This window comes from Seriola aureovittata, chromosome 1 (assembly GCF_021018895.1).
Source record: "Seriola aureovittata isolate HTS-2021-v1 ecotype China chromosome 1, ASM2101889v1, whole genome shotgun sequence".
NCBI classification, from domain to species: Eukaryota; Metazoa; Chordata; class Actinopteri; order Carangiformes; family Carangidae; genus Seriola; species Seriola aureovittata.
The window spans coordinates 8881564-9109400 of NC_079364.1; the positions used below are offsets into that span (position 1 = coordinate 8881564).

A 227837-nucleotide genomic window follows, 5' to 3' on the forward strand; every position below is an offset into this window, starting at 1 on the left:
TTGGAAAATAATTTTGGCTATTTTTTAATCATTTTATTTGGTAATAATGAGTTATAAGTGTCGGAAGCCTGTCAATTAATTTATTAGGATTTTCCCCCGGAAAGGTCCAGATTCCCCGCTGCCCCTTAACAACTGCAAAAGGGCTTCTACATCATCTGCGAATCAAAACGCTGCTGATCCATAAACCGTTAAAACTTCTGGTACCAAAATGTAGTTTAAAGCAGTTGAGCTTAATCACAAAGTAACCATAGTGATTTGCATTAAGGGCTTCCCACATCCTTTTTCAGTCAGTGACTTCTAAATAGACACTTTACTTCACAAATTTCAATTTTGTCCCAGTAACTAATAAATAAAAAGCCTTTTATTCCTCTTCACTCTATATTGAATTATGTCCTGTAAATATTTACACTGTGTATCCTGCATGTTTTGAGGAATTTTGTCCGGTGCAGTGATAGTTTTCACACACTGATTCATGTCTGCGGCCACACCCAGCAAATATAGAGTCAGCCTGGCTCCTCTCTCAAGCAGGCTATGCTAAAACCAAGAGAAACCCCCTGACACTGTATATTCCACTACACTAGATTCCTTTATCAGCTTCTTTCCCTTCTCTCCTTCTTTTTGTTGTTATCCACATTCTCCATAAACGTCCAAAGACGGCCTCAACCTGCACTTATTCGTAGATTATGTGTTGGTCTGGACTTTTTTTTTCAAGACAATAGTTACATGAAATATGATCACTACAGCACTTTGCCAGTGCAAGGTTGAGACAAAACATTGCACCACTGCACCCAATTCAACCTTCAGCCCATTTTTTCACTCTTCTGCAATGAAAATGCTGGTGACCTGCCTAACGTGCTCTGACAGGCTTCCCGCTCTTTTGTCGTATTTCATCTTGTGTACAGGATAGTATATATATCATTAATTTGACTTCCACAACTTTTTTTTTCCATCCTCAGACGCTCAGGTTGAGGCACACATCTCCACTAGCCTTGCTGACATCGCCAGTTGGATGTCTGCCCACCACCTCAAACCTAGTCTCAACAATACTGCGCTGCTTCTTTTCCCCTGGAAAGTCCTGCCCTCTGCAAGGCCTCTCCATCACTGCTGACAAGACCACGTTTACTCCAGAGCAGACTGCCAAGAGTCTTTGTCTGCCTCAAGACAACCAACTGTCAGGCAGCACCCAGAGTGCAACCACAGTGCAATCCTACAGGTTTGCTCTTAATAATCTCCATCCAATTCAACGTTCTCTGATCAGTGTCCTTACAAAGTTTCTTTATTTTTACTTTAGTTATGTCCTGTTTGGGTTACTGCAGCCCAACCACTTCATCAAAATATTGGAGGCTGCCCCATCTTTAGTTTCATAAGTTTATCCATTTTACTCCCTTTGTAAATTCCCTTTAATGTGCCCATGACCTTTCGTAGGTAATCTGAAATGCTTATGCTTTCATATGAGAATTCAAAGAGCTCTGCTTCCACACCTCCACGTCATGATTCAGACAGTTTTTAGCTCTGGAGGGTCCTAGTTTCATCTGCACAGCTGCTCTACTTTTACTTTTACATGTTAGTGACCTCACTGTTGGATGTAAATATTCCAGATTTTCATATGTTGATGACACAGTACTTTACTAATATGATCCAAATGCTCATGTTATTAACACTAAACACTCTCCTGACCTCTCTCATCATTTGAATCACTTTAATGTTAATATAAACAATAACAGGATGCATGTATTTCAGCCTGTTTTTAATTGACTATATCATACCTCATTCCCCACTGTTAAATTACAAATATCTTGGCAGCCTCATCTTTGTTATTCACAGATCCATATCATGAAGAAGCTCCATCTGAAACTATATATATATATGTATGTAAAACAAGATTGATTCAAGATTCATGTCAAACTACTGCTGTGCATTACTCTGTCAGGGCAAACTATCTCCACCTTCCATCGTTACATACAGCAACTGGACATCAAGTGCTGCTTCAAACAGAATGACCTATTGGACAAGCGCTTTTTTTTCCACACAATTTTTCAGATTTTCATTGACCCAATCCTAGTGATATAATTTATTATCACAGGCACAGCCAGGTCACCTTCTCTGTAAAAATCCATTTCCTGTCTTTTGCTCTCTCATTATTATTATCTTGTCACTGAAACATTATTTGGGACCTTTTGGACTCATTTCCATTAGCTCCATAATCATGGAAGCAATATAATAATGGAGGTACCGGCAGGTAAGTTTAGTTATATAAGTGTAAATAAGAACTGAAAATGATCTTACTATTGGACTCGTAAGATAAGAACATCACTTAGTGTAAATGGTATGCATGAGTACTAGCGAGGGATGTTGGAAGAAGAGACAAAGGTCCAGGAGAGAGAATAAAAGGTCTGGAGTGGAGGAATGAGAGAGTCTGAGGGAGAGGCAGAGGGCAGAAGTGGCCACTGTTGATTGGAGAGGATCGTTCTGACAGTAAGACGGCCTCTCCCCGGTCGTGTTGGAGCCTCGACTCTCTCTCTGGGTGCAGCTGAGATCAACCTCTGAAACATAAGAGTGACCTGGGTGTGAAGAACTGAGATGACGGTGAATAGAAGTGCAAGAGCGCAGAGTGGTTTGGGGTGTGTTGGTTGGAGTCAGAGACAGCTCACTGGCTCCGAAACCCAGAAACTCTTGATGCTGGACATCAGGTACCTTCACCCAAGAACTGTACTTGCATACTTAGTCGCTTTCTTGCTGTGAGTTAGATGAAAAGATGCCACATTCATGTCAGCCAGCAGCCAATACATCTGAATGCATGCATATACAGGGGGTGGACCAAATAATACGAACACCCTATAATGTGATGCAGTTTAGTAAGTATTGAATCAACACTGATTGTAATGAAAGTTTAATATTATAAACTACAAAAGGTAATTATACAGTATATCACAGGGCATTACCTCATCAGCAGGTTACAAATACAGTTATTTACTCTCTTGTTGAAAGTTAGACAAGAAGATGGATGCTCAACATCTGTCCATTAAATATGAAGCTACAGCAGGAGACAAACAAGCAAAACAAAAAAGATATTAACATGTTAACCGGTGATCTTTAGAGGTGATGGTGGTCAGTTTTTTATTTTTAGATCTTTGAATTGATCCATCCTTGATGATTTCCTCCATTTATGAATGTTTGAGCTTAACTGACTCTATTTACTGTACAGACATCAGAGTGGTTGCAATGTTCTCATCTGACTCTTGACAGAAAGCAAATAAGCGGGTTTCACAAAATCTTGAACTATTCCTTTAAACCCAGTTTTCAGGTATTTCCTGAGAATTTATTTTATGCTACTCAGTCTCCTTCAACATTACATTCAGAGAGAAATGTAGTTCTTTTTATCCCATAACATTTATTTGACGGCTGTGGATACCAGACATCTCCACTTAAGACAAGCAAACAGATACTTGTATACCCAAACACAACACTCTCTCTCTCTCACTCACACACACACACACACACACACACACACACACACACACACACACACAAACCACTGTCGGAGTGACGTCAGAGCTGAGTGTGTTGCAGGATTGTTTCTGGAGAAGTTTCAAATCATGGTAGAGTGGGGGAAAGCCGATGCCAGGCAGTGTAGGGTTGCCCACTGCTCTTCCTCGACACACAGCAGCTTTCATTTACAGTAAGACACCACCTTCCCACCTCCCCACACACCCACCCACCCAGACACCCACCCACCTTTGCTTCCCACCCCATCCTTTCCTCAGTTAATCTCCTCACTGTTAGTATCTGAGCGTGGGTTTCATTTTAGGGAATGTTTACTCCTCTGGCCTGAAATGGCTGAACTAAAAAGCCTGAAATAGTAAGACTGAAACAGAGGTTAGATAAACATTTTTTCTTAGAGCGTAGTCTGTTTCCGTGGAGGAGTTCACTACAAAAAGAAATATCCCTCAGACAACCAAGTTATTGTCATTTAATAATAACACAACTCATGTTCTATAAGTTTACCTGTTTCTCGCTTTAACATTCACCGTGACGGAAGTTAATTTTCCCCCCTGGGCTACATCACAAATATTCCTTCACCAACTCATTTTCACGTGTTTCATATATCCCAAGGCAGTTTCTAATAGCTTAAATTGAGATTGTCTCTCGCTGTGCTGTGAGCAGTAACTGTAGCGAGACTTTCTCACACTGTGTGTTGTCTTTGGCTGCAGCAGCCACGGTTCATTTCCTTTTGTCTTCTGCAGCACAACTGCTGCCAATATTCATGTGAAATATTTCAAGAAAATGAGCTGCAGCAGAAATGAGTCTCCCCATCTCCTCCCTACGCTCTCTCACTTTTTCTCACACACATACACACGCACACACACGCACACACACGCACACACACACACACACACACACACACACACACACACAGACACACACACACACACACACACACACACACACTCTCTCTCTTTCTATGTGTGTGTGTGTGTGTAATAAGGTTACTTGTGATTCTGGAGTTTGGCCTCCTTTGCGTTTTTGTCTTGAGGATAATGTAATGATGGAATTATATCAACTGTTTGGGTTTGGCCGTCTATTATCACATATGGTCTCCTTCACTATAATACACTACACATATACAGTGCACTGCTACAGCACAAAATCTAACATAAGCACAAAATAACTCAGAGGAATCCCTTTTTGCCGCCATATGGATCATTTTCCTGCGTACCTAAGAGCTGCATGAACTTATTTTCTCTTAGAAACTGTTTACCCAGAAGAGCAGAATAGAATTTTTTCAGGTCATAAAAAAGTTGTAATAGGTCCTTTTCATGAGGAGAATGCAACAGCTATGAGGAGGAGGAGGAGGAGGGGAGCAACACAGGGTTGACAGCATTAGTCATCTCTGAATGTCTCAGTCTAATAGCTGGTATACTGACCCTGGATGTTTTTCGGCTACACTGAACCTCAGACGTCATTCCAGCTTGAGAAAACAGGACATTGCATCAGAACACTGTCTATGAAACGTAGTGAGAAAGCCCCTCGCATCCTAAATGTTATCCCTGTTGAGAGATTGTGTTCATGGGAGTAATAAACACTTTTGAATCTGCTAGTATAAACATCCAGGAGTGTGTGCACATACAGTTTGGGTGTGTGGGAGTTTCATACACGTGAAGGGACTTTAGCTTGGAAATTTGGAAATACACTTATCTGCATTCTTAGCGTCAAATGAGAGAATCAATATTACTTGCTTGTCTGTCTGTTAAATATAGAGCTACAGCCAGGTAGCCAGTTAGCTTAGCTTAGCTTTAAAAAGACTGGGAAAAGGGGGAACAGCTAGCCTGGCTCTGTCCAAAGCTAACAAACTCCATCTAGTTATCTCTCTACAACTCACTAATTAACAACTTATATCTTGGTTCGTTAATCCATAAAAACACCAGCGTGTAGAAATGACAAGTTGTTGTTTCACTGGGATTATTACCTTGACTTTACCTATGGCGTGGGTTTTTATCTGTAGCTCGGTGCTGGATGTCCCCTGTTGGAATCACCACTGCAGATGGGGCTTTAAATCTATTCTTTACAGTTACTGCACATTCTTTCTTTTTTTAACTTTGTAATACAGCAACAGTGGGCTGTGACTTATAGAACCAGTAAAACATTCAGGTAACTTCCTGTTTTGCCTTCTCTCATTACTCAAAAAGATACTACTGCTGTGTAATCACTGTATTTGTGTTCCTCCATTCACCATAGTGAGCTGTAATCGTGGTTGGCAAAAGGTTTGCATCATCTCTCACCATCAAGTCAGAGTTGTAATTTTTCGATTTGGAGCAAAGGAACGTACAGTAGCTGTGCCCGCTATTATAACCCTTTCACACACAGCTAAACTTGGCTGTAGACGTGGTGTAGGCTGATCATTTTTTAACCTTTGGAAATGACCAGGCTAGCTGTTTCCCCCTCTTCCTTTGAGCTAAACAAACCATCTCTTGTAACTTAAGATTTAACAGACAATAATGAGAGTGGTATCGATCTTCTCGTCTAATTCTCAGCAACAAGGCAAATGAATGTACTTCCCAAAAGGAACTATTGCTTTAATGACGCCCACTGATGAGGTAATGCCCCTTTGAAATACTACTACCCTGCAATGAATGCAATTAACCTTTTGAAGTTCATCATATACTTTCATACACATGGTGTTGATTTAACTTGCCTTGACTTGAGGGTGTAGTTAGAATAGATTGTAAGGTGTCCGTGTTATTTCGTCCACACCCTGTGTCTGAATACACAGATTTATTCAGGGTCTGTCCCCTGTGGGGCACAGTGGATAGTATTTTTGGCTTGAGCCATCCGTCCTGGCTGGTCTAGCCGCCCACGAGTCATTGTCCCCCCACACAAATCTGACCATCTTAGGGATGGAAAACATTCCCTGTTGAGTTTTCTCGCCAGGGGTTTGCCGCCACCATCTGTAAGAGACACTCAGCGCAGATGTAGAAACCCATAAACACACTCCATGCAAATAGACACACAGAGAAATATACTACTGTGCACGCCACACCAGTGTTTAAGTGATACCTTACCTTACCAAAGGGGTTGAGGAGGAGGAGTTGAGGAGGATGACAGAGAAAGCTATTTGGCCGGATAACGGTACAAGGTGACCAGTAAGATCACCACCAAATTAAATGTATTATAATAACAAATTGTTACAGTTCATCCTTCGGGGAAAATGAATGGCTGCACCAAACTCTATGCCAAAAGATGTTGAGATATCTCACTGGAATCTGTGAAAACTTTGACCTGCTGATGACTCTATATGAAAAGTGACAGCCAACTGAAAGTCTGGAGGATTCGTCCTCTGGGAACCATGAATGTCTATACAAACTTTCATGGCGACTTATAGTTGTTGAGATTTAAGTCTGAACGAAATGATAGATCAAATAACTTGCACATTTGAAGTAGGAGAAATACAGAAATTGTCACACTTTCTTTTGGCTTTTCAGTATTATATGTAATATGGTTTATGCATGAAGAAATATATTTCATTTGTTTGCCAAAAAGGGATTCACAGACGAAGAAATGTACAATATGTTATCCTGCATAGTGTTGTTTAGGGTCAGTTAGACCCCAGAGGAATCAAACTCCCTCTGATGAACAACAAAATTCCAATAACAGAAATCCAAATAGACTTCTTTGGGATTTGGGAGGAGTGTGTGCTGTTTAAAAAGTACAGTTAACACCAATCAAATATATATGAAAACCACCATGTTTTACAGCCGGTGTCTCGAAGACCTCAAAGAAATATAATGCATACATCTCTGTAGCAACATGTCATCAGTTCAAAATCATGTTTATAAGCAATTTTCATAAATTTGTGAAAAGTCATGATGTAGGTGATAAAACAATATTTGATATGTTTTTTTGAGCTGCTGAAGAGGCCCAGGGTCTCCAGGATCACGTCCAGCATGACAAAGATTCACTGAATCATCCCTCCTGGTGTTTGCTAGAATCCAAGTTTTGATCTCAGCCTCAGCTTGAAATCCAGGGGAGACGTGTGAGCTGCTGGCCAAAGCATGAGGGAACGGCAGAGGAATGGAGAACCAGAAGAGACCAACACTGGAGGGAAAGTCGCCTTTTGAAGTTGGCCAATAGAAAAGTTTTGATTCAAGTCTCCCACATCTGTCTGCTGCCTCGTGCAAGAATCCTGGAATCCCCCACCCCCTCATCATCACCGTGTCACACACACACACACACGCACACACACACACACACACACACACACAGACCCACACACGCACACACACAAATGCAGACTTGCTTCCAATCCACCGACACAGAGCATGAAAACAAACATTTTCAAGGAAGTTCTTAAGCCAAGTGGCAGATAAGCATGGCTTCTAACTGAACATGAACATGCACACATACACGCAACACACACGCACATGCTCACTAAGTCATACACTTGGAGCAGAAGCTAATGGTATGAACTGACACTGACCTAGTTTCCAAAGAGGCAATGATAAAGGGAGAGCGGAAAGTTGAAGATTTGGAGGAGGTAAAGAAACTCCGGGGCATGTTGTGCTTGAGGACACAGTGTGTTGTGCACGTGAGTGTGTGTGTGCAAGTGTGTGTGTGTGTGTGTTATGTGTGTTTCTGCTCAGAAAGGCCTGCCAATAGCCAACAGTCCACACACCCATCAGAGCTCCAGAGACGAGCCGTCATGCTAAGCCGGGGTAGAGGGCTAAGGCCTGAGAGCAGAGGGAGGTAAAAGCTCAAGCAGAGCACTGCTGAGGAGTGAGGCGATCACTGTGGGGGTTACACACACACTCATCTATTCTGCCCCGACTCCGGCCAACAGCAACTCACTGTATACTCATTTAACAGAGACTCTTGGCTCACTCCTCTCCACAGCATGCCCTCACTGGTTCCTGACTCGTGGAAACAGGAAACTGAACCAGGCACAAAAAGTAGTTGGTTTCTTTGTTTGTGTGTTTGTTTGCAAACCTCACTTGACTCACGTGTCTCCTCCACTCCGCTGTCTCTAGAGGAACATGCCTGTAGATTTTGGCGTGTCAGTAACTGCTGCAACACGGCTCAGTCAGTGACCAAGTCTTGTTTTGTTTCCTCTCAGATTTGAACTCTGTGTGACTCTGATAACATTGAAAAGAGGAACAATTTCATGCTCTTGTACTCTGGGCACTTTTTATGACTTTAATTGTTCCATTAAGGCACTTCAGGGTCTGGGAATGCTTTGTCATATGCACAATGTGTGTGTGTCCGTGTGTGTGTGTGTCCGTGTGTGTGTGTGTGTATGTGAGTGTTTGTGTTTAAAGTAATGCCCTCAGGCTCATCAGCACTTAAGTTTACTCTATAAAGGAATTCAAAAAGTTCAGGCTTTTTAATTCCCTGGATCTGAACCAAAGCCACAGAACCTGGAGATTAGACTGAATGTTTATCATTTCCTGTTTCAGAGGCTGTCATGTCACTGGCTGGGGTCAAGGACAAACACGTGGTTGTATAGATTAAATATCTCCTGTGGTTTTAGCTGCAGAGATTGAATTTTATAGATTTTGGTAATTAACCTACTGACACAATAATGTTTGCCCTGAAAGCTTAAAACCTCTTAATCTCTTATTGTGAAGGTGGACGGGAGAGCCCATGTGTAATAATGACTGCATTTAGTCAGTGATGTGTTTTAATTCGATTATCATAAAATGGGGATGCTACATTAGTCATTTTAATCACTGGTTTACACGATAACAAAAGTCATACAGTTGTTATGGATATTGTAAGTATGGCTTCAGCTAATGATTCGTTTTTCGTTATCGATTAATCAGCGGATTGTTTTCTCAATTAATTATTCAGAAAATGTCACAATATTCAATATTCAACACAAGTTGGCATTTTCAAATTTCATGATTTGTCTGACCAACAGTCCAAATCCCAAGATGTTCAGTAAAAGAATAATAAGTAAATATTCATAGTTGAGAAGCTGCACCCAGTGAATTTTTGGCATATTTGCTTAAAAAAAAATTACTTCAGTGGTTAAATGTTCAAGCACTGTGTGATCTCTTTGAGCTCATCCGAAGTAAAGGTGCCAAAAATCACATTAAACCAGAAGAAACCACTTGCCTTTTATCCTGCATGAGAATATTGGATTATCTGTGGAGAAAAATTAGCAAAATGTTAATAGATCTTTTTCCAAATGGTCAGCATTGGTTTTATACAACATAAACTGACTGCCGTCGAACCAGAGCCAAGGAAACTCACTCAAAAACTGACACAGCTTAAGTTCCTCCCAAATCTGCTTATACAGTAACACCACACAGGCTGCCAGCTGCTGCTCTGACATTAATGATGGTTCAGAGGTCGAACAGTGACCTCACACAGGTTTGACAACATGTGATCATCAGCAGGCCTCACAAGCGTGAAAGAATGGCATCACACACTAGGTCATTGTTGTTCTTGGTGAGTTGTTTTGGGCGAGGTCCGTGTGACTCAGAGAAAATCCAGAGGGACGTAATAGAAGCAGGAAAATAACTTCACTGGGCTGAAAAATCACTTCATTTCACAGTTATGATCGCTTTCATGTCAATAGATGATAGTTATATCTGATTTTTAGTTTGGGGAGAGACACTTTCAGTCTCTATTTGTTTACTGACTGAATCAGATAAGATGCAGATGTCATATTTAACTAGTGCAGGGAATTGCATAGGAAAGAGCAGAGATAACATTTCAAGCATGTTAATTTCCTGTTCTTTGTAACACATCAGGGAAGCCTGCTTTCTGACACCCCAAAAGATACTTCTGTGATTGCAACTGACAGAATTATCTGAACAAGAAGGCGTCTGAACAAAAAGAAGTGTTGTTTTTCTTTAGATACCCTCTCAGGGTTTATCTTGTTTTGTGTCAGCCATTATAGCAGAGCTGCTTCTTCCCCCCATCAGCTGCCAGTGGTTCCCCTCGATCTCAGCCTAACAAGCTGTGCTGAGGGTGATTAATGTGGGCGAGACCCTCCAAGCCTCTCTCAGAGGATGATGAGGGCCACAGCCTGAAAACAGTCAACCGCATACTTTCGGCACACAGTCATCTTTTACTTCAGCAAAATCTGCAAGTGACAGGCTGCGGAAAAAAACTGAGGGAGAAGTGTCGCAGCAGTTGTTATAGGCTGTTTACTACCAGTCATTTTCACTGCTCTTTCAAACACACATCTGTTTCAAAGAACACTGAAATAACCAGTGAGATGCAGGATATCATTGTAGTTAAAATCAGTGGTTTGAGCAGATATGTATTTGCCATATTTCATGAATATGTTCTATATAAGATAACTGAGAAATGCAATGACTACATAAACAAACAGAGAATTTTAAGAGTTGAGCCATAGATTATCTGACCAATCAAGAAAGCATATTTTGATATATGATGAAGGGGAAAGAGGTCTTGTAAAGACTGATAGCACCATCTTGTGGCTTAAGGAATCCAGGCTGTTTCAAAAAAAAAAGGTTCAATATGTGATTTTCAGAGTGATTATTTTTCCATGTGCAAGATCTCAGGGCTAAAACTACTACTCCTCATAATTTCCCACTGACCAAGGTACATCTTCAAATGATTGTTTGGTCGGAACAACTGTTCAAAATCCAAACATATTTAGTTTCCTATCGTGTGTGACAAAGAAAAGCATCAAACCCTCACATCTGCCAGCTAGAAACAGCAAATATTTATCTAATTCTCTACTATTCAATTAAATGACTAATTGTTGCAGTTATAGAAATCTTTATGAAAGAAAATGTATTAATGATGACCATGTGAAACAACTTCATCTTTAAAATCACAATTCAAAAAACATCTGAAATATATATAACTTTTCTAGCAACCTGGTAGGGAAAAGAATGAAGTACATGCTATGTATTGAGAGTATTGATGGTGATTTCTATAGCCAATATCTGAATTTATTACATTTTACAGAATTGTCAAAATTGAATTCTAACCCAAAGGAATGATAGTTTTTATTTTACTGTACATGTATGTTGTGGTTATTTATAATCAAACATTATTTTCATTTTATCGAAGGTGCAGTGATTTGCTAAGAAAATGCCAAAATGTTTTAGAATTGTGTAATTCAATTTTGATGGTGTGAGATTCACATCTTCAGTCTCCTGATTCTGTCTTTTGATTACTGGCAGATCCTCCTTGCATTTCAACAATGCAAGGCTTACCATAATTATTCTTTCAATTTCTTCCATCTTTTTTTAGTTTGTCTGAGATGAACAAAAAATCTGTAATGAATGGTAATGAGCAGGATTAGGGCCAAAAGAGAAACAGATCATGTGACACAGATATGTGATTATCACAAGGGAACAAAAGGCCTTACACCGTGAAGCAATCAGATACTGCAGCTTTAAATTTCATCACAATACTACATCTGGTGATTTCTCAGGTCGACACCATCTCTTTTACTGTTTTAGTCAGTAAAACACTTGATGCAGTGATTTGATCAAACAACCTGAAAAGTTATGGGCCTCTACACACTAGGTTCAAGAAACCTGTTCTGAAGTTGTTGTCAGATCTGCATGAAGTTTCTACTGTTGCTATTGTCATACTGACCTTCAACATGCAGTTCAAAGAATAATACTGCTACTTTCACTGCATGGCAAGTTGCTTGTGACAACACATGGAAGTGGAGTCACAGTAAGGTGTCCAGTCTCCTGCTTGCAATTAAAAATGTGAGGATTTGTGCATGTTTCCAGAAAGCTTACCTGCAGGCTCTTGACTCCATGTGACCCGGGTCACACCATAGGCAGAGCGAGGGGGGTGGCTTATAGGGCCAAAAGTTTATTATAACATTATTTATATTCATAACTTCAACTTGGTGTCATTTCTTCTCTGTCTCTCTTACTGGATTCAATCAATGAAGCTCTATTATTACTGTAAAGGGGAAATATCTTCTTTGAGCTTTTTTATTTCCTCAAATAATCGGCGCCAAGTAACGTGCACTATGTTAACGGTTATAAGATATGAAGTGACAGAACCTGGTTAAGGTGTTTGATAGTATGGCTTTCGGTGTTGAAACTGCTCACTGTTAATATGCAGGCTACGCTAACGTTTACTACTAAAGCAGAACCTGTTGACAGTAAACAGTCATGTTGCAGGCTGAGGGAATGAAAGCACGGTTCTGACATTTCATGAAGCTGCATTGTAAACAGACCACATTTCATTCCCATCCAACCTGTAAAGAGATAACTGGTGTCATTTCTTTACCATTGACTTTATTGTAATCTCTGTCAGTTTGCTGTTTACAGCATAATTGATATTTCCTACATGTAGCCTATACTCAGTTGACAGTTATCTTCATTTGTCCTGTACAGTCACTGGAACAGCCGACTCATCTCGTACAGCTGGTAATAGTAAGGAATACGTCATAATGCACAATATATACTTAATAAATGAAAGAAATGTTATAAGGTCCATGTATTTATCATTTGACACAGGGTTGTATAACAACATGAGACTCCACCATTAAAAATATTTTTATGACATATTATTTATTCACTGATTTACAGTATATTTTGTTTTGTTGAGATGGAATAAAGGGAACTGGAACTAGCATTTCTCCATGTACAATGTCATAAATATCCAGTCATAGATGATTTAAAATAAAGATAAATATTAAGATAGATATTAACATTGTTAATGTTGAAATGTTAGACTCAGTGTTATAATTTAGAAAAGATGTTTATTCAGAAAGAATAAATTAAACTCATCATGCAAACATACACTATACAAAAAGAGGTCACTGTAAATGTGCATTTAATGACAAATCAAAACGAGTTTGTCATGCATGAATACAAGTGTACATAGTATACATTACACCTCATCCTAGAGAAACTCCCCAGTGGGAAGCACCTGTTAGGAAAGAATACTAACAGATGTCAGTTAGACATACAATGCATTTAGAAAGTATTCAGGCACTTTTTTTTTTTTACATTTTCTTATTTATTATCCTTATGTTGAAATTGTTTAATTTATCCATCAATGTAGAATGCCATGAAAAGTATGGGTGCTAGTGTATTAATTAACTGTTATTTTATTCCAAAAGTCTTAAAGAAAGAGAATAAACAGAAGCAACCTGAGCTTGAGCGCGGGAAATCTGTGCAAGCAACTATATACCTGAGTGCAAGCACACAGTTTGAGCAGGAACAGAGCAAAGCAAGCAGAGGCTATTTGAGTACGAGGGCAGGATTTTGAGAGACAATGTTAAAAAATCTGAACGTGAAATCAATAAATCATGCCCTCAAATTGATATACCACGCTCTTGAATAAAGATAGGAAAAAAAACCTCCATTAAAAAGGTACTGTTAACAGGAATCCTGGAAAAAATTTTAAAAGTTGGACTCTGTGATTGGATTGTCATTGTCGAATCAGATTCACATGTAAAAACATGGTCAAAATTTGTACTTGTTACTTCAGTGTCACAGTGTGGGAAATACGAGCACTGTTTTCTGCTCTTTATTTATACAAATATTAACAAAAGCACTTCATCTTTCACAGTGTCTTTGTGAAACCTCAGCACTGATATCATTTTTTCAGATTTTAATCACACCATTTTTTAACACAAACATATATATCCTTGCCACAAGCACAATTGTTTCTAATGCAAATTTATTTTACAGGTTTACAAAAGGTTGATTTACAATTACCAACTTCAGAATTACCTGTGAACATCACTTTACAAGCTCAAACTCAGTAGGACCCTAATTTGAGCCTATATGGGAATGGGGTATAGTCATGTGCATGACTTACCAATTTCTTGCTTGTTGTGCTGGTGTGGTTCTGGCCTGAGGTGGATTCTGGTATTCCTAGGAAAACATGTAATTATATTAAATAAAATATATTCCATTGCAGGGCAAACAAGGACATTTTAAGCAGCTCTTCACAATACAATATTGAAAAACATTTATATTTACTTAAAACTTGTTCAAGCACAAACATCAAAAGGTGAGGCTTTTTATTTCTTAAAAATGTATAAAGCGTTTTTCCAAAATCATTTTAAATTTCCATGCTCTTTGCCCACATTACAAGACATTAAAGTCACAAAACATAAAGTTATGCATGTGTGAGTATTTGTGTGTGTGTGATTATGTATCCGGAAGGCACCACACTTCAACCAAAAGTTGCTACCACCAGGTGGTACACCAACCACCAGTAAACATAAAAGGAGTAAAGATACAGGTGAAAGCAAAATGCATCATGTCAGTCAAGAATGTAGCTCAGGCTAAAACTGACTCTTTGCTGCAGACTGCTTACTAGGGATCGAAAATAAAGGAATGACTGCAGTAGACGCAACACCCGGATGAACCCGCTCATTTTCACCCCTTTCCTGCTGAAACATCTTTCAGAAAAAAGACTGTAAACACACCTGTCCAGCCCAGACCTGCTGTAAAACACCGCGGCTACATTGCACTCAGGGATGAAAGAGTAAATGCAGCCTCGAAATTAGTTTCTAAAAACACATATTAACCGATCGGAGGCTCCGACACTGTTATAGGAGCACCAACCCGGAGATGAGATGTGACAGATCGGTTTTTACCAGTTTGCATGGCGGCTAGGATCACAGCTAGGACCTACCTGTAACCAATCAGATGAGACATCACACACTGTTTCCACTGATCAGGTGCTGCTGTGATGCGCAGAAAGCTAGCCGGCTAGCCAATATTATGAACAACCTTAAGACAGGAAATACAACTGCTCACGTCTCATTCCCATGGCAAACTGTTAACTAACATGTTGTTTACAGACAATTTTAACAGAAAAAAATGGAAATTTGATTTAAATAAAGCTATTATAAGATGATGCAGGCTGCTGTTAACACTGCTTACCTTCTACCGTGAGAGAAGAAAACATTAAACCAAGATGGCGTCCCTTGTGGAACGCACATCGAAACTACGGTGTCCCACAGCGGTCAAACACCAAAACCGGGATTCACCTGGAAATAAACATCGCAACTGCGACACACAGTGGCTTATTTAGGCTACTGCCCTACACATGCATAAGTATGTATCCATGTATATACAGTACATGCCATGCATGATAGTATGCATGTGTGTGCAAGTGCTTAATACCAGTATATTTGTATGTGCAAATGAAGTATTCAGTTTGGGCCTAGCAGCTTCTCATAGAATTTTGTGAGAAGAATTGAGTGACACACGTTGATATTGTGGATAATAGCAAACTGAGAAGTAGATTTGTTGAGCACAGAATAGATTTTAGTTTTCTCAGGTTTTATTATTATTATTATTTTAAATTCAGGTCAGTAAATGTCGCACTGTTCACATTATGCATCAAAATAAATTCAAAGCCTCAGACGCTGTCGGACTTACTTCCGGTACCGGGCAGTTGATTTCTGCAGACAGCATATATTGCTTGGTGGACGTTTCAGAGTGTTTTGACCGTGGACTATTCTCAGAGCCAGGCATGAGCCCACTGCGACATTCCTGCTTTTTGTCTCCAGTATTTAAAGCAAAGGTGGCACCTTTCGGCCCAATGCCCGTATGTGCGCAGTCAATTAAAACAGACAGATGTGCGAACCTCTGGTTTTTCCTTGCACGCCTCGTTTCCTGTTCGTCCGATTTCCGAAAATGGATCGACCGGGTCTCGGCCGAGAGATCCGGCTGAAGTGCGGCCCGCCATGTTTTCGGAGTCCAACAACCCACAACCAGGCTTGAAGCACACCACACGTGTTCTGGCGATGGGCCTGAACAGCGTTTGTTAATTTCCTGCTATTTTCCCCATGCCAGCCCTTTCTTTGGACGAAGGATGGAATCAGATTACATAACATACTGTTTTATTAAAAGACACATTTACACAACACAAATCCTCACATTCTCATGGACACAGAGTAAACCAGCATGAAGTCTTCAAGCAGCAGCAAAAATCCATAAACTGCGGGGGTAGGCGAAGGTAAACCGCAAGTATAACTCCAACAGCAGCTGTGCAGGAAGTTCAAGTTATTAATAAATAATAATCACAACGTTCATAAACATACAGTTAATTAATTTGAAAGCAATTTTGACTAAATGAAAGGCTTTAATGTCACATATGTTACTCCTGTGCCCAAGGACAGTTAAGTCTCAATTATCTGTCCTAAAGATAGAAATCAGAGAGAATCCATAGATTAACACAAGGGGCGCTGACTTTGTGAAGAATCAACAGATGTGTATTCCAGTAAAATATTGATTAAATGGCAGAAATGACAAATGAAAATATGGAATGCAAGAATTGCATTACTGAGTCTTGGCTACTGAAGTTATATAGCTGAAATTACTTTGAGTCAATAAATTCCCTCACTAACCCCATAATCTACAGTAGCTGTGTAGATTAACCCCTAACAGGTCTCATCCAGATTCTGAATTGGATATAAAGCTTAAAATTTGAAACACTAATTTTAGTGTAAGAAATAACACAAATATTTTATGGCCTTGCAGCATCAGAGCCCCATTCATTGTTATAGAGCAAACTGGGATGACATTGCACATTTTAAGGTTCTCCCTTTGGCTTCTTACTTTAGAGGAGAGTGCTGCACTTTCACAAATATTCACCAGTTTTTTTTCTGGGGCACAGGAATAACAAATGTGAATTCTTAAAAAGGGTTGGATTCTCCTTTAAATGCACAACACATGATTATAATATGGTTTTCCATTATCAAAGCATCTGGAAAAATAACAGGCTAAAATTATACAAATTAAAGGTACTATAGAAGCCTATTGGGGAATATTAAGATAATCATGTAAACTTGAAAATGAAAATGTAATTCCATGACAGCAATGTATTTTTTCACAGGTATTCTGGGATTACACTGGACTTTACTCAAATTCATCAAGTGTGATGAATTTGAGCAGAGCAGCAGAAGCAGTCAGCATGACATTTCCAGTGATGGATGAGTGAAGCTGATAGAGTGAAAGAAGAAGAAAAGAGGAGGGACTGTGAACAGAGTGATCTGGAGTAGATCAATAAAATACTGTCTGATAATATTACAGTACATGTCCATATTGTTTATCCTATGATGCTATTCTTTAAAGAAATTTCATTAGAGTAAATGTTCTTCTGTTGGCCTGATATTCAGTTCAGAGTCGTGAAGACATTTACTTGGCCCTGTAGTGGGTCCATGACAGTTCAGTTAGACCAGCACATATTATTATGGTCTGGATTTAAATGTAGATTTCTCATCTAAACATTAAATCTGTGAACTCTACTCCTGCATAGTGTAACAAAAATAGATCTCAAGATTAGTGATGCTATTTATGCCCAATTCATTCCCCTCTATGTCATTTAAATTCAAAATAGTAACATCAGATAATTTTTGCCTCTTTTTATGTGGCAGTAGTAAAAATTAGTCATCTTCAAAATCTGTTGTGTTGTGGTTTCAGAATGATGGAGACAGAGAACAATTAGATTCAAAATATGATGCAGGTTTAGGATGATTTTTTTCCTGGGCAACTATCATGTTTTTCCCAAATGATGTACAAATGGCTTGATACAGTAAACAGTGCATGTAGCTGTAAATGTGATGAATCTTCTTTGTCCAGTACCTTGCATTGAGCATTTTGATTGGCTGTTAAACACAACAGGAAACAGTAACAAATTGCATCTTTATACCTCAACTACACACATAAACAAACCCTTGACACAATAAAAAGTTTATATAAGTACAATTTTTATAATCTTCAGATATATTTTCATTCTATCAACTAATTTTGATATGCAGGTTCTGACTAATGTTCGTGTGTAAGTTGCTTGCTGAACTAATCATGAAATTGCAAACTGCTCTTACAACCTCCCCAGAGCAGTTATGTCCTTTTACCTTTGTACTTTTTGTTCTGTTAAGATAGAGTAGCCATACCGCAACTAACTGCAAGTGAAAAACATCTTCAGACTAATGCCTTCATTGACCATGTGTTAACACGAAAAATATTTTGCTAGCAGTATGAAATAGTTCATCAGTGTTATTACCTTTATTTCATCAGTAGAGATGAAATCCAGATATCCAGTACCTACATATGACAATGACGTTGAAAGGTTTTGAAGTGTTTACAGAGAAACAATACAAGGAAGAATTTTTTTTCCTACATGACAGTCACTTGAGGTCTTTTGTCTCATGAGTTGTTGGATTTGTGTCTCTATTTGTGTCTTGTATTGTGAAGCTGATTGCTGACCAGCTAGTGACAGTGAAGAGTATTGCAATTATTTAATAAAAAATTATTAAAAAACTGTCTTCAAGCAAGTTGTGTTGTCCACAGGTGCTTGTGTGGTTGTAGATGTTAACACAAAAAAAATGACAAAGTCCAGTAATCCATTCTGTAAAAGAGCCAAATATGTATTTGAACACTTAATGGGGAAGAAAAACATTGCTATTTGCATATTCCCCAGTTTATCTCAGACTAAACTGCTGTGGATTCAGGTTACAAAGAGGACTTGAATCCCATATTCAGAATGTAACAAATAATTGGGATGAAAAGTTATTTTCAAAAGTCCAGCACGGGAAATGGGAACACAATACAATAACAAGTCTAAACAAATGAACGCAAGACAAATTTAGCATATAAAAAATGATTCTGAAAGCCTGCCAACATTCTGGTAATTTCCTCCCGACACCAGTGATTGTGCTTAGACCTTGAGTGAACACCAGCAAATACAGCCTGAGAGAGAGAGAGAGAGAGAGAGAGAGAGAGAGAGAGAGAGAGAGAGAGAGAGAGAGAGAGAGAGAGAGAGACAGGATGCTCTGCAGGCCAGCAGCTATTCTCAACACAGGGTGAGGCACAGTGTACACACGAGTTTACTTAAGTGTTAGGAAAATCAAATTGTTCACTGCACATATACAACACACTGTGTGTAGATTAATGGCCAAATAATAAAAGATTTTCTAGGAAATTATGTCCATGTTAATTTTTTTTTTTTTTTTTGCTTAGGTTAACAACCACTGCTGAAGGCTGATGTATGCATGTGACACCCTATGTATGTTCATTGGTGTCTTCTTAGGATTGGTTGTTTCAGACGCAGCTCACTGCTTCCAGAGATGATTGGCATCTGGTTGTCCATGTGGAAACGCACCAGGTGACCAACACTCAGAAACACCTGATCACGGGTCCGGACCTGTTCATACAGAAAACAGACTTATGTACTGAGGCCATTCTCCTCTCCTTATGCATTCAAAATCCAACAGCACACCTTTACCTGTCCGTGAGGATCGACCAGCAGTAGGTGCCGCACGGTGGCTCCTTCCATCCCACTGAGTACATACTGACCAGAGGCAGAGCTGCTCTCTCTGACCAGGAAATCCCCACTACAGCTGAGGAGTGACTCTGCCTGCTTTCTTCCTAACCTGGGATGAAGGACACAAAGTTACTGAGAAAGGAAGAGGGAGATATACATTAGCAGACAGACACATTAAAGTTGGGAATTAATCGATAGTGAAGGCCCAGGGATGTTGATCACCCACCTGCCATGGAACCAGCCTTCCTCCTGGATCAGGTCCCGGATCAGTGACTCAGAGAGAGGAGTACACTGTTCAGCACTGACCCCAGATCTCACTGAGTCTGAAGGAGAAACAACAGAGGAAGAATAACAGGATTGTACTATGGTTTATTTTACTATTGTGCTGCACTGAATCTTTAAATGTAATGTTAAATAAACAGGTTGAATTACACTAAAAATTACTTTTAAATTAGCTTCAGATTTTAAAACTTAAATAACTTTAAACTGACAGTCGAGGTGTTTTAATGGCTAATAAATCTATAATAGAGCAAACAGTATGTTGACTGAAGTAAACAAGTTAACTGAACCCAGTTGAGTATGTTGTTGTTGTTTTTTATTCAAATGTAGTTGCTGCAGGATATAGGTGACGGCTTTATTCACAGGTCAGTAATTCAGTCCAGGCTCATTTATTCTGGTTTCTTTTCTGTTGTTCAAATTAATATTCCACTTTGGTTTAAACCATTTAATTGAAACCAGGTTTTAATTGAAATCATGTGGCACCGATGGGAATAAATTTGAATCTGGTTTAATAATTTCAAGTTTGCATGAACTGAAATTATACTCTAATCTCAAAACTATACTACTGCGCAGAATGCTTATGCATAAAGACATAAACAGTATATTGTGGCTTGGACTGGGAGTGCATTGAAGATTTCTTACCTGCAGGTGGAGCTGGAGTTTCCTTTGTGATGGAGCAGTTCTCATACAGTGAAACAGGCCGAGGCAAAGAAACCTGCAACAGCGCTAGATGAGTCATACACACAAAGACAGACATTTTTGCATGTGTGTGTGTGTGTGTGTGTGTGTGTGTGTGTGTGTGTGTGTGTGTGTGTGTGTGTGTGTGTGTGTGTGTGTGTGTGTGTGTGTGTGTGTGTGTGTGTGTGTGTGTGTGTGTGTGTGTGTGTGTGTGTGTGTGTGTGTGTGTGTGTGTGTGTGTGTATGGCCTAAGGGTTAGAGATATGTGCTCTTGACAGGAAAGTCATGGACTCAATTCCCAGACTGGCACAATGATTCTGGGAGGTGAGTGAGAAACGCTTGTGCCTTCCCTATTACCAATCACTGAGGTGCCCTTGAGCAAGGCACGTGAAGCTCAACTGCCTCTGCTCAGCAGGCGACAGATAAAATGATGTTGTACAGGGAAGCTCCAAGGTGCAATTGTGCGAACATTTGTGCTCATCGAACTTATCTTGGATAAAGAGAGAGTATGAAAAGTATGTGTCTGTCTATATCATATTTAATTATAATGATATGATTATGAATTTCTTTTAAAATGTAAAATTATCTTTTATTATGGTTGTCATGGAAGTTCACTACTGAAATATAATGCCACACATATGAAACCATTGTAACATTTACAACAGCACAGTGAAGACACAGTTGGCTGTACTAAAATATATGCACACATTCAAGGACTCAGGCTAAGGACCTAATGGCATTGGCTCATACGGACTAAGAATTAGGCCACAACACAAGGGCCATCTTGCTTGTTGTGTATGAAGCTTTCAACCATATCTAATGGCCTTCCTCAGTGGATGGAGTTGCTCAGTTGCGATCATTATATAATAGCAGCATCAGAAGTTTCAACCAGGACAGAACAACAGCAGCCACACAAATAAAACATGACTAAAAACCAGGGGGCAATGCATGAAGGCTCAGTTGAGCTAAGAACAAAGAAAGTTACTAAACAATTCTCAATGTTAAGAAAGTTCAAATGAACTAAAACAAAGACAGTTAGTTAAAGAATCAGTTACCATAGAGTTTACAATAGATCTGATTTCATGAAACCAAGTTCCCTCAGAAAAGAAAAACAGAAAACCTGAACTTCAGTCTTAGATTCTTCGAAAGGTCATTGCTTAAAAGACATTCATCAAGCCAATCACCAACATATTGAAAGCAGGTAACAACGTCTATTTTCTCCCTCTGAGTTGTCACAATAGAGCATATAATACAATATATTATCTATGCTAATGTTAATACATTATGTCTTTATTGTATTTGGTGTTAGTGCTACAATTAACTCTTACCCCCTTTATGTCAGCATCTTGTTTGTTCTCCTCCCTTGCGATGCGCAGGTCTTCTATTCCACCAGGAGGTGGCTTCTTTCCTGGGATCACATTGTAGTAGTCACAGCGCTCACTGACTTCACCTTCTTGCTCGGCCTTCTGGTCCATGATCGTCTCCTCTGGGCTCCAGTTGGGACAGATTCTCACTGCTGATCTGTGACCAGAAAAGTTACATGATGTTAACCTCACTTCAAACAAATAAATACAAAAAAATACAGACACATTCTCAAATTACAGGCATAGATTGCTTTGAATTTGCTCAGTATGTCCACATTGAATTTCACATATAGTGCAAAGCAAATAGCTGCAACCAATGATTATTTTCATTTCTGAATAATTTGCCAATTATTTTGTCGACCAATCAATTTTTTTGTCTATAAATGTCAGAAAATAATGAAAAATGTGACATGTGACATGTTCAAATTGCTTGTTTGGTTCAACTAAGGACAAACCTCTAAACTATTCTATTTACTACCTATTTATCAACATATAGAGTTAGAGACCATGTAAAACCCCCATTTGAGAAGCTACAACCGGTGAGCGTTTGTGCTTGAAAATGACTCAATAATAAATAATCAATTAATTTTCAGGTTTACACAAATATAATGAATCTTGGATCAAACTCCAAAGGTTCAACATTTACATTTGAGAGAACTATGATGTTCTAAAAGCCAGTGAAAAGAATTATTGGCCGATGTAGAGTGAGACATTATTAAACTGCACTTCTGATCAGATGGGTTAAATATGCAGTACATTAAAATAGGATGTGTGGCACAGTGCTGTGTCACAGCAATAAGATGGCTGTTGTATACAGCAGGACAACCTGGGATTGGTGGAAAGGAGCGATGGCGTGTGGCTGAGAAGTTGGCGGAAACGAGTCTCAAAGGCCTGACCGATGCTGTTGATGACCTCGCAGGCCCGACCCCGGGGACACTCCAGGATGTGACACGCTGACAGCAAGAGAGAAAGGGAGATGTTTTGTCCGTAATAATGACAAGTACAGATTGTATCAGAAAGTCCAGCTCACTATAATGATGAATTTAGAGAGTCCTTTACCTCTCTGATTGGTGAGGTCCTTGGCAACGTAAGCGATGTAATCCGCCATGTCCTGTGAACAAATTGAGAGAAATATAATATGCTAAATGCTAATATATACATAGTGTATACATTGTTTAGGAAAAGCACACGTAAAATTGAATCATAAAGTCAGAAAACCAACAGCAGCATCCTTTCAAGGTTTGTTAACATAGCTACCATTAACCACCATAAGTGTATTAAATTGAGCAAAGGTGGATTTTATTGCCTATAAATTCAACTTTCCATTTGTAAGAGCAGCAATGTTTCATTTTTTTCTTTCAAATGTTACTAATAGTCACCTTTCAGGTATCCTCTGTATTCCTCCACATGTCTGTGTATGTGGTCATTAATACAACTCCTGACAGTGCTGTTGTGTAGTTCAGTTTATAACCTGTACATCTGGTGGCCACTCAATTCATAATTTGAACATTTTTTCACATTTAATCATTGAAAACACAGCTGCCATTTTCAGTTAATGGTCATCAATGTGTATTCTCTGTCTAAATTAATTCACTCTCTATCAGCCGTTCTCTGATACTAATACAAGAGGCGAGTCGGCTGCATATGTTTCATCACAAAGCCTCTGTGGCAGATTGATTTAAATTCTCCCCGCTATCTTGCATGTGTCCAAGCCAACTGAGCGAGGCTTAGAGTACACTACAAGATTATTTTAGCTAATTAATAACAGCAAGCTATAAGCTTCTCCAGAGCAGTTCACCAGAGAGAAACTACCGTCCTGTTCTGTCTGATCTTAGACAGTGCAACCTCACAGTATCAAAATAGCAATGTATTTTTGTATTAACATTTTGTTTGAGTTGAAAAAGTGAGTTAATGGATTATGGCTTGACCTAGACAGCAGCTAATAACAGACATGGCTGTTCAGACAGTAACAGGGCGGCATTGATTTTTTTTCTTCTGCCTATTCATTATAGACATTCAGGCAACAGGAAGTTTTTCACTCAGGATGAATCACCCAAATTCTGTCATATGGAAATAATGCGGGCATGGTGGGACAGGGAAGGAAAATCAATAAGAGTTTATTAGTTCATTCAGACATGATGAGGTGTAAAGATAACCAGAGCGCATACCGGCTTTGATGGTTGTATGAAGTCACAAGACAAGCTTTCATGATTTGTTGCTTGTGCTTCATCCTAAGACCTAAGAGTGATCTACAGAGCCAACTTAGGAGTGGAATAGTTATTTGTGGAGTGTGAAGAATAAGTTACTCAGTAAATTTTAAGAGCAATGTGGTCATATGATTAATCACATGTATCTTACAATATGTTGTTTTATTTGTGTTCAATCCTTAAAATGCTTTTCCAGTTGAGGGCGTATGCTCACATCTGTTTCTACACTGCAGGCATCTAGAATCTACTCTTCAGACACCTTTGAGGCTCTCTTAACTATTTTTAAGTAGCCAGGAAATTTGATAAATGGCTCTTATTCAAATAGGAGTAAAAGTGAGCGATATTTATCTTTCACACTTTCATTTAAGTCAAAGATTTCACTTTTAGTGACTGACAAATATTGATCCTGACCTTGCAGCACCAACTAGAAGCGTAGAGGGATCAAGAGAGGAAATAATTCAATCCTCCACAAATGGCAGCAAACCAAGCAATAATCAAACAAAATCAAATTACTCACTGTGTATGTGTGTGTGTGTGTGTGTGTGTGTGTGTGTGTGTGTGTGTGTGTGTGTGTGTGTTTGTGCACATACTACCCCTGTTTGTGTCCTTATCTGACCATGAACTTGTTTATACATGTGAAACATTTGACATTTAAGAATATGAACATACTGGGTCTCCTCCTGAGGCAAATGAAATGGCCTGCATGGGGTGGTGGGCAATCTTCTGAGGAAGAGAAGAGAGGAAGAAAAAATAAAAATGAAAACAGAAGCAGGGACGGTTTTCACTCCAAACCTCAATATTTCAGATATATGACGATTATAATGTGGTTTAGCGTGCTGAAGCTGTCACCTGTAAGGAGGAGGCAGCGATCAGAGTCACACTGTCTGTGGAGACAGTGAGGATGATCCTGCTCCCAGAAAACTGCAGGTTGATTTGACCCAGAACAGCAGAGAGACCCTTATGTACAGGCTGATGAAGAGAAAAATCACAGTTATTCTTCTTGTGTTGATTGCATTGGTGTGTGTATGTGCATGTGCATGTGCATATGCATGTGCATGTGCATGTGCACGTGCGTGCATGTGTGTGTGTGTGTGTGTGTGTGTGTGTGTGGTGGACCTAAATCTGTTTACACAGTCATTCTTATGGAGACAAAAAAGCAAGTCCCAATACTGTAAAACATAAAATTTTAAGGTGATGACACGGTTCAGGGATTAGTGGTCGGTTGTTATGGTTAAGATCAGAGCACATCTGCAATCATATCCCTATTCATATCCAGTCATTATAATGTCTTGTGAAGACATGGACAGGGCTAAGGGTCAGGGACAGTGTGTGTGTGTGTGTGTGTGTGTGTGTACCATACCCTTTTACTTCTCACTGTTGTCTTGGCTGATGTCTTCTCACACAGTCTACTGATTGCCTCTCTGCACACACACACACACACACACACACACACACACACACACACACAGATTATAAACATGTTCACATACAGACCAAACAGAATGCTAACATGTGGCTTGCATGTGATCAACAGTATACCAGGGAAATAAAATATGCTGTAAGAGTAGCACAGTTTTACAGTGGTGCAAAGAAACTCAGGGACTGTACGTTGGTACATTTTTGAGCTATTTGTACTGCGTCTGTACTGTGTCACAAGACAAATCTGAAAGGGCTTGACATGAGTTCTACAACACAAATCTAGGCCTACTATATTCTACGCATTAAAAAAAAATGTTATCTACTATTTATCTGTTTTGATATTTGTTGTTATAGTGTATTCATTGCAATTATTTTATCAACCCAACATTTTTTTATTGTTTTTGTCAACCTTCATTATTTTCTTCAAATTTAATCTAATTCATTATAAGTCTTAAATGTTTTTTTAACCTCTGTGCTTGATGTTCTATGTGGTGCTGCTTTCCTAACCATGTATCAGTGAGCCCTTTCCTGGTCAGATAAAACATACATATACATATACAAATATACATTAAAGCAGAGCTAGATTGAAAAAAAAAAAAACAAACTGCAGTGACTGGCATACTTGTCTTCAGAGAGCTGATGCTCATTGGGTCAGAGAGGTCAAAGAAGACAAACACCCACACACAGAGAAGTAACATCCCACTAGGCAGCAAGGCTTTTTTCCAGGAAATGCTTTTCTTCTCCTTGAAAACAAATTGTATGTAATGGATTTAGGCTTCTTTCTCTCTCTCTCTCTCTCTCTCTCTCTCTCTCTCTCTGGGTCTCTCTCTGGGTCTCTCTCTCTCTCCTGCTCTCTCTCTCTCTCTCTCTCTCTCTCTCTTAATAAGTCTATGAGATATCATTAGGAGGAAATTCATCTAATTGGATTTTCTACCCCATCATTCAGCAGCGTTCCTGTGAACAGAGGTTGCTGTGTACATCAGTGTTTTGGCATCCTGCACTAGGATGTCAATATCAAATGATGAGGAGAAAGCCCCAGTTTATGAAACATGATACATTTAATTTGATTTCCCCCCTTTGAAACATTTTTGAAATAAGCCACACATGTCTTGATTGGCAAATATATGTTGAATGAATTCAGTAAGTCGGGGTAAAGAACTTTCGTCTTTTCTGTTTCCTCTTCTATGCAGAGGCGAAACATCAACTTATCCATGCATAGTTTATCCTGATATATCATATCAGTAGTTAGCTGTTCTTTCTCAGGTATCTGTGTGTGTGTGTGTGTGTGTGTGTGTGTGTGTGTGTGTGTGTGTGTGTGTATAGTGCAAGGACGTCCTACCGTGTGACTTGCATTCTCGTATCAAAGTCAAGGGTTCTCATGGACTGGGTCACCTCCACGCTGCCCATGTACTTTAAAACAGAACAAAACAGCAGTTATGCACCGATTGCAATATGAAATGACACCTCTAGGAGTGACTTTAGACAGAGTGCGGATGTACAGGGGGCAATGTGTCTGTCCCATTCCTCCTCAATCTAAATGTCCCCAACAGGACTGAAAGATAAATCTAACAGACTGAGATGATTAAATAGGAAAGGAAAGGAAAAAACTTATTATTTGCTGTCTCTCTTTTACTTTTTACTGATTTACCTCTGAATAGCTTTCTCCCTTCAAACCTCTGAAAATTATGTAGGAAAATGAGAGGAGGGGAAATTACTCTATAGTAGAGTTGAAGAGTTCATGACCTATGTACAGTACACATGCAACATGTAATGACAGATCATTGCATTTCGTTTTTAAGGGATCAAAAATCAATAAGCCTGGAGACCACTGAACTGCATTGTACTGTGCTGATAAATAGACTGAAACATTTTGTCAGCCATCAGCTGGAGTTTTAGTGAGATATGCTACACTGATTTTACAGCAAATTTTGTGGCCAAAGCTCTGCTAAATTTTTACACCATGGTATTGAAGGTGGATATTATGTCAGGCATAATTTTACAGTCAAGAATGGTCAAAACGTTCATATAATGCAACTCTGAGCATTCCCCAAGTTCTGTTAATTTATTCCCTGGTCCTACAGGGACTTGAGAAAACAAATCTCAATACAAAGAGGACAAAGATACAAGGTTGGAAAATTAATGATGATTATTTACATTCTCTCCAGTTTTAGATAGCTGCTTTGTTGGATTATTTATTGCGCTTCATTTTGTGCACAAACTGTAATGCAAACTATTTACTTTGGTCTGAAACTGCCACTATGCAGATGACAGCCAACTGTGTATCTGTAGAACCTGATGACATCAACAATCTAAACTGAATAACAGACTATTAAAAACTACACGAGGAGAATTAAAAAATAAAAGTGTACATTCAAAAATAGACATCAAATTAATTAAGGGCTTAAAATAGTGATACCAGGGTCAGTCTGCAGCAAAAACTTTAGAGATCATTTTAGATATGGCTTTTTTCCACAAGGCATATCTTTGTAATCAGTAAAAAAGACTGCAGCTTGTACAGAGTGCAGCTTGTTGAGTTTTTCCAAAATAAGTAAACAAGAGTAGGAGTCTGAAGCTATGCTAGTGGCTCTGTGAGGCTGTACCAATGCTAACGCCAGCATGTTAACATGCTAGCAATGTCAATGCTAACATACTGATGTTTGAATGTGATGTGAATTTATTTAGAAAGGTTTATTGCCAGTTTTGAAAGATCTTAATATTTTTAGCACCTTTATACAAAGGTGACTGTCTCTGGCTGGCTTAGGTGCTGGAGCATTGGTTGTATGAACAGTTGGGCTTATGGACCAAAACTGTGGAATAGCCTGTGCATAGTTATCCAATATGCAACTTCTGCACTTAAGGAATAGTTTTGGACATCCTAACATGTAATTGATTATAAAGATCTGAGGAGGGTGGACGATCGGTTAATGCAACCAGACAACGTTGATGCCTTGTGCTCAGATAAGCTTTGGCCAGTCACATTTTAACTCGTCATGAGCCTCAGCAGAGCAGACTCTATAGGCTGGACACAGGATGAGTAAGTCCATTTCTGGAGACCAGACTTAAATCAATACACGTGTGTGTGTATATGTGTGGGTGGGGTGAGTGGGCAGGAGAGTATGTATGTGTGTGCTTGTTTGTAGAGGACAATCAGACAGTCCGTTCTCATTTCCATCAGTGGACAGCTCACAGGCCCTGCTCCTAATCACCCATGCGGACACACCTCCGGTTCTAGGACAGCATGGGCTCTGCTGATACCGGATACATTCACACACATATGCACTCATACACACACACACACACACACACACACACACACACAGACAGACAGACACACACACACACACACACACACACACACACACACACACACACACACACACACACACACAGACACAGACACACACACGCAAGCAGAGTAGATCTAGAGAGGAGCAGAGAGCCAGGATGAGTCACTACTGCCTACACAGGAAGCTCTATGTGAGAGGGAGGGGGTGAATGTACGAAAGTGAGTGTGATAGTGTGAATAGAGCACAGGGAGACAGGAGAGTGTTTTTGTGTGTGTGTGTGTGTGTGTGTGTGTGTGTGTGTGTGTGTGTGTGTGTGTGTGTGTGTGTGTGTGTATTGACACTGGTCGGAATTAAACTGCGTATCTCAACTCTGTGCTGGGACCCTGGATATGAGGTTAGCTGCACTTTCTTGCATAGTGTAAAGTGAAGAAGCTTTACACTGACGATGTTACACAATCAACATTAAATTGTAATGTTCATGCACATCAATAATTTTAACCAAATTGTCAAAGTAAAAAACACTAAGATTAGTCCGGCAAGGAAACTCCTTGCCTGTGTATTCATGCAGCGTTATTGGTTTATGTGTGTGATAGGTACCTTGATGTCATGGTGAACTGCTCTGTTTGCTGTCCCCAACTCTGTACAGTCATCTGCTGCAGAGGAAGTCTGCAAACAGCACAGAGCATCTCTGCTCAGTGAGCAGGGAGAACAGCCGGGGGTCCAGGGGAGGCTGGCCATCCGATGCAGAGTGATGGGTCTTTTTGTGCAGCGCAGAGCCGAGTGAGTGAGGTTCTGGCCAGTGGATAGGTGCACATTAAGGGAAGGTTGGCTACAAAATCTCTGATTAGGTCCTGATCCCCATTCTGTTCTGGACAATGGTCTGTCAGTGTGTCCATCAATGGTTCTCTCCCCAGCTGTGTTTCTCTGTCCCCTCAGGCCCCGCAGGGAAATTGGACTTTGCAATCGGATGTTGGCCACGCGGGGGATGAAGTCCCTCAGGGTGGACAGCCCATGGTGCGAGGGCGTCCCAGGATCCAGTTGGGCAAAATCAGAGTCTAAGTGAAGTTCACTCTTCAGGGGCAGCATTCTTTGGGGACAATCCTCTAGAGACGTCAGTGAATCGTTACGCAGACGACTGTATTTGGTACGCTTCAGCATGCCTGTAGAAGATGGTGTCACAATCAGATATGCAGCACAGTGATTTCCATTATACTGATTATGTCTATAATGACTCCAATGGAGAAGGGCTACCTGGTAAGAGTCCTGTCTGTGATTTGAACCTGGGTAAGGTTTGCTCTCTCATAATCAGGAAACTGGACGAAGGAGAACACCGGGACAAAGTAAAGAAGAGAAGAGGAATACCTGCCAGGAATGAGATCACACACAGTTAAACACAGAAACAAAAGGTGAGACATAAAATGCATTGAGTTGATCATTTTGGTTGAACTGCTAATCATCTGATCTTTGGAAGACTATCTGCCGTACTGTGTCCTCAGATTATTAGATGGGATTCCTACTGTACATTACACCAGATTCAACTCACCTGCGTGGGACTGGGGATGTCCTGTGTAGTCTAAAGTCCAGTCTGCTCCGCTCTAGTCATGCTGAGTACAGTCCCATCCAACTGACCCATACACTTTCTCAGTCAGGTTTCCAGCTCTGCTTCACCTCCACATCAACTTTCCTCCCCTCTGCCTTTTCTTTCTGAGGCACAGCAGAATTGTGCAGCTTTTATGAATGAACTTTCTCTCCCTTTTTTTTTTTATGAATGAGAGCCTCTCGCTCACTTCCTCTGTCTCTCTATGACGGTGCATGCAGATGAATGTGTGAATGGAGCGGAGGAGAGATTGACAGACGGCCCCTAAGGCTCTATCCCCCTCCCTCACCCATAAACTACCATCCAATCACAGGCGGGTAGGGTGACTCATGCTGTACACACACACACATACACACACACACACACACACACACACACACACACACACACACACACACACGCACACACACACTTATACACTGAAGCAGAGCCAATACAGTACATGAGTGCTCTAATCTCCTCTTCTAACATCACTTGCACCTTGGAGATGCTGTTAAAGTGTGTTATTAAGACATTATTACCCACAAAAAATGTTTTCACCTAATTTCAGAAAATGATGATTTAATATTTTAGTAAGTATAAGTAGTAATTGTAGAATTGCTCTGATTGACTTAATTTATACAACAAAAGATATTTCAGAGTCTAGCTAATTCATGTAATATTCAAATGACTGGCATGAACACTCAAGAGGAAGGGGATTTAACTGAAACATTTGCATTTCTGTTTGATTGTAATCAGAGCCATATGCTAGACGCCAGCCAGAGTGCTTTACATACTGTACCTATTCCTGATTAAAAGATTAATATCTCTCAACAACAGACAGCAGGCAGAGTGTGGCAGTGTTCCATATTTCATATACGTAAGTCAAGACTTTTCAGAGCTAAGAAGTATTTCTGACTTTAATTTTCCTCAAAACAAATAACTTAATTAGAGATAACTTGAAAAGTGTTTTCTTTATGGACATAAGATGGATGTGACAATAAAAAGACCAGACAAGTCTCTAAGTGTGAGTGTATAAAATAATGTAAAGCAGAGCTTTGTCCCTTCCTAGTGGTCATTCAGTAAAACTGCAATCTAGGCCTGCAAATAACCTTTATTTTTATGACCAATTCATCTGAATGCTATTTTCTTTATTAATCAGTGCATTTTTTTGTCTATGAAATAATTGGCAAAAAAAATGCCTGTTACATGTTACATCTTAGAGCCCAGCTTGACTTGTTGAAATTGCTTGTTTTATCCTATCAATAACCCAAAACAGAAACATGTTCATTTTACGATGATATACAACAAAGAAAAAGCATAAAATCGTCATATTTCAGGACTTGGAAGCATTTATGATTGAAAAGTGACTGAAATGATCAAACAAGTATTTGACTAGTTCCCTATTTGTTTCAGTTTCTACTGCAGTCTAGTTTGTGCATATGCTGATGAAACATAGTCAGCTGTGAACAGAAGATGAGACAGTGACATGATTTACTTAAACAACATTTTAATGATGTTAATCATCAGTTCATATAGGTTAAGAGTGATAACAGGATTATGAGAAACAGCCTCTAACAATGTTGCTAGTGATGTACAGTCTGAAGGAGACAGTCTTAAATATCCATATAAAGACGAGGAACACGCTGAAAAAAGTACTTCATTGAACCGTATTTTTGTTTTTGTTTTTTTTTGTTCACATTAGTTACAAGACCTTTACCAGTACTGTATTTACATAGTGCAAAAAACACACTTGCTGTCAATTAACATACTTCAAACACTTTGATGGAAGTCATAGCAACAGAAAGCCTACACACAGCGTACCTTTTATCAAACTAGAAATACTTTCATAATCCCAAGTAAGACATTCAGTACACTGTCATCTCCCATCACAGGGCTTTACATTGCATACAGCCCGACATACTGCATTTACACACTGCATCATCATAGACAGGCTGAAATCTCACTATGATTCACTATCAAATACCATTATCAAATTGGATTCCAACTGTTAAAATGTTAAAACTATCAAATGGCTTTAAGAACATGATGATTGTATTTTTTTTTTAATACAATGCAAAATCAAAATCTCTTTTGTACACTTGTATTTACAGGGGAGTATCATTAGCATGTGCATGACTTTGTGATGACTTGCTTGACTTAAGAGTGGTGACTGTCCTGAGGAGGGAGCTTCTCAGCTGTGGTGAACTGACTGCAGACAGCGGCAGTTGTAGCTGGGTGCCGACAAAATTTTGTCTATAGAATCTAGAAGAGCTTTGTAAGGATTTATTTCAGTTGTAAGCAACCATGTCTGTTTTGTTTGTTTTTTTTTGTCAATTTGGCCCCTTTAAACTTCATGAACACCAGTAAACACCTGCTTGTCTGGTTGGTTTTATTTGATTTAAATGACATTTTGAAAAGGAAATAGATTTTTGTAAATTGGTAAAAATGACAATTTACAACACGTTTCTAGTTACCCAATTCTTTACTATTAAGTTCTGTGTCCAACGGTATATTTACCAAAACACAAATTTCTCTCTGGACAGAGGGACTCAGTGTTGATTTTAAATTTGATAAACAGACTTCAAAAAAAGTCTTAGGCAAGCTACAGCTTGAGAGTCCCCCCCCCCCCAAATCAGAGAACGAACACCACCAAAGAGAACAGGAGCACTTTTTTCTTTATGGAGCACAGACAACATCTGGGAACTGAAGACAATTCCAGTCAGAGGAAAACAACCCCAAATAGTTTCACACTTAGCAAATCAATATGACACACCATTACATACTGTAGTAGAACCACCTAGATGAGGTTATATACACAAAGCTTGTTTTGCTTCTTAGAAGTTAAGTCATTTGAATCATCTGAATACAGAATGGGACACATTACTAAAACACTCTCTGAAGACTGAAGGGTGGGAGTGGTTTTGGTAGAAAGACAGAACCCCTGACACTGTAACATTCTGTGAGGAAAGCTAAATACCAACCAAGCAGTAATTAAGAAATGCATGCCTCTCTTTCCCTCATTGAGCAGTGAGGTGAAAAAAACACACATTATTTACAAAAATAAAGCTAATGAACACAGCAAAATAAATGCAAACTACAGTATGTGCCTGTAAATACACACACACACACACACACACGCACACGCACACGCACACACACAAATACTTGCAGAGCTGTAAACCTTGCAGGACTCTGAATAAAGTAAGATGGGAGCTGGAAGGTTCCAACCTTCCTTTTCTGTGAGCTACGGACAGCAGTTCAACATTTCTTGCTCCCAGAGAAGTCCTCGACTGTAAAAGAGTTCAGTTTCAGAGGAGGAAAATCCAAAACTTCCCTCTTAATTCAAGTGTAGCAGGTTATGGGCCGAAGAAGTGAGGGCAGATGAGTTTTTTTTTTTTTTTTTTTAAAGAAACGTCAATTACTACCCTTCAAAATGTGTTAGTTGTTGGTTGGTCTGTTGCTGCGTGTTTGTAAGTTCATCAGTTTCTCTGTAATGCGTTAATGGGTTGTGTTTGAGTGTTGGTCAGTTGGTTGGATACCTGAGATTACGTCTAGTGTCAGGGGTTAGAGACAAAGGAGAGAAGCTGCTGGCTGCTGTGAGAGCGACAGAGGACAGAATGAATGAGTATATAAGAAAAGAGGGAGGAGGAGAATCGATGTCAGCCGTTGACCTTCTTAGCCTCCACTTTCTCTTTGCCCTCCACCCTCGTCTCCGTGATGTCTGCTGAATCAAGGTCCTCCTCGTCCTCACTCTGCCCTCTCTCCTCTTCATCGTCTTCCTCTTCCTCCTCCTCTTCCGTACTTTCCTGGCTCTTTCCCAGCTGCAGGTTTTCCAGGGTCTTTGACACCCAGGATTCGATGCGGCTGCTGAGGGTGGGCACCTCCACAGAAATAGGCTCAGGAGTGTAGTCCTCCTCCTCCTCGTCCTCCTCCTCTGCCTCTTCCAACATCCCGGGGACTAGGGTGGAAGTGGTGGAGGTGATGGAGGAGTTCAGCGGGCCCCTGCAGCTCCCATCCAACGATCCTGTCTCCGTGCTCTGCTGTGAGGCCAGCTCCAATCGGTCGTCAACCCGGACCTCGTCTCTGTCACCGGCACCCTGAGTCAGAGGCCCCGCCCTGGGCTGGGGAGCGGTGGAGCCAGGCTGGGTGGTGTTGGTGGTGGCTGCCAGCGCCTCACTGTCTCTCTGGGCGGCTATGGAAGGTGCAGGGCGACTCGGCTCAGTCTCTACAGTCTCTGGGGCATCTGAAGTCTCCACCATACTTCTCCAGTTGGTCTCTGAAGGAATTAATACATTTGTTAGGAAACATTTATATAAACATTTATTCAAGTTCTGTACCTGAACGCAATTTTATTTTTATTTAACTGACAGCTGTAGTTAACTAACCCATTCACCCTTTTCAGATTAAATTCGTATATAAAAACATAACATAATCTTATAAAGATTAAGATTAAACCAGAAGTCCCCAAACTTTTTGGCTTGTAACCTCTTACTTGATAGTTATTAGCAATTCCACCACAGAGAGAATCCAAATCAGATGGTGTCATTTAAATTATAGTTTGAAGTAAAATCATGTAATGAAAACATTTTGAGTAGCAGAACATGTTTTTTCTTCTTATCTACCCCATCAACCATGTTACAACCCCCAGATTTGAAATCAGTATTAACAATAGCGGACACTTTTAGTTAGGTAAATAATCTTAATCCTTCTTCCACCACTAATTAGAGAGACAGAAATGAGGGAGCTTACCGTACTCCTTCTCGTTAACCTCTGAGATAGGCTCAGAGAAGATGGAGCAAAAGGAGATAGCAGAAGCAGCTGAGTGGTTACGGGAATGCCCCATGTGGTGTGGGACTTTCTTGTCGTTTTTCAGAGCCTCCTCGGCTTGCTCCTGCTCCAGAGCTGACACCATGTCCTTGTAGGCCTTCCTAGCCTCTTCTGTCAGAGACACCAGACGGTTGAAGAGACCCTGAAAGGCACAGAGGGAATTAACCAAGTTAGCAAGACACAAAAATTTTTAAAAAATTATTTAAAAAACTATGAGCTGCTTAGATATGATCCTGTGATTCCAAAGTCCCTATATATCTTTACTGCTCTATAACAACTACTGACCTACAATCTGGATTTTATTGTTACATTCACTCATCAAGATAGATAGTTTTAGTGGATGGGAGTGCCTTACCTCAGCTCCAGAGTAGTTGAAAATGCCAACCACACTGACAGGCACAAGTTTGTTGACGCAGCGTCCTAGAGCTTTTCTGCCCAAGGCAAACACAAATGGGATCTCCTGCTCCCTCGCCATGGCGATTACATTGTATAAAGCTTCATCCAAACCACCTGCAACACAGTAAACAATTAGTGATTCAAATAAATAAAATTTAAGAAAACCAATTAACAAAAACAGGAGAAAATGGCAATGACTTGCACACAAGAATGGGAAAACCTGCTGTTTTTGTAATAGATATGTCACTGCGGGATTTTTACTTCTTTATTTACATATCCAGAAGTTACTGAGAAACATCATCATTTGAAGTTGTGTTTCTGGCCACCTGATGGATGACAGTCCATGTTCACTCTCTGTTGACTCTGTTTCTCTGCAACTCCTGAGAGAAGTATCACTTAGTTCATCAGCGAGTCGCCAACTGTGTCTATCTGCAGTTTGTTGCTGAGCAGGTGGTGTGCAGTGGGTTTTAAAGGTTTCTTTCTGAATACAACACTACGCGAGCAATGAGAATGAACCAAACAGTAGAGTTGCAGCTGGACAGTTAAACAATGAGCTCAACTCAGACATAAGCCATGGGGAGCTGCAGATTTGTGTGAAACTTTTCTCCAGCTTCCTTTCGCATTGTCACGTTGTTTTCACATTTTTATTAGGCACATTGTTAAACACTGAAAAAATAATGATTATAGCTTTAAACATGTTTACAGCTCAGCAGGTCAGACCTCTGACAATTTCATCAAACATGTACTGGAGACAGTTTTGCTGCATTATTCACCTTTGGCCTGGATCTTCTCACAGTTGGGAGAGATGATGACACACTTAATCTTATGTAATTTCATATGCTTGGTGACCTCCCTGAGACCCATGACCAGGCGGCGTTTAGATTTGGCCTTGGTAGGATCCTTCTGGTAGACCCGCTCTTGGAAGCGAACCAGTTCCTGTAACAGCATAGTCACACTCTCGTCGATCTCTTTACTCAGCACTTGGTTACAGTACCTGCAGAAGAAAAGATGACAAGTGAGGGCACAAAAAACAAGGAGGTTACAGATGTTCAAAACATATTTTGGGTGGCTACCAGGCTAATGATGAAGGTCATCATTATTGTTAACTAGCAGCTCTGAAACAGTAGTAAACGGGGTGAAGAAGAATTGATTTCCAGTAAAAGTGTAACGTTATCCGATGTCAGCAATCTGGAAATATGTTACACTGGAAAGTGCCATCAATAAAAAAGCAACATATCCAGTATGCAAGGCTTTAATTTTGTGGGGGTGCCACTAGTGTTAGGACATTTAATGTAGAAATTTTTATTTATTGCTAGATTTTCTTTATGATTGTCAACTTAGATAATAAAAGAAAGATTGTATGGCGCTCATGTATTTGATATACAAAGGGTTTAACCTGATTCATGCCATACAACAATGACAGCAATCATATCACATCCTTACAGGGTCAGCAGTATACAGCTGTGAATTTTTCTTTTAACATGATGGCATGCGATCGGCACTCTATGGTTATACAGCTGTTCATGACAGCTTTGCTTAACTACTTGCTGGTTATGCTTATGCTATTCCACTTTGTTGCTATCAGACCATGAGATAACATGCAAGCTTCGAGTAAATTTGTGTTTTGATGAAATATCTATCAGAGGGACGACGTAGGGTGGTCTGAGGAACAAGTGTCCTGCTGGTCAGAGCTGAGAGGCGGAGCTTGTCAACAGAGGGTTTTTGGAGGCTTTAAATGCAAAATCTGTTAGAGTAGCGTGGGCTGGGACAATAGGCCTACAGCAGAGGACACAGAGGGACAAAGCTGTGTTTGTAACCACTGGCATACATTTTTGCTGAGAGGGGACAATGTGCTAGGCATCCTTGCCATACTCTACAATTCTTTATTGTACAGTTTCGCCCTTAAAAACACCCATTAACGCTCAGAGTGCGCTTCTCACAGCCAAGGCTCTGTGAGTTTGGAGTGGGACAAATATTTGCGTCGCTAACCATTTTTTGTTACCACACTGTGCGTTTTTGAGACATTCCAATGCCAGGGATTCCTACAAAAGGTCTGTCCTGTTCCTACTTCTGTTTCTCACTCCATGTGTGTTAAAGTGTGTGTTCTTACTCTCTGAAACGTCGGCTGTGGATCTTGGTGATGGCGTTTGAAGCCATGGGACTCCCAATGCCAGAGCTGGCAGGAGAACCCTGGGACACTGGGGTGATGCTATATGGAGAGTTCTGACTGGCCGGGGAAAGGGATGCATCACTGGGCACACTCAGACCGTTCTCTGTGGTACGAACAACAGACCAGAAATAACAATTAGACACTGGTGGATAATAAAAAAATATGAGTATAACTGAAATGTTTTCACTTCATAATTATGATTTGCGCTCACCTTCTTGGGAGGCGGGCTCTCGTGTAAGATCATCAGTAAAATGTAGGTCATCCCCATGCTCCTCCTGGCCTGATGACTCTTGTTCCACACTTGCCTTCCCTTTCTTCCCTTCACGTTCCTTCAAGATAATCTATAGAAAAGAGTAAAATACAAAAATTGGATTATACTTCCATGGTTCAATGACCCCCATTCCTTTTACAAACTTTTAAAGGGGCTAAATAACATCATATAACCACCTCTTCTAACTCATCAACTTGAACTTAAAATCACCAACCTTCTTAAGGGCTGTTGGCCGTTTCACTTTGGGAATCTCTCTCTCCTTCCCTCTCTTGACACGGGGTGCAGTGGAATCCAGGGCATTATGAGGGGCTGCGTATAGTGGCTGATGACCCTTCAACGTGGACGGCACATTGGTCGAGCCTGAGCTGTGGAACGGGGTGGTTGTTCCAACTGGAGAAAAGAACAACAAAGTTAACAGTTACTGAGATTATATGCACATGCAAGTGCAAAGGGGTTCATAATGCTGGGAACTGAATTGGGACTGTCAGATGGTTTTGTGTCAATTTAATGCTCCTGGTCTGGCCACTCAGTGGGGGGTGGGTGGGGGTGGGGGGGCTAATGTCAGTCACAGTTACCAAGTCAGCTACACGAATGAGTTCTATTATGTTAAAAAGAAATTAAGAGTATTATTATATTTTGTATATATTTTTAAATCATTATTTCAGTATATTTTTCAGGATTTCATCAGTATTTGTCAAAAACGTATTAATGGAGCAAAATCCTGATAACAGCTTAAAACCAGAGGAACAAGAAAACTAAATTTGCAAAGAACACTGGAAACAAGTAGACCACCACTAACACTGAATGAAAGACATTTAATGTGACATTATATACTTGAGATAATACTATAGCCTCAAAAAAGAGAGAGTATTGAGCTGAATTAACATTTTGACAGTATTTGACAGACAGCTCAAACCATCATTGTAAATTACTGCAGGGATATTGCATCATAAAATAGTTTATTTTTTCATGCCACTTGTTAATGTCGTAATGATCGTTTTTGAATACCTGTAAAAGACAGTGGCTTGGTATTGGTGAGTTGCCTGGCCTTCATAGCCTGCTGATGTTTCTCCAAAGCTGCCAGCATGTCTCCCAGGTCCAGCTCAACAGAGGTTTTACTCTTCTTCCCTGCAGCTTTGGTGAATGCCTCCTGCCGGGCGAGGACAGAGAATGCAGAGCAAGGTCATCATACCCATGAAACAATCAAATACAACTGAAGATCAGAATGGTACTCATAGGCCAGGTGGCCCAGTTGTGAAGACACGAAGTGATTAAATGCATCAACATTTAAACCCAGAACCTAATGACGTTCAGCTTCATACCTGTAGTTTCTTCTGCTCCATGCTGATTTCAGAGTACTCCTGTGCAGTGGCCAACGCAGCAGCCAGAGCCTTCTTCCTCTGGCTCTTGGCCCTCTTGGGAACAGAGGTTGTAATGGGGATGGGTGTCTGCACAATGTTGATAGGGGAGTTTTCTGGTAGGTTATCCAGCTGTGAGGCGTATAGAGACACAAACAATATTTAGTAGGGGTGTAAAGATTAACTGATACAAGAGTCAGTGATTAACAGATACACAACCACTGATCCCAAATTCTGCATCAAGCTTGGGAAAAAACACGATACAGCTTCAAGTGTCCACAACATTCACACGCTGGAAGAAATATGTTTACAACTGCTGCCTCATGTTTACATCACATAAGCAGTGTTCAAAATAAACAAGGGGCACCACACACTTTGCTACAAATTTCAGAAGTCGACATATGCGCAATGCCACTTCTAAGCTTTTCCTGGTTTGAGACAAAACTGTTATTGAAGCTACGTGCCATTTTATTTAACAGGGAATGCATACAGGCTATTGTCCAGTCAATCCATACAGTGTAATCAAAAATACCAAATTCAGAGTGATCACAATGACCCAGGAACTCTCTGAAAAATGCGGTATTTCTAATTTAGCATTTGAAATAAAAACTGAGAAAATAATAAATCAATTTAGTCACATTTACTATTAAAGAGTCAAATTGTCTGAGAGGGAGAGACACACACCCTGCAAACAGTCAGCACAGGACACAGAGACTGTTGAAAGACGGTCACCTTCAGAAAGCATTTTCTCTTACCAGGTTTTTGGGCAGTTTAGGTTGCGCGTGTGTCTGCGCTGGAGCAGATTCAGGTTTGGTATTGCGTTGGGCAGCCCCTCCAGTAGCAAGATCTGGAAACTCATCTTCATCCTGACGAACATGTAGAAAACATGTCAGCACAACAAAAGACTCTGCCGAACATGAATACACAATGAGAGTGATGGTAACAGAGAAGTCATTCCAATGAAACTTCTCTCACCTCAAAGTAGAGGGGCTCTGGAGTGAGCTCAGTGCCAGCGACCACTGCTGGCTGTAGTCTTTGATCCGACTGGTTGGGTGGCAAACGCCCTGGATAGCCACTATGGAAATCCTAGAAGGCAGAGAACGGAGGAGTCAGACAGGGTACCACAGCAATTCAATATGCTTATTACCCTCTATACTGTATATCTGTGCACATGCTGTCTGGTGAGAACATTGTAGGAAGGAAGGAAAGAGTGAAAACACCAAAGCTTCATTACATTAATTTTTCTTGCTCATGAAAACTTCCCAGTAGATTAACTCAAGTATACACCCCTGTGGTTGGCTGTTTTTTTGCTTAAATTGTTTATTGGCTGATGGAAAATACTGAATGTGCATTATGTAAGAGATGCGTGTTTGGAACTGATGACGAGTTCTGACAACCCTCTGCTTGAATTTATGAGAAATGTGACTGGATATCCACACCACATAAAGGGTTGGCTACATATTCTGAGAAATATTATCCTCAAATGCTAATGATTCCTGTAATTTTAATACTAAATATATGTTCAGTATTTCACAATACTCTCAGAGTGTTATCAGAAACAGAAGCCTTTAACTTAGTGTCTACTCAAGTGGGACCTATGGTACCTGTGAGAAGTTTCTCTGTTCAGGAGTCTTCCTCTGGTCTGCTCTGTGAAACTGACCGTTCCTGTCCCCCCAGGCCTTTGGGGGAGCCTGGGAGGTTACATTTACCCATGTACCTGTTACTGAATAAAAAAAAAAAAACATTGTAATTCTCACGTGAAAGAAAAATTTCCATCCATTTGGAATATATTAGATACAGGATGCATCAGAAATCTGATTATAAAAGCGTGGTGTGAAGACGTGTGGAAAGGAAGGATTCCTAACACCTGATTCGAACACATATTGCATCAAACTTACCTGTCATTACACCAGCCTCTACTCCCTATAGGACACAGAAAATATAAAAAAGACAAGTTAAGATATCTAGTGTATGTTAAATATGCTACTATATATTACACTGTGAGCGCAAAAGAAATGTAATTGATTCAGTTAAATGGGTATTCCCCCTGTGCACTGCTGTTCCAGAAGTGGAGTCAAGTATGTTATGGTATGTCCTAGTTGTTCTTCCTGGTATTTCAATGACGTCTACATTTGTTACTTCAAAAAACTGTTAGGGGCTGACAAGCGCAGCACCTAACCCCAACGCTAACCCAATTATTAATGTTCAGACTAAAAAAAATTCTTCAAAAATATGTGTTGGATCTGGAATTGACGGTAAGTAGCAAACATACTGTGGGTGCTGTTGTATTCTCTGCTGTTCGTTGCGTTACCCCAGCTGCCTGGTTGTGCTTGGGGCTACAGTAGCCACTGTCGCTGTCTATATCGGCCTCACTGGCGCCCTGCTCATTGTAGCTTTCAGCTGGATGGGACGCCCGTCTTCTCTTTGTACGGTTCTTCCACAGCAGAGGACTAGCCCGCTCAGCAGCACACCGCCCTGACACATCACCTGGGAAATCTGAGGACAGAGTAGAACTAGGATTTTAGCCTGGGTGTAAATGATTCATAGGAACAAAAATCTTTGCAGTCAGTCCAATATTGAGCAAGAACGGTAAACCCGGAACTGTTAAACAGCTGCTGGAACGAAATCAACAATGCACTGGCCCAAGTCAAAGTCTGTCCACTTAAAGAGCTTGTTTTTTTCCACTGACGAGTTCAGATTGACGTTTTAAGTTTCTGACAACCTCATGGATGTTACCTTTTTGTTAGAGAGGAAGATCCTTGTTTAACCAGAAACACATGTTATATAGCTCTGTTTAAAACTAACCAAACTCTATTTACAAAAACTTTAATTTTACCTTGATTGGTTTGTTTGTGTTACTGTTTGGTACTTTTACTTAAGTAAAGGATCCAAATGCTTCTTCCACAACTGAAAATCAAAATATCTGATCCCGTCAGTGGCAAAAACAGGCACTTTTAATCAATGTACTTTGATGCGGACAAATGTACCGATTGATTACATTGAAGCAGCTGTTTAGAGGTTCCGGGTAGAAGGTACAAGATTTTTGTCCCCATCAATCATCATCTTCAAAAGAGGAACTATAAATACTCTAGGTGATTCAATAGAAACTCACTGATCACCAACTTGGACCTGGATTTAACTGTATGACGTTTTTCATGCAACACAATACCACAACTGAATGACCAAAGTATTTACACAGGCTATTGAGAACAGAGACATCATGGGTGAAACCATGAGCTGCACACATGTTAACCTTCCCAACTGGAAACTCTGCATTCCAGTTCTTTCAGAAATTTAGCACAAACATCATCAACATCAACCTGTAAGACCAGACACTGCTCTTATCGGCATTGTGTCCCACTTCCTCACTGACAGGAAAGATTCTTGTTCACAGGCAAAGCATCTAACTTTAACAAAGCTAACTTTTAACAACGTCTGGAATGTTCTGAGCGTCAGCTTCCTTTCAGCCACAGGATTAAAGAACAACACTGGCACTGGCCACAGACCTAGCTGGAAATTCAAACTATGAATTTTCCACTGCAACAACAAACAGGCTTTTCATCTTTAATTGGCAGTTATTGGGAAGTAAAAACATCTGTTTACACCCTGCATGGTAGGACTTAAATGTATCTTTAATTATTGTCATCGTATTCTTACCGGTCTGCTGTGCTGCATCCACCAGCATGACTGTCTTGGTCCTACCATCAGGTCCCAAGGTGCACACCTCCTTCTGCACAGCTACATTCCTTGTTGGAGGCCGGCGACCCCGGGGAGGCTGGCACACACCCAACTGTTGCTGCAGGAGAGAGAAAAAGAGGCAGGGCATGCTCACCAAATAGACAGAGGATGAGGACGGACAATTTTTGGTGATACAAATAATATATAATTTAATATATATATATATAAATAAATATGACAATAAGGCTGTTGTCCTTGTGTACCTTTGGGAGAACATTAGGCCGGATCATGCCTCTCCCTCTCTGACTGGCCATCCCATATGCTGGCCCCAGAGGCAGTGGTCTTTCCCCAACATCTGCTGAAACAGGGTTGACCACTCCAGCTTGCACAGGACCTGCATAGGTGCCAGGGAAAGGCTGGTAGAAGCCCATCACAGGTGGGCACGGAGCAGGCATAATCTGGTAGTAAGCATAGTCATTGGAGACAGGAGGCTGGGGGGAAGACAAGATGGGGTAGGCCAGGTATGGACCACCAGGGGTAGGGTTAGGCTGCTGCCAGCGCAGCTCCCCTCCATTGTACATAGGATGTTGCCTGTGAAGCAGTAGAGAGGCAATGTGTTAAAGTATTACTAATATTCTAGTCTTTCAGCTTTAAAGAAAGACCAAAGTATTTGAAAAAGCTGGCATTTTCACTATGTGTTGCAGTAGAGGATTGAGTGTGTCCATATCCAATCCAAAATGTCCTGCCACAACATTAACAGAATCACAGTCCTCTCCCAGTGGATATTACAAAAGTGAATGGTACAAAATACCACACAACACAACAAAATGTTACGAAATGTATGTTGAAACCACAAAGGGAAGGCTGTGAATCAGGTTACATTCTCTTAATGCTAAGCTATTTAGCTGTCAAATGTTATTTTAACGGAGGTCAACTTTTGACTAAATGTCTAAGCCTGCATTACATGGAAAAGGAAAAGATGACGAATATATGTAAAATCAGATCTGTAATGACACATACTCAAAATTACAAAACTCATTCTCAGTTAAGAAAACCATGATCGCAATATCCTGAATTAATCACAGCATTGTGTAGAGGTTTTTGAACTTTGTGTCACTTACTTAAAGCACTTCTCAGTTTGTATTTTTTTCAAACATGCAATAATGTTGGGAAGACATTTTGTGTTCCACAAAATAAGATTAACATTCATTTAGCAGGAGAGAGGTGGTGCCTGGGTGGGATGTGGCAGTAATGTGTATGATGGTTGGTTTGTTAGGCTGTGTCACATGCAGAAATGTTGATAAGGATCCAGATGACATTTTCACAGCCAGCTTACTATAGCGGGTATTTCCTTGCATTCAAATAGTGGGGAAGGAAACAAAGGAACGGATGTGTGCAGGATACAGCAGATCACTCTGGACAAAGAAAGAGCCACTGGAAACATAGATTGTGGTTCCATGTAAACTCTGTAACTCTGGGGAGGTTTCCATTCATAGTTAAGCACTCTTAATCAACAGAGCAATCTAATGGCTCTAACTCAATACACTCTTTAAAGGATTTGATCGTGATCTCTTCTGTGAAGCACAACATCAGGGACACAGTGTTCTCTTCTTCTTATTTTAGTAAACAGTTATTCTGAAAATAGAAAAGTCCAGAAGAGAGAAGATTGTTCTTGTGCAGTTCAAAATGGGGGCACCAATCTTCCCACAATGCCACAGGGATTGGCAATATTTCTGCTAAAGTTGACACCATTGGCAAAATTCATAATTGAAATGAACCACTGTTAAATTAGGTTTTCACCCATTCCTCAATCTCCCCCTGCTGGGGCAGTACCTGTTGGGTTGGTTCTCTTGGACAAAAGGGTAGCAGGTGATGAGGTAGCTGGGTATGGGAGTGGTTTCCACCCCACCACCACCTCCTCCTATACCTCCGCTCCCTCCTCCACCACCCGCCTCTCCAGAAAGACTCATGCTGACCAGGGATCCTTCAAGACCTTTCTTCTGTGGGATGAACGGTTCCACTTCGGCTGAAAGCTTCACATCCTGCAGTGACAAATGAACAGCCATTACTGCCATACCATGATCAATGGCAGCCACTTAATGACTACATGGTGTCTTTGAAAGAGAAATAGGTCCGTGCCCAGAGAGCACAGACTGATTACTCAAATTGGTTAAAAATAAAAAAGTTACTCAAGTCAGTCAACACATTTTCTGTTTGTTTTTTATTAAGCGCGCTGTTAGCCTTCTCCATACCTGTATCTACACAGTAAAACAGATTGTATCATTTTATTACTCTTACTGCCATCCCACACATATCAAATGGGATAGTTGTAAGGTGGAAGCTGATATCAACTGATAACGATTACCCATGAAAACCCACCTACATTTTTCCATAATTTGACTGTACTCTTTGCGTAGGTTGGGCAGGTGGGCCTTAAAATTAAAAAAAAAAAAAAGTATTTTTAATATCAGCTGAAAACATGGTAAAAGTCACAACTGTATAAATATTAAATCTATACCAAGATTTTTAAGATATTAATCTGAGCACTGGATGTGTGACAGAGACCGAAGGAGCTGTACACAGTCTCCCAGCACACTGACCAACCTCCCATTCCTTTAGTGGTAATCACAGCAGAGCACTGTATTTCCTCACAATGCTCCTGTTGTTTTAAGGTCTTATGTGTCTACAGCCATCAGTAAAAAGGTAAAACAAGGACATAAAACCTTTATGAGGCTATAGATGACATAACACACAGCTGCCAGAGGATCTAAGCAAAGTACACAACATGTAAGAGAAGAGCTCCAGCCACTCATCCATCTTCTTGTTAATATGGTGAGGCTGATCTCTGTACTTCAAAGCCAAAGGGAGCTTACAATTTGTTTTGAGAGATAAATGCCATCAGCTGCTAATACCGGCCAGACACCAAATTACTTTTCAAGCGATTTCACTGTCACTGACAAATTTCCAATGTCGGAATAAAATCATGAAAGTTTTGTTTGAGTTGTAGTGCGCTCCTGTCACCTCGATGGTTTGGCGTAAGGTGGTCATCCGAGCTCTCTTAAGTCAGTCTTTTTTTCCATCTTTTCTGATGAAATTAAATATGTTTAAACTTATCATATTAGTTTTTAGTCATGGCTTATTCAAATACTGACATTAAAGTACGTGAACACTGTCACCTTCTCCAGCACCAAACAGGAAGCAGCAAACCGAGTTGATAGTGAGCACGGAGGCGACTCCGGGGAGGCGCAAGAATGTGAGTCGCTTGGTGTAAGGCCGCCATTAAATAGATAAGGGATGACTTGGTAATTGGACAAAAGGAAAAGAGTTTAAAAATAAAATAGGAAATCATAAATAGAAAATGCAAACAGAGTAATTTTAGATGTAGCTGCAACATTGAAAATTGATTATGTATGGTATAATAGACACACATTTAAAGCTTTTGTTTCAGGCCTTAAATGCTATGTTGTTCACTTTCCTCAAAGGTTTTGGCCTTTGAGAGCACCTGGGGACAAACACCAGACTCAGCCTTGTTATGAAACATATACTGTAAGTTAGGAAACAGTGATTAGTTTCTAACCACATCTCAACTCTCACAAAAAAGTGAGAAACAACAAGGAAACTGGACTAAGATGGAATCACATGTGCCACATGAGTTTTTGACCAAATGAGGAAATGAAGACAATGAATTGACCATTAGAATAAAATGAAAAAAATCAGTAGAAAGTATATCCCTTTCTGAAATCCTTATAAAGCAGCACAGAGGTACCCCCATATTATCCATAATGTTTATAAAGATTATGTATTATAATGATTATGTGATGAATTATTCACGGTACAATGATTTTATTGCTGCAAAATATTTCTTGAAAGGAATAAATGGGCAACCACATGAAAAATTACCCTTAAGTGCCACTTTTGTATTAAATTGCAAGCAACATAGAGGTTTGGAGCATTCAGACAAAAGGCCATTTTCTGTGTACAAATTACTATAAAGCTATATAAACAAATCAATAAAGCTATTCAGTCAAAAAGCTGTGACATATTTACTACAGGCACAGAAGTCACTCAAAGTCTTCTTCTAGTCAGTCTGGTTTTATGGGTCTCCAGATATGTGGATCAAGCACACCAAGCAGGTGTGTGTAGGTGTAGAAGTGTAGGCTGTTGTAGGAAATGATACAGTAGGCCACACAAAGGCCAAAGATTAGAGATATGGGGCACTGGAAGACAGGCTTTGGGCTGAAACACAGAAGTACTCCCAAACTCAATCAGCCACTTCAGACTATTGTTCTGCAGAAACCCAGAGACATGGCCTCAAATGGGTAGGTTATGCTTAGTGATGACACCAACTAATGGGCAGGCCTGTATCTCCTTAATACCTTAAAAAGCAAAAATCTAATCAGAAAGCATACCATTGTTTCATGTACAGTACTGTATGCTACATTTAAAAAATAACAGAGCAATACTTTTCATATTGTACTAATGCATGTTTTAACATAGTAATCCTTATTCTAAATTCATAATATTAACCTAATACCGTGTTTGTTAATGTCAGTATAACTGCTTTAACCTTCATTTCTTACATGCTCGTCAAAGTAAACTATCAAGAGTTTATTATCAAGAGTTATTGATATATGGTAAGGAAGTAAATGATATTAACAATTTGGAGCAACTGACAAGAATAACATAACTGCCCTCCCTGTCCTTTCCATTGCTGTCTCTGTCTGGAAGCATCTTTCACACCTCTGAGTACTTCTCATTTGACATAATGTCAGCATTGGTTTAATCCAAGGTGGCAGCTCTGTCCAAGGGGTTCCATTAAAATGATTTGCTATTGTGCATAGGATGAGGAGAGGGGAGAGGTGACAGGGTTCAGAGTACAAAGAAGCCCCCTCACTCTTCTGAAACAGTGGTCGGGATGCATGAATAGAGTGTCAGTGCAGCCAGTGGATGTCACACAGACAGCTATTGTCTCCCACTGCTACTGTCTGTGGGTGGTTCCCTCATTTTTCCTTAGGTAATCTGTAGAATCCATCCCATCTAAAAAAGAGGCATCGTGAATAGAGCATGTTCTGCCAGGCTAGTATAGAAGACCAAACTACAGATCTAAAGAAAGATTTTTTACAATCTCCCAGAGATCAATAGCAGCCTCATCCAGACTGATACATTTGCAAGGCTTTAAGACTACAGTAGTCGGTCTGAACCTGTATGATGGCACAGTATAGCTGATAGGGTGTTGTTATAGGATTAAGTTTGAGAGGATAAAGTAGGGACAGTACTACAGGATAAGCTAATTACATAGCAAGGCACAGCATGGAGGCCTCATGTGCTCTAATGGTGAATCTTCAATTCTGAACACTAGTGGACAAATCCAATTATATAAAGAAAAAAAAGTTTAGGAAGACAGAGCCTGTCAGAGGATCAATCTTTTGATTCAACCATGAGTCTTTGTGTATCTCTGTTAGTGAGAATAGCTGTGATTGTGAAAGAGGCAATGAGGTCAGACCCAGATGTGCATCCGCTGGGGATGACAGAACTCTGAGTGATTCGACTGGGGGCTACTGATCTCACAAGCCTCTGTTTGTGCAAGCATTTATTTTCACACCAGTAGCTCTCCAACACTACCAGACAGTATCTGTTTCTGCACTGAGAGCAGGGTGGGCTGTGTAGGTGACAGAATATATGCATTAAAGCCTTTAAAAAAACAATGCAGTCATGCAATAAATCCCAACTTGAAATTGTTTTAAAAAGGTGTTGATTCAACTTTATTATCATTTTGGAGAATGTAGTTTGTGGTGCTTTGTATTATATGGAGAGGTGTTTCTGATATTTTACCTACCTTCATTGAAACAAATGGGGTGGAGGAAATAATAGAAACACCTCTTGATATAACAGCACCAAAAACTGCAGCCTCCAAAATGACCATTGAGTTGATTCAATACCTTTCTGAAACAAATTCAACACAAACTAAACATTATAACCTTAATGTAGGTAGTATTTATGGAAGGGCTGTTGTATTAGACTGCATTTGTGTTAGCTAGGAGTAAAGAATAAACAGGCAACTGAGTGTAGATTACACATTTTTAGATGTAGTCCTTCGGGAAAATAAGACACTGATGAGTAGACCTAAGGACCCCTTGTTGTCAACCAGAGAACACAACCGTCCAGTGGTGCTAGCTAACATGTTAACCTGACAAAGATAATAGACATTGCCTATTCGCCTTGAACAACAAACCCGAGAACAACCAAACTAAACTTTCTGCATTGCTAACAGCGTCATAGGAATGCCATACATGCAGAAGAACCAGACATTCCCCTCATGACGGTCCACAAAACCTCTCCGCCTCCCCTTGACATCAACACTACTTTCATGTACACATTCCTACCTTACCGAAACCTTTATGTAAGGTGTAGCTCTCCAAGCTGTTACCAATCATTTCGATAGAAAAAAAGAAAAAATAATTCTGCCAGCTAGTGTCTGTGATTAAAATGACCAGTGCCGTCAAATGACAGCTGAGATGTTTAGCTTCAGCTAGCAAGCTAGCGAAGCTAACATTTAAACACAGTCCGTCTTTGTGGGCTTAACGCATTGGAATAATGTCATGAAAATACATCTAAGTCATTTTATAAAATGGACAAAAACACATGCACCGCAACAGAAGAAAAGAAACGATTTATCTGCTGTGTTTTATACGGAGCTGCGGTTACCGTTAGCTGTTTAAGGTTAGCTTACTAGCAAAATGAGATAACTGTTTGACTTGTTGTCTGTGATCAAACACCAAACCGTGTGGTGTTGTTGTCGATGATAATGACCTAAACAGGTAATTTTCGTCTAATTCAAGAAACGCTGCTATTTGTAATTACAACACCGGAATATCGGCTTTTTGAATAACATTAACGAAAATACAAATTTGGGCCTCGGCAGCTTAAACCAACGTTATGTTCCTTTTTTCCACCCGCTAAAGCCCTAGCAAGACCCCAACAAAACAGATAATTTAAAAATAAACTGTACCTTATTGTCACTAGCGTCCATGTCAGTCACCCTCGCCGCGACAGACCTTCATTGACCACAATGTGGACGTCAAGAGGTGGGCCCTTTTAATTTCTTCATTGTAAATAGAAATAATTACAATGATGTTCACCGAAGCCTTGTAGTGACTCACACCCAGTTCCTAGTAGACACCACCGCTAACTGTTGCTAGATGCTGCTGCTGCGTCAGCTGACGGGGCTCAGCACAGACCGGCCTGTGGCTGAGGCGCTATGCTGCCGAGAGAGAGCAAACTGCTGTCAGTGTGGAAATGGGAGTCACCTGGAACGGAAGCCGCCGAGGCCCAGAAAGCTTTTACTGGCTGGGAAATGCAGTACGTCATGAGGGCATAGAAATATCTTCAGTGAATTAACTCAAACAAAAGAACGATTTCTTCATGCTCATACAGTTAAAAACATTTTATTCGACTTCAACTCCACGTTCAATCCGTCACACAGTTCAAACGTTGTAGCTAGTCAAAGGCAGCTCAATCATTTTAGTGCTGAGAGAAATCTGTTTATTACCAACAGGCAACAGTATACATTAAAATACTGTGTACACGTTTTGATACACATTTGGACTTTTTTTTCTACACATCTGAAGCATTTGTGTGTTGCACATGGAAGGATCTGCCAATCAGGAACATGAAAAACAAAAAGAAGTGTCAGTGATTTCCTCTCATCAGGACAAAACAACACTCTGAACACGTTCTTGTGGTTCTCGGAGTCTTCTTCAAATTGGTGGCATTCTCAAAACCTGTGCTGTGTATCTTGTCTCAGAGGATATACTTGAAGAAGCACAGTAGCATACTTTATGGATGTATTCAAACATGCCATTTTCCTTGTCTCTTGATTTTACATGCCATCATGTGAGCTTGCTAACAATGGCTTGGTTCAGAGAGTTCAGCTGATTTGTCCATTTGTCTAAAGCTGTGTAGCGAGCCCCTCCTCTCTTCTGGTAGTCCAGTTCTAGTAGCTGGTTAACTTGGTCAATTCGGCCATGGATTGTGCTGAGTAAAAAGAATAGAGAGTGAGCAGAGAAGCCACACGTTGCATTAGAAAAACAGTCCAATCTCTCCACACAATTTAGTCACACTCTTATAGTTACACCTTGAAATGCAACTTTCCTCTTCCTGTAGTTACCTCTACCAAGGATGTTATGTTTTTATCCATGTCTGTTTATTTGTTAGCAGGATTACAGAAAAAAGTACTGAACCGACTTGCACCAAACTTGGTGGAGGGATGGGGAACAGACCAGGGAGGAACCCATTAAATTTTGGGGCAGTTTCAGAACATGTAGTCTGGTGTATGTTGTTTGACATTGACCTTAAAAAGGTCTGTTCTCCGAGTGCCCTTCTAATTAAACAGTATATCTGATCTCGCTGCCAATTGTACTGTGGGATAGTGCAGTAAAGACAGCGAACGACAACAGCAAAATAGGTGGAATAATTTCTTGAAAATCCCGAAATCCCAAATCCCAAAAGCAATCTCAAAGAATCAAGTATTTTTCTTAAATGTGGGGGTTGCACGTTTGTATTATTGAATTTGTTTGCTTTCATATGAGTGGCATTCATTTAAAAAACATTTTTAACATTTCAGAGCATGATGGCAAAATGTAAAAATTATTAATTTAAACATTTCACTCAGTATTTTTGAGTACATCTGAAGTTGGAGTAATCAAGTGTTTTCACTCCCTACCAAGTCATTTATATCAGTGAACCAGTACAGCTGATATATGAAGCTATAAATAGCAGATCACAATTATTACAGTACGACAATTAATTACATAAAAGATGTAAGTGAAACTGTCAAGTCATACCACCTGATTCCCTTAAGGGCCAAATGACACAAACTATGAGGAACTACGACTATTTACAGGAAGGGAGTAGATATTTTTTAGACTGTCAGCCACATGAGGGAGAAACTTACTTATCCAAGATGCACTGCACCAGCAAACTCTCCACATCACACACATCAATGTTCAGCTCCTGAAACACAAGGAAAAGAGAAAAGATTCATCCTCAAATCTGTAAACAAGTTGGCCGACTAGTCTGATTTTACATTTAGGATGCAAAGTGTTCAACACACTGTAAATCCTATTGTAAATAGTGTGTTAGGTGTGTTGCAGAAGACCTGAGGAGGAAGTCAGCCATGCAAGTATGTAAAGTAAGAAATAAATAAATACAGAAAGGGGTTTACAAAGTATTAACAGATACCATGTAGAGGCACTAGTGATGAATGGCACATGTACTGAGAGATGAACCCAAGTCCTGAGAAAAATACCATGATTATTATCATAATACTGCCTTTTTAGCTCCTCTTCTTTTGTTTGTGTTTAGTTTTGCTTTTCATCTGTAGATTTCATCATGCATGATTTATGTTAATGCTGCAACTGTATTTCACTTAACTTACTATGCTAATTAACCCGAATTGAGTAAAGCAATAATTTGCCATATTTGCCAATAATTGCTGGCCCTACAAAACAAAACCAAATCCTACAACATCAGATTCTGCTTTGACACTTGTATGACTATCTTTGTGCCTTTTTACAATAATAACTTTATCTTCATTATTGTGGAGGAATAAAAAGATCAAAGAGGAAAGATCACAGATGAAGTCACTGTACAGAACGCTTATTAATCACGTAGACTTACCTTAGAAATGAAAGGGATGTGTATTCTCGTGTACGGTTTGATGAGTTTGATAAGTACTTGAGTTCTAATGTTCCGCAGGAGCTCTGCAACACATCATCATATGATCAGCTACACTTTAGAAAAGACAATATTTTTCCCAAACACATTTATCATGAACGTGGAGTGAAAGTCATTTCCACCACTCACCCTCTATGTGCTCTCTAATGAAGGGGTCGTCCATTATGTTACTGTGATTTGTTTTCAAGATTTTCTCAAATTCAGTGATGTCATTGTTCTGGTAGGCGCTGGAAGCAAAAACATCCAGAGTTGTTATGCTATATACATTGTGTCTTCGTGACCCACAGAAAAACTCTCATCCTGATAGCTGTCAAACACATTGCAAAATATCAGACTTTTGTGTAAACACTATTCTTGTTACAGTTTTGGGTGTGCGTTCTTAGTTTCTTGTTTATGTAATAAAAATCTTAAATATATGCATGGAACCTGAGCAATTTCAGACAGCGCCTGTAACTTATGTAAACATGGGGACAAAAGAGAGCAAACAAGGAAGCAGCAGACCACTAAAGTCTTGGGAAGACAATAGTCATGTTCCATAATTTATACAAATACTGTGAAATGAACACTAATGTTGACAGAGCACTGTTTTGGCAAATTGTATAAATCGTATTAAGTCCATTACTGTTGTTAATGTATCATTTTGTACTAAGAGGAAATGATACAAGGCATGAATTCAAAGATGTGAACATCTGTACAGACCAAGCTGTTAGAATTAGTTAGTAACTGGGATAAACTGAATGAGAAACTCAGCTGAAATACTGACCAAAGGCCATACAGCACAGGGTATAGGTCCAAGAGGTAACCATCCATTCAAAACATTATGGGAACATTATTAGCACTCTGGGTCCATTTGTACAATTTTGGCCATCCATGACAACATATTTCTTGCAGACTTGGTTGTGATCCGAAGATGCAAGGCACAAAGCACACTCAAGCGCACTATGCCCAGTTTGCTGAGGTCATGGATGCACATGAATAAAAGGTGAGAGTCTGTATAAGTCATTATCATATATAATAACTAATGTGTTAGGGGATTGTGTCAATAATAGCTAATCACACCTCTCCTTTCTTCTCCTGTATAAGTTGTTCTCTCTTCACAATGACATAATGAAGTTTAGTAATGAAGCCTGCAGTGGCTTTGCCAGACATAACCTTACAACAGAGTGCATGGGACAACATACAATCAGACAGATTAAAAGTCAACTGTTCAACCATATTTTCTAAGCCTATGGAAATAAAAAGTGAACCATATATTTTGTAGCCAAGCAAAACATTGTTTTAAACATTTTAGATGTGTACTTCGCTTAAAATAGGTTAAACAACTGTCACTGACGAAGCCTTCTCACTATTCTCGTCATTTGTCCATTTTTGCTCCTTAGTAAAGCTGTGACTGCTGAGATGGTGTAGACCTCAGAGTAAACTTGGCAAGTAAAATGTTATACGAGATAAAAAAAACAACCAACACTAGAACAAAGTGTGATGTACACAAACATTTTTCAATTAAGAAATGAATCCATGCTTACCTTACTAAGTTTGTCATTGCTAGGATCTCGGGGTCATTTTTGTATGGTTTGGCCTTTGGAAAAAAAATATGAAAAGTTATTCCTGGCGCTAACAATGAAGTAAACGTCTCCCACAATAGTTTAATAGTTCAAAATAGTTTAAACACATTCAAGTCGTGCTTTATCAAAAAATTCAACTGCAAACTGCTCAAACTTATGTGGTAACTAGCTGTCTTGTTCTCTCCCGTTACGTATTCTGAACAGTTATCAAACGCAAACATTTAAAACAGTCACAATTATTTTCATACCTCTTGAGAGTCAAAAGGGTTTATTCCTGACTTCATCAGCATGTTGGCTAGGACCAGGTACTTCAGGCATGTTGTCCTTCTTGGGCTTCCAGACTCATCATAGTTTTTAAAGGCCTCAAAGAAGTCTGTGTGAGCTTTCTCAAACTCACCCTCTCTCAGGTGCATCTTCCCACCACACTCTGGTCAGGAGCAAACAAGCACACGTCTTTCAGCAAAAAGCTATAACAGTACATAATGAGAAAGTATCACAACGCAAGGCTAAACAAATGTTCTGTGAATGAAGGAGGTATGTACACCATCATACCTCTGATAACTCCCATTATGAGTGGGTGAGGAATGGCAGATTTAATATGAAGTGACTGTTCATATAGGGCTTTCAATTTCTTGTTGTTTTTTTGTGCTGTGTACATCTGGATCTCGAGAGCATAGATCTCCAACAGCTGCGTGCCCTTCTTAAGGTCATCCTCTCCATCATCTGTCTGTAGTTGACATAAAATCATTTATTAAATCATTATCATAATTGATCGATTGTTGCTTTTAAAACCTCATTTCTTGTATGAAAACAGGGAAATTTATTATTGCATATTCAATCAAAAAAGAATTAAAAAATTGACCTATTTACCTGACATGACTGGTGAAGTTGCCTAAGGATCTTTTGCAGTTTCCCATACTCTTCTCTCTCCAAGTACAGCTTCCCCAACTGCAGGGGAGAAACAAAAAAGAGCATTTTTTTTTTAAAGACCTGTTTTACATGGAAATTATCACATAAGACTGCCTGGAACCAGTAAAGAATCTTTGTGTACCTTTGTGTTAGTTTTAAACCACAGTCTGTCATTTTTTGCATCTTTCAAAGCCTCCAATGTGGTTTCGTAAAACTCCTGTAGCAAGTCCATCTAGTAAAACAGGAAACACATTTCAAGAAGACACATTTAAATCACCTGGTTTTCCGAGTTCCAAGGACACAACATATGTAACTGCCAGCTGGAGTTTGCTTTGTCTCACATTGTCTGTCGATACCTGTTTGGAGGTAGAGATGTAGTCCAGAATGGAATTGATGGACTTCTCTGAGTAGTTCCTGGTGACAGCACTTCTGATGTATGTAAGGAGCTGCTTGTACCTGTTCATCATCTCTGGAAAGTTGGTCTACAAGGTTGAGAAACGCACATACATTAAAAAAAAACACTCTTAATGCAAAGATTAATTCTGGTGGGACAGGCATAAAAAAAAAATAAAACTATGGCATGTATTATATTGCATACCAACTTGAAGTTGATTTTGATCATCTGTTTCAGTGCTTTGAATCCCCATTCTCCTTTCTCTCCTTCTAGTTCCAATACCTGAACACATAGCAAAATCAAGAGATGTAAATATATCATACTTGAAAATAACGTCGGCTAATTTTAAGGAGCACTACTCCACCTTCTGGAAACTGCTGAGTGCTGCTTTGGGATCATCCTCCTTCAAGGCTTTTGAGTTGTAGTACTGGTTCTCCAGGTCCACATTTGGCTCTGAATTACTGTCCTCTGAGTATTCCTAAAGTTAAGCATGTGCATGTCAAAGTGCAAACATAGAAGTTACATATTTAGAAACAAAACATGTCAGAAACTCTTCGCTAGCTAACGTAAGGCTAAACATTGCAAAATGAGTTTTCATATTATTCTGCAAATATGAGCCTTGTGCTAACGTTAAGTTAGCTCAACGCAAGGGCTTGGTGACTAGCAGGTTGGCTTGTTTTTCCTGCTGGCAAATTAAATCTACTGGCAGCTGAACGCGTGTAACCTAATATAGCTAACAGGCAATGTTAATGTTCATTAATATTAGCCAGCTGCCTAGAAGCTAAAGCCAACTACCGTTAGCTAGCTAGGAAGCTAACGATAATCACCCACTCTCAGCTTGATGTTAGCCAACAAGCTAACTAGCTAAACAGCTAACGCACTGTCGGCACTGCACTGTTAGCGCTCAGCGGACAAAAACGTTGAAATTTAAAGCAAGGTAAATAATTTCAGGTTTAAATACCAGGTCGTAATCTTCTTCATCATCGCACATGAAATCGTCTTCCATGTCAGACATCTTGATGGTGTTCCTTGTCCTTATTCAGAGACAGACGGTAGCCCGGCCTGTGCTGTGTTTTGCAGCGGCGGTGAGGTGGTGTGTCAGGGCGGCAAGAAGCAGGAACCTATTTCCCTCCATAGATGGCGCTATCGGATCGTCTCAGCTGCAGTCCTTTGCCCCTTGGAGCATGACACGACTGTGAGATGCATCTTTAAAACAATGTACTGGAATAATAGATTGTACAAATCAGTGGTGGAAAGTAATTAAATGTACTTAAGTACTGTTCCTGAGTACAATTTTAAGGTACGTACACTAGAGTATTTCTATTCAATGCTTCTCCATTACATTTCAGAGGGATTTTTTAAAATACTTTTTATTTCAGTACATTAATCTGACACCTGCAGTTAATAGCTAGTTACTTTCCAGATTCAGATCTGATATTGAGTCAAATTAACATCAGAAAGCTACAGCATCAAAATTATTAAGACTAATAGCATACTCCAGTAATATGAGGTGACATGAGCCATTTTGCTGCATAATAAGAACTCAGCTATTGATACTGTAAGTAGCTACTTCTTGCTGTTAATTCTTCAGTACTACACATTTTACTTTGAATGTAGGATGTTTACTTGAAATGGAGTATTTGTACATTGAAATATACTTACATACTTAAGTATTTAGCTACTTTCCTCCACTGCATTGTCATATGGCTGGTTTTACTTCAAAAAGGGATCTGAATACTTCTTCAACCACTCCTGACACAGCAGTTCTGTTACAGAAACTAAATTATATGTTAGGCTACTGCATTTTTCTGAAATAGTATCATGGGAAACATTTGGATGAAACATTACATATAGTATATACAGCTCCGGAAGTTGGATATATAAGGATTAAAATATTAATATAAAGCTATATTCATAACAAGAAATGTTTCAGCTCTTTTTGGCCTTTAGCTTCTTAAGCTAGGGAAAGTATATATGACCACAAAGAAAAGAAAAGGAGAGAAGAAAGAATATATACTTATAAAATGTATGGATCATGTTGCAAGTTGGAGTATTTAAATCCATTACTAAGCATATTATGATTGTATGTTGTATTTTGCATGTCAAATTAATCAGCTAAGTAACTTCTAACTGTACCTGTCAAATAAATGAAGAGAAGTACAGTATTTCCCACTAAAATGTAGAGTATAAGTATAAGGTAGAACAAATTATAAAGGCACAATTGCTCCAAGTTGTACTTATATACAGTACTTGAGTAAATGTGTTAATTTCCACCACTGTAAATGTCCATGAACTCCAGTTTTGCGTGTCAGTTTTCAGTCAGCCCTGTGAGTCAGGTTCACGTTTAATGGATTTCGTGACTGTTCTCTCAACAATCTTGGCTGCCATACAGAGAGACCATTGGCAGCATCACATCAGTCTCTAGCGTCTCTGCTTAACTGGGGGGGGGGGTCATTCCACATCAAACCATATGAAAGATTTTATTACTGAGGACATTACTTTCCTGTTCCGAAAATTTACGCAATCTGCTTGTGTGTCATCAAGTTATGTGTCATACGTTTATTTCCAAAAACTGATGAGTGCGGGTGAAAAAGTTCATCATCCTACGCAGACAGTTTGGCCATAATATTTACAATATCCAGACATGAATCACCAACACCAATGCTAGAGGGAAGAATGTATTCACAGACTGACTTATTACTTTAAATGCATTAAGAGGACCCAGAATAATATTACTTTTGCGAGTGTGTACAAAGGTGTCATAGACAGTGCACTTTTTTCAGCCATATTATCTTTAATGTGCACACTGACAGATTTATTGCATCTCTTACATAAAGCCACGCAGCGGCTGTCTGCTGGCTTCACAAAGAAAGCAGAATATTATAATTGTTCTGCATCAGCACTGGGCTGGTGACCTGTGTGTCTGTGAGTTTGTCTATAGTTACAGGATACAGATGTGCACATCCATTTGTTGCATGTATGAGATGCATCACTCTACAAACAGTGGTGCGTGTGTAGTGTCTATCAGCACTTCATGAACTGCACTGCATCAACACAAAGACTTAACAAATGAGCAGCGCTTATCTACAAAAATCAACAACACCAGAAAAAAGCTGGGGGTCTGTGACAAAGGACACATGGTTGCTAATACACCCTGATTCACCATCACAACACCCACACAACATCCTGAAATGACATGGCATCAGGCTTTTTCACATACCTGAAACACACCATTATTATTATACTGCAGACTGGCTAATGTGTCAACACCTTCACAGTTGCTTAAGAGTGAATTTCCCAGCTGTGGTGGGGAGATGCTGCAGTACTTGAAGGGCAAAGGAGGACCCTCCCAGCCCAAGCTCAATACAACTCTATCCCATGCACCAACTTGGTGCCAAAGACTTTTATTTATCTGACTGAGTCAGGGGGATGGTGTGATAAACACAAGTTCACCATGTTTAACCTTGCCATGTAAACCTACTAACCTTATTTAGAGATCCAAAAGTATGGTATTAAGCCCTATAAACACCTCCGAGCAGCCCTTCTCCTTTCAGATAATCTTTGATGATTCATTTGATAAAATTAGTACATTGATATTATTCCCGTGGCGTCAATGTATACACTGGTCTCTATAATCCGTTTAATTTTTGGTTGCCAAAAATTGTTTTATGCCGAACCTAATAAGCTTAAAAGAGTTAATATAATCTAATTTCTGGCAGTTCCTTAATCATGAGACAAGAGTCTTTAATATATCTCCAGCATGGCATCTGGCAGCAAAAGCCTGTGTACCTCTCTGAGCAGGCTGCCTGCTTGTGTACTCTACGCAAAATCTCACCACTAAAGTGCTCACATAAGGGTGCGAACCCTTGTTGTACTGCTGCCAACTCCCTTGAAGATCATTAGTCATGCATGCTTACACGGTCACACACATAGCTGTTCATATAATGTATATACACTGTTGCTCATAAAGTTGGAATAAAATGTTTTTTACCTCTTTCCATGAAATTATTGTGCCAAAGTGATTTATTCTTGATGGATAAAGTGTATATCTTCCCAAAACTTTCCACTTTGCACCTGGTCAAAAGTGATGCATTTAAATAGGAATAAACAGAGGATTGTGTCTGAAAACAAAATTATTCCAACTTGTTGTTGGGCAACAGTATATATATATATATATATATGGTCTAATTTACACACCTGCTTAATCGTGTGCACCTCTGCATGCACATAATGGTAAATGGCCAAAAAACCTGAGCAGTTGCCAACCTTGTACAACCTTCCCTGAGGTCATCATAGCTGCTCTCACTTCTCAACTTGTGCAAGATGCGTGACTAGCCATTTTGTTTTTCTCTTTTTATTTTTTTGTTGCTGTTTTCATTTTTACAAGGTATGTAGAAGCGTGTCTCAATTTTATGCAACAACTTCCATCAAGTGGTGCTGTTATTACAGATCAAATCCAACTTTCAAGAGCTGAACCAGCCGCTGCAGCCAAGTCCACACGCACCCCTTCTGCATCACACGCTAGCATAATGTGGTATGTATGTGGGCTATAGTTTGAGAGTGTTGGGGTATCTGGAGAGTTTGTGTGCATTATAAATGTATGGGGGTTAGAAAAATACTATCCAATGACCACTTTTATTCTAATTTGGTGGAGGCGTGTGGACACATTTCTAAGGACGAAACAATCTCAGCTCAATTTGCATTGTGATAGAATCAATATAAAAAATCCTAAATTAAAAGGAACATTTTGACACTTTGTAGCATCATGCATATACCTTCTTGCCAAGAGTTAAGAGGAGAAGATCAATCACACTCCCATTTCTGTACATACGTAGCTTAACATAAAGACTGGAAGCAGGGAGAAACAGCTAGCCTGCCTCTGTCCAAATGTGACAAAGTCCCTCTAGCAGCAACAATAAAGCTCACATATTAAGATGATATATATTCTCTTAATTTGTGCAGAAACCAAAGTGTGAACAGACACTTAGTTTTACGAATGGGTTATGTGTCAAAGTATTTCCTGGCCAGCCGCAGAAACTGGCAACAAGTCTCCTGGAAGTTACTGCAAGGACGTGTTTCTTATTATGTGGAACTACTCTTTTAAGGATGACTGCACCGCCAACACTCATTAAAAAACATAACAAACATGAAGTCACACGTGGTTTCTGTCAACCAAAATTCCCTAAACATTTTTAATTGCAGAGAAATTCTCCCTACACAATCATTGAGTTAACGGTATTACTTGTTTGAGTACAAGGGAAATTGGTAAGAGTTTATTGTTTCATAACTGCAACCATGTCACGAAGTCCAGCCGACCAAAGCCTTCCCTGCAGCACAAAGCACCAGAATATCCCACCCATGCTCAATGATGTGACTGCCCTCCGACAATGGCAGGCTAACGGCTCTAAGCTGCCCTGTTTTTATTATTCTCTTTTGTGGCTGAAAATAAAAACAGATGTGGCCCAAAAGCGAGTTCAGCTTTTAGGTTAGGTCCGGGATACAGAGTGCAGGATGGGTCTCATCACCTCTCCTGCCCACTCCTTTCTCCTCCTCCTCCTCCTCCTCCTCTGTTGCCTCATGCCCTCTCCCTTTTTCCTGGTGTACTCATCCCTCTGGGTTTGGTTTAGAAAATCAAACCAGGAGACAGGGTATATTTAGATGCCCTTACATATTTCAGATGCCAAGGCTGAGGCTATGGGGCTGGTGGTTTCCAGCTTCACGCTCATGCAAAGCAAGAGGACCACATTCAGTACCAGACTGACAGAAGATGTGTGACCCTTTAGACGCTTTCATCAGCACGAGATAGTGTCAAACCCTTCGACAGACAGGATGCTGGTTTTGCAGAGCGAGCGCTTAGCGACGAACTAACCTTCTGTTGTCACACCGCTGACCTGTCAGAGAACGCGGAGTGATTTATGCCCTAAGCTGACAGCCAAGCTCAGAGGAGCCACGGCTGTGAGAGCACTTGTCAGAAGTGAAGTAATAAAACCTCTGCTTGCGCATAACTCATCTGCTGTTGAAAGGCTTGCATGTGTCTTCAGCTTCCACATACAGTATATATAGATTGAATACGTAACTATTTCTGGAAGCTCTCGGCATGCCTTCTAACGGTGGTCTATTGTCTTCTTCAGGGTCTCTTTCTCTTTGTACAAATTCATCTAGTTTGATTTTCTGTGTATTGTCTTTCATCTCTTTCTGGTCTGCAGCTGTCATGGCTTTTATTGTGCCATCTGCTGTGATTGTGACTCTTTCGCTTGAAAAGAAGATGACAACAGGCTTGGGAAGAAAATACTGCAGCTAGTCCGAGGAATGTTTTGTTGTGGAAAAAAACTACAATAACAGTAATGCTCTTACAAGCTTTACTGTAGTTTACACTGTCTGCAGAAAGGTTGTAGGAGCTGTTTCTTACCAGCGTAATGAAGGTTTAGAATGAAAACAATACTGTAAATGATATGCTTTCAATGTGGTTTCCCATTAGCATCAGTACTGATGGGTTTTTTTATTATACGTTTCCACATGTAGGTGATAGATTCAGTTTTAGGGAATTCGAGTACAGTTCTGACTGTGCTCTGCTCTCTGCAATGCACCATGTGTTGTCTTCACATTGTGTGATAAATACTGTAAATAACACTGAATGACACCAACACTATGAGTAATATTAATACCAGTGTCTACTAGTTTGCTACTGAGTATCAATACATGTTTGGATAGATGAGTGAGGAATTTGTTCTTCAGGAAAACACAGTTTCCACTATTGCAAAATTCTCCAGACCCCCCCATAATGGATCCTGGATTCAACCTGTGTCTTTTTTTGCAACAAATAATGCAACCTTTTGCTTCTAAAACAATATTGTACACACATATGTATGCTGACAACCTTACTTGGGCTTTCTAAGCTGAGAGAGAATGAAAGATCTTAAAAGGTCAGAGCAATAGAAAGTGCAGAAATGTTGCTGACAAGAAGTTTCTTCTTTCAAGAAGAACATTTGGATGCAGTAACAAATCGCAATAAAACAGATATTACAGTGACTGAATGCACTGTATCTGTATTTGTGGCAGAGAGGCTGTTATAACTGTGTGTGCCTGACCTGTTGTTACTCCAGCAGGCTCTTATGTCTGAGGCTAAAGTCTATGAGCATCCCCCAGATCAGATAAAAGCCCTCAATTTCATCCATTAGGATCTACTTTGTTTATTTCTCCACTAGTGAGTCGCCAATATTCTGCGCTGAGACTGGTGTACTACCAGGAAAGCATGCAAGATTTTCCACACTCAGTCACAAATAGTAACTTTCCATTGCATGGAACCAAGGTCCCTGCTGAGAGATTACTTTAATGTACCTTATCTGTCTCTGAGCGCCCTAAATGTTACATGGCAACAAATTATAGTTCTAGGAAAAGCAGAGGGTGTTTAAGTTGGACGAAAACGTCTTAATCAGAGTGTTGATTGATGGCCATTCATTGGCTCTAGCCTTGTTTACGTTTGAGATGACTAGTGTCCATGTATGTGTCTGTCTGAGCCTGTTGGTGCACACATATGTTAGCTGGTGCATCGATGTCTGGATGCAAGTTGTGTGTCTGACCCTTGTGGCACAAACTTACCAGAGACAGATGGAGCACTGTGACCTTCCATTTCCCACACTTGATGAAATCACTTCTATTACAAGATAAAGAGCTGCTGCAGAGGTGACACACACACAGCTGTCAACGCTCTGGCCACTGATGCAAGATAAACAAATAACTCCACTCACAGAAATAAGTTGGATTGTCACAGATCATTGTAAACATAGATATTTAACAAGACACATGATCAAACCCACATTAAAACCAATTTTGTTTCCCCTGTGCATGCAGTTTATGCATAAACTACCACAGATAATGGTGTGGTTAACAACATTTAGGCAATCCCATAAGGAGGGGAATGAGACGGAGGAATAGCAATTCAACATTCAGCATTTTTTTCTTACTTCTGTGGTTCCAGATGAGTTAGGGCCTGCTGAACCTGAGATAAGGCTAAGGAGCGGAGAAAAGCCTGGAGAATGGCACAAGTTGGAGCAAGATTGGAGCTGAAGCCGGGTCCAAGGCATGGGGTGGGGCTTAGGCTGCATGGGCATAGTGATTAGGATACTACATGGGCCAGTGCTGCATCAGATGACACTTTGCATGCAGATGTTTCTTTACGAAATCAAACAAAATTTTTCATATTCAGAATTTTCCATATATATGAGCACAAGCTTTGTGCTAAGTATAACAAAACAAATGTTATTTCACATATCAGAATCTATTACTTATTTAGGTGAGGCATATGGCTCAGGTTTAGTCGTGACCACAGCAAAGGCTGGCCGCCTGCCAATGCTTCCATGTAATTGTAGACTCTTATGCTTGTAAAGGGGAAACAGGCAAACACTTTCCCCCTGGAGTAAACCCATGGACTTAATGCATAACATACAACACAATACAGTAAATCTATATCATTCACAGTGTTGTCTACATATAAATTGTCTATGTTATGTTGAAGTCTGCTAACCACATATTTACACAGAAGCAACAGGCTATAGCATAGCGTGGGTATGTTCTGAAAAAGCCATGCAAATGAATACATGTGACCTAACGTGTGAGGTTTCAGCCTGCAAGAGATACATATATTTATTTGATTGTATTTTTTTTTTCTTTGTTTTTTTTTTTGGTCTGTCATGACCCTCAGAAAAAAAGGGTCAAGAAACTCAACAGAGTAACCTAATATAGAACCAAACTTTTACAATCTGTAAAGAGTTAGGAGGCGGCGGAGAAGAGGGTTAACAAATGGTTCTGGGCACATTTCCCACAAAGGCGGGAATTCCATCCTGCTTCACCAATCTGGACATGTTTACCTACAAAATGTGGAAGCATGATGCAGTGTCTATGTGTCAGTGTCAGTGTGTGTATGTGTGTGTGAGTGTTAGTGTTTATCAGCGTGTGTGTGTGTTTACAAGCGCATATGTGTGTGTGTGTGTGTGTGTGTGTGTGGTCGTGGTCAAAGGAGACCCTCGGCTCTCGTGACTCTGGCTTGGGATAGGAGCAGGGGGTGGGGAAGATACTATCAGGCCCTGATTTCTGTGGTTATGATGACATCCAGATAATAGCAGACACACACAGACACACGCACGCACAATAGATATACATGCACAAGCATCACTTCTCTCCGGGGCCCGCCACCACTGGCCTCTCACACACGCGCGCACACACCAAAACACAGACACACACACCAGAGCTTGAAAATTACAGCTTAGCATGCAAGCGTTGAGCAGATGGGTTGCCTAATGACTGTTGTGTACAGTGCAGAGGGAGTGTGCTGCTTTCCCATTACACGTCGCCCTTACAACTTACTAGACCCCAAAGCGCAGGTCTGGCTTTCATTAACTTTATGTCTTAACTGGCACTAGAATGACATATGTAAGTTGCAGGTGGTCAGACTATGAAAAAAGACTGGAAACATATTGGAGACTGCTCTGCACTTGCTTTTTTTGCAGGAGGTGGAATCATCGCTTGTCAAACGTGATGTGAAGTTTTTAATTTATGGCATTCAATCACCTGATTAAGTAACATCATCTACTTACTTCCTTTGTTTTTATATCTGTTTGCTTTCAGATGCAGCATAACATGATGAAAGTCTTTTATAGTCAAAGTGTCCACAAACAACAGTCCTTTTAGGAGGCTTTAAATGACATCAGTGTGTTAGCGTGAGAGTCGGAGGTAGACTGCTGAGGATCCTTCATGATTGCTGTCAAGGGATGATTACTTTAAGATGATCTCATTTAATGACCTAATATTTTAAAAGATATCGCCCGACTCTCCTATCATTAAAGGGGGATAATGTGCCTCTTAAAATCAACCTGGGCTCTTTTCCTTCTCCTTGGAGAATACTTGGACAATATCCTCCTCGCGTATCAGAGGATTTCCAAAGAATAGAATCAACTGAACTTGGAAACATTCAGAAACTCTCCATTATTAGAGCTAACACAAAGAGACAAGACTAAATTGACCGGTACTGAACTGTATGATTTACTCTTTGAACAGCATAGTGGTCCTATGCTGCAAAGTATTCACAAAATTTTTGTGCAATTTCTTCCATTTCAACTCAACTTTGACAGACAGATTTGAAATAAACTGACTGAAACACCTGACCTGACACGACCTGTCGCACAGGGATTGCCGAATATTCTAGCTATTGTATCTTGGTGATGTAACCCTTCAGTTTAATGATGATACCCTGATGGAAAAGAGCTACTCTAATTATATCATTTAGTATAATACATCATGCTTTTTTTGTTTTGTTTTTGTTTTGTCATAGATATAATGCACAACGTGTGCAAGGGTCATCTGATGGCGCCATATCCACAAACAATGAAACTCCACAGAACTTGCTACCCACCAAAATAAAACACATCAAAAGTAGATTTTTTTTATAGAGAAAACAAAAATAGATCAATCTAAGTTAGTAAGGGTTAGGGTTAGTTAAGCAATTTAAGGGTTTTGTTTTTATTATGTAATTTTATTGTTTAGGCTTTTATGGTGGAAGCTAATTGGGAGCCAAACAAAGAAAAGCATTAAAGAAAGTTATGTATGAGGGCTGAGTTTACACACTTCCATGTGAGTCATTGCTTCTAGTTTTCTTTCAACTTTATTATTCTTGTTTACCTTAATGTTTTTATCTTTTTCCAGATTTGAAGAAACAGGTATAGTAAGAAACGAGCTGTCAGACATGCACATACAGCTCAATATTTGTAGAGTTGTAATAGTATTACTTAAGCCAGCAATGCCAAAACACAGTGTTCCTTATTTACACTACTGTCACTGATGATCAATACTGTATATAAAATACATCCAAAATATGTTAATATCTCTATAAAGAGAAAGGATTAACTGACTGATAAGGTTGCATCTGACCTGTACCCCAGAAACAGTCACACAGTTATAGAGCCAAACCCATAAAAGCACTCATCAGGTCACACTCACAGATCTGAATTTACACACACCTATCTATATTACTGGCTGCTTTTAAGAAGCACCAGCCAGCAGCTCGCTCAGAGCCATATGAGTGCGTGACTGATGTTGCCTTCATGTGCGTGACCCCTCTTTATGCATGTTCAGCGGGTGCGTGAGGAAGAGACAATAGGGGGGAAAGGCCTGTCTGCCGGCTCATCTATACCTAATCTGCTGTTGCATGCAAAAGGTGGTGTGTCAGACAGCCATGAAGGTAACTTCAGATGGACAAACGGCCGCTCTGAATTACATCACTTTGTGAGGATGCTTTTGTTTCTGTGAAACCAAACACATCCACTTGAATGACATGGTGAACTGGCTGTAATTGAGATGTCAGTGCAGGAAGGCGTGTTGAACTTCTGTTAGTCTCAATTTCTCCCCTTCTCGCACGATATCTCATCCATGATACCGCCCTTCCCCATTCTCCGCTCTCTCCCCCTCCATCTTCATCCTCATCACTCTGTCTCTCTGTGAGGCACAGCGCTGTGATATCCTATACAGTCTGCACTTTTGACCAACAGTCCTGGATAATGGTTTTCAGATTCTTCAAGGTGGCCTGAATCTGTGCCAGAGCTGAAAATGGAAAGCAAACACGAGTCCACCACCCTCTGTTCCTACTTAGCTCCAATGTAAGCTGATTATTCAGGTTCTTAGAAATTTCTGTCATGCTTTTTCATGTGAGACTCCCATCGTTCAATGGCCCCACCGACTGAACTTGAGTTTGTTTTAGGACTGCCGGTCTTAATGTAATACAGTCAGCTATGGTGGAGTCAGTCATTAGTTTCAGGGAGAAACGTGCTAATGCACGTTAATGAAACCTCTACATGCGTGCCCCAGGTCTGTACGATGAGGTTAGCTGTTGTACAGTAGGTTGTATGTGGATCATTAAACACAGTGCCAGAATCTCACATGCATTATAGGTGCTTTAACAAGCTCTCCTCACATCCCACATGGCCTTGGTGTGTGGTTCCTCCGCAGAACCACAGAAATATGTTTAAAGCCTCATCTTTTCTTGTCTTACAATTATTGCGGTTTTGGAACAGCCCGAGACTTGTCTAGCGATCCATGATTCCACCATGGTGTTATTATTGGACAACAGGAAAAGTGAAATTAAATATTATAATGCCTTGGTGATATCTTTCATTGGTTTGGAATTTGCTATGTAAACAGCCAATATCTCAATCAGATCAATGACACATAATCCCTGTGAGGTCGTGGTGGCTGTGCAATCACTAGACAGATGGGGCTATTTTCTCTGAATGTCTGGGCAAAGCCTGAGATCTCAGACTTGTTGATGACTCCACCAGAGTTGATGTGAAACTAAAATTAAGTGAAAACATCCTGCAGTATGGCAGTAGAGGAAGAAATAGATATGAATCACTTTTTGCTTTCATTCAGTTCAGTACAAAGATTTCTAGTCACCGACTATGCAGCTGGTTCATTCTTCATTTTTTATGTCTTTTTTGTTTGTTTGTTTTGCTAAGCAATTGTAACGCTGTTCCAATACGAATATGCAGTTGTACATCTGTAAGCAATTGCATGACTGTTGAAAACGCTTGAATGTTATAGCGATGCTTCTTGTGGTCTTCAGCTCAGTCTTGGATTCTAACTATGATCAGTCTAATGCTGGTTCAAACTGTTTTACTAAGTTCAGCACAAAACTAGACCTATAAAAACACCATTTATAAGGTTAATAGCTCAGCAACCACCTATCTGCAAAACAGTTATTGCATCATGATTGTTTTTGTTTGTTTTATGGCCATTGTTTGCTTATTATAGAGCTTCCAGCAGAGACAGAGGGAAATGAGGAGGGAGAAGGCAAATGGCACACAACAAAGGACCCCAGTCGGATACAAGCCAAGCATGCTGCGGTCATGATCAGCACTTTAGCCCTTTAGCCACACACCTGCATCATGATTATTTATGTGGATTTCATTGAACCTAATAATACATCAAGAAGTCACAATTATAAGCTAAACTTATATCACACAATGATGATCTTTTGTGTCTTTACTGGACACAGCCATTAAACCTTTATAGTGCTGGTGGAAAAAGTAAGTGAACCCTTGGATTTAACAACTGATTGAAGCTGGCAGGTAGCCGCTGATCAGATCTGCATAAATTTGGCCCATTCTCCCTTATACAGCTGCTTCAGCTGACCCATATTCTTGGGTTGTCTGGTGTGAATGGCTCTCTTCAGGTCATTCCACAGCATCTCTACAACCAAAGCTACTGATTCACCCTCAGTTCAGCTTGATGATTTTGTGAAAAGGATTCATTGTTTGTGTTCTGAAAGCTTCCAAACGAGAAGGGTGAGAAAAGTACTTCCACTATGTGAATTGCCGCTGTCTGAAATCTCCCAAAAGTTCTCAGGATCTTCATCTAGTCACGTGATTGATTTGACCCCCTCTGTTTTAAGAACACGCAGAGCACCATATGTGCACTGGTTTCAAGGGCTAGCAGGTTTTGCAACATCATTGTACTTTTTTCCTCTATGGCCCCTGAGCTATACTCTGCTTTTCGGTACAGATGAGTGGTGTGACCACAGAGAAGTCACACAGCAGACACTATATCGATGAGCTCTGAAACTGATTAATGCATGCATTCCATGTTACAGGATGACACTGAACTGGGGAGCATTTAATCTCCAGGATGTGAACCAGGCCGGCGGTGGGCTGGAGAGGGAAAATATAGCTCTCTGGGCTTGCATAAATTGTGAAACGTTAAAGATCAGATAGAGCAATAACTTTGAAGCATGAATAGCGCATATGAGAAATTGTATTTTTTTTTAACCACAGACTCACATTATGTCAATGAAAAAACATCTCTTAATGAAGTCTCTTACAACTTGTAGTATTTTATCATTTTTGAAAACATAATGTATATATATGTATGAGGTGAAATAAACAAAATTATACTTGCATGCTTGAACTTTTTTTTTTTCTTTTACTTTTTTTACGTGAGCTCTCTCCTTTTCTGTGTGCATGCCATCAATATGTATTTTTGTGTGGTTTAAATATTTCACCATGTGAACCCCCTCCCCACACACCATCCTTTACCTCACCCACCCCCGGCTGTAAAGGTGTGAGGTGTGTCTCATAGTGTGGCGGGAGCAGGGCAGGCGTTCCTACACTGCTAAGAGGTGTTAAGGCCAGTAAATCTGCGCTGAGGGGTGGTCTCTGAGCCTGCCCCAGCCTTGGCAGGACCCCTGGGCCCAAATTGAAAGCAGACGTGTTTGGAGTTCATTCTCTGAGTTACTACTGTTCAATTGTGATTTACAAGAGTGTGTGAGATATGGAAATCTCTCACGCAACTCAAGATATGGGCTGAGTGAAAGCACATTGTGAAACAGGCCCCTCCGCCCTGTGGGAAGGACTAATCTGTAAACTCATGCTATCCCTCCATTTGGACAAGACTGTTTATTCAGTGTTTTCATCCTTTCAGCCTGTCATCTTCTCAAGTAGGGGAACAATGTCCGCTTTGGCTAATGGGAAAAGCATGGCTTTTCCACGAGGGGTTCTATCCTCTACGAACAAACACGTGTTATATGATAGTATCTTCTCTGTTAATGAATTCATGAAAACTATTTAGTAATTAACATGTCAGTGCTTTCCGGCAAACTCCTGCACTCCTGCTAAAATGTCAGTGACTAGGGCACCATAGTCTCAATAACAGTGTTTATATCTATATCTCTCTCTGGTCGATGCTTTTGTCCAAAGAAACATATAATTGACATGACATCCAAGTCACCGTAGCTCTATCTGGATCTACAATTTTATTCACTTTTGCAAAATTAAAGGAATAATTTGTATACATTTCTAAATAAAACATTTAATAAGAAATTTACTTAAAATCTATTGACTAATATGTCATCAGAAGTAATCACATATAAAGTTGATAACCACATGTTTTTTTAGATTCATCATATTCATCTGTGTGGTGGGGTATGAGAAAACACAAAACCTGGCAGCCTGACCTCCACACTCTACCATTACAGTTTTACACAATTGTTTACACACTAAAATTGGAAGTTGAAATGCAATCACCAAAACCTGAAACTCATCTTCCAAATCCCTAAACAAAGTCTGCAAAATTGAAAGCACAATTTCTTTTTCTTTTCTTTTTTTTTATTTATATAACTCTAAAGGCCACGGATGAGCTCTCCTGGTCACGGGGAAAATGGAGGTCAATGGTGAAGCAAGAGCTAAGGGTCAAGGAGAGAAAGTAAGAGGAAGAAGAGGAGGACGAGGGAGGGCAGTCGTCTCAGATGAGATCGTGGGCCACATCGATTGACCAAGTGCTCAACCATGGATTAATTATGAAGGAGGCTGGGCGAGTTATTATTTATTTGAGTCCATATTACTGTAACCAACTGATCAGATATTCATAGTAGTGTTTTGCGTTGACCGCATCACTTTGTTGTTGTTTGGTAGATCTTTTCATACGATGGCGTGTGTAACATTTTGATGTAAAAGGAAAGAGAAAACAGTTTTAAATGCAGTGTTTGCTTTTGCTAGAGATTTGTAGAGTTTCGCATTTTGTGTTTTGTGTTTAGAGTTTTGAGGAAAATGAGCCACAGATTCAGAAAATGTTTGTAAACAATTGTGAAAAGAGACATTTGCTCAGCTTGTCGAGTCGCATCTGTCCCGCTTGACAATGCCAACAAGTGTGGTTCAAAACAGAGCAAGCACACTGCATATCACACTATGTGCAATGTAGCTGGCACATTTTCCAAGTCTTTGCAAAGGCTGACTCAACTAAACAACAGGTTTCAACACAACCAGCAACAACATCTCTTTCCTGTAGTTCCTCCACAGCTGAAATAAAAAGTAAGACATAGAAAGTTACAGATTTCAACAGTAACTGTAATAAAAAACTGCAATAAAGATGTGTTAAGCAAAATTGTAAGTGATAAAATTAATATCCACCTTTTAATTTTCTATTTTACATCATCTGAATACCATTTACAATTACCTGGAAAAAATTAAGTTCATCTGGGTTAATTTGTTAATTGTTTGAATACTTTACTCAATAATGTTAATAGTTTTCACTATGTGTGCTTTGTTACTAAGCAGAATGGCAGTAAAATAAATGTTAAGTGCTTTTATGACTAATTCCCTACAACAGATGTCACAGGTAAAGAGAAACACATGTCACCCTCGTGGGTTTAGTTTGTTTTGTTCAGGTGGATGGCAGCAGCACACCTTTGGTTATAAACCAGGCCAGTTCAGGACATAACTGTTCACTTAAGTTATTTCCTCTGGCCTGTGTCCTGGCCTCTTGCATGCATGTTGCCTCACAAGGGTCTCTGCTGGACACACACACACACCCAAACACATATACACAACACGCACCAGGCTCCTTCCTCCAGACAACACCTGCTCTCCACACGAACAGTTCCTGTTCATCCATCCTTCTCTAGCCACAAAACTCTCCTGCCCTTATGGGAAGTCTCGGCTTACCAGGCGATAGAGGACTTTAATGAAACACTTAGAAACTTTGACCTGTGACCTTGCTAGAATAATGCTCACTCAGTGACGCTGACCGATGTGAGATGGAAGGTCAAGGGATAAAAAGGTCAATGGAGTTACAGACATGAGAAATGGAGGCAACCCTGCGGTGATGCCATAATGTAGACTACCATCTAATTTCCTTGCAGGTTCAGGGCCAATCGCACGGTGCAGACAGATAAACTTCCTGGCGAGGTAGCTGCTAGCAGGAATTCATAAGGGTAATGTGTCTGTTCTCCTTCCAACATCGGCTCCTGTTGTCCAGCTCTGCTATGCTTCTCCCACCCTCACCATTAAAAAGACATCTATCCTTAAAATGAGACAGAGAGGGAGGCATGACAGAGATTGAAAGGCACTGTTACCTAAAAGCCGCAGACAGTGGTGCTTTACTTGTCAAAAATAAAACCACATGGATACATCACATGGACACAGACGAGCGTTGGCATGTGCGCACACTCAAACACATTCACAGATTGACTTCCATTTGACGTCTGCATAGATGATCCAGTTAGACAAACACTCATGAATGATGACTAACTTGCGGATGCAAATAAAAGTGTAAATATTATGTTCAGTGTTGAAAGCAATATACGTAAACTCGATAAAAGATATTGGCTCCATGTTTTGAGAAATCCTTGCATATAAACTCCTCGCTGTGTATGCGATGTGCGTGTGTGTGCGTGTGCACTCATGAATCCATGAACTTGTCAGCCTTTTGTAATGAGGGTTATGAAAATAAAACACAAAATACTGGCTCTTGTTACCTTCTATCATAACACATGACACAGACATTCCTCTCAGAAGCCAATGAACAGTTGAGTGACTCAGTGTTATGGTTATGGCTCCACTAAAGCCAGTAGCTATGAGAAGATTAAGGAGGACTTCAGATGGATCCAAAACGAGCTCTGCCCCAGAAGGAATTTTATTTGGCCTTTCACTTGTGGGAGATTAATTCTGATCATGAGTCCTTTTTGTCTGCTTATTATTTTCACTAATTACCATTACTAAAGTGAAGGACAGCTGATTAGTGTGTGTGTGTGTGTGTGTGTGTGTGTGTGTGTGTGTGTGTTTCTCTCCACTCACTGCCTCCCTCACTGGCCTCTCCTGCAAACCACACCGCAGCTCAAGTGTTCCATACAAGTGATTCACAGAGCATTCGCTTTCTTGTTTTTTGGGCTTTGGGTTTTTGAAGTAAATCTACTTTCAGGGCACAGGTTTCATTTTTGGATTTTAAAACTTGTGAAAAAAGTGAAAGTTATAAAGGAGAGAGCTCTTACGGAAAATTACATTATATATACTTATCTAGACCCAGGAAGCTGCTTATAAACAACAATTTGTTCTGTAAAAATCGAAGACAGATCAAGACCAATCACTAAAAATGTACCTCCCACAGAATCATTATTTTCCCATGGTACAATGTGCTTGGCACTGACTCTGTTTTGTGATGAAAGAGATTCAAATATTAGAGTAGGCAGTTCCTGTCAACACAGGTAAGTCAATGTGGTCTCAGGCAAATTCCAATTACTTCACCTGTTTTCTGCTGAGACGGTATCTAGCATGACTGACGAAGTCTAGCTGAAACTGACTGCTGAATTGATATCCTGACAATGTACAGCTTAGATCAATGACAGCTGAGTCCGACGTGGTCTTTTAAGGCCACTGTATAAAGAATTTTGACAGCATGGACTTTCCTCCGGCAACAGAGACCAAAAATAAAAGTACCCTGTGGAGTCTTTGAACCACTAGAAGTGAAACATGTAACAGTTGCCCCCACAGATTTTCAATCATCTCACAGTTTTGTTTTCTGGTATTTTAACCACAGAACACAGAGTTTCCAGTATGGATACAGAAGTACGTTTTTCAGTGGTTTGGGTGTGTTGTCGCAGGTGCTGCTGGTGGAAGTGGTGACAGAGACAAGACTTAAAAGGTGTATGTAAGTAAAAATAACAAGGTGCACAGGTTGTCCCGGTTACTAACCAAATCAGCCACTGTTATCATAAATGTCATCCCAGTTCAAGTTATTCATCAGTAAAATTTCATTTCACTATCGAGATCAGTTGGTGTTCAGACAAATAAAATCGTATTTACCTGCAGCTCCTGACACTAACAGGTAAAATACAAAGGAAATGTGTCCAATATGCTGTGCTTGTATCTTATTTCTTACCTGGCTTATTTAACAACTCCATTTTCATGCGCATTAAAATAACAAACATAGATGTGAAATGAGTTATTGATTAAACCTAATTATATCAAGGTGGGAAACGCTATCACAATGTATTGATAAAAATCTGCACCGCCACTTCTGTCAACATATTTTGCAGTATTACACAGTATGGCACCTGTATAACATTACTTTAGTATCACTGTAGAGAATTAAAAGTGCCTATCTGATGGGGTTTATAGAGTTTTCTTCCTCCAAGGAATGTCGTCTGGCATTGTCATCCCTGCACACAAGGCAATCGCAGTCCAGACTTTTCTGGTCTGTGGTTCCCAGATGGTGGAGCGAGCTACCAAACGCTATCAGAGCAAGGGCGACTCTGTCTGTCTTCAAGAATCTCTTGAAGACTCATCTCATCCAAGAGCACCTCCCCTCCTAACATTTTCTAAGTCGTACCTACTGTGCTCTCTCAGTGCACTTATTGCATAGATGTAGTACTCCTACTGTACTGGAGCTTTAGTGTTGTAGCCCACATAAGAATATAATGTCTGACATCATTATAATAATTGCAATATAATTGCAATTTGATAAAGGAGACCCCCAACAAAATATGTATATCTTTACTGATAACAGTCTGTGGTGAAGTGTCAGTGACCAAGTCACACAAGAGCAACTCTAGAAAGACTGCAAACAGCTTTGTCCCCAAAGCACCCCCACCCCCCCAGCATACTAGCCCTCCTTTTCACATTCCCCCGTCGATGCCAGATTCATGCCAGGTTCATTAAGTGCTCCATTTAGCTCAGTGAAGCCCCATGCATGGCTCTTTTCATGAAGTTAATACACTTGGTGTGTTTGAACCTCACACATGTTATTATCACTGCACCCTGCTGTTTGAATCCCCCCCACTTTTTATGATTAGACTAGAATGTGCTGCACCTAGATGAACCATGGCATTTTATTAGCACGCTAGTTGTTAGTCTGTTTTTAAAAGAATGTTTTGCAAGGGTTTTAACATGTTATTATTGTAAAACAACCTCCACTCCAGCTGTATGGCCAGAGAAACACAGACAGACTAACATGACAAAGAGGCAAAGACTAAAGAAAGATGGTGAGAAAAACAGAACAGAGAGGGAAATGCAGACACTCAGAGTAATAATGAGACTCATCTGGAAGTACTTTGTGCCAAAGAGGAAAGCAACTGTGGTTCTGAAAAAGGTTGTGACAGCAATCTCCTACAGTAAAGTATTATCTGATGTATTTAATTTCAGATAATTCTTTAAATAAAGCTCTCTTTAGATAAGACATGGCTGTTCAGAGTAATTAAGATCATAATTTATTTGGAGAGTCAAGTTCCGATACTCAATTTACCAACAAATTATGACGTTTTTTTCAGTAAATATAAGTATACAAAACAAACACTATACAATATAATTCTAAAAAAACTTGAATTATATGTATTATGGTATCACTTGTTTATTAACTACTTTTTGACACCTGATAGTTAATATCAGAACTGCTCAAAAGCTAAAATCAGTCGACATCAGCAGTCCCTTTAATTGTTGTTGATGATGATGATATGTGTTTTAATGTAATCCACATTAAAACCGCCCATTCTTTTGTAATTAGTGGACACAAAAATACCAAAACTTATGGTACTTATAGCACAAAATAAGAGCATTTGGACTCGAAATATTAAATATTTCTCCTGGATGAGAAGAAAGACAAAGTATCCTTGACTTGTAGTTTAAGTTTAGCACAGAACTGGCTAAACATTAATTATTTTCATGGTTTTCTCAAGAGGCATATTTCATATTAGTTCATAATGGTGTCGCTAGAGGAAGTCACAAAAATCATTAGCATTCATCTTCTCCATGAACATCTGTACAAAATGTCATAATCCATGTATTAGATACTGTAGTTGAACTGGGAGCAAACTGGTGGACGGTCAACGAATCCTTTGACAAACAGCAGTGTCACTAATATGGGTAAGAATGTGGTGTCGCTCTCTCCAAAACATTCATCCCAAGAGTATAACAATTTGTTTTACTTTAGGTGGACCACACCAAAAAGGATAAAAAGGATGTTAGATGGTTAAAAAAAAGTCATGTCAAGTGGGATTAGTGCGACAGATCTTTACTTGAGAGGTTTTAAGGTGCAAAAGTTTGAGTTTCCTCACATCGCTGTTGCATCTCTGAAGACATTCAGTGCTCACACTGTCAGAATGGCAATGACATTATGATATTACAGTGTAGCAACAAGGTTCATGTCCTACAAATCAACTGATCAACAGCAACTGAAAACAGCATCTTTTCTTCATGCATTTATGCGCCAAAATATAAATACAAACCAAATTAGATGCTGCTATATAAACTGTCCACTGTTCTGGGTCAGAAACTCAAAGTGCTTATTTTAGAACGTCTTTCTCCTTTCAAGCCACTAAGGCAGAGCCTGTTTTTATAAGTAAGGCTCTGCTTTTTCTGATACATGAACAGATATGGTGAGCAGTTAAGACTGTGATCCCTAACAGCTGTTCCTGCATTAGATGGGATCAACATATTCCCCCGACAGTGAAGCACAACACCGGTTCACATTCTCTAACAAGGCCGATTACACTGGCCCTAATGCACTGCAACTGCCTACAACATCACGAAGTGTGCCTACCAACAAATCAATGCATGTTATACAAAACATTTCTGCGATTGACTTTTGGGACTCAGTTCTACCATAGTAACATGGAGCCGTGATGTTCTGTCATTAACTATCCAGTATTTTAATCATATCAGGTATTAACTGACATTTCACTGTGATCGAGTGCGTTCGCCCCTCTCCCCATATAAACTGTAGGTTCCAATGAATGGAAACCTCAGAATATGAAACTGAATAGACAATGTTTAATGCAAAGATCTTACTTTTCATATATGTAACCTCTGTGAGTATCTGTTTATATTTACAGGATGTGTGCTGTGGGATTATCATTGATAGACAATAAAGAAACTGTTATCCAACACGATCAGAAATATTATGGATATTATTCGGTCAGACATGATGTCACAAACTTTTTTGGAGAGGTTGTCCTATATAATAATAATATTTAATTTCGGACGAAATGTGATTTTATCATTGCTTTTGTGTTTGTTTACATTTGTGCATATAGATTTGTTGCTTGAATACAGCCTGGGTAACTGACCTTTAGGTATAAGTTAACAATAGATTTCTAATGCAAACGATATCCTCTGTGTGGTGTTAACATCAGGTTTATATATTTCATTCAACACACTCAAGGCTGTATTCATAAGAAAACCCTGTGCGTAAACACATTTATCGAAGGAGAGCAATGAACATTAGCAACTTCCATCTCACACATCAGAACAGAAAGCAGCAGTGACAACCGGAGCTGTGAAACACGTGTCATCTTTTACTGCACTAACACCCAGTGTGTTAGCAGGACCCAGGAAGAGACGCTTCAAAGAGCCGAGAAGAGCGGCTGTGTGTGTTTTTGTGTATGTGTGTGGGTCACACTGTGTATACGCGTGCAGTGTTAACAGACTACTGCAAAGCCTGCCGTCACAGACAAAGCTTCACTATTCCCTTTGTACACTACCTTAAATGGTGAGTACAGCCTCAACACTTGAAACCTGCTTTAGTGAGACGATATTTAACTTGTGAAAAATGCATTTCTGGACACATCTGATCCGTATAAAACAGTTTAAGAGAAAAAAAAAGAGTCTAAATATAACTAAATATATGGGAACCTAGACCATATCTTATTTGCTGAGAGTTTTTCTAAAGATTAAAATATCACTTTTCATCTCATTCAATTCAATCAAGCTGACGGCTTGGCTGCATATCATTGAGACACATGACACTGGCTGGAAAAGTACAGCAATCCATATGAATTTAGCATTTTATTTCTGATCTGTTCCCATTGAACTGAACGCATGTGACTTTTTGAATTGAATTGGTTTTACAAGCGAGTGTGTGTATGTGTGTGTGTGTGTGTGTGTGTGTGCGCGCATGCTTTTGTGATTGTACAGTGTGTGTGTTTGTAAGCTATAGTTATTTATAGTTGGAGCTAATGTTATGAGGCTCCATCCCTAGAGATCCCCAATTATCATGGAATTTAGAAAGCAAAAGCTAAACCCAAACAGTCTAAAACAGTGCTAAGAATAGACTGACCTTAGACATAATCCATTCTGCCGGCATAATGCAGTCATATCACTAGAAAACAGGGTAAAGAGCACGTGCACACATACAGACACAGAGGCTCTTCTCTCTCCAGGAATGCTTTTAGAGTGCTAAGAGCAGACACCGTGTGTAGGCAGATGTCTCGGCAGTAATAGTGGAAACTACAATAAATTCTGGATTCATGTGCTAACACTCCAAAAAGTTCTTGAGATACAACAGAATGATAAATCACATAGCAATATTCCTGTCCTGAGGGGAAGGGATCGGAAACAACATGCTGAACAACTGCTTATCTGGTTAGCCTTCAGACAATGAAGTGGCGTGTGATTTGCATGACAACATTTTAATGAAAACAAGTTCCCAGAAAGACAATCCTGCATCATTGTATTTCATTCAGAAAAACAAACTACTAAAACAATGTCTTTTTCTTTAGTTATCTCTATGATAACTGGTAAAATGGTGTAGGAAAAGTTAGATATAAGCCTAATGAACACTTAAACTTCACAAAAAGCAGCAATTAGACCAACTGAATGTCACTGTGAGTTTACGCAGGCACACACACAGCAAAGCTCTGAGACTGGAGCTGGAGGTTTGTCTGATTCTGGAGTCAGACTGGGATTTGAGTTCATTGTGAGCTTGCATGTTTGCGTGTTACACTGCAATCATCTAAACCCTCACTGACTCTTTACTGGCTTCAGCAACATTCAACATAACATTAAACAATGGGAATGAATTAAAAGGAGTTGTAAGATTTTAAAACGCTGACCTCGACTCGTCAAAACAGCAAATAACTCAGACAGAAAAAGAGAGAGATAAACAAAATAGCGGGACCTGCTGATGGGAACGAAGGCATACAGTCATTGAGATTTAAAGAGGCTCACTCACGCAGGTCTGGTGTGCCTGCCTCACGGCCACTGCACTTCCTATGCTACTGTAAACTCCAGACAGCGTATGGCCTTTGATCCTTGAACGGCAGCAGGCAGCCATTCAGGCTATAAAAGCAAACTACCTGCACACACATACCTGTATGCACGCACACAATTGCACACACACACACACGCACACGCACAAGCTTCAAATGAAAGTAATTTCCAATAACATATAATGTATAGATGATGTGTCAACTGAGGACACACATGCAGCTTTTAGGTCTCAGTTTCCTGAAATGCTAGTACCTCTGTGAAGTAGCGTTATCATACCTTTCTTGTGGCATTGCATTGTTCTACAGTTTCACTTCTATTACACTAAGTAATACAACTACCTCTACTAATACGACTACTACTACCACTATTTTATTATTGCAATAAAGATAGAAGAAATAACAAGAACCGACTCTAGACGTGATTCTCTGAGCTCTGATGGCAAAAACACTTACAGTAAGAGAATTTTGAAAAGGGTAAATGGGTAAACTCAAACATCTTTCAAGAATAAAGTGACAGAGATACAAAGCCTAAAATGTTAAAGAGAAGTTCAAGTCTGTCAAGTCTGTCCCACCCCCATCATGTAAGGTTAATGATGCTGTCCTTAACCTGTGAACTTGGGAGTCTTGTAAAAACGCTATAAGAGGTACATTTAACCGCTGCAATCAACTATTCAAGAGGTGTTTCCAGCTTCATGCAAACATGCTGTTGGACCTTTCAGTGACCTAGTTTTTAAAACCTTTAAACCTACTTTTTCACATGACTCGGTTTCCGATTACATCAGCAAAGTTGTTAGACGTTTCAAGTGATGCCCCTAGATATAATTTCCTTGTCCCAACTGACCCAACCAAGGTGAGAACAAGGGTTCAACGACTACTTAACTAATGATAGATACCCTCCATTCTTCCAGCCTTGCAGAGCTATCCATCTATTCATTTTACAATGCATACAAGTCCCACTGGGGACTCTTAGAAGATCCTGAGGTCTTTCAAAACCAGATAGGATACTTAATCCTTCAAACATGTTCTTTGGAACCAGAAATGCCTCCACAGGGAGAAATAATCATCACACGCCACTCAACTCAACTGACTCACTTCAAAATGAAGGACTAACATTTTCTAGACTGAGCTCCTTTGGATATCACAATGCCTGACTCTAGATATTTTGTGCATGGTGAACTGTTTGTATTTGTGATCTTATTCTATCAGTTGGTGTTCATGGCCACACAGTAGGTGAGAATCAGAACATAGAAAGTCTAGTAATTTGACTGCTTTCATGGTTATGCCAACTCCACAGAGGGTGGTGTCAGTGTCCTCTCCAGGACACCACCCAGAGAGTACAGAGACACAGACAAAAGTCAGAGTCTTCCCTGAAGGAGTCTATAATACAGCAGTACTCATCTGGTACTCAAAAGGAAAGAGTTCAGCCCCTATCTGGGACTTTTTGCATATGAGCCTAGCTACTATGGTCTCGCGCCTGTAAGCTGCCCTTACTGGTTTGTCTACAGGAGGGGGCTCCGCTTTCCTGATTCCATGCAAGGTTAGTCATTTATGTTGAGGCCAATTCAAAAGGGTTTTGGAAATGCTTTGTTTGGCCCCTTAGGGAGAAATTGGCCTCAGGGGTCCCTACCAGGTGCTACCTGCACGTGACAACACAGCTTCTAAGGTCACGCAAACCCCTCCATCTTGAGAAGGTGGCAACTTATGGATAATGAACCTATAAAATTCTCATAAACTGCAATCCATATGTTTGCAAAATTAATTTTTTATTTAGGATTTAAACAAAGTATTGCCTTCAATGTATATGTACAGTACCTAATGGAATTATATGTCAATTTATGTTGAATTGTTAATTTATGCAAATCCTTTAACATCTAATTGTCTGGTATTTGCAATATGGTGGCTGCCAGAGGTGATGTGTTAAGTGATGTTTCCTTGGCCCATGCATCCAAAAGACAAGTGTGAACTGTGTCTGAGGTGATAGAAGGGACAAATGAACAGGCTAGAATGACAGGTCAGGCCTTTACGACCACCAGTTTAGAGATGAGAAGGAGACCTTCTGTGGCCAGACGTCCCCCTCTCTCTCAGGCCTGCAGCCCTGACCTCCCTGGGGGAGCACGTCATTAGGGCCCATATAAACTTTTGAAGTAGTGAGTCCAAGGAAAGGCCAGGTATGTAAGGCAATAAATTGTGACTTTAAATACAAACACGAAAAGTGAAAGAGTGCACGACCCCTGACACGGAGATGACTACTTCTGAGCCGTTATGTCTTCTGTTTTTCTCCCCTTGGATGGATACCTGTCAGCCATAACTTATTACTTCCCACTATTACACTCAATAAGAATGAGAACATAGGAGTGTCTTTGAAGTTTTTTACTTGAGTCAATAAATCCTTACCAATGATTCAGCGCAACTATGTAAAACCACTAATTAATTGTGACATTTAAAATGATAGGGAAGAAATTCTTCAAAGCTTAGTCATTAGAGCAAATATCTTAACCATCAGTTAAGTGAATGTGAGTCACTGTGAGCTCTGTAACATGCACAGCACAAACTTATTTAAGTGCAACATGTTTCTTGGAAAAGACAGAGAGTTTGTAATAAGTTCTGCAAGAGTGAGTCTACATGCAAATGTTTTTTAAAGTATTTAGGAGTGCATACCAAGGAGAGCCTGCTATTCTAAGAGTTTATAGCTCCCTCTCATGTCCAGAGGGTGAGTGACAGCGAGAGGCAGGCAGAGAGGGTGTTTCTCCATTGCATCTCAGCCAGGGACAGCTGACTGGTTGGGATCTAATTGCTCTCAAGTGAGGTCAGCAGGAGGCATTTATCTAAGCAGAGTGCACAGCGACAGTGGAAGATGCACAGAGTCGGCCTGCCAGAATCAGGACGACATCCATGGGAATTGACAGAAGCTCCCAGCTCTTGTTTAGTTTTACTGCATTACTGGACTTGGTTTACAACCCTGACTTCTACAGCAGTAGAACTTAAGAGTCTTCAAATTAAAACTCTTGCTGAAAGGGAACACCAATCTGACAACTCCTGTCATCCCTCAGAGCACATGTAAGTCATTAAACTATGAACTATAAACTATTTTTGAATAAGACTGGCAGCATAGTTTGTTTGTCTGTTTGTAACTACATAGTGTATGTGTACTGATACAGCGAGGGTTACAGACCATAGACTTGTGAAGCAATCCAACAGCACTGTTGCAATATTTCACTGTTCCGAGTTCGATGTCAGGGAGACGTGTGTCTGTCACAGTGCACCACAGACAGTTAGATTTACTGCTAGAAAACGTGCAATACATATTCATATGAACACAGAAAACCAGAAGCTATTCGAAAGCGGTTTGAAAATTTATGGGAGCTCTACTATGGTGCTGGGTGAATCACTGCAATCATTTATTTTTTGAAGCTGCTTTAACAAAACTCTTTCGACTTGGAAGTGTGAGTATAACAGTTTGTTTCCAACTGCATTAAATAGAATTTTTATTTTTTATTTTACAGTGACATCGTGCATAACATTTCCTGACCTGGATTATGACGCCCCTTGTTGGACTATGGTCTCAAGAAGATGGAGAAGTCAACACGCACCGTCACTGAGGACTAAAGCAAGACCTCATCTCATAACACTGTCACCCGTCCTCTTCTTCAGACCACTCTAAAGCTTCAGCCAACCCCAACCAGCCTGTCACAACGTCCCACTAGGACTAGGACTGCTGCAGAAACAGGGTCCCGGAGGTCGCAACACAAGGGTCACAAGTCAGGGTTCAGGGGGTCGCTGGGCTGAGGAATAGTGCACAGATCTCTATCTCACATTTCAGTATGTTGTTCATTGATCCCCACTGCATTGTATTATAATGCGCAAATGGATGCTGACATGGAACCTTCAAAATCTCTTCTCGGGACTGTACCTACATGCAATCTTCCTATTTGGCAGTGTATGTGTGGTCTACAGTGACTGCACTCCAGAGCAACTTGCCGCCATCATGAACTGCTCCAAACATGAGCGCCACACCAGGAACTACGACTACATGGAGGGAGGAGATGTGCGTATCCGTCAGCTGTTCAGCCGCACGCAGTGGTTCCTAACAATAGATGAGAGAGGCAATATCAATGGGACTCAAGATCCCACCGACTGCTACAGTAAGGATGACTCTTTTTGTCTAGTTATAATACCAATGGTTCAAGTTCCTCTGCATTTATTAGCAATAAAAAAAACATAAATATATTTTTCAAATGTGAAATAACTTAAATGCAGGCAGGAACTAGAATTTGATGCAGTATTTAGTTGCGAAATCTTTCCACTGAACCAGTAAAGAACCTTTGGCCTGTCAGGTTGACAGAAGCACATGGGAGGTGTTATTGTACAGAGCTCTCCACAGTGTAATCACAGTGTTAATGGCTGATGTGTCTCTGTTAGGGAAGCCAAAGTGACAGAGGTAAAATGAAGCAGGTGGAGGTTTTGGCTTGTTAAACTATAACATCATGTAAACACAGGCTGTAATGAAGTAAACCAAAGAGTCTCAGAGACCGATGGATGCCAGTTCTCCGCAACCTCAGACTCACACTGGCACAGACTCACGTTTGTTCAGCACGATTTGCTTTCCCAGTGTCAAAAAGAAATATTGGGACAAAGAATTGGCATGAATATCAGAAATGGAAAAATTATGAAAAAAGATATTCAGCTTCTGATGAACCTATTGTTAGCAACTGACATCTCACACACAGACAGCTACCATAATGTGTCCCGTCCAAAATTACTGTTCCAACTGAAAGTAAAATTTGTCAAATAACACATGCTCGTTATCTACTGAATGGCTCATTTTATTTGCTAGCCATGGTAATTGTGTTTTAAGACTGTAAATTGTTACAATTGTAGCTTCAGAGCCAACATTTTTCTAAAGCTCATATTTTTAGATACTACTTGGAATCTCTGTCATGGTGAGGATGTTTTAAGTAGTTATCATTTCCTCCTATCAGACAGTGCGGCTGTGGCTGGAATGTTGGCTTGACAGAGAGATGCCTCATGGAAAAGATGCTTGTGCAACAACTGGCAATGAAAGACAAAAAAATTGATACACCCATATGTGGCTGACGATCGCACGCTAAAGACAGACAGAAATGAACCCAATAAGCCTTAGAAGAGGCCAGCGTGGTGCTGGTATATACTACGTACTTTTTGAGTGTAGTGAACAAGACGTTTTAAGTCCCGAAAAGCTGATCGCATAAGGAGAAAACAAAAAAGAGGAATGAGAAACGTGGAGCTGCATTATTTTTGGCTTCCACATTCTGTGTGTCTCTGCAACAAAAATAAAGGCTTACATCCAGCGAGCTCATCTCTTGCACCACACAAGTTTGTTTTTTTTTAAACTTTATTATATTTCAAAGGGTTGTTTTTACAAAAAAGTCAAAATGTATCCAGTGCGGATTTTGTTATTTCATTGAAGCTTTTGTATCTACAGTGTACAGAGAACTAAAACGTCACACACTGTCAACACTGATATTGGGCAACATATTCAAAAACAGCTGTTCTGTAGAAATGTTCCTGAAAAAATAATGTGTTCATTCTGCGCAGGCAGATTGCAATAGTTTCTAGTACAAGTTTGTTCTGAATCTGTAAACAAATCCTGACAAGAAAACAAACCCATAAGATAACACATAGATTTAATTCTAATAAAACAGTAGATGGTAATTACAAACACATGTAGGTTTGTGTCGAGGTGAAACACCATGACATCGCTCAATTTGAATTTTAACTGAAATGATAAAAATGTTAATAAAAAGATATGTTAAGCCACAGCAGGTAAACAACTGCCAATCAGGCAATCAACAAATTCTAAACCACAGCAGGATGATGAGAAAACAGGGACTTCAAAGACAGTAACTATACATAAGAAGGTAGTAATCGTTTAGTGCTCTACTGTCACTCAGATTGTAACACACCTGGTGTCAGGTGCAGCTAAATTAAAATAACAGAGACTTGCTGTATTCTATATCCACTTTAAATTCACTGTAACTTGGTAAATGCCAAACTGTAATACAGTATTTTTAGTTTCAGTGCAGATGAAATGAAACTTGCATTTGACGACAAAGGGAGTACAAATAATTAAAATCAATTACATGTTGGCAAAGGTCACGCCTGTGTGATTACATGGCATTTAATATGAAGCATGTCTTTATTTATCTTAAATGCCCTATTCCTGGCAGGCTGTCTCTCAACATCCTCACCCATGATTGTAAACAATCGATTCAGTCTCTGCTCAGAAAAAGCTGAATTAGGGATTACCCTCAAGTTAGTTTGCTTAGCCAGGGACTGGACCAGAAAGTGATGACAAATCTGTTCAAGCTGAGGATAGCCTGAGAGGTTATCCGCATCAGAGCCACAATGTTAACAACATGTGCGTGTGCATGTGAGTGTGGAAATTCGTTCCATCTTTCTGCAGCAGACCAAACAACTGTAGCTGTTACATGTACTAATATGGGAATAGCACTTCCATGCTATAAGAGCGTGCTATAAGATGATATGCTTCTTAACAACCATAAAAACACACTAATCACAGCTATACACTCGAGACACGCAATCGCATCTGAAATGAACGTTCAGCTGACTCTGACTGTATAAGTGGGGGGGTTTACAAATTAAGATGAAACAGTGTTACTTTGAACTCTGACATCACCTTCACCTCGAGTCATGATAAATAAAACCAAACGGGAATATGAGCGCACAGCCAAAGGGCAGTGATATTAAGTCAAATATCAAGTGCAAGCAGAGCACAAACAACATTCCAAGATTGGGAGACTGCCATCTGTTTGTGATCTAGCAAACGCTAAAATGCAGCATGCTCAGTGTCAGTCTGAAAAGCTTTAATAGGCTTTTTCCTCTGCCTGTCAAATTAAAATGAAACAAAAATAATATAAAAAAAAAAAAGAACAGCAAACTCTTTTATAAAGTTTAAAACACATTTCTGTGTTAGTTTTTACTGTTATATGTACATTTTTAATTTCTCATTGAGCTGAGTAAATGCTGCTGGAATAATGATCAGTAATATGTGTATCTGATGGATTATAAGATAGAGTAAAATTCATACTTACTTTAAAGTCTTGATGATAAGTAATTAGCTCTTTCAGTTTCAAGGGAGGTGAAATATAAGACTGAATCCCTATTAAATGTTGTTCATTTAAAGACCTTTTTCTTATGTGGTGTAGACACAGTTCTGTATACATGATCTGAATTTCTGTCTTTACAGATGTAATTAGTTTCGTTCTATCAAAATGGTACTGTGGCCTCTTTTTTCTTGCATTTTCCACTAAAGCATCCAGACTTAAGAAATAACATTCATTGTTATTCATTGTGCTAGTACTATTTGTTTCTATTTGCAAAACAGTGTCTTTACTCTCCAACAGATTTGAAAAGCAGGCCTAAAATGTAGCGTGCAAAGCACATGCAAGGAGGTAGTTCTCTCAATCCCAGGAGAGCGAGGCCTAATCTGTCTCCCATATGTGCTATGGCATAGGTTGTGGTTTGTGTAATGGCCACCCAGGCCAGTTAACAAGGCTTGAATAAAGCCAGAGAGACCACAGACTGATTAAGCACAGGAACTTCCACCCTGTTTGTTAATGAAGATGAATGTTGAGTGCAGTGTAGAGCTGGAATGAAGGCTAGATGATGATAGTGTCTTATCTGTCCTGTAATATGTCTCATTTTCTTAACTGTTTGACTGTCTGGCAGGTATCCTGGAGATCAGGACAGTGTCTGAGGGGGGCATACTGGCCATCAAGGGCGTGAAGAGTCAGCGTTATATCTCTATGAACAGGGCTGGAGTACTGCAAGGCAAGGTAATATTTTTCCTCAGTGAGATACATTATAAACCGCTTTTCAGCTAATTGATAACAAACAGAAATAAAAATATTGCGAAACATCCATTTGAATTTGAAAACCAAGGAATGTCAATAAAGGCAAATGCTGGCAACTTTAGACTGTACTGTATTAACGCTTTCACATCTTTCCATCACAGGATACCTACAACGAAAACTGCAACTTCAAAGAGGTTTTCCTAGAAAACTACTTCAACGCTTACTCGTCTGCAAAGTGGACTAAAAATGGCAAAGAAATGTTCATAGCCCTGTCTCAGAAGGGAAAGCCAATACGAGGGAAGAGGACCAGGAGGGAGCATATAGCATCTCACTTCATCCCTATGAAATGCAGGGAGGAGGAGAGGAGGGTGGACTGAAACAGCACAGGACTAAGTCGCAAATTGTGCATGATTTCAATCACATATTATATATGTTAACAGACACATGTAAACTCATTACCAACATCACTCTCCACTCTCCTCAAGTTGTAGATTAGTTGTGTATGTTCCATAATATGTTGTCATTTTCATATGAGAAAACAACAGATATCAGATGGGCACATTAAAGTATTTCAAACATCCTCAAATAAGATGCTGAAATAAGAAATTTCTGAAATATTTGAAATAGCTTCAACCGATACACAAACTGTAAGACCACTAAAGTCTACTCAATGTTATTGTTATTTTGAGTTAAATATTATGTTTCCTTATAAAACAGTTCAGTGTTTTCTTATAAAACAGTAAAATATATTACGCACAGTCAGGACTGAATCCTTTTCCAAAAATGATTGACACCCAGCCAGATGAGGAGACCTGTATGATCAACATAAATGTGCAGAACAGAGATTTGGCTTGACTTAGATGTGCTGAAGCAAGCTGGACTTGTCTTTTTTAATGGTACAAGTGCTCAGAGCACACAAAACTGAGGCACAATAAATACGATTACGACAGCATGTTCAGGAAAATGAGAGTTTTCGTAGGATGATCTGTTTGTGGATGACCTGTTTTGATCTGTCTGTCCTTCCTGCATTGAAAACCAGACTCTGGTCAAATGCATTGTAGCTGCTCACTGATTTCCTCTTCATTATCAAGGTGTGATTTTGAAATGCTAAAATGTTCTGCTGCTGCTGAAAAGATATCCAGATTAAAATACAAAAGTGAACAACATAATAAATGTGTATGCTATGCAATCTCTTTCCAACAGAGTTAACAATCCTGTATACTATTGAATACTTATTTATAAGGAGATTATTTTTGGTTTCAGTTAAAACATCACCATTTTACTAAGTATGAATGAAAATGTACCAGGAGATCCACTTCCACACGTATCCAAAAAGGCCAACTTTCTCTGTATGATGTCACTGTAATATCCCAATACTGACTACAACATTACAATACCTTATAATTCACAGTTGTAAGTTATTTGCTTTATTTATACACAACAGATGAGTTATATGTAAAAGCATCACTTTTCATTACAATGTGATTGTTCCACCTGCAACATTTACCGTGCAACTGCTGAAGCACAGAATTACAGATCGCATTCACTGTTTTGTTGACCACTAGGGAATATAAAAGACTCCACAATATACTCACAGGAACTAGCTCATCACGTAACATGTTAACAAGCAATGCCCTACATACACATCCTTTTTACGTAATTTTTCCAACATTCACAAGCACTTTCTCCTGCTGTGGTCTTGACCTTTTGTGAGGAAAATATCTGGTACTCGTGGACTTGCCAAATGTTCAACCTTTGTGTAAGCAGTCACTCTGCACGTCACCGGAGCATTTCCTCACACCACACACCTGGTAATGTACAACCCACGTCTGTGAGCAGTGTTGATTCTTTGTGGATTTGACAGCAACTGAGCTCTGAAGTAAGATGAAGAGGGAATGTTATTCTATAAAAATAATACACCCTCATTAACTCAATAAATTGGACTGGAGAAATAAACAAGTTTTTAAGAAAGATGACCTTGTTATTTAATTACATATTTTTAAGTATCTGTAATCTCAAGCCTCATATGGCCTAATTCTTAGAACATGATAAAACTGTACAAAATGTATGATCTCTGATTAGTCCTAATTTAATCTTTGAATATCATTTGACAAAATTATTCAGCCTCTAATGCTATAATTCACACACGCCTGTAGAGAAAATGTAATACACATTAAGCAACTGCTGTGTTTCAAACTCTCATATATTACTGCAGTCCTCTGGAGATATTAAGCAGCCCATTTCTCAGCTTAGCTGATTTAGTGACAAGATAATCAAATCTGTTGATGTTGTCTTTAACAAAATTGAACACACATTGCAAAGAAACATTTGGGAAAACTTTAGTGTTCTTGGACAATCCTAAGCACATGATATACATGAATATGATCACTCAGTCTGATAAGGGAGCGTGAGATGTGGTAATACAGCTTGAGGATAAATCTATTAATTTATGATGGAAGATAAAAATACATCAACAAGGTCAAATGTTGCACTAATTCCCTCCGAGTTTATAGTGTATTGAGAATAACTGGAGTCTTGCCAGTGTGAAAAATATTGTAGACATATTGGCAGGAGGCCTACACCATACGTTCAAATACACATACATACAAACCTCTGCGTGCAGGCGCACTAACACACACCAACACAGAGCACGAGCTTTACCTTTCGCCTGGGTTCACATCTGGCTTGGAGAACCCCTGTCAGATAAAGACAGTCAAATTGAGAGAGCAAACCCCTGAAATACGTTTGACCCAAACAATATCTGAGCAAGGTGAAGGCTTCTGCCAAGTCACGCAAAGTTAGTCTTAGCAGATAATTTGTAACATGCTCAAAATGTAAACACATTTCAGACTCAAGGCTGTGTATTCCCAGCAGGACGAGGAGAGGCTGACGCCAACAAGAGCGAGAGAGAACTGTCATAGACGTAAAGCTACAGACTTCCAAGAGAAAAGACGCAACATATGTATGCCAGACACATGAATTATATGTACAAGGTGATCCAAGACCCACAGATGGTGTTTAATAAAATGCTCCTGATATAACAAATAATTTTAATACTGTTTTTAATACTTTTTTCTCTTTTTACAAATTGTGGGATTCCTGCACTTGTCGTCATCTGCTGTGTATTAGAGTTATCAAAGAGTCAAATTATGAAACTGGCAATACTCTTGCCAGCAGTGACACAGAGTTTCTTTACAATAATATATTGTGCCTTGTAATGTCATCACTGATTGAACAGTAGACTGGTTAATCAGGCTGAGTAGTTTTTATTTTGTATTATTAATAAACATATATCAGTAATTGCTTACCAGATGTAGCCATAATTTAAAGGGATAGTTCGGGTTATTTGACGCGGGGTTATATGAGGTACTTATCATAGTCAGTTTATTACCTGCAGTAGACCTGAGCCGGCAAGCTCCCAGTTTGGAGGAGCAGACAGGAGTACGGGCACAGAAGCTCAGCAATATACTGCTTGTGGAAAGGGAGAGCAAAAAAAAAAAAAGAAAAATCATATTTTAGCTACCTAAAAACCAATATCAGGTTGAGTGCACGCTATAATTTGAATATTTTCACTGCTTTATCTTGTTGTCAAACAGCCCTTCCCGTGGCACTACATTTTCTAAACCTCCGAACTTTGTTGTTTGAGTCATAAAGAGCTGTTATCCACAGTCCTATGGATAAGTACCTCATACAACCCTATGTCAAACAACCTGAACTAGCACTTTAAGGTCAAATGTATTGGTTAATAATCATGGAATCCAAAGCTCTGTATTAGCAGATAGCAAATCAGTAGTTAGAGAGGTCTACTAGGGTTTTAAAGCACAGCAACTGTACAACTTTGCAAATTTTAATATCAGTTTAGAGCAGTGTTATTGTTTACAAGGTTATGCGTCTTAATTTTCCCTGCTTAGAAAAGTAGCTAAAGAGCTACTGTGCAGTTTGATGGAGCTCCTGGGATCAATAATTATTCTATGACAATGATTTACTATTTGTTAAAATACTTTAAAACATCAGTATTATATTTGCATTTGTGTGGAAGCATGAACACAGAAAACCACATGTCCCATATTACAAAGAGAATGTGCAGACAACGGCAACGTTTGCAGGCAGTTTGACGGAAGTCTGACACTGGCCGTGAATGGAATGAGGCAAACAGAAAGGGGGAGGATGAGAAAGTAAGGCAAATGAAGATGAACAGGGCAATAGGCTGGGGAGTCTCGTGCGATGTGGAGAGGTGGTCTTGGGGCAGCAGGAGAAAGGGGGAGGCCCCGGGGGGAGGGGGAACACGCAGCTGAACTTGATACATTTCAGGGCCGTAAACCTTCATTTCCCCAGAGGAAATCTGTGGTTATGCAACTTGGGGAATTCTGTGTTTACAGCCTCTAGCACGGTACCCCCAGAACACAAGATCATTGTGAAAGAGGATCGGGACCTCCAGCAACTCACCACAATATCGCACTTTCCCTAACAGTGGATTAAATCCACACAGAGAAATAATAAATTATGATTAAAAGAAGATGTTTATAATCCACCACAACATTTGAGAACACCATTCGGTCACCAAGTCCACCAAGAAAGTAAAAACACATCTTCAGTTTCAGCTGGGTTTTAAAGGCTATTTTAAGTATTGTACATCAAGAAATCATTGTAGACCAAGAAGAAATAAAACAAAAACCTCTAATGTCCAAATACAACACAACAAGAGCAAATAATACTGTTCAACACTCAAAATTCTACCTGACTAGCAGAAATATATACTGTAGATAGATATGATATGATGCTAGATATGATGACCACATTTGTAAACATGAACCCTGCAAATAGGTTCAAGGTTTTTACCTGGAGCAGGTTGCAAAAGTCAGTAGCTGACAGGCTGGACCCACAGTGAAATACTATAGTGTCTTTCTTCAGTTTTCGAATATAACACTGATGATGAGACGAGAGATTGGCCAACTCTATGTTTATGAAAGTTCACAATGAGTAAACTCCACAAGAATGACCATGTTTGGGGGAGTGTCTGCCTGTGTGGTGGCTCAGGTAGGACGGTTGATTTATTATCAAAGCAGAAAAAAGTCCTACAAATGAACAGAATCAAAGGAAATGCAGGATAGTCATCCTTTAACATATTCATGATTGTAAAACTTTCTCAAACTCAGTGCAAAAAAAAAAAACAAAACAACAAAAAAAACACTTTTGAGGCTCAAAATGCTTGTGTGTGTCTCCTTTGGAGTTCAGTTAAGTCAGTTAAGCTGAATTTTGTGGCCACTCCCCAATCATGACAAAATAGCCATGTCATCAGGGTAGCTTAATACCAAAATATATTGGTAATTAAAATTGGAGAAGGCTGTAAGTAACTAATTCCTCTATCATCACCTAAGCTAAGGAGAACCAACACTTGCTAACACCTGAGCGTCACATAGTACATACTACTACCAAATGCTACCAGAGCAGGGCGTCCCGCTCCGTCTTCAAAAATCTTGTGAAGGCTCATCTCTCCCCAGAGCACCTCCTCTCCTAAAACCTCTAACAACCTAACATGCCTAGCTAGCATTTACTTTGCCTCTGCCAAATGAGCGAATGTAAATGTACATTACCAAGCCAAGCACAAGTGGCTGCCCTGACCTAGTCCCCACTCCTCACGTCACATTTTTTAAATATTCTGCCTGGGATGAGCCAAGCAGAAATCAAGGATAACATACTATAAAATAACAACAACTAACTAACAAATAATCAAATTTGTGCATGTATCCCACTTTCGGACTTTTAGAAAGTAGTTGTTATTAGGCTTTCAGTAACTGCGTAGAGCGTTTGTGCCCATGTGGTATGCACCCTAACCACTATTGCTATTGGGTTGCCCCCACAATTTTATATCTACAGAACTGAGGTGCTCCATTGTGTAGAAAAAGCAAAAACCATTTTACAGCATATGTTTTACTCTACGCGGTTGTGTGTTCCAGTTGTTGGGAAAAATATACATTGGTAACAGCAATTGCAGCAAGAGAAGTAAGTGAACTGAGAACCTAGCTTCTGGATCAAAATTGGCTGCATGCTAACCTGAAAGTGCTAAGGTCAACATAGTTGCAATCATTACTTGAATTTGGATTACTGTAAGAATTTGGATGTACTGAGCTTGACAGTTTGACTGTACTGACAAGTGCATAGTTTTCAGTGGTTATTTTAGGGGTCCTGGGAGTGTGCATACAGCAATTCCAAAATTTTTGAACCCTGTTGATCCATTAAGGTTACTGGGTTGGAACTAAGAAACATTTTTGGTATTGATTTTTTTTTTTGAGCAAAGAAATTTTTGTTTATCCCCATTGTGCTGGGTGTTTCAAACAGGATAGGATTCAAAACCCTTTTGTGTTTCCAAGGCTTGATAGCACTTGAGAAAAGTGAAACAATTGTTGGCATGCACTTTAAGACTACTGTATCACTGATGCTGGATTTCCAGTTCACTTTCGCAAATATATTATGGTCACATGGAAGCTTCTTTAAAATTGCTTGAAATTCTTCCTGACTAAAACTGGTATGGGTTTTAAGTTATCATGGCACATGTACAAATATGAATGTACACAAATACATGTATGCACTAGTGGGAATACACACAAGTGCAAATAACACAGTTTGAATTTATCTCTCACCATGAGCAGGATTCTTCTCTTTTATTCTTTATTCTGTTAATTCTTCAGGATTTATCTCCAGCTGCTATACTGAGCCTTTTGATTCAGGCAATGTTCAGTAAAACACTATGGTGATTTCTTGGGTTGGGCAACCTGGATGCACCTGAAAAACAATATTTTAGATTCTTAAATTTTCATTTGTCTGACGGTATTTAGAATTGGAAAAAACATAGAATACAGAAGAAAATAATGTAACACTAACAGTCGTCTTTGAACTTTATCTGGACTAATGTGAACAGTAAAACAAACATCCCTGAAATGTGGTCAGACAGTTTGTTTTTTCATTCCTCTGTGTAAGACTAAACAGGAAATGACAGAAAATAAATGAATTGTCTGTAACAGTCAATCCATTCAATTTGAAGCAGACAGATGGATCTCAGCCGACTTATTGTTGTTTCTATCTATGACAATTTAATACTAAAGGCAACACTGAGCTTGAAGACCAGAAGACATCATCAAGAAATCCTGTCTCTGGAAGCCAAAGCAGCACACAAAAATTTAGTTTCAGAAAGCAGTCACTTTGAACCTGTGGAGCAAGAACCATTAGATGATGCCTTGAAGCATGGCCACATTTTGTAGAGCGAAGACACAAAGATAGGCTCGTAGGTGCTATACAACACAGGCTGCAGGGATGACAGGTAAGCCTGCTGTGATATACGATGTATGTTTCACTGCCATGATTCTCAAAGCGACCTGGCACGCAGTACACATTTGGCAGGTTTCTAATAATTTTGAATCTAATATCACAGACACTGGGATCATTCGATACACATCTGCTTGCCATGCAAGTCTGCGTGAGTTTGTCTGTTTCACAAAAAGTGTGACAGTTCAGATATCTTTTAAATCTGACATAAAACAATCTGTTTTACATCAAACCAAGTACATCTGGCTTTGAACAAGACAAATGCAGATTAATATTTTATATTAGTTTTCCCTTTGATCGGCTCTTACTGGAGAAATATCTGCGAAACCAGAATTTTGCTAATGCAATATAACTTTAAAGGGCATCAACTGCTTGTAGAGCATCCAAGAAATTTCCATTGTATAGAGTGAAAAAAATCATAGTAATTGAACCAAATTACCATTTTATTTGACTTAAATATTAAAAGCTAAAAAATATGAGATCTGGATAGCAGCTGAGAGGTATGTGTCCAGGCGGTAGTGAAAACATAAATCCAATACTGTGTCAAGAGGAAGGGAAATTAGACTACAAAAAGTAGTCTGCATCAACAGGTAAAAACTATCTATTACTCCTTTGTAATTTCTGTTAGATAGTAATAATATTTGTTATAAAATATCAACACTTGTTCTTCTCTAATTATACTTTGAAAATGTGGTTATCATAAAAAATGACAAATTAAGATTACAGAATAATGTCACTGATTGTACAACAAACTGACATGACATTACCATCTTTATGCACCAAAATGATTCCCGGGAAGTCTGCTATTCTGAATTTACAGTGAATATTGGACCGTTGTAGCTTCTGTGAAGAAATTCATGTGGTTAGGGACTATTTTATGCATGTTTGACCTTTTATGTACCCTGGTTCATCAAAAAAAAAGAAAACACACACACACACAAATTAAACAATGATTAACCATTGTTTGAAACTAAACACTGAAGAGTTTAGAAATCCTGGGAAAATCTGTAAGCTGAATTCATTTACAACTTTTTATTTCTAATTATTTGAAAATAATAACTATTACAATGAATAAAAATGTATCACAGGACAAAGTGCATCCTGTCAATTTATTCTAATATGTGCAGATAACATTGTTTTTTCACCAGTTTAAGATATCATGCAACTACCCAAAAAGTAAGACACCATTAATGAAATATGAATGTTTTTCTAGCTAGCTGCGTAATGGTACCATCATTAATGTTTAGGCAATACCTAAATTTGTACAACTTAAGTACAACATCAGCGATGAGTGGTTCTCCATAATTCATCTCCATAAAATATCAGAAAGTAGTGAAAAAGACCCATCACTATTCCTTTAAAACTTAATTAATTAAGTTAACATATTCAGATTTCTTTTCAGACCAAAAGTCAAAAATACAAAGATGCTGAGTTTAATGTCATAGGAAACATACAAATATTTACATCTGAGGAGCATTGTACCAGGGACTTTTTGACATGTTTACTAAAAGAATTACCTAAACAGCTGATCAAATTACAATATTCTCGCAAATTAATTTTAGGTCACTTGCATAATTAATTAATCAACTACTTTCAGTACTGGTTGGTTTGTGGGTATCTGGGGAAATGTTGTTTATAGTGGAGGTCTGCAGGGGCCCAAGAAGAAATTGTTTACCTGGGGCCTCCCAGGAGGTCTTAGGCATGGATGGATTACTGAAAGGGCCTAATGGGCACAGGCCACAGGTCAGGGTTGAAGAGGGACACCAAACAACTGCAAAATCTCCTAGGAAGAGATGCAAAACAGTGAAATTCAAAATCAACACCGAGACTAAGAGACTCAAAACGACCACAAAGAAAGACAAAACCACCATTAAGAGATTCAAAACGACCACAAAGACCGGTAAAAACACCATGAAGACACACAAAACGACCACAAAGAGATGCAAAACTACCCCAAAGAGATGGAAAACAAGTGGAGACACCCTCTTAAATGGCTGGCTGTGCCCGATTTCTCCTTGGATCACAATTTGACAGTTAGCTAGCCAATTTCAAGGCTAGAAAAACTCAACAATTAACCTATAGCGTTGTGGTTTATTTAACCAGCTGACCCAGAGTGCTTCATTTACATCATCAGTTACTCAAGCTTAAAACGACCAACAGTAGTTTGGTTAATTGTTCTTCTCCTTTGCTGTCAGCGTTAGTAGCCTACCTTCAGTGCCGTGCCACTGCCGTCCACCACCAGGTAAGGTTGCAACAGCGCACGTTCGGGAATTCATTGCTTAGCAACTGGTGAATAAAAAAAAATCCATCTGAAAAACTTTATTTACAAAATGGAGCTTACAACATGTTAACCAACAGATAAAAGACAAAAATACAAAAATGAAAAAAGGCCTAAGTTACGTATGTCTCTAGTATACAAACTTGAGTCGAGTTTGTGCAGTATATTTTATTATTTGCAGTCATATAGAATTTTAAGTAGGACATGAAGACATATGTAATAATAAAGAAGTCAGATTAATGATAGACATTTCAGTGAAAATGTAAAATAAAATAAATTCAATTAGAATTTTTTCTTGAGTATTAAAAACTGTGTTAGGGTCAACATTTAAGTATAACTGAATGAACAGGGTAACACTTCTCCTCCTCATTTTCCAATAACTTCCTACCAACACACAAATTATTACAAACTATAAATTAAATTATTACTTTATTATCTTGAAAGAAGGATCTCAATTCAAATTGCAGTCTCCTAGTAAACTGACAGCAGATTATGTATATTACCTTAAACCGAAACTTCATCAAAACACCTTACTATTCAGATTCTCTGCCCTCTCCCAGTGTTTAGCTTTCCCTCATTCGAAACACTATTTCCGGCGTAGAAGAAGACGCCCACGTCGTGGAACGTCATTTTACTAAATACAGCTAGTCCGTCTTTATCGGGACTAACCAGTGGACCACGTTGCTTGCAACTCAACTGAGCTACACAAACGTCTGTTTTCCTTTGGTCTCTGTTATTATCTAATTTAAGCCACTGTGATTTCGTTCGCTTATACTAGCCGAAGCAACAGATGTTGAGCAAGCATGCTAACAGAAGCTATCTTCACTAGCATGAGTCGGGTAATGTTGACTGTGTTGTAACGTTAGCAGCTCTAACAGTTCAGTATGTATTCTCATCGAGCTAAAGAGAGACAGAGAGAGAGAGATACAATAAGAATACGATGTTAACTGACTGTTGTGCTCATGAACTCTCAAACGCTCATCATTGAGTTGAATGCAGTCGCATGTGTTTAGCTCATTTTACGTGCGTTCAGTATCTTTGTCACATTAGCTGATGCTCGCCAGAGGTGGAGGAAGTATTCTGATTGTTTTCCTAAATAAAATTAGTAATAACACGCTGCAGAAATTACAAGGAAAAGTCATGCGTTGCGAATGTTACTGCAGTAAAAGGTTTTAATTATGATCAGGAATATGTACTTTTCAAAATAAAAGTACCCCACGAAGACAAATGTCCTTTAGGAGTGTTGTACTATTTTACACAGATTATTAGTAACATCAAGCTAAAACTATTGCAGTCTAATACAAAAGTCCTGCAATAAGTCCTCCCTTCATGAATGTTATAAGGTTGGGGTTGGGGGGGGGGGGTTTGAAAGGGTTGATGATTCATCTATATGATAATTTTGGAGTATGTAGTTTGTGCTGCTGTTGAATTGTATGACATTCTATACAGAGAGGTGATTCTTGTTTTGTCTAACAGTCCTAACCTCAAAATAATCGATCGGTGATCATTTCTCTTTAATGAACAGATCTGTATGGTCAGAAAATTGTATAATAATGCTGCAAAATTGCAAGGAAAATAAGGAAAAAGGACAAGTAAAACACCAAGAAATAATGATTATAAACTGAGCAAAGCAGCAGCCATATTTTCAAAATCTGTACCCAGAAACATGTGTACATGAAAATGCACATAGCCTACATTTGCATACTTATACACATATATAAACTCGCATGCATAGTTATGAAAGTGTTTTAGTAAATTTTGTTGTCGAGGTACCCTGAGGTGTGTGGTCTAAGACTATCTGTCTCTGTCTAATCTGTGTTGGATTTTACTTCTTATGCTTAGTGACTATGTGCCCTTATAACCAGGAAAAGACAGCATGTAAACTACATCATATTCATTAAGTATTTGAAATCCTAGACTCCAATCTCACCATAGTATTAATATTATATTAATATACCTAATATCTCCCAGCTCAGTCCATCTATTTGAAAAAGAGTCCTCTATGAGCTTTTTATTTTCAGGCCTGGCTTCTTTAATGGTTTTTCCACATTATTGTGCCCCTTACTTTTAAATTTATGTAAATATTGGATTATCTCTGTCTGATAATATTTGCATCATTTGTTTTGTCATTCTTGTTCAGCTATGAATGTACAGCCCGCATATACTTCAGGATTGATCTGCCAACATTTAAAGAGCAAGCATGAGCAGCCTGGATCAAGACCAGCGTCTCAATCCTAGTTGCCGTGACAAAACAACAGTCTCAAGTGATTCATCAGACACTCGTGAGCTCGCCAAGCAGCCTCTCCAAGGTCTACAATTGGCATCACATGCAGTGCTGGAGAAAGCGCAGCAGAGGGGCAGGTTGAAGTGCTCTAAATGTGGAGGATCAAGGATGTTTTTCTGCTACACATGCTGCTCATTAGTGGGTGTCGGCCTGCAAGAAATCCCCTTAATCAAGGTCAGTTAGAGGTTAGGACTCACTTGATTGTTCTTCTAAGAGAGGCCTTCAGCTAAGGAGTTGCTGTAATAGTAGTAGTCTAATGCGGAGGAAAACATTAACTAATGTCTTTCATTGAAGGTTTATGAAATATTTCAAACGGTGTGGTTGAAATGTAAGTCTTCTACATATTGTATGTTGTGCTCAGCTTCCTGTGAAGATAGACATCATCAAGCATCCAAATGAGACAGATGGCAAGAGCACTGCAATCCATGCCAAGATCCTCGCACCCAGTGATGTCACCATATACACCTACCCCTGCATACCTGAGTTTGAAAAGGACAAGGTTAGTTGTTCATCACTAAAAAGTTTATTTAACTCTTACACGTTTAGAAAAATGAAAAATAAAAGTTGAATTGGTTGTCAAAATAGCAGTTTCTTTTTATCAATTAATCAAGCAAACAACTACTTGTTTCAGCTCTATTGTTAACTGTCATTTCTGCCGCTTATTTTTTATTTTTACCTATCACGAAAACACCATTGTCACTGCATTTTGTTTGCTTTATTCATTTATATTTTATTTTTATAGCAAGTCGATGCTTTTAATAGTGTTATTCACTAAATAATTCACATTGATATTGAGTTAAATGGCTGTTTTGTGCATTAAATCTACCTGTATTTGTCATAGTAAACACATTCGGATCCATTGATCCATACCATCCAACTTAAAATAAATAAATTTAGAGGGTCGAGTCAGTTTCTGTATTTTCATATTTCGTGCTTGACAAGTTTAAATTCCACAGCACTAGTTTATATTAGACATAATCAAATACAGACTTACAGTGGCTTTAGTGCACAGGCCATGTAGTATGTTTATTTATTATTTAGTCTTTGACAGTTCCAGACTTTACATTTTTTCTTCTTGCCTCATCTATTTTACTCAACTGAATAATCTCCTGTTTTTAGTTTTTCTTCTTTCTTTATCGAACTGTCTTCCCTCGGTGCTTCTTAAACTTAATGTATAAAACACCAACTTCAGAAACAACATATCTTAAAAATACTTTGTTTTACCGTAGTCTTGGTCTGTATGATGGTGTTCCGCTCTGAATCTGTGTCGTCTCTTTGGGCTCCCCAGGTTGTTTTAGTGTTCCCTGGTCCTGGGGCTGTCTCAGTTCAAGACATGATGCAGTGTTTGCTTGACAGGACTGACAGCAGGTCACATGACTTTGATGAACCCCGCATAAAGAGGCTGAAAAGTGAGGAAGTTCAAGGCGCCACACACACTGCCAAGAGCCTGGAGTCAGGGACCCCAGATGAATCAAAGGGCACGGAGTCAAGGGTGTATCCCCTACAGAGGGTGGTCTTCATTGACAGCACATGGAACCAGACCAACAAGATCAGCACAGATGAGAGGCTGCAAGGTAATCATGAAAGATTTCATACGTGCAGCTTTTCAGACAGCTTTGGCTGCTGCTAGTTATTAACGGGTTAACATGATCTCACTCCGTGTTGTCTTCTGCTTTCTGACTGACATGTGTTCTCCATCAGATTTACTCCAGGTAGAGCTGAAGATGAGGAAAACATGTTTCTGGCGCCATCAGAAGGGTAAACCTGACACCTACCTAGCTACCATTGAGGCTATTTATTATTTCCTCAAGGACTTCCATGAGCATTGTCTTTCTAGGGAGTACAATGGAGAATATGATAACCTTCTCTTCTTCTACTCCTACCTGCACTCGGTTGTCAACAAAGCCAAGATTTCTGCTGGAAAATGCTGAAGGATGAATCCGCTAAAAAGAGACTGTAAAGAACTGGAGCTAAAGAGCAGATACATGCAAGCTCCAGTATATCTGGTTGTATTATGATTTTTATTTTGTAAGGGATACCATGACATCTATTTGTATAAGAATATGCACTAAAACATTTCTGTTTACAATTACTAACATGAATGAGTTGTGTTTGATAAATGAGTAATAAAGGAATCGAAATCAAATCAAAGATTGACTTAGATATATTTTTATTTACAAATCAATACACATTAAATTTTGAGTTATTTATGTCCCTTATTTTCAAAAAAAAAAAAAAAAAAAAAAAATCATCTTCTGAATCTTAGGCACCTGTGTAATAGAATCACATCTGTTGCAGACCCAATAAATATATCCTGAAAGCTAATGCTGGAAATATAGTATCTGTCATCGTGATGAATGGCAACTAGTAGTAGGCCTCTCTGATCTTGGCTTGCAGGCCATCACAGGTCTTCTTGGCATCTCCCAGCAACATTGATGTGTTGGGCTTGTAGAAAATGGGGTTATCTACTGCAGCGTAGCCCACGCCCAAGGTACGTTTCATCACTATCACCTGGAGAAAGGTTGTTTTTTTTATTAAAAGTATGGTATTACTTTTTGTACCACAAAGATAAAAATACTATGATATTGTTGGTGCATCAATGCATATCAAAAAGATCATTAGAAAGAAAGGTAGACCAACCTGTTTAGACTTCCACACCTCCAGAACAGGCATGCCAGCAATTATAGAGTTGGGATCCTCTTGTGCTGCAGAATTCACTGTGTCGTTGGCTCCAATGACCAGCGTCAAGTCAGTTTCTGTGGGCCACAGATGTTTACAGACTGATACACCAGACAGATGTTCTGCAATTGTCCCTACTAATGTTATTGGGTTCCCCAGCACCACACTTATCTCCTCCCCCCCCCCGTCATAAACAGAACCATATGTGTCGGACTGCATGCCTGGTTGCTAAGAAAACAGGACTGTTGCCCTAATAACATGGCATGTCAAAATATCAAGACAACACAAGGCCTCTGCAATGGTATCTGAGAGATGAGGGGGGGGTGCAATTATTACACATAATTGATCTAGTATTATTATCATCATCTGGTAATATTATCTGACTCCTTCCTGCCAAAGCTGAAAACCACGTAGCAGTAAATATTCAAACAGCACTCTAGACTACCTGGGAAGTCGTCATTGATCTCATCCATCTCCAGGACCACATCGTAGGGAACACCAGCCTCAGCCAAGAGGACGTTCAGCTGGCCGGGCATACGACCGGCGACTGGGTGGATACCAAACCTGTTGGAGAGGAAGGACACAAAATATTACTGCTCATCAACACTTGCAGTTGACATATTTGCATTTAAAATATACTTCTTGACCATTAATGCCCTGCTGGTGCCACAAGTAAAAATGCACCTGACTCTTTGACACAAATTCAGATTTGTTATAACATGCAGAGAAAAACAAAAATAAAAAAATAAAAATGGTGGAGGATGGAGATATTTTACTTGAAAATTCTAAATTTAAAATTTTAAGTAAAAATACTATAAGCAAAATGAAATGTAATATTTGATGTTTATTACTGATTAATTAATGTGTAGGTAGAATTTTCATGTGGAAGCTGATGGAGGTGAATCTACTGTTAACTACTTTATTTACTGTCGAGTAGTCTGAGCTATAACAGCGCATTTTTATTTTTCTTATTAAATAAATGATCACGTTAAGTACAATCTAAATACTAAACTGAACTATAGTTGTCATGTAAATGTATGAGTAAAACATTTTCCTCTGAAATATAATTGCACAGAAGTATAAAGTAGCATAAGATTAAAATACTCATATTTGAAATTTTACTTTCGATACTTCTGTGTCATTACTGTATAGTTACTTTAAAAAAAAAAAAAAAAAAAAAAAAAAAAAGGTACTTTGCCATTTCCCACTTTACAAACAGGTTAAAATGCAAATATTTCCCACAAATCACGTTAGTTGCTTTTTGATTAAAATGCCTAATTTAAAAATAGTAATGGAAAGAAAACCTGTGATTGTGGACTCTCTGTTTAACCCCAACTGAGGACAGAGAAGCTGCAGTAATCTGGTTTATAAAGAAGATGAAGAACATGAGTGCTGACACTCACCTGACAGTCTTTCCCTGTTCCCTCAGCATCTTCACCATGTCTGCTATTGGGTACTGGGCTTTGGCTGCACACAGACCCCAACCTAAGCACAAAGATATACAGAGAATCAATGCAATAGCCTTACAAATTGCGTTCTTAATCTTAGGCTATAATCTGCTTCATTTTACAAGTATCTAGAGATTCTTTAATCCCTTTGGTTGTTTTAGTTTATTATCCAATTTTCCAAGCACTTCATATATCTGGATTGGCGTTCTTGTTAATTGCCCTACTGGAATAAATAAGTATTTGATACATTTATTGTTCATAACCAAATGAAAGCTCAGCGATCCAGCAGGGGTTCAACAACAATAAAGCCAGTTATTCATCTAGCCTCTATTCTTTCTTTTGTCCTCTTCTCTCTGTCCTCATCCACCACAAGTCTCCTCGTGTATTAAATCATAGCATTTCATTGGTCTCAGAAACATTTTTCTAAAGAAAACTTTTGCATGTGTGGTGTGCATGTGGGTCCCCTGCGTGCAAAGAACTCCTTTCCCTCTGTCTGCATAACCCCTATTTAACCCTGGTGGTCAGGTACCTCGTAGAGTTCAGCATTAACCCTAATCGAGGTTTTTTGAAGCCAGTTGCCCGTAACCCGTATCTTCTAATTCCCCAGACAACTGGAGCCTTCTGTTTCCTCGCTGCCACGCTTTGTTGTTGACAGCGCATGGAGAAGTCCTGAGTCTGGACTCAATAGCTCTTACGACTTTTCACTGTTTCTCTAATCAAACCAGCATGCTGGACCACACAGCTGTCCTTGTGTTGGTTTGGAGCCATTGGAAAACAACAGCAATCCAAGTATCCAAGTTATTCAGAGTGGTTCCTCTCGCTCTGCCGACTCAACGCTCAGTTGTCAGACTGGTTTGTCTGGATTTTTCTATGTAATAAACCAGGATGTGGTCGTCATCTCACACTCAAAAATCTGACCATCTTTGCTAACAAACATGTACCGACACACTCACTTAATACTGTTGGCTGTACATGTATCACAAGACACCGGGTGTCTTCGGGATCATTTGTGGGCAAACTGCTCCCTCCTGTGGTGACCATGCTTCAATATTCTGACTTCTAATCAATTACTACCTATCAATCAGTCCAAGATCCTAAATGTTTTTGAAAAAAGCTTCCACCTTCTCCAGAGCTGCTGCACAAACATATTTGATCAACGTTTCGTCAAGTTAAGTCAATCAGACGAGAGAGAGCGTTGATGTTATTGATCGACAGTCTGAAAACCTGCAGCTGGAGTTCAGAGGAGGATCCACACTGTTCAGTGAAGAGAGAATCTGATATTCAAGTCGTGGCCCACCTTAGTCTCTGATGTCAACCATAACCTCTTTCTTACACCTGTCTCTTTCAGAGGCCCCAATCGTTTTCAAGAGTGTATCCACTTTCCACTGAGGAAGAAGCTCTTGCTAATGTGTACAGTATGTATGCAAGATTTAAAATGACAAAATTATTAAATTGGTGGTAATTGTAGCATTGGTTTGGTTTTTAAACTTAAAATCATATACATGTTGACTACTGTGCAGTCTTTTTGACCATGATGTTTTGAAAATAATGCTGTTGATGAAGTTGGACTGGCTCCACACACAATGACAGTGTTTCCCTGATGTTCCTCTCATGCACTGACTGCTAACTGACTTTGGCTGAAATTTAAAAAAGGGGATCTCCACTGATGTTTCCAGGCCATTGGGCGTGCAAGTGATGTCACTTGAGTCAGCATTGTTCGGGGTGAAAGTCTACAAGTTTTAAAACTTAAAAAAAAAAAAAAAAAAAAAAAAAAAAGGTGGTTGGTGTGCCGTTAGAAAGAAGTGAGGTTAATAAACCTCTGTAGCCTCACTCTTCATCTCCACTTGAGGCCAAAAGCTGACTTAAGTTGAGTTGCATCATGGATAATGTTGGCACCAGGTTTTGATGAGTAAAAACAAAAATCGATGCCATCTGTAGTTCTGCTGCATCAATTTTGATCCTTTCGACACTTGATACTTGTAACGTTTCCGTCATTTGAAAAGTTTGGACAAAAGACTGACTAAATAATAATAAATATTAAAACTCTGATCTGATTCCATTCAACAATACATAAAAATGCTTTCAGCAACATCCAGCTATGAAAAAAAAAAAATCATTTTGGCATGTAAAATAAGTTCTGGTTGAACGGTTTTGCTTTTTAACCAACTCGTGACAGATGAGCTACCATGTTAATCTGAGCCACAAATTTAAAATTGAAAATCCCTTTTTAACACCCAGTGCACCCCCTTACCCTGTTCACGAATGTCTCGTGTTGCATGTACCTGGTGTGATGATGATGTTGTTGGCTTCTTTGACTATATCAATGGTCTGGTCCAAGTTGACCTCAGTGTGAGTGCCAACAATCTCCATAGGTTTACCGCCTGCTGTGGAGGTGGTGCCGTACCCACCCAGGATCACATTGGGCAGGGAGCGGTTCATAGCCTTGGAGGAGAAGGGGAGAATAACTCACTCATTCTCTGGATATTGTGCCGATTGTACACTGTACAATTTACATGTGGCTGGATGTGCTTTCGTCTACTCACCACACACATGATGTAGGAGAGGATGGCACCGGAGGAGCCAATCAGAGCTCCGACAATCGTCATGAGATTGTTCTCCAGTAAGAAACCCTCAGCACAGAGCGCCCATCCAGAGTAGCTGTTCAATACGGTAATGACCACAGGCATGTCAGCGCCGCCGATGGCTGCCGTCAGGGTGACACCCTACAGGGAGGTTGGAGAAGTTGTATAGAAGTAAAACAAGGAGTTAGCAAAAATCATTTGAGCTACATGAGCCAATTAAAACCAGTTTGAGTCCAAAATGAGATGTCCAATCTGGAACAATGACCAAAAGTTTCAAAGTGGGTACCATCTCCTATAATGCAGTTTCTTAAGTATCTTATCAGTGGAGTTGAACATCTTCATTGTTTAAGTTACTATCTTTTTTTTTTTTACTTCACCTTTTCTTAACTTGGTGAAAACTCACCATAACAGTGGAAAGCCCAGACACTCCCAGTAGACAACCCATGCCAGTACCATAGCTGGAGCTGAGCATAAAAGGCACCATGCCTCCCATTGACGCTGCCATCAGGCCGGCGTTCAACATGTGGCGTCCCGGCAGGAGCAGTGGGGCGGAGTCCAGGACACCTAGAGCCAAAACAAGTTTCAGAGAAATAATTGCCACTCTTTTTTAAGGCTAAAGGGAAATAATGTGACAAGATAAAACATGCAAGCACACTTTTCTCTTCAGCAGCGTCAAGGGTCTTTGAGCCCCCAGACTTCTGTGTTGAGGCCTCTAATCAGACGCCTGAGAGTCTGTCCCATCCATAAATCAGACAGCAGCCCTCTTCCAACCACAGCCTTGCAGCCACTGCCCTGCCCTAGCCATAACAAATTACCAGAAATCTTTGCATGTGTTCCTCTTGATTATTTGCATTGTAATGTAAATTTGTGACTGCTGAGACATGCACACAAACAGCGAGTCTGTGCCTGGATTTTCCAGAGGATCTTTGGCTTTAACTAGATGAAAGAGACAATCAGTGCCAGAGGATATGAAGCTCAGTGTGTTTATATAGATATTAGTGTGTTAAATAAAGAGCAATGATTGACTTGAAAAGGACATAGTGTACTGACTTTAAAACATCCAACACACACACACACACACACACACACACACACACTTACCTTGAAGCTTCCCATAGGCCACCAGTGATCCACTGAAGGTGACACCTCCAATGTAGGTGCCCAGATATGCCACGGTCTTGAGAACACCAGCGGCTGGGTGAGCTTCCAGGTGGGGGTACTCAATCATGAACTCAGCAACGCAGGTGAGAACAGCTGCCAGCCCCACAAGGCTGTGGAAGGCTGCCACCAGCTGGGGCAAGTCTGAGATTTCAATGCGCTTGGCAATGGTCAGACCTGCAGTCGAGATATGAAGATGAGCCCAAGAGAGGGAAAAAAAAAAAAAAAAAAAAGGCAGATTTCAGAAAATCTCAGTGAGTTACTATGTTTGGCTAAGTCAAACACTAAGCTTCTCATGCACACTGGCTGAGTTTAAATACAAAAAAATCATTTTGAAAGTAAAAAAATAAGAGTTAAAAAGGAGCAAATGTTTAAAACGCAGACACCTGTTTTCAGTTACAGAGCCTGATCTTCAAAGCCAGTCTGATGAGTCCTAAGTTAAGTGTTTAAGTGTGTTTTCTTGAAAACATAAGGACACTAATTTAACACTGAGTAAACCCTCATGTTCTGCTCCTTTTGTGTGTTGATTATAGTATCATTTATCATCCTGCTTTCTTAAATTACTATTAGCATGTACAACATTCAGACATGATGACGAAATCCACTCATCTCTGTATCTGGACAGGATCAATGATATTCTGTTATGAATTAGCAAAAAAATAAAAATAAAATAATAATCTCACTCTTTCAAGACCAGATGAATTGCATGCAAAGTTAATAACATGTAACTAATTCATGATGGTCTTGTAATGGTTTGTAAATAAACTGTTGGACTTCAAAAATTTTGTTTTTCTTAAAGACTGAAACACAGAGATGCCTCGTTGGTGGGTAGTGACTCTCTGCCATGATACAGAAAGACAACACGGGATCTCTTCAGAAACTAAATTACATAGTCATCATGTGTGTCTCAATTGTAGATCCACTAGAAGCAGTTAGCTACAAACCCAGGGTTCCTCCAGTGGCCATGGCCAGAGACATCTGAGACAGCAGTTCTGGTGAGGGTTTGAGGGCACCGAGGGTGGCGGCAATGCCCCCTGCCACTCCCATCATGCCCAGGGCGTTCCCAAGGCGACTGGTGCCCTGTGCAGAGAGGCCTGCCAGTGCCCCAACACAACACAAGCCTGAGCCCAAGTACATCATCTGAGGTAGAAGACACAAAGTCAGACTTACTTGTGTGGCGATGACACATTTGATCACATTTACAATCACAGTCGAGTCACTCAACAAGATGTACTTAGCTCATGATGAAGGAATAAAGACATTTTTTTAATGGATTCAAAATGTATGTTTTAAAACTTCACACACAAAAACATCTAATTTAAAACGTATGTTTTAAAATTTTCTATATGTATGAGTAAAAACTAACTACAGCTGAAATTATTAGTTAGTTAATGAAAATTAAGCCAATAAATTGTTTAAGAAAAATTGCTTAGGCATGAATTCCTTTGGGTTTGGACGACTGGTTACACAAAAGTTAAAAAGTAGTTAAAAGTTAAGATATAAAATTCTCATCAATAAAGTCACATGTATTATGTGTGAAATGAGCTACAGTTGCAGGGTTGTTATATTAGCCACAGTTGCAACATATAACCAAACACAAACAACAAATATGTATCCTGTCACCTGCTCAATGCTGTATCCAGCTGCCACCGAAGCTCCATATCCTCCAACAAATACACCCGTGGGCAGCAAATACAGGTAATTGTACTCAGGAGGGTCAGTGGGACGCTTGAACATGTCCAACATCCTCTGGGTGATCAAAAATCCACCTGCACACACACACACAGAGAGAAAAAAAAGGGAACTACTAATTTTTTTTTGATTGGGAAGACAAGGAATCTTGCTCTGTTGTTATTTTTATGTTGAATACAAGACCAGCAATGTTGATGGAAGAGACAAAGGCAGCAGCCAGAGCGAGACTCTCGGGCAAGGTGGAGGGTGTGAGACCTCCACCCATCAGCACCAGACCTCCTACTGCAGTCAGACCTGACAGAGAGAACGGACAAAACGTCAAGATAAAATAAATGAATAAATAAAACTACACACACACACACACACACACACACACACACACACACACACACACACACACACACAAAAACATCTAATTTGGCCATAACCACCTTATACTGACACCTGACCTGAGATGGCATTGGTGACAGACATGAGGGGTGAGTGCAGGGCGGGGGTCACACCCCACACAGTGTGGTAACCAACAATCCCAGCCAAGCCGAAGGTCGTGACCATCTGAGTGAACGCCGTGTTGGGGGAGATGATGCCCAGGAGCAGACACGTGGACAGACCTACAGAGACACAGAGCAGTGCTGTTGATGTTGTTTCCATATCGCAGTGGTGGGAAAAAATGTGCAGTTTCTGTTGGTTTTTTTTTTTCCCCCCAGTCATTTTACCATTAAAGCAATGGAATAATTGAATAGGAGAAACACACATCTATAGTTTCATAACAGGTTATGCAACTATGATGATTTGTAGTTTCTCTGATACTTCAAAGAACTGAAAAATGTATTCCCCACTGTGCTTCATTAAAATGACGTGTCTACATTCAAAAGTCCCATTAAGATCTAGTGATCTCAGTGTTCTTGATCTTAAAACGTTTCCAAATAAGATATTGTTTGAAACTGAATTATTTTTATTATCAGTTGATCTCCAAATGTTTTCTCTCAATAAAAGATCTGGAAAAAAAAAAAAAAAAAAAAAAAAAATTGTCCCCTCGGTGACATTTTCAAGCCGGAGTGGTGGTCTTCAAACTGCTTTTCATGTCCAACTAACAGGCCAAATCCAATTATACTCAGATTACTATGATGTACAGCAAGGAGAAGCATCAAATATTTACATTTTGAGAGACTTAAAGCATCAAAATGTTTGACCTTTTTGCTTGATTATAAATCCATTATCAGAATAATTGCCGTTAGTCAACTCTAGTAATTGTTTCAGCTCTATTTGGAACTGCTACATGTTGTACAACCAAAATATAACATCAGAGTAAAAGATGACAGGAAAACACAACAGCTTTTTGACGTTGGCAAAATAAAACTAAAGATTGTCATTACATTCTAATTTCTACTGCGTTCATTATATAATTTAACATACGTTTTGTTTTTCCTCAGTAGAGAGCGGGGTTTTGCGCAAAAAAGATCTTACAAATCCCTTGTAAAATAACCTAAGAGTTTATGTAATTGGGCCACATGTCCAGAGGAATATTTCTTCATGGATGTGTGTTTTTGTATCTGACCTGTGGTGTAGATTCCAGCAGAGGTCATTGTGCGGTTGAATGGAGAAATCGCCGCCGCTTTCTCAGCCTCCAACTCTACGACTGTTTTCTGTTTTACTGGGGCTGGGGGGGCTGTTTTAGGGAGAGGCGATGGGAACATGTTCTTGCCTTCCTGGATACAGCAGAAAAACACACAAGAGGACCAGTGTGAGAGCACAGAGGACGTCCACAGAGTTTTGCGTGAGAAACACACATCAAGACTTTGGAGTCTTGCATTGTGGGAGATCTCGCCTGGATGGTGGGAGCACTCAAAACACAAACCCATGGACTGCATAGGAGATTATACTGAACAAACAGCAATCACGAACCAGTTACCAGTGGTTTTCAAAGATAAATTCTCTTTTAAGGGGCCTGAATAATGCTTAGTTTAACAAGGGGTAAACCGATATGTCCTGTTGAGGTTGCATGCTTTCTCTGCCATAAACAATGTGTCAAAGCCACAATTCCTGGAAAAGTATATTTTGAAACGTTCATAACATTCTTGCCGGGATCCAGCACGAGCTATTCCCAGCTGGGATGGGGTTTTTAGTACTCATTTGGCGTAGTCTCCCAGCATGACAGAATCTGATAGCTCACGCTGAGAGTGAGGGATGCCAGCGGAGTTGGAGGTTGCCAGGAGAAAGTTACAACAAATAAAAACTCACCTTCATAACAAGAGTCCCACGGATGACATGGTCAATTGTTCCATAGTCGAATTCTTCCGTGGGCTCATAGTGGAAGTATTCCTTGTCTGGGCTGATGGCCTTCAGCAGCTTCAGTATGTTATTTGAATACAGAGTGCTGGCCTGGGTGGCCATGCGGCTGGGCAAGTCTGTGTAGCCAACGTGTGTGACACCCTAGTCATTAAAAGTATACCATTAGTCAATTTTACACATGTGAACAAAACAGAAAAGACAGAATTTCTTTTGTTTCCTCAGCAGAAAGCTCACCTTGTGAACATGCAGCTCACCAGGCCTGGTGGTCTCGATGTTGCCCCCTGCCTCTGCAGCCAAATCCACCACAACGGAGCCGTCCTTCATCGATTCCACAAACTCCTTCTTGATCAGGATGGGAGCCCGCTTCCCTGCATGGGAACAGGAAACGGAGGGACAGGTGAGATGGATCAAATGTTCATAGCATCACGCATTCTGAGAAACATGGAAGGAAGTCAGAGAAAAATGGCTCCACAATAAAGCCGCATTCATAGATTTTTGGCCACAGAAAGGAAGAAAAGCATCTGTATCAAAACAAGCCAATTGAGTTGTTATGGCTAACATGTTAGCAAGTCATTTCCTACTTACACAATCAATCAACAGACATGAAACAGCATAAGCATTTACTTTAAGTCTTCTGGCTGGCCACCTGATGTTCCAAAATTTATAATCTTTTTGATTTAGTCCCCTCCAACTCCTGAGAAAAATAGCTGGGTCTTTAGCTGCTTTGTGTGTTCACCAATCTGAACCTTTATCTGTCAGCTGTAGGCAGGTATCACACAGGTGGTTTATCCAAGTTTGTTGCTGGACACCACTGCTAACTGGTGCTGATGACAGTAGCCAGGTATCAACGATAAAAAACATTTCCAGGCTGCTGTAAAAGTCATGAGGTTCAATCTTACGATGCACAAAATACACATTAATGGAGCTTTTAACAGCAAAACATAAAAGAGAAGGTACCAGTGAGACTGACCTGGAATCAGGGCAGTGCTGATGAGAATGTCGACCTCTTTACACTGCTTTGCGAAAAGGGCCATCTCGGCCTCAATGAACTCTTTCGACATCTCTTTGGCGTAACCTCCGACTCCCTCGCCAGACTCTTTGATGTCTACTTCTAAAGGCTCTGCCCCAAATGACTTGAACTGCTCCAGGGCTGCCGGCCTGACAGACAAGAAACAGCCAGGTTATTGTTAAAATCATCAAAACCATCATCACTCCGTCTGCAGTCTTTTTTTTTTTTCTTTTTAAAAACCATCTTATACCTGGTGTCAAATCCTCTGACTATGGCCCCCATCGACTTGGCTGCACCTGCTGCTGCTAAACCAGCGACTCCACCTCCTATAACCAGGACCTGTGTACGACAGAAACATCATATATATTATTGTACAGGGAGGGGTCTGGCACAGTCCACCTTTACATATTTTATTTAAGGTACAATGAGAAGAAAAAGCAAAGATTGTGGGAAGACGAAATCCCTCATATTGACTTGTGCTATATGTAGACGCTTACCTTAGCTGGTGGTACTTTCCCTGCAGCTGTGATCTGTCCAGTGAAGAACCTTCCAAAGTGGTTGGCAGCCAGAACCACAGCTTTGTACCTACAAAACAAACACTCAAGTCAAGTTTACAGTAACTAGACATTCTTAAACAGCTAAAAACATAAGAATCTGTATCTAAATGTCCATTTGTCTTTACCCAGCGATGTTAGCCATGGAGCTGAGCGCATCGTAGCCCTGTGCGATGGTGACTCTGGGCACCTGGTCCATGGCCAGCACAGTGCTCTGTCTCTCTGACAGCTTCCTCATCAGCTCCGGGTTCTGTGCTGGATAAATGAAGCTCACCAAGGTCGTCTTAGGCTTCATGAGGTCTGCCTCACTCACACTGGGGGCTCGGACCTAAATCAAAAAAAAGGAGGAAAATTCAGTAATATCTAAACTCAAATAAACGATTTGTCTGACTGGATGACCAAGAAGCAGATGTGTACGAACCTTAAGGACCAAGTCTGAGCCAAGGGCCCCCTTAACATCAGTGATGGTGGCTCCAGCTTCTACGTACTGTTGGTCAGAGAACTTGGATTCCTCACCAGCTCCACTCTCCACCTGTACCTTGAATCCCTGTTTGACCAATGCCTGCACCCCCGCAGGTGACAGCGCCACACGACGCTCATTCTGTACCGTCTCTTTAGGGACTCCCACTACCACATCCTTGTAGAGCACACCTGAGCACACACAAACCAGATGACAGTTGAATCTGCAGTACATTAAAAAGCCATGAAATGCATTCACAAGTCTTTGTTGAATATTAGAATCTGTCGTTCATATAAAAAAAGAAAAACTGAGTGACTTTTGTGTCTTTATCTTTTAGTGCAACAACACAGGAGAGCATGCGTGTAGAGCTGAGATTGTGTGGCTGCAAACAGTGTCAGGTTACACATGTCTCTCCATACACGGCATGGTGACCTCGCCGCCATGGAGACATTATTAGCAGCTGATTGGCTCCGAGCCAGCATACACGGAGCGGCCTACACTCCCACACAGACACGCTTAAAATCCAAAGTTAAAAAAGCGCTCAGTAACTTGCAAAACGCTCACAAACACTCGATGACAAGTGCCGAGCAAAGAGCACTGACTCCATAAACAAATGTCTGAACAGAATCTGCCAGACTGCAGCTGAAGTTTTACATGTCACCTTTAACTGACCTCTCATATGTTCTCAAATATTAGCAGCACCTACAGCTCAGTGAGCAAAGCGACTGCCTGGTCCACACCAGAGTTCCCAAATTTTGGAAAGATCTCTAGCAACTTGTAGCAAACAGCTCATGATCTGTGGAGTTTTCTGCTCTTCTGGTCAGAAGGAGCGTGTCCTTGAGTGAACCGTTACACTGTCATTCCTCAACTCAGACACAGAGGAAAGCCAAACCATAGAGAGAACGCAGACCCAGCCTGTCCTCTGTGGAAAAGACCGCAAGGTTAAGCAGAGAGATTTCATCAGAGCAGTACATTTCCTACCTCTGGAGGCCTTTTGATCCCACAACACAGGGAAAGTCCTGAACTGCCTCCTCCCAGGTATCTTCTGACGGACCCCTTGCTGCCGAAAAACGACAGAAGAGCTGGAGATGCAGCGCAGGAGGGTCGACATGGCCACTGAGCGTCCGCCCTGAGACTCCCTCTGGCTCTTGAATATGAACACAAACAATCAGACGTAGCTGATAAGTTAACACTGCTGCTGCATCTGCTGTCAAATAACAAAGAACATTATAATCTCCCCCCCCGGTTAGGTCCTGAGCCCAACACACTCAGGCTGTAGGTGCTGCGAGGCCTACAGAGAGCAGAGTGACACTTCAGCACTGCAGGACACGACACACACACTCACACAGGGCCCAGGGTTGATTACAGACTCCAGGCTTGTTCGCGAGATCTGGAATTATGACGGCACAGAGGGAAACTGTGCCAAGTCTGGCCTAGTTGTTGTGGGTAGGAGCAGAGACATCGGGTAGAGGCATGGGTAAGTCAGATAAAATGTTGTGGGGCGAGAGGGGGCAGCTCAGGACGCAAGACACAGGTACAAACTTTTTTACACAAGCAAACTGTATAAAATTCTGTGTTTACAAATACTTGTTTCTCAAAGACACATACTTTAAGAAAAATCAATTAAGAGTGGAAACGTGTAATATTTTTCTTGGTGTTTTAATTTCTGAGCCAGACCAGTTGTCCCTGATCATGTTTTTGCTATTTTTTCCATCCATTCATTCATTCACTCACTGAATCACACAGTCAACCAGTGTACTTTCTCCGCCACCACCTGTTTACTAATTCTTCCATGAAATGAAAAACTGGTTGATTGCGTTATTATTCCCAGACTTGCCTTTCAGATTTGCAGAAAGAGCAGGTTTATGGTTCAGCTTTCCCTCAACAGCGACAGCAGGGGGAGACGTCCTACCTAGGATGCCCTCGCCTGCTTGCAGGGACAGTCAGACGACCTTCCGTTCCGTGTTTCCGATATCACAGCTGCACTATTTATGTATAAATAGCGAGCCACGTGACTCCACTCATGGTTTCACGTGTACTGGATCCACTAATGTGAAAATATCACTTTACATGTATTTTGGTGGTGAAACAATTTACAACTTTTATCATTTTTATGTGAAATTAAAATAGGTGTTTGCAGTGTAAGTTATGCATATTTGCAAATCGCTCTGTATTATTGTGGATACTTTAACACAAATGAAAGAAATGTGTTTGTGGATAAATATATTCGTGTATCATGCTACATATTTGTGGATTATTTTCTGTGGGTAAGAAACAATAAAGTCAAATAAAAAGTTCCACAGAAGGTCAATTCAAAAAAGTTAAATATCAGTGTCTGCCGATCTACTTTTATACACTCCAGTCCGGTAGGTGGCGGTAATGGCGGTTTGCAAGACGCCGATCAAACCAGAAAAAACAATGTTGGACAGTCTCATTTAAACCCACATGGATTTTGTAAACATTAGTAGCTCTGTTGTTACCAGTACCGATACCATTCATGACATTTTAGCCACCAATCACTAGTATCAATCTTTACCTAGTAAGTAACACTGCGACGTTTTTTTTATTCAAATGTTTTCACCGTTGCTGAGAATGAAGTTGTAGCTAGTAGCATGTAGCTAGTAGCATGTAGCTAGTAGCATGTAGCATGTAGCCTAGCTGACACTGCAGCTGGAGTAATGGTACTGTAGCTTCACTCATGTCTGTTTGTCTGTACTTTTAATAAAACCTTTGAGAAATGTTTAAAATAGTGACTTATGAATATTTCTAGTGATTTACATACACGAGAAAGACACGAAAAACATTTGGGTTAAATCACTGTATATTTAAATAGACTGTACTATACTATATATTTTTTATTATATTTCCTACATTTTTCAGCCGCATTTGTGTGTATAAATAGTGAAAGAAATATTTTTACAACCTTGAGGTACTATATAATAATATATCTAGTGATTATCAATGAAGATTTGAACATTTTTATACGCACCGGTGTAGTTCTTGTGTTTTGGGGTAATGGCATATTTGGACAGTTGCACTGTTTTTAAGTTTTTTTATAACATGTCGTGACCTAAGTTTTATTAGCCTCATCTTTATCTTCTTCACTTGCATGATCACCTCTTCACTCCTCACATTGACAGACAACTCCACCTCAAGCTAAATTTGAAACTCTGAACCATCTCTGAGTCACGTCTGAGCTCTTTTCTGCATGAACTATCATTTAGTAGCCAAGTGTCCAATTACCACGTATAGAAGGGCTAACACAGCTCTTTCAATATTGATGTAAACCCTCTCAAATCAAAGCTTAGACTTGGCACTTAAATGTACTATCCATTCATTTTATTTCAAATAAAATGTTTGTAGAGTCTGGAGAACAAAAATGTTTAACTGTCCAAATACTTCTGGTCTGTATAACTGAGTTTGTGGTGTAAAAGAAGGACATATACATATGCAGATAGGACAGTCTGAAAGGTGCTAAACAAAGACAGAAATTTGGTAAAAATTAACTAAAATTAACCAGGACCCCAGATGGCTAACGTACTATAAGAACTAACGCTGTCTACTTATCTTTTTGTGTTTTCCTGTCAGTGTGGTTGGTAGCTGCTCATGGTCAATGAAGTCTCTGAGGCAGCTGTCAGTGGATCCATCAGACCGGGGCTCTCAGAGATGCAGGCTGGGTCCAGGCTTGATGTCGGAGCTGGGTCTGAGTCTGGGCTCCCCCCTGTTGGTGTCTGTCCCCGGGGGAAGCTGCCTGTGCACCGCCTGGCCCCGGCCTGACCTTGCAGAGGGCTTTCTGCAGATGGACCTGAAATGTTCTTCTCCCAGTCTGATCTCCCACCCTCCCACACACCTGCACCTGGACCCGGGTCAGCTCACACCTGTACCCTGCCCCAAACTGAAAGGTGTTAAGATAACTGTTGTAGTCCAGAGTGTTGATTTTAAGAAACGCACGCCTCCTCGCCTTGTTCATGAGCTTGTGAAAGACATGCTGAAAGGTGTACATGTCCACGAGAAGTATGTGATAAACCTGGAGGATTTTGATACAGATATTAGATATGTAGTTATTGAAAGCATCAATCCGGATTCTGCCAGCACTGGAATTATCACCTCAAAAACAGGTGTGGAGATAGCTGGCATCCAGACCGTCCGGCACTACAGGAGTCAGCTGCAAGACCAGCACACGGTGTCACTGGGTGGTCTGGAGGAGGTCAGCATTTCACTGTAATGTCATTATTGCTTTCTATTGTGTTCCAACTATGTGACACCTACATTTATTTTTTATTTTTTTATTGTGTTTAAGGTGAGTGCCTCCCTGAGAGAGATGCTGCAGCTGCCCCTGCTCTATCCAGGCACTTTGAGCTCTCTGGGTGTGTCGTGTCCCAGAGGTGTGCTGCTGGTGGGGCCTCCAGGTGTGGGCAAGACCCTGCTGGTCCACAGAGTAGTGGGGGAGGTGGGAGCCAGCCTGGTGGTAGTCAGAGGGCCAGAGGTAAAAAATTATATTATTATATTAAATATTTTCAAAGGTTAAACGTTTTCACCCGCAGGTTGTGTAATTACATTCTGCAGATTCCATTTATATTATGATGTGGTAAATTGCCTTAAACTGTCAACCTATTTGGAAAGATAAAGTAATTTTTTGCTCACGCCTGTATATGAAAAGCAGATTAGTGTTGTTTCAGGTTTTATACATCACATCATCAAATTCCCAAAGGGGAGAGGGAGAGACAAGAGACTACAAGAATAGCATATCCAAGCAGAAGTAGTGTTATATAACTATTCATGTTTTAACACCAGTCAGCACTGCTTTCATATACTGGCAAATCTTAACTGTTAAACATAACAATTTTGACAATTTTCTGCCCTTCAGAAACTCTGTTTTCCTTGAAAGAAATCCTCCCAAACATTTTTAAGTATTCTAAAATGAAAAAAAAAGAGTGTTGCACAAATGAAGATACTTAATTCTCAAATGACATCATGTCATAATGTGGTTTCAGGCTATAAGGAGGTGTGCCAGAGGCCTGTTGATGACATTTTGGGTAATAGATTTAGAATGATTAAAATAACTTAAGCAGCTTGAACCAATGAAGATCCAGATTCAACCAAACTTTTCCTGTAATTGTCTTATTTTTTTTCAAGTGTACGGGGACACTTGTGTGTAATTACAGTTTATTATTATTAATAGTGGTTGTTAATGATTATTTCAGGTGGTGGGATCACGGCCGGGCGAGAGTGAGGAGAAGTTGCGGGCTGTGTTTGAACGGGCTCGATCTGCAGCTGAAGAAGGTCCGTGCGTGCTGTTCTTAGATGAGCTGGACACTCTGTGCCCGAAGAGGACCGGCTCATCTGCACCGGAGAACCGTCTGGTTGCTCAGCTTCTCACACTGATGGACGGGATCGATCAGTCGGATCGCTTCCTCATCGTCGGAGCCACCAACCGGCCGGACAGCTTAGACTCAGCACTGCGCAGGCCTGGAAGATTCGACAGAGAGGTACGGAGGGTGAAATGCATAAATCAATACATAATGATGAATGTAGATCTTTAAAATTTTACATCTTTCTTTTAGGTTATCATTGGAGCTCCCACCTTGCAGCAGAGAAAAGCCATCTTGTCTGTTCTGTGTGCGGGGATGCCTGTGTGTCCCAGTGTGGACATGGCAGAGCTTGCACAGAGAACTACAGGCTATGTAGGAGCAGATCTCAGCGCCCTGTGCAGGGAGGCTGCCATGCACGCTGTACGGGAAATCTCAAAGGTAAATACAGCAATCAAGCAGCCCATTATATAGAATCAGAACACAAAACACAGTGTTATATTACCCTTCAGACCTACATGTAGTACCTTCTGTCAGGATATATCCAGGACTGGATTGCATTCTGGGGAGTATTATGGTGCTTATTTGGCAACCCGACATGTTTATGTATGTGAAAGACAATGTATTTGTTTTAAATATATAAACCAAGGATTCCCTGGAGAGCAGTATTGGTGAAAAGTGGATTATCCTGATGAAGCAAAGTTAATTGAACTGAAAATGAAGTGTAAAAACGTAGTCCCCCCAGAGTGTTGAAGGCATCTGTGCATAAGTTTTCTTGTGTTTCTTTGACATTGTTGTCGGCAGGGTTCAGGGGAGCAGGTGGTGCGTATGAAACACTTCCAGGAGGCCCTGAAGCTGGTGCGTCCCTCATGTCTGCGCAGCAGCCTGGGCAGGACTGAGCTCTCTCCAGTGTCTTGGGAGCAAATAGGAGGCCTGGAAGAAGTCAAACTCAAACTAAGACAGGTAAATGGGCAGCAGTGCTTGAATGATTGAGTTTTCAGCTGAGCTTGTTTACTGATAACGAGCCAAATTGTGTCCTGAAAAATCAAAGACAAGTACCTGTGATTGGAATTCATTGATTTAATTTCCCCTCCATCTGCCCCACCTTGTGTCTGAACATCAAAGAGTATCGAGTGGCCGATGAGATATCCCGAGGCGTTTGTCCGTCTGGGCCTTAGTCAGCCCCGTGGTGTGCTGCTCTATGGACCTCCAGGATGTGCAAAGACGACGCTTGTCAGGGCTGCAGCATCCTCGTCCCACTGTACCTTCCTGTCTGTCAGTGGTGCTGACCTTTACTCCCCCTATGTCGGAGACTCAGAGAAGGCTTTGGCACAGGTACGTTCATTTCACAGCCTGTAAAAAGACCTGTGATCGGCTGCTTGCGTTTGTGTCTTCCTGTCTGTTACATCCTTAAACACGTGCACCTGTCTGTCCACATGTAGCTGTTTCGGCAAGCCCGGGCCTGTGCTCCCTGTATCCTGTTCCTTGATGAGATCGACTCTCTGATTGGCTCACGGTCAAACAGTCAGACGCCCAACGGTGTACACACACGCCTCCTGTCTGTGCTCCTGAATGAGATGGATGGGGTTGGCCTCAAGACGCTAGAGAGGAGAGGGACGGAGAAGATCCTCCAGGCAGAGGGAGTGGAGGAGAATCACACACATGAACAGGTCAGCTATTAAACAGATGTGTTCAAGGCTCTCACTCCTCCTTCCATCACTTAAATCACAACATCTGATCGGTATGAAGCTAATTAGTGAACATGTATTGATATAAGCTCTCTGACAGTTGGACCACCAGGAAGTGTGCAACAAAGATGTGATGGTTGTAGCTGCTACAAACAGACCTGACTGCATAGACAGTGCTCTCCTCAGACCTGGCAGACTGGACCACATCATCTATGTCCCACCACCCGACCAGCAGGTGAATTATATCTCACATGTGAATAAAAATATAAAAGATTATGGCATAAAAGCAACTGTCCAGCGTTTTAGAGGTAAATTAATAGATAATATAACAATCACCTTATTGTATCAGTGTTTATTTAAAGAGCACAGAACAAGCTAGCCAAACTTGTATATGCGTCACATCTTGTGTCTAGGCTCGACTTGCCGTCCTGAAGGTGTGTACAAAGTCGATGCCTGTTGATGCTGACGTGTGTCTGGAGGAGCTGGCGACAAAGACAGAGCTTTACTCTGGAGCTGACCTGGAAAGTCTGTGTAAAGAGGTAATGTGAAGCACAACCTAAAGTCTTATTTTCTTACACCAGGCTATGAAAATGCAAAATGTAATCCTGTTCTTAAATGCTGACATAGGCAAATGGATAAAGAGGGAATAATATTGTTTGTTTTCCAGGCTGCTCTAATGGCGCTACAAGAGGAGAACATGGAGGCTTCTGTCATCAAACACACTTACTTCCTCCAGTCCCTCAGAAAAATGAGCCCCTCTCTCACTGCCCAGCAGATCCACACATATCAAACACCACTCAGATGACAAACCACATGTGCCCATGTCCTCTGCATTGATCAATTGTATTATTAAAAAAATTGGTTTGAAATAAAATTAGTAGAACTTGACCATTGGTGTCTTGTATTTTCTCCTCTCTTCTCTTCAAATGACTGTTCAAGATCTCCATGTCAAAACCATCTATCAACCACTGACTTTCAGTTTTTAAATGTAGCCACACGAGGGCGCCCCACACTCAGAAAATGTATTGATCATCAGCAAAGTGGATGTGTTGAAGTATTGGACTCCACTGGTGCATCTCAGTGCAGGAAGCTCCGTCTGTCTACGTGCCTTTCACCTCGTACAACCCCTCATCCTGCCTACATCAGCCCGGCTCACAGGATGCTGCGCTGAGAGACGTCAAGGACTTCTTTGCACTAACAGGTGAGACCTGCCAAACACAGCTGCCTCTGAGACTTGTTGATTTTATTTCACTGATGGACTCTGAGCCTCATTGTTAGATGGAATTATTATACATTTCTCTTTAGGTATTTGAGAAAATTTTGAAAAATGACTGGATTTTTCCAAATGTTGAGAAAGCGAAAGGAGGTGAGTTGTCTATATTTTCACCATGTTGAATGATTTTGTATTGTGAATATTGGTTTTATAGCCCACGTAGGATGCATTTTTATATTATGATGCACTTCCTAATGTGTGTTCCAGCTAATTCCTCTGATAGGGTTCATGGCTTTTGCTGCAACAGGAGCCACCTCTGCTGCGCTCTACTTTCTATTTACTAAAACTGATGTTATGTGAGTGTTCGAGTACTTTTTTTTCACATTTTGATAAGATTGTATTCCACTGAATTTATTTTATAATATAAAGTGTTTTGATTGCACTTAACCTTTCCTGTTTTCATACTTATATTGACTTTAATCTGACTTCTGACTGTTTTAGTCTGAATAAAACCAAAAACCCAGAACCATGGGAGAGGGTGGACCCATTAAAACCCCAAAAGGTAATCTCTAACATTACATTACATTTCCAAACGTTTGGATGGTTGCTAATAAGATTTAAATACGTGCCAATTCTTCCAGGGTGCAGCTGCAATCTGCTGAGTCACTGAAGAAGAAATGTTATCAAATTAGTACAAGCCTTGTATTGTGATCTGAGTAGTGATGTTTATTTTGCCACACATTTTGGCTCACACCATCGTGCAGAGACTCAGGTTACCGGTCTGTTTAGATTGGTGTCACACCTGCAAATCAGGTCAGGTGAAGCCTAATTTTTATTTTTGGCATTTCACTGCAGCTTATCACCATCAATCAGCAGTGGAAACCAGTGGAGGCGCTGGAGCTGGTGAAGAGCCTCACCAAGTAAAAAAGGCGAGCATCTGCTAGCAAGATCCACAGTGTGACTACCTGCCTGTCCCTGTCCCCCCCCATCAGTCTAACAGAATCCTTTCTGCACAAACTAGGACGCTTTGACACTCAGTGTGCGGAAATGCTTCTGCTCCACTGGTGGGGTTTCACCCTGCTAAACCCAAGGACACCCATCCACAACAGTAGGAAACTATGCAGAAAAAAATGATTCAAAATGAAAATCTTACTTTGTTTCTGTGATTACAACTAGAGCTATATTTATATCTAATGAGCTGCCTTTTTAATTTAATGCAGTTGCTAGTAACAGCAACCCGGATGCTCATATATAGATGTGAATGTACGATAGTGTCAATGTGAAGACACAAAATGTAAACTGGGTAAATAATGTACTGTACAGTGTCAATAAATTAATATTGTGAATGCACAACTGTCTTTTGTTCTCAAAGCTATAAACATTTAAGTAGGAATATTCATATTCATGTCTTTAGACTGATTCTTAGTCTGTTCTGTGTTATCGAGCTAATAGTATCTCCTCATCTCTCCTCCCAAAAAGTGTAGCTGGCAATAACTGACTGTATATGCACTGACTTTGACTAGAGGATGTGCTGCATCGCCCTCTTTAATATTCTGTATTTTTCTGACTTTAACTAGTGCTATGAAAAGACCAAATTATTGCTTTGTGCTATAGACCTCTATTAGCCTTTTTCACAGCAGACATTTTGATTTGTCAGAGTAGGAGAAGGACAGACGTTACTAATCACGTTAATGGTCGGTCCAGTGTATTCAAATGTGTTAGTGAGCCAGCATGCAAAATGCCACCGCCACACTGAAACTGGAGCAGCGACATGAAACAGATTTTTATTATTTACACCTCTGTTTTTCATACTGCATCATGTCAAAATGTTCTTCTGTGAAAAAGGTTTTAAAACTTGGGCTGTATCTAAAATCACCCCCTTGTTCTCTCATTCAATACTCTCAGTAAAATGAGATCTCAGACACTAATCATCATTATTTTGCGCCATCACTGACAGGTGTTGAGCCACACTTATTTTGTATAATGCAGAACATTGCACTGGGGGATTGTTAACAGGAAGTAGTATAGCACTTTACATTTACACACATTCAGATACTGAGAATATAAAGAATATAATGCACTATATAGTAAACAGCGAATGATTTTGGACACATGGGCACTGTAGTTCATTTTGAGTTGATCCTACATGCACTTTAAATAGTCACTAGAGCACAAAACATGTATTAATCCACCACAGAAAATAATCCCCAGTTATTTACTCCTGTATGAGTAACCTTTCCCAAAATCGACAGTGACCAGCTGTTTTAGGAAATTACTGAATCATTTTTTAAGCCAAAAATATCTTGTGACACATTTATAAAGGAATGATGAAACATTTTGGGAAATGTACTTTTTCACTTTCTTTCTGAAAGTCAAATGACAAGATCAACTATCTATACAGTAAATATGAATCTGCTGCCAACAGCTGTTAGCATAGTAGCTTAAACAGCTAGCCTGGTTCAGTCTGAAGGTAATCCTCAAATAACCCCCTGTAAAGCCACAACTTCTTCTCATTTTTTACACTTAGATATAATGTTGATCAGTGAGCTTTCAGCAAGAAAGCCAGATAGCTAAATTGTGTTTCCCAATTTGTCGAGCTATTCCTTTAAAGAGTTTTGTCTCTATTAGAAAGACATGAGCTTGTGGCTGAGTTCCACAGAAAGGCTGGTGAAGTCAGAATAATGAGAAACCTGTAAGAAAAATTAATGTTATGTTTATGTCTCATCAATACATCATTAACTAGAATTTTTTTTTACAACACACAGTATCTATGCAGGGAGAGTACAGGTCTATCGACTAACACTAACAATAGCTCCTCTTGAGTTAGGTGTCCCAGTGAACTATGTCGCCAGCAGGCACAAAACTAGTCCCAGGGAAAAGGCACACCTAGAAGGAAAACAGCCGTTTTTGATGTTATCACATCTGCCTGTGCTTTCCCTGCTATGACAAAGGCCTAATGCTTTAACTGAGTAGTTATTTTTCATATTTTCTTAATATTTCATTTGCAAAACAGTCTCACTTCAAGGTCCCACGTGATCTTCATCAGCAGATTTAGTCTAAACATTTATGTGTGGACATTTCTGAGCATTCGTCAGGCTTTGCCTTACAGTTTCGATATGCATAATAACAATGAGCTCACATCATAGGACACCATGGTTTCATCTGGGGTCCAGTTTCAATCCTCAAAGTCCATGTGGTTTTGAATATGATGAGGAGTGTTTCCAAACCAAAGGTGCTAGGATGGTAGGCCTGGCTTTATGTTTGGCAATGTTATGTTTAGGATTACCGTGCATCTTCCCTAATCAGCTGGTAGGACGGTGATATTGCTCAGTGACGCCTTCCTCTCCTGGATGCTGAGGTTGGAAGAAGGTGCTTTTCCACTGGAAAAGACCACGGATACCTTCAACCTGAGGTGTTCGGCTTCCGTTTCTGTTGATTCTGTTACTGTGATGAGGTCAACTAATGGAAAGTGGTGAGCTGTTTTAGTCCTTTCCCCGGGTGCGTAAGTTCCCTGTCTGACAGTTATCTTTCTTTTGCAGCCAGGTAAGTTCTTCTTCTCTCTTAGCGTTGTTGTCTAGTGGCTTTAGGCGTTGGAGTTTCTGTGTCTGCCTTTCCTTTCTCTTGGCATGTTCAGAACTGCCATGGGCAAATGTGATGTCAGTTTCTGGAGCAAGTTGTAAACCTTTTCATTCAAACCTTCAAGAAAAAAAGATCCTAAATCGATTGTTTTCATTGTGGTCCTCCAGTAGTGTGAGGTTATTCAAGAATGGACCGAGTGAACTTGCTTTTTCATTCTTTAATTTTTCCACATTTTATGTAAAATACACAGTATTATTGAATGTTGTTTGTAGACAAGAAAATGATAAGGTGTTGCAAGGACAGCTGTAAAACAATTACTGCCATGCAATGGGCAAATGCACTCATCTGCTTAGTTTATGGCTGTGTGGGCATTCAGCATTCCCAATGTGTTTCATAATAAGAGACAATCCTCTTAACATCCCTCTCATATCTCAGAGGAGAGAAAACATCAGAAGACACTCCTGTATTGTCTGACACATCCGCCCATTGGGACTTTTGGCTGCACCCTGAATCTGAGTGTATTTCTTATAAATTATTAAACTGCAAACAAGAGGTGTAAAGGAAGAAAGAGAAAGGGTGGGAAGGGTGAGAAAGATATGGTTGTTATTTCCTGGTCTGACTGAGTTGCTCTTTTATCAGGAGACATTTCTTTCTTTTGTCTCACTCACATGCATGTTAAGTTATACAGTACATGCACATTAGCAAGGGTGTTTCACAACACTTTCTTCCTCTTTGCTGCATGTCAGTGTGTATATTTTTCTCTGATCTGCAAGATATATGCTACCTAGTCACATTTCATAGCTTCAGAGAATGGTATCAAGAGGCGTTATGGACGAGCACTGGCCGGAGAGCATTTTCAGTTCTCTATTGTCCTGAAGTCAAATATTCTGAGGACAGATGTGTGTTACTATCAGATCTTAATTTCACCTATTAAGCAATGTGCAACTGGAGGGTTATTTAGGGAAACAATGACAGAAGAGGAAGGACGTAGTGTGTGTGTGTGGTGGTGGAATTTGTGTACGTGACTGGGTCACTGACATTGTGATACCACAGATCATGTGACTAGCGAGTAAAGCAGGTACTGCTCATAAAGAGCATGAGAAGTGACAGATGGAATTCCCCCGTGTGTCAAAACACTGTCAGTATATATATATATATATATATATATATATTCATTATTTCTTTAATGCAGTCTAATGTAACAGGCTCGGGCAACATTTTATGGACCTGTAGAGTGAGGCGAGGCAGGGCAGTCAGGTGGATGCTGTAAACTGCTGGCTCTGCTGTAAGACAAACAGAAGTTAACTCTCTCTGGTTCACTGGCTTTATGTGAATGCACCTGTTGCTTGGAAACTGAGACACTCCCAGTTTACTCATGTTGTCAATAATAAATCCCTGATATACTGTATCTGTATTTTGAACATTAACCTTGTTTTGTGTGACACAGTTGATGTTTTAATGTTTCAAATATGTGGTGAATACATAATGTGTGCTCCATTGCATAATTATACTTTAGTATTTTTACCTTTCAACACTAGATTATTATCCACAAACATACTCCTCACTGATGACACATTAAAGGACTAATCCACCTATTTTCCAGCCACATATTTATGCATTTTTTTTATCATATGTACATCACCATCAAACCTGTGATTAATAATAATAATAATAACTATAGAAAACAACAACAACAATAATAATAATGATTATATAAAAACTAGTTTTCCTATTTTCATAACAGTTTCATCGGTTAAACGTTGAGGTTTTTGGACAGAAATGTGTTTTATGCTCCTGTTTACTGCACCATAAAGGGCTCTTGGTGGTAAATAGGGAAGTGTGACGCAAACTATATATTTACATGTTATCCTATCACGTCTCTCATGAAGAAAATTTCTTAGCTGTGGCAGAAGTGCACCACCTAGAGTTCAAAAGTGACAATATATCCAGAACACCTTGGTATGCATTCATCTACATCTATTTTAAATTCTGTGATAATTCTGTGATTCTGTGATTTTTTGAATTTGCATTAATATTAACGTAAACTTAATTAAAGTTCTGTAGTTTTTCAAGTCATAATCGATGTAAGTGCTCTCACAATCGGTAACAGAAATATGCATGGAGATGGGTCAAACACCTGCAACAGTGACTAATTCAGTAAAAAATAATTATCCAAATTTGTTAACTTACTTCAATTTGTGCAGAGAAATGAGATACTGCGACACAAAAGTTTAAATACTTTAATACAAACAAATACAGTGATCCAGTTCCTGATTTTCCTTGGTGATTAATATCAGAGACATGGAAAGGTTTTCAATAAACCCCTCAACAGCCTCTCAACACTTGACAGCGAAAATACTATAAACACCATTATTGGCACATTTCAGTTCATACCTCCTTCCCTCAAAACACTGCAACTTTGAAATACTGAAGATTTCCCAAACCCGTCAGCATTACTACACTGTCAGTCAATGATATGAAAAAAAGCTGAATATAGAGTGAAACCACGTCGGTTCAACCACTGTAGCATTTACCATAGTTCAAAGTCAGTCACACTTTGATTGTCAGTTGCCTGCTCTGCACAATGAATTAAGAGACGTGCTAGAATAAAATATCAGTGTCAAAAATGTCAAGTTATTTTAATTATTGGTCAGTACAGCCAATGTAGACTACTTTAAGAATAACTAAGGTTGTTGTGTTTTAAAACATCTGCCTTGCAACAGACTTTGGCTGAGGAATATTAAACATTAAGTGCATCTGATGAAATGTTAAGTCTACTAAAGGGTCACAATGATAAAGGTTTTTTGCCAGTGGTGAGGAATACAGCTTATATGCACTGTGACCACAGTTATTATCAAATGACATGAGGTACCTTTTCTTTTGCTGACATCCTTAGTAAAATAATAAAATCTTAGTATACAGTCCTCACTTCCAGTAACAAAAAGTTAAATTTACATCTGATGACAAAACATCAGTTGTGACAAATCAAACAGTAAAATACAAAAAGGTTACCTGCTGGAATAGGCTTTAATGGTGAATTAAGAGCAAGTTTTTTTCCATTCTTTTCAGCTGAAGCATTCAACCTCCGCACCGAAAGCTTTGCAAGCATAACAGCAAACGGTCCCCGGAGGCTGTGGTGATCCTTTAATTAGAGATGTCATCTGCCTTTGTTCCACCGACTGTCCTTTGGCACTAGTCTTTTTCCACTTACACACCGTATACTGTGGCTCCTGCTATGGCATCGAGCTGAGACAGCGGTGCGACATCCATCCAAACCCTCTGTTTACTATATTCTCTGTTGTCTGGCTCCATAAAATGCACTGTGGAAGTCAATGTGAGCGTGAGTCTCTCTTTAGGCGCTGGGCTGCTGGCAGTTTGCACAACTGCGCACCGGCCTCTGCCTGTGAGTCTGCACCTGCACTGTGCACCTGGTGAGACCGTATGTGTGAAGCAACAGGTGACGGGCCTTCGCCTGGACGTCCTCCCAGTTATTGGCACTAGAGGGCGCTGTGTACATACAAATGCACTTGAATATATTTGAAACAACTTTCAGTGTCACAAAGACCAGGAGTCCGCAATTAGGTTTAACCACTGGCCAGCTTTTTTCATTTGCAGTGTTCAGATATCATGCCTTTGACATGGGAGTGGTATTAAAAGTAAATAATATATTAAGATTTACATAATTGTTGTACTGAAACTGTTAACTAAAGTATATTTATGAAGAATCGTATAGACATTTTGATGTAAACACAATTTTGGAATAATGTTAAAGCCTAGACTTTCTAGTATCTGGTTTTCTGAGTTGTTTAAGTTGTATGATTTGAACAAAAAAAACATATTGGAAAAGAAAATGAAATAATGAAAGGGAGAACTAAAGCTGCCATGGAAACGTTTGTCAGTAGGACAAACACTTGACCCACAGAGCGCCACTTACCTACTATGGCAATACTTTTTGCAGCAGACATTTTGACATTTCATAGAGGGAAAAACACGAGTTTAATTAACCAAATTGATAATAATGATAATAATCAAACTGAGCCAGTTTCAGGGCTCTGGTGCCGGCTCACTGGAACAGTTTACTGGGACACTTGACACCTCACATGAAGAAAATGCATTCATTTGCTAAGTGTGTGAACAGAAGGGAAGTAAGTATAATATGGATGACTTACTTTTTTGTATGAATGTAAATTCTGAATTTCACTTGAATTTACAAAAAATATTTAGGAATATATTTCCTAATTTCTCCAAATCCCTCTCCCTTATTGGCAGTGCTGATGTTATACTCACTGAGCTGGAGATGCACTAGTGCTGCGGTCTTGTCAGTGGTCAGTGCCCAGACATTCAGCTCATCGACTGACTGGACGTCCTCCAGCTTCAGGAGGTCGTCTTTGATCCGCTGAGAGTCCAGGTGCCTGGGAACACCTGATACAGCGAGATAAAAAAAAAAACAACACAATTAATGTACTAACTCCACAGTCTTAATACTAAACAATGTAATCTGACAGTACAAGAGCCAGGACTTACCCTCCAGTACAATGAATACTGTGTCTCGCATGATGCGGCATGTGGTGAACAGAACCAGAACAGAGAAGATATATGTACAGATGGGGTCTGCCAACTTCAACTCCGGCTGTGAAGACACAGGGTCAAATCACATTTACTGAAATCAAAGTTTTAAGCATAATTACTTCCAACAATTAATCCCTGAATTCGTTGAGAGCCTATTGCATGTGCAGCCATCCTCAAGTAATCTCAGTTCAAAAATTTAATTTAAAGCAAAGGGTCACCAACTATAGCCAACAATCATACAGAAATACATCACTGGGAAAATGAATGACTACATGCTACAAAGCCACTAGCTCAACAAGCTATCGTTGGCCAATCTTCACATATTTGTGATAACTTGTGGAAAATGTGTATACAGCTTAATTGTTCACACTGGGCTGTGTGATGGTCTCCAACATAATTCTCAATTGACCACAAGTTAGCTCTCTAAAATTATTTTGGTAGGTACAATTCACACACAATGCAGCTGCAAGTAATTGGTAACACTTTATTTCCAAATAATCTTATGAGAAGTTTCCTGGAAAGAAACGTACAATTTGATATTAATTATGGGTAAAATGGACAGTGACCGGTTGGTCCACCTCCAGTCTTTTCTAAATGCTAAGTTAGCACAACTTTGAGATGTTTATTCAGAGCAGGTTAGCAGGTTAGCTACACATGCAAAATGTGTCTACAAACAAATGTAAAATTCAGCATGAATGAAGAATAAAGTTTCCAGTGATAATGAATGAGTAATAAGTCAACACAACTAATTGAACTAACTTAAATAACAATCTCAGAAATTTTACCAAAGTACCAAACTATATGGTTGTTTCTAGAAAACTTTCAAGAAATGATTAGGAAATAGCAAACCTATTAAATAGATATTTATATAAAAAATCTAGCTGGTCTATTAAAGGAAATGTTAAATTATATCTGCTGAAAGAAGCAGTGATTGTAGGAAGCAACATTAAAAGTAAACAGTGTTAACTGTTAACATTCATGGCTAACAATTCTTTAAAAAAAAAGCAGGGTACCTTGAAGCGGACAATGTAGGCAGCTATGAGCACCCCGACACTCTGGAGGAGGTCTCCCAAAGCATGGATGAAGGCTGCTCTGACAGCCAGGCTGCCATGTGGCCTCTGCTGGTGACCTGACCCTGTTGACTGCGAAGCTGAGGCAGCTACAGGGCCGTGAGAATGACCATGGCCATGGCCATGAGAGTGCAGGTGACCACCTTGGTTTAATAAGAAACCCATTCTAAAGACAAGAAAATAAAGAAAGAGGGATTTATTTTAAACAATAACAACCTATACAGTACATTTTGTCCAATACACATCATGGTTTAACTGACCTAGAAACTGCAGTTATTCATTCACATACTGGCTGTGGTCAAACATTACACACTGAACAACAGCAACTTCAGGCTCTTAAGTGTAGGTTCGACAGTACTTTGTACTGTTAAAAATGTTGCTGATACGCCACCCTCACAAGAATGCATTCAGCATTGTCTTGCTTCACAGTTTTAACTGCCAGCAAAGACAGAGTGGATAGTAACTGTAAACAAATTTATAATATGGAGAGACTCTGTATCGATACATTTATAAAGTATTGCACAAAATGCGTATTGTACATGAATATGGATATAGTACAATAAAAACTTTTACATATGTGGCTTGCTTCTCATGAGTAAATGTGGTAATTAAGAAGAGGATGACTTATCTTTTGAAGTTTTTTGCTTGTTTGTGTGTTGCTGGTTTTTCTCTACATATACTATATCTAATCCAAGTAAAAAAAATCCTCACAGTTTTCTCTAAAAAAAAAAATATATATACATAGGAGTAAGTTTCACTTACACAAGGTTGACAGCCACCCCCACAGCTGCAGTGATGAGCATGACATCTCCGTCTATGTTGAAATCTTGGTGAACCGTCCTCTGAACCGCCTCATAGAGAAGCGCGGCCGTCAGAATGTAGATGAGCACCACGCTGAGGACTGCCGATACCACCTCTGGGCCAGGAAATCACAATCAGTTGTACAAACAAGGCACATTCATAACAATAACAATAAAAGCTGCGAGAAAAACCTGATTCAAAAAGGTAGCAGTGAGCTCTACCTACCAGATTTGATAACCTAAAACTAACGTACAATTTAAATGATTTAGTCTGTTGAAATCGTATAATTACCATCAATTCTCACGATTAAAGGGGTCAGACCTTTCTCTTCCGATATTAACAACATGCTTAGTAACTTGTTTAGCCTCACACAAGATGGGGAGGCTCTTAGTGTCCATGCTACATACTGTTTCTGATTATAAATAATATTCTCTCTTTGGCATTTGATTGTCAAATGTACCTTTACATGGACGATACTCTTTTACACAAGTTTTGTGATCATTTTTCCACTTTTATTCTACTTTTAAGCACTGGAATAAGTCCTCATTAATCTTAACCCTTGATGACAAAAAAACTAAATGCAAGTTATTCTCAGAATCCAAAGACACATATTACAGTAAAAATCACAAGTTCGACCGGGTTTAACTGTGAGAGTGTAACAGTCCGAATATGTTGGAATCTGACCTGAAGAGAAATTAGATTACACTTGAAAACAGTATCAACTACAACAGAAAGCAGCTTCCCTGTGATGTATAAAAAGAGGATTAAGAAGCAGTTTTCTCAGTTCCTTTATTATAGAGATGTTGCCTCCACTCTGAAGCCCCCAGATTAAATCTAAATTTCAGTCCTTGTTTCATGTCTAGTGACAATACAGGACTCACCACTTTTATATGACAAAGTTGATTGGCTGCACGTAGTCATCTATTTACAGGGCCCTTCTTGGACAGTTTCTATCTTATAGCTTAACGTTGCTGCTTATTAGCCAACCTGTTCTGTATAAATAAGGCTTTTTACATGACACTAGCTTCAGGCGACTGAGTGACAGCCAGTCTCTTACGGGGACACAATGAAGGATCCGCCTGCTGTGACAGTGTTGTTGGTTATCTCCCTGACTGATTGCAGACAAACTAAAACAGAGTAATAAATCAGGACAGGCAGCATTCTGAGATATACACGTATATCGGCACCAAACACCAAACTGTAATAGATAAACTCCACCGGTGGAAACTAGACACATAGTGGAGTTGAAATGAAATGATAAATATGTGACTGTGGGGGTCTAAATTTATCTGGTAGAATGTAAATCATCTGAAGCTCTACTTCAATATAAAGTAGCCTATCTGTTATCTGATCTGGACTGAACACTGCTGAACACATGCTTTCTTTCTTTGAACATGATTCATCTGCATCAAAACCACATATATCTGTTTACTTCACACAAAACAGAGCCAATGGAAAGAAAGGGAAACAGAAAAGGAGAAGTGCATAGGCTTCTGAAATCACAGACATACCGAGGCGATGCAGTCCAAAAGTGAATCTCTTAGTGGGTGGCTTGGTGGAGAGCCAGAGGGCCAGCAGGGAAAACAAAATGCCCACCACGTCTGCTAGCATGTGCACAGCGTCAGTCATAATGGCTAAGCTGTTTGACATATAACCACCTGAAGGTAAAAGACAATGTTATCAGTTAAAATGATAAATGATGAGCTCTATCTAAGCTATTTGTGCATGCAGAGATTGTGAGATACAGTGCACAGGTTAAGATGGGGATGGCTCCAAACAGATATATATCAACAGTGAAGTATGTAGCTGGATTTCCAGGTAACACGCTGTGGACTAACAGACACTCTTTGGAGCTATGATGTGGTAAATTCACTTGGAGTATAATTACTAAATTCTGAAAACAATGACATAAAATAGTATATGATCCAATGTGCTCCTATGAGGATGAAATCTAATTTAAAATGTGGTGAGCTGTCACACACTTTCAGCAAAAGCTTAATCACAAAACTATGTTCCAGTCACCACTTTTTTATTAAGAATCACTGACTCATACAGAAAACAAAGGCCCTCTGTCTCATGTAAGAAAAAAAAAGTCCATGGGAAATTTTGGGCTGGGATAGTACTCTCCCCCATCATCAAAACAACAAATGAGGGAATCTCTATTGTAAGAATGGTGTTAGAATTAATGCCAAGGAACACTGACACACTTAATGTTGGTTTTTCCTTTAATTTGTCACTTGTCTGTATGTTCACTTGGTCTTCAGGGACTAAGTGATTAGTTTAATTTATTCACTGAACAATCTACTGATTATTAGTAAAACTAACTATCAGATGTACTGATAATCAAAATGATTTTTGGGCTCAGCCAATCAGTTCTACAAAGATTGATTCATACTTTGATTGAGGTTTTCTACATATTCATTAAATAATTTAGGTCTTGAAACTAGATTTTGAGAGATCCTCCACTAGACGAGGGCCAGGAGATGGACTTTGGAAGACTGGTCAAGTTAGTGATTAATAAAATTATGTTAACTTAAGGCTTTTGAAATTGCCCACTGGTTGGTAATCCAGCCTTTCAGCTTTGAGTATCGAGACCTTGCAACTTGGGAAACTTTGAGAAACACTTTGAGCATTATTTTCTGACATTTTATATACTAGTTGCAGCACTAATAAAATAATTGTGTAGTGTGTGATTCACTCTGCTCCTGCTTACCTATAATTTCACCTGTCATGAAAACTAAATACAGCACAGCTGCAAAGACAAGCCTCTTCATCACCCTCCTGTGCTTGATCCTCTCCCTCTTCTTGGTGCAGGAGTCACAGGGGTCCATATTTAACCCTGGGCTGCCCAGGCTCGAAGAGGAGTCGAGCATGGAGTCATCATCATCATCAGCCACCACCAGCGTGTTCACAGCTACCCCGTTGGACGGAGCTCCGGCAGAGTAGTCCGACATCTCTCCGGACACCACCACCTTCAGCTTGTTAAATTTGGGCGTCTCATCCTCCACCAGCTCATCGTTCAAGTCAAAAGGCGCCGTGTCGCTCAGGTCCCAGTCGCTCTGCTCCCTCCTGAAGGCGGACCGCACCTTGCTGAAGAGGTTCCCACCTGACATCTTGAATAATCACGAGGGCAAGGTATAAACAGATCTGTCTGTAGGTTACTGTCCTCCGAGGTAATCATTCACATTCTTGTAACGGTGTCCGCATTTTATTTCCATCTTTGCACCTGGAACAGCAACAAAAAAGACAGTGATACTAAAAAAAAAAAAAAAAAAAACACAGAGCATCATTCTCTTCAGTACAGTTTAACAATTTCACCCACAATTTCGCTACACTGTCACTGTGAAGATGATGTTATAGAAACGTCCTTGAGTCACTCACATCCCCACATGAGCAAGTAAACTTTAGTCCTCTTAAAAACAGCCTCGGCTGAACAGTAAAAAGCTAGCTACTGTAGGTTAGCTATCTTGTCGTGTCAGTTTGCGACTAAAAGAAAGCCCTTTTAGTGTGGTAGTTTGATTAGAAATATGAGCCGGACTTACTTACGAGTGTACGTTTCTGTTGTATAAACTTCGTTGGTTTTTAGATTTGAAACTTTCGTGGTAATTCCGGTGTAAACATTAGAGCCCAAACACCACCTCCGGACTCGGAAGTCACAGCAGCAAGTTCGGTTTCGTCCGCAGTCACGTGATGACGCAGGAGTCACATGACGCTTGCTCGGACGCAGCAGCAAAAACTCCAAAACCTCACTAACCGTGGTTTCTCCTCTGGCTTAGGGTCAACAAAACTCAACTTCTGACACCTGCAGGTAATGTGTTGGTAAACATACATTCAAACGGGTAAGATGGCGTCGACTGAGCTGGAATGTTTACATATTGTCTGGATGCTAATGTGGCATACACATTATGCAGCAGCTAAGCTAAACACTTCCTCAACGTTTAGATGCCCCTTGTTTTGACCAAATATGACCCCGAGATGATATCTCAGCTGATAAAACAGTGATAAAACCTCTGTCTGATTCCTTGCTGCCGCTTTTCAGGTTATAAAAGCAGACTGGGTCAACAGAGTCGCTGCATATGGAGGTAGAGGGGATGGAAGATGAAGGACCTTCGTCCCAAAGTGAACTTCCACAGAGTGAAGGTGTGTGTGTGTGTGTGTCTGTGTGCGTTTTAACCTGTTCTCTGTCTGTCCACACCTGTCTGATCATCCTGTCTGAACTTCAGTATAAATAACATGAATCCAGCTGCAGCTCCAGTTTGTGCATCCTCATTCACCTCATTCATTCTATTAACTTGCCAGGGTCCAAGGAAGGGGCCTTGAAAATTAAAACTATGTTAAGAGTTTAAGGTTAAGTACATACATGTACATGTAGAGCTGCAATTATTAGTTGAATAATTGATTAGTTGGTGTACACAAAATTTATTTTGAGTGTTGAATCAAAAAAAGTATTTTTTAAGCGAATATTGTGATGTAACAGCATCATGCAACATTCAAAAAATTAGTTTAAGTATTAAGTGTTTATAAACAGATTGCATGCAGGTCTACACAGCGTGTTTAAGTACAGCTTTCTGCCCTTATTTATGTCAAACACATCACATACAGTAGATCACTTATAACTGTCTAAATTAATTGAAGGGGACTTTTGTGTCAAAATACTGAACACAGATGTTCAGTCAGAACGGCAGGCGTCCCTGCTTCTGGAGAGCTCAGCGCCAGTAGAGAATGTGTTTGTGGATAAGAAAGCGGTGGATAAACTCACAGAGGGATTACTGTCTCACTACCTACCAGATCTACAGAGCTCTAAACGAGCACTTCAAGAGCTCACGTGAGTTTCCTTGTTTAGTCTTCTGTTATTACTTTTGCACCTCACAAATTAGCAGCAGGTAGAGAGTTGAATACTTTACAGTGCTCCTTTTTTGGGCTACAATTAATTAGTATCTTTTGTTTTCACAATTGCTTGGTCTATAAAATGTCAGAGAATAGTGGCAAAAAGCCCACCACTATGTCCCATTAAATTATTTTTATTTCCGAAACTTAAAGATTTTCAATTTACTCTCACATAAGTCAAAGAAAAGCAGAAAAAAGAACAAGTTAGACGTTTTAACAAATGATTTAAACGAATAATCAATGATCAGCCAATCATTTAAGGTTTATGCTTTTCACTAGTACTACATCACCACAAAAATGTAATAAACCCTGTCTCATCCCAGCCACTACTTGTCTGAATGAGGTTATTGTGTGTCATGGTGGGGCAAGTTTATGCTGGTTTTATTCAGACTAAAGACTGTAATCACTGATTTCAATTAAAGGTTTTGCCCCAACAACAGCACTGTCTGGATCTGACTAGTCTAAAAAGTATGAATGGTCCATGTCACTTTTTCCTTGGCCTCCATTAAAAAAAAACACCAAGAGATGAAGGAGTTTTGTAAAGAAGAAATCATTAAAAACCCAGAGTAGAGACAACCAAGCTGCCAAGAAAAGAATCTGACTGAAGTTAAAATAAACATGTGAAGTTGCTTGTAAATTGTGTTTTGGTTTGTCTTTTTATAAGGATGGTCCCATGTATCCTACTGTAAAGGTGGTTAGAAAGTAAGCAGTGAAAAAGTATTTAACAAAAAATATACCTCCCTCACAACTCTCTATTAATTGGTGTGTGAAGCAAGTAAAAATAAATATGTAAAATATCTCTAAAAACAGTCTCCAATCTTTGCCTGCGCAGCTGTCAGTTATCTGATTCACAAACAAACATACTGACATGTGCAGATACCAGTATAGACAGGTCGCACAGGAAGCCATGCGTTAAGCAGAACTAGACGGATGGGTTTGCACAGTTGCTTTTATGCTGGTAGTTTCACTAACAACATGCTGGTGTTCACATGCATGTTAAAAAAAGAATAATAATGCTATCACAACTTCACAAACATGTACAAAGCCATTGGACACTTTTGAATATCCTGTCATTGTCTGAATAATTAGCAAACAGTAGATTTGGTGTAGGATATTCAGTAGCTGTCCTTCACCATGAGTTTAATTCACTTGATATTTGTTTTTACTCTTGTTTTGTTTTTTTTGTCTCAACCAGACAAAATCAGCTGATATTATTAGACACACTGGACCAAGAGGTCACCAAGTTCAGAGAATGTAATGCCTTACTCGACCTCAATTCACTGGTATGTTTGTAAGTTTTGAATTTTAATCTCATTTGTACCAGAGAGCAGGAATGGTTTTCTAATCCAGCTTGTTGTCTTTTAGTTTACGGAGGCGAAGGTTTACCACAATAAACTGGTGAACATAAGGAAAGAGATGATTATGCTCCACGAAAAGACAACGAAACTAAAGGTAGGCTTGCATTAGCATAGTTAAATCCCATGTTCTCAGACAGGTTGGTGGATGGATGCAAATGAAATAATGCACAGACTGATTAAATGTTGACGTTTGGTTTTTCCCTCAGAAAAGATCTCTGAAGCTGCAGCAACAGAAGCAGAAGGAGGCGCTGGAGAAGGAGCAGCAGCGTGAGAAGGAGCTGGAGAGAGAAAGGCAGCTTATTGCCAAACCTGCTAAAAGAACATAGGATCCCCACGTACCGTATCCCTGCTGTATTAAAGGACCATACAGGTGCTTTTGCATGTTTTGGCCTATTTATTACATATCAACTGTACATCGCATTACTGCTGGCGGCCATTTTCCAAAGCGCAAGTATTTTATTAGTGTTTTTTAAGATCATTTTTGGGGCATTTTGCCTTTATTTGACAGACAGTACAGTAGAGATTCAGACAGGAACAGAATAGGAGAGATGAGACGCAGCCAAGACTTCCAACCAGTTCCCTACAGGGGTCTTTGTAGTCACATGGTATCCATCTCAGGCTCCAACACACCACCACTTGCATTTTTTAATGTGTTTTCCGTTCCAGCCAGGCTGCCATTAAAAGCTACTTGAAATATGCTTGATACATTTAATCCACAATACAGAATATTATGTCTTTCTTTTTCATTGTCCACCATAAAACATTGTTACATAGTAATGCAGTTGACAGTGCTCACTGATACGACAAGTTTGCTCTGAATTATTGCACAATACCACAGTTTAAACAATAAAGGTCGATGATGATTTTATTGCTTTGTTGTTGCTCATCTCAAACAGGTTTCAGCCGGTTTGAAGTGCGGGCCAGGCCACATTCATTGCATTTGTGACATTAGAAATGGACTTGAGTCCAGGTTTACCACCTGTTTTCTCCTTGGTTTGTTTCCAACAGTATTACAGCAAACACTGTGAATGTCTGTAATATAATTTCCTTGACTTAGAGGACATGAGTTGTTAATCTTGACTCATGTTGTTTGTTGAAACGGAAACACAGTGTCTGTCCACAATTTAAGAAGAATCCATTCAAAAACCTTGAAGACAGTCATATGCTTTGGAAAATGGTTCACTTCACAGACAGTGTATGTGACTCTTAGTAAAGGGGCTAAAACCTGCAAAAACTGATCCTTCTATCTCTGAGATTGCCAAGCTCACCACAAACCAAAGACATGGACTAAATCATCAAATGCTGGCACTTCCCACTATCAACCTCTGATGACACAAACACAAGCACTTCCCCGAGAGTGGAACAAATGACTCAAAGACACTTTGGCAGTCATCAGAAAATGACCAGGAAGAGAATCGGTGCGTTTGCTGTCTTTTCTTAAAGTGTTAATATATGTTGTTCCTGGGCTTCATGCCCTGTTAATGTTGAATGTTATAAAACAGGTATGTTGTTTAAAATCAAAAATTTGTCTGCACTAAATTTGACTGACTGTATTTCTGGGGTCCAGATAATATGATAATTGATGATAATATGCACCAAACTTTGCCCCCACCATACACAGCATCTGTAAATTTGTGTAACAGACCTTTCAAGAGGCCTCTATGCACTACCTATGCCTGGAACCCCACTGTTTGTACTATTAATAATAAAAGCAATACAAACTGGTTCGTAGTAAATTGACTTCTTTTTTAGTTTTAGTACATCTTCTCTCTAAGCTGTACACTGTGTGAAGATTAGTAGCCACCTTTGTGCTACTTGTCACAGTTGCATATATTTAAGTTATAATGTAAAACAGGTTCTCAAGTGTCAAGAGTCGCATCTTCATGTCTGTTATAAGGTATAAACTTCCTCTTTTCAGTCCCACATGCACCATGACTGACTATGTGAACTGTATTAAGCATCTCAGTCCACTAGGTGTCAGCCGAGACCACTTCACTTCACTTGATCTCGTTCTGAGATGGTTTCATGTGCTCCAAACCTGCAGGTTTTTCTGCATCAACATTTCTCCACCAGCTGACTCACTGAAGCACATCCACAACCAGAAAGGGGGATCTCATTAGTGAGTTCACCCTAATTACATCTCTGTGAAATCTTTGGTTTCGAGAGTCTCTCCCATCCATCGCACACGATTAAATATTCAGGATGCAAACTAGTACTTTACAAACCTAGGACTGATGTTGGTTTACTGACTCTGAATCCAGCCCTAGCCTTTCTCCCCTAAGCCTTAAATTGTCAGTGAATTGGTAAACACGAGCCATATGTTTTCAACAAACATAGTCTCTTTTCACATGCATTTTATACACCATTGTCACGTACCAGCCACACAAACAAGAGCCTGTTGGCATAGAAGTAGGTTACATTCCTCTGTTTCCCAACACAACCACGCATCTGTCCCACCCCCCTCAAATTCACATAAAACTCTAATTTTATACTCTACTACTACAGCAGGAAACCCAGTCAAAACCAACATGGCTTGGTCCACCCCCGCCCAGCCCTCCTTGGAGAGGAAACTGCACCACAGTGTGGCCATGGAGGGGTCCAGATTCAGAGAGAGGGGCAACCTGATTCCACACTGATGAAAACAAGGCCGTGGAGTTGGAAACCACATTTTGAATATAGTTTTCAGTACCTTGACTTTGGGTTTTGTTTGACATTTTTCCTGCTTTTCTAAACACAGTGGCTCCATATAGGAATGCCTTTTGCAACACTGATTGCTGTGTGTATTTACGTTTTCTGAAACTGGGTCAAAGACCAAAAATGGAGAGATGTTCTGCTCAGGTCTATGATATATAGAAGCTGGGGAAAATATTAACTAATTATGATGCATTATTTATGCGTTTCATTTACCAGAAACGAGTATGGAATAAGCAGATCCCATTGGTAGTTTAAGATTACTTAAATTTGTGAATGAGTTCTGTTTAGGGCCCCAGAAAGGCTTTGGGTGGCCCTCAATTTTATTTATTCATATTTATTTAATTCATTCACCTGGAAATGACTTTTATTCCAACAGGCCGAGTGCTTTTTTTTTTCTTTTTTCTTTTTTTTGCCTTTGTTCATGCCTGTGAGTTTTTCACACACAGGCATTGTAATATTTTACCAACTGAATCAGCTCTTGATTGGTTAATACTTTGATTGAATAGGGCTTAGTTCTTCCAGAGGGAGGGGGCGTATAAGGCCTCAGAGGTAGACAGCTCAGAGGAACAGTGGTTTCCGAGGCTGGGCCCTGCTCCTCTAAGTCTTTGGTTTTAACTTGTCTCCACTTTTAGAAACTTGGCCGTCGGGGAAAACACAACCACCGCCTCGCCAAAGCCACAAGCGAGTCACAGACATGGAGCAGCAGCAGCAGTTGATGATGTTGTAGCGGGCAGCCTTCCTGTCTAAGTAAACAGTGATTCAGACGGGTGAGGAGTGGGAGGTTGTGGTCTGCATCAGACAGGCAGCACCAGGCCTCTCCCAGACCCACCATAACAGGATATGGTCCTCGGGGCCCACGCTGAGGATGGTTGCATCATGTTATTATTTCCTTCAGGTTTTTACCATATGGTTGGCACGGTGGTATTCATGCACGCTGAGTACCATGTGAAGAGCTGGACGGATGGTTCTGGAAAACATATCTCCTTGTGGTGTTTTTGACCGATGTGACAGTGGATGAGGTTACTTTCCCTTCTCAACCAGGTCTTATATAACTCTTCATACGCAAGTCTGGGTGGGTAACATTAGTAATTAGGTTTCTCTGACTCAACAGATGGTACAGAGTAGATATTTAAACATAACAGTTTACTATGTAACCACCACATCTTTTCAAAACAGTAATTAGACATTTCACATTTATTTGAACCTCGTGCATCGATGTGAAGTAACTGAATAAAATAACTCAAGAAGAGTTTGGAATATTTTACTGGGTGTTTAACTTCAGTGCTTTTATGTTATGATATTTTTACTGCATTGCATTTCAGAGGCAGATATTCTCCTTCTTTCTCCACAACATTTATCTGACAGCCGGTTGCTGTGGAGATATAACCATATAATCATCTTATGAAACAACATACACTGTTACAGAAATAAACAACCTGATAGAACTTAAAGTAGTTAAAGTGAGTTCATCTTGACAGGTTAACCTGCTGGAACTGCAAACAAATGTAGCGGGGTAAAAAGTAGAAATATAATTACCTCAGAACAGTACTTAAGTACAGTTCTGGCTTTAGTTACTGTAGTTAGTGTCCACCATTGATAAAACTGATTTATTTGTACACTACTAAAATGTGGAAATAAAGTAAGACCTTTGTATTAGCTCTCAGCCCGTAGTATTGTACTTTACTGGTGCATACTCCTACACAAATTTTCAATTCATACCAACCAGCTGACACAGTAAGCCTGGAGCTCTCATGGATCTAAGGGATTTCTGGATCAGTAGTGATGATCCAATGATAAAATACATCCCGTGATAACATTTTTGTGGGTCCATTTTGCAAAAAGTGTACTCTTACACTTCAACACACTGACCTTACAATGCTTATGTACATTTATTTCAGTTAAAACTCTGAATGCACTGTACCTCGATATTGGTGGCGGTACCACCATTGTGATTGTAATCATTGTGGCGGTGTTACTTTTAGTGAAATAAATGCTCTAAATACTTCCTCCACCACCTATGTGACTGCGACAACAGCAGTGAAATGTGCGCACTTCACTTGTCTAACGCCATGGATGGGCTACAGAGCGTCTTGTTGTGTCTGCACTGTGGTGTAATTTGTCCCGAGGCCAGTTCTGCTCAGCGTAAACACAGACAGAGTGGGTGAACCGCAGTAGGCGAGAAGCTTTTTTCAGGTCAGCCCCACAGGTGCAGCCTTAACCCTGCTCAGCTCAGTGCCATGCTGGCTCTGGAGGGTCACATTTTCAACGCAAGTTCTTACAACCACCCCAATCATCACAGAATGTTTTATGGCACAAATAGCGGGTTACACAGGCTCCTCTAAGACTGTAGTAAAAGTAGTAAAAATAGAAACAACCGTAGGCTGGAAAAGGAGGCTTTGAAGAGCAGTGTACTTGTGGTGGAAGGAAAGATTTGATTTGATTAAATGAATGTGCCTTGTCCTTGTTGTTTTCTTTCGCTGGGTAACAAGAAAACAGGGGGAAATATTTCAAAGGACGAGAAAAGAAATTGTTCTCAGATTGGCCGACCACAGAATCGCAGCCACCTCTACTGCTAGGATGGTTAGTGGTCCCGTCTGACCTGTGAGAGGTGGAGATGTGAGTATCCAAACCTTAACTGTGAGGACTTAGAGGTCTGAGGGGAGGATTTATGGTGTTGTTTATACACTCTATTTGAGTCAACCACACTAGACTGTTGCTTCCTCTGCTTTTTGGATGCACTGTGGAGAGGTGTGTAAGGACACAGAGCAGGAGACGGGCGCAGCACAAACACACACACACACACACACAGACAGACATACGCAGACAGAAAGGCAGGCAGACACACACTTGCTCACATACATAAAAACAAGATCCAGTAAGAGCCAGTACTTCGACCCTAGTGTGGTGGTTGGTGTGGTTTAGAAAACTGCAGGGTTTGTTTCAGTCCAGAGGCAGCATGGGTGTCAAAGGACGATGTCCTGTATCACCACGGTGCTTTTTCATCCATGGAGCACAAGAGGTTCACAGTAACCTAGTTTCTGCGAGCTAGGGCCCACATTACTGAAAAAACTCCGGATCTGCTTCGTGTTTGTTTGTTTAACTGTCCCTGATTAGCCTGACACATCCCTATGTGAAGTAAGGAAAGCCACAGAAAGGTGAAGATTTACAGGAATAGAGGTCAGCAAAACATATGCAGCCATGCAGATGTGAAAAAGTCTTTTCTCAAAGGGAGGCCTTGCCAGCAGCAGTCAGTGTTATATAACTCCTTATCTCTCCCATTCAAGTCCAGACCGACCCGCTTGCACACTTTGTGAAGTAACACTCGTTTTAAAATGAGTTAGCTCCCCTTTGAGGAAATTAACACCATCTCAAAATGATTTTTGGCATCGAGGTTAAGCATATTATGAGTTACTGTTAAAATGCTGAACCATACGAGGAGGTTAACACACAAAACACCTGGTACTGAGCAAGAATCTCACTTTGAGAACACTCAAAAATGGATACGTCTGTTTGTGGAAAAAATGAACACAAACTAAAACTTTATACCTTGAAAAAGTTTGATCCAAGCTTGAAGAATTTCAGTGTAAACAGTTGGGATGAAGTATTTTGGTGTTTGTCCTGCTTGAAACTAAAGTAGGTCGAGGAACATTCCCAAGATGGATAAGATTGTAACAAGATCTCCCACTCACTATATCTCTCTCTCCCGCTTCATATATTTGAATGTGCTGGTCTGAACTGAATCCATACAACAACTCATAAGCTGTAGTCACAGCACACAAATACTGCTCTGGAGTGTAAAGTACATATACTTTTTTATTGTTTAGCTCGTGGTTGTGTAGTTGTGTGTTGTATAAACGTATGTTATAAGAGGCTTGTGGCTGAGCAGTCACAACAATCACAGGCCACACTGGAAGAAATGAAAGTTCAGGAAGACGTGAACATTGACGTGTGTGAGGACACACACAGCAGGTATATTATAATGTAACAGAGAAGAAATGGGTGGAGAAGAAGTCGATTGAGGCCGTTGAAAATCATAAGCATGACAATAACCTCAATTGTAAACCGAAATACACAGGTTTGTGAGAACTCAATATGCCTCCCTTTATTTGATGCAAGTACATTTAAAAAAAAACAAAGAAACATGCTGCATAAGACAGATGTTCACTGTGTGTCTGGGCTGTTGCTGCTGAGACTCTGACATGTCAATAATCATGCAGTCTGTCTCGAACCAGAGGAACCCATAAAAGCTGCTTTGTGCTCTGTGAATAATACAACACATGCTCTTTTGGTCAGACCTCGACTCCACATGCATGTGGTCTTATATCAACATTTTGTTGTTTTATTCCTGAATGACACACTGAGCAGGGGAAAAGTGACTGTTCAATGGAAAAAGATTCATTGCTATAGATCTAAAAAAAATATCATGTAGTTCGGAAAAAACACTTGGAATAAGTTATACACTGATTCTCAATCAAAACTGATACTTAACATATTGAAAAGGATGTTTTAACCAGTTACTATAATGTATAGTAAACACAACAGCAAGAACCCTCATGCAGAACTACTGTGCAAAGAAAAAAACTGACTTCTCATATCTAGACCAGGAAGGTTCTGAGAGCTCTGACCTACTTCCATACATGCCTATATTACATAATGTGTGCTTTTACAGTGGAGTGAAAAAAGGACGGTGTGAAATTGATTTTACTCCAACAGAGGAGCCTAACACACCCATAACTCAGATACTACCTGACTTCTCTGGATGTTTAAATTAGGCTTTCACCGGTTGTATTTTTCCACTACAGGAAACACATGGAAAATATTACTGTATAGGCCTGATGAATTATTATGGCACCGCGTTGCATAATTTCACTGATAGACATTCATGTTATTTCAGTGAAGAACTTTCTCTACTTTTCCAGATAGACACATTTGTGTTTATCTTAAACACAGATGACACAGCCCTCCATGTATTGAACCACATAGTGTATACATGTTTTTTATCCTTTTTAATTCACGTGCAGCGTCTTTGAGTACCTTGAAAAGTGTCCTACAAATAAAATGTATCATTAAAACATAGGGAATAAACATAAATACATATTGCTATCTGTGTGCCTATAGTAATAATAGTCTATATTAAGCCGGTTTGCAACCAAAATGCCACAGCTTTATGAAGCACCTGAAAAACCTGTTGAGTTTGTTTATTGCAACTGGGATAGAGCAACTTTCAAATAAATGTCTTTGGGCAGGGGATTAATCAATGTTCAAAAAATATTTACCAAAAAATACAAAAAAACAAGTAGCATAGGAGTTAAATAGGTTTGCCCATAATTTTTCCCCACACGCTCCAAGTGATGCTACTTTCCTGCTCAGAAAGTCTGCATTGCTTCGTCATGGTCTTGCAGGCGTGCACCCAAACCAAAGTATTACCAGGCTTTCACTATGTTTTTGTCAAATACTAAAAAAAAAAAAAAAAAAAATCATATACTGTAAACTGTATAAGTTTAGCAACACCTGGATCTAATGTCTTGACACCAAGTTTAACATGATGCCAGGGAGGTAAAGTACATTGTTATGCTTATATTTCAACTTGTTGGTTTGGGTCTGCATTATTACACACACACACACACACACAGATCTTTATAGGCAGGCAGGGGGGCATTTAAAAAAAATAAAAAATTTATCTGAGTTTATTCCAAGGAAACAGCCCCAAGTGTATCTGAATTTAGATAGGCGTCGTGCTCACAACCTAAGGTCAACACGAGGTTCAGCCGTGTGACTCCACTTATCACTCACACCAACTGTTGCCTGCCTGGAGAAAGATAGCGAAAGCTGCCAGCTCTCTGCACCTGACTTGGCAGCTGAGTATTGGCACTATTATTGAACATCACAATTTACAAATATGTATTTCACACATGCCAATATCTATTCATTTAGACGTGTGGTTCTTAATGTTTATTTTTATATTTTGTATGGCCTTAGTGTAACAACTGGAGAGAGGGTGTTATCCCCTTAAAGTAATCACAAGAGCACAGAGTTAGCAGGAGGATCATTTATTGAAGTAAGTGCACCCATCCTCTGAACATATCCATCAACTCTCTTTGGAGTGTAGGCTGTAAGAAAGCAATAAATATGGTTGATATAAAATCATGCCAGCATTTGATGCTGTCAGTTAAACATTTACAAAAAATCTTAGCAGTCAGCTAAATGAGCTGCCAGGTAGAAACTTAAGGCAAGGCGGTCTTCTGCTTGCAGGCTGAATATATGCTCCTTTTAGCCGATCGCATGACCTGCAATTGAAAAAAGAAAAAAAGAAAATCAGAAAGTCATACTTGGATAAAATTATTTGTAACATGACAGTCAGATAAGTTGTATACCTTTGTTGTTAAAGAGACGTCTGGATGTTATTCAGGATGTCGCCATAGACAAAGTTGAACAGTTGTTCCTTTGACTTGGTGCCATCTAGCTGCACTGTAATAGCAAACACAAGTTTAATTGATATGAGAAATTGAGATCTTTCAATACAAAAATGCAGTTGCATGCAAAATAATTGACAAAAAATAAAAAAATAAATAAAATGCGCAGACTTACAAACATCAACAGCTGATGCCTCCATGATGTTCTTGTGTCTCAGATACATGGGCCAGACGTGGCCATCAAACAGACCGGGGGGGTCTGGCACCAAGTAGTTCCTAGAGCTGCAGAGACACAGCAACAACAATTATATAAAGATAATGAGACAGCACATTAAACTACAAACACCAATTAAGAACAGTGTCTTAACACTGAAGCACTTACCACCTCCTCTTTTTGCATTCTTCATATGGGATGGAAATAAAGTAACGTTGGTTCAGCACGTCGATCAATGGTCTAAAAATAAATAAATCAATCAATCAATAAAAGAAGGGTGGAGAAACAAATTAAGACTTACTGGTCACCACCTTTACATTTACAGCAGGAAACAACTAACAAATGTAAAAAGCACAAGTTTTTACCCGTAGGTGTAAAGCAGGAAGCCCTCCACAATAAGGATGTGAGTCTCCTCCTCCTTATGGTCAGACTTTGGAACGATCTCAGTATCCAGGGTGTTATTAACGCCATGCGACTTTTCAAACTTCACCGGGTTCTCCAACCATGCGTAGATGGTGCTCATCATGGCGTCCATGTCCAGAGCAGTAATGACTGAATAGAAAAGCGAGGAGAAGGATGGAGGGGAGGGGGGAAACAAAAGGGAGAAAAAAAAAAGGAAAGGAGAAGCGTATAGAAAATTGCAGAAAGCAAGTAAGAAAAAAGACACATTTAGTATTCAAGGTACACTGTATAGCATGCAGATTACAAATAAGTCATGTTGCAGCGGGAGCGCGCACACACACTCGCACACAACAAACAAGCACATACACCCACACAAACGCTTCCATAAAAACCCAGGCTTACCATCATACTGCTTAAAGCCATCTTCACCAACTTCAATCTGATCTTGGGGCTGAAACATACATTGATAAGATGTACCCAGGTACATTCGACTAGTGCTACACTCTGGTACATGGAAGGCTCTGATAGCGTTTATACACACAACCTCAAACTGTATCTACTAACACAGACAGCAAAGTGTTAACACCCCACCAACTTGTGTTACTCAGAGCAATCCCTTTGGTTAACTAAATTCAAAATTCAAAAGGAGGTGTGTGTGTGTGTGTGTTTGTATGTGGCTCACCTTGAAGAAGTCATCCTGATGTACCACACAACAGTTGGGCAGGTTCTTGATCAGCCTGTTGGTGAGGGTGGTTTTCCCTCCATTGGTTACGCTGCACGGAACAAAGCAATAAAAAAGGCAATGAATAGTGGATGATGCAACCCACATAAGAAATGTTCAAAGATTAGTAAATAAACAGCCAAATAAAAATACTGAATCTGGATCATGCATGTGAAAGAGCAGGAATATTTAACATTTTACAGGTCACGTATTGTTAAATCATTATTAAATTCCCATTACACCATTTACTTATAACGGGTTTTATATAAAATCAACCAGTTTTAAAAGCATCAGCAACATTTATTCACACATTAACATGAAATTTACACATTTAACGGATTTTCAAGCAATATCTGCAGCATGTAAGAAAAAAAAAAGGGTGGGTCAACTGAATGTATGGCGGGTTTACTGCAACCATTAGCTATAGCTTTGTTTATTGACTGCATCGATTAACCTTGGAGGATCAAGCTAAGTGTTTACGGAAGCTATAGGATGCATATTGATAGGTCTGGTTCTGGTTACTGAATTACATTAACAGTACCACAAAAAAAAGGGAAGTAACAATTTTACGCATGTCATGACCGCCCTTCCCCACGTGTGCCGGGCTTCCAGGGCCTATAGACTTGGTTAGCTTAGCTTAGCTTAGCGTAGCTTCCATGGTCATTCATCGATCAGAACTCACCCGCCGATGCCGATGATATACTTCATGATTTCGGGTGGGTTGGTCAAATCGTAAGAAGAGTCGCAGAGAGTTCAATAAACCGGTCCAGGAGGTCAGTGATCAGACGGGAAGAAAGCTTAAAAAAGAGAAGGTTGCAGCAGGAAACGTCAACTACTTGATTCCTCCATGGCAGCAGGGTTGAGTTTGTAAGGTAAGAGCAGAGACGAGGCGTCGCTCGTACGCGGTCTTCCACCGAGAAAGAACCTTTAGGTCTCAGTCGCTACTACACATACTGGAGACCGCGACGTGATTGGCTATTTAAACACCTCCAGTTGTATGAAACCTCCATGACAACCAATCAGGAGCGAGTGACACCACAAGCCCCGCCCATCCAACCCCCGCCCATCCAACCCCCGCCCACCCATCCCCCGCATTTTAACCCTAAGCAATTTTTAATGCAGAAAAAGAGGAATAAAAAAACAGAGCTGGAAAGTTTTCAGTTTTACTGAAGTAGAAAAGTAGAAATAGAACTGCGGCTCTATAATTCGAGATAAAACCAATGGAGTCCAATACAACCGTCCTCCAATGAGCGCTAATATAAACACATAAATCATTTAAGGTATTGAAAGGTACCTTCAGGTCTATTATTTAGTATTTCTTTTTTTTTTATTATTGTGTTGGTGCCACTTTTTCTTGAGGTTAAACCCATCATTTGATGAATAAATTGAGGCCACAGACTTGATTAGAAGAGACTAGAGTAGACCTTTATGCTCAGGTGATATAATATTGTCGAGTCCACTTAGATAAAATGAAATAAAATAAAATCACCAAACAGATGGAAAACACTAGGCTATGAAAAAAAATCAACATATTCATAAGACAGTCAAAGAAAGACAGTTGCAAAACATAAAAGAGGGTTGATATTCACAGTTTATTATTGGGAGCATTTAACTTATGTAATCTATAGGAACCAGGGCCTCTTCATAGGATCTTAACAGACCCATGTTAAGTAAAGGGGGACATTGCATTGTAGGCATGGTGTTGATGACCTGTCAGATTTTTTCCCCTTACTCATTTTCTGTGTGAGGGTATAGATGCATCCAACAGTGTTATCAGCTACTCACTTAACCTCAATACCCATCCATGTACACATGATATACAGGATAAAGCTGCCACTATAGGAATCAGTTCATATTATTGTCAGAGAAACGAAAGATAACAACTCATAACTCACTCACATCATTGTGGTGTTTCTTTCACCAGCCTGCAGCTGACCTCTGTTTTGTTTAGAAACTTCCCAACCGACTCCATGACACAGTTTCCTGAGGTTACACCAAAATATTACTTATGTTGGGGTTTACATCCTCGAGAACCTCAGCTATGAAGAGGAAGTTGCCAAGTGTGGAATTCAGTTCAGCTAGTAAGATTTCTATTCATAGTTTGACTGCTTCATTGTGCCAGTTTGCAGCCTTGGACTGTGATTTTCTTGAGTTTCTTGAAACCTACAAAACACTGCACAAGAGTCTTAATATGCAAAGAATGAAACTGGTAATAATGTTTCAAGGGGGTCGAGCTGTGATAAATAATCTTCTCCGCTTCTACTGAAGCTGTAAGAATAGGTTGATATCTGCAAGCCTTACAAGCCAGATGAACTGCTTCAACCAACCCCGTGTCTTCACATTTGACCAGCATGTGATATAGCATCAGACAATAGCATCACCTTTAAAACACAGTGGGAAATTCTTAGTACTGAAAGAACTTCTTGAAAGCATAACATGTAAACCGCATTGCATTTTTCATGCTTTAACCAGATTAGATGGAGAAGACCTTTTCTGGGAATCTGCTGTCTGATTTGACTGAGATTTGGCTTGTTAAATGTAATTTATTACCCCATATCCTAATACAACAGCTCAGCTACTGCCACCTAGCACACATCAGATCAGGTGTGTCCTTTAAGTTTGAACCAAGCTGTTTTAGTAGCACTTCTGTAGCTTAAACATGTCTGATGGTGCCAATAGATAAACAAATACCTAGAATATCAATGTTGTGGTTCTCCCCCTCCCCCCTCCGGAAATTCTTGTATGTTCCAATTGTTCCAACTTCTGAACCAATGGCTGTCCTCGGCGATGTCCCGCCTCCCCCAATCACCGTGCTGCATTTGTTCCAATTCTTCCAAAACCCGGGAAACAGCAAGCCAATCAGATGGTCAGATTTGTTCCAATTCCCGAACGGTGACGCCCACGGTCAAGGCGAAGCATTTTCTTCCTAGCTGACCCTGGTAAAGACGTAAATACTATATTCACTCGTTTTAATCAGATATTTGAGGGAAAGTAAACTTGTTTGTGACTGATGTATTAGTCAGACTTTATTTGCTGAAGGGTTTTTAGGGTTCGTTGTGAAACGCCGAGTGATCGTTATCACTATACGCCGTATAATTGTGGATTTGTAGTTCTCAAAATGTCAAATTATCACTTTAACTTCGTGGAATTCGTGATAAACAGTATTTGTATTTGTTGTGAGCTAGCCAGCTAACATTCATGTTGTTTAACCCGTCTTTTAGGCTAAAAACATGGTGCTAACACACCGCTGTCAGTTGGTCTGTATAGTGCTACAGTGCTAATGCTGTTTGCTGCTTTTACTTTCATTTTTCATGTTGAGGCGGGAAAATTAGGCTTTTGTCATTCATACATATGTCAGTGATCATGCTGTTCAAGCAGCTGATGTCGATTATAGATATAAAACATGTCAGAACATCTGTGTGTAAACATATATATACTGTGTATGAATATGTATTTATATATGATGCAGAGAGGACTGAGCAGTAACACCTTGATCAGCTCCTCTGCTCTGTTTAAAGACTCAAACTGATTCATTCCTTAAAAAGAAATGTTTTCACACACCAGTTGCATTAATATAATAATATGACATGTCTCTCTCATGTTCTGTGTCACTGTAGTAAACCACTCTGCTGATGTTCATTTGCTGTTTTGGAAAATACAAGCTTCCGGGGGGCATCCTGAGTGGGCGGAAGGCCACAGCCCCGCCGTCTTCAGGCCGGATACCCCTCCAAAGAGAAGAGGACCTGAGGGACTTTTTTCTTTTTAAAAAAAAAAAAAAAAAATCTTTCTTTCTTACATATTTATAATTTTTGACAGTGTTCTACTGTTTGTTGTTTTTAAAATCTTCAAATAAATAAAAAGTAAGTAGTTCACTCTGCACTTTGTTTGAAAGCTTTATTATTTATGATTTATTTACATTATGTAACATGTAAACTAACAAGACAACATGGATGGCTCATGAAAGTCACACTGTCAGGGTTCAAAGGTCAAAACATTGAAAAGTCAATACAAACATGTCAGTAATTATTCATGTTAATGACAGAACTCAGTCACAATCAGCTGGTGCCTTCATAGTCACATGATCTCAGTCCAGTTTAACAACAACTCCACTCAGACACTTAATCTTGGTTTTTCCTCTGTCACCGTCTGGGAGATAATACATCACTGTTCTATGTTTATCAGGTGGCCACATTATTTACAAAGACCTCAGTTACACTGTGCAACAACCCCTCGGAGCTCGGAGCATCTGTATACTGTTGTATTTAAGCTCAGACTGTTTGATATAGTGGAAATAATAATAGAATTTCCCAGAGATGTTAATGGTGTTATCAATAATATTATCTGTTCTGTTGTTCTCCAGCAGCACACTGGGGCTTTTATTTAGAAGCACGTCACCAGGAGTCACTTTCAGATTTGAGGTGTGTTGTGACATTTTACTTCAGTGTCACATGTAGTTCATCAGGTAGTTAACGCTGTGGTCCTTCACACAGAGAAAGAGCAGCGGATAATCACTGAAAATACAGAAAAAATAAATAGTCTCAATTGTTCACACAGAAACACAACAGATATATAACGACCACAGAAACTCCCTACAAGAGATGAGGAGGTTTCTACGCGAGTTTTAGTCAATTACTGGAGGTGAGGACGAGTCCGGCTGAACCGGAGAGGCTGGGTCATGAGGACCAGGGCCTGACCGAGGGTCAAGGCGTGAACAGGAGTTTTGAAGAAAAAATAACACGTTTCACTAGTTTTAGAGCAGAAAATGAGTTGAAACAGCGCGTGGAGCTGATGACTGAGTGATTGCACCTGGGATGATGAGAGAGCGGGTGGCTGCACCTGTGTGGCCCAGAGAGGAGCAGAGTGCGCGGGGAGCCGAGCCTGGAGGACGCTGCTACCAGAGGCAGAGGACAGGCTGCGGGTTTTCGGGCGAGGTTCCCGTGTGAGGCTGGGCTGAGATGGCGGTGGATTTGGGAACACCTCCGTCCGCTCCCCGGTGTGGACGACGCTCTCCTGCGCTGGACCGGATCTCCACCCCCCGCTGTAGACAAACTGGAGACGGGACAGCTCCAAAGCTGCGACCCCGCGGAAAAAGTAAGTAGTTTTAAGTTCATTTATTTCACTTTCCGTTCATTTGTCTGTGTGACGTGTAGTTTTTTATTAACAGTGGTTGATTTTTAAGAGCAGCTCGTTTAGTCATATAATTACGGACACTGACTCCTGCTGCTGCAGTTCCCGGCAGCGCCACCGGCGGTGGGGGCACTGTTCCATTAGAGTCTGGACAAAAATTAATATTTTAATGAAAAATGAGGAACGCTTCACGATTTTGCGTGTCATCAAAGATGCAATGCACTCATCTATCCAGTAAACTAGGCCTTTTATTTCTCATGCGCTAACTAATGGTGAAAGAAGTACTGAGAACCTTTACTTTGGTAAAAGTAGCAATACTACCATGTAAAAATACATAATTAAAAGTAAAAGTTATGTCTTTATAAATTTAATAAAAACTTTTAAATCTATATAGAAATATGGAGGTATCATGTCAAAAAGTGAATGGCACCTATCAGTGTTATATAATTATATTGTATTTGTTATTTCTGCAGAGGCAGTTCTTCAATATTGTAGCTGGAAGATGTGTGGACCTAATTTTAATGACTTTACAGACTGTTTGGTATTTTAATCTATAATATATTTTATAACCTTATATGTACAATGTTAATCTGAAAAGTATAGCTATCAGATATACTCTAATTCTTTCTGAAATATAGTATAGCACAAGTATAAATGACATAAAACGGTAAGTGCAAGTATATAATTTATACACGAGCAGTGTAAAATGGAAATACATACAATCTACCAGTGGCCCTAACATTGTAGAACAAAAGAGTAATTATAAACTCAAAAGTTAAAAATCAACACAATAATATTGGTTTTTTTTTTTTGAAGTAGTAACAGGATTCATGCAAGGTGAAGCTAAAAGTACTTTATATGTTCCGATGTTTGATCACGTAATCACAGGCTTTCAATTTGTTTCCGTTTTTTGGACCATTTATACACATGACTATGCCGCTGTAAAATGATGATGTCTGCTCGTTGCTTTTTCAGATGTTTCCACTCACGCAAATATTGTGTCACGCACTTTAAGTCATGGGCGTGGGAGTCAGTGCATGGATCTGCTTCCTTTTCACGAACGTCAGTTGTTGTGATTCCACTGGGCAGTTTTATTTTTGCATACCCAATGTTGTGTTAACTTGTCACATGAAACATCTTTACTGCTAATACAGCTGTTCTGTTTCTTCTGTCTATACGACCGTGTAGTGTAATTAACATATCTAAATACATTTGCAGAGTTTCACAGAACTGAAATTTGTTTTGCAGGTGAAGATTTTGTCACCTGCGACCTGAGATGCTGAATCAGCTGCACAGCAAATAATGCACTGTCCCACTCATAAATGTCTCATAAACGTGAGAGATACTGCTTGGTCTGTGAACATACTTCACTGACTGTACACTGTGTTCTTCTCTGCCTTTTTCACCCCTCCTCACTGCTCAGGTGTCTCATTTCACCTCAGGTTTCTAGCAGTCACATTTGTGTCATCCTGCATTCTTCATGTTTTATCTGATTGTATTTCCATACATGCTGTATTTTCTGCATGACTGGAGTTTATTCACAGTGAGTTCAGGATATCTAGGAAATCTTCTCTCCAGGCTACCAGTCTGGCTGTGTGGTTGTGACTTAAATCAGGAGTCAGATAGCACAAGTGCTGATAGGGATCTGAAACCTTAAGTTTCTCTAAAGGTTGTGTATTTGTGATATAACTGAGAGAGCTGATGCTGTTTAATAATTACTGCACATTGTGTTCTGCTCTTATTGGTGACTGAAAGCACCCAAACATCTGACTGCCATCTGGTGGCTGTGATTAAACCTGTTACAGAAGTTTTATCCTGTACATTACACAGTCTGGTAAATCTGGCTCAATCCTGAGTTGTAATGAATGATTAGGAAAGACAAAAAATGAAAGAATAAGAATTCAGGGAAGTTTCAAATGTTTTTTATCATAAAAACAAAAATGTAGTTGATTTTGAAAAAGAAAATCTCATTAGATCAGGTAGATAGATAGTAGTATAGATACACAGATATACAGTTGGAGTACTGGTAATAATATTGGCTTTAGTGTAGGTGGACAAAAACAACAAAAACATAATTGTGTCTAGAAGTTTGTCTGTGCATCACCTAGCATCAATTTTCAGTGTTAGCTTCAGTCCAGAGATTTTGTGCTACACCCACTAAATGTGATGTCTGTTAAAGCTGGAGAACTTACAAAGGAGAAAAACTTGGACTTTATGGTAAATAATTTCTCTGAATTGTATTAATATGCAGTGATGGAATGTGACTGTATGTATTCTACTTCTTTTACAGTGTCTTTCTTTAACCTCAACTCTGATCATTTTTTCATAGTTTGGATTCAGACTTTTTAACAAATACAAATCTCTTCAACCCAAGTAGAGTTTTTTCACATGCACAAACTTGAATTTCTCATGCAGATTTATTTAATAGGTTCACAAATGTTGATTTTGATTTCTATTCAAGGGCTCTGGACTGAAGTTGGAGCTAAGTCCCAAATGTTTACAATGTCTGGCTCCGCCCCTGGTTACAATAGTTGTTAAATCTACTACAGTAAAATGCTGATTGCACATATGCATCAGTAATAACAATCTAATGCAGGACTTGTTATCAGTGTGCTATTGGTACTTTTACTTAATTAAATCTTGTTTTTAAATAAATAAAACCCTCTCTGTCTATCCACGGCCAGTAGGTGGCGGTAATGTACCTGTTGGCTGCCAACCGCCAATGAATGCTAAAAGAAGAAGAAGAGCGAGCAAGAAAGAGAGAAAAAAGTTTTCTTCGGAAAGGATGAACAATGTTCAACAGCAAGAAGTAAGAAAATATGTGAACGAAGTAAGAATTACCTTCTTATAATTGTGACAGAAATCAGATGTAACAGGTATTTGTTCCTGAACCAAACACCTCAGAAGAGCTGTCCGCGATTTAACAAGCTATTAGCCAAGTAATTGACTTAGCTACTTGCTAACTTCCAGCTAACAAACGCCAACCATAATAATGTGCATTTGTTATTGTCTACTCTCAAGTCTTAACTCAACTTCTCTCCAAAGCACTGAACAATTGGTTAGGAGACCCGAGGAAATAACTTAAATCTCAAAGAAACGTCAAAGTAAAACATGTTCCACGACAGAAACATCACAACAGATCAGCAGCTTTTTAAAGAGTTAGCTAAGCTAGCCGAGTGATAGCTACTAACATCCGTGCATTGCCGTGCTTATTTTTCTTTTAGTTGTTGTTCCTCTTGTCCTTTTGCCCAGCACGTAAACTTTCACATCACACTCCTGTCTGTACTATAAATAACTCACATTTGAAACCAGCGGACAACTACACTCTAGTAAACATATGTCACAGTTGATTTATCTGCTTTATGACTAATTTCTTTCTTTTTTTTTTTTTATACTTTCCAGAGTCATGTGTCTATCCAAAAGGGACTATTCATTCCTCCTCTGAAAAAATGCTACACTTGCTGCTCTCCAGGCAAATTTCATTGTCCATTTTGTTTACCAGTGTATTTCAAACCCACAAAACTCTGCAGAGTTAGACTTCATTTGAGCAAACATCTGAATAAAGCCTTTTTTGTTGGAGGTAAGGTTTTTACATCCTCTGTTCTGCATATATCGGATTGGCTTCAGCTAAATGATTCACTAATAATTAACTCTGTTGTTCATATTTCAGAATATACGATCCACAGATGCGGACAGGGGTGCAGGAGACGGCAACATTACCACTGTTTGTACTGCTCAGCCACATTGATAAGGAGTAGAGATTTCAACAATCATTTACCATTGTGCAGCCAGGCCCAACAGCTGAGAACCCAGAAATCACCCCAACTACAGGAAGAGATGACACAAAGAGTCCAAACCAAAGGACGGAGTGCTCCATCGCTGACCACTGGAGAGATTGACTTCCGTTCATATGAACAAGTAAGGCTGTGATCAAGTGCATTAATATTATGTCACACAAAGAAAACGTAGGTGCACCTACAGGGATCCAAATTGTGGGTGGTAATGTAAATCTTGGGATCTCCCCATTTGGTCAAACGTTTTCTAGTTTTCCTATGTCAATTTGTACTATTAGCACCATATTTTAAAATCACCCTTGATGAAACTGTTTGTTCAGATGTCCTTGAGAAACAAAGATATCTGGAGAAAAAATCCTCCTACTACAGAACACTTGGCACATGAGTTAATAAACTTACCATAATTGATCTGCAAACATTTAAGAATGGCCATTTTTATTGCAAGTGTTTTAAAGATGCTCTTTGAATCAGGGCAGAACCAGCTTTGGACGTTGTCTTATCTGTCGCTAATTGTGCATCATATTACCTAAAACCCAAGTCACTTTAATTATATATATAATAATGCCTGTCATTGAACTCTACAATTTGTATGCTGGTCAAAAAAATTTGTGTTGTCTTCACAGGAGAGTGATGACAGTGATAACATCACCATCAACCCAGATTCAGATGATCAGAGCAGCCAAGAAGCGTGTGCAGAGCCACACTCTTCTAAATGTGACCAAACTGTGCAGACAAACATCGAAAAACCACAAGATTGTGATGAATTCTACTTCATGAACCTTGTGAAGTTGTTTAAGAAGTTGTCCCCTAAGAAAAAGGCAGAGGTCAGGTTGAAAATTGAGAGAGTTCTCTTTGAAGCTGAGTTTGATTAGAAAAGTGTTTATACACAAAGACAAAATGAGTTTTTTTGTATTATAATGTATTGGAAAGTTTCGAGAGGCAGAGTTTCAGTATCTTCTATTTTTATTCTAGACAGTATCTTTGTGTCAGCCCACTGCGTCTTCAGTGGAGGTGAAAACTGGATTATTTTTACAAGCTCTGGTGAAGCTTTATTATTACTCACTCAGTTGAGATGCTCCATTTCCTTCTGGGGCCCGTTTCACCAAATTAGCAACATACAAACAACGATTTATACAATATGGCATAATGTCCTCTCACATTCATTTTAAATCATTATATTAATCAACTCAAATGACCTACTTCACGTAGATTTTGCTTGGCTCCTGAAGAAATGAGGATGAAAAGGTTCGACTGAACTCAACTGAGAATCTTATGAATATTCTTTAGTCCAATGTGCTGCTACTGTCCACTTTTCCTATACTCAGAATACCTCCAACCAAAGAGTGAATTCAGTGTTTCCTTTTTATGGAGCACTACTCTGTACTGAAACACACATTGTGGGTTAAAATAGTTATAAATGAGACTGTCTATGAAGCGTCTGGTCAAAATAAATTTACATGATGTTAAGGCCTGTATGTTTGATACAAGGCCGAGAGATGTATTGTATGGTTAATAAGGGAGACTACCTCAGATACAGCTGGAGAAATGGTCTCAGAGCTGGACACTACAAATACTTGGCCCAGTGTGTCTTAAATAGATAAAACAAATTAAGCTGCTGTTTGTTAAGCCTATGTTGTGAATTGTTTTTTTTTTATTCAAATAAAGGACTTAAATGTATTGGCTTTCGACCATGTATTGTGTTTTCAGTTTTGAAAGCAGGTTTTTCTCTTTTGTAGTTGTCTAGGTTAAGATGGCTGTGTTGTCCAACTTGTTTGTATGTGGGTGATCCATTTCCGTGTGGAGAGAGACATGAAGCGTCTGTACAAGGATTTTAATGATTAGGAAAGACATTTGTTATACAAAAACAAGTTACAATCCCAGTAATGTAAAAAACAAACAAAGAAAAAGATCAGCCAACACATTCCTTAATGTGAAAATCACCTGAGGTACATTATACAGCAGAAGTATCAGTAACACACTAATCTCAACTCAAAATCCACTCGCTAGCTTTGTTTGAATAACGTGGCTTTAATCAGCGAATACACTTTCAAGTTTCATGTACAAATGCTATTTTGCAAATGCTAATTTCAACAGTGTCTACCATAAATGGTGAGACTACATCACAGTAAATGTTTTGCTCTCACGTTCAAAATGAAAAATATACAGATAATGCACTCATAATAAAATACAATAAGAGCAGTGGTTCCAAACCTTTTCAATCTATTAGAAGAAGCAATGTTGAGGCTTCCTGTTGGCCTAGTGTTATACCGTGTAACTGCAGTATCCCTGGTTTGATTTACAGTCAGGGTACTTTATTGAATGACATACTGCTCTCTCCCCATGTTTCCTATCTGTATCTTCATTGTCATTCTGTCCAGTAAAGGCAAATAATACACCAGAGTAAGAAAAGAGTAAAGCAATATCTACTTTTTTAGCCATCACCACTGTCTATAACCAGATAAAGAAAAGTTTTCATTATTTTCTAGAGGCATGAGGAAGAAAAAGTAAATGTTTTTTTGAGTCATTTTTTCTGCTTTCCTCTTTTTCTCTCAGATTTTTCTTCTAACTCCACGGAGTGGCCTCGACACCCAGGCTGGGAACCACTGGTTTACAAAGTATTTGTGAATCACAGAAGGATACATAGTGTGTCAACTTTACATTTCCAACCCAACAGAGGAGCTGTGGAGATCTATATTCATTCATAATCGGACTTGTAGCAGTAGACTCCATGCTTGTGTTGTGGAGGCGGGAAGCCAAGGCTGCGGACCCCTGGCTCAGAGGGGCCACAGTTTTGGCGTGGCCTGGTGATGGCATAGCGAACGCTTCCATCAGCCAGCCAGCCGGCGTCACAGTTGTCCAACCCTGTGAACTTCCAGGCAGCGTAGAGCTGTCCAACTTTGGCGATCTCTGCTCCGTCCCGCTCACACGCCTGCTCAGCCTCAGTCAGGTTCATCTTGTGAGAGGGCTGAAGATAGTAAACCCTCCCTTTGAAGGAAACACATTTATTTAGCTATTAAAAGATCTTTCTGCACATTAAATCAGGCTCTTAAACAATTTGACTAGTAGAGATTTTTTATTATTCTGTCATTAGATTTATTTGTATGGTGGCTGTTTTAGATCATGAGCTCATGAAGACATCAGGAACAGAGTCACCTAAAGCCTTGACATTAAAGAAAGTATTGACGTATTTTAGTTCTGTATGTTGTAACTGTTAGCCTTGACCTATTGTAATGTGTATGACATTTGGGAAAATGTTCAGTGATTATAGTGTGAATTACTAATTTCATTTCTTTAAGCTCATAGTTAATTAACATTGCTATCTAATTGCTCACTGTTGAGGTGAGGTCATTGCAGATTTAATGAAGCTTGATACTGGCTGCTGTGAAGGGACCACAGGGAGGGTGTTGCTCTTTCACAGCAATCAAGAGACATAGCACAGGTGTAAATAATAAAACTAATAACCGCTGAATTCCATTTAACAGCTCTGGCTGTCTCACTGTCACATGACTCACTGGGACGCTTGGCTAAAGCCAGCGTTAGTGTTATTAGTAACACCTGTGCTTTTCCTATTATGACAAGTCAAACTGCCAACGTGCTGTGAAGAAGGCCTTTTTTAAAAGCAGATTTTGAACCTGTGACTCTGTTGGTCTCTCACCACCTTCCACTTCCTAAAAAGCCACCTCACCTCTGAGCGAAGAGAAGCAGAAGACATCATAGCGATGAAGGTGCAGGTGCCGTCTGCCATAGCTCCGAACACCTGGGGCGAGGCCGTGCCCGCCGCAGGGCACCCTGGGCTGGGTGATGGGGTACTGGACTGTTCCGTCAGCCAGCCAGCCTGCATTGCACCAGTTCAGGCCCTCCTTCCAGGACTGGAAGAGCTGTGTGAAGGTGGCCAGTGTGGAGTCCTGCTTCTCACAGACCTGCTGGGCTCCCTGGAAGCTCAGGTGGTAACGACCATGAGGGTGTTGGTAGGGAAACACCACACCTGGGTGGAGGAATTAATTAAACAGCTTACACAAAGTATGTGGCCTTCGAAGTACAACAATAGACAGTAATAGGTTCACTTAAAAATATGTGTTTTATTACTGCTAGTATTTAGTACATGCTAAAACATCTACTCTGTACTACTTCTCTTGCTGCTACCACTAGTACATCTATCATTAGTATTACTACCACTAGTATGAGAAAATGGGTCCCTGGGCACAGACAGGTAAAAGGATTGGAAGGTTTCCACCTATGAAAGTTTGACTACACCATATCTCAGCAGTTTAAAGGAGGTGCTGAGGTTCTGTAAGGAAAAGATACTGTGAGGTGAAAGGTCATGGATGTATCACAGACTCTCTTAATACATCCTCTTGAAGGCTGAAAGTTTACATTTGTTCATATAAGACATGTAACATTATCCAGCAACCGGTTGTACCTCGTAACTCCAGATCAATTGAAACGCTCTTGTCCTCCAGTCCGTCCACTACTTCACAGTGGTAACGGCCCGTGTCATTCAACTGGAGTTCAGTCATCAACAGTGCTGCATCTCCTGGGAAATCCTGTCTGAGCTGCACACGACCCCTGACCAACAGACATACTGTGACTTAGAGGTAAAGACAGACAAGGTCATACCGCCACTGATACGAGAAAATGACCAACATTAATTAATTATTCGTCCTTTCAACAACCTGAATTCCCCAAAGCTTCGACTGTGGGGGCTGATCGCCAGCAGCACGTCTGTCTCATGTCCCCCAGCAGCAGGGACCCAGGACCACTTGATCCTGACCTCTCTTGGTGAACTCAACTCAGGCTCATACCAAAACCTGCATGGCAGAGTGACATTACCCCCTCTGACTGCAAACACTGACGCCTGAGCAGAGTCCACATGGAGCTTCACACCACTGAAATGAACTGTGGGAAATATAGACATTACATCTAAGAACAGAGCTTAAAAATATGGACTAACATAACGCACATTGCACCTGTTTATATGATAGGCCTATATATCATGTGCATACTTTGTTTGCTGCCATTTCTACTGAGGAAGTTGTGGTAGAAGAAATTGTTTGGGGCTGTGGGGGCAGTCAGGACCCTGCCTGAGAGAACCAGTGGAGCCCCCAACAACAGCAGAGTCTGGAGGCAACAAATCATCATCATCCAGGCTTTGATGAACAACCCTGGTCCTTAACTGTCTCTGTGCAATCCTCCAACCTGTGCAGAGAAACCTGGTCAGGTCCTAAAAGCACAATACAAGAATTCCTTCTGTATGACTGTATTTTCATATTATTTCTTGACGCGTTTTCAATTAAAACAGAATCTACTGTATTTTTAACATGAGACGTTGTGACAATACAGTGTTAGTAGCGGGCAGCATGACACCATCTATCTATTCCTCATGCTATTGTAATACTGCCACTTATATAATATTTCTGCATGTGTGCAACAAAGCTGTAACTTCTCATGACTAATTTAAAACAGATCAAATGTATAAGCAATTTTTTTTTTTTTTTTTTTTTACCACATTGTAGGCAGGCTATTTGCTACTATTTCAGTTGTAAGAGCATATATTTTCCTCTGTGTATCCTTAGCTAGTACAGATATTTACGAAGTACGTCACCTGTGACAATTGTTAGCCTACGTGGAGGAACATAATTCACCTGGACGCCAGGTGAGAACAAACAAAAATAGATTCAAACGTTCTGATAAACCTCAAAATCGTTAAGCAAATTTAAGAAGTTAATTTGACTAATAAAGTCACATAATGAAGAGCACAGGCATTTGACACCACCGTTATTACGTTTGCTACTTTCTTCACTTACCTCTGATTTTTCTGCTCGCGTGCGTTCAGCGCCTCCAGATCAAAGAAGCCAAAGTAAAAAAGATGTGCAGGAGCATGTGGGGGACAAATCAGCGTCTCCAAGAGAACACGGTGGTCAAAGAACAGAAAGCATCAAATACAGGTGTACACAGCTAAACTACAAGTACAGGTGTAGTCTTCTCCAGTCCTTATTAATGATAAAACAGTTAATAATCTCCCTGAAGAGGAGCAGGACTGTGATGCTGCTCCGTAGCTACAATCGCAACAGCAGCTCAGCCTGTTGGACTGGAAACCTCCCTGTGTGTTTCTGCAGCCAGTGAGTGGAGGGAGGAGTAGTAATCGGTCCAATAATAGTTAATAATTTCCTGTCAATGCATTGTCAATTTCAGTTTTTATATCTACGCATGCAAATTCTCCAAATCCCCACCTGTTGCTCTGTTCTTTCTCAGTTCTTGTTCTGTCTCAACTCAGTTTTCAAGAAATTCTGTAATTTTATGTATAATTATTTCCATACCTATTTTCCCTGGAGCTTCTTTTTACAGTGAAATCTTGTATGTGTATCTTGTATAATGTATTTTCCCAGTTCTCCAGCATTGTCTGTAGAACTACAGAAAATTCAAAGATTGGATTCTTTTTTGTAAAATTATTTTACTGAAAGGCTTACTATCCATTTGAATCTCAACCTAATCATCATGTTATCTATTCTACTAAACCCTTGAACAACATACACTATATGTTGCTAAATCTGCTTTCAGGTCAATCTGAAATTCAGTATAATTATGATTTTATTCTGCAAAGCATGTTATATGCACTGGGTGAATTACTTTCTGAAAGCACCGACCAGTTGTTTTAGTTCTCAAACGTAAGTTACAATGACTTAAAAAAATCCCAGTAGGCTGAACCATAAGAAATAGGCTGTGTGTGGAGAAGTATCTTGGGTGACAACTCCTTTGCATCCCTCCTGAACTCTTTGAAAGCAGATGTTGTTGCAGAGGGTCCCCTCATTACACCAGCTTGCAGCTGTGTTTTCCTGGATGTTTTATAGGAGGCCCTGCAGGAAAACATACACAAAATACACATCTACATACAGTAGGCATAGACATACACTGTGACGACAGAGATGCTCCGTCCTCCACTGCATTCATTTCATAGAGATGAAAGCTGTTGCCAGGGGCCAAGCATACCAGGACTGCGAGCTTAGCAGGGAGATGAGGGGCTAACAGGGTGTAATTACTCTCGTAAACAGCAGGCTGAAGCCTGGTAGTCCAGTGTGGAGAAGACTCATAACATCTTTGTGTTTTGGGGAAGTTTGTGCAGGAAAGCAAAATGCAAGTGACAGCAGGTAAAATGTTTAATTCTGTTTTGTCTGCGAGCTTCTACTCAAATACAAAATCCTGCTGTAGCTCGCTTTCATGTTAACTTTTTGACGGCAAAATGTTACAAAACAGTACTACTGTTACTAACAAGTCTACTTTCTGGATTATATCACCACCTGAATAATGCAGATGGCCAGAGTCAGTACTTTTTAAGAGGCGTGCTCCTGTCCTTCATGCCTCACTGACCAGTCCATGCAGAAATGAGCCACCAACACTCACTCAGACATGGACATTGTCTGACCACACTGAACGCTATGGCCAGCAGTGGAAAGAAAACTGTAACATAACTGGTGACATACAGTATAACAACTCCTACTAAAGCATAGCAGAGGCATGTTTTGTGTCTGTTGATTGAAAATAAACACACTGATTTCTTTTAACATTTAATAAATGATCTCAGTTCAAGACCAACAATGAATTTTAAAAAATGTAAAATAATGTTTATTTTCTACATATTTCACATTTGTTGTAAAAAGGATTAAATTATAATGAAATTAAATGCAAGAATGAAGCAAACAAACCTGTTAAAATGGGTAAAAAACAGACATCACATGAAAAACTTAATGCAAAAATCCCTACATTTTTTCTTTCAATCATTTGATTGACACAATAAGTGTGCTGCAGATCCAATTTGAAAATTAAAATTTTCTACTCCTGGACATATTTTCTCTTCCCGGACAATTGGAAATGCCAAAATATACAATATATTGCACATGTCCTGTGTTATTATGCTGCTTTGTGCTAGAGTAACAAAACAGCAGCTGGCTAATAGACATAGTGAGATACAGTGAGTATGCTAGTGAGGATGTGTCCTCTGCAGACTGTTAAAACTACAAAATAATAACAGGATTATTTCCTGGTGTGGGGCTGCAAAAGTAAGTAAGCTTGGAGTACAACTGAAGAGGTGAGGAACACTATTATCAAGTCTGCAGATTTCAATCAATTAATTTGGATTCTGAGAATGAACAAATAATAGAGACTAAGAGCAAATCTGTGCAAATTCTGTCGAAAGCTACTAAAAGCATGGATACACAATAGAGGACTCTCCATGAGCTGCATTTACAAGCTGCAATGTCAAACAATTTTATTAACATAAACATAAAAAGATCACTAGTCAGAAAGTGCTACAAGTGTTAAAGTCCAAGCTAACACGATCTCCATGGAAAACAAAACAGACGATGCTGTTCGAGAGCCATCCTCCGCTGTGGTCTGAGGAGATGGAGCAGGTGGATGAGGATGGAGCATCGATAAAAGGTTGTTGATGAGTTTCTAGTCGTCACAGCCCAGCAGCTCCATGCGTAGAGCGATGCGCTCGTGCCACTCCCAGGGGACGACTCGAACATATCGGGCGTAGAACGGAGGCTCAAATAGATTCTTCTTATGGGTGTTGTTGTCAATGTTGCCTTGGAAAAGCTGCAAATAAACATTAAGGTTATGGTTAAAGTAAAATAATTACTTATCGAGCAAATGTTATCGTATATAAATGTTCATCTCACTAACTAACATAATAGCACAACCAAGCTGAACCTGCGCATTTTCATGATACTGCAATGTTCTTTGGGTGATTACGACCACCAAACGCCTTAATGACCAATCGTCCTCTGTGGCTGTTAATCAAACCGAGCTGTGCTGCTTTCTGACAACTGGATAGCTCAGATCCTGTCAGCCCCACCCAGATGTTCAGAGCATTCAGACAAAGCCTCGGGCAGCATCATTAAGTCAAGAGCCTGGTAGCTCAGTAAAAACATCAAAGCGTGTTTTACAGTTTTATTGGGTCATGTGGGTCCAGCCACTGTAGCCAAAATGCTCTAGTAAAGGACAGGAGAAAAAATATTTCCTGATCCTCTCAGAGAAAGAGGCTGCTGTGAGGAGAACGGGCCCTTACACTGCTCCAGCTCAAACATATATCACATCACAAAGGAAAAGAGAGAAACAGAAAGGGATGCTGACAGGCTGATAATTATGTATGACTTTCTGGACCTTTTTTTTTCTGTGAATTACTTTTTTAAAGACTACATTCTTAAGAGATAGACCAAAAACAATAACATTTTACTTTTTGAAAACCTCTCATTGAATTGAAATCAGACTCATTTACTAAGACATACATACTCAGTATACTGAATTAGGGAAAGACATTTAAGGAATTCATATACATGTATGTCTGACCTTATCATTGCCAGAGTTCTCGTCCTTCACCGTACTCCACGACTCTTCATCGTTACTGTAAGCAACTTTAAACACTGACACAAACTGCACCACCCCAAAGTCCTTCGCCCCCTGAGTGATGATGCCCGTGAGGCGCTTTGTCTTCTCTAGATCGACCTGGAGAAGCAACAAAGAAAACAGTTATACTCTGCAACATCTGGTGGTGTCGAGGGACATTTCACCAGTGATAGTGACATTTCCCTCACCTGGATCCACTCTGAACGGTTGTTGTGGGCAGGAGACCAGGCGTTTGTCTTTCCCTGCTTGTCCAGTCGGGCAAACTGAGGGTGCCACGTGAAGGTATCAATGCCCCACGTGCGGAAAGAGCTGGAGGCTGAAAGCTGCCCGTCTGAGATGAGACGAGACTTCATCCCCAGAGGCTCTGAGCAACCTGCCGTGTTTGAATAAACTGTGAATCGAAAGCAGGTGGAAAGACGGAGGGAGGGAGGGAAAGCGACAGAAGGAGAAAGAGCAAGGAAGAGGGGGAATTGACAAATGAAGATACCCGAAGAAAAGACCAAATCAAATTCACCCACCATTTTTACAGAAAATTAGGAAGAGTCACAGAGCGTGCAACTGATTAAAATCATTTTTACACCCACCAGTGACCAAAGAGAGAGGCACACAAAGTAGAAGAAGGCATGCAATAAAGTGCAAAGAGCTACAAATGCTTATACTACACATTTTCTATGTGGCCTAACCTCGTCAAGATGTTATGCAGTAGAAATAAAGTCTTTGATTGTCATTATGATGGACAGCAAGATCGCAGTGGGAAGAAATCAACAACCTTCACTCAAAATAGAAACTATAATTTTGAGTCAACCCTACTGTAGGCCATCTGCACTTTTTCATTAACTTCAAATGTGTTTTTTAACCGCTGTTTCTGTCTGCCGAGTTCCTGGACTTGTTGTGTGCATTAGAATTGTACTGAATGTTATCAGCGTGTTTACCATTGAGTTCACAGCCCACCAGCTCCATGCGCAGGGTGCAGGCCCTGCGGCAAACCACAGGGATGATGCGGATGTACTGGGCCACGATTGGAGGGTCAAAAAGGTTGGTCTTTGTGCTGTCGTTATCTATGTTGCCAACAAAAACCTGCAGCAAACAGACACAGGAAATGAGGTGTGTAAGCTGAAAAGAAAGTTTGTTGTTGTAACCTATATTTAATACGGGTCTAACCTTGTCCATCCGTTGGCCATTCCCTCTGTAAGTGCTGTAAGTGTTTCCATCAAAGCTGCTCGCCACCTTGAAGGCCTTGATGTACTCAGCCGTGCCCATGCGACTGGCACCCTGAGTGATGATGCCCGTGAGACGCATCTTCTTCTGCATATTAATCTGGAGTCAACGACAAGTAGTGTAGCGCCAGTGAACCTCATAGCTCCTCACCAGTCAGTCAATGTGACCTCAATGTTTTAGTTAATGTGTTCAGTCCGTCTTCTCTCACCTCGATCCAGGGGTTCCTGTCGTGGGCGGCTGACGTCCAGGCGTTGACGATGCCTTGGTTGTTGAGCCGAGCCAATTCCGGGCCCCAGCGCTGGAGACCCAGAATGCCGTAGTGCACAGAGGAAGCAGAAATCTGGGACTCCACTATCGCGCCTCCCTCCATCCCTAGCAGAGAAATGCAACCTGGGAAATGGCAATTGGACCATTATCAAAGGTGGAATTAATTAATTACATCAACTGCCTGTCCACATTTTAGAGTACACATTTTCTCCAGTCTCTATTGTTGAATGGTTAAATAATCGTGCTTTAATTTGGTTATGCAGGTTTATTTTGTTTTTCTCAATTTTTTTAATTTCTTAGAAATCATTTGAAATCAATTGTAAGAAGTCAAATACAGTGATGTTCTCTTTATTTAAAATTAACTGAGGAACATTTAATTTGTATCGTAAGTTAGCTTATCATTATCATGACTTTTACTTATGCTTTAGTACAGTACGGTAAAATACTAACTACTTAAATACTATAAATATTCCTCTTTGCACTAATGATTAAATGGCCACTTCCAGAAACATATTCTTTGACTTTTTAAAATGGTTATAAGGATAGTAGATAGTAAAAGTACATATAGGACGAAGTAAATCCGTCAAAACTGGCCACTTGTACAATGGAAACAGTACATTAAAAGACAAGTGAATAAACATGTATCAGAGTAAGTGAACATACGTAGCTGACACTGCTTTCCAACATATGGTGAGGTGCACTGGCAGGTGTAGTCTCCGTCAAGATCTCTGCATGCCCCTCCATTCCTACAAGGCTGGCTGGCACAGTCATTCACATCTGAAAAACAAAACACCTCATTATTTTTAACTCCTTAAACTTTAGATTTATTGAGAATGAACTATTTCAAAAAAAGCTGATGGCCAGATATGGTGCACACCTGCTCAGTCAGACTCAGAGAGAGAACAGAGGCGGGGCTGAGACAGGTGGATGGCCACAATAGCCTCAGTGTGACTCCAACATACAGTTGGTGAAAAGTAATTTCTCTTAAATCTAATGCGATGACAGAAATGCCCCCGAGGGCAACACTGAGGAGACGGGACAACCAGTTTAAAAGGCACAGTAGGTTATGGGTCAAAGATCACGATTGATAATTGTATTTTGTGTCATGACTTAATGAAGGTGAACAGGCAAAGGCGGGTAACTCTACATATGGCACACATTTTACCTGGAAACCCAGCAATGGCCATGAAGCCAGTTTTATCTGTTTCATTGATTTCAACTGTTAATATACTGTCAAACAAATGGGTTCTAAAGGGTGGATTTTAGTTTGATTAATAATTCTGACAGACAGCTGAGTACACTTCTAACACAGCTCATGTAACACTCTCTACGCTCCACAAGGTGGCACACTTGCACGGCGTGTTTTATCTAGAGCAGAGGGATAAACACATCATTTTAACTCAACAGCAGCACATTTTACTCTTTTCAATCATCTTCAAAAAAGACCTAAATATTTTCATGGAAAATGATCATTCAAACTCTTCTCAGACGTTAGACCAAACAATATACCATCCAAACAACATAACAGTCCTCACCGTCAGAACCTTTTCCTATGTGCAACTGGGTTCTTCAGTTTTTGAGGGACGCCAGGTGACTGCAAGTGACTCGCTGATGAGACAGAAAACTGCTGGACCGGCATGTAGATCCCTCGGTAATGATAGTCTTTGCATATATACATTATAATCTGGTCAATAACAGTAGTTCTTTCAGGGAATTATTGGTTTTAACTGAATGTTAATGTGTGTTTATGTTTCCCTAACCCTGACATATGCATTGAGAAGAGTCCTCACTGCAGCCAGCTAGTGAATCACAGGCACCTGAATGTATCAATGAATCATACTATCATTCAAGTGAATAGGAAAGTGGTCTCAGACTTCTGGAGCCCACTGTTCGTATGAGGGGTGTAATGCAAAGCTACTGTTGGTGTCTGTTCATGTCACCTTCGCATCTGTTTTGATTCATATAGGAAGTTGTTAGAAATAGTCTAACCTGCTTCATTTTTTTCATTTGAATATTTTCTACTGCCATTAAAAATATTTTGAATTTTTTTAAAAACCGAAAATGTCAATACAAAAGACTAATTTCACCTCTCTCACTAACCTTAAGAAACCAGACCTCAGAACTAAAGCATATGACAGGTTGACGTAATGCCACATGGGACTGTTTAATTCTTATTCCCATTAACACTAAGAGGATTGCTCACAACTCAGAAACACATGCCTGTATGGCAGTGACAACACTGGCACAGCAAGGCTAATAACATTGAGAAACAAGTGATCCTACCAAGAGACAGATTGTGAAACAGCCTTACTGATTTTCTCTTTAAATCCAGCCTGCAATGTGCTGGCTGTACACAACATTTCGTTTTGTTGACTGTGACTATTTTTCTCTTGTTTATGTAGAAATGTTGACATGATATTCTTTCCAAGTACGCATGAATTAAAGAAATGTGGTCTTCTGAATTTGAATTTAAAGGTTCCACTCTAAAATCTTTTCATTGTTTCTAGCGTTGCTTGCAGATGAAATGCAACTATTGCTATAACCTGGATATCCTCTGAAATACTACTTAACCACTATAACATCATTAGTTTCAACTATGAATTTATGTCTAATGTGTACAGTATAAGGCACAGGTTCCACCTCATTCAGGCATCTCCATACCTGTCCAGCCTATGACGTCTCACTGAATCACCGTTAGAAAATACCTGGGACAACCACACTGCACAAACACTACAATTGGTGTTCAGCCTGTGGGCTTTGGGAGGGTGAGCTGTTAATTCACAAAAGATGAATGAAAGTTATATTTTCAAACTATGATTCTATCTTTCAGTATGTGTTTTGCTCTCAGCTGTCATACACACAAAGCTTATAGTTGTTTACGCTTCTTAATTACAGGTGTCAGTGCTACATCAGAAACACTTTTTTCTTTTTTTTCTTTTTTTTACTCCAGATGATTTTGATGACGACATTTGCACTTGTGGAATATAATCCTCTATTCCCTTACTTTTCTTATTCTTTGAAGTCATCCTTCTACTAATAATCCAAAACATCTGCAATAATTCAAAGATAATTTAGCAATTTATCATATTAAGAGGATACGATGGAATTCATTATTATCAAATTCTTCATCTGATTTGGTCAAGCTTAAGCACAAACAGATTCAGTGTTGAACCTGTGTGGAAGGCGTCTGCATGCTAAGAGACTTGGAGTGGTGTTTTACTAATTAGCCAAACAGAGTGACCACAGAGCCCCTTGAATGAGAGCCTTTCATGAAACTACTGAGCTGCCTGCACATCTCTCCCCCGCTGATGCGGTGACAGCATAGAAAAACCTCATGTTCACCTTTATAGAGAAATTTGCTGAGAGTTAAGCCCAATACAATTTGTATTACTGTCTCCTATTTGCTTCCTTTTTCCTGTGTTAGAATCCATCAGTATTATCATTAGTTCCTACGCCTACTATCAAAATACTCTGCTTTTTATTTATGATAAATGCTTCATGTCAACACTCATCTCCAGAGAAACTGACATGTATAAAGGTGTGCACTCAACAGAGACTGAATGTGTACAGGTGCAGAAAGGGCAGCTCAAGGTAATTAACCCCAGCCACAAGTATCTTACTGATCTGGCAGTGCGCTCCCTCGAAGCTGGGCTGGCACTTGCAGATGTACTCGTTGAAAACATCTCCTCGTCGGGTCGGAGTGATGACCTCACACACCCCATCGTTTTTACAGGGGTTAGGGCTGCAGGGTCCTGAAACAAGGAAGAAGGATCAGTTTTAACACATGATATATGATGCTTTATTTTTTTGTCCCAAACCCCAAAAAACTCCTCTTCTCCCTACCTGTCTCTGTCAGGTTGCAGGTGTCTCCGCCAAAGCCATCCGCACAGATGCAGATGAAGGGATCCTCTCCTACACCTGTCACACATGTTCCTCCATTGTGGCAAAGATTCACCTCACAGTAGTCGCCTGAGTATATAAGATTGAGAAAATCAGGGAGTGTAAGGTACGGAGTCACTTCAGCAACTATATATACAGCTGCGCACCTCACATTTTCACGCAGTCAGTTGTACGACTTTGGTGCGTTTAACCTGTTGCAGCGGAAACCAGATGTACAAAAATCTTTGCTGCCAGAAGCTGCGGTAAATGAGAATTCATTGCAGCTACAACACATAATATTTCTTGAATAAGGAAACTCTTGGTCTCATTTTTTTGTGTTACTGATGCTGCTTTCTCCATCAACAAGTTTAAGCCACAACCAAACAGAGCAAGCTCCCACTCAGTATGTTAAGAAAAAGAAAATAAGGTAAGCCTGGGTGAAACAAGGAGTAAGTTACAACAGCTCATCATAAAATCATGCCTGGGTAAGTATTTTGGACTCCAGATGTGTCCTGGTTGATTAAGAGTAGATTCAAGTGTAAGTTTGGTAAATACAGGCCCTGAAAAACATTTAAAGGTGTTATGGAAGTATTGCACTTCCATGCTAAAAACTTGATGTCTCTAAACCCAAGCCAAAATAACTCTCATGACAGTCTCACTGGTTGAATAGCTCGCTCTGTGAATCGTCAAAGGAACACAATGTGTAAAGCTGGTTGAGTGCCCCTTTAATATCAAAGTGGAATATGACAAAATGAGTTGAGTTTGGGATACATGTGTGGCATTGTGCGAGCTCTTCTTAGTGCTCACTGTGTTTTAATGCATCATAATGTGTACTGGGAGGGGAAAGCGAGGGATTCACTGTGTTTCCTCTCGTTGCTAGAGTGTCTGGCCTGAGGGTTGTAAAAACAGCGGTGCTGCAGTGCTGAGTCACAGATCCTGGCTGGACCAGGCAAAGACCTCAAGTGGGAGCGGCAGGGAACAGATTCATGAGTCACACAAAACCTTAAACTCATAAATCCTAAACATCAATTTAATCAGTCTGTTGACTCATCAGGTCAAAGTTATCATTCAAGTACTAACTAGACTTTGTTGTCATCTTCTTTGGGCTCATTGAGGTAAAAACCTGTAGGAAATTAGTGAAGACTGAAGAACTAATCTTTTTGGAAAGTGTGCCACCACATTCATGAGGTGTAGGAATGTGATACAGAGTGTGTGAGCACGATAATTTTGCAGATTTTGTCAACATACTCAAACTGTTTTCATGCGACAACACATCTGACAGTTGTTGTCAGCCCGCTTTGAACTGGACAGACTGGCTTTGCTACTGAAATGATGTGTTTCAGAAGAGAAGAAGAAATTTGATGTGGTCACAGTGGAGTTTAATCTGAAAACACTGTCAATGAATCTTGGAATGGAAGTTGTATTAATTTAATATATCATAAATACTTTTCTTTGTCTTTTTCAGCTCTATACTTGTGCAGTAGTGACATACGGACAGTTAGTGTGTCCTATTGCATATAGATACTGAAAACAGGGCTGCAACTAATAATTATTTTCATTATCTATTAATCACTTGGTCTATTGAATGGAAACTAAAGGAAAAGTGACTGAAGTCAACAAATGTTTTGTCTGACAAACAGTCCACAAATCAAAGATATTCAACGTGTTATCACATAGATAGTTATCACATAAGACAAAGAAAAGCAGCAAATCCTCAGAATTTAGAGGCTGGAGCTACGGAAAGTTTTGAATTCATGCTTGAAAAAGGCCTTTTCAATTAATCTTTTATCAAAATAGTAATCCATCCAATAGTGATCCATCAACTAACCTTTCAGCTCTATGCCACTGATTCTACTGGAAAATCTAAAGGTGTAAACAAAATTATAAACAAATAGCAAACGCAGCCAACAGTGACAACAGAACGTGTCTGTGTGCAGGATTAAGAGCTTGCAGGATTAGCCAGGTTGCAAAGAAGCATGCAGCTCTTTCAGGAGTGAGCAGTTACACAACATGACAGTGCAGCAGCTCAGGAGTGGATCAGGACACACAGCACACCTGAATGACAGGTGGGTAATGAGCAAAGCAATAGGCACTGAATGTACACAAACATCATGGCAGCAGAGGAACGGCAGCCACATAAAAGACAGTCACTCTGGATTTCACTCGCAGCATTTTAATGCACCTGGCTGGCAGCACATGTTCCAGGTCAAACTGAAGTTAGATGAGAGGACAGCTGGTTCATGTTGGCTCCAGACAAGATCACATATGGTGTTATTTTCCTCTCCATCTGCACCACCTCTTCATGTGGCCAGAGAGGTGTTTACATCAACAATAACACATAACAATATAACCTAAAAATATAACGGGATGAGCCCCTTTGCAATGTGTCATCTTGTTTTCAAGAGTGTCCAGAAATGTAAATGTAAATTTCGCAAATTACTCTTTACTGTGGGTGGTGCACGCAAGAAAAGAGAGAAAACAAACATACAAAAGAATAGTTTAGTACTGCAATTAACATTTCTTCAGTACAACCACTGAGTAAAACAGAACCTTGTAATAACAGAGTAGTCTCTCATTTAATCAGCAATTACAGCATGACAATAAGGAGCTGGTATCTTCGGATATAGGATGTACAAATTGTATACGTCCTGAATATTGAAGTCACTTTTGTTGATGGAAAATGTTAAAGACTGTCATTATTAAGTTACAGCTGTTGTAAAATGAAAGGCATTCAGCAAAGAGAGACGTGTTTCATTTGAATGGCCAACCTGTTGCACATCTCTCCCTTTGTCATTCATTAAACCCTCTCACTTTTCCCACCTCACCAAGGGTCCTCGACACAGTACGACTCACAAAACCGGATCCCTGGGAGTCAGTAAAAGTAGCAGGCCTATGAACTGGTTTCATTACTTTAGACTGAACTAACCTCGTAAAGGGAAACAGGGAAGAACATGTCATGGAAAAGAAGACGAGGTGGCATAGTTCAGTGCCAAAGTCCCTTTGTGGATAATATGACTTATTATAGACTTAGACACCGTTGAGAAGTCGACAACATAAACAGACAACAGTTCTTTATGAACGCGATTAATCTGATTTGATACGTGTCGGTGGTTTAAAAAAACAGACTTACCTCTGACTGAACACAGGCAAAGCAGAAGATTACATGTTAGAAACGCTGTTATTACATTTCCGGGACGTTTCATATTTGTTTACTTTTGCTTTGTTTACTCCGCAGGTTAGTTTGTTGGTTTGCTCTGAGCGACTGGGTGCCGCTTAACTTCCAACGTATGCTGCCTTAAAGTGCTGTCGGAAAAATCGGACTTCGGAATGTAAAGGAAGGACGACGTGATGAATGAGAGAGCTGGGATTTTTCATAATACCCGAGTTAATGAGATGTGACGTTATCCAAGGGGCGGAGCCATGTCAGATACAATAAGAGAAAAGTTTCCTAGCAATTAAACACCAGATACAGCAAAAACTGGATTACCACCTGGGCAAATGCATGGGCCCCCAAAACTAAAGGTTTACTCGAAGTCATTTGGGTCCACCTAATTTTATTCATCACTAATTTGGCAGACATTTGCACCATTGCATACTAGTTCGAGAAAATGTTAATTTCTTGATGCTGAATGTAAAATAGGCAAACTCAAACGTTTGCATATCAAAAAACTGAATATCAGTAAAAGGGAAACCATGATTGTAGTTTATATTCTAAGCATACATTTATAATAATTATTGTAAAAGTATTGAGTTGTTTTTGTGCCTCATTCCTGAGCACACAGTGTGACTTTTTGTGCACAGACAAATACATTTATTTATTTACACAAATTATATTTTGAAGAAAACATATTTTTGAGCAAATAATACTGTAACCTGAGCAAACTCAACTCTATTCTATGCTCAATAAATCTACTTCCCAGTTTGCTATTATCCACAATATCAATGTGTGTAGCTCAGTTTTAGTCAATGAGAAGCTGCTATGCCTAAACTTAATACTTCAGTTGTATACATATACATACATATGTATACATACAGATATACTGGTATTAAGTACTTGCACATACATGAATACTATCAGGCATGTACTTTATATACATGTATACATAGTTATGCATGTGTAGGGCAGTTGCCTAAATAAGCCACTGGGTGTCGCAGTTTCGATGTTTATTCCCAGGTGAATCCCGGTTTTAGTGATGTTTGGCCGCTGTGGGACACCGTAGTTTTGAGTTTTATTCCTTGCGGGGGGCCATTTTGGTTTAATGTTTTCTTCTCTGACGGTACAAGGTAAGCAGCGTTAACAGCAGCCTGCGTCATCCTACAATAGCTAGTTAACAATTTGCCACGGGTCTGAGACGTGAGCAGTTGTATTTCCTGTCTTAAGGTTGTTCGTAATATTGGCTTGCCGGCTAGCTTTCTGTGCCTCACAGCAGCACCTGATCAGTGGAAACTGTGAGATGTATGATTGGTTACACGTACACATGCTTTTCATATGCTAGTTACTTAGCTTAGCAGTTAGCGATGGCCTCGCTCTCTTTCTCTTGATCGGTATTTTTGAAACTTCAGTGTAGAGGATTGTGATGTCTGCTGTCAGGGTGGAAGAGTGAGCTCCTAGCCGCCGTGCAAACTGGTAAAAGGGATCCATCACATCTCATTTCCGGGTTGGTGCTACTATAAAACTGTCAGAGCCTCCGATCGGTTAATATGTGTTTTTAAAAACTAATTTCAAGTCTGCATTTACTCTTTCATCCCCGAGTTCAGTGGAGCCGCGGTGTTTTACAGCAGGTCTGGGCTGGACAGGTGTGTTTACAGTGTCTGTGCTCTGAAAGACTTCACCGCATGAAAGGGGTGAAAATTAGCGGGTTCACCTGGGTGTTGCGTTTACATCACTGCCGATCGAAGCCAGAGCCGCGTCTACTGCAGTCATTTGACCCGGATGTGAATGCCGATCGCACCCTTCTCCATCGCCAAAAAAGGCCGAAAAAATAGCAGGTTTTAGACACACAGCTTCGCTTGCTAACCGGAGCTTCTCTAGTCTGTGGCCGTCTGTGTACACAGTGATCTTCAGTGTGATAAGCTATTTCTTTCTTTCAGATGGTGCTTTGGGCGGGACACTGCTCCGGACCAGAGTGGTGGCTACAGAGAGGGGCATTAGAGCCAAAGTAGTACACTTCAGAATTCATTTATTTTCGATCCCTAGCAAGCAGTCTGCAGCAAAGAGACATTTTTTAATTAATTTCTATTTATTTTACATGATGCATTTTGCCTCCACCTGTATCTTTACTCCTTTTATGTTTGTTGGTGGTTGGTGTACCACCTAGTGGTAGCAACTTTCGGTTAAAGTGTAGTGGTGGTGGGGGGGACTATTCTTTCCTAACAGGTGCTTCCCACCGGGGAGTTTCTCTAGGATGAGGTGTAATGTATACTATGTACCCTTGTATTCATGCATGATAACTCGTTTTGGTAGAAAAATGTAAAATGTCAATAAATGCACATTTACAGTGACCTCTTTTTGTATAGTGTATGTTTGCATGATAAGTTTAATTTATTCTTTCTATTAGCCTATTAAGAAGATATTCACTAATGCTTTTCATTTATTTGTAAAGTCATTGAATGCATTCACAGATATGTTTTTATTCGTTAAATTTGTTTGTAGATCCGTTTTATATTTGCAAGATATTTTTGTGAGTTTACAAATGTATTTTTTGTATTTGTGGAAGGTGTTTTTATGTACAGGTACACTTTTACTCACTGATTGTCAATCAGTTCACATAAATAATATTGTGACAAAATCTATCCTATCCTAATCATCCCTCTTTCTCTTCACCTGCACAAGTTTACACATCCGATTTCCACTTCTCTCCCTCATTCTTTTCCTCCCTTTCTCTCTCACTCCTCCCTTTCTACTCTCTTCTTAACTCTTCAAATCCAGACTTCCTCTTCTGTCTTCTCACCTGTCCTCCACCTCTCCTGGTTCTTCATCACACATTTTTCTCCTCTCTTCTACTCTTAACTTCAGCTTTTAACTCTTTTCTATTCCTGCTTCCTCTCCTGGTCCACAGGTTGTCCTGTCCTGTCCCTGCGCTCTCTTACTCATTTTCCCTCATGGCTCGCCCAGCTCTCCAAAAATAAATAATAATAGCTAATTCCCCAGTACAGTACTAACAGAGCTCCATTGATTTGCCGGTCCACTCAGAGAGACTGAGAAGAAATGACACCAAGTTAAAGTTATAAATATAGATAATGTTATAATAAACTTCATATAAGACTTGGGGCTTTTGGGAAAACATCCAGGGCTGGAGCCCCATCAGCTGCCCCCTCGCTCTGCCTATGATTAACACGCATAAAACCCCGGGCAAGGTAGTATTTGGAGGTGGGTATCAGTGAATTTTCAGCATTTTTGCTTAAAAATGACTTAGACAATTAATCAGTTCTCAAAATTGTTGCCGGTTAATTTTCTGTAATCGACTACATTTAATCAACTTATTCTTTCAGCTCTAAAATTCTGGCCAGTTTCTTGGTGACATAATTAAACTGCTTTGTAGCCTATAGCATGGGTCAATATGTACCCAACAACAAATTTTCATCCTGTGGCCCACTAGCAGATGAATCTCACCACAGGCCTTATGCTCTTAATTCTAACTTAAGTTATTGCAATCCATTGGACAGTCTTAATTCATTTTCACACCATGATCTTAAAAGTTTGTGTTATTAAATATCTTGTTTTACGATGAGCAAGGGAAGGCAACATTTGACAGGAAGGTGTGACTATTGAATTAGCCTCAGGGAATATTGATAAAATATTTTCTTCAAACCCAGGTGAACATGAAAATACCTGTTGCTCATGACCTACAACACACAGGTGCACATTCAAGGAAATAATGATCATTTTTCATTTGCAGGCTTCATTGGTGGGGTCTGGAGCGGGGCTGGATTAGCCGTTAAGGAGGCCCTTGGGTGAAAATTTGTTGTTCGTCCACCGGACACAGTGTCATTGTTTCCCCAGACACACAGAAACCAACCAGTACTGTACCTAGGATTGGAAATTATTAGTTAATTAATCAATTAGATGATTGACTGAAAATTGACAGCAACTTTGAAAATGTATTCTTTAAATCATTTACAAGCAAGCTTCTCAAATGTGAATATTTGCAGGTTTTCTGTGACATTAAATTCGGCATTTTTGGATTTTTGACTTGATCAGACAATACAAGCAACTAGTAGCAATTTGAATGTGTTTCCTGTTTTTTTTCTTCTTCTTGCTTTTAGTAACATTTAAAGAAAATACATTACAGTTCTTCTGCAATGGAATAATACCACCTTACTCAATTTTTTTCTGTGTTAATTATTTGAAACATGATGTTAAAACAAATGAGCTCAATATAAATTAAAAACGCCTAATTCTGGTCTTAAAACTAGATTTTGACAAAGAGGACCCTTCATAGGTTATGTTGCACTTAAGTGTTGCTAATCTCTGACAAATTTGCGAAATTTGATTAAATGGAGTAAATCCGGGGAGCCCCTGGGTAGTTGCCTGGTTGGTAATCCAGCTTTGGTCTGGAGTCAGAGAATGATGGTCTCACTTCCAACATCAAACTTGGAGTGATTTAACAATTTGCTGCTTTGAATTAATCCCTGTGGGAAAACTCTGTATTTGGCCCTTGCCAACTATTTAGGAACACAGCAGCCATAGTGCAGGGCCCAACCAAATCCAGTTCTGGGGCAACTATTTCATGGGGTCAAGGGCAGTAATACAAAAACATCATGTTACCATTCATTCACTTTGGATAATTGGCAAAAAATCTAATTTCAAAGACCATAACTTTCCCACCAGAGATTAAAGAAGTGACAGAGGCATTATTTACCCTGTTTCTAAATGGGAATTTGACTCTCTTCTCACATTTCTTGGAAGAAGGGTAAATAGATATATTTTATGTATCACCTACATTATGCGAGTAGCGTTTGGGCTCTGAAAAAATATGACAAGTGTTCAAAATGCATTAAAAATCCATTTTATGATCCAAAATGTGGCCATTAAATTGTCAAAAGAATAGTTTAATTTCAAATTTAAGTAAAATTATTCTGTTTTCACAGGGAACCCATAATTAAACTTTATTTTACCATTGTATGAATTGTACATCACTAGGCTAAGGAATCTCTTAACACAATCAGTTAAACTCTGTCGCCATCAGGTGGATCTTATACTGTAACTACAACAGGAGCTGTACCCAGTCTCCAGTTGGACTCTACTGTTGGCCATGGTTATCATTTTGTAGTTGTGCTTAATTAAATACTCTTCCTGTAAGCATGAACAGATTATGATGCAGGTCCCTGGGCACAGCCATTTAAATGGTCCCTCATGAACAAGACACCCAGGCTGAGAGAGACAAAATGATTACAGACCAGTTGTGACATTTGTGGTCATTGTGAGTCTTTTATGGCTATTTTGCGTCTCTTTGTGGTGAATTGTTTCGTGTCTTGTCCAGTAGCTCATAATTGGTATGCTGGAGTGGAAAACAAACTCACCTTTATTAAGGTTTCTGTTGTCATTCAATGAGGAAAAACTATAATGAAGTAATGTAATAATATAACATTGATTAAAGTGGATCAAACATAGCTAATCTTTAATGTTTAATGAGGAATCCACAATGAATTATTTTAATCACAAAGTATAAGAATACAATAATTACAATTTTTTTCCTAAACTTCACTTTTGTTTCTCAGCACTGTGCCCTCATGTATTTATAAAATACTTATGGTGGGCCTATAATTTATTTCTCCTTTCCTCCTATTTCTCCTGTCCAAAGTGTAACTGCCTTGTTTCCCATAGTCTTGTTTCTTCTCCTTTAGGCTACCCACACCTACATACCAGTGTACTGTATGGAGATCAGTGAAGCTGAAAGGTTATGTAACAGGTTTCAGCTCACGTTCTTGTCACGTTCAGAAAGGATCTCGTCCAACACTAATCTATCCACAGAGAAAATACAATAAACATATTAATTACGGATTTGGATATTGGTTGCAACCTTTTTTTATGCGACTTGCTGGTAATATAGGCTAGGCCTAATGCAAAGAACAATTCATAACTTTTTGTGCTCAATTAAACACGCTAACCGTTGATATTAAAGATCCTGGACGTATGTATGTGTAATAAGAGAAAAAAAAATTAAAAACATAAACTTATAAAAAATAATAATATGAATTAATGCGCATAGGGTGTAAATAATAGAAAATAAAAACTAGAATGATTGAATGAATGAATGAATAAGTAGATAGATAGATAGATAGATAGATAGATAGATAGATAGATAGATAGATAGATAGATAGATAGATAAACATAAATTGGTCTAAAATTTAGGGGCGCGGAAACTGACTGACGTAGAGCCAAGAATGCCGCGTCATCTGCTGTTTTGACCAATGAAAAAAGCGGTATGCAAATGACAGGTTCTCGTAGGAAGTGGAATCGGAGATGTCAGAGCTGCTGTTGCTAGCCTCGGCTCTGTGAATCAGAGGGCGTCCAACACAGAGCAAACAAACAAACAAAAAACAAACTAAAGAAATGCCACGAATATAAATACTACATTTTAAGCAGCAAGGAGCTGTTTCTTTTTTTTCTTCCAGGCTGAGGTAAGTAAGCTAAAGATGCTGCTGTGTGTTGAGTGTGGTTTGGTGTCGATGCTCGGGTTGATGCTGCCTCGTTACATCGATAATTAACGGAAGAAGTCGAACCGTTAAATGTTCTGTATCTAAAGATAGTCTGTAAAAAAACAACGGTTTAAAAGAAAACGTGTATAATGGGGCTGCTTTTCCTATATGTGATGCTGTAAGCTGAAAATACTGCCTAAATATATCAGGGTGGCCAGCAAAGTCGTCCAAAAGGCGACATGGTTTTTTCATTTTGTGGACCAGCAGGGCGGCTGGCCTTCTCTGACAACCACAACACAGATGCACAGGTTAACGTCCTTTTAGCCTTTTTTCTTCCTCCCTAAATGTACGTATTCATAACCTTTTTCTTTTTCTCGACTAAATAACAGTAACTAACCTAAGAACAACATGTGCCCTTGTGGTTGTAAACGCCTCTCCGCTTGTTGTGAGTCGTGACAAAGAAGGTAGAGCTAATATTTTCAGCGCATTTGCATCGTTTAGCAGTTTAATGACACAGAGTGACTTTTAATAAACACTTTTTCTGAGCTACATACGACTGTCTGATATACTCACTGTATTTGCTTGCAGTGGATGAAACGGGTATTAGCTGTGTACGTGGATATGGGGCGGGTTATTCAATTAAGCTAATTTTATGCAGCCGGGGGATATTTCTGAGTTAGAGTTAGTTTGTGACAAGACACTGGAATAACAACTAAAGTGCAACGATTAGTTGATAACTATTCTCATAATGGAATAATCGTTTTGGTCATTTTTAAAGATCATAATGACAAAACCAGCTGATTCGAGCTTCTCAAAATTGGCTTCTCTTTCTTTAGTTTTATACTTCTGTTCTTTTATTCTGTAATTTCACAGCTGACATGGATGGCTTTGTTTAATTCATTCTTGACATAACGGTAAACTGAATGTCTTTGGGTTTTGGATTGGGGTTCAGTGGATTTGTTTGTGATTTATTTTTCTGCTCCTCAGGTTTGACCACATCACTGTGACGTATTGTCAGACTTTTGGAACAAGATATTATTGGATTTTAATTTGAACATAAAATGTAAGTAAAGCTATTTTTTTTTAACTTGGTATTTTGCAACCTGGTCATAACAATATAAAACACTCTATTTTTGTGAAATCCTGTACCACAACTTCCCTTTTTCGTCTTAGTAGGAAATACTTTGGCTTTTCTGTACATTTTACACTTCCTGTTTTTTAATTCTGTAATTTCACAGCTCAGATGACTTTGTTTCATTTAAAAAAAAAAATCTGTAAACCTTTCAGTGAATGCTTTAATGTATAACTGTATTGGTTAATTGTATTACAAGCCATGTAACTCACTATTGAAACTCAGTGTGCCCGCTGAGGTAATGCCAGCACCTCAGTCTTCTATGTAGCAAGGCTTCCTATTGATACTGTGTAAGCTGTAATGCAATTAAGTTGAGTGTATTAAATAACTGACTGTTCTTTGTCTGACTTTGTTGCTCTCACTCTTTATTCTCACAGATCTGTTGCTGCAACGCCTTTGGTTCAGAGAGGAATATTTAGGTCAGTCAGACATCATTGAATATTTCTCTTTTCCATTTTTGTGCTTTATCCCATCTCAGACTTAATCACAGTTAACCAAGACCTCAAGAAAATAATTTTATTTATTTCAGTCATATTTAAATACTGAAATGGAGCGCAATTTAGTTCTTAAATCATTAGCTGTGTAAATGAGTAAAAATAGAGTCTATGTTTCTGAAATTTGTGTGTCACAAAAGAAAACACTGAAAGAAGAGTTGTCCCTTGTTTTGTTTTTCAGAATAATCATGAACACCCACGACTCAGACGTGCACACCATCTCTCCAGAGCTGCCAGCAATGTTCGATGGCATGAAGCTGGCAGCGGTGGCCACAGTGCTCTACATCATTGTCCGCTGCTTGAACCTCAAGAGCCCCACTGCGCCACCGGACCTCACCTACCAGGACACGCCTCTCAACCGCTTCCTTCTCAAGTCTTGTCCTCAGCTGACCAAAGAGTGAGTTGCAATCCCAGCTCTGTTTCTGTCACTCAAGGCGTTGCCATGGACATGGTACTGCTGCTAAGCCATCTGGGGCTGCAGTGAAGGTAGCAGTTTGTCTGGCAGTAGTCCCGTCTGTCATCAGACTGTGCTACATGTCTGTACCAGAGATGTCTGGCTTTACCCTCAGTTCTAGCATGAATTAAACACAGGCTGTATTTTTGGGGTTATCCCAAAGGTAGATTGGGTTTGTCACACTTGCAATACAAATATAGACTCATTCACCACAGGGCCAGGAGATTTGCATTCATGATGCTGCTAGTCTCCCCTCAGGATAACTCTGATGTCTATTATAATTTGAATATTCCATTTGAGTTCATAATAACTGATGGAAACTATTGGTTTTTGGAACAGTAACATAATCCTGGTTAGGAACAGAGCTCTAACTTCCTGTAATTTAGAGGAACACCTCTCCCTCCCTCATAAAAGTGTAAACTTAATTGTTTTTCCTGACTGAGCAGCTCTGTCCATGTCCTGTGGTCTGTTGTTGATGTAATAGTCCAGATGAACTTTCAGCTCTATGGGGCGACACTCTCAAGTCTTCATCACGAGTGTCTGCTTATGTAACCAATTGTTACTGAGCCCTTTGCCTTTCAGCTGCAGTGTCAGTGAATGATAAGGCCACATGGATGTTTACATTTGTGTCTGGTTTGTTACCATACCCTCCTTAATAGCCATATTTTGACTCATAGACTCATGTGTCAGTGTGAAGTTTAACTGAGATAACTGGAGCTGGTCAGCATCATCTATGTTATTGAAAAGTCACATTTGTAACGCATAACGACACCCTGCGGTGTTGCATAACAGAGATCAATTACACAGCAGAAAGCATAGGAGGGGTGTTGTGAGGTTAACAGAGTCAACAATGTTCTTGTTTGGGAACATGCACGCAGGAGTTTTGGCTAATGTAGAGGACAACTTGTTTTAATTTTGGCCTTTGATATTAAAGCATCTGTGATGTTACAAGTATCAAGGCAGCAGCCAACAGTAAACAGACCAATACCTGACTAAATATAGTTAAATACAGTCGGGCAATAACAAGAGAAAATACCATTTAAAAGAGAAAGAAAAGACAAATGAGAGCAGTAAAGTCCCTAAGTGGATTTGAGTAAACATCATGCAGTAACTGTAAAGTTTCCCTTTTTTAGCAAATTGTCAGGACAAGCCATTTAGTCTTTATTTATTGTTAGCAACTGTAGTATTTGGTGTTTTCTCAGCTTGTTGGTATCAAAACCCTCTGACTTCTTCGGACTTTGATCTGGACTTTAGATCTTAGCTGCATCAAACCAAACTGATGTATCCGTTTCTGGACTTTGATCTGGACTTAAGATCTCAGCTGCATCAAACCGAACCAATGTATCTGTTTCCTGTTTCTGTTGCCTAATAGCTTTGAAGCACTCATGCACACACTGTATGAGAAGGAGACATTTACTTCTCTAAAAGGCAAACTGTGTTTCAAATTCAAACAAAACGTTCGCCCCAAAAATCACCAAAATTAAAAAAAAGAAAGAAGAGAGAACAGAACCTGCTCGCCAGGTTTTTTAATATAGAAACTAAGACTCAACAACAAGTTAAATTTGTTATCGTAAAAAATTTATGTTCACATCAATAATAATTGTAAATTGCCATAAAAAGGCACATGCTTTCAATTATTGTCAGTTGAGGAACACAAAATGCTTATCTTCCACCAAGAAGTAAAACTCCTCAGTTACAAAATACAAACTGAGCCTATTAATAGGGATTTTGATGAGAGGAAAAAAATACCAACAGAGAAGTTGTCTGTTGCCTCCCATTGATGACCTCAGATTACCTGACAATGTGCTTATCCTCCTATCCACATTACAACAATGAGGTCATCCTCTTCCTGTAGTCATCGAGTCATAAGCCTGGAGAGTACCTTCTAGAAAAGTGTGGTTGAGCTTCAGATACCCTTCCAGTGCATGCTGGAAGTGATTACATTATCACCAAATGGAAGCAGTCTGCTTTGTGATTGACAATTCTCTTATGTAAGACTGTATTTTCTAGGTGCAGTAATTGTTGGAGCCACAGTAAGAGATGAGGAAACACACTGTTGAAGGGCTTGTGTAACTGTTGATGTAACTTAAGCCTTTGGTCTCTGCAGCTACTTACTGTCTCTGTGTTTTGGTCTCTGTACTGTATACACAACCAGTGTTAGCCTAAAGTTATCCTGATCTTGTGTATCCCATCTCCCATCTCCCAGCAAGGCCCACATTGCACTTTATTGGTAGCAAGTGTGACAAGAAAAAAATCCAGATAGGATGTTATGTAACTGAAGGAAAAAGAGACAGAGACACTCAAATGTTTGCTAATGTATAATTTCCAAACATTGGGAACAAGTCAGGTTTGCCCTGTAGGAGCTTGTGTTTGCAGATGGAGTCTGGTTTGTCTTTAACTGAACCTGTAACTAAAATGTTAATAAATTCCCCTGTGAATAGTTTGACTATACGGGCAGTGTCAGATAAACTGAACATTGACTTGTCACCTTTTTATGTCTACAATATACTATAAAAAGCCAATGAATAGTTGTTTTGGCTGGTGTCCCTATAACTCTTTTTACCAGCCGTTATTATAATATTGCAATGATATGGCTTTCCTTTATTTGATCAGATAGACAACTGAAAAGACACTATCTAAAAAAGGTTTTCCAGTCAAGTTATTCTCAAGCGTTTAGTCTTGGTGTGAAAATAAGATGGTGATTCAGGATAATGCACAACATAAGGCATAATATTTCAAAGGAATATTACGTAATCCAAAGACTTTAACTCCTACAGCTAACTCCTACAGAGGTGTCACTGGAATTCAAGTACACATGCACAGCATAGCTTAGCAAAAGATAGCAACAGTCCGACGTTAAACATTGATATCTGTTCAGAGCATGGAGCAATCTTTCAAAAGCTGCAACAGAAGTGTGCCTTCGTATGCAAACTATGTCCAAAACATTCTCAGGATAACATTCTGCTGATGTCATTTGTGCCTACTAACTTATTGAATGCCTTAGTAGAATGAGCTCATATTTCTACATCAAATTTAATAAAGTCTAATTTTTTGTTTTCCAGATACATTCCTCCCTTACTGTGGGGTAAGAGCGGTCACCTCCAAACGGCACTGTATGGTAAACTTGGTCGGGTGAGCTCCCCTCACCCCAGTGGAATCAGAAAGTATTTACCCATGCAGGATGGGGCCACTGCGACCTTTGACCTCTTTGAGCCACTGGGGGACCATCGAACAGGAGGTAATGCATTTGATCAAGATCTCTTTACCAACATTTTTATACTGTTAGTTGCTGTTATTTGGATAATACCAAACACAGAAACCTCATATACAGTATTTTGTAGTTGTTAGTTGTATATTCTAAATCTGTTTCTTTACATTGAAATTCTGTGACTGCTCATTCTCTTTCTAGACTTATTGATCTTAAATGAGGTGTACCATGTCCGTAATGCATTTGAGTGTGGACAGATTTAAAGATGGATTCCTTTCTTGGATGTCTCAGCTGAACCTTGACCCCACCACCTTACTATTTCCATTCTATTTTGCTGAGGCTATATTTGACAGACTCACAGCCCAATTCTACAGCTGCAGTGCTTTGTCTTTGATGTGCTATTTAGGAGGGTGACATACACTCCTTCTTATCTGTGCTTACTTATTTCTCATTGGAAAATATCTATCCTGTCCATCTGCCTCTTTCACCAGGTGACATCACCATGGTGATATGCCCTGGTATTGGTAACCATAGTGAGAAGCATTATATCCGAACCTTTGTGGATTACGCCCAGAAGGACGGTTACCGCTGTGCTGTGCTGAACCATCTTGGAGCTCTTCCCAACATCGAGCTTACCTCTCCACGAATGTTCACTTATGGTGAGACCAAGGAGCTGACTTCAGTCACTCTTTTAATTGCAGGAGTGTCTAAGAATGATAACCCTGTTTTTAAAATGAAAAAAGGACTTGATTTAGACTGATCACTAATGCCATCATCACTTTTGCCTCGGCCTATTGCTCTCATCCAATTGTCTAGTGTGGTTGAGGCTTAAGAAACTGGGCAGAAGCCACTCTCATATTAGTTAAATTAAAGCATTTTTTAAAAATTATATTCTTTGATAGCACCATAACTTCATTTTGACATAATCTGGTTTAGTCAGAGGTGTTTTAATGATTTAATAATTTAATTTGCCTTCATTTAGACTTAGAGTATTTAGAGTATAGCATTATTTCCAGGTAAAAATGAAAAAGCTGTATGAGCTTGTGTTTGACCCTAAAGCTCCCAGAATTAGACATAATAGACTTGAGCTTATTTTAAAGGGTCTGATAGAGACATCCACTTAATACTCTGAGCTAAAGGCACCTTCAGCTGGAACTGCTTAGCAGAGAAGAATGCTCCGTCTAACAGAGATGTTACCCAGTATTGATTGGTAACACTACACTGTTTCTCTTACAGGGTGCACATGGGAGTTTGCAGCCATGGTTGGTTACATTAAGCGGACATATCCTCAGACCCAGCTTATTGTAGTTGGCTTCAGTCTGGGTGGAAACATCGTATGCAAGTTCCTGGGCGAGAACAGGACGAACCAGGAGCGAGTGCTGTGTTGTGTCAGTGTCTGTCAGGGGTACAGTGCTCTCAGGTGGGTTGCTGTCCTCTCATCTTTTAATTAAAATGCATTGTATCATCGAAGTCCCTTTATTAATAACTCTGGCACTTGATGTACACACAAATATAATCACATGTTAAGTCCTGGGTTTACCAAACATCTCTTAAGAGCTGTAAAATCATTCTGCTATGCTGTTTTTCTAGTGTTATCTTAATTGATAGTTTAGCACTTGTCTTTTGTCATTTCAAAGAACTTCGGTCAAACACAAGCAAAAAGACAGACAGGTTGTAAAAACTTTCCCTAAAGCCATCCGCCTTGGAGCGCTGGTAAATGCTCTGAACTGGTTGTTCTAGTCATTTGTGTTAAACCCGGTCCACTGTGCTTTCTATTTGATGTATTTTCATGAAAATCTTTTTTATTTGATTAGACAGGCACAATGCAGAAAGAGTAGGCCTGCGTAATGTGATGAACTGAACTGGCTGTTTAAAAATGTTCACAGTAAAAATTTTGCATACACAGTCACATTTTGTGGAGGACAACCCAATGACTGACAGTGTTGTATTTAAATCACTAGTCCATGTGGGTGTTTTAGAGTGGACTATGCTGTGTTGATTTGGACTGAGCCACACCTTCTGTGTTTTAAATGTCAGTGTCTTTTGGCAGGCATGACAGGTTAGGTCTGTTGAAGTTTGGGTGTAGGCAGTAAGGGAAGGTTGTGTTGAAGAGACTGGCCTTTTATGATGTTGGATTTGCAGTTTTTTTCCTCTTAATGAATTCTTCTTTCAAATCAGCCTCCAAACTTACGCTGGCCCTTACGTCAGCATTCCTTGAGAACTGGGGCTATTGCTCTTTTCCACAAATAGTGTGAGACTAATAAGTCATACCACACAAATGGAATGGAAATGTCAAAAGGAAAATTGAAAACATTTTCTGATGGTCAGTTATTTGTTGAATATCATTAGCTGTTGTGTTGCTTCAGCCTGTGTCTGTCTGTGAGTGGCATATTAATGCCCGACACCGTTGCTGCTCTCCACCAGCGTGACTCTTTGTCCAGTGGATTACACAGGACATTGAGTGTGTTGTTTGGAATGCAGACAGGCTGCACAAAGCTAACTTCCTGTATGTTTGTCTGCATCTCTCAGGGCTCAGGAAACATTCCTACAGTGGGATCAGTTCAGACGCTTCTATAACTTTCTCATGGCTGACAACATGAAGAAAATCATCCTCTCACACAGGTATAACTGTTTGTCCTGCATATGAAGCACAAATACTCTTTCATTACTGTAAGGTTCTATCCACATGTTTCTTATTTTTACATAGCTGTTTTCTGGTGTTTGCCAAAGACAGTACTCATAACTTCGTGACAGACAATATAACAGACAACATGGTTTGTCAATTCTCTGAACGTTCCCTAAACGTCCACATGAAAACTATGACCCCTCCTGTTGATACAGCAAAGAGGTTTTCAATGCATCTTCATCACAGACAGATTGAGATTGTATTGGACTGCAAAGAGAACATGGTTTAGGTTTATTGTGCCTGTGAGTTTCACTCAAAAGTAAGGGTGAAAATAAGTTTACACGAGTTGCACCATCTTGAATTCTTTTTACTTTGTCTCTTAGTTATTAATGGTGAATGGATTTGTAGCAGTATTGTTATATTATTTGGAGATATTGGTTGGAAGCTTTTGCAGTTTTTTTTCTAAGTCAAGGGGAGGGTCCAAATAAAATATTGACAACACCATGGCAACACTTTGTTTTTAAAAGTTAAACATATGGTTCAGTCCCACTCCCCCACCCTAATAATTTGCATACAGCCCCTTACTGCATATTAATGCTGCATTGCATTAGTGGTTAATTAATTTACTTCAATTGTGTGTGTGTTTTTACATGTTACAGGCACAGTCTGTTTGGAGGAAGCTCAGTTAAAATGATAGATGCAGATCTTAGTCGGCTATACACAGCGACTTCCCTAATGCAGATTGATGACAACATCATGAGGTATGTGCAACAATTTGAGATTGCCTTCATAGCTTTCATTGTTTTGATGAAGTAGATAACGGATCTGAGTTTTTGGATATCCTTATCTGTATTTTACTTGTTATCTACATAGTGTTAATCCATTTGTCAATGTTGAGAATCTGAAATATCAAACAGGTTTCTATTATCTTCTAGAGATAATAATGACGACTTTTTCTTTGGGTTTCAACAGAAAATTCCACGGCCACAGCTCTCTCAAAGAGTACTATGAGAAGGAGAGTTGTGTTCATTATATTCACAATGTAAGAACCACATTTTCATACACCTGACATCATCTCATATTTTGTTTCTCTTTTTGATCCGTTTGTGTATTTGATGTGTGGATTTTTATTATTTTCTTCTTTTAGGTAAATGTGCCACTGCTGCTAGTGAACTCTGCAGATGATCCTCTGGTTCACGACTCACTGCTCACTATCCCTCGCACACTAGCAGGTAACTAATAGCATGTGTCATGACAACAGCAGCATTACTAAACCCTAGTGTTAAAAAATGCTTACAAGCTGTTTTAACCATCTTCATCTTAGCAAACAAAGTTATTATCTGTTATTGACCATTTGTATATTTCATATTCTGCTCACATTTCAGTGATACTGACTCACCTAGATCCAAGTATGCATCTTAGTTTAAAACCAGCTAAAATTAACAGCTACCAGATTAATTGGTTTGTTTTAACTACATTTTCAAAGAAATGTAGTAAACTGGGTCTTCTCTTGGCAATGTCAGCTCAGAATGAGGTTCCACTAATAAAAAAGTGAAGAAAAAATATATTATATATGAAATATATATTATATAATATAGTATTTTTATAATCTGATTTTGAATATCACTGACAATCTGAAAAATTAATAATGCTCAATTATACAAAATTTTTAATACTGCAGACTAATTCCCAGATTTCTAAAACCATATAAACCAAAAATAATGTCTTTATTCCAGACAGTGCACTCTGTACCTGCAGACAGATCGTGGTACATTTGTAGTTGATTTTCTGTTGAGTCATGTTTTTTTTAAACGCAATAGGCTTGTCCTGTCAGACTAATGGTGGCAGCTGATGTCTCAGATTTGGTTCTCAAAAAATATGTCTGCAGTCTCTAAGGGCCTTCTGATGTGTTGGCTCCGCACCCTGAGCGGGGCAGGGTGTGGCACAGAGGTCAAGTCTATGATTAATGTCTTCCTTTTTTTTATAGCAGCTGTAACAATCACTCACACATACAGCTGAGGGTCCCTCTATCTGTTTAAAGTGAGTTTAACTCCTTCACAGGCTCCCAAAGTTAAAGATTTTATCCTGGAAAAACTGCAGAAAGTTCAAACCTCATTTTCACAAATATAAAGAGGCAGTCTGCTGTTTGACTGCCTGCACATTACATGGTGCCTATCAAGCTGTCTTTCTCCCCAGCCTGTGCTATATTTAAACTTACTGACCACGTTAACTATTTTTGGAAAAGGAAAATCCCTCATTAAAGGGTGTGTGTGTGTGGGTGGATGAGTCCTGACTGGAAGTACAAGTGATTGTACCTTACATGTGTCTCGAGACAGCAACACTTACTGAAAAGAGGATCAGCTGCCCCTTTGCTTTAAAATGTGACACAGTGACTGTGACACATGATTACTGGGAAAGGACTCAACAGAAATAAACTTGCTGTGTTGGAGCTATAATTAGCTTAGATAAAAAATGTTTGATAAGAAGTTTACAGCTTAGTATCAAGTCAGTTACACGGAAGTAAAAGTTACATTTGGTACAAGAAGGTATACTCGCTCTGATAGTGTTCATGTGCTGAATGTTGTTGTGATACTATGTTGGATAAAGTTTGAATACGACTGCCGCACCAGGAGAAGACATAACGGGTTTTAAACAGTGGAACAAAGTAAACACTTGAACTAATAATTTATTAGTCATAGTTGGATAGTAAGTGATATGCCCATTTGTTTGTCCTCAAACCTTCTGCGCCCTGTTGTAAGTACGAGCTGTTCTCCAGAGTGTTCTATTCCCACCTGTCACTCAATGCCTGGTGAGATGGTGGCTGTGGGTCTGGATGAGCACTCACTTGTCCCAGGGCAGATCAGCAGCTGTCATGAACAGTGCACTGTGGTGACAGCCCTGTGGGATCTTAATCACTAGTCAACCGCATCAGGCTCCCCCACTAACCCAGATGAGAGCTAGAGAATAAAGAGATCCAGGCCAATCCCTTTCAGGAGACCACCCTGCCTGGATTGCCCGCAGCTGCAGCATGAGGTTCATACAGCAATCAGAAAGAGATTAATGCTCTGTCTGCAATGTAGAAATGCTGTACTTTGAGTTTCAGGGTTTATTTTTCGTGAATGAAATAAAAACGGTAGGAATTCACTTGGAAACACAGTGTCAGCCATCACCCATAGGTCTCTTAAGGAGAGCTTAGTGTGATGGTGTAGTACTGAATCATTTCTCGTCCACCGTTAATGATTTCACTACAAGGTCAAAATATATGTGGACACCAGAGCATTGCACATGTATGATTATTGAACATCTTACATTCCAAAACGATGAGCTATAAAGTGGCTGCTGTAATAGCCTCCACTCTCCTAAAAGGCTTTCCACAACATACGGCTGCAGTGGTTCGCTCCCACTCAGCCGCAGGAGCATTAATGAGGTTCAATACTGATAAGTCATCATCTAAGTTCATCCTAGGGTAAGGCAAAGTTCTTCCACAGAAAACTTGAAAAAAGCATTTCTTTATGGACCTCTTTTGTACACAAAGGCATGGGCAGACACTTCCACATACTTCTGGTCAACCTGAGAAACCTGTCAGTCAAGGAAAAACTGTTTCAAGTGTTTATATCCTATAATATTCAAAATCACCTCCAAGTTACACATTGGAACAACTAACCTGTTAACCTTTCTTAACTTAGCCATTCAGATCCCGATTTTTAATTTAAGAGGGCAGCAGTGGATTTCTTTCATTCACTTGAGTCTCGGTTTACAATGGAACTTAATGACTGGCTCAAACGTTGAACAGTGATAGTTGCCACGTCATCATAGTTGAGTCCGGCTGTTATCTGTTCGACCATGCAAACCCACCCGCACTATCTATATCAGTCATAGAATAATAATCCCTGGCAAGTCCATATTTGGGCGTGTGTCCAGTGTTGGTTCTCAGATACTGATGAGTAAACATTTTACAGAAGCCTAATTACTGTGTGATGTGTCACTCTTTAGCAAAGAAGCAGAATGTGGTCTTTGCCCTGACGCTACACGGAGGCCACCTGGGCTTCTTTGAGGGAGCGGTGCTTTTCCCTCAGCCCCTCACCTGGATGGACAAAGTGATTGTGGGATTCGCCAATTCCATGTGCCAGTGGGAGAAACAGAAACCACCGTGCCAAAGTGGCCACCTGAGGGAGAGCTCCTGCGCAGAGGAAAAAGCTTAAACCTCTGACTTCTGTACCTCTCTTACTCGTCCTCTTCCCTCTCACCGTCTCCAACACCAATGTCCCAGCACTGAGGAGACACCTGAACTAAACCTTAAACTGCTCTCTCTCCTCTGCCTTCTCCTCTGGTGCTACTCACCTCCACCGACCCACACTCCTCCACGCCTTCACCACAGTTCCCCCTTTGTAACCACCATCACCTTACAGTATGTGAAGGAACAAAAACAACTAACTGCCTTTGTCCTCGTTTCCCTTGTGAGAACTTTGACTTCAGACCAGGACCATTTTGTTTCTTTACATGTACACAACAATGATCCTTGGCTAATGGAGGCGTTGACCAAATATGACGAGAGATGACATTGAGCTGGCACGGAAAGGAAAGTGAGAGCACCACTTTAGAGTAGTCCAGTGAAAAACAAGAGCACACAAGAAGCCTCTTATTACAGTAAACAAGGACTGTGCTGCAGAAGGTGCCCATTTCTTGCACCTGTAAGAAGCTCACTGCTTATCACCGCCAAGGCCATATAGCCTAGTCTGCTGTCTTAACCAACGCAGCATCTTTGTAGTATGTATGTATGTAACTCACAGATGTAGTTTGTATGTCTGTGTGTGCCTGTGTAGACTGAGAGTTAAAGACCCGTGACGGAGCATGTGACCTTTGTGTTTGGTTGGTGTAATCCAAATTCTCTGTTCTTGGTCCATTGGCCCTTATAATGTCTGTTCCTTTGGGTGAACCGTTGCTCTGTTGTTTGTGGAAAGTGTTCAGTAGAAAAAAGATTATGGTGGGATTTTTACACATTATTTCCAGCTCATAACATCCTCCAGGCACTTATGTTTAACACTTGAAATGAAAGTGTTCAGTGCTTACCAGACATGACCAGGGATCAACCCCAGATGGGATTCACACACATTCCCTTGGTCGCATTCTATCACTTTGATTCAATGCACTTTAAACCCTGTTTGCCACAATCTATTCTTTCCTTTACTAACTCATTAATTGAGGCGTAGTCATGGAGATTATTTATTTAGTTTAACTCTCCTTGTGACAGAGAGGAAGAACTGAAGGGAGCGAGGATGATAACGTGAAGTTAGATGACTCAAATGTTCCCCGTGTTGTCTCTTGTCGGTGTCTTTGAGCCCTCTTACTCTTTCGTCTGCCTGTGATCAGCTGCAGGTGCAGCACGGACACAAACCTATTGCTGTCACTGTATAAAGGCTAATACTCAACCCTGTACATTTAATGCAAACACACTTTTGCATTTTCCAACAGATGATCCTGTGGTTTTGAAATGTGGAAAATGCAGTCTACTGATTGGCCAGTGGTGCTGTTAAAGGGAACATTCGTCAGATTTTTTGTTTTTTATAATCTGAGCTGGGAGGTGTGATGAGTAGGAGGGCTGAGGATACCAAGGCTAAACCAAATGTTTATTTTAGTGGATTGTTTGTAAAATACTGGTGATTGTTGTATTGTATAATTAGATGGAGAACACTGCATGCGCGAAAGAAGAGACTGATTTTAATGCAAGGGAATATTTTTGTTTCAAAGACTGCATTGAAAAGCATTTCCTGTTTTCTTGACTGGGCCGAGTGTTAAAGCTGCTGCAACGCAGCAGTAGCTGCGCAGACTGATAGTTCAAATTTATCACAAACCTGGTTTGATAAAATCTTACTGCAGCACTGGGACCTGTGGACTTTCCAAAACCTGAATCTGACTGAGAAGCTTTTGCAAACCTTGATATAATGGCCCAGGAATTTGCTTCCAAGGCCAAGTAAGTCTGTTATCTAAAACCTGCAAACAAACACTGTGATGAGACAGATGGGTGGTTTGAGATGACCAACAGATACACAACAGTGCATCTTATAAGGCTATTTAGGCCAAGGTTAGTGTTTATAAGACCTGGCAAGTTGTTGCGTTTATTCCAGTTGCAGGAAGTTTTGCATGTCAGGGCAGTTGGTGTAATAGCACACATTGTCAATCATTGACGTGCAGAATATCAGAAAGAACCAAAAACCTCTATTTCCTAAACAGCTTTTCAGTTTTTGTTTACATTCAGATGTTGACTCTGACTCTGTGAACAAAACATGGGGAACTGGAATAAAGTCATAAATTAATTCTTGGAGATAGTAGTTTGAGTTGAGATTTTTTTTTAAACAACAGAATAATACTATTATAGTAAATATGATCACTACTGAAATCACATCACGACACAGTTTAAGGAGATCTGTTGGTTTTTGAGATGGTTTAAACTTAACCTCCTTTGTTGGAGATTATTCTGCGGGAACACTATGAAATCCAGGCATTAATCTCACCAGTGCTGACTTTGCTAAAATTAAGAATAGTGATTTACCAACCCAACTTTATCCCTCTCAAGGCAGAGTATCGTCCAAACAAAATACTGATCTGATACCCACACTTGGAATCTGTACACCACACTGTGTGGCACTGTAAGGTAAAATGAGACCAGAGATCGCTGTGGTTGAAAGTCAGCAGCCTGTCATGACTGAATTAATGAAATTGAAAGTGGACACACTGAAATCTATAAAGAGATTGACTTTGAAACTGTATTTAATAGGGATCATTGAGATCGAGGCCGATTGGTGTTTTGGTTGGTGCGTCTCGAATTGGAACGACTGTCATCCTGCACTGTTCAAACAACAGATCACTGTTGCCATCTGTTGTCAGAGAGAACTAACTGCAACTGCCAGTCATTGATGGCAAACATCCTCTCAGTCACCCACGGTGACATTATACAGTTCATGGATCTCTCTGTCCTCAGTTCTCATTTCAACAACAACAATAAAAAAAAAACGTTGAGATTTATTCTGACACCAGCACAAACCCAGTTTCTGCAGTGAGAGCCATTTGTGTTCTTTTTAAGACTTTTGCGTCGCCCCGATTTTGCACAAAAATGCAGGTTTAGATGTATTATTTGGATGTATGTTTTTTTTTTTTTTTCTAGTTGATTATTTTGGATATGTTCTTTTTGTATTTTGTATTGTTGTTATTATGACCTTGTGTTATTGTGCAAATGCATCAGAGCGTGAGTGCTGTTGAGTAAACATGCAGTAAGTGTATACTGTGTCATATCAGCACCTCTGATTGACTAAAAACCAAAACTTCTTCACTTTAACAATGAAAAAGCAAAAATAAATATATAAAGATAGTGTTTATTCAAATATTTGAGGGACCAGGGAGGAAAAATAAAGGCAATAATCAATCAGGAGGGATTCTCTTCTCATGCTAATGTGACAGGAAACGGTGTCAAAGTCTATTAGCCCAAAACATGTCACATACATTAAGATAATTTTCTCATTGAGTTTGGGATCGGACATGTGTTTTATTGTGCTGATATAAAAATGTGCTCCACTGTATTTATCCTAACCCCAGTGCTTCAAGCATCTTTTTTTTCAAGCTTGTGGGCTCATGTTTAATTGCTGTAAACTGAGGAAGTTGAATATAAATCTCAAGTGACTTAAAGTGTCAGTGAATCCAAAAATACACCTTGGATTGGGGGTGAGTGTTGTGTTCTTCTAAAAATATTCTTCAGTTGAAATCTTAAAAGCCTACGCAAGTTAAGATGAGAGCCCACAGTATGTTAATCTACAGTAACCATTATTCAGCTTTAATTTTTTGTTTACAGACATTTTGATGCTGAAAGACAGTTAAGGGATGTGGTGACAAGAAGGAGCACACATAGTCACACAACATATTGTACTCTGATAGTAAACACTGGGTGTTTTTGTTGGAGAAAAGCAGTGGTGTGTGTGATCTAATTATGCGAGGAAATATGGTTATTGTGTTCCAAAATAAATTATTTTCTCAAGAGAAAGCCAGTTTCCTTTTTACGGTCGGATGTTTCTTTAAAATCTCTTTAACATAAATGTCGTAATAGAATCTGTTATCTGGTTGATATCAAGGTTTATTGCTAAGATGGCTAAATACTTGGCTAAAGGATTTAAAGATGTGGGTTAGCATGACCTGGACTTCTGACATAAGAGCCATCAGATGGTCAAAAACTGTTCAAATACCTTCAGATCAGCTGTTTCCTTCTTGTAATTTGAATAAACTGTTTAATCAATTTTATGAAAGTGACATTTAAAAAAAACTGGAATACACAAAAGTATGTAGTACATGCAGCTAATGTCAAAATAAACTGCAAACTGACTGATGTTCGCGGAGCAGATGTAAAGAACCTTCAGGGAGGAAAACACTGACTGTCTGTGGTTCAGCCTGAAATCTAGCCTGACCAGGACGGCAAGGAGTGGTCAGTGATGTCTATGGTAACCTCCTGTAGGTCAGACTAGTTTAAACCACCTTTATGGTCCAGATTTAGCTTAAAACAGGTCTGATAGGTTTATGAGGAAAGTCTGGTTTAAACTCGTTTTCTGAAAGATGCATCATGTTAGCAGAAATAACAGGAAGAACACATTATAAAAATGGTGATTCATATAAAATTACAGACACACAAAAAAACTATTTTATTGAACATTTCCCAATCCAATGCGCGCTGCAGAATGGATCTTTGTGGTACATCAGGCATCTGTGTGCAACAACACAAACAAGGCTGTTGAGACAAAGAAGTGTTTCCATGGCACTGCATCAGGAGGCTCCGGCTCCTAAACAACAATCAAATGCAGGCATATCCATCATCAGTTTCCCCTCCTCGTACCTTTGTAAAATTCACCCTTAATAATTGAAATACACAACTGTTCTCCTTCATCTGACAGCATTGTTGGCACAAGACACTTCTATATGTTGTGAAATTCATTTTTAAGGCGAAGAACACCAAACCAAACTCAGTCTGACCTCATCACATTATAAACTCTCTCATCCTCCCTGTGCTTGGACTGTAACAATCACAAGAGGAGCGTAACTTGTCAGAACTATAAAATCACAAACGTTAACCATCAGTTACTCTCTCTGTAATATCTAAACATCCTTTTTCGTTCCTGTTTCTATCACCATATATTACTCATTTGCAAAACCATCCCCCTGCTCCTAACTCTAGATACTTCTTTTTGCTCATAGGAACTGCCTGAATATTAATAATAAAAATAACAATATCAACCTAGCTTCAAAGTAGACCACATGTCTGATCTGATCACAAAAAAAGCATCTAGGGTGAAGGACACTATGACTCCTGGGTTTGAAAAGGGAGGACTGTTTCAGAGAGCAGTGTCTTCAGAGCCAAAAATCTTGGTGGCGATGGCCTGGCAGTCAGCAACAGAGGCTTTCCCATCAAAATCTGCTGGCAGGATGTCTGCATCGAATTCTTTCAAGTAGTTATCCAGCTCGTCACCGTGAACAAAGACCTGAGGAGAGATGCAACTTGTTCAGATGAGAGAAAACTGTCAGAAAAAAAAAAACCCAGAAACAAACTTGAAGCGTTGATAGCAGCTGTCCGCACCCTCTCCAGCAGTTTGCTCTTCATGAAGGGTTTCACCACGTTGTACGTGGTGGTGAAGTACCAGGGCTGGTGAGTAACGTGGACCGCCTTGAAACGGGCGGGGAAGGAGTCCTGCAGGAGTACACACACACACATACACACACACACACACACACACACACACACACACACAAGAGACAGCGAAAGATTTGAATATTCACAGTTCTGACATTCCATATCAAGAAATCCTGGGCTTCCCTCTCCAGTCTGATCTGACCTGCAGCATGTCCACCATCTTCTTGAGCTCAGCCGGCTTAATTCCTGAGGCATGCTGCATGGTGAAGCCCTTGAAGTTCTCGATCAGGACAAAGCCGTTGATCTGGGTCTCTTCATTTTCAAGCAACTTCTCCAGGATCACACAGTATGCTCTCAAGATCTGTGACATACACACACACACACACACACACACACACACACACACACAAACAAACAACTACTTTGGAAAAAATTTTCAAAATTCATTTCAACTGTACATTTACATTTAGGGAAATAACATATTTTGTTGATTTTTGAAGTGAAAAGAAGTAGATAAAACCCTGCAGCAAACACACATTCAAAATGAGAATGCATAGTTACTCCCTCTTTGGCAGAAATCACAGCTTGCAGCAAAGAGTCTTTCTGTCCTTGATTCTTGCTGCAGATCGCGTCAAGTTCTGAGATATTTTTAGCTGCCATGAACAAAGCATGTTTCAGATCTACCCACTGATTTTCATTGATGTTCAAGTCAGGGGGACTGTGAAGACTTCAGCTTGTCTTTTGTGGAAGTCGTTCATGGTGGATTTTGAGGTCTACTTTGGATCATTGTGTTGTAGAAGCCAGCCTCTTCTCAGTTTCATGCTCTTTCACTGACTGCAGGACATTTTCAATCCAGAATTTGCTGATATTTAATGGAATCCATCTCTATCTGTGCGGTGTTTCCTGTTCCACTGGCTGTCAAACAACCACAAACGCAGAATATTTCCACCCCCATGCTTAACATTAGTCAAAGTGGAGGGAGTTGATAAGTACTAACTTAGTATGGGGCCCAAAATTGATCTGAAGTTGAATGAAGAAAGGCTATTTTTAATATCTCTTTGTATTCACTTCTTTTCCCTTCACAAATCAACAAAATACGTAATTTGACCCAAACTTTTGCATATACCTGTGTATCAAAGAAGTTTGATTTACAGCTACCTCATCGAATGTGATCTCCTCCAGGTCCCAGTTCTCGATGTTGAAGAGCAGGACCACACGGCCGTACTTGTCTCTGCTGGGCAGAACCACAGGGTAGCCCGCCTCGATGGTGCTGCGGACCGCCTCAGGGGTCAGGTTCTCAAACAGCTCGGGATACTCTTTCCTGAAACGCACATAACCTAGAACAAGGGTCTGCGGTTAGGGATAGATTTTTTTCAGCATTGTTCAATAGGGGGGCAACGCAGGTCTACAGGCAGATGCAGCTTTATATGCATTTTTTTATTTTGGACAATTTTATTTCTTCTAAGAATAAAACAGATTTATAAAACTTGTTATTTTAGGGATGTTTCCATGGACAGATATTATGTTATTTTTCCCATTAGGTCAGTGAGTGCAAAGAGAGTTACAGCAGCTTAATCATGCAAAAGTGTTGACGCACGCTATGAATGGTAAAACTTCAGCTTTCATTGTAGAGCCAAGTCATTTTGTTGGAGGGCCCGTTTTGGCCCACATGCCGGCACTATTTGCTCACACACACCTGTACATCATCACTGAAAGATCAGCTGCACTCCCTTATTGGTTCACACAGTGCATAACTGCTCAGTGCAGGTTGTTATGTCAAACACAATGACACCACTGTCTTAGTGCATATTCAGTGCTGCACTGAGCCTCTTCATACCGAGGAACCAATTACCCCACAGTTAATGTGTGTGCATGTGATATAGTCCATCTGCATGTGCATGTTGTGTGTGTGTGTGTGTGTGTGTGTGTGTGTGTGTGTGTGTGTGTGTGCGCGCTTGTGTGCATGTACTGAGCAAGTAGCAATTAACCCTACAGAACAAGTTCACATTCCCATCACATTCCCCTCTCACATTAATAAGTTCTCCTGCTTTATTCATAAATGTGTGTGTTTTATTGTGACTCTGTCAGTGCAAGGACCAAATATTCAGATAACAATAGCAAGATGTGGGGAAAAAAAAGAAATGTGATGTTATTTGTCCAGGTATTTCTTGCTGTGCATACGTCAGGCATCAGGTTTTATAGTATTAGATCACAGTTTGGGATTACTGACTTATTTTGTATAAATATGGCTGAGTGCAGATCACAGCTGGGATAATAGTTAGGGTTATTGCATTTTACTATATTTTTGGTCATCAAGAAGATTGAAAAATAAAGTGCACACACACACACACACACACACACACACACACACACAAACAGTAAGCAAGTCAAATTCATGGCCTCTTCTCACAGGAGTGTCAAGCCACTCTGCTTTTTCATCTTCTCTCCTCTCCCAGACCAACACAATCAGCACAGGCGTTGTGACGTTCCCAGCAGAACACTGTGGGTTCACAAGAAAAAGTAAACTTGCTGTCCCATTTGGACACAAAGGAGGGCTTTGTGAGGGGAAACTCAGAAGCATCGCAAAGCTCCCAATTAATGAACATATGCCTCCCTGTCTCAGTGATGGGTAGGATTCATGCAAACGAGGAGCACAAAAGAGGTCTCACGCTCCATTACCGAAGCTATTGGAAAATGTCCGCAGACACTGAATCAAAAACAAACGGATGCCAAAATAATAAAATTCACTTCTGGTAATATAAAGAGTGGGGGGGGGGGTCCCCTTTCCCATTCTGAATCTCAGAACTGAGACAGAAGTCACTGATATGAAGCTGCATGGACCATCAGGTGGATTCCTGTGTTACTCACCCTTCAGGAGCTCGTGGGCTCTGACAACATCGAACTTGCGGGCTCTGAGGAAGCGCAGCAGCAGAGAGTCGGGTTTGTCCCCGAAGCGCTCCAGCACCAGTTTGGCCAGGTCGTCTCCGTCCGCCGCTCGGTCCTTCATCATGGCTCGCAGGTCCTTCAGTGATGATGCCCGCCTCTCATCCGTCTCATTCAGCTCATCCTTCGCCTTGAGGAAAAACACAGGAGACACATATTGATCTAATATTCAGATTTTCTCATCTGTACATGCTACTAACCAATTTTTTTTTTTAACCTTTTGCACAGTGTGGCCAGGCAGTTTGTGGCAAGGCCCAAACACTGGCCCATGATCCTTCACTGTCAAATGCTCCAGCTTGGACCTCATGGCCTGCTCCTCCTCTGACACCATACGGAAAGATCCAGTCTGCATAAAGATGAGTGTAAAACGTTTTTAAAAAGAAAACATCATACTTCCTTATGCAGGTTATTATCTATCATCAGATAATCAGTTTTTTGAGTCATTCTTTAAAATGTATTTTAAATTGCTTTATTGCTTGATTACTTGAATGGCAGCTCAAAACAGTGAGCGTAAGTTTTTGTTTAGTATAACAAATGGTCACACAGATACACCAGCACACATGCACCTGAGACCTACAACCCATCTGAGCCAGAGCAGACCCCAAACGATGCACACCAGTGAGCGGCTGGTTAAGCTGCTTCACATGATTACTGAAAGGACTTCTAAAGCCACTTCTTAAAAACAGCTTAAGGGTCCATCCCAGAGTCCAGCATCTAGTGGCATAATAACAGCATTAAGCAGCATCATGCGCTGACAGTCAAACCTCCAAGAGTTGATGCTTTTATCTCACGTCCAAGATATTTAACCACTGAACTGCAGCCAGACAAAGTGACTCTCGAGTACTTTCTTTGAATTGTTGCAGAGTGATTAAACTTACAGCAGCCATGGTTGCAGCGTCTCTCAGCGGCTTCACCAACACTGTGAAGAAAGAAGGATTGGTACAAACAAAACATAAGCCCATCAAACCGTGAAGTCTTTCTTTCTACATCGTCAGGTAGTGTTGTAGAATATGTGGCTCAGTGAAGTCCAAATGTTGGAAATGGAGAGTGGTTTCTTTACTCATCAGTGGAGCAGACATCCTGTCATATAACAGCTAACAAAACATTAGATATCTGCTAAGCTCTACTCTCCCAGAAACCTGAATCAGCCCAGTTTGTTTCTCATGTATTCCCTATATATTTCTAAATTTCCTGAATCCTGACAGACTCTGTTGAAATAATGAAAATAGAAATTTTCTGTTTGCTGAAAAGTTAAAAAAAATTCTTAACCCATTTCTCAAGTTGTGAATGTATTTCCTAAAACAAGCAGCAAGACATGACATATGTCACTGCTCTTTTTGTAAAACAAAAACTATAATAATGGACATTTTAATGAATATGCAGAAACATCAATATATTACGACATATGATTTAATTTTACATTTTAGTTAATGTACAAATTGAGCAAGAAAATCCATTATTGTTTGGATTAGGAAACAGAGTATTCCCACTCTAACTGCAATCTAAAAATAGACCTACATTAACTGGACATGGCTCGTTGAAAGTACACACAGTATTGCTGATCAAGCAGTCTCATTCAAAACAGTCTTCTAAAAAAATGGAAACATTTCAAAAACAGATATGGCCACATAATGTTAACTGAGTATGATATAAAGTCATATAGTGATGTTGATATTGGTTGATTTAAAGCCATTTAACCAAGAATCATGACAGTTCAACTCCAGCAAAACTGTGTGTTGTCAGCCACCAGTTAGTGTGTAAGACTTGTCACGTATTATATATGGACACTCATACATATACATAAACAAAACATACAATGCATGGGCACTGAGATTACACTACACATTTCTTTCATTAGAATAAATTATAGTTATCTGGCATTCAGCATCCAATGTGAATAAGCATTGGCCAGTTTTGTTTTATTAATGACTTTTATCATTTCATTTTATATTTCCAGATCTATCTAGGGATCATTTCAGCTGAAGAGCTGAGCAGCCTTACCTTAAACAGACGGGATGAGAGAAGTGGACGGAGTGGCAAAGGAGTCAACAGGAGGGGAGAGGACCAAGAGGGGAGGAGTTACTGAAATCGTCACTCAGAGTAGGATTACAATGACACAGTGGATTACAATGAGCGGCTAATCTACATGATGCAAACTGTGAGGGGAAGGGGGAGCGAGGATGGAGGAGAGGTGTATGACACTGGCCCGGACTATCACTGTAGTCCTATGGAGCAAAAACACAACAGCACTGAAGAAAACACATGAAACTATTTGGACAGAAATGACAAGATGTTAGAAATCGCACCAACAACAACAAAAAAATCATTAATAAAAAAACACAAAGAAAAAAGAAAATGTAATCATATTTATGAAAACACAAGGAAATTATATAAAGCTAATTGACAGAAATAGTAAAAGAAAACATAAAAACATTTTAAGAAAACACAACAATCCAGAAAAACGTGTTAACAAACCAGAAAACACAGCAACATTTTAGAAAACACTATATATTTTGTGCCTCTGGGCCACCGTACTTTGAACTGGCGGTTGAGCAAAACGCCGCTGATGAAGATTTGTCCACATTACATAACTGCGACATCGACACGTAACTTTATTTTGAAACTTAAGCATGGAATAGGGTTGTTAAGTGATTTCTATGTTTTTCATTCAAGCTCCACTCACAGTATATTATTTATTTAACTCTTAAACTTTATATATTGTATGAAATGGAAGAATTCGTCTCTTACATCCCTCGTATCTCCGCTGTTAGGCCTGGCGTGTCACCTGGTCAGCACGTGACATGAAAGGTTGGATTTGCCTGTAGAAATGTCATATGAGCGAGATGACCACCTGTGAAGGAGAACTCACACTTTCAGATCCACATTACACATTCCTCTCTGCACATTCTTTAAAATCCTCATGTGAGGGTCCCTCTTGTTTTGCGTCCCAGATTATGGATTACTTATCCATGATCGCACAACATCAGACAATTTTCTTCTCTTTTAGTATCATTAATTGAGATTGAATTGAATTGCAAATCAAATCATGTTTCCCTTTAGGTTTTGGGGCTTGATGGAGATTTTGTCATGTATCTATTATTCATTTTACTGCCTTGAATAATCTTATGTGTTAGTCACTTGCAGAAATGTACATTTTTACGTACATGCCAGTTGCTCGGTTCATCTGTCACATTGGTCCAGACTGAAATATTTCATCAGCTGTTGGATGGGCGGCCATTTTTTTCAGACAGTCATGGTCCCCAGCGGATGAATCAAGGCCATAAAATAATTGTGTTTAATTTCTAACACTTAAGTGAGTGTTTCAGATTTTAAGCTTTGTATGCAATTCACAATCTGGATGAGACCTGTTAGGGGGTCTTCTACACAGCTACTGTAGATTATGGTGAGGGAGCTTAGAGGCTCAAAGTAATTTCAGCTATATAACTTTTAACTTCAGTAGCCTAAAAAAGTCGATTGAATTGTACATTAATCAAATAAATTGTTTATGCAGTCGAAAAGTTTTAAATGATCAGCCATGGCTTGCATATTTTTCTCTTTCCTCATGACATAGTGCACCCCGAGAGTAAGGCATGCCATCGCAGCATGAAAAAGCAGACCTTATAGGCTTAGGACGGCTAATGAGCTGTGGGTGAACAGAGAAAGCCTCCGTCCCACACTCAAGCTCGATGCTCTGCTGGGTCTCCCTCCTCCACACACTGAGGCCTCTGTCATCCAGAACTGGCAGACTTACTGTACTCTGCTATTGTTGCTTCATCACCACCTCTCATTAGTGGATGCTCATGAATAACCTCCTATTCCCTAGGAGACACAACCAGGGGTTAACAATGCCTCCATGTACCACATCAGACATGGCTATACAAGTGTTTTTGTCTCTAGTATCCAGTTAAGTTCTTTGATGTGAAGGAATTCCTGCCAGTTATGTCACCAAGCAAGCCAACAAATAGGCCTGTAGGAATACAAATGCATAGAAAATCCTCCACATTACTGCTCTGCTGTTTGAATGAATCAAATATTTATGTCATCTCTAAGTCTAAAAAAGCAGTTATGAGGTCAGGGTCGAAAGAGAAAAAGATGTTCAAATCTAAACCACCATTATTTCAACTCTGAAGACAAGGACTGATCGACACTTGTTTTTCACAGCAGACATTTTGTTTTGTCTTGGTGAGAAAAGCACAGATGTTACTGATAACTTTAACAAAGCTCCTTTTTTCCTAGTTCCCAGTGTCCCAGAACAACATGACAGTGTTAAAGTGCACTAGCTTTCACTTTACCACAACCCTAAAACTGGAGCCTCCAAATATAATTAAGAAATCACTGATTTTATTATTTACACCTTCACTTTTTTCTACAGTGACGTGTCAAAATATCTTCTCAAAGCATAATTAATCAAGGTGGCCAGAAGGCTTTTAAAAGTTAAGAAAACTTTGTGAAATGGTTTTATTGATAATCCTAAACCTGCATCAGCGAAGTATGTTCCTAGAACTAATACTCCAGACCTCTAATGTTGCCTTTGTAAAACACCGGCCTCTCTGAGGGAGGCTATCAATCAGAGGAAAACACTCCCACCTAGTGGCACCAGTAATCTGCTGCCTTGTTCACCTTCTTTATTCCCACTAATTATTGAATTATCCAGAGTGCTATTTCTGACATACTAATATTACATGTAATGTATTAACTATATACAACTGATATTTGACTAAAATTCACTGGAGTAAAGTGAAGTAATTGACTAATACCATTACGTTGTAATTAAGGGAGTTAAAGTAATTTTTGTAACATGTACTTTGTATTTATTCAAATTAAATAGACACCTATTAATATACAGTATGTTTATTATAAAATAAATATGTGTTAAACTTACTTTAAATGTAGGAACAATTTGAGTAAATAGTTATAGTTCAAGTATGTCTACACTAAGTATAAAAAAGTATTTTATTTATTATATTATTATTATTATCATTATTATTATTCTATAACCCACCTAACAATGATTATAGACTCTGAAACTTTTGCATAGAATGAACATGTAGGAAGAAAATTCCTCTTTTATCTTTAATCTCATTAAGTTTACACAACAGACAACAAAGTCGCCTCTGGCTTGAGATAAATGATCATAAGGCACAAAATAACAAGTGTAGGTCGACTTGCAAAATGACAAAAAAAAAAATGCAACATGTTTTTGTACATAAATGACTTACAGACATTACAATGCACAATTTGTGACAGTAATTGCATTCTTTTTTTTGGGTAAATTGTTTCATCAGTCTTGGTCAAATTGCCATTTTTTAAAATTTAAAAAATGCAGATAATGTGCACATCTGCACAAAATATTAGACACACCATGTTTGAATTGGCATTAGTAAAACTGCTGACATTGGTTTTTCATGAAAAAAAAAAACCCCACACACATTCCAACTTCCTGCTATTTGTTCTGCTCAGGGAACAATCTGACCATCACATGACGGACTTAAACAGGACGTGTGACTCAACAGAGACAGTTTGCAGCTAAAATTACATGCATACACTTACACATTGTTTGAGTTTTTTTAATTCAGTGCACACACTGTATGTATTATTATTATTATTATTATTATTATTATTATTATTATTATTAATAATACATTCTCTTTGACATGTGTGGACCATGAAAAATAGTTTTGGCCCTCAGCCCATACTGTAGTTAGTAGTAGTAGTAGTAGTAGTAGTAGTAGTAGTATGAATTTATGCACCCAATGTCCTGCAAGGTTTGATTACTTGACACAAATACAGTTGTGTGCACTAGTAATAGACTATAAAATGTATCAGTTTACAGAATCAATTAATTATCTTGCACATGTCTCTGTCCTGATATTTAAAGCTTTTTTATTTGTCCGAATTTAAAATAGAGGAACTCAAAGTTTTTTACATAAGGAAGCAGCATTCTGTCTATCAATGGAAAAACAGTCTGGTCAAGTCAGACTGGACAAAGTGGCAAAACAGACTGGACTAAACTAGGACAAAGGTCGGCACAATGTAAATATTAGTGATCAGCTTGCTTAAATAGTGGGTTGTTAAAACTCAGTTACATTTTATCCTTGCACATTTGTGGAGACGATCACTCCTTCTTTATTGGAAAAGGTCAAAAAGAAAAAAAAAAAATCCCACATATTTTCTCATCATTGCCACTCTTGTTTTGTGTGCACACATCCTCGTAAGGCATCAGGGAGTCAGTTTGCATTTACAGTACTTTGCTGGACAAATATAAAAACTGATGATTGTTTAAAAGCAGCCAAATAGTGAAAACTACAATTAAAAGCATTGCACTAAAATGCCAGTATTTACTAAATAAACCCGAATCAGTGGAAACATCTTTAACAACAATTATACAGAGACCAACCATCCAGCTGAGCCTCTAGTACTTCAACTTCAACTAAAGTGAAGGCACCAACAGTGTTTTTTTGGAAACAAGAAGCTGTCACGCTCTCAGTTTGAATTTGCTTCACATAAAATGTAAACATTACATATCTGGAGGTACTGATATCGTGAAATGATTAAAATAATAACAAGGTATCATATACATACAACGAGGCCCTTTGTTTCCAGGGGTTTCCTCAATAGTGTCAAAGGTCAGAGACGGCGGTTTTGTTTGCAGGCCCAAAGCATGTTTCCAAACATGGGCAGTGATAAATGAGGAGACTCAGTGAGATGCCACATCTTTTCAATGTATGACAAACTTATCATTGCAGGAAGTGGTTTCTCTTTACATAAAATCCTCTTAAAAAGATATTATATACACATAAATCAACCAGCGTCCTCCTTTATGAAATTTTTCGAAAGTATATTGAAAGCAATAAAACACCAACATCTGTTGTCATGCTCCCTTTGACGATAAAAACTCAGAGTTGGATTTAACAGTGCGTCAGCAAACCTACTTCTTCTTTTCTAGCAGAAATGATTTGTCCTGTACAAAGGTCACCTGCAAACTTATGGCAGCTGCAGTAATTGGCACAAAGTGCCCAGGCCATGTCCTGACACATCTCAGTCCAGAAACGTCAGAGCTCCCATGACGCTGAAGCCTAGCAGGATGAAAAGCACCTTCAGAAGTTGCTTCCCGGGGGAATTCAGTTCATGTGGGAGGATCTCCAGGAAGGTGATGTAAATAAACGTCCCCGCAGCGAGCCCCTCCAGGATGGCCTGAATTAGCGCTCCGGCTTCTAGCTGAGCCTCCATCACACTGATGCCGATAGCGATGCCTAAAGGCGACATCAAGGCGAATACTCCGATGTAAGCAGCTACCCACAATGGACGAACTGCGCTCTGGACCAGCTTCACAGACAGGCTGAACACTATGATGCTCTTGTGGACAAGTATAGCGATGCAGATCTCTAATACCTGGAGAATACAAAGAGCTTTTATGGTTATTTCTCTTCTCCTCTTATAAAAGATCAACGAAGAAGCAACCTGCAGAAACAATAGTAGATGTTGATGACTTTGTAGATAAAGGTTGGTTGAGTTTTAGTGGGTAAATAAGACTGGGTAATAGGACAAAACTATTGGACAATGCTGTGCTGTTTATACCATACAGCTATACCTGTAACGTCTCTGCTAATCGTTTCATTTATTATTCTTTTGTATCCTGATTTTTCAAGTATCCAATATGCTGGATTAACTCAAAGCTGATATTCATGTCTGGTTATTTTATCCATTAACTGTCTCATTTCATGTATTGATATCAAAATGTATAATATTCTTAGATTTAAGCTATATATATAGCCCATAACTGATTTATTATCATTTGTGACACCTGGGTTTAGAATTCAGAAAGGAGCCCTTTTGACAATTAACATGAACTTAGATGTTTCATCTACAAATCTGCTCTTCAGCACCTGAAACTTCATTCGACAGGGACGTGAGTGTGCACTGACCACATCCTGAGCACACTTCTTCTTCACTGTGGCAGGTTGAGAAGTTCAACTACTGCAGCTCAGCAAAAACACACGGTGTAAAGTTACTCTATAAGCTGACTCCTCCTTCATACAGTCGACTCAGGCCAACTAAATGGATTCTTGTCCTGCATTAAATGGTAAACTCAGACCTGCTGAGGATTTACGGTTTCAAATCCCAGTTTTTAGAGTGTACTTGTTTTACCTTATTATTCTTTGTCTTATTCACCATTCCTTTTTTCTAACATATATTACTCTTCTCTAACATCTTGTAATGTAACTTTGAATAATGTCGTTAAAATACTTAGGTGTCCTTTGAAAATGAGATCTTAATTGCAAAAGGATTAATTCAAATAAATAACGTTTGTATTTCATAATCAATTTATTCATTGAATCTAAAGTTTATTTTTCTAAATAGTGAAGTAAATTGCCAGCTGACCCAAGTAACGCACCACAAAATGTAGATGAAAAGCCCTGAGGGAAAACTCAATGCTTAGGCTGTCTTGTGACTAGAAGAAACAGCTTTGACCTGCGTGACCGTGAGATTCCTTTCCTGTCAAAGCGTCCTGAAGCTATAAACTGAAACCCTGCTTTCTTCTAGATATACTGCTGTGAATATGATTCCAACTCTATTTGAACTGCACTTTCCTAAGACAAATGTTTACAAAGTGCATGCATTAAACATGCATTAAAGCACGAAGAACCAGAGAGGTAACGTAGAGAGAACCCAGAATTTCCTGGTTCTGCTCCAGAAGTAAGAAAACCAAAAAAAAAAAAAAAAATCCCATTCAAATCTACAGCAACACTAATAACTAAAAGTACAGCCTTGGAACAGAGCCATTCTCAAGAGTATGTCATGTGGCTTGCTTCAACTTGTTCAACTGCTTGAACTGAAAGATTATCTATTACCGTTGTTTATTCAGTATATATATATATATTTTAGCTTCCTTTAACAAACACCACTTCCCATAAGCCCTTGATATTCGCAGGCTAAACATCACAGTCCATGAATGAGTCTGGGGTTGCAGTTACCTCACACATGTCTGTCGTGACAGCAGACTGAACTCTGTGGACGTTTTTAAGACTCCAGACATCAGAACTAAAAGGTTGAAAAATGACTTAAGGGGAGAGCATTGGTGAGTTTTACGGTTATGGAGATAATTATCTGCGCTACTGCACTTGTAGTTGTCTTTTATGTGAACTGTATTTTCTGCGCTCACAAAGTAATCATTGATTAAGAACATGCTTTATTTTTTCACAAAGACAAATGAAGGAAATGCTGAATGAGCGAGTTACTGAAGCTCGTGGAACAGAGGCCTGGAGGTGACGTCTTGCCTTTGATTCTCTATTTCGTTCTTTAAAAGTGTGGGGGAAAAAAGAAAGTGGAGAAAACAACAAATGCTGCACATTCTCTGGAACTCTGCGCAGATTTAACTTTAACACCAGGTGAAGTACTTTCTCTCTTCTTACCTTTGAATCAGTGTCCTGTAGGCCGATAGCAAGACCCTCAAAAACTGAATGGAGTGAAAGCGAGAGGAAGAGCATGAAGGAACGAAAGGGAGAGTGAGCCTGAAAGTCGACGTGGACGTGGTGGCCGCTGCTCTCCAGATCAGGGCTTGTTCCATGACCATGGCCATGCCCGTTTCTGTTGTCCGGTATAAGGGGTGCCCTCTCCTCCTGAGCCCCTCCCATCTCCCGACAGTTCAGGACAAGTTTCTCCAGTATGAGGACTGTGAAGAAGCCGGCAGCCATGATGAACTCTGGAAGAGGGAAGCTGGTCTGTTGCAGACCGATATTGAGATTAAACAGTTTGCAGGTTGAGTCTGGTAAAATTAAGAATTAGAGAATGGATTTGGACTGCAGAAAAAAAATACTGACAGATACATTTCCAATAAAATCAATTCTTAATTGCATCAATTTTTTCAGGTCCAGAGTTTGTCCATATTTGGACGTACCTCTATCTTTCGAGCATCCAGCTCAGTGTTGATGTCAGACAGATAATCTGGAATGATGTCGAGCAGACATGCCGCCAGGAAGACTCCCCCGGCAAAACAGCTGATCAGACTCAGGACAGTGCGGTGGGGTTCTTTAAATGAAAAGATAAAATATTTCTTACCTTTCAACATAGGCTTTCACACACAAACACACAGACAAAATGCCGACAAACTGCAGAGTAAATAAAGCGTATTTTCCTATTTTAGCCTCAGTTATGTGATGCTCTGATTTTGTGCAAAATCTATTATGGTTCTCTGTGAATTAATAGGCCATTTTACATTTTCAAACTTCTTCTAATTAGCCTGTAATTGAAGACATTGATGGTACATCTCAGTCATGGCACTCCAAGTAAAATCATTGCCTTTCCTGCCTTCCAAAGTTACAATAATTGTTGGTGGATCATGTGACAAACCATGAGAAGTCATAATGACTCATCAGAACATGCAAACACACACTCCTGTAAAGGAGACCAATTATGCTTTCACTTCCATTTAAAAAAAACGTCAGCATCCTGACAGCCTGTGTTAAGGCTGTGTAAAGCTTTGGGCGTCTGCTTCATCCCTATCAGGTGACTCCAGCCCAGGGGTGAGAGGGGGGTTTACTAATGGTAAAGACCTTACATGTTACATTTCTAGTTCAGTACATCATACACCATATTGAAATTTTCCATTTAAATGTAGCATTTACGGAAGAATTTGTAGTTCCCGCTCAGAATGATGGTTGTCTAATGATCAAAGATTGAAGACCACCTTACTATTAACCATTGTAATCGCAGCAACTGTTATCATGTCGTTAACAGTTTTCTAAGTCACAGTTGATAAAATCAGATGATGTTTGTTACCTCTACACCTAATCTGCACCTAAAACATGTGATGCGGTCACAGCTGGTGAAAACACGATCTGATACCCGGTAGAGAGACATAATGTGTTCCGCTAAACTTCATTTAAACTTCTAACAATTTAAGGGTGTTTAATTTATCTGCACAAGTTAACGCATCGTAGAATAGGCAGTGATAACTGCAAATTAATCAGTGACCTCCCTTTGATAATTCGGCATAGGTGTAACACAGCAACAAATAATCCAAACAAAGAAAATATTTAAATTATTCGTCTTAATCCACATTGTTTAGCTGAGATTACAGGCAATTTTAATGCACCTTCTTGCTAAGAGATAATGTAATTTAAGGCATCCCAAGGAACACCAATACTGTTATATCATGTTATATCAGCGTTTACCAACCTGTCCCGTTTGTGTTTCTGAACCATTTGATTTGAGCAGGGATGAATCCAAAAAGAAGAGTTAGGAGCAATAGACCGAACAAAGCGCCTATTTTCACCTGGAGAATATATTCCATTTTGTAAACTGTCAGTTTAAGAGTGAGCTTCTCTACCTAACTGTGCTATCATGAGATTAGCTATGAAACATGCTGAAGCTTCCTAAACGACACAAGACAAGAGTTTCACTGAGACTCACAGACACCGTCATGTTATTATTCTGAAACAAAGTGGTACTGCCCTTCGTTACGGTGTCCGAGGAGGGTCAAAAATAGTGTCTCGCAATACGGAGTTACAGATCGTACCTCCAAAGATCCTCTACTGTCTCTGGTACCTTTAATTATAATAATAAAAATAAATAAATAGATAAAAAACAGAAACAAATCGCTTTACCATAAGAAATGCAACTGTAATTTTCTCCTTAAATATAGGAAGGCTTTTAAAAAGTAATAATAATCCCTTTGTAGTGAGTGTTTGTTAATAATGTTTTCTATCATCGGCAGTTTTTGCACAGTTTCATGGCAGCTTCAGTTTAGCCAGAGAAATCAGCCTATTTAATTGTGGTACTGTTATTTAACTAAAGGATCCACCACTGACACTCACACTAACATACCATTTTTGTTCACCAGTTTTCCTACCAAAAAAATTCTATTGTCAAACCATAAAAAAACAAACAAACAAACAAACAAACAAACAAGCTACAATACAATGAAAATTAAATTAAAATTGAATTAAATCATAGATAAAATAGATATAAAATAATAACAAAATAAAATAAATAATAACAAAAGTAAAAAATGTAATACATTTGAATTTACCAGCAGATGGCGCCCTGTCCACAAGCTTCACGCGAGGACCAACGCTATGGCGAGGACGATAACGAGTTGATGACGACACTTTCATGCGCCGGATATGTTGTCCCCCAGAAATACCCAAATGCTGATGTGTTACAAGGAATTTTAGCGCTGGTAGACTCCTGAGTTTGTTGTTTTGTTTTTCGATGCAGTAACACAATAACGGAGAGCAGCGGCAGTGGGTCAGACTGAGGTCGATGTGAAAGAAGACGCAGTGGAAGAGAAATCAGCAGCACCGGCTCAGAGAGCGAATGGCGGTGAGAGAATCAGACACATGCAGCTGCAGCTGCAGCTGCAGCAGCAACAGAGACAACAACACTTGACTCATTCACTCGTACATTCACGTCACCTGTTTAGTAGGGCTAAATCCGCCTCAGCTACAGTGAGACCACCACGAGCTGGACACTGGTCTGTGCAGGGGAAAAACAAGCACTTTTTTCTCCACAGACAGAATATACAACAAAGCTGAATCACAGTTGCTATAAGTCAAAAGGGTGCACATAATAACCAAAAGCAGGTTTAATCACTTCCAGTAGCATTTTGGTTAATCTGTTCACATGTGGTGTCATCTGATTGAAATTCAGGTTGTGTGCAGAGTTTGAAAAGTCTTGAAAAGTTCACTTCCCTTCAAAAGAGGCCTTTGAAGTTGAGGAAAAAGTCTTAGCATTAGGGAAGCATAGGGAGCATTAATTATGAAGCTCACTGATTCATAATGGACAAGTGTCAAGTTTAGAGAAAAATTAAATCACTTTATTTTTTAAATGATTAATCCCTCCATTAATTTTTTGCCGCCTATCTGCGTTTCATTCACATTAATCAATTCATTATGTAACTAATTGTTATGTACAGTTGGAATGTACTGACAAAATGGGAGATAAATGTCAAACTTTTCCATGTGTTAAATGTTAAATGTTATTGTACATGTTTTTAGAAAGGTCTTTCAAGGTCTTAAATATAAATTTTTAAACCCTCTATAAACTTTCAAATTCCTTCTACTACACTGAGTTTTGATTTATAACAACTTAAACATTCACTTAAAGTTACAATGAGCGGCTGATTTTCTTTAAATTTTTTGCACCACTTACTGTTGTGAAAGTGTGTTAGCCTCAGCACTTTTTGAAATCCACTTTCAAAATCGGCAGTTACATTGCTTTTGAAATTTTTTTGTGTTTTCACAAATAGAACAGCTCATATCGATACCTTTTATTGAACTGAAGAAGTAACTCTGCTTGGGTAGTTGACATGTTACACGTTCAAGAGCCTGAAAGTAGATAAGGGCAATAAAGAAACAACTTTGTGATATTTTATTGCTAACAGTGAGGAGCCAAAGTTCAAAGATACATTTTCCCCAATGCTAAAATTTGATTTGATTGATTTGATTTCTAAGTCCATATAATGCCCCATTATTTGTTTTATTTTTTACTAGCTGTAAATCTAATATTTAAATTGTGTAGACACATAAAATCCACAAATCTTGAGGTTTGCAAATTAAATGAAGTCTAAATTATTGTTAAATAGCAGAAACTGTAAAATGAATGTCACACATTAAATTACATTCACTGTCTTCAGAGAGCAAAAAGAAGGCATGTCTGAAAAGCATAGCCTGTTTTGCACCTGCAGTGTTTGGCTGATGTGGTTGAAAAACTGCCTGCTGTTGCTGAAACTTACTGTTCTCTGTGTTTTGCTCAACAGCCCAAAGGTAAAGTTGGCACAAAGGGAAAGAAGCAGATCTATGAGGAGAACGAGGCGACTCTGAAGTTCTACACAAGAGTCATTCTAGGAGCTAATGTAAGAACCTCAATGTTGTTTCTGAGATATGTTTGTGTTTGTGTTTGTGTGTTCAGTCAATTCCTAAATGTACGATATGAGATGGACACTGCGCTGTTCCAGTGTATTTACTTTAATTGACTGATAACTATCATGTATGAACCTTATTCTCACTGGATCAAGACTTGTTCATGACTTTGTCAAACTTGAACTTCTTCATTGGAGGGTTCAGGTTCCGGTCGTCCATGCACCTAGGTTGCCTGTGTTGTTTTACTTCGAAATGCCAGACCCAGTTTTTGACTTGTACCAGTATGTTTTACATGTTTCATATTATTTTATGTTTACACTTAGTTTCTAATGCTTCACTTCTAATTGACTGTGTTGAACTGTCAGTTATATCAGTTACAAGTCAGTACAGTTGGCAACAGGTAAAATCCTCTTTCACAGTGTAAATCTGTCTTTTCCATTATCTGGAAACTCTTGTGAAACTATCTTTGGCTGTTACAGTGAATTGTCTGAAAAATCAAGTCACTTCAGAAGTCACTTCTGTGATAGTAAAGAAATTGATAGTGTGGGATAAAAATCGTATAGAAAAATGTTTTATGGATTATAATGTAGGGCTGTAACTAACGGTTATTTAGATCATTTATTCATCTGCTCTGTATTTTCTTGACATTTTTTAGTCGATGAAACGATAAAAGTGAAACAATGGCATTCATTATTTGTCAGAAGCTGCGGTGGTGATTTTGCTTGTTTTGCCTGACTAACTCTCTAAATCCATAAAATATTAAATTTATTGTCATTTATGATCATGAAAAACAGTTAAATGTCACATTTGAGAAGCTGGAACCAGATCATGTTTTTGCTTGAAACATAATGGAAACGATTGTTCAATTATCAAAATAGTTGCCTAATTGATTAATCGAATAATCTTTGCGGCTCTATTTCCTGTCATGTCATCCATCTCCATTTCAAATATTCTGCTCATCTCCACAGGCGATATACGCTGCCGTGAATCTTTTGGTTTTCTACAGTTCGTCTACATTTTGGACATGGGTGAGTGTATTTAATAAAGACTGTTTAAAATCTTAATATCCTCACATATAATGTAATCTCTTGTAACATTGCCCCCTTCCTGACCCTTAACCTTGTATGGATCCCGTAGCTGCTGCTTGCTTTTGCACTAGCAGTGTATGTTGGGAGTTACCGCTCCATGTCTGCCATGGCCAAGCCAGTGTTTGCTGAGGATGGAAGTCTCCTGGATGGAGGAATAGACTTGAACATGGAGCAGGGAATGGCAGAGTAAGTAATCCCCACAATACAAATAGGATTCAGATACATTGGCAAGAGAAATTCCCTCTTTATCTTCTACATACAAGATGACAACGTGAATTTGTGAAAAAGAATTCAAATAAAATTGAAATTTTTTGGACATGGTTTTACATCCGAGGGACTTACACTGAAGTGTGAGGTAACGTAGAACCAGCGTCAGTTATCAGGATATTTCTGGATGCTGAACAGAGGAGTCAAAATGCTTGTTGTCCGTTAAGGTGGTGTGTCTGGGAAAGACAAAAGCATTTTCAGTGTGCATACAGTAGATGTATTATGGAGGTTGTCTTAAAATGTTGCTTTGCTCTAATAGCAATGATACATCTTGTAAAAAATGGTGAGCGATCGGTGTTTTTTTTTTTTTTTGTTTGTTTTTTTTGCCCTAGGTTTCACCTATCAGGCTAAATTCAGCCTGTTCTAACCTTCTGATTGATGGCACGTGTTTGGGACAGGAAGCTTTACAGACAATACTCAGGACTGAAAATCCTGCTCACCCTCCTGCAATGTGTAAATGATTGAATTTACATCTTTGTTTTGAGCTGACAATGTGTAGTTTAAGATTCTAATAAAAACACGGTACACCTCTACATCAGTCAGTGCTAAGGCAATGATGGGAATTTTTTGTTTTTGGTGAATAAAATTACATTTTAGTCTTTGCTTTCTGTATTCTTTATGTATATATGGTAAGAGATGTCAATAGATCATTACAGTATCATTTTAATTTATTAATTTTGTCATTTCCAGTAGGGTTTGTGCATTAAACATATAGAAGTTCTGGCCATATTTCTATTTTTACTTATGGATGACACAAAGACCCCTTTAGTTATAATATATTATTTTCCAGTTTAATATAAAGTGTGTAAATAAATAGCAGTCACATATATATTTTTCTGTCTTGTTGAAGAACCCCTGACTTCATTGGGTCCCTCAGATAATGAAACTAATCCTAAGAGCACAAAGATCTTCTGTGTGCACTGAAACATGGCATTTTTCAGTCATGATTTATTGTCTGTTTGCTCTGGTTTTAGGCACCTGAAGGACGTCATCCTGCTCACAGCCATAGTGCAAGTGCTCAGCACAATCTCCTCGTATTTCTGGTATCTTTGGCTGCTGGTAAGAGCTTGTGTGGATGATGTTCTGTGCCCAGTTTCCCAGATCAATCCTATGAGATAGCTGCTATTTTCCTGCCTGATTCCTTTTCTTTTTCCCTTTTTTTCTTGTCTTCTATGCGTGTGTGTCAGGCCCCGGCTCGTGCCCTGCACCTGCTCTGGGTGAATTTTTTGGGCCCCTGGTTTATGGCAGAAAGCCCATCAGCACCAGAGGAAGTGAATGAGAAGAAGCAGAGAAGACAAGAGCGCAGACAGATGAAGAGATTCTGATGCTGCAGAGCAGACGGAGCAGTATTTTTATAATCTAATATACAGATGGCGAGGAACTCATAAGTTATTTAGGAAGAAATTTTGTTATTAAGTTAAACTCGATCCAAATCTGATACTGTGGAATCTTGTTTTCCATGTTTTCTTCCTGCTTTTTCTTGTAATCCAATTTTCCCCCTAAATTATGAAATGAAATGTTCCCTACTTAGATAATGTCACGGTCCAAATATCATTTGTCCTCTAGCAGAGATTTAAGAGCAGATTTACTTTCAGTTACACCCCACATACCTCCCCCCAATAACGAAAATGAGTCCAAACTGAATTTGTTTCATCAGTGCCGCGTTTTTCATGGAATGTCTTTTATTTTATTTTATTTTTCAGAAATGTCTCTGATGTAACACAATTCATCAGTGATCCTTCATTACCGAGCCAACAGATTTTGTTTGTGAGCTATTAAGACTTATAAAATCAACTGGTTATAAATCAAGTTTTAATAGGAAAATGGGAACATTTTTGCAATAAAAAATCTTCCTGCAGTGTGTGGAGTTTATCATGGTATTATTATATATCAGAAGAGATTTTTTTTTTTTTTTCAGTTGTCAGGTTCTTTCTCTCTGTTTTTTGTTTCTAAACATTGTTCCTTCAGTCATGAATTCAAGTACTGAGCTTTTCCTGGGAGGCTAAAATTTGCTTTTGGTGCCTTAATAAATACATTGGAGCATAAATGACTGGGTCCTACTTAAAGAATCTCTAACATACTTTAAACGGTTATAATGTGATTTTCATAGAGAAATAAAAAATTTTAGCCTCCTCGGTCAAAAGTAGGAATATTTGGCTAAAATTAAAGTCATGTACCATAATAGCTGTTACAGTTCACAGCCCAGGTGTCCATAGTTTCATTTCATAGTCTATTGTTAATTTCTGTTGTTTAGTATGTCAAATTAATATCTGAATTCATGCTTTTCGCAATAATTTTTACTTTTGTCATTCTGTGGTCATCTTTTTGGCTTGGCAGTATTCAAATGGTCCATTTATCCAAATAAAAAACAAAGACATTTAAGTTGGTTTATGCATTAAATGCGAGGAAATAAAAGAACCGTCCTGATGTCCGGTTCTCCTGTCATTACTTCTACAAACTTTAGGAAGAGCAGGCAGGTGAATTGTGATCTCAGTAGAGCGCGCTTAGTTTTTAATATTGTAAAACTGTATGCCACTTAATTTGAATCATTGGCATTACTGATTAATGTATTCAAAAAATTTTTTTTTTTTTTAGATTAATCAATCATAAATGACCATCACAGTTTTTTATTTTGTCCGAGTAATAGTCCAATCCAAAAATATTCCATTTATTTTGCTTGATAAATGACTTTCACAAATAAACAATTATAAAAGTCATGTAGTACTGACATCGAAAACTCCTGAGTAATTTGATTGAAACACCTTGTTTAATCTGCTGAAAGAATTTGTCTGGATTTCCTGTCCATATTTGAATTTACATTGAATCCCCAGTTTCCATAAATATATGAGCACAGCCTCGTGAATGATGAGGCAGCTTCAGGCTTTCGAGGACAGCAAGTTGACAGCACAGTTTTAAATACACTGTAGACAGATTTTTGTGAGAATTAATGAAGAGGAACGCCACATTAAAGTTTGCTGGCTGCGGCACTTAAGACTTCATCACCTGTCTTTTTCCATTGACTCTTGAAACTGCTCACATATTTGAGATTAGAGATTTAAGATTGGAGCTGACAAATCAATGCACAGATGACAGTTTAATCCCCTAATACTGAAGAAATGTCAACTACTTGGTGCACAGCTACATTTAACGTGTCTGTTTCCATCCGGTGAGCTGAGCCCTGTCCTCAGGCAAAAAAATGTTGTTTATTATCAAGTCTGCTAAGTGACTTTATACAGTCTATCCAAGTGTTGACAAAATGCATTCAGTGATTATGTTCATTCTCAGACTCCAAAGAGTGTGAGTGGGCTGGCAAAGCCCAGATCTGCTCCCAATGTAATTACAGAATTCTCATTATTGTTGCATCCGTGCTTACCCAACCCGACAAGCTACAACCTGCATTCTCCTTCAGGTGTGTAGGGGAATCATGGCAATGGTGTGAATCCTGTTCAAAGGAAACAAAACAGCAAGGCACCTACAAAGTTCGCCATAATACAATACAGGAATTTCAACAGCTTGTTTTACCTAGCTTTATATTTTTCCTTAAACTTCAACTTCCCCGCAAGCTTTTTTTTTCTAAAATGACTGCTTTTACTTTGCCTGCCCTTCTTCATTCCAGCCCTGTGGTCCTATACTGTCTCTATTATAGGGTTATAAACAAAGTAACCAAAATTAGAGCAGCACGGCATCCAGTTGTCAGGGCCAATCCCAGATGTGGGCTTTGAGAGGGACCATGTTGCAGTGTAATTTAGCACAGGGCCACTCACTCGCACGTAACCCCACCCCCTCAAAACTCACATATGTACTTTGTGTTTCCTGACTTGTGTTTTCTTTAAGATGTGCGGAGCTTTGAAACGTTTACCTGAGACATAAAACTTGACATGTGATCGAAGCTTGTTCATATGCAAACTCTTCTCTTCGTAGCCTGAAGTCGTCTTGCTTTGGAGAAGTCTCTCTCTGAAAATAACTTCATGTGAGAGTCCCTGTCTTGGCTGCTGATTTAAGATGGAGAGAAAGGAAAAGAGTGGGAGAGTGAGGCTCTTGTTTACCATGGCAGTAAAAAAGGGTTCATCCTGACAAGATGAAATAAGGGAGTTGAGGCTGCATTCCATTTTCCAGGCTTTGTGAGTAATTTGCTGCAACCTAAAAAAAAAACCTTAACAGATTAAACCCACTACGATTGCAAGAGTAAAATAATGAGAGTAAAACAAAAATCATCAAACTGGCGATAATAAAAAAAAAAGAAGAAGAAGCAGGGAGTCAGAGTGATAAGCAGACAGGAGTGGTGCCTTTTGTCTCATCCGCTCCGACAGAACGTGGCCTTCACATTTTAGATCTCTTTAGGCTCACAGAGCCAGACAAAACAGGAAATTGGGGGGCATTTGGGCAACAGTCGAGCCTTTGACCCTTGAACTGCAGCACTCCCTGTCTTTGAAGTCAAGAGAGTGAATCACAAGCAATTACATGCGATGCAGAGTGTGTTCCCTTGAACATCCAGCCTCCACTGTGTAAACAGAATCAGGGCTCTCTGAGTGTGTTTGGCTGAGCCGTGGGTGTAGTCCCCTTGAAGTTCATCATCTCTTCTCTGTTTCGGCCTTGTTTTGACTCTGGACTAAACTGACCCAAACACTGCACACAGTTTGGGTTTTAGTGCAGGAGTGGCCAGTATCAGTGTGGGATCAGCGCAGGACACCAATTTGTCATTTGACAAGAAAAAAGAAAAAAAAGAAGCAAGACCCAGCCACTCTAGGTTTCTTTCTCTTTATGATCCACAGGCTTTCTTTTGCTACTAACAAATAAGTGTTGCTATTTCCAGCATCATCCTTTAATTTAAAGACGACACCGGCCAGGGAGCATTCACAGCTCCCACCATAACCTTAAAAGGAAGCTGTCAAGAATTACTTCTGCATTTCCCTCGTGTGTGTGTGTGTGTGTGTGTGTGTGTGTCTGGAGGCATCTTGAGTATCAGACTTGGTGGCAAATTCTCCACCTTCCTCAGAGATTGTCACCTCTGTTTAACATCTCGCTCTGTCTCCGGGCAGCTTGTCATCTGCTCCTGTTTGTCACCAACTGCAAACTGAAGACAGATATGACAAATCAATAAAACCATGGACACAATGATTTGATCTGTTAATGTGCCACAGCTATTAGCAGATTAATGGAAGAAGCATTTGGTGATGCTCTCAAGGTGTTTTTTTTTTTATTTTTATGGTGCTACTTCTGAAATATTTAATGATGAAGGACGTATCTGCACATAATCGCCTCTACACTACTGTGCACTTTAACATTGTAGTTCAAGGATGGATTACCAACTGGGCAAAGCATGGAACTGCGCAGGTGCTCCAGAAGCCCCAGGGGCCCATGAGGTGCCAGGTTCACTCTTATCATTTGAGAATACATAATCTTATTAATTGCATCTTTGCGGAAATTTGCACTCCTGTACAGTATAATATCAATTATGATGGGTGCTCCATCTTGTAGCCTGGTGTTGCTTCTTTATTAAATTGCTTCAATTTGTTTCAGTGCGTCAATTAATTAACACACAGAAGACCTCAGGCAAAGTAATATTATTCCACCATAGGAAAACTTAAACGTTACAACCAACAGTTATTTCCATTATCGCTGCATCTGAGAATTATTTTCTTTAACAAAAAAAACTAAAGCGTTTTTTTATAATAGAAAACTGGAAAACAAAAGCAAATATAATCAACTTTTCATCTCAGCTGATGCCTGGAGAAATAGGCTAATGAAACTGACACGTATACTGAGAGTCAACAGGAAACATGAGCAATGATCGATGTCAACACAAAGTCAACTCAGCATTGCAAGCAGGCATAACATACAAAAATGACAGTTTTAGAGGCTAAGAAGATCTTACTTCGTTTTATTTACGTCTGTGTACATGTATGTGTCTGTCAGAGTTAATAGTATTCAAGTATTCAAGTCAGATGTTATTCTTCAGTAAGTCTTCAGATGTCAGTCTTCAGATTTACTGCATCAGGAAACAGGATTCATCAAGCTTCAGGTCAGATACTGTATGTTAACTAAGCTACTGTTAGTTTTGTCAGATGCGTCAGTTCTCCACAGATACGCCTGGCAGTTAGTGGGTGTAAATGTTTAACCGCAAAAGAACTAGTTTGTGTGGTGTAACCCGTTTCAATTTGGTCATGCATGAAACTACATTTAATAAACACTTTACCTCAGAACTAGGCTCAGTTTGAACTTCTGAAGAGCGGCTTCAACTGACTCCAGGGTTTGACAGGAGGAAGAATACTTTAACATGTATTCACAGTGTAACTGGATGTTCATGTTTGTTTAATGAAGTCTAATGATGAGACTGGAATGCCAAGAACGCAACCAGTAGCAGACCTGGAGATTTAATATAATAATATTGTAATAACAAATACATTACTAATTAATTTTTTTTAATGTTTATGTATAAAAATAGGACAAAGAAGAAAAATAATTTCCAGAGTAAGGAGAATAAAACGCATGTGGGGCAATACATGAGGTAAAAAAAAACACTTTGCCACAAAGCTTCAGAACAATATATAAAAGCTATGCCCTAAGGATACAATAAGAAAAATTATAACAAAAATATCACACAAGGCCGAGCAGCCAGGAAACCCTACTGGCCTATACAACTTACAACTGTAACGTTCCCGCCACCGGCCTTTGACGTGCATGTCATGCCCTGTCATTGTTTCCTGTCTTTCTGTCTGCTATCAAATAATGTATGATATGTCATAATGTATAGTAAATAAACCAGAGCAAATTGACAAAATGGTATCATTCAGGGTTGTCATGACAGAGCACTATCATGTAAGAAACATGCAGATACTCGTCAGTCAGGCAGTTCTTCAAAGATGGCTTCACGCTGAGACTTAAAAACAAAGGCAGTGCCAGCAGACCTCATAGTAAATAGAAATTGCTCCAGCGCTCAGGCAACAGTACAGCAAAGATAACCTCTTGATTTCAGCCTGGATTCTGATACTGGGAAGAATCATGAACATGATGACTGAAATAGCCTGAGGATCTCAAGGTTTGTTTTACTGTTCAGTCTGAGTTCAGCCTTGTTAGGACATCCATATTAAGTTACTCACCGTGGGCTGCCAAATCCTCCCTGTGAAGTTTATGAACTTGAAGGTATAAAAGTTCTGTTTTGTGCATTTAAATGGGCTGGCTAAAGCAACCCCATGCAGCTGCCATCTCATGATGAAATACTTCACTGTCAGAGATTGTGAAAATTAGCCTCACGTTATTCTTGATTCGGAGAAACATCTGCATGAAATGCTTCATTTGTGGATACGTTAATTTGAGGTGATTCAAGGACAAAAAAAAAGAAATAAAATCAGGAGGGAGGCAGAAATGTCAAGTTAATGATGAACATTCTGCTCTGGAGCTAAATCGATTATAAATAATCCATGGTACACCTACGTATATGTTGCATTCTTACACCCTCTGACTTTGTAATAACTTGCGTGCCCAGTCTCAGGTTTCTCTCGAAATTGAGTCTTGGGAATTCACATATTTCATTAGAACTCATCAAGAGTCATACATTCATGTGCTTGCTGTATCTCAAACCTTGAAATCTGCTTTTCTTCAGTTCCTTGTTTAGTGTCTATATTTTGTCTCTCTGAGTCAGAAGTGGAACCTGAATGATGGATGTGAGCACTGAGTGAGAGTGAAAGAGCCACTGGTCCTCACAGAGTGCAATGCCTCAAACCTCTGAGGCCCAGTGGTGAACATGAAGCAGTTCTATAGAAACGACGATTGAAAACAAGGTCACTTAATATTTTGCAGCATAGTAGTAAAGAAAAAGTTTGGTGTTAAACAGAGTTTAAACCTTGATGGTTATTGAGGCCTAAAGTGTTCACTATTAAATAAATAAAGATATCATGAAAGAAATAATTATATGACTTTGACTTCTGACGACCAAAATCAAATCAGTTCATCGTTGAGTCTAAGTGAACGTTTGTGCAAAATTTGACGACGTTCCTTCAAAGCAGTGTTGAGATATTGCATTCACAAGGCCCAAACCGTGTTTTTGTGAGGTCTCTGTGACCTTGACCTTTGACCTTTGACCACCAAAATCTAATCAGTTCATCCTGGACTCACAGTGAGTCCAGGTGAACATTTGTACCAAATTTGAAGAAATTCCCTCAAGGGGTTACTGAGATATCATGTCCACGAGCGCGGGACAGACGTGAACGCTGAGATGTATTTATTCATACAATCAATTCTTTCATAGTATTTCACATTGAACACTTTTATTTCCATAGATTTAAAACCTGTGATTTCTTTTTGAAACGCTCGGTAGCTCACCTGGTAGAGTGCATACCATTTAGGCTCAGTCCTTATGAAGGCAATTATCACTTTATTCCCCCATGACCAGGACTTTTGACCACAGAACACAAACTAAAAGACTTGTTTAAAAGTATTTACTTACTTAAAAAAAAAAGAAGCACACAACAGGGGAAAACCCTGGCAGCATTTGGTCAAGGCGCCGACCATGAACCACGACGTTCCTATTTTAATCTGGCCGTTGACCGTTATGGGATGTCATTCCCCATCACTCTCTTCTCATTTCCTGTCATCTCTTGAATGTAATCTCACTAATAAATACACAAAATTCCACAAAAATACAAAAAGACGCACTGACAATATGCATCTGATAGTAATCGCATGATCCAGCGACGTGACGCACCCTCTTGTCTGTCAAATTTCAAACATGTTCTTCTGTGGCGCTTTGACCTCAGTAAGGATCAGTGACTGATATTAAGTTGTGATAACAACTAAAATGGGCCACATCAATTCTCCCTCCATTCATTATTTTGTTTGGATATTTGTGCTTTCATTTAAAAAAATCTAATTAAAGGTCTTCCATGAGTGACCACAGCAATTAGTTGTGGCAGTGGCGCCAGTGCCCGCATGACTCCGGCTGAACCAGGATCAGTGAGGGACAGGCTCCATCACATTGGTTTCCTTTTCCTCTTCCTTTGTTTTCATCCTGTTTCCTTCCTTGTTTTCTTAAATGCTGCCCCCCCCACCCCCCCTCCCCAATGGAAGTCTAAACAAAATACAATACTGTGAATGTAAACAAGCGCACAAATAACATGTACTACACAACCTTGGCCCTTGCTAAAAACTGACCCAGTTTTTTGAGGATCACAGGACAAGGATATGGTGTATGATTTTGGTGCTTGGCCAATACGGATTGACTGGAATGATGTGAATGTGGTTTGTGACCCTGCTGCAGAACAAAACATGAGGAATTTCTTGATTTTGCATCAAAACTAAAGTGATCATGCTGATCAGAAATGAACAAGATCATAATAGAGGTAGATTCTTTACCCATCTGCTGTGGCGAAACTGACAACCTGAATAGTTAACTTGGAAACATCTGTGTCACACTTGTAGCTGTATGGCCATTTTTGTGTTTACCTTAATTTCAGACCAACAGATTTACATCAGATCTTAAATCCTGAGCTCATGTGCTGTCCCGAACTGATATCAAAATGTATTCTTGAATGCAATATTGTGCCATGAAAGCGTGTACGTTTTCTAGCAACAATGTCCAATGAACTGATTGATAAGCAAACCTTCAAGTGGCATGGGGAAATATGACGCATCTGATGATGATGATAATTGTCCTGATGGCCAAATAGTCTGTGGCACATAACATGTAATTACAATGCTCTGTGTATGACTTCAGACAAGGACCTGTACTGCATGTTATCCCACATGTGAGTCTGCATTAGTGCATATAAACACAACACGTCGTCATAAGATTGCACCTAGATATTCTAAACGTTTTTCTTTGAACATACAGCTGATGATGCAGCATCCATCAACCTGCACAGCTGGTAAACTTACCTAATGCCTGCATTAACATTAATGAGGTTTTACATGCTTTTTTTTTATGCAGCTCTTGTTTCTGGCGTTGTGTTACTGCCATCACCCTTTTCCACCATTTCAAACCCATCCATCCCCACCCACCTCATGCTATTAGACATATATAATGGAAGTCTAGATTAATGGTTAATTTCCAGGAAACCCCTGTGTTCTGTCATAAAGTGCTTTCCATTAATTAGTGACTCTGTTTCTCTGAAAGGAGGGGCAGAAGAGAAGAGTGATTAATGAGCTAACTAGTGCAGCCAGCCGCACTTCTAGCCCCAGTGGTGAGCGTGAGAGTCGGACTCACAAAGAGAGAGAAAGAAAATAAATATGTGCCCCTTGAAAAAAAAAAGTGCATGGAAATTCATTGAAAGGGGAGCTGAGTGCAGTTTCAAAGGGATGGTATAGCATTAGAGCTGAACTGTGAGTGAGAGGGCAGAGCGAGGCTTGATTATGCTCTCTCTGGAGCCAGAAGTCCAGCAGACAGGGGATGGGTGTGTGCTGAACTGAGAGCTGTTAACAAGGAGAGCAGTTCATGTGGCTTCTTGACTCATTTTGCTCCCTTCATCCTAGATGAAGGTTAAGATGACTGCAGCAAGAATTGACACTAAGGAACGTGCATACTGAATATTTTGGGATGACGCTGAATATATACATGTCCCAAACTGAACTTTTTGTACATGTATTATACAAAT

The 227837-nt window shown here is 39.7% G+C and overlaps 18 protein-coding genes and 2 long non-coding RNA genes across 36 annotated transcripts; 8 read left to right on the top strand and 12 right to left on the bottom strand.

The window, feature by feature from the left end:
* Window positions 1-14052: 14052 nt before the first annotated feature.
* On the bottom strand, window positions 14053-15323 carry LOC130171406 (uncharacterized). Its single transcript, XR_008828135.1, has 2 exons — window positions 15103-15323; window positions 14053-14333 (listed from the first exon to the last, which is right to left on the bottom strand). It is a non-coding gene; the product is annotated as an uncharacterized LOC130171406 (long non-coding RNA).
* Window positions 15324-18108: 2785 nt separating this feature from the next.
* On the bottom strand, window positions 18109-30788 carry LOC130176441 (SHC-transforming protein 3-like). Of its 3 annotated transcripts, none has more exons than XM_056387656.1 (14): window positions 30521-30788; window positions 30229-30339; window positions 29575-30137; window positions 27030-27100; window positions 25632-25692; window positions 25121-25240; window positions 24941-24991; window positions 23124-23175; window positions 22891-23017; window positions 22029-22221; window positions 20665-20737; window positions 19970-20066; window positions 19705-19852; window positions 18109-19623 (listed from the first exon to the last, which is right to left on the bottom strand). In XM_056387656.1, exons 2-14 carry the CDS (start codon window positions 30278-30280, stop codon window positions 19492-19494), a joined length of 1740 nt encoding a protein of 579 aa, XP_056243631.1. In that variant the 5' UTR covers window positions 30281-30339; window positions 30521-30788; the 3' UTR covers window positions 18109-19491. The 3 variants fall into 3 exon arrangements, with proteins under 3 accessions (XP_056243631.1, XP_056243552.1, XP_056243706.1); XM_056387577.1 differs by having other exon boundaries at window positions 24941-24994; XM_056387731.1 differs by lacking the exon at window positions 18109-19623 and having other exon boundaries at window positions 19732-19875; window positions 24941-24994.
* A 1255-nt stretch (window positions 30789-32043) lies between these two features.
* Window positions 32044-50541, bottom strand: secisbp2l (SECIS binding protein 2-like). Its single transcript, XM_056376589.1, has 18 exons — window positions 50266-50541; window positions 45090-45298; window positions 43520-43847; window positions 43236-43374; window positions 41851-42074; window positions 41477-41501; window positions 41183-41301; window positions 40554-40664; window positions 40334-40444; window positions 39543-39710; window positions 39229-39370; window positions 38435-38610; window positions 38161-38290; window positions 37890-38052; window positions 36553-36773; window positions 35739-35893; window positions 35306-35525; window positions 32044-34832 (listed from the first exon to the last, which is right to left on the bottom strand). Exons 1-18 carry the CDS (start codon window positions 50284-50286, stop codon window positions 34216-34218), a joined length of 3279 nt encoding a protein of 1092 aa, XP_056232564.1. The 5' UTR covers window positions 50287-50541; the 3' UTR covers window positions 32044-34215.
* A 144-nt stretch (window positions 50542-50685) lies between these two features.
* On the bottom strand, window positions 50686-56981 carry cops2 (COP9 signalosome subunit 2). 2 transcript variants are annotated; one of them, XM_056379155.1, is made up of 13 exons: window positions 56818-56981; window positions 56221-56334; window positions 56061-56138; window positions 55804-55944; window positions 55605-55694; window positions 55424-55501; window positions 55106-55280; window positions 54802-54980; window positions 54515-54567; window positions 53121-53218; window positions 52935-53017; window positions 52210-52268; window positions 50686-51290 (listed from the first exon to the last, which is right to left on the bottom strand). In XM_056379155.1, the coding sequence occupies exons 1-13, from the start codon at window positions 56869-56871 to the stop codon at window positions 51146-51148; spliced, it is 1347 nt and encodes a 448-aa protein (XP_056235130.1). In that variant the 5' UTR covers window positions 56872-56981; the 3' UTR covers window positions 50686-51145. The 2 variants fall into 2 exon arrangements, with proteins under 2 accessions (XP_056235130.1, XP_056235139.1); XM_056379164.1 differs by having other exon boundaries at window positions 55819-55944; window positions 56818-56976.
* A 25447-nt stretch (window positions 56982-82428) lies between these two features.
* fgf7 (fibroblast growth factor 7) lies at window positions 82429-88676 on the top strand. The gene is made up of 4 exons (XM_056379177.1): window positions 82429-82707; window positions 83154-83792; window positions 87379-87485; window positions 87665-88676. The coding sequence occupies exons 2-4, from the start codon at window positions 83507-83509 to the stop codon at window positions 87878-87880; spliced, it is 609 nt and encodes a 202-aa protein (XP_056235152.1). The 5' UTR covers window positions 82429-82707; window positions 83154-83506; the 3' UTR covers window positions 87881-88676.
* A 118-nt stretch (window positions 88677-88794) lies between these two features.
* LOC130171259 (uncharacterized) lies at window positions 88795-96634 on the bottom strand. The gene is made up of 4 exons (XR_008828116.1): window positions 96502-96634; window positions 94145-94286; window positions 90165-90199; window positions 88795-89377 (listed from the first exon to the last, which is right to left on the bottom strand). It is a non-coding gene; the product is annotated as an uncharacterized LOC130171259 (long non-coding RNA).
* Window positions 96635-97699: 1065 nt separating this feature from the next.
* On the top strand, window positions 97700-101514 carry dtwd1 (DTW domain containing 1). Of its 3 annotated transcripts, none has more exons than XM_056375878.1 (5): window positions 97700-97815; window positions 99245-99562; window positions 99750-99887; window positions 100677-100962; window positions 101090-101513. In XM_056375878.1, the coding sequence occupies exons 2-5, from the start codon at window positions 99305-99307 to the stop codon at window positions 101317-101319; spliced, it is 912 nt and encodes a 303-aa protein (XP_056231853.1). In that variant the 5' UTR covers window positions 97700-97815; window positions 99245-99304; the 3' UTR covers window positions 101320-101513. The 3 variants fall into 3 exon arrangements, with proteins under 3 accessions (XP_056231853.1, XP_056231871.1, XP_056231862.1); XM_056375896.1 differs by having other exon boundaries at window positions 97701-97830; window positions 101090-101514; XM_056375887.1 differs by having other exon boundaries at window positions 97702-97943; window positions 101090-101514.
* A 27-nt stretch (window positions 101515-101541) lies between these two features.
* On the bottom strand, window positions 101542-115211 carry nnt2 (nicotinamide nucleotide transhydrogenase 2). 2 transcript variants are annotated; one of them, XM_056375865.1, is made up of 22 exons: window positions 115100-115211; window positions 114244-114409; window positions 113224-113453; window positions 112931-113130; window positions 112746-112833; window positions 112499-112587; window positions 112210-112397; window positions 111474-111607; window positions 111189-111380; window positions 110506-110656; window positions 109397-109558; window positions 109131-109241; window positions 108879-109024; window positions 108200-108395; window positions 107199-107432; window positions 106501-106661; window positions 106059-106238; window positions 105798-105957; window positions 103471-103552; window positions 102513-102631; window positions 102029-102144; window positions 101542-101899 (listed from the first exon to the last, which is right to left on the bottom strand). In XM_056375865.1, exons 2-22 carry the CDS (start codon window positions 114371-114373, stop codon window positions 101753-101755), a joined length of 3216 nt encoding a protein of 1071 aa, XP_056231840.1. In that variant the 5' UTR covers window positions 114374-114409; window positions 115100-115211; the 3' UTR covers window positions 101542-101752. The 2 variants fall into 2 exon arrangements, with proteins under 2 accessions (XP_056231840.1, XP_056231832.1); XM_056375857.1 differs by lacking the exon at window positions 115100-115211 and having other exon boundaries at window positions 114244-114600.
* A 438-nt stretch (window positions 115212-115649) lies between these two features.
* afg2b (AFG2 AAA ATPase homolog B) lies at window positions 115650-121147 on the top strand. Of its 2 annotated transcripts, XM_056375542.1 has the most exons (11): window positions 115653-115801; window positions 116851-117469; window positions 117563-117748; window positions 118467-118751; window positions 118827-119012; window positions 119376-119534; window positions 119697-119906; window positions 120014-120241; window positions 120360-120494; window positions 120673-120798; window positions 120927-121147. In XM_056375542.1, exons 2-11 carry the CDS (start codon window positions 116876-116878, stop codon window positions 121062-121064), a joined length of 2247 nt encoding a protein of 748 aa, XP_056231517.1. In that variant the 5' UTR covers window positions 115653-115801; window positions 116851-116875; the 3' UTR covers window positions 121065-121147. The 2 variants fall into 2 exon arrangements, 1 of the variants encoding a protein (XP_056231517.1); XR_008827795.1 differs by lacking the exon at window positions 120927-121147 and having other exon boundaries at window positions 115650-115801; window positions 120349-120494; window positions 120673-120797.
* Window positions 121148-121363: 216 nt separating this feature from the next.
* On the top strand, window positions 121364-122825 carry c1h15orf48 (chromosome 1 C15orf48 homolog). Its single transcript, XM_056377480.1, has 5 exons — window positions 121364-121460; window positions 121565-121625; window positions 121740-121828; window positions 121974-122034; window positions 122328-122825. Exons 2-5 carry the CDS (start codon window positions 121587-121589, stop codon window positions 122394-122396), a joined length of 258 nt encoding a protein of 85 aa, XP_056233455.1. The 5' UTR covers window positions 121364-121460; window positions 121565-121586; the 3' UTR covers window positions 122397-122825.
* A 4452-nt stretch (window positions 122826-127277) lies between these two features.
* On the bottom strand, window positions 127278-135163 carry slc30a4 (solute carrier family 30 member 4). Of its 3 annotated transcripts, none has more exons than XM_056375438.1 (8): window positions 135034-135163; window positions 134205-134717; window positions 133003-133149; window positions 131453-131606; window positions 130634-130856; window positions 129576-129681; window positions 129339-129473; window positions 127278-128558 (listed from the first exon to the last, which is right to left on the bottom strand). In XM_056375438.1, the coding sequence occupies exons 2-8, from the start codon at window positions 134602-134604 to the stop codon at window positions 128404-128406; spliced, it is 1320 nt and encodes a 439-aa protein (XP_056231413.1). In that variant the 5' UTR covers window positions 134605-134717; window positions 135034-135163; the 3' UTR covers window positions 127278-128403. The 3 variants fall into 3 exon arrangements, with proteins under 3 accessions (XP_056231413.1, XP_056231420.1, XP_056231429.1); XM_056375445.1 differs by having other exon boundaries at window positions 135038-135162; XM_056375454.1 differs by having other exon boundaries at window positions 134205-134746; window positions 135038-135132.
* An 8-nt stretch (window positions 135164-135171) lies between these two features.
* bloc1s6 (biogenesis of lysosomal organelles complex-1, subunit 6, pallidin) lies at window positions 135172-139460 on the top strand. 3 transcript variants are annotated; one of them, XM_056375470.1, is made up of 7 exons: window positions 135172-135299; window positions 135531-135631; window positions 136127-136316; window positions 137574-137661; window positions 137744-137830; window positions 137943-138106; window positions 138633-139460. In XM_056375470.1, the coding sequence occupies exons 2-6, from the start codon at window positions 135568-135570 to the stop codon at window positions 138060-138062; spliced, it is 549 nt and encodes a 182-aa protein (XP_056231445.1). In that variant the 5' UTR covers window positions 135172-135299; window positions 135531-135567; the 3' UTR covers window positions 138063-138106; window positions 138633-139460. The 3 variants fall into 3 exon arrangements, with proteins under 3 accessions (XP_056231445.1, XP_056231440.1, XP_056231454.1); XM_056375465.1 differs by having other exon boundaries at window positions 137943-139460; XM_056375479.1 differs by having other exon boundaries at window positions 135176-135299; window positions 136157-136316; window positions 137943-139460.
* Window positions 139461-146464: 7004 nt separating this feature from the next.
* Window positions 146465-149129, bottom strand: mibp2 (muscle-specific beta 1 integrin binding protein 2). Of its 2 annotated transcripts, XM_056384680.1 has the most exons (8): window positions 148863-149127; window positions 148142-148232; window positions 147862-147910; window positions 147423-147609; window positions 147226-147297; window positions 147019-147125; window positions 146805-146898; window positions 146465-146717 (listed from the first exon to the last, which is right to left on the bottom strand). In XM_056384680.1, the coding sequence occupies exons 1-7, from the start codon at window positions 148886-148888 to the stop codon at window positions 146813-146815; spliced, it is 618 nt and encodes a 205-aa protein (XP_056240655.1). In that variant the 5' UTR covers window positions 148889-149127; the 3' UTR covers window positions 146465-146717; window positions 146805-146812. The 2 variants fall into 2 exon arrangements, with proteins under 2 accessions (XP_056240655.1, XP_056240665.1); XM_056384690.1 differs by lacking the exon at window positions 147862-147910 and having other exon boundaries at window positions 148863-149129.
* A 3888-nt stretch (window positions 149130-153017) lies between these two features.
* LOC130173622 (uncharacterized) lies at window positions 153018-158778 on the top strand. Of its 2 annotated transcripts, none has more exons than XM_056383052.1 (5): window positions 153018-153271; window positions 155992-156137; window positions 156710-156887; window positions 156978-157225; window positions 157725-158778. In XM_056383052.1, the coding sequence occupies exons 1-5, from the start codon at window positions 153136-153138 to the stop codon at window positions 157971-157973; spliced, it is 957 nt and encodes a 318-aa protein (XP_056239027.1). In that variant the 5' UTR covers window positions 153018-153135; the 3' UTR covers window positions 157974-158778. The 2 variants fall into 2 exon arrangements, with proteins under 2 accessions (XP_056239027.1, XP_056239035.1); XM_056383060.1 differs by having other exon boundaries at window positions 155992-156116.
* Window positions 158779-158928: 150 nt separating this feature from the next.
* On the bottom strand, window positions 158929-163257 carry LOC130173614 (hyaluronan and proteoglycan link protein 3-like). The gene is made up of 6 exons (XM_056383039.1): window positions 162906-163257; window positions 162105-162297; window positions 161775-161997; window positions 161522-161667; window positions 160787-161086; window positions 158929-160086 (listed from the first exon to the last, which is right to left on the bottom strand). Exons 2-6 carry the CDS (start codon window positions 162241-162243, stop codon window positions 159797-159799), a joined length of 1098 nt encoding a protein of 365 aa, XP_056239014.1. The 5' UTR covers window positions 162244-162297; window positions 162906-163257; the 3' UTR covers window positions 158929-159796.
* A 1393-nt stretch (window positions 163258-164650) lies between these two features.
* Window positions 164651-175228, bottom strand: LOC130173916 (lactadherin-like). 2 transcript variants are annotated; one of them, XM_056383483.1, is made up of 10 exons: window positions 174998-175228; window positions 171832-171957; window positions 171609-171740; window positions 168652-168765; window positions 167930-168111; window positions 167665-167820; window positions 167436-167580; window positions 166692-166876; window positions 166447-166602; window positions 164651-165693 (listed from the first exon to the last, which is right to left on the bottom strand). In XM_056383483.1, exons 1-10 carry the CDS (start codon window positions 175068-175070, stop codon window positions 165550-165552), a joined length of 1413 nt encoding a protein of 470 aa, XP_056239458.1. In that variant the 5' UTR covers window positions 175071-175228; the 3' UTR covers window positions 164651-165549. The 2 variants fall into 2 exon arrangements, with proteins under 2 accessions (XP_056239458.1, XP_056239451.1); XM_056383476.1 differs by having other exon boundaries at window positions 166692-166894; window positions 174998-175226.
* Window positions 175229-181252: 6024 nt separating this feature from the next.
* LOC130167669 (monoacylglycerol lipase ABHD2) lies at window positions 181253-197456 on the top strand. Its single transcript, XM_056374080.1, has 12 exons — window positions 181253-181492; window positions 182498-182573; window positions 183020-183061; window positions 183318-183533; window positions 186653-186828; window positions 187290-187457; window positions 188035-188218; window positions 189328-189420; window positions 190084-190185; window positions 190397-190466; window positions 190572-190656; window positions 193418-197456. The coding sequence occupies exons 4-12, from the start codon at window positions 183325-183327 to the stop codon at window positions 193624-193626; spliced, it is 1296 nt and encodes a 431-aa protein (XP_056230055.1). The 5' UTR covers window positions 181253-181492; window positions 182498-182573; window positions 183020-183061; window positions 183318-183324; the 3' UTR covers window positions 193627-197456.
* A 634-nt stretch (window positions 197457-198090) lies between these two features.
* On the bottom strand, window positions 198091-204864 carry rlbp1a (retinaldehyde binding protein 1a). Of its 3 annotated transcripts, none has more exons than XM_056374094.1 (9): window positions 204780-204864; window positions 204033-204256; window positions 202910-202950; window positions 202249-202377; window positions 201957-202161; window positions 200247-200425; window positions 199291-199449; window positions 199035-199145; window positions 198091-198939 (listed from the first exon to the last, which is right to left on the bottom strand). In XM_056374094.1, the coding sequence occupies exons 3-9, from the start codon at window positions 202916-202918 to the stop codon at window positions 198793-198795; spliced, it is 939 nt and encodes a 312-aa protein (XP_056230069.1). In that variant the 5' UTR covers window positions 202919-202950; window positions 204033-204256; window positions 204780-204864; the 3' UTR covers window positions 198091-198792. The 3 variants fall into 3 exon arrangements, with proteins under 3 accessions (XP_056230069.1, XP_056230077.1, XP_056230084.1); XM_056374102.1 differs by lacking the exon at window positions 204780-204864 and adding an exon at window positions 204567-204661; XM_056374109.1 differs by lacking the exon at window positions 204033-204256 and having other exon boundaries at window positions 204780-204835.
* A 2202-nt stretch (window positions 204865-207066) lies between these two features.
* On the bottom strand, window positions 207067-213468 carry slc39a1 (solute carrier family 39 member 1). Its single transcript, XM_056382754.1, has 4 exons — window positions 213210-213468; window positions 211930-212060; window positions 211445-211753; window positions 207067-209423 (listed from the first exon to the last, which is right to left on the bottom strand). The coding sequence occupies exons 1-4, from the start codon at window positions 213322-213324 to the stop codon at window positions 209070-209072; spliced, it is 909 nt and encodes a 302-aa protein (XP_056238729.1). The 5' UTR covers window positions 213325-213468; the 3' UTR covers window positions 207067-209069.
* A 685-nt stretch (window positions 213469-214153) lies between these two features.
* tmem208 (transmembrane protein 208) lies at window positions 214154-219675 on the top strand. The gene is made up of 6 exons (XM_056384564.1): window positions 214154-214355; window positions 215791-215886; window positions 216862-216921; window positions 217031-217167; window positions 218223-218307; window positions 218436-219675. Exons 1-6 carry the CDS (start codon window positions 214350-214352, stop codon window positions 218571-218573), a joined length of 522 nt encoding a protein of 173 aa, XP_056240539.1. The 5' UTR covers window positions 214154-214349; the 3' UTR covers window positions 218574-219675.
* The last annotated feature ends 8162 nt before the right edge of the window (window positions 219676-227837 follow it).

Excerpts from the sequence above, each read along its gene's own strand:
- tmem208 (XM_056384564.1), top strand. Across the intron at positions 217,168-218,222 it reads ATGGAGCAGGGAATGGCAGA|GCACCTGAAGGACGTCATCC; the intron begins GTAAGTAATCCC and ends CTCTGGTTTTAG. Across the intron at positions 218,308-218,435 it reads TCTGGTATCTTTGGCTGCTG|GCCCCGGCTCGTGCCCTGCA; the intron begins GTAAGAGCTTGT and ends CGTGTGTGTCAG.
- LOC130173614 (XM_056383039.1), bottom strand. The coding sequence starts at position 162,243 with ATGATGATGATTTGTTGCCTCCAGACTCTGCTGTTGTTGGGGGCTCCA. Across the intron at positions 161,998-162,104 it reads TAGAAATGGCAGCAAACAAA|TTCATTTCAGTGGTGTGAAG; the intron begins GTATGCACATGA and ends TATTTCCCACAG. Across the intron at positions 160,087-160,786 it reads CTGCTTCTCTTCGCTCAGAG|GGAGGGTTTACTATCTTCAG; the intron begins GTGAGGTGGCTT and ends TTTCCTTCAAAG.
- rlbp1a (XM_056374094.1), bottom strand. Across the intron at positions 202,162-202,248 it reads CTGGCCACACTGTGCAAAAG|GCGAAGGATGAGCTGAATGA; the intron begins GTTAAAAAAAAA and ends TTTTTCCTCAAG. Across the intron at positions 199,146-199,290 it reads AGATGGTGGACATGCTGCAG|GACTCCTTCCCCGCCCGTTT; the intron begins GTCAGATCAGAC and ends GTACTCCTGCAG.
- fgf7 (XM_056379177.1), top strand. The coding sequence starts at position 83,507 with ATGCGCAAATGGATGCTGACATGGAACCTTCAAAATCTCTTCTCGGGA. Across the intron at positions 83,793-87,378 it reads AGATCCCACCGACTGCTACA|GTATCCTGGAGATCAGGACA; the intron begins GTAAGGATGACT and ends ACTGTCTGGCAG. Across the intron at positions 87,486-87,664 it reads CTGGAGTACTGCAAGGCAAG|GATACCTACAACGAAAACTG; the intron begins GTAATATTTTTC and ends TTTCCATCACAG.
- LOC130173916 (XM_056383476.1), bottom strand. The coding sequence starts at position 175,070 with ATGAAACGTCCCGGAAATGTAATAACAGCGTTTCTAACATGTAATCTT. Across the intron at positions 166,603-166,691 it reads ACCGTTCAGAGTGGATCCAG|GTCGATCTAGAGAAGACAAA; the intron begins GTGAGGGAAATG and ends TTGCTTCTCCAG. Across the intron at positions 165,694-166,446 it reads AGAACTCTGGCAATGATAAG|CTTTTCCAAGGCAACATTGA; the intron begins GTCAGACATACA and ends GTTTATTTGCAG.
- bloc1s6 (XM_056375465.1), top strand. The coding sequence starts at position 135,568 with ATGGAGGTAGAGGGGATGGAAGATGAAGGACCTTCGTCCCAAAGTGAA. Across the intron at positions 136,317-137,573 it reads CGAGCACTTCAAGAGCTCAC|ACAAAATCAGCTGATATTAT; the intron begins GTGAGTTTCCTT and ends TGTCTCAACCAG. Across the intron at positions 137,662-137,743 it reads TACTCGACCTCAATTCACTG|TTTACGGAGGCGAAGGTTTA; the intron begins GTATGTTTGTAA and ends GTTGTCTTTTAG.
- secisbp2l (XM_056376589.1), bottom strand. The coding sequence starts at position 50,286 with ATGGACGCTAGTGACAATAAG. Across the intron at positions 41,302-41,476 it reads AGAGGCTGGTGTAATGACAG|TAACAGGTACATGGGTAAAT; the intron begins GTAAGTTTGATG and ends TTTTTTATTCAG. Across the intron at positions 39,371-39,542 it reads TGGAGCAGAAGAAACTACAG|GAGGCATTCACCAAAGCTGC; the intron begins GTATGAAGCTGA and ends CTCGCCCGGCAG.
- mibp2 (XM_056384680.1), bottom strand. The coding sequence starts at position 148,888 with ATGAAGTATATCATCGGCATCGGCGG. Across the intron at positions 147,298-147,422 it reads TTCCTGCTTTACACCTACGG|ACCATTGATCGACGTGCTGA; the intron begins GTAAAAACTTGT and ends ATTTATTTTTAG. Across the intron at positions 146,899-147,018 it reads GGCATCAGCTGTTGATGTTT|TGCAGCTAGATGGCACCAAG; the intron begins GTAAGTCTGCGC and ends TTGCTATTACAG.
- LOC130176441 (XM_056387577.1), bottom strand. The coding sequence starts at position 30,280 with ATGAGAGAGCAAACCTTACCCAGGTTCAAATCACAGACAGGACTCTTA. Across the intron at positions 25,241-25,631 it reads CAACAGTGAGAAGTAAAAGG|CCTGTACATAAGGGTCTCTC; the intron begins GTATGGTACACA and ends TCTCTTCATCAG. Across the intron at positions 19,624-19,704 it reads TGGTCGATCCTCACGGACAG|GTCCGGACCCGTGATCAGGT; the intron begins GTAAAGGTGTGC and ends CTGTATGAACAG.
- slc39a1 (XM_056382754.1), bottom strand. The coding sequence starts at position 213,324 with ATGGAATATATTCTCCAGGTGAAAATAGGCGCTTTGTTCGGTCTATTG. Across the intron at positions 211,754-211,929 it reads TGGATGCTCGAAAGATAGAG|ACCAGCTTCCCTCTTCCAGA; the intron begins GTACGTCCAAAT and ends GGTCTGCAACAG. Across the intron at positions 209,424-211,444 it reads TACAGGACACTGATTCAAAG|GTATTAGAGATCTGCATCGC; the intron begins GTAAGAAGAGAG and ends TGTATTCTCCAG.
- slc30a4 (XM_056375438.1), bottom strand. The coding sequence starts at position 134,604 with ATGTCAGGTGGGAACCTCTTCAGCAAGGTGCGGTCCGCCTTCAGGAGG. Across the intron at positions 130,857-131,452 it reads GGGGTGGCTGTCAACCTTGT|AATGGGTTTCTTATTAAACC; the intron begins GTAAGTGAAACT and ends TCTTGTCTTTAG. Across the intron at positions 128,559-129,338 it reads ACTAGTGCATCTCCAGCTCA|CGCCCTCTAGTGCCAATAAC; the intron begins GTGAGTATAACA and ends GTATGTACACAG.
- dtwd1 (XM_056375878.1), top strand. The coding sequence starts at position 99,305 with ATGAGCAGCCTGGATCAAGACCAGCGTCTCAATCCTAGTTGCCGTGAC. Across the intron at positions 99,563-99,749 it reads AAGAAATCCCCTTAATCAAG|CTTCCTGTGAAGATAGACAT; the intron begins GTCAGTTAGAGG and ends TGTTGTGCTCAG. Across the intron at positions 99,888-100,676 it reads CTGAGTTTGAAAAGGACAAG|GTTGTTTTAGTGTTCCCTGG; the intron begins GTTAGTTGTTCA and ends TGGGCTCCCCAG.
- nnt2 (XM_056375865.1), bottom strand. The coding sequence starts at position 114,373 with ATGTCGACCCTCCTGCGCTGCATCTCCAGCTCTTCTGTCGTTTTTCGG. Across the intron at positions 113,454-114,243 it reads GGATCAAAAGGCCTCCAGAG|GTGTGCTCTACAAGGATGTG; the intron begins GTAGGAAATGTA and ends GTGTGTGCTCAG. Across the intron at positions 107,433-108,199 it reads GGCCACTGGAGGAACCCTGG|GTCTGACCATTGCCAAGCGC; the intron begins GTTTGTAGCTAA and ends TCTCGACTGCAG.
- LOC130167669 (XM_056374080.1), top strand. The coding sequence starts at position 183,325 with ATGAACACCCACGACTCAGACGTGCACACCATCTCTCCAGAGCTGCCA. Across the intron at positions 183,534-186,652 it reads TGTCCTCAGCTGACCAAAGA|ATACATTCCTCCCTTACTGT; the intron begins GTGAGTTGCAAT and ends TTTGTTTTCCAG. Across the intron at positions 190,186-190,396 it reads ATTGATGACAACATCATGAG|AAAATTCCACGGCCACAGCT; the intron begins GTATGTGCAACA and ends GGGTTTCAACAG.
- c1h15orf48 (XM_056377480.1), top strand. The coding sequence starts at position 121,587 with ATGACTGGATTTTTCCAAATGTTGAGAAAGCGAAAGGAG. Across the intron at positions 121,626-121,739 it reads TGTTGAGAAAGCGAAAGGAG|CTAATTCCTCTGATAGGGTT; the intron begins GTGAGTTGTCTA and ends TGTGTGTTCCAG. Across the intron at positions 122,035-122,327 it reads ACCCATTAAAACCCCAAAAG|CTTATCACCATCAATCAGCA; the intron begins GTAATCTCTAAC and ends ATTTCACTGCAG.
- afg2b (XM_056375542.1), top strand. The coding sequence starts at position 116,876 with ATGAAGTCTCTGAGGCAGCTGTCAGTGGATCCATCAGACCGGGGCTCT. Across the intron at positions 117,749-118,466 it reads TGGTAGTCAGAGGGCCAGAG|GTGGTGGGATCACGGCCGGG; the intron begins GTAAAAAATTAT and ends TGATTATTTCAG. Across the intron at positions 119,013-119,375 it reads CTGTACGGGAAATCTCAAAG|GGTTCAGGGGAGCAGGTGGT; the intron begins GTAAATACAGCA and ends TGTTGTCGGCAG.
- LOC130173622 (XM_056383052.1), top strand. The coding sequence starts at position 153,136 with ATGGCGGTGGATTTGGGAACACCTCCGTCCGCTCCCCGGTGTGGACGA. Across the intron at positions 156,138-156,709 it reads TAAGAAAATATGTGAACGAA|AGTCATGTGTCTATCCAAAA; the intron begins GTAAGAATTACC and ends TATACTTTCCAG. Across the intron at positions 157,226-157,724 it reads ACTTCCGTTCATATGAACAA|GAGAGTGATGACAGTGATAA; the intron begins GTAAGGCTGTGA and ends TTGTCTTCACAG.
- cops2 (XM_056379155.1), bottom strand. The coding sequence starts at position 56,871 with ATGTCTGACATGGAAGACGATTTCATGTGCGATGATGAAGAAGATTAC. Across the intron at positions 56,335-56,817 it reads ATGAAGAAGATTACGACCTG|GAATACTCAGAGGACAGTAA; the intron begins GTATTTAAACCT and ends GCTTAACTTTAG. Across the intron at positions 53,018-53,120 it reads CATTAGAGAGCACATAGAGG|AGCTCCTGCGGAACATTAGA; the intron begins GTGAGTGGTGGA and ends GATGTGTTGCAG.